The sequence below is a fragment of the Pseudorca crassidens genome, chromosome 12 (genome assembly GCF_039906515.1).
Source record: "Pseudorca crassidens isolate mPseCra1 chromosome 12, mPseCra1.hap1, whole genome shotgun sequence".
NCBI classification, from domain to species: domain Eukaryota; kingdom Metazoa; phylum Chordata; class Mammalia; order Artiodactyla; family Delphinidae; genus Pseudorca; species Pseudorca crassidens.
Window position 1 is genome coordinate 85,191,888 of NC_090307.1, and position 216,343 is coordinate 85,408,230.

At 53.5% G+C, this 216,343-nt stretch overlaps 4 protein-coding genes, 1 long non-coding RNA gene and 1 other non-coding gene across 30 annotated transcripts; 3 read left to right on the forward strand and 3 right to left on the reverse strand.

Moving 5' to 3' along the window:
- Positions 1-26,506: 26,506 nt before the first annotated feature.
- On the reverse strand, positions 26,507-66,593 carry ABCB9 (ATP binding cassette subfamily B member 9). Of its 10 annotated transcripts, none has more exons than XM_067701045.1 (15): positions 66,471-66,593; positions 64,074-64,285; positions 58,700-59,801; positions 56,048-56,129; positions 46,890-47,574; positions 42,646-42,760; positions 41,940-42,070; positions 40,755-40,960; positions 38,375-38,572; positions 36,947-37,075; positions 34,815-35,003; positions 34,178-34,351; positions 31,893-32,052; positions 30,166-30,302; positions 26,507-27,724 (listed from the first exon to the last, which is right to left on the reverse strand). In XM_067701045.1, exons 5-15 carry the CDS (start codon positions 47,488-47,490, stop codon positions 27,464-27,466), a joined length of 2,301 nt encoding a protein of 766 aa, XP_067557146.1. In that variant the 5' UTR covers positions 47,491-47,574; positions 56,048-56,129; positions 58,700-59,801; positions 64,074-64,285; positions 66,471-66,593; the 3' UTR covers positions 26,507-27,463. The 10 variants fall into 10 exon arrangements, with proteins under 10 accessions (XP_067557146.1, XP_067557142.1, XP_067557143.1 ...); XM_067701041.1 differs by having other exon boundaries at positions 58,700-61,022; XM_067701042.1 differs by lacking the exons at positions 64,074-64,285; positions 66,471-66,593 and adding exons at positions 60,610-61,022; positions 61,122-61,252 and having other exon boundaries at positions 58,700-58,855.
- Positions 61,728-65,104, forward strand: OGFOD2 (2-oxoglutarate and iron dependent oxygenase domain containing 2). Of its 2 annotated transcripts, XM_067701051.1 has the most exons (7): positions 61,728-61,863; positions 62,290-62,346; positions 63,089-63,202; positions 63,293-63,392; positions 64,057-64,184; positions 64,433-64,687; positions 64,761-65,104. In XM_067701051.1, exons 1-7 carry the CDS (start codon positions 61,732-61,734, stop codon positions 65,022-65,024), a joined length of 1,050 nt encoding a protein of 349 aa, XP_067557152.1. In that variant the 5' UTR covers positions 61,728-61,731; the 3' UTR covers positions 65,025-65,104. The 2 variants fall into 2 exon arrangements, with proteins under 2 accessions (XP_067557152.1, XP_067557153.1); XM_067701052.1 differs by lacking the exons at positions 61,728-61,863; positions 63,089-63,202; positions 63,293-63,392 and having other exon boundaries at positions 62,296-62,346.
- A 320-nt stretch (positions 66,594-66,913) lies between the features above and the next one.
- On the forward strand, positions 66,914-69,613 carry ARL6IP4 (ADP ribosylation factor like GTPase 6 interacting protein 4). 9 transcript variants are annotated; one of them, XM_067701060.1, is made up of 6 exons: positions 67,342-67,483; positions 67,648-67,821; positions 68,250-68,537; positions 68,639-68,756; positions 69,175-69,244; positions 69,323-69,613. In XM_067701060.1, exons 2-6 carry the CDS (start codon positions 67,659-67,661, stop codon positions 69,377-69,379), a joined length of 696 nt encoding a protein of 231 aa, XP_067557161.1. In that variant the 5' UTR covers positions 67,342-67,483; positions 67,648-67,658; the 3' UTR covers positions 69,380-69,613. The 9 variants fall into 9 exon arrangements, with proteins under 9 accessions (XP_067557160.1, XP_067557163.1, XP_067557156.1 ...); XM_067701061.1 differs by having other exon boundaries at positions 68,274-68,537; XM_067701062.1 differs by lacking the exons at positions 67,342-67,483; positions 69,175-69,244 and adding an exon at positions 67,186-67,321.
- A 598-nt stretch (positions 69,614-70,211) lies between these two features.
- Positions 70,212-214,863, reverse strand: PITPNM2 (phosphatidylinositol transfer protein membrane associated 2). 7 transcript variants are annotated; one of them, XM_067701033.1, is made up of 26 exons: positions 151,099-151,113; positions 150,132-150,380; positions 103,954-104,126; positions 99,435-99,572; positions 96,719-96,933; positions 95,524-95,645; positions 92,720-92,947; positions 90,126-90,434; positions 88,942-89,037; positions 86,765-86,869; positions 86,534-86,604; positions 83,125-83,372; positions 82,500-82,689; positions 82,242-82,361; positions 81,483-81,688; positions 80,797-80,975; positions 79,264-79,434; positions 77,297-77,461; positions 75,466-75,614; positions 75,001-75,117; positions 74,560-74,676; positions 74,291-74,439; positions 74,047-74,196; positions 73,480-73,663; positions 73,273-73,401; positions 70,212-73,181 (listed from the first exon to the last, which is right to left on the reverse strand). In XM_067701033.1, the coding sequence occupies exons 3-26, from the start codon at positions 104,029-104,031 to the stop codon at positions 72,858-72,860; spliced, it is 3,960 nt and encodes a 1,319-aa protein (XP_067557134.1). In that variant the 5' UTR covers positions 104,032-104,126; positions 150,132-150,380; positions 151,099-151,113; the 3' UTR covers positions 70,212-72,857. The 7 variants fall into 7 exon arrangements, with proteins under 7 accessions (XP_067557134.1, XP_067557133.1, XP_067557136.1 ...); XM_067701032.1 differs by lacking the exons at positions 150,132-150,380; positions 151,099-151,113 and adding an exon at positions 214,763-214,863; XM_067701035.1 differs by lacking the exon at positions 151,099-151,113 and having other exon boundaries at positions 150,132-150,433.
- On the forward strand, positions 77,359-80,461 carry LOC137203940 (uncharacterized). The gene is made up of 3 exons (XR_010933376.1): positions 77,359-77,491; positions 78,091-78,201; positions 79,731-80,461. It is a non-coding gene; the product is annotated as an uncharacterized lncRNA (long non-coding RNA).
- On the reverse strand, positions 195,258-195,330 carry TRNAE-UUC (transfer RNA glutamic acid (anticodon UUC)). Its single transcript has one exon. It is a non-coding gene; the product is annotated as a tRNA-Glu (tRNA).
- Positions 214,864-216,343: the final 1,480 nt, after the last annotated feature.

Here is a 216,343-nt window from a genome sequence, read left to right on the forward strand (position 1 = left end):
AAAAAAGAAGAAACGGCACTCAGTTGTTTTCTTCCTTTGAGCTCCTGACACATGGTCCAAAAAGGTGGCTTTGAGGAAGAAAGACCACAATAAAGAGGAAGGGAATGTAGAAACTCAAGTTTGTGGCCAGGGTAGTCACTCAGTTTTGTTTCGTTTTTTCTTTTCGCTTCAGGAAAAGTATAAACCTGCCAAACTATGAATAGTAGCTATATTTCCAGGAAATTCTCATCCATGAGGCTTAAGACCTTGTCCAGAAATTTCTCAAATTCTCCACAGAAGGTAAGAATAAGGTTGGAGGGCAGAGCACTCCAGAACATAGAGGGATGAAGTAACTCATCCAAGGACACACACCAAGAATAAGCCCGGCTCTGGATGGTACACCTGTATACAAGGGCCCCTAGAACACTCAGTCCAGACCAGGTTCACAGCTCAGCCTTGCCCGGTCCTTTTATAAACCTTCTCAAACCTGCTTTCTGCCACCGACCTATTCGAGTCACACACCACTTCCTTTGTCAAATAGAGCAAACCACAGAAAAATCTTGTTTTCTCCCGCTCTAAAAAATTTCTCGTGGCACTTAAAAGTGGTTGAGAGAAGAAACATAAGAAAATCATTGCATTGCTGTCAAACCCGTTGATTTAAATGCACGGTGAGCTTGTACATCACCCTCCCCCCTTTTTCTTTTGTTAACTGATGGTGGGATTTCTCTGCAAACCTATGTCTGCCTGTAGTATTTGTGGGTTAACTAAGATTTTGCACTGGCAAATCAAGGGCAATGTATGTATGTGCCAAGGCTTCTGTCTCAACGGGAGCATTGTTACCACCTAGCAACAAGTCTCCTGTTGTACAACATGGGGAAATTGTTTGGAAAGCATACTCCAAAAAAAATACATAGACTTCACACAGTTGAAACTTAAGATCTTCTAGCCTTGAGATTAGAATTTTCTCTCTCTGATGGAAGTTAGTAGAATTATTCATAAATGTTTTCCAGTTTGAGGAGCTGGGAGAAAACATGCTGACCTGATGACAACGTATCCATAGCATATGCTATGCAGCTCTGTGTGGGCAGGAGAGGAATGATTTCCTGAGGACGCAGGTGGCACAGCCGTGCCCCTCTTAGGACACACAGCCTGATGACACCACCATTGTCACTGTCATCTACTGACACCTAAATGCCCAACATGACCTAAGCACTACTCATCAAGAAGAAAAAAAATCATTTTAGACAGAGTCCCTACTTTGGAGAGTGAGGGAAGATATAAAAATATAGAGCAGTACCTTTTTTAAAATTTATTTTATTTTATTTTTATTTTTGGCTGCATTGGGCCTTCAATGCTGTGCACGGGCTTTCTCTAGTTGCAGCGAGCGAGGGCTTCTCCTTGCAGTGGCTTTTCTTTTTGCGGAGCACGGGCTCTAGGCATGCGGGCTTCAGTAGTTGTGGCACGAGGGCTCAGTAGTTGTGGTGCACGGGCTTAGTTGCTATGTGGCATGTGGGATCCTCCCAGATCAGGGCTCGAACCCCTGTCCCCTGACTTAGCAGGCAGATTCTTAACCACTGTCCTACCAGGGAAGCCCTAGAGCAGTACCTTTTAAATGATATTTAAAGTTGATGTTATTTTGGTGTGTTGTAAAGGTGGAGGATGCAGGAAGTTTGGTTATTTTAATTTGAAGTTTGCCTTCTTTTTGTTTTTGGATTTTTCTCTTATTTTTTGCTCCCATATGGGGTTTATTTAATCAACTATTTCAGTCACAAAAAAAAAAAGGAGAAAAATATAACAAACACTCATGTGACTCACCTGATTAAAGACTAAACATCACAGGCAAAATTGAAACCCCTAGTAGCCTTTCTCCCTTTCCAGAGGGTAGCTACTATCTTATTATTTTACCTTACATCTATATAGCCATAACCTTAATTTTATAATATACACATAATATATGTGTATATATTTACACACATGCACATATATATACACACACATTTGTAGAAAATGAGCAAAATTAGAGGAAGCATTTCATACTATCTGTATATAAAAGTTTTTATCGAGTTCAAAAAAGGGCACACGGGACTTCCCTGGTGATCCAGTGGTTAAGACTCTGTGCTTTTTTGGATCAACAGTGAGTTTGTTTTGGGGTGGTTGTTTTTTTTCAGGCACACCTCACGGCTTGCGGCATCTTAGTTCCCCAATGAGGGATTGAACCCGAGCCCACGGAAGTGAAAGCACTGAGTCCTAACCACTGCGCCAGGGAATTCCCAACAATGAGTTTCTGAAATGTATCCCTGCTGATTCATATAGTATGAAACATTCTTTTTTCACAACTGTATAGTGTGCCACTGTATACATGTGTGACCATTTTTGAACTCCTTTCTTCTGTTGTTGAGGGTCAGAGGGTATTCACATCTTCAGGTTTACCGGATGTTGCCAAATTGCTTGCCAAAATGGTTGTGCCAGTAGTGTTTGTTTTATTGTGACCAAATATACATAAAATTTGCCATTTTAAATATTCTAAGTGTACAGTTCAGTGGCATTAAATATATTCACGTTGCTGTGCAGCCATCACCACCATCCATGTCCAGAACGGAAACTCTGTGCCCATTCAGCAGTAATTCCTGGTTCCGCCTTCCTCCAGCCTCTTGTAACCATCATTCTCTTTTCTGTCTCTATGAGTTTGACGACTCTAGGGACATCACATAAGTGGAGTCACACAATACTTGTCCTTTGGTGACTAACTTATTTCACATAATGTCTTCAAGGTTCATCCATGTTGTAGCATGTGTCAGCATTTCATTCCTTTTAAAGGATGAATAATATTCCCAGGTACGTATAGACCCCATTTGTTCATCTGTTCATCTGTCAATGAACATTTGGGCTGTTTCCACCTTTTCTGTGTGTGAATAATGCCGCTATGAACATTGGTATACAATTATCTGTTCAAGTCCCTGATTTCAGTCCTTTTGTGTATATACCCAGAAGTAGAATTACAGGATTATATGGTATTTAACTTTTTGAGGAACCACCATAATGTTTTACACAATGATTGCACCATCTTACATTCCCACCAGCCACGCACAAGGGTTCCAGTTTCTCCTCATCCACATCAAAATTGTTTTCTGGAGTTTTAAAAAAATATATAACAGGGCTCCCCTGGTGGCGCAGTGGTTGAGAGTCCGCCTGCCGATACAGGGGACACGGGTTCGTGCCCCAGTCCGGGAGGATCCCACATGCCGCGGAGCGACTGGGCCCGTGAGCCATGGCCGCTGAGCCTGCGCCTCCGGAGCCTGTGCTCCGCAACGGGAGAGGCCACAACAGTGAGAGGCCCGCGTACCGCAAAAAAAAAAAAAAAAAAAAAAAAAATTTGTGCCAAAAAAGTGAGCTTATATGAATCACATCATCTTTCACTCAGTGCAGGTCAGATGTAGGTTGTCTGAAAAGTTCCAGAAACCAATTATTATCTATAAAGATCACTTTTCTTTATCCCTATAAGCCAGGAGGTAAGATGTAAAGAGGTTCTGGATGAGTAGAGAAATGAATATTTTCAAATTCTCGGTCGTAAAATTAGCCACATCCTTTACATACAGAGACAATGAAAGAAGTGGGAAACAGATGGCTGTTAGAGACCAGAAAGGCACCTGGGGTAGCCAGCATCCTGATATTCACGCCCTCGAATAGCCCTCTGTGGTCTAGTACCGGCGTTGGGCTGTGTCATCAGTAGAATATGGCAGTGATGCACATCACTTCCAAGATTAGGTTTCTATTTCATACTCTTCCTCTCTCACCTGACAAACTCTAGGGAAAGCCAGCTGTCATATCAGGAGGACATTCAAGAAGTACACATGATAAACTGAGCGCTACCAGCAACCATCCCCAGTCGAGCCTCAGAGGACAGCAGCCTCATGAGAGACCCTGAGCCAGAATCACCCAGCTAAGCTGCTCCCAGGTTCCCGACCCTCAGAAACTATTTGTGAGATAACAAATGTTTGTTGGTGGGGGCTTCCCTGGTGGCACAGTGGTTAAGAATCCACCTGCCAATGCAGGGGACACGGGCTCGAGCCCTGGTCTGGAAAGATCCCACATGCCACGGAGCAACTAAGTCTGTGTGCCACGACTACTGAGCCTGCGAGCCACAACTACTGAGCCCACGTGCCACAACTACTGAACCCGCGCGCCTAGAGCCCGTGCTCCGCAACAAGAGAAGCCGCCACAGTGAGAAGCCTGCGCACCGCAACGAAGAGTAGGCCCGCTCGCCGCAACTAGAGAAAGCCTGCGTGCAGCAAAGACCTGACTCAGCACAAAATTAATTAATTTAAAAAAACAAATGTTTGTTGTTAAGCTGCTACGTTTGGGTGTAATTTGTTCTGCAGCAAGAGATAACTAATGCGGCACATACAGAGTGGTCATAAGAGAGAAGGATGAATAAGGGACCATTATTATGATAACTTAAATGACCAACACTAAGAGAATGGATAAGTCTGGGTGGTAAATCTGACCAATGGTATATTTAACAGCCATTCAAATAAGAAGCAGAAAGACTATGAAGCAACACAGAAAAACCAATAGGAGTTAATATTAAGCTACAAAGACAACATATAATCACATACTGTGATTATAACTATGAACAAGTCATGTTTGTATATAAACAAAGACTAGAAAATCTTTTTTTAAAATTGTTGGTGGACAGGACAGTAGATTAAAATATTTTCTTATATGAGAGTTGGGGTTTTTTTTGCATTTGATAAAGTTTAGTACCTTTTTTACAAGGATAATAAAAAAGATGACGTTCAACACACATTTATAACAATAATCATCAGCATAATAAATTTCATAGGAAACCAGGAATGGAAGAGACTTCCTTGACTCTGGAAAGGCTGCTTATCCCAAACCTACAGCAACACCCTGCTGAAGGGAGAAGTGTGAGCCTCCTCGTTTTATTTTTTAAGAAGCTGGCATGCACACCCAGGTCTGCCTGGCCCCAAATCTCACACCGTTTCCTGCATGTCTGACAAAGGCTGAAACATGGGCAGGCTCTAGGAATTTTCTTTGGAGCAAGGTCCTTTTAGTTGATGAGAGTTATGTTAAACAAAAAACTACTAGCAAGTTGTCACCTTAACTAAAATAAAAGGGAGTGGGCTTCCCTGGTGGCGCAGTGGTTAAGAATCCTCCTGCCAATGCAGGGGACACGGGTTTGAGCCCTGGTGCGGGAGGATCCCACATGCCGCGGAGCAACTAAGCCCGTGCGCCACAACTACTGAGCCTGCACTCTAGAGCCCGTGAGCCACAACTACTGAAGCCCATGCGCCTAGAGCCCGTGCTCTGCAACAAGAGAAGCCACCACAGTGAGAAGCCCGCGCACTGCAACAAAGAGTAGTCCCCACTCACCACAACTAGAGAAAAGCCTGTGTACAGTAACGAAGACCCAACACAGCCAAAAATAAAATAAATTTATTTTAAAAATAAATAAAAGGGAGAAAACTGATGTAGGTTCATGTTAGCAGCTACCGACGACCTCAAAGTTTTATTGAACAACGGTACAAAGACCAAAATAATCACCAAAAACCTAATAAATTCCTCAAACCTCAGACTTATTATGCTGAGCAAACCCACAAGAAGTAAAAGTGTGTTGGCTCATAAACCAGTTTTTAGTCTGATTTCCTTTAAACTCTCTACTTTAGCGTTGCTGAAATATTACTCTTCTCACTAATTATTAAAGAGGTTTTTTTTTAACGTTGTCTTTGCTTTTTGTACCTCTCACCAAAAACTGTTCTGCACCATTATTTCAAATTAAAACAGGAAGTAATAAAGCTATTTACTTTTTTTTTTTAATAAGTTCATCCATTTTATTTATTTTTAGCTGCATTGGGTCTCCGTTGCTACGGGCAGGCTCTCTCTAGTTGCGGCGGGCGGTGACCACTCCTGTTGCGGTGCGTGGGCCTCTCATTGCAGCGGCTTCTCTTGTTGCGGAGCGCGGGCTGTAGAGTGCAGGTTCAGCAGTTGTGGCGCACGCACGGGCCCAGCTGCTCCGTGGCATGTGGGATCCTCCCTGACCAAGGATCGAACCCGAATCCCCTGCACTGGCAGGTGGATTCCTAATCACTGTGCCACCGGGGAAGCCCCGGGGAAGCCCCAAAGCTATTTACTCTTCTGTTCAACCTTCCCTTTCTGATCAATCTATTTCACAGGGAGGATCGCCTAGTAAGATTACTTAACTTTTGCTTCCCTCAAGAACAATTTCACAGATTGTCCTTGGAGAGGACTCTAAATGTTTTCAAATTCCAGAACTTTGTTTTCCTCACCAAAATGGCCTTCAGAGGGACTCCCCTGGTGGCACAGTGCTTAAGAATCCACCAGGGGACATGGGTTCGAGCCCTGGTCCAGGAAGATCCCACATGCCGCACAGCAACTTAGCCCATGCACCACAACTACTGAGCCCGCGAGCCACAACTACTGAAGCCCATGTGCCTAGATCCCGTGCTCCGCAACAAGAGAAGCCACCGCAATGAGAAACCTGCGCACTGCAACGAAGAGTAGCCCCCGCTCACCGCAACTAGAGAAAGCCCGTGTGCAGCAACGAAGACCCAATGCAGCCAAAAATAAGTAAATGAATAAATAAATAAAAACGCAATCTTTAAAAAAAAAAATGGCCTTCAGAAAGTGGTCGATGTTTTGCCCTGTTTTTTCCTTGACACTGAAGCTAAACCACAGAGGCAATGAACAGTCTGTTCTGTGCATGTATATACTGCAATAAGCTTGACAACTTCAAAAACATTAAGTTCATGAAATTAATTCAGCTCTAAATTTCACTTCCAGCCCTGACAAGGTTTGAAAAACCTAACATATGAGCAGTGGTTATGACATTTAAGTTGATTTACATGTAGGTAAACTCAGACATGATTTCCAGGCAATGTGCTTGCAAATTCTCTAGGAAGAAACTGAAACTTTCTCAAGGTGGTATTTTCAAAAGAACCTTTTCAGGTTTGGGTTTGGGTTTTTTTTTTTTTTTTTTTTAAGTTATAAAAGTAATTTGCAGGGCTTCCCTGGTGGCGCAGTGGTTGAGAGTCCGCCTGCCGAGGCAGGGGACGCGGGTTCGTGCCCCGGTCCGCGAAGATCCCACATGCCGCGGAGCGGCTGGGCCCGTGAGCCATGGCCGCTGAGCCTGAGCGTCCGGAGCCTGTGCTCCGCAACGAGAGAGGCCGCAGCAGTGAAAGCCCCGCGGACCGCAAAAAAAAAAAAAAAAAAAAAGTAATTTTGCATCTTTCATTTCTTAACTGGGTGATGGGTTTATTATATTATTCTCTCTTTTGGCAAATTCGAAGTACTTCATAACAATATACACAAATTAACATTCAGATACTTAAAAATACTATTTGTCTACTGTGAAAACTTTCTAAATAGATGTAAACTGTAATGTTAAAAAGAAATCCCATGGGGCTTCCCCGGTGGCACAGTACTTGAGAATCCGCCTGCCGATGCAGGGGACACAGGTTCAAGCCCTGGTCCGGGAAGATCCCACATGCCGTGGAGCAACTAAGCCCGTGCACCACAACTACTGAGCCTACGCTCTAGAGCCCGTGAGCCACAACTACTGAGCCCATGCGCTGCATCTACTGAAGCCCACGCACCTAGAGCCTGGCTCCGCAACAAGAGAAGCCACCACATTGAGAAGCCGGCGCACCGCAATGAAGAGGAGACCCCGCTCGCCGCAACTAGAGAAAGCCCACACACAGCAGTGAAGACCCAATGCAGACAAAAATAATAAATAAGTAAATATAAAATAAATTAAGAAAAAAAGACATCCCGTCAGTCTCACATCCCAGAGGTAACCACAATGAGCAGTTTTGCGTTTTGCTTTCTAGAATTTCTCTAAATCTGGATAAACACACATATATGTAACATTTCATTGAGCACAAACAAGAGCTTACTACATACCCTGCAACTGGAAGTTTAGTACTTTTAGCTACACCACATTCTTTTTAATGGCTATATAGTATTCCAGAGGGCCTGTTGTGGGACTCTAGGTTTCTAGCTGTCCACACAGTATGATGCAATGAACTCTCTCATATACACATCTTAGCATACTTCTGTGAGTGTATATGGAGGAGAATTTCCTCTAAATTGAAATGGAACCACTTTTTAATTTTTTAATAGATTTTTAAAGAACGGTTTTAGAGTTACAGAAAAAATGAGACGATAGTTCAAAAAGTTCCCATATTTTCCCTCATCCAGTTTTCCCTGTTATTAACAACTTATATTAGTATGGTACATTTGCCACAATTAATGAACCAATATTGATACCTTGTTTGTAACTAAAGTCATTATTTAGATGTCCTTTGTTTTTATCTAATGTCCTTTTTCTGTCCCAGGATCCCATCCAGGAAACATGCTAGATTTAATCATCATATCTCCTTAGGCCCCTCTTGACTGTGGCAATTTCTCAGACTTTCTTTGGTTTTGATGACCTTGATGGATTTGAGGAGTACAGATATTTTAGGTTATCTTCTGTTAGAATTTGTCTAGTGTTTTTCTTATGATTAGACTGGGGTTCTAGGTTTTGGGGAAGAAAGCCACTCTCATCACATCACATCAAGAGTATAGATGGCCAGACATGATTGATCACTGTTGATGCTAACCCTGATCACCTGTGTAGCCAGTGGTTGTCAAGTGGCTCCCCTGTGGGGTTACTCTACTTGCCTCCTTTCCACACTGTCCTCTTTGGAAGAAAGTCACCAGCCACAGCCCACACCTAAGATGTTATGCTCCCCCTTTTAATTTTTAAAGTCATAAAATGGTATAAAAATCAAATTTAAACAGTTGACAAGGAGGCAAAACAAAAAACCATTGTTAACAGCCTTGTGTTTCCTTCCTGGAATTTTTTCAAGGCATATTCAAGCAACTATTTTCATGTCCACCCTCCCATCCACTCCCCCTCCCTTTTTTTAAAAAGGGGGCTCATATTCGACTTACACGGAATCTGTCATTTTGAAATCACATCGCTAAAGAAGATAAATCAACATGACTCTTTAATAACATTATCTGATCCGTGGATCCTTCCAGAAGCACTTGAAGCTCCCTCAGCTGACACTGCCTCTGTTTCCATTCCCTCTATCAGCACTGAAAATGATTTGAGTGGCTCTTTTTTTCTTTTAATTCCATACATTCTTTAAAAAGATTCTTCTCCGGCAGAAGGTGTTAACTCAGGCACTAAATCTGGAACATTCTAATGCTGTGAAGTTTTGCACGTCTCATTTTTGGCAGAAAATGTGTGAGGATGAGAGCTTATTCCTTACCCCATACAGCTCCCAAGGCGGCTCTGCGCAAGTTAATCGCCTTACATCCTCCCACACTTCAGATGCCTCCCACTTCCCGCCCTAGCTTTGGTATTTCCAGAAGCCCACCTAGGTTCCCTCTCTTCTTTCAAGAGGGGCTGCCTTAGCTGATGCACCCCAAGTCTGCCCTCTCCTCCCAAGTCTCTCTCCTTTTACATATATAATTTTCGGAATGTTGAACTGCACGAGTCATGTGTGAGTCCTTCTGTATTCGTTTCCTTTAGCCACTTTAACGAACCACCACCAACTTTAACACAAATTCAGTCTCTTACCGTTCTGGACGTCAGGAGTCTGAAGTCAGGAAGTCCTAAGGTGAAGGTGTTGGCAGAACTGCCCCCTTCTGCAGGCTGGGAGGGGAGAATCCGCCTCCTTGCCTTTCTTGCAGCTTCTAGAAGCCGCCCGCTTTCCTTGGCTGGGGGGCGCACCTTCCTTTTCAAAGCGGATCACTCAGAGCTCTGATCCTGCTGTCAGGTCTCCTCCCTGACTCTGACCCTCCTGCCTCCCTCTCATAAGGACCCTGTGATGGCATTGGCCTCACCTGGATGACCCAGGCGGCTCCCCATCTCAAGGGCCTGAACCAAACACACCTGCCAAGCCCCTTTGGCCTCATAAGGCAACATGACAGGTGCTGAGCATTAGGATGTGGGTTTACTTGGGCAATTATTATTCAGCACGCCACACCATCCTCCTTTAAACATAAATAAATCAGAACCTAAAGGCTCCTTTGACCACCTAACTCTCTGGACCACCCAGGAGAGACCACTATTAATTCTACTTGGGGTGTCTTTTTCGAGACCATTTTTATTCTTTAACGTATGTCCATATATTCACATAGCGTATTTATTTAGTATTGTTGGTGGTGGATTTTTTTAATTAAAAAAACCCAAGTGGCATCATATTATTCAACATGCTTGTTTCTCTGTTTTAAGACCCAGCTCTATTAATATATATAGAACTAGTTCAGCTGCCACCATTTCAAACTATTTGCATATCGTAGTAAAATATACATAAAGTTTACCATTTTAAATCTGCATAAAGTTTACCACTTTTAAATCTGCAGTTCGGTCGCATTAAGTACATTCACTTTGTTGTGCAACCATCACCCCCATGCAACTCTAGACGATTTGCATCATCACAAACTGAAACTCTGTCCCCCTTTAAACAACTCCCCGTTTCCCCATCCCTCCACCCTGGCGACCTCCCTTCTACTTTCTATCTCTGTGAATTTGCCTCTTCCAGATACTTCATAGAGGAGGCATGCACACAGTATTGGTGCTCTTGTGTCTGACTTTGTTTCACTTTGCAGGATTTTTTTCAAGCTTCCTTCACGTCCTAGCACATTATCAGCACTTCATCTGGCATTCCACGCCTTCAGTTTGCTCTCAATCAACCTGCACCTGTTTGCATTCTCTTTTGCAAGCCGTCTGCAACCTTTTCCACCTGGGTTTGATCTGTTCCTGCCAATGAACTGTAAACTAGGATCAGAAAAACCAGATGACCGTCCCCCCCAGAGTCTGCTGGCACAATGTCCACAACAGGGACTTGGGCGATGATGTACTGTTTGAATGAGAACCGCCTGGTCTGGGTAACCGAGGCACCTGGGTTCTGGCAATTGCAAGGAGGAACAAATGACTTCGCTTCTTAGACCTCACTTTTCCCATCTGGGAAATGGGGCTAATTCCTGTCTCAGCTCCTTCGCTGCAAAATAGGGCATCATCTCTATAGAAAAGCCTGCATGGGGCAGTTGTTGCCTCCTTGACAAGTCAGCGCCCCCGGCAGTCTGGTCTGGGTGGCCCGCGGTTCCCCTAATGCCCGGCAGGGGCTCGACTGAGGGAATAAAAACTACACAAACCCTTTCTAACCCTCTTTCCTCTTTCCCTCTCAGCGGGAGGGGCACTTGGATGGTTTTCCTGGGCTTGAGATATTTGTCTTTGTTCCAGGAGAGAAAGACGGCTAAGCAGCTTGAGCTATTCCTCTTCCCTGAGGGGACAGTTTTGGAGAATCTCTGGGGTTGCAAGCTGGACCTGTCACAGCTCAGTAGCTGGGCAGCATTCCTCCCCCAGCCTGTCTATTTTAAACCACATAGATAACCAGGGAGGCGAGGCAAGACGACAAAGGCTGAACAGTGGGTGAAGGACATCTGGCACCAGGAGCTGGCAGCAGGCTGACGGGCTTTCAGTGACGTGGCCCGGCTCCCGCTGCGTGTGTGTGAACCTGGGAGAGGAGCGTGGGGGGGGGGGCCTGGGAGGTGCAGAGGGAGCCCCCCCATCCCTCCCTCCCTTCCCCTCCCAGCCACGCAGCTCATATGTGAGGGGAGGGAGGGGGCAGGGCACACTTATCAAGGAACCTTTCATTCACTTGTTCACTCATTCAACAAATATTTGGCCTCTTCAAGTCTGTTGACATCGTTTGATCAGTTCTGGATAATTTCCAGCCATTCTCTCCTAAAATGGTTTCCTACCTGCATGGGGCAGCTGTTGCCTCCTTGACAAGTCAGCGCCCAGACGGAGGTCACTGCCTCTCTGTCTGAAACTCCAAACAAATGTATAACAAGACCCCCGGAATCCTCACATTCTCATTTTTCTCTCTTTGGTATTTTCTATATTTTTGTCTCTCTCTGTTGCAGTTCTGGATCATTTCTTCTGATATCTCACTAATCTTTCTGCTGTGTCCAATCTTCTGTCCAACACAACTGAGTTTACTATTATTATATATTTTTTTGATCAGTTCTGTTTAGCTCTTCATCAAATCTGCTATGTTGCTTTTTAGAGCTTTTCTATTCCTTGTAAACATTGTCAAGCTTGGGCTGATTGCTTTAACCAGGATAAGTAAGTGTTTTAGAGTCTGGATAATTTCACTCTCTGAGGTCTCTGTGGGTCTGTTTCTGCTGCCTCTTGTTTCTGCTGCTTCTTGCTACACTGCTCTGTTCCCTTGTGAGCTAGGTTTTCTTCAACTGTATGTTGGTCATTGCCCTCGGAAAATTATTTGTGGGGATCCTCTGCGGCCTAGAGTGATGAGCTGTCCTCTGAAGAAGATTTGCGCTGCTTCTGCTGGGCTCCCGAGGCACCAGCAGCTGGAGGCACCGCAGATCAAGCTCCCTGGGCCCTGATGTGTATCCATGGGCAGGTGGGCCTGGAGCAGCGACTTTGGAGGAATTATTTTCTCTCTCTGCTCCTTTTTCTTTTTCCGGCTTGCTCATCATCAAGACAGACCATTCCCTGGGGTTGGGGTCGGTCATGTCCCCCAGGGCTGTCCAGGTCCATGGTGAGCAGTCAGCTATCAGGGAGGAAAAAAGCCCTGATTTGTGGCACCTGCTGCTCTCTGTGGTCAAAATACTCTCAGCGTGGTTGGTTCCAAGTTGCCAGCATGAAGTCACGAGAGTGGCATTTGGAAGACACAGTGAGCCCCCCACCCTCACAAGTCTAAACGGTCCGCTCCAGCTCATCACGCTTTGTTCTTAGCTGCTCTCCGCAAGGCCACTGCACTGCAGGCTGTGTGCGCGGGACACCACATGCCCTTGGGATGAAAAAGGCTTTGGTGAACTTCTGTGGGTTCAGGGTTTCCCCCAGAGGAAGTGAATTTGAGCTGAGACAGTCCTGAATGAGAAGGGGGCGGCCAGGAGGGGACGGGTGAGGGGAAGGGGTGCAGGCAGAGGTAAGAGCCTTGCATGGGCCCAGAGGTGGAGACAAAATTGGCATGCTTGAGGGAAAGCCAGAGGCTAGTGTGGATGGCGTGGTGAGCTGGGGGAGGGGGGAGGGCCAGGCCACCCAGACCAGGGTGACCAGTTTTATTCCAAGGGCAGGAGAGGTCACTGCAGGGTTTGAACCAGAGGAGTGAGAGGATCTGATTTAGAGGGTTATTTTTTTTTCTTGTTTTTTCTTTGGTCGCACCACGCGGCTTGTGGGATCTTAGCTCCCCGACCAGGGATCAAACCCGTGTCCCCTGCAGTGGAAGTGCGGAGTCTTAACCACTGACCTCCATGACTCCTTAGGAGTGGGCTGTGTATAGAGGCTTCCTTCCAGAGAGAACAGTGTGGAAGGGGGGTAAAGAGTAACTTCACAGTGGAGACGCCTGAATGAACATGACCCCCTCAGCAGGTGACCAAGGTCAACATCGCGGTGATGTCACATTGATAGTACGTACCTTTGACATGAGGTGACGACAGTGGCACTTGGTCTCTGTGGTTCCCCCCAACCACAGTCTGATCGTGAGAAAAACAGCAGACAAATCCCAAGGAACATTCTACAAAATACCTGCCCAGTCCTCAAAACTGTCAAGATCACGAAAAACAAGGAAAGTCAGAAACTGTCCCAGCCAAGAGGAGCCTAAAGAGATATGACGGCTACATGTAACGTGGTCTCCTGGAGGGAGTCCTGGAGCAGAAACAGGATATTAGGGGAAAACGGAGGAAATCGAAATAAAGCATAAACTTTAGTTAATGCTGTATCAACATTAGTTCATTCACTGTAACATGCCACACTAATGTCAGATGTTAGTAATAGGGGAAACTGGCTATCTGTACTACAGTCCCAATTTCTGTACTATGGTTCCAATTTTTCTGTAAATCTAAAACTGTTCTGGGAATTCCCTGGCGGTCCAGTGGCTAGGACTCTGCTTTCACTGCTGTGGGCCCGGGGTTCAATCCCTGGTCAGGAAACTAAGATCCTGCAAGACGTGTGATGCGGCCAAAAAAAAAAAAAAAAAAAACCTGTGAAAAATAAAGTCTAGTTAAAAAAAAAAAAAGGAAGATCTTACTGGCTATTGCATGGAGAATGGATCATAAGGGCAGGGCAAGATGGGAGCTGAAAGATTACTTTTTATGTTTTTTTAAATTAATTTATTTTATTTTATTTTTGGCTGCGTTGGGTCTTCATTGCTGTGCACAGGCTTTCTCTAGTTGTGGCAAGCGGGGGCTACTCTTCGTTGCGGTGCGCGGGCTTCTCATTGCAATGGCTTCTCTTGTTGCAGAGCACAGGCTCTAGGCACGTGGGCTTCAGTAGTTGTGGTTTGGCTCTAGAGCGCAGGCTCAGTAGTTGTGGTGCACGGGCCTAGTTGCTCCGCGGCATGTGGGATCTTCCCGGACCAGGGCTCGAACCCGTGTCCCCTGCATTGGCAGGCGGATTCTTAACCACTGCACCACCAGGGAAGCCTGGGAGCTGAGAGATTATTATCACAGCCCTGTAGGTAAGATGTGGCTTGGGTCTCCGTGGGGCAAAGCAGATGGAGAAATAGAATCCGACTGGGCAGGTCGAACTGAGAGCCTGACAGGTAGGGATAAAGAAAGGGAGGAGTTGGGCTTCCCTGGTGGTGCAGTGGTTGGGAGTCTGCCTGCTGGTGCAGGGGACACGGGTTCGTGCCCCGGTCCGGGAAGATCCCACATGCCGCGGAGTGGCTAGGCCCGTGAGCCATGGCCGCTGGGCCTGCGCGTCCGGAGCCTGTGCTCCGCAACGGGAGAGGCCACAGCAGTGAGAGGCCCGCGTACCGCAAAAAAAAAAAAAAAAAAAAAAAAGAAAGGGAGGAGTCAGTTATGACGCACAGATATTTGGACTCGAGTGACTGGCAGACGGTGTTGTTAACTAAGGTGGAGTATATGTGAAAAAAAAAACAAAAACAGGTTTGGGAGGAAAATCTCCAGAGGCTGCATTTCCACCATGATGAGTCTGAGGTGGCTCTGGGACATCAGAAAGGAAGTATCAAGTAGGCCGGGAGATGTACAAATTCCTCTGATGGTTAGGGTTAGAGCACCTACTGTGAGCAAGGAGCACACCTACTATGTGGGGACCCAGGTATGAGAAGGCACAGGTCCTGCCTTTAAGAAGTTTCTAGTATGTTCGAAGAACAAGCAATCTGCCAGGGAAGCTTGACAAGTCAAATAAATGAGGATGAGTAGTATTAAGAAATCCTGGAAGACTGCCTGGAGGCAGCAGGGGGCACAAAGGATGCCCCCGAAGCAGCCGTATTCTGGTTCTGGAAAAGCCTGATCTTGACCAGAGCCAGTCCACATCAGTCCAGACTTCCAGCCAGGCTCCCATTTGGAAATAGTCTACTCTTTCCCTAGGCTAATATCCAGAGAAGCCGGATAATTGAGGGTCAGAGGTGAGGGAGCTCACACCTGGCAGGTGACCAGGCCTCAGGGCTCATGTAACTGCCCTGAGTCAGTCCTTGAAGTCATGGAGTCTCTAATTGCCTCTGGGCTTGTGCTGGATTGATGGATCCGGGCCAGGAAAGGTGAAGGGCCTCTACTGCTGTCTCCCCCAGGGCCCTTGCTGACCCGGCAGAGCAGAAAACTCCTTGAAGTGTTTCTTGAAGGCCCACAACCCCTTCAGTTATGAATACCAGCAGGACATGCTGAACAAGGCCTACAGGAAGGCCCAATGATGAAACAATTGCTGCACCCCCTGTCCAAGGCTACAGAGTTGGGTGAGCCCAGGCCTGGCTGCCTCGGGAAGTTGGGGGGCACCTGCCGCCTCCCTTGGCCCTGTCCACACGGAGCCAGAGGGTCAGTCATGTCATGCCCCCATCAAAACCCTCCCGTGCTCTCCACCCTTTGCAGAGTCAGTCACACACCTCCCGAGAAGCCACACAATCCGTCCCTGTCCTCCTTCTCCTTCACCTTCTCCGCGTTCTATCCCACTGCCCATTTCCTGCTTGGCCAACGTCCAGGCTTCTGCCTGCTTCGTGGTCTTGATACCTGCTACTCCTTTGCCTGGGTCAGTCTTTTCCACCCGCTATTTTTTTTGTCTTTTAAAGAGGTGAAATTCACATAACATGCAATTAACCTTTTGTGGGGGGCGGGGCGCGGGTCCACACTAAGGCATGCAGGATCTTAGTTCCCCAGCCAGGGATTGAACTCGTGCCCTCTGCAGTGGAAGCGAGGAGTCCTAACCACTGGACCACCACGGAATTCCCCACAATTAACCATTATAAAGCATGCACATTCATTGGTATTACTGTATTCACAATGTAATCATCACCCGGTCTCGGTCTCGGGAGTTTCAAAACTTTCTCATCATCCCATAAAATCCCCTCTCACCCAGTGACGCAGTCACTGCCCATTCTTCCCGCTCCTGTGCTCTGGTGACCTCTAACCTGCTTTCTCTCTAACGATTTGCTTATTCTGAGTATATCTTATAAAAGTAATCATACTTTTATACTTCTGTGACTGTCTCCTTTCATTAGGGTAATGTTTTCAACACTCATCCACATTGTGGCCTGTGTCAGTGTTTCATTCCTTTTTATGGCTGAATAATAGTCCACCGTCTGCATACGCCACAGGTGGTTCATGCTTCTGTTAGTAGATGGACACTTGGGTTGTTTCCACATATTGGCGATTGTAAATAGAGCTGTTATAAACATTCATGGACAAGTTTCTGTGTGGACACCCATTTTCATTTCTTTGGGGTCTGTACCTAGGAGTGGGATTGCTGGGTCACATGGTAACCCCATGGTCAACTTTTTGAGGAACCACCAGATTCATTCTTTGCCCCAGACATCCGGGGCTGGCCCTTCCTCCTCACTCAGCCCTCAGCTCAGACGTGACCGCCTCAGATCACCCCAGCTCAAATAGCGCCCCTCTCCCAAATCACTCTTGTCTTTTCACCATTTGGGGTTCATGATCCATTAGAATGTAGGCGATCCCGTACCTCTTATTTTCCGTGGTGACCCGCAGCCCCCACACAGTGCCCGGCACTCAATAAATAATAATCAGTTGTTGCTCAACAAGGCATTTGACCAACAGTCTTGTAAGGTGGACAAGACAGAGAATGTAGGTCAGGTAAATGTAAAGTTAGGGAAATCCTCTGCTACATAATTAATACTGATCCATGGAGGTTTGGCACTCTATTGAGGAGATAGACCTCATGGCTCTATTCTTTGATCTGTGTATAATCAGTCACTGTGTAAAGATTTAAAAGGCATGTTTTCTAAAACAAAAATAATAACCAGTCATTGCTGAATGACTGATCTCAGGTTGTCCAAGGTGAGGAGCTGAAACGAGGTGAGGCATGTCATTGTCATTTTAAGTCTGTTGGAACCACCCAGGGTGACTCAGCTCTTTTAGTGGACTACTTCCTCCTGCCCCGAGGGAACACCTAAAAGCAGTGGAAGGAAGCCACTGCTGATGTTCTGTTTCTCCATCCCTCCTTGTTGGTGACTCGACTCAACACAGACGTGTCTTCAGCAAGCCGCAGCTCCTTGGGCTGGAATAAGTAACCCTCAGTGACTAATTGCAAAGGGAAAAAAAAGACAAAGGTGGAAAAGAATACGGGTGGGAAATTGGTCATATCTATAAGCTTGTAGTCAGCCTGGTGAAATGGTTAAGGGCTCCAGCTGGGGGCTCAGGCTGCCAGGGTTCAAATCCCAGCTTTGTAAATTTCTGCAGGTTATTTAATCTCACTTTTCTTTTTTTGAAAAATAGGGTTAATAGTAGTAGCTGCCTCATAGGCTTGTTGTAAGGATTAAAAGAGTTAATGTTATATAAAGTGCTTAGAAAGCGCTTGTTGTGTTGAAAATGCTTTATACCAGAATAGTCATCATCACTGTCATCCATCTCAGTACTGATATCTGCAGCTGGGCATTCAGATGAAAGGAGATAATAAATGGGCTTTTAAAAAGTTAAAGGGGGGGACTTCCCTGCTGGCACAGTGGCTAAGACTCCACGCTCCCAATGCAGGGGGCCCGGGTTCGATCCCTGGTCAGGGAACTAGATCCCACATGCCGCAACTAAGAGTTTGCATGCCGCAACTAAGGAGGCTGCCTGCCACAACTAAGACCCGGTGCAACCAAATAAATAAATAAATATTAAGAAAATAAAATAAACCTATTCTTATCCTCTTAAAAAAAAGTTAAAGGGGGACTTCCCTGGGAGTCCAGTGGTTAGGACTCAGCGCTTCCAGGGCAGGGGGCATGGGTTCAAGCCCTGGTTGGGGAACTAAGATCCTGCATAACGCACAGCGTGGCCAAAAAAAAAAAGTGTTAAAGGAAAATTATGAGTATACTTAATGCCTCTGGGCAGTAAAATTTTAAATAGTTAAAATGACCAATTTTATGTTATGTGTATTGTACCACAATTTAATTTAAAAAAGTAAATGTAAACGACCTCTTTCTGAGCCACCTGCCAAAAAAAAAAAAAAAGGTAAGGAATTTCTCCGTATTATTATTTGAAATTATAATAGTTCTCCTACCTGGGGCCAGAAATAACAACCTCAGCAGAAATGGCTGTTTGGGTGCTGCATTCCAGAGTCCCTGCTCTGTGGAATTTTCTAGAATTTCAGGCCCTGGAGGAGGGCAGGATTACAGAGTGGATGGAGCTGCCGTCAGTAGACGCTCAGGTCTGGGAGAACTTCTCGGCTGGACGCACCGGCTGGCTGTCGGGCTTTTCAACTTCTGTTTTCAGTAAATAGAAGTCAGAACAGCTGCTTTCCATCTTGTCCCAGGAAGTCTTCCGGGGCCCCTTTGGCGCTTGTCACTGGAGGGTCGGGTTAGTTTGTTCTGAGTGTTCTATACCCCCACCCCCGGGGAAAACGTACACACAATCATAAAACAAACACACGTGTGCCCACCGCTCAGAACAGACCATCATTAACCTTTTCTTCTATGTGCTTTGAATCTGCTTTTATATTTAACAAGAGTAAAGCATTGCATGTTTGTGTCCCTCTGTCTCCAATCACCAGAGACAAACTCCAGCATGAATGGAGCCTGTAGCCTCCCAGTCTACTAATAAACTTTGCACACATATTTATAGATCCAAGAAATAGATTTCATACTGTTTTGTGTGTATTAATTAGCAAAAACAACTCAATCATAATATCTATTGATACCTTTCTGCAGCGTGCTTTTTTTTTTGCTTGTTTTTATGTTTTTGAGATCTTTCCAAGTTAACATGTATGGATTCAATTTATGCCTTTTCCTCCCACATAATATTCCACCATATGTCCTATACCATAATTTTTACAACCAAATTAAAGACGTATCAGTTGTTTCCAGTGTTTGCAAATGCGAACCAGGTGGCTACAAACGTCCTTGGGCTAATTGCTCCAGAACAGTGTTTTTCAAATTGCCTGAGGCATGACTAGGTCATGAAATCAAATTTTTCTTAAATAATAGAGGATAGAATAATTTGTAATGAATACTATTCCTTGGTGAAGCTTGTGTTTTGTGTGCACGTGCACTTGGTAGGGAGGTAAAAGTGCTTTTCTTACTAAGGATTGCAGTGAAAGCAAAGTTTAAAAAACATTCCTCTCCCAGCGATCCTACCCAAGAGAAATGCAATGTATAGCCACACAAAAACCTGCACACAGATGTTCACAGAAGCTCTATTCACAACGGCCGAAAGGTGGAAACAACCCAAATGTCCATCAACAGATGAATGGAAAAACAAAATGGGATCTAGCCATAAACTAGAATATTATTCCACCATAATCAAGAATAAAGTACTGACACATGTTCCAACATAGATGAAGCTTGAAAACATGATGCTAAATGAAAGAGGCCAGACACAAAAGGCCACATACTGTCTGATTCCATTAATATGAAATGTCCAGAAGAGACAAATCCACAGAGATGGAGGCAGATTAGTGGTTGCCAAGGACTGGGGGTTGGAATGCAGAGTGACGGCTCAATAGGTACGGATTTCCTTTCGGGGTGATGAAAATGGTCTGGGATCAGATAGTGATGATAGTTTCACAACATTGCAAATTTACTAAAAGCCACTGAATCCTATGCTTTAACATGGTTTAAATGATGAAGTTTTTGTTATGTGAATTTTACTTCAATGTTTTTAAAAAAGGAAAGCCACTCCTGCAAGGCATGCTAAGAGCAGAACTGTGGGACGTAGAGTTTGCTCTTTCCAACTTTTTTACTAGACGTGGCAAACTGCTCTCCAAAGCCGTTGCCGCAATTTGCACTCTTACCACCGTGAATGAGCGCTTCTGTCTCTTCACATCCACACCAACACCTCATGCCCAAGAGAAGAGTAAGAGAGAGAATAACTCAGAGTTGAATTGTGGGTATAAACCACAGGTCACAGTCTAGAGGCCCAAGGACTTGTTTTGTTTGGCTTGTTTGTATTTTTTCAAGTTTGCATTAGATACCTACAGTTCAAGTGGGCAGACCACAAAATGTGGTTTGCCCGCTTCCTTTGCAACATTGGAAGGCCTGGCCCCATTTCATACACATTTCCTTGTGGTGACAGCGGCAGAGGTGAGCCCCATGTGCCCTCTTTAAAAGAGGAATGAGGTCTTCATTTCACCACAGTCCCCGCCGCTCCCCAAAGTCTTACAGCTGGTCCCATTTACTGCTTATGTTTCCCCTCTGGCCCATGTACTCCTTTGAATGCACGCAGCCTGGTGTAAAGCTTCGAGCACCATCTGGGGGCTCACCCTCACAGCTTGTGCAGGCCACAACCTGCAAAACTGTACCAGGACAGCCCTGATGAAGAGGAGGAGAGATGATTTCCAAGCCCATCACCTGTGGATGTTTTCTGAGCTAGGCGAGGTCTCAGCCAGACATGGGGAGAAAAGCAAACTTGGGAGCTTGAAGGGAAGGTGGGGTCAGAGCCCTGGGATAGCCACCATGCAGGGGATAGGGGAACAGGCCGTGGAGGGGCCATCATTCCAGCGTCCACTTGAGGATTCTTGGCCTCAGAGAGCCCGCCTTCAGCATCCTCTCCAGCTCTGCCTCCAATGAGCAACCCCTCGAGTTCCTGCGTTTCTGTCCTTGGAGCTGTCAGCTCTGACCGTGACCCCAAATCAGATTAACAGCCTCCTCCCAACACACACAGGCTCTGGGTCAGAGTCTGCGGAGACCAGCCGCTTGGAAGAACCCATCTGCTGCCTAACGCACTGGATTCTGCTTCAGGGGCCAGCTTGGAAGAGGGAGGGAGCAGTGGGAGGGGAGGGGGTGACCTGCAGCAGGTGGCTCTGGTGGTGAGAAATGCCCAGGGTGAAGATCTGCGGTGGCGGGTGCTGGTTATAGAATTCTCCGTGTTTTTTAAAAATATTAAAAAAAAAAAAAAAAAGCCCCTTCCCCCAGATGCCGAAGATGCAGCTGTGGAGAGAAGTTTCCCTAGACCCCGCCTCCAGCACGACAACTACCTAGGACCAGCTCCATAATTTGCAGGGCCCGGAGCAAAGTGAAAATGCAGGACCCCTTGTTCAAAAATTAAGAATTTCCAGACGGCGGCCACAGAGCTTTAAACCAAGTGCGGGACCCTACTGTGCCCTACTGTGCCCGGAGCCCCCGTGGGACTGTCTGGGTCGCACCACCGTGAAGCCAGCACCGCCTCTAACCCTCTCACCGCCCCCAGATCCTCATGCCAGGATTAAGCCTGCTCGGGATCCCCGTGGCCCCCATGCTGTCTCCGCTGTGTCTCATTCTTGCTTGTTTCCTTGACTGTTTTCCACCCCCCAGAATATGCTTTTCCCAAGGGCCCAACTGCCATGCTTTCCCCCCGATTGCCTAGCACAGCGCCTGGGACAGAGGAAGGCAGCTATATTTGCTAAATTAATTGTAACAGAGAAAAAGTCCACTTCAACAATGATGGCTCTCCATTTTATACCCACTAGGATGGCTATAATCAAAAATAAATAAAACCAGAAAATAACAAGTGTGGGTGAGGATGTGGAGAATAAGAACCCTCATACTTTGCTGGTGGGAACGTAAGATGGTGCAGTTGCCGTGGAAGATAGTTTGATAGTTCCTCCAAGTGTTAAATACAGAGTGATCACATGACCCAGCAATTCTGCTCCTAGGTATAAACCCCAGAGAATCGAAAACATGTCCACACAAAAGCATGAATATTCATAGCAGCATTATCCGCAATAGCCAAAATGTGTCAACAACCCAAGTGTCCATCAATGGGTGAATGAATGAACAGAATGGGGTCCATCCGTACAATGGAATAGTACCCAGACATAAAAGGGAATGAAGCACTGACACAGGCTACAACGTGGATGAACCTTGAAAACATGATGCTAAGTGAAAGAAGCCAGACTCAAAAGGCCACATAGTCTATGATTCCATTTATATGAAATGTCCAGAACAGGCAAATTTATAGAGACGGAAAGTAGACTGGTGGTTGCCAGGGGCTGGCGGAGGGGGGAGTGGAGGGTGACTGTTAATGGGGACAGGGTTTTGGGAGGGGGTGACAAAATGTCCTGGAACGAGATAATGGTGACAGTTGTACCACACTGTGAATGTACTAAATGTCGTTAGTGGTAAATGTTATGTATATTTTATCACAGTAAAAACAATTTTAAAAAACCTGTCTTTAAATGCAATGTGGTACCCTGAATTGGATCTTGGAACAGAAAAAGGACATAGTGGGAAAACTGGTGAAATTCAAAAAAAGCTTGGCATTTCATTGCCAGTGCTGTGCCAGTGTAGGTTTCTTAGTCGTGACAAATGTATCACGAACACGTGAGATGTTAACATAAGAGAAGCTGGGTGAGGGTATATAGCAACGCCCTCTACCATCATCGCAACTTTTCTGTAAATCTAAAATGATTCCAAAATGAAACGTGTATTTTCAAAAATCATATATGCCTTCTAAAAAGGGTCTTGCTTGGTCTCCAGAAGGTTCTTTTGTCTGCCTAGGGCCCACTGTGTCTGCCTAGGGCCCACTTTGCAATTTAGGGAGCTGGAGCTGACTCTTTGGCATGGGAGAGGGAGAAGAATCTGGAGCTTCCAGCTGGGAGGGGAGGGATGAGGCGAAGAGCGGGGCAGGTGGGAGGGGTGAGGGAGGCACCTGGGCTGGAATGGGGTTGGGCTGGGGGGTCCCCCATGGCAAGTGGAACCACTTTGCTGGGGAAACTCCAAGGACTTTGGAGAACAGGAATGTCCAACACAGAGGCTGCAGATGGACGTTCCACAGGCTGAAGACTAGAGATGTGTTACATTTACCCTTACTTTTGTAAAAATAATTGAGCCAATCTATAAAAAGCAGTCAATCTCACATTAAAATCGGAAATTCCCAACCTCTCTGGAAACATCTGAAGATCTGCTAACTCAAGGCCACCTTCCTGCATGACCCCAGAGGGCTGGAGCCAAGTCCCAGGCAACCCCTTGAAGCGGGCGTGAGCTCTCCCATTTGCCACGGTCCCCACCAGCCCCCGTTGTCACCAGCTACTGCACCGAGCCTCGGTTACCATTTATCCTCAAGTTTGCACCATATTCTACTTCTAACGGAACAGGTTTTCTCTGCACCATGTCAAAAGTGGAAAAGAGAAACCAAGATATTGTCTGACTTTTCTTACACCTGGTTGGCTTCACTTGCCTATGATATCTACCTGGTTCCTAGAGGCGCTTTGTTTTGTTTTACATCTTTATTGGAGTATAATTGCTTTACAATGGTGTGTTAGTTTCTGCTTTATAACAAAGTGAATCAGTTATACATATACATATGTTCCCATATCTCTTCCCTCTGCGTCTCCCTCCCTCCCACCCTCCCTATCCCACCCCTCTAGGTGATCACCCTAGAGGCACTTATGTTCGAGAACTCAAGTCTAATGTTTGACCTGCAGCCTTTGCTGCCATGTCAACATACCTTCCCCAACCCATGCCCTTAAATCTTCACTCTCACGGGTGTTCTGTGGTTGGGGTCAAACACACACACTAATTCTTGGGTGTGAATCCTGGTTCTACCCCTTACTAGCTGGGTGGTCTTGGCCAAGTCACTTAACTGCTCTGTGCCTCAGTTTCTCCAGCTGTAAAGTGGGCATGACATTGTACCTACCTTTCAAGGGTTTTATGAGGATTAGGTGACGTAGCCCATGCAAAGCATGTAGACCTGTGCCTGGAACAGAACAAAAGAGGCAGAGAAAATTTCAGGGGGTGACAAGTGCTGTGATTAACAGATCAAGGTGACTAGGGGAAACCCCACATTCAGTACTTGTTGCAGAGGAGGGGACATGTGAGCTGAAAGAGGAATGAGAAGGAACCAGCTGGGAACCGAGGGGAAGGAACAGTGTGTCAGGCAGAAGGAACAGTCAGTGTAAAGTTTCAGAGGCAAGAATGAGCTTGGCCTGCTCAAGGACCAGAAGGAAGAAGGGCAGTGTGGCTGGAGCAGAGCAACTGAGGATCAAATTTAAGGCTGAAAGGCAGGCAGAGGCCTTGCAGCCACGGGACGCCGGGGGAGGGTTCTCAGCAGCCAGAGGCCAGAATCTGACGACGAAGGGCCGAGCGAACCTGGCAGCCGCAGGCCGGTCCAGCCCGGAGCCTCTACTTCCAGTTCCACGATCCCCATCGCAACCAGCCTGACCCAAGCCTGGCTGTCCTTGCCCTCCGAGCATCGAATCCCCCCACCCCAAAACAAACAGGAAGTATTGAGGTGGCCCTGGGCCAGGTCAGTGGCCCCCGGGTAGTGGCAGAGCAAGGGATGCAAAGCCACTCGGATGAAAGGCTGCAGGGTCCCCCCGCAAGAGAGATCCACGTCAGATCCCTGGAACCTGTGAGTGTGACCTTACTTGGAAAAAGGGTCTTTGCAGATATGATTCAGAATCTCAAGATGAGATCATTCTGGATTAGCCACATGGGCTCAAAATCCAACGACAAATGTCCTTATAAGAGAAAGGCAGAGGGAGATTTAAGACGCACAGGGAAGAAGCCCATGTGAAGACGGAGGCAGAGACGGGAGGGATGCGGCCACAAGCAAGAAATACCTGGAGCCACCAGAAGCTGGAAGAGGCCAGGAAGGAACCTCCCCTAGAGCCTTCGGAGGGAGCGCGGCCCTGCCGACACCTCGATGTCAGACTTCCTGCCTCCGGAACTGGGAGAGGATACGTTTCTGTTGTTTTAAGGCACCCAATTTGTGGTCATTTGTTCTAGCGGCCCCAGGAAACCAATACTCCTCCTCCAAGCCCCCGCCCCAGGCAGGAGGTTCAAACTCTCCTTCCATCCTTGTAGCACATCCCCCTTTCCAGGTGAAAACACTGAGGCCCAGAGAGGGGGACGATAAACGGGGAAGCCCCTTACAGCTGTCTCAACTTTCCTCCTGCCTGAACTGAACTCACCTATGTATCTTGTTGGGTTTTTCACAGCATTTTAAAATTTGTATTTATTTTTATTACGGAATGGTAAGCACAGAGAGTCCAGATAACGCCCCGCAACTTTTTCGTTCCCTACTCTTGGGGGCTTAGCTGTGGGGTCTTGGCGGTGTGGCATAGGGATAATTAACCTCTCTGAGCTTCGGATTCCTCAACTTTAAAATGGGGGAGAGGGACTTCCCTGGTGGTCCAGTGGTTAGGACTCCGTGCTTCCACTGCAGGGGGTACAGGTTCAATGCCCGGTCGGGGAACAAAGGTCCTGCATGCCACACGACACAGCCTAAATAAATAAATAAATAAAAATTTTCAAAGGGGGAGAGAACTGGTTGTTGTGAGGATTAAATGAGAATGGATGATAAGCACCTGGTGTCTCTCCGATTCCACCTGAAACCCCAGCCTGGGCCCAAGCAGGTTCTTGCTGTGGGACCCAGTTCTCAGTTTCATGATGGCTTCTTCAGGTGGGGAGCCAGAGGGTCCTGGATAAATGAGATGCTCCAGGCAGGCCCAAGCCCCTGAGGGCAAGCAGGGGACCCAGCTGGCAACAGTCTGGGTCTCAGGCCTTGGTTTAATTGGCAGGAAAACGGGTACACGGCAGACATGGAGCTGGTATATGCAGTGTGACTGTACCAGTAGTTAAAATATTGAAATACTTCTCTACCAGTTGGTAAAAGCCACTGCCCAGCCCCCCTCCCGGGACCCCAGACTCCCACACAATCCAGCAAGTAAGAAGCACCACCAGGAGGTCTTCCTGTGTCCCGTCCTAAGCCTCTCTTCTGATTGAGCTGTTCTGCTGCGTAATATTTCTTGGCGCCATGGGCTGGTGGGCGTGGGGCGCCCTGTCCCTGATGGAAAAAAACAGGTGGCGTTTGCTGGGTCTCGGCTTTCCCGGGAGGTACAGAAGCCCCAGGGATTTAGAGGAGACAGGTCTCTGTTATCCCGCACAAGCCCCATGGAGGCAGACAGACAGACATGGATGTCTGCGCTGGGGTCCTGGGGACGTGAAGGGGCTCCTGGACACTGGGTGGAGGCCCTAGACCACTCAAAGTCTCCCCACAACTACACCAGGCAGGGCCGGGGGAGAGTTAGTGCATGGAGAAACCTAACCAGGTGATGAGGCAGACGGCCCAGGAAGAGGTCAGAAGTCAGGGGTCAGAGGTAGTATACTTTATTAACCGGGTTCTCCCAACATCTTGCAACCCCGCTACAAAGCCAGACCTGGGCTTTGCCAGTGTCCCGTCCACTGGACAGGGAAGAGAACGCGACTCGCAAACGTCCAAAGGGCCTCAGAAGAGCAGAGCGGCAGGGTGGATGGGGGAAGGGGCCGCCAGCCATGGGACGGGCAGGGGGAGGGGCTAGCGCTGGGCGCTGGGCCAGGGACACCCTGAGGCTCCGCCAGGCCTGGCCAGCCCCTCACTCTCCCACTTAAGGTCCGTAGTGGTTCACAGTGAGACTGGCTTAGATTTGGGAGGGCGGAAGGGGTGAGGGCAGGCAGGTGCCTTCCACTCCCCACCCACCCTTGGCCTGACTCACAGAGCTGGGAAGAGGGAGAGACAGGAAGTCCCCTCCCCATGTTCCCTCCCCCGCACCCCGGGACAGGGAAGCCCCTTCTCTCCAGGGGCAGAGGGTAGAGGCCTAGTTCTCCCTGACATCCCCCAGGCTCCTAGGAAGGGTCATTCACTCCCGGCTCAGAAGTCTCTAGAACTTGCCCATCATTGCTCCCAATTAGAAAAATGTTTTTGAAATCTAGGAGATTGGGGCCCATCAGAACCAAGCAGTAAAAAACCTGGTTAAGATCTTGGTTTAAAAAGGTAGCTCTACCTTCACTTAGAAACCTTGGGAGACCAGCTGGAGAGACCAGTGGTGTCTCCACTGCCCAGACTGGAGGGGGTCGTTCATGGCAGCAGGGGGCTGGTGGTGGCCCGGGGAACAGGGTGGGAACCGGGGGCGAGACGCAGGAAGCAGGGACACGTGGGACAGGGCAGCTGGCCCTCCAGTGCCGTGGACCTGGGCTCGGAGGGCAGCGGGGGCAGCTGGGGGGCCCCCGTGGGCACATCTGCCAGGTGGGCACTGGAGCCTCTGCCCCACCAGGAGAGGCAGGGCCCACGGTCAGGCCTTGTGACCGCCGTTGCCCGGCGGCTCCCTGTGGCCGGCTGTGCAGTCCGAGGCGGGCTCGAGCCCCAGCATCTGCCGCTGCACCAGCCTGGCGTAGAGGCCGCCCTGGGCCAGCAGCTGCTGGTGTGTGCCCTGCTGCACCACGCGGCCCTTGTCCAGCACCACGATGAGGTGCGCCCGCTCCACCGTGCTCAGCCGGTGTGCGATGATGAGCACCGTGTGCTTCTGCAGGTTGCCGTGGATGGCCTGCTGGATCTGTGGAAACAGGAGGGCGCCGGCTCACACGGGCATCTCCGCCGCCACCCACTGCCCCGCCCGGTCCCGGCTGGGATCCCAGATCCACCGCGTCCTCTAGATGCTCAGCCTCTCTGAGGCTTCCTTACTTGTAAAGCAAGGGCTGGCACAGGACCTGCTTCCTGGCTTTTGTCCACGGGGGACGGAGCTCAGAGCCTGACACAGGGCAGCGCCCGGCGGATGACAGGGGGGCCCCGAGCATGGTCGTCTTCTCGTCTTCCTGCTCCTTCCCCTAGCCTTGGCCTTGGTTAACGGTCTCACCGTCAGCCCCGAAGCTCACGCCGACACAACCAGGCATCACCTGGTTCCTCATCCTTCCCTTAGCACCGGAATCCGACCCATCAGCAGGTCCTGTAGCTCCATCTCCCCGGTGTGTCTCTGTGCCATCTTTCCACCTCTGCCACCATTCCTTCTGACCTGCCCTGCTCCCATCCATTCCCCGCGTGGATTTAACGTTTTTAATCAGTTCTTGTTGAACTCATGCCCCAAGCCCTCCAAGAGCTTCTCGTCCCATTTAGGATAAAATCCAAACTCCTGGGGGAGTTTTAGGGCCGTGAAACTATTCTGCATAACATGACATTCTGCATTTGTCAAAACCCGTAGAATGCGCAACACAAACAGTGACCCCTCATATGAACTGTGGTCTTGAGTTAGAAATAATGCATTAATGCCAGCTTGTCAACTGGAACCAAGGTACCGCTAATGCAAGATGTTAATAACAGGCGACATTGTTCGTGGTGCGGGGAGGGGGATATATGGGAACTCTCTGTACTTTCTGCTTAATTTTCTTTAAACCTAAACCTGCTCTAAAAAAATAAAATAAAAATCTATTAATGGAAAACAATCCAAACTCCTTTCCAGGGCCTGAGGAGCTTGTGTCCCCCTATGACTCTGTCCTTGCCTCACCCTACCGCCAGCCACGCTGACCGTGGGGCTTGGCTGTGGACCTACTCTGGGACTTTGCCCCCACTGCCCCCTCTCCCTGGGACTCTCTTACCCAGCCCCCCTCTGGCTGTCTCCTTTCCTTTCTGGTCTCAGCTCAAGTGGGACCTGATGACCCTGGTTCTGTTGGCATGAACTGCAGGATTCTTGACACGTGTGACCCCATCCAAACTCTGCACTAAGACGGCCACACTCCAGGGGGCTTCTGCAGCTCAAGGCCTTGTTGCTAGGATGACCCCAGCCCCTAAATGCCCAGTGCTGCCAGGAGAATTGACTTCTAGACATCACCTGATGGTGGGCCCCAGAGCTCCCTTTCTTAGAGCATTTTCCAAAAAGGGCTTATAATTGTAAAACCTTCCCCTGTCCCCTGGAGATATATATGCAGATCTCCTAAAACTCAGGAATGTTTTTCTCCGGGACCTGAATGCCATCTCATTGTAATCATGGGAAGGAAAGGGCCCCTGTCTCCCAGTCTCGGTAGAGGACAACCACTGCTGGCCAGCAGCCATGCGGACAGATCACACTTGCACTGCCCAGCCCTTTGTGCGTTTCTCCTGGTCCCCCACTCTTGCACCCTCCCTACACCCTCAATCTCTCTGTGAAAGGCTCTGTCACCACTGTCACCCCTGCACAGGAATGGGGCTCAGTTCTTTTCCCTACTGACAGTAGCTACTTATAAAATCTGTTTTCCCAGCTTTAACTAATGTCCAGCAGTGTTTCTCTTTGACAGTAGTGACCCTTCCCTCAATCTCTCTATCACATGACTGTTTCTTCTTCTTTTGTTTTTTTTTTTGGCCGCACTGTGCGGCATCTGGGATCTTAGTTCCCCAACCAGGGATCGAACCCGCGTCCCCAGCCCTGGAAGCGCAGAGTCTTAACTGCTGGGCCGCCAGGGAAGTCCCCACATGACTGCCATTTTCTACATAGCACAGGCCCCAGGGTGAACTCATGCTTATCTCCTTGTTATCTGTCTCCCCCTCTGGACTGGAAACACCTTGGGGGCAGGGGCCCATGTAACCCCTGGTGCCTAGAACAGCGCCTGGTGCCCGGGAGGCGCACATTAAATACCTGTGTAGTAAATGATTCATGGAGGGACTGAGGTAGCTGGTCCTCTTCAAATACACTATGGGGCCCTTCTTTCTTTACCAATGAAATGAGACTCAGGGGGTAAGAGACACACGCAAGCCATGAGCTGCAGAGCGGAGCTCCTGTCCACGTCCCACACCTCCTGACCCCTAACCTAATTCCATATAATTTCAACGCCTCGAGCCAGAGGCTGGGCCAGGGTGGCCAGGCCCTGGGCCTCCTCTGCCCCCGCTCCCTGCCCTCAGCTCCGGGACAGCCCAGTCCAGGAAGCTGCTGGCCTGGGAGGGCCCCTGCAGCCATCTGCTGTGGGAGGGAGGGCTCTGGCCGCCTGGAGCTGCTACTGCCCCAGCATCGCCCGTTACCCAGCGACTCACCAGGAACTCGCTCTCTGCATCCAGGGCGCTGGTGGCTTCATCCAGGATGAGCACGGGTGGGTTCCGCACCAGAGCCCGGGCCATGGCCACCCGCTGCTTCTGGCCGCCCGACAGCTGGGCACCCTTCTCCCCCGTCTCTGCGTGGCAGAGACACAGGGGCAAGTGAGCGGGAGGTGAGGCCGGTGGCCCTGGGAAGCAGCAAGCAACCCCCGCCTCCGCCTTTCCCTGCTGCCACAGGAGCTCTGCTCCCCAGGAAAAGGTGGGGCTACAAGGGCCACAGGCAGGAAACCTCATGAAAGGATGCTCTTCCTCCCTGTTCGTAAGAGGCATGCAAGTTATAACTATGTGCAATTGGTACCAAGATACCAACTTTTACCTCTTAATCTGGCAAAAATCCACACGTTTGATAGCACACTGTGCTGGTGTGGCCGAGGGGAAAGGGCACTCCCTCCTCTCCCTGAGGTACTGCTGGCGCGGGCCCTGTGCTGCCGTGCACACACCGCTGTGTCTATCCGGTTGTGCTGTACAAGTCTACAGAGCACAATTACAGAGGCACAACCCTTGGACCAGCAAACCCATCTCTGTGAATATTTCCTACAGATTCACCTTCTCATGCGCAGTGACTCACAGCACTGTTATTGCCAAAAAAAAAAAAAAAAAAACAAAGAAACAAACCACCAAATGTCCATCAACAGGAAACAGGAAATCAGTTATTTTTGAGTAAATAATTATAAAGTCACACAACAGAGTACTATGCAGTAGTTAAAAAAAGAGCAGCTTTCTAGGTATCTATATGGACAGGTCACTTAAAAAAACTGGGGGGCAGAATAGAATGTGCTGGGTTTTTCTCTGTAAAAGGGCGGGAGGGAATAAAAATACATATTCATACTTGCATAAAGAAACTCCAAAACGACATGTAAGAAAATAATGAAAGATGTTTGGGTGGGGGCAGGGGGGCCCTGGCAGTGAAGACCAGGATGAAATAAAACTTCGCATTGGCTATCGTTATGTCTATTTTTTTAGTTTTGAATTGTATGAATAGTCCCATTGCGAGAGTTAAAATTTTTAAATATGTTAAATAAAATCTATAAGGTAATATATTGTTCAACTTATTAAATTAAAATATTTACTAATATAAAATTAAGTCACTATAATTAATGAATATAATACTTATATTATTTTTAAATAATAACATTTCAGGGACTTCCCTGGTGGCGCAGTGGTTAAGAATCCACCTGCCAATGCAGGGGACATGGGTTCGAGCCCTGGTCTGGGAAGATGCCACGTGCCGCGGAGCAACTAAGCCTGTGCGCCACAACTACTGAGCCCGTGTTCCACAACTACTGAGCCTGCGCTCTAGAGCCCATGCTCTGCAACAAGAGAAGCCACTGCAATGAGAAGCCCCCGCTCGCCACACTAGAGAAAGCCTGTGCGCAGCAACGAAAACCCAATGTGGCCAAAAAATTTTAAACTAAATAAATTAATTAATTTTAAAAAAGAAAAGAAAAAAGTGTCTTTTAAAAAAAATGATGTTTTGGAACTAAACAGAGGTGGTAGTTGTAAAGCACTGTGAATGTACTAAATGCTGCTGAATTGTTCACTTAAAATACAGTGGTTAAGTTTATGTTATGTGAGTTTCAGCTGGCAGAGGGCAGTGCATAACTCAGGGTTGCATCCCTGAGGGTGGACCTCCAGGCACGGTGGAGGTGATGCTCTGGGCTCTGTACCTGTATTGTAGCCATCCTGGAGTTCCATGATGAAGCCATGGGCATTTGCCTTCTGTGCGGCCTCCACCACCACCTCGAAGGGCACGGCGGGCAGGCCGTAGGAGATGTTGTCTGTGATGGAGCGCGCGAACAGCACTGGCTCCTGGCTCACCAGGGAGATCTGCGGAGGAGGAAGGATGGGCTGTGAGAGGCCTGGAACACGTCTATCCAGCTGTCACCAGGAACCTCGCGAGCCCTGGGCCTGAGTGACGCCGGGAGCCTTGGGTCTGAAATCTGATCAGGGCCCGCGGCCAGCAGCTGCATTCAGCTGCCTCTCTTCTTTCCGAACAGCAGAGTCCACTTTCTGCACAAGCTCTCAGCCTCCCTGACCAACAAACTGGGGCCCTGCTAAGCTTGCCGCTCTGGGCCCAGTCAAGCTCCCTGACCTCCAAGACGGAGCTTACTGGCTGCCCCTGACCTGGAAAGAAAGAGAGAAAGAGCGTGGAGTGTAACTCTGTGAGTCAGCCTGTCCCTGGCAGGAGGCAAGGGGGCACAGCAGACCCAGGCCACAAGGACCTCCCTGGATGGTGCCCCCTCCCTGTAAGAGAACAACTGAAAGGAGCTATTGTCTCATGGTCTCACTTTTAGGAATTTGTATGTAGTTGGAGGATATCATTGCAACACTGTAAATAGCAAAAAAGGAAAAAGAAAAAAACAAAACAATCTAGTTCTCCATAAACAGAGGACTGGTTAAATGATTACAGTGCACTCATAAAATCAAACTGTAATATATATATAATATTTCTATTTTTGTTTAAAAAAAGCATATGTGCCTTTATATATAGGTATGTTTATATAAAGGTAGGAAACACGTTGGAAAGGATATTGACTAAACTGCCAATGCCGGTTCCCGACACGGAGTGGAGTTCAAAAGGTGAGGTGGAGTCACCTCAGGTCTTTGTTATGAAATTCTCTGAATATATGGGAATATGGTTAGGTTGTTGAGTTTTACTGCTCTGGGTTTATGAAAATTAAAAATTTAAATTTATAGAGAAGGTATTCACAAAAGAGGAAATCCAAATAACCAATAAACATATGAAAAGGGACTTAATATCTTTAGTCACCAGGAAAATGCAGAAGACCTCTACACTGAACTACCTCTAAATACCAACTGGTACAGATTCAGGACTGGCAACATTAACAGTCTGAGAAAATTAAGTGTCTGAGTGTGTTAACTATTGCAAAGCCTGAACAGCTCTTTCTAGGAGCCACTTCCAGAACTCTGGTGGGCAGCAGCCTGGTGGGGGCAAACCTGGGACCACTTCTCCACCATCTGTCCCTGGTTATATACACATAGGTGGGAAGATTTCACAATCTGTGGCCTCCACCAGCATCTACAACTGGCCAGAAGTTCTGGAATCTCTGTGCCAACTCTCAGGCTCTCATATATCTTAATGTATGTAGACAACGTAAATAGTGTCTGCTTAATAGTTGGTGTTTCTTGTATAGTGTGCAGCCTGAACAACAGTCCAGGGCATCCCTGCTCTTATACCAGCAGAGGATCAGGTGTCGAGTCTACTTTTCTGAGAGTATTACTCAAAACTGTAAGGTCATGAATAGCCTCCTTTAAATACTGGAGATAACTTAAATGCGGAAAAACCTGAACTCTCATCCACTGCTAGTGGGAATGTAATGTGTAAAAAAATAATAATAATAAAAAAAGTAAACCACCTTAATGGCAGTAACTACTAAAGGTGAGGCTCTGGGAGAACCTACCCACCCATGGGCACCGTGATATGGACTAAACTGTCCATATCGGTATTGCTGGTAATAGTAAAAAAACAGGAAACAACCGGAATATCCATCAAGAACAGAATGTATAAACGGACTGTGCCATGTTTACACAGTGGATTATCTTGCAGAAATGAAAATGAGTGAACTACAAACACAGCCTCAACCTGGAAACCTCACAAATAACACTGAGTGGAAGGAACAAGACACAAAGAATACACATGTTACGGTTCCAGCCAGACGGAGTTTAAAATTAGCAAAACACAGCTGCGCTGTTCGGGGAGGCGTAGAGATGGGAACAAAAGAAAAGCATGGAAATGACGATCGTGAGCGTCAGGCAAGACGTTGCTTCTTGTGGGGAGAGTGCTGGAATGTTCCAATTCTTGAAATGGTGATAATTCTTTGAAATGTACGTGTGTCTTGAGCCCTCTTTCCTGCACCTGTGTGCGTGCCCGTGGGAGAGAAGATCAGACAAGGAAAGGGCGGAGGAGGGCAGCAAAGGCCCATGCACGTACCACTCGGTGCAAGTACTTGTGGTCATAGGCGCTGATGGGCTTCCCATCCAGCAGCACGCGACCCCCTTCCAGGGGGTAGAAGTTCTCCAGGATGTTGACGCAGGAGCTCTTGCCACTGCCCGACGGCCCCACGAGCGCTGTCACCTTTCCTGGGGACAGGCTGAAGGAGACATTCTGCAAGGAACACGCAGACACGGTGTGGGGCCCCTGGCTCATATGCTCTGGCCTCAGACGCAGGTGGGCACCCTTCCTAGCCTGCCCCACCACCGGCCCCCAGAATGCTCTCCTTTCTAGGATTGGGCAGCATTTTTATACTTGTCTCCTTTGCCTGGAATGTTCTTTCTGCAGAGAGCCATCGGCTGGCTCCTGCTCCTTGTTTAGGTCTCATATCAAATGTCACCTCCTCCGAGAAGCCCTCCTTGACTGCTAATACCATCTCTGCAGACTACCCCTGACTTATTGCCTTCCTAGCACTTCTCCAGGAATCCTTTTGTTAATATGATCTGTCTTCAGTGTTCCTGGCCTTTCAGGTCCCTGGCTGCACTGCCATGGCCTGGCCTGTAGGAGGTGCGCGAGAGATGGGATGAGGGAAAGGATGACTTCCGGGGGGTGGGGGGGGGCTTGGGTCTTCTCTCACCTGCAAGACTTGGGTGTGGGGCCGAGTGCGGTAGGTGAAGGTCACGTTCTCGAAGTCCACCCGGCCCTCCAGGTGGTCAGGGGCCAAGTTCCCATCATGCACCATGGTTGGCTGCCGGTCAATGAACTCAAACACCTTCTCCGCGGCGCCCACTCCTTGCATCAGGCCGCTGTAGACGGAGCCCACGGACTGCGGGGGGAGTAGACACACGTTCCTGACCCATCGGGCACCGATCCTGGGACACCCCCGCCCCCGCCACGGTGCCAGAGAGCTGAAGGGAGTGAGGAGAGAGCAAGCACACAGCAGCAGTTCTGGGGGCGGGGTGCCCACGGGAGGCTGCTGGAGCCCCACCTGCTAGTACAGGAGATCATGACGACAATGAAAAAATGAGGACAGCAATAAAAAGTACTGGTGCCTTGTGTGTTATAGCTAAACTTCACCACCGTCCAGCAGAGTAGGTGTTATCACCCTCCAGAGGAGGAAACGGAAGCACAGAGAAGTTAAATGAACTAGGCAGAATGTGGCAGAACAGGAATCAGACCTTCCTCTTTCAGCTGTCACAGAATTTTTAAATTTCAATTTTAAAAATGGCCCTTAATTTATACTATACATCTCCTTGGGTAAAAATATACACAAGTATAAGTGTGAATAATGACTCATTTTACTGAGTACTTATATATGTTATGAGGTAGGTTCTATCATTATCTCCTTCCTGGTGATATGGAAACTGAGGCACAGAGAGCTCAAGTAACTTCCCCCAGGTCACACAGCCAGGAAGTGGCAGAGCCAGGATTCGAACCCAGGCACATCTGGCTCCCAAGTTCAGGCCCTTATGAGCTGTGACTGCGGGTCCTGGTTGATGAAATAGGGGTGATATTAGTACCATTGTCATGGTTCCGCGAAGACAGTGCTTAGCACATAGTAAACCCCCAACACACCACAGCTATGGCTATTATCATAATATCTGGATATAATTATTCCTATTGAGATACAAGTGCTTATACAAGTGTATAAGTTGTCCTTCTTGCTTCATCCCAGAGGTGGCCCCGGTTATCCGAGTACTGTGTCTTTCGAGTCCTTTCTCTGTGCTTTCACAAACACGTGCACATATGTAATTAAATCATTTTGAGATGCAAAAAAAACCCACAAATGGGATCAGACCATCCTTATGACTCGGGGATTAGCTTTTTCACTAAGAGCATGTCTTAGGGTTCTTTCCATGCCAGTGCACACAGCTCTACCTGATTTTTGTGGCTGCTGCCTAGTTTTCATAGCACAGATGGACTGTTTCTAGAATACAGATGTACTGTATTCACCCAATCGCTGGTTGACAGGCATCTAACTTTTCACCATTATAAACAGTGCCGCACTGAACATCCTCGGACACACGTCTTTGCCCGCTAGTGTGGATGTTTCTGAAGCACGGATTCCGAGACGCTGATCCAAATGACACTGCATGGATGACTGTAGCTAACGCAAAGTACCGTCTGCAGCAGATGCTAACCCACCCCTCCCCTGCCGCATCTTTGAGCTTTATCGTTGCAGGACACAGAGGCTCAATCTTAATGCCGAGGGCTTTGTGGGGGGAGGGAGGCAGACCAGAGGAGCACTCCGGGCATCCTCCAGCAGTGACTGATGGCAGCTCCGGCACAAGCACGCCAACTCCCTAGTCTCGGGACCTGCTGGTGGGGGCAGCCAAATTAAGACATAGTCTATTTAAAAAAAAAAAACCCACTCTGTTCTTTTTCCATGGAGTTACTCTTCAAAGTGGGTTAAAATAAAGTCAGACCATCTGCCTCTGAACTCGGTTCCCTTACAAACGTGGTGGGCAAGTCGTTTAACCACTCTGAGCCTCAGCTTCTTTTTCTGGGAAATGGGGACTGGAGTAGCACTGACCGTGCACAGTGTGCTCAGGAGAACCTTCTGAAATAATTGCTGTCGTTGCCACTTTGCTCCATAAATGGAGTTGCTGTCACTTGTATGTGTTACTCTCTTTATTTGTATTATTGGTATTGTCACATTCTTTAGAAAGAAATACCACCTCCCGTGAACCCTGGAGCACCCCCATTTAGATCCCTCTCCCTTCCCTCTCCCTTCTCCCCGGGGCCCCCCTCCCCCCGCCGGCCCCTCACCTCCATACAATCTCCCAGGACAAACTCGTAGATAATGAAGGAGATGAGATTGCCGCTGGTCATCTGCCCTGAGATGACGAGATGGCCCCCGTAGTAGAGGATACTGACCTGGACCACCAGCAGAGTGAGCTGGAGGGAAGAGGGAAAGGGGGATCTGAGTCATGGGGGCCTTGGCTCAGACCTTCCCCACAGCCTCTCTGTCCCCTGCCCTGCAGGGGAGGTGAGAGCAGCTGTGGGCGCCTCACTCACAGCCACAGACTGAAACTCCAGCCTGCAGCAGGGATGGCCTCCCACAAGCTGGGGCCCTTCTGTCACTCATGCCCTCCCCGCCCTCGCCATGGAGTTTTTCCCTGCAAAGGCCCCCAGCTGGAACAGGCCATGAGCCTGGCTGGGAACAAGGCTTTCTTTGTAAGGCCCTGGCACACATACACAGCGCCCAAGCGCCTCAGCGAGGCCAAACTGGAGCTATTAGTCTTCTCCTTATTGGGAAGAGCATGGTTCAGAGAGGCTGAGTCCACTGGCTAAGGTCACACAGCAAGCCAGGCAAAGCAGACGAGGTCTGTGTTTCCATGAAGGAGGGGCTGTGTCCAGGGTGTGCTTGCCTCCAGCCCCCTCTGGTGTCTGGGGGAGTGGTCTGCGAGAGGAGTGGGACCTGCGTACCCATGACAACCCACTGGGTCCCTATTTGCCCCTCCCCATCCCAAGCCAGCAATGCTGGGTCAGAACTAGATCAATGGCTGGGCCACAGTGCCTTTGCACAATCGGCAAGAGGCGCCCCTGCTGGTGGGCAGACTGCCAAGAGGCTTGGCTAGGTGAGCTGGATTTCAGGCCCTTCTTCTCCCTGGCTGGGCACTTTTGAGGGGTGGCCCACCCTGGGGGGACCCAGAAGGTCTTTATTCCCTGCTTTCCCTGTAGACCACCCTCTCTTTCCTCCCCCTAAATTCCAAACCCTCCTCATTCCTACCCCAGCTGTTCCCCAACAGCCCACCCCCAGATGTGGCCAGCACACAGTGACAGGACCCAAGTGCTTCTTCTCCAGGAGGGTCTATAACTCACCCCCAGGGAGTGAGCTGGACACTCTAATGGGGGCATGTGTGTAGTTGTGACAAAGGACCTGCAGGGAAGCCGGCCGAGGATGGGTCCCAGCTCGCCTCGGGGTGACTCCCCACCTTGGCAGGGACGCTTCCCTAGCTGGGAAAAGAAAGCTCCTACCCTGCCACCCCACGCCCAGGTGAGAGGGAGAGAGGAGGTGCCCTGCTTGAGGACATGCACTGAGAGGCTGAATTCCTTTCCAGAAAGATTCTCTGAGGACAAGCAGAAAGTTGGGACAAAGTCAAGTGTCACATCAGCATGCCTGGACCTGGGCTAATGTCCTGATCTAGGGGTCCCCCATCTTTGTGTGAGACCTGCCCGGGCCAGGGCACGTACCCCGCTGCCCCAGACGTAGTACATGTAGGCCGCAGCCTCCTTCCTGTTCAGCTTGTAGACCTGCTGCAGCTTCCGTGAGTACACCTCCGCCTCTTCCTCCTCGTTGGCAAAGCTCCGGACTGTCTTCATGGCGCTGATGGTCTCCTCAGCCGTGCTGCTGGCTCTGGCCAGGGCATTCTGGACCTCTTTGGAGAGCCTCTATGGGTGGGAAGCGCGACAAGAAGGAAGAGACCCCAAAACACACAGTCTCACCCTCTGCCTGAGGCCCCAGGCCTCTCTGGTGTTTTCTATCTTTAGCTGGTGCCAGCTCTGTGCAGGGAGTTCCAGGGGCAAGGGGATAAGACCCAGCTCCCCTCCTCCCCCATTCCCTTCTAGCTTGATTTGCTGAACTCAGACTCCAGCTGGGCTCTTAGGGTGAGCTCCTGAGGCTCTAGCTCCTGAGGCATGGGGGTGCTGATCACGAAGTCATCTCTAGTATTCAGAGGAGGTTATGCGTGACCATACAGTTTTGGGTAATCCTCTGAGAAAAAGAAGTCTCAATACCTGATTCTGTGCTGGCATAAGAGCAGGGATGCCCTGGATGGTTGTTCAGGTTGTACACTACACAAGAAACACTAACTATTAAGGAGGCACCATTTACGTCCAGCAACATATATTAAATTACGTGAGAGCCTGAGGGTTGGCACAGAGATTCCAGAACTCCTAGCCAAGTTCTAGATGCTGGTGGAGGCCACGGGCTATGAAATCTGCCCTCATCGTGTGCTTATAACTGGAGACGGATGGCTGAGAAGTGGTTCCAAGTACGTGACCGCCAGGCTGCTGTCCACAGAGTTCCAGAAGGCGCCCTGGGCCACGCTATTCAGGCTTTCAGTAACCACACTCAGAATCTCACACCAGCCAGGAAGGCTGCCCAGGAGGCTGAGACAGTCTCCTCCATAGGCATGTCCCATGACCTGCGAGTCATGCCCAGGCCATCGGAAGCAGGCAGTACACTCAGGCATCCTGGGAGAAGCCAACCTGTGCCTTGCGTCATGTCTGGCTGCGGGCGATGTGTGTGGCTTGTGGCGATGACTGTATCCTACACATTCGGGTACAGGTACGAGACCTAAACAGGGCTTCTTTGAGGTCCTGCCCGGTTGAACTTAAAGGTGGGGCCTGAGGTGTGTGCAGAGGTGGGGCTGGTGCAGGGAGCTCCAGGGTTTCCTGCCCCCTCTCAGGGGTGGGCAGGAAGGCAGGAAGGGCGGTGTGGAAGGGAAACAGCTCCAACTCCAACTCATATATTTACTTTTTCTACTCAGGGAGGAAAACAGTGAGGCCGGTGACCCAGAACTGCTGGGGAGAGGGCCCTCCTGGGTGGTGGGCTCTGTCGGAGGTGACACATTGGATTGTGGGGAATGGATCCATCTGGGGGCTGGCCTCAGGTCATGGGCACCAAGGGTTCCGACCACACTGGGGACCCTGAGCTGATCACGTGTCCCAGCCCCTGCTCAGGAGTGTCCCTGCCCCCGCAGGCCTGGAGCACTGAGGAGGGGTTGCCTACACTGTCTGAACCCAGCCTGGCTCCGTTAGGGCTCAGGGGCACCCACCATCGCAGGAAGCAGGAGGAAGGTGAGGCAGGGGCCTAGCTTACAGGCTGACCTTCTGACAGAGGCAGTGCCAAGGGGCGGCCTGAGGGGACTGCTGCCTGCCCATCACTGCATCGTGGGCGAGGGCCTTGCTCCCGGGGGCCTGAGCCCTCCCCCCTGACATAAACGTATAGAAAGAGAGCAAACTTTGCACTCAGAGTGAAAACCAAACTTCCCGCAAAGGCCGACACCATCTGGCCCCCGTCACCTCCCTGCTCTCCCCTCACTCCTGGCTCTGGCCTCACCGGCCTCTCTGAGGCTCCACAAACATGTCAGGCACATTCCCACCTCAGGGCCTTTGCACTGGCTGTGCCCTCTGCTTGGAATGTGCTTCCCCGAGCCGTCCACCTCTTTACTCAAATGCCACCTTCTCAGAAAGATCTATTTAAAACTGGCAACCAGCCCCAATGCTCCCAATCTCTCTCTTCATTTTTCTCCTTAGCAGTTATGATCTTTTACTGTATTATATATTTTCATTATTAGCATCGTTGTTATTTATTGTCTGTTTCTCTTATTAGAATATAAGCCTCCTGAAGGCAGGGGCCCTGTCTGTTTCATTGATATAAACCAGTGCCTGGGACACGGTAGGTGCTCAATAAATATTTATTGAATGAGTGAAATGAACCAGTGAATGAACGCAAATGCAGCCTTACGATGGGTCCTTCACTAGCCCCTGGTGGCCCCCTGAACCTGCCTAAGGGGTCACTCAGGAGCTGCCAGGGCTCAGACCCCAGCGGGGACCAGGCGGGGCCTACCTTGTAGTACTTGCCGTAGATGTCAGACACCATCATGATGATGGGGAAGCCCATGAAGGTGACCAAGGAGAGCTGCCAGGAGAGGCTGAACATGAAGACCACCACGCCCGTGACCTTGACCGTGTTCCGCAGGAAGATGTTGATGTTCTGGGAGACCAGGTCGCTGACCATGGTGGTGTCCGAGGTGAGGCGGGAGATGAGGTCCCCTGGAACACAGGCAGCTCAGCTCCCGCTGTGGCAATGGGGTCACTGTGGGCAGCGGCAGGGGACCCTCGGGGAGCTCAGACCTTCCCTACCTTCTGGGCGGGGTGGGGAGGGAAGGAGAGCGGATGCCCCTTGAGGGCTGCTCTGAGCCCAGACCTTGTCACCAGCATCTTGCTTCAGCGTCACACCTCCCAGAGCACAGAGGAGGCAGCTGAGGCTCGGGAAAGGGAAGAGGCTTGCTCAGCACCACACAGCGTGGCCATGACCGAGCCAGAGCTGAGCCCACATCTCCTCCCTGTCACTGGCAGAGGGGCCACTCCCCTCTTCCCTCACAGAAATAACAATCTGGGCTGTGGAGGAGAGAGGAACAGAAAGCCCTTTACTGACTGCTGAACACTGGGCTAAGAGTTCCACAGCAATCCCACAGGGCAGCTACTGTTATTGTTCCCATCTTACAGAGGAGCAAACAGAGGCTCAGAGAGGTGACGTTAGTGACAGAGTTTGCTCCCAGGCTGGTCTGCCTCAGAGCCTGGATCTGGGCCGGATGCTGTAATGTCTTCCTTGCTCTGCCCTGGGCCGGATGCTGTAATGTCTTCCCTGCTCTGCCCTGCATGTCCGCCCTGCTCACTCCCATAGGAGCTGGGCCTCTCAGGCCACAGGCCTGGGTAGTCCCGGCCCTCGTGCTTCCCACAAGCCAGTGGGAGGCGAGGCCTGGTTGCTGCAGGGACAGCGGGTGGCCTAGCGAGGGTCCTATAGTGGCCGCGGTTCACACCAAAACCTCAGCCGTCAGGCCAGCTCCCCAGGGCTCAGGCAGGGCCGGAGGCCCAAGCCAGCCTCCCGGGGTGTCCCCATCCTGAACTGGATGGCAGGAAAAGCCATCAGGACTGAGACCATGGACGTGCCCACTTAAATCCTCAATGCAAGGCAAGCCCACCTGGCCGGGCCCAGCCCCAGGTCACCCGAGGCCCCAGGAGGACCAACCTGTGCGATTCTCGTCAAAGAAGCTCGTCTCCTGAGACACCAGCGAGCGGAAGAGACGGTTCCGAAGGCGAATGTTCAGTCTGGCAAATATGAGGGTAAAAATGCCGCCCCGAACACCTGCGGCAAATGAGCTAATTGCAGATAAGAGATGTTACATATAGCACGACGTCCTTCCGACAACCAACCGCCACCCCCGCCACCCCCCGCTGGCAGGCGTGGGCCCCTCGCAGGGCAGAGACCGGGCGGCACCCCGACCTCGAGCCCACTCTCCGGAGCCAGCACCTCCACGGGGCTTCCCTGTTCCCAACAGGAGCTCCCAAGGTGAGGGCACAGAGGGGACTGCGTTTACTGTGGGTGAAGGGCCCAGCTCCACCAGCCAGACCCCTCTCCCTCCCAGAGGAGCACAGACAAGGCTGGTCCTTGTTTCCCATTTGGAAAACCGTGGGGGGTGGGAGGGTGCCGGTGAAAGGGGAACCCCGAGGACTGAAGCCATCTGTAGGGACAAAAGGGCGCTGCTCTAGGGTGGCTCAACCAAAGGGACAGAACTAAGCCAGTTGGGTTGTTAGTTACCACGGGGACCAGCTGAGGCACAGGCTCCCCGGGGGCATTTCCTGGGCCTCCCTGGCCCCTTTTCCTCTGGGGAGCTGGCCCTGCCCTCCTTCCCCGCGGCAGGCCTGGGCGGGTGGGGGAGGGCAGGGGCTGCTACCTGCCGATGGCCAGCGCACACATGACGGTGACGGCCGTGCTGAACTGCTCCATGCTCTTCTGAATGACGATGCCATCAATGGCCCGGCCCGTGTAGTAAGGGAGGAAGGTCTCTCCTGCGGAGACAGGGCGGGCTCAGGGGGCATCGGCACCCAGGGGAGCCTCTGTCCTTCCTCCTGAGCCTCTGGAAGCCCCCATACCACCCACAGCGCTGACTCCACCGTGGGGTTTTCTCTCTCGGCAAACTCCTGCTTCTCAACGGGGCAGGGGGCAGGGAAGGGGTCCCACACTGCTTAATGTCCTCTCTTTTCAGAGAACAGGAACACGGGAAATGTGAGTGACTTAATCTATACAGACTGGGTCATGCTATCGTGAATAATGGCGACCAGTCATCGAGCACACAGAGACAAGGGGCTCCCGTGTGACGGTTCACCCCCTCTGCACGTGGACCCTGAAGTCGGCTCTGTTATCACCCATTTACAGATGAGCAAAGTGGAGCTGAAAAGGTGAGCTGACGATTGCTCCGCCACACAGCTGGTGGCTGACAGACGCCAAAGTTCACTTCTTCTCTTTGGCTGAGGGTTCAGAGTCCAAATTCTAGACCCTCAGAGTATGTTGGTATTCTGGTTCTGAGCAATGCTGTAAATTGCCACCCCGCCCCTCTTGAGGGGTCACTTTACAGTTTGTCAGATAATTTCTTACCCATATGTCCTGCTATATCTTCACAACAATCCTGGGTGGACGTGGGGAGAGGGGCATTGGGCAGGGATGTCACCCCATTTCACATGGGAGTGGGAGACTCAGAGAGGCGGAGTAATTCGCCCAAGGTCCCACAGCAATTAAGAGGAAGGGCCAGGACTCAAACCCAAATAAGCTTCCTATCTGGGGGGCTCGTTCCTTGTGCCTTCCCTCCCAATAACCCAGAGTAAGTTCCCGCTCCCATCTTATGGAAATGATGGACACGGAAAAGAAGGTGGTCAGACCAGGCTGTGTCCTGTTTTCACTGCAGCTCTTTCAGCAGCCATAGCCTGGCTCAGGGCTGGGCACACAGGAGTCACTCAATAAAGGTCAATGAATGAACCCTGGGCAGGTGGGGCAGGCCCTTCCCTGGTCAGCTCTGCAGGACTGGCTCAACCAGGACAGTGAGGCCTTCTATAGTGCTCTGGCGCCCTCTGCTGGTCTCAGCACAGGGACCACAAGGCGGCAGCCGAGAGGGCCTCTGTCTCCCCTGTGTACTTGGCCAGATGGGGTCTCCAGGCACCCCTGTGAAGTTCTACCTCAGTTGAATCTCTGCCTCAGTTTACCTACAGGGAAGTAAAGGGCATCAGCGAGCTCTAGCAGCATTATGATTCCAGCAAGCACCAGTGATGGTATTAACCACCATGGACGTTTATGGAGCCCTTGCTGGGTAGGTGCTGTGCTAAGCAGGTATGCAAACTCTTTTGTCCAATCTGCCCAAGAACCAGGTGAAACTCTCTAGTCCATCAACAAATCCTGTGGCTCCACCTTCAAAATATTTCCAGAATTTTCTGCCTCTACTGCCCCACCCAGGTTTGTCAACCTCCTTTGGACTATCTCAGCAAACCCCTGGCTCCCCCTGCTGCCACCTTTATCCCCATCAGCCTGTTCTCCACTCAACCGACAGCAGGAGCCTGTGAAACCCAAGGCAGATCATCTCATCCAGCATCAAAGTCAAAGGCCTTACAGTGGCTGACGGCGCCCTGCACGACTGGGCCCTGCTACTGAGCTGCCTCACCTTCTTCTCTCCCCCCACTCCCTCTGCTCCAGCTGTGCTGGCCTCTCTGCTTTTCCTTTAACAATCAGGCACCTTCTTGCCTCAGGACCTTTGCACGGGCTGTTCCCTTTGCCTGGAGCACTGTTACCCCAGATAGCTGCTCCCTCATCTCTTTCAAGTCTCAAATGCTTCCCAATAACCCCATAGGTGGTCTATTATCATTCTTCCCATTTTACAGATGAGGAAACTGAGGCTCAGTCATTTGCCCAAGGTTATTGTAGTTAGGTTGCCAGGAAATCCATATCTCAACGGGAGATACTCAGCACAAAACTAACCATTTTTTTTTTCACAATGGGTGGTTTTTCTTTTAGATTATAAGGTTTCAGAAAAAGCTGAACCCTACTGGATGCTGGCTGACTGAAAAATAATTGTTAATAATCACAGTACCTAACTTTTATGAAGAAGTACCTAGTTTTGCCAGGCACCGTGCTTCACCTCATTTAATTTTCACCATAACCTGAAGAAGCCCTCATTGCAGTATGAGAAGCTGAAGCTTGGCCACGTTAAGTAAACTTGATTAAAATTACTGATGAAGTCGGGGGGCCTGATTTCAAGTTGAAGCCCATAACCTTGACATAATCCTGCAGGCTGGTGCAATCTGCTCGGCTGTATTTTAGGACATCTGTATTCCCTAAGCGCACACCAGCTGACAACAGCACCCTGGGAGGCAGGGGAAACGAGGCCGTGGGGGCAACATCTGCCCACACAGGCAGGACGGTCATTCATTCATGCATTCATTCACTCAGTAAGTCTGATTCTGTGCCAGGTATCAAGGGCCTTGGATGAGTCAGACCTGGCCCCTGTCCGCGAGGGGCTCAAAGCCTGGAAGGGGAGAAAGGAGAGTGGACATGTGATTTTCATGTCACCGATGCTGTAATTAAGGGCCACGGTCGGCAGAATCTGAGTAGGCGTCTCAGGAGCAGACATTTGGGCCTTGAAGCACGAGTAGGAGAAACTATCTGGTTAAATGAAAAGGGGTCATCCCAACACTCACGGCCACTAAAGTTTACTGCGAGGTTTCTGTGTGCCATGAGCTGTCCGAGGCGTCTTGCTCGGATTAACTCACTGAACCTCACAACCCCGCAACTGCTGACGCCCATTTTACAGATGAGGAGATGAGACTTAGAGAGGTTAAGTAACTTGCCTAAAATCACACAGCGGTTAAGGGGCCGGGACTGAGAGGATGGAGGACGGATGGTACAAGGAAATGGGCTCTGGGGTTCGCCTGTCCTCTTTGAGATCACTCTGGCTTTGTGGCTACTCCCAGACTCTGTCCCTGGGAGTTAAACATGTAACGACTCATAGCAGCTAACATTCCTGTACTCATCATGCCGTACCAAGCTCTGCACCTGTCCTTCTCCTCTCTTTTTTTTTTTTTTTTTTTTGCGGTACGCGGGCCTCACTGCTGTGGCCTCTCGCGTCGCGGAGCACGGGCTCCAGACGTGCAGGCTCAGCGGCCATGGCTCACGGGCCCAGCCGCTCCGTGGCATGTGGGATCTTCCCGGACCGGGGCACGAACCCGTGTCCCCTGCATAGGCAGGCGGACTCTCAACCACTGCACCACCAGGGAAGCTCCTCCTCTCTGTCTTTTTATTCAAACTTTACAACACCTTGGGATAAGGATGCTCCCAATCCCCATTTCACAGAAGGAGGAAATGAGTCTCTGAAAGGTTTGAGCACTTGCCCACGAACCCCCAGAACCCGTGGAGTTTCCACCCCGTGATGTCCCTTCCCACCCACGTTGCTGGAGTGTTGCTTTAAAACTGTTTGGACCAGATCCACAGTAACAGATACAATTTACATCACCAACCAGGACACACACACAGGCGCACACAGCTAAAATAAAAGTTTCACAAAACAATACTTAACCTTACCACAGACTACATACCCTGATGGCTCTATTCTATTCTGCCTCATTACAAAAAATGCTTTGAACCTATAAATGCCATTTCTAGGAACTTATCCTACAGATATATGCACATTTATATGAAACATGTATGAACAAGAGAAAAAGACTCAAAACAACCCAAGAGTCCAACAACGGGAGACCGACTAAATAATCTATGGTGCAGCCACACAGTGCAGTATTACACAGCCAAATAAAAGAATGAGATACCGATTGGAAACATTCCGGGATATATTGTTAAGTGAGAAAAGCAAGACACAGAATGGAGTGTAAGAGGTGGGGAGAGTGACATGTACTTATTTGCTTGTAGCCGCATAAGGAAACGCTGGAAGCATATACAAGAAAGGAATAAAAGTGGTTTCCTGCCCACTTGGAAGCTTCCGGAACCTTCTTCTGGAGTTAGCCCTGGGCACCGGGATCAGGGCAGTCAGGAGTAGAATTAGGAGTGAAACTCTCAGTGTTTACCTTTGCATATCAATTTGATATCTGAACCACGTAAGTAAGATGTTAAAATGTGAGAGGAAAGAAGAGAGCCCTCACTTACCCAGTGCTGCCATGATGAGGAAGAAGGAGGCGGCCACGAGGAAGGCGATGTCGGGCTTGGTGTAGGACAGCAGCTTCTGCAGCGTGGCCCTGGAGGCCTGCTCGGGCGCGGGCCGGTCCTCCCCAGGGGGTCCCTCGGCCTCGGCCCCTGCCCCCCGCTCGAGGGCCTTGGCGTCCGGCTGCACCGTGGACAGCAGCCACCAGAGCAGGAAGGACGCAGCAAGTGAGATGTAGGTCCACACAAAGAGGGCCCAGAACCACGGGTCCCGGACCGGCTTGCGTACCTCGGAGAAGAGCAGCAGCTTCACCATGGTGTAGATGCCCGCGAAGAGGCACACAAGGGCGATGACCGTCCAGGAGGCCCGCAGCCGCCGGGGCCCCAGGGTGCTGTTCTTGGCCACGCCGATGGTGGCCCCCAGCAGCAGGCAGCTGCGGTACAGGCAGGCCGCCCAGAGGTCCAGCACCGAGTCAAAGATGTTGAAGTGCCGGATGTCCTCCAGGAGGCTGCGGTCCAGGTGGCTGAGGACGTAGATGGCCGTGGTCATGCCGACGTCCAAGCTCATGAAGGCCAGGGTCACTACCACTGCCTTCCACAGCTGCATCCTGCTGGCGGGTGGTGGGCAGGCACCGAGGGGCAGGCTCTAGCTCATGGGGGCAAGGCCATTGTCTGTGGGGCGAGGCCAGACCTGTAGGGGCAACAGGGCAAGGGGTTCAGGTGTGCTACTTGCTGGCTGTGTGACCTTGGGCAAGTCACCTGACGTCTCTGAGCCTCAGATTCCTCATCTGTAAAATGGCAGTGACAAGAATACTGATTTCACAGAGGTATTGTGACGGCTCCACTCATTCAAGGAATATGTATTGAGCACCCTCTGTGGGCCAGACTCTGTTCTTTGCACTGGGGATTTAACAGTGAACAAAAATAACAAAGATCCCTGCTCTTGTGGAGATGAGACACTCATGTCAGAGACAGATAATAAACATAATAACTAAATGATACAGTATGTTAAGAGATAGGGCTGGGGTGTGAGGAACGAGGGGCCATGAGGGGCGGTGAGGGCAATTTTAAATAGTGGGCCAGGGCTTCCCTGGTGGTGCAGTGGTTAAGAATCCGCCTGCCAATGCAGGGGACATGAGTTCGAGCCCTGGTCCGGGAAGATCCCACATGCCGCGGAGCAACTAAGCCCATGTGCCACAACTACTGAGCCTGTGCTCTAGAGCCTGCGAGCCACAACTACTGAGCCCGCGTGCCTAGAGCCCATGCTCCGCAACAAGAGAAGCCACCGCAATGAGAAGCCCGCGCACTGCAACAAAGAGTATCCCCCGCTCACTGCAACTGGAGACAGCCTGCGCGCAGCAACGAAGACCCAACACAGACAAAAACAAATAAACAAATAAATAAACAAATAGGGGGCCAGGGAAGACCTCGCTGTGAAGGTAAACCTTGAGTAAGACTGAAAGAGGTGAGGGAGTCTGCCACGTGGAGATCTGGGGGAAAAGCATTTTGGACAGGTGGAACAGACAACGCCAGAGCCTGAGGTAGGAACGTGTGGCTTGAGGGAGGCAAAGAGGCCCCATGAGGTCAGAGAGGTGAGGGTGCAGGGATGTGCAGGGCTCTGCAGATGAAACTGAAATCAGCAAAGGATATAATGAAGAGTCATTGCCTTATGACTACTACCGCTATTACTACTACAATCATTAATTTCTCTGAACCTGTTTCTTCTTTTGTAAAATGTTAGCAGGAGGTTTAATATGTGAACATCAGGTCTGGGCACAGTGCCGAGCCCGTAATAATTGCTACTGATTGTTACCACATATAGTGCATGTTTAATAAACGTTTGTCCACTTCCCTCCTCCCCACATCAGGCCTTCAGTCTCCCGAAATAAACCTGAACCCTCTTAGACCAAGAAGGGGTGTCTGCAGGCCTGTGAGCAACCCAGAGACTTTTGTATCTGCCTGGAAGTTTCCAGAATCTTTTCCTCCAGCCCAGGTTGCCCCTCGCCCTCAGCCCTAGCCCCTTGTGGTTTTCTGGAGCGCGATGTCTGCTTTGCCTAAGGTATGTCCCACGTTGGGTCCTTCAGGCCTGGACCAGGGCCTGGGAGACGCCAGGAGCTGCGGAGACACGGAGGGAGGTGGGCCTGGGGGCCTGAGTTTGGGAGTGGGGCTTGTCCAGGGCAGGACTGGGACCAGATTGGGTGTGCCCCTGAGTGCCACCTCATGACTTGGGTTCATCCCTCTCTCCCCTGGGGTCTTTGTTGTCCCATCTGCAAAATGGGCAAAGCTCTGGAGTCCCCAGCGGAGGGGAGAGGTGCAGAGCAACAGGAAGGGTGACTGTGAGTAGTGACTGGGAATGGGGGCCAGACTGAGAGACCCTCTCCCCCCACAGCTCCAGTGCTCAGACCAATGTCAGAAACCCCACACAACCCCATGAGGCTGCTGCTTCCACATTCCCATTTACAGCTGGAGAAACTGAGGCACACAGAGGCAAAAGCACATGGTCCATATCACTCAGCCAACCAAGGCCCCAGCCAGGACTCGAGCCAGTGTGTGAAGGGTCCCAGCACCTGGCTCACAATCTCGGTACCACATGCCTGACACACGGCAGGGGCCCAATTACTACAAGCAAACAGTTAGGCGGCACGGCCCTTCCTAGCAGCCCCGCCCTTTATGTGGGTCACGTGCTTTGTACGTGTCTGCTTATGTCATCCTCACAGCAACTTCACGAGATTTACACTATTATCATCCCCATTTAGCTGACGGAGAAACTGAGGCCCAGAGAAGCTAATAACTTGCCAAAGATCACACAGCTGGTGAGCAGCAGGGCCGGGATTTGAACGCAGAGCTGTCTGGTTCCAAAAGCTGGGCTCTAAACTGCTAAGCTAAAGTGCTTGTCAATATAGCAAGTCCTTACTCACAGCAGCCAAGACATGGAAGCAACCTAAATGTCCATCAACAGAGGAATGGGTAAAGAAGACGTGGTACATATACACAATGGAATACTACTCAGCCATAAAAAAGAATGAAATAATGCCCTTTGCAGCAACGTGGATGGACTTAGAGATTATCATACTAAGTGAAGTGAGTCAGAAAGAGAAAGACAAATACCATATGGTATCACTTATATGTGGAATCTAAAATACGACACAAATATTTACGAAACAGAAACAGACTCACAGACATAGAAAACAGACTTGTGGTTACCAAAGGGTGGGGAAGGGATAAATTAGGAGTTTGGGACTAGCAGATACAAACTACTGTATATAAAACAGATAAACAACAAGGTCCTACTGTATAGCACAGGGCACTATATCCAATATCCTGTAATAAACCATAATGGAAAAGAATATGAAAAAGAATATGTATATATATGGATAACTGAATCACTTTGCTGTACACCAGAAACTAACACATTGTAAATCAACTATACTTCAATTAAATATATATATATATATATACACACACACATACATACATATAGCAAGTGCTAACAGAGAGTATTCACTGAAGGAGAATAGTCTATACCAGAGGGGGCTCAGCTAAGAAGCAGAACTGATGACACACAGTGACAACAATGACAAGGACAGCAGCAACAGTAACAAGAGCAGACACTTATTGATGTTATCGTGCACCTGGCACTGTTCTGAGTGATTTACATGCATTCATCCTCACAAGAATCCTATGAGGTATGTTCTATTATCATCCTCATTTTCTGGTGAGAAAATTGAGGCACAGAGAGGTTAAGTAACCTGCCTCAGGTCACACAGCTAGGAAGTGGCACACCTGGGATGTGAACCAAGGCCTTCGAGTTCCAAAATCTGTGCTCTCAACTCCAAAGGCATAATTCTTCAAAACAGCATCTCAGGGGTAGGCAAGACCTTTAATGATGCTCAGGAGGGTCTGAGATGCAGAGGGGACCCAGGGGCGTGACGGTCCCCAAGCCTGGGCCCTGCTGTCACCACAGCACTTCTAGGAAGACTCAAGTATGTTCTAGAGAAGACAGTTGCTTTGTCAGCAGCTGCCTCTCCAAGGGAAGCCAGGGCTGACTGGGATCAAGGGCAGGGGAGGGAGTGAAGGTGGGGACAGGGGAACAGACACCCCCTGCCCAGGCCCTTGTTCCACCCCCAGCCCTGGCTGGGCTGCCAGTGCAGGCTTCTATCTGCTGCAATGCAGAGGCCTCGAGGAGCCAGCAAGTGGGTGAGTGTGAGTTGGAGCCCAGGGAGGGATGCTCTTGGCCGGGTGCCTCACCAGGCCTCCTGGCCAAGCTACTGCCGGCTGCCTGGGCCCCGTCAGCCACCTTGGCTGCAACTCACCTCTTGGTGGGTACAAGGAGTCCCTTAGCTGCCGGGAAGGAGCTGGGATTCAGAAGTGGGACAGGAGGCAGAAGCCCAGGGGCTTGGCCAGCCCTCCCCATCCCGACTCCCAGTCACTGGGTCAGTCCCTTCCCGACACCCTCTGCTTCGGGTAATGTCATTTGACAACCACCCACATGGGAGCCCCAGCTGTTTATCTTCTTCACTGGAATAAAAGAAAATTTTGCACTCCAGCATCACAGACTATTTGAACCACGTTTTACAGATGGGGAAACTAAGGCCCAGAGAGGGAGGGAGGGAGGCTTGTCTAAGGTCACCCCGTGAACTGGGGACAGAACAGCAAGAGCACCGGGGTCCCCAGCTCCTAAGTGCTGAGTCCTTCTACTCCAGGCTCTGATGGAGCAGAATCCAACTTGGGTCAGGTTACAGCCCTCAGTGGGGACAGACTACTCTGTTATTTTTAAAGTTACTGAGCAGGAGAGTGAAGGGGACGAGACCACCAGCCAAGACTGGGAGGAGGGGAGGATGGGGGCCAGTGGGCTGGTTGGAGCCATGTCCCAGCACACCATCTGCCTGACCTGGAGGACGCAACTGAGCTTGGCCAGGTGGAGCAGGAGGGCAAATCGTGGGCACAAGGGTGACGTGTGTGCCCCAAGGGACAAGGACAAGGTGGTGGCCAGAGGTCAGAGCAGGCACTGCCCAGGGTCTGCTGTGCCCAGGAAGACAGGGTCAACTCGCCTTGACCCCAAGAGCTAAGGAATGGCACAGGATTAGCAAGTGACCACATCCCCACTGCAGGTCCTGTCAAAGGCTTTTCTTCCCAGTAGAAGAAATGGTGGTTGGGGCATCTCCAGCTGTCAGGTGCACAAAAGGAAAGTCTGGAACGGCCAGGAGATAACAAATAGCAATTATTATCATAACCACAGCAGCTACAGTTTATGGGGTGTTACTAAGTGCCTGACAATGTGCTAAGTGCCTGTCACCTCCCATCCCAGTTAATCCTCACCACTACTCTGGGATGTTCTCTCAGTTATCATTCCCATTGTACAGATAGGGAAACAGAGGCTTGGGGAAGTCAAATGACCTGAAGAGAATAGGCAAAGGCAGAGCTGAAACCCCACACTTCATTCTCTGGGCCCAGGCTATTCAGGGCTCCCAAGAAAGGGTCCTGAAGGGCCTGGGGGGCCCACGCAGCTCAGCTCTCCCCCAACTTTGGGGGTGAACTTTTCACCCCAAAGCAGTCATCACCCAGCTGACTGGGGCTGGTTCTGTGGGACAGTGTCATTGTGGGGTCTCTGGATGCAGGGCCAGGACTCAGCTGAGTCCACGTTATTCCATCCTGACTCCCACCCTTGCTGAGCCTGCACATCCCACACTGGCATCTGGGGAAGTTGTTTCAGATAACTCACCGCTCTAGGTGAGGCAAACTGGGGAGTCACTGTGGCCTTCCTGCCGTCCTCCTCTTGTCACCTGTCACCTGCCCACCTGAAGCAGGGGAATTGAGGGCAGCCTAACTCCAGGGTGGGGGGAGTCCTGTCAGACCAGCTTAAAGCTGTCTGAATTAACGTCATGTCTGGGGAGGGGGCACCCTGTTTTAACAAAGAACTAGAAATAAGGGAGAGGCCCTTGGGAAGCCTCAGGCCTAACTGCCGGGGTGGATGCAGAGAAGGGTCAGCCCATTGGCCAGCTGCGGGGACTGAGGGGAAGGGGTTTGCCAAGGTCGGCAGGTCCAGGCCTGCTCCCAGGTTTCTGACATAGCCAGCCTCTCAGGATCTGTGGGCAGGCAACGCTGTAGGGTGTGGGGAGCCCTCAGAAGAGGCGCCAGTCCGATCCTGGGGGGAGAACAGCCATCCCAGGATCCACGCCAAAAGGCACCCTCACCATTTTCCAAGAGGTGGCGGCACCTGAATGGTTAAAAAAAAAAAAAGCAACATTCTCCCTGCGGCGTGGAAAGGATGCTGCAGGGATGGGGGGCTGGGACCTGCGGCTGCGGGTGCTAGGGTACCAGGAGGGGGGGCCAGGAAGTCTCCCACCTTCAACTGAGATGCCTACTCCATCCCCGAGGCAGGGAGAGCCAAATGTCCCTCCAGCCTGTGCCCGGTCTGGCACTTCGACTTGAGAAAGACCCGGGTCGGGGGTCCCGGGCCCCGCACTCTTACCTGTCAGCTTACCTGGCACCAGGTGAGCCGTGGGGAGGGGGCGCAGCGGGCTGGGGTCCTCAGGGGCGCGGGCTCCGCGCGGTTCATTGGAGACAGCGCCCGGCGCCCCGCTCGCTCCACCCCTCCCGCCTCTCCCTCCTCCCGCTGCTCCTCCGGGCCTCCCGCCCCCGGCTGCTGCGCAGCAGCAAGGTCGGAGCAGAGGGGGGCGCGTACACAGGCCAGCTGACGGGCAGGGCGGGGCCTCCTGGTGGACGGGGCCTTCGTGGGGGCGTGACCACAGCTAGCCACCGCCCACCTGCGACGAGCCCCGCCCTCATCCGCAGGCCCAGGCCCTTCCGCTCGGTGCTCCACCCCTGGAGACCTCAGGCCCATTCTGAGCAGAAGAAAGTGACCACAGCTGCTGGGGCGCCTGCTCTTTAACCGTCCTTTTCCTCCGGAGGGCCTACCAGCCAGCCTCGGAGGATTGAGGTTAGGATCCTCATTCCTTCCTTCATTCAACCAATATTTGTTGAAAGGCACCTGCTATGTGCCGTGCACCATTCTAAGCGTTTGCGATGCTACAGGGAACAAAACGAGATCCTTGCCCTTCTGGAGCTGACATTCTAGTGAGGGAGTCAGGCGATACACGTAATGAATAAGTAAATTATACCTGTTGGAAGGGAATACATTTCACGGAGACAAACAGAGCCAGGGCGGTGGGGATTGGGAGAGGGAGATAGCCGTATGCACTCAGCGATCGCTGGGGGCTGGGTGCTGGGTGCTGGGGGCTGGGTGTGAAAAAAGACGGAAAACTCCCATCCTTCGCGGGGTGGGGGAGATAGAAAACCAACAAGTAAATAACATAATTTCATGTGGTGCCAAGTATGATTTATTTCCTGTAAAGGAAGTAAAACTGGGTGAGGCAATGGAGAGCGCCATGGGGTCTCTTTAGCTGGGAAGGGCTCCCTGAGAGGCGAGAGGTGAGAAGGAGGGAGCCATGGAGAGGTTTGGGGGGAGAGCATTCTCCGTGAAAGGAACTGCCAGTGGGAAGGCTCTGAGGTGGGAACTCACCTGGCATTTGAGGAGCAGAAAAGGGATCAGTGTGGACTGAACCAAAAGCTGAGGAGAGTGGGTGAAGCCCAGAGGGGCGGCAGGTGAGGCAAGATATACCCTCATCTCTCCAGCCTCCGGTCAGAGGCTAAAAATGCTCTCTGAATGTAAAACAGTCTCTGCTTCTCACATGGGACAGCCTCCTTCAAGGGGAATTTGGCAAAGTGCAGGATTGTAAATGTACTTTTTTTTTCCTGACCCAGTAGGAATTTTTTCTATAGATAGACTTGTGGAGGGAGTGAAGATACTAGTTTGCAGATAGTCACTGGAGTAGCAAAAGTCTGGAAATAACCTAAATACCCTTCCATAGGGAACTGGCCAAATAATTACAGAGCATCGCTCAAAAAATACGCTGTAGCATGGGGGAAAAAAAATCTATGTATCTGTCCATACACAAATGTTACCTAAAGGTATGAAATGACCTCCAAAATCTACTGAGTAAAAACAAGGGGGAGAACCAAGCTGAAGTGTGATACTGTTTGTGCAAAAACGAAAGCAAATATTAATTGTACGTGAAGAAAAGCTCTTGGATGGATTATCCAAAAGCTAGAATGACTCAGGTCTGGGGCCAAATCCAGGCTCTGTCTTTTTTTTTTTTTTTTTTTTTTTGCGGTACGCGGGCCTCTCACTGTTGTGGCCTCTCCCGTTGCGGAGCACAGGCTCCAGACGTGTAGGCTCAGCGGCCGTGGCTCACGGGCCCAGCCGCTCCGCGGCATGTGGGATCTTCCCGGACTGGGGCACGAACCCGTATCCCCTGCATCGGCAGGCGGACTCTTAACCACTGCGCCACCAGGGAAGCCCCAGGCTCTGTCATTTTTGCTGTGTGAAAATAGCCAACACAATATTGAAGGAGCAAAACAAATTTGGTGTACTGACACTACCCGACTTCAAGACATACTATATAAAGCTGCAGTAATCAGGACAGTGTGGTGTTGACAAAAGAACAAATAGATCAATGGGACAGAATAGAGAGCCCAGAAATAGAACCATATAAATATAGTCAACTGATCTCCGACAAAGGAGTAAAGGCAATACAGTGGAGAAAAGGCAAATGGTGCTTTGCAACAAATGGTGCTGAAACAACTGGACATACACGTGCAAAAAATACATATATATATTGACACAGACCTTACACCTTTCACAGAAGTTAACTCAAGATGGATCATAGACCTAAAAGTAAAACACAAAACTATAAAACTCCTACAAGATAACCTAGGAGAAAATCTAGATTTTCTTGGGCATGGAGATGAGTTTTTAGATGTAATACTAAAGGCATGATCCATGAAAGAAAGAATTGATAAGCTAGACTTCATTAAAGTTAAAAACTTCCACTCTGTGAAAGATATTGTCAAGGGAATGAGAAGATAAGCCACAGACTGGGAGAAAATATATCTGATAAATGACTGTTATCCAAAATATACAAAGAACTCTTAAAGCCCAACAATAAGAAAGCAAATAACCTGATTTAAAAAGAGGGAAAAGACCTGAACAGACACCTCACCAAACGAAATATACAGATGCAAAATAAACGTGAAAAGATGCTCAACGTAATTTGTCATTAGAAAATTGCAAATTAAAACAACAGTGAGGTACTATTACATACCTAATAGAATGGCCAAAATCCAAAACACTGACAACACCAAATGCTGACGAAGATGTGGAGAAGCAGGAACTCTCTTTGATTGCTGGTGGGAATGCAAAACAGCACAGTTACTTTGGAAGACAGTTTGGCGGCTTCTTATGAAACTAAACATACTTCTACCATACGATCCAGCAATCATGCTCCTTCGTATTTACCCAAACGAGTTGAAAACTTATGGCCACACAAAAACCTGCATATAGATGTCTATAGCAGTTTTATTCATAATTGCCAAAACTTGGAAGCAACCAAGATGTCCTTCAGTAGGTGAATGGATAAAATGGTAATTCAGACAATGGAATATTACTCAGTGCTAAGACTAAATGAATTACCAAGCCATAAAAAAGACATGGAAGAAACATAAATGCATATTACTAAGGGAGAGAAGCCAATCGGAAAAGGCTACACACTGTATGATTCCAACTATATCATATTCTGGAAAAGATAAAACTATGCAGACGGTAAAAGGATCAGTGGTTGCCAGGCGTTAAGGGAGGATGGGGGGATGAACAGGCAGAGAGTAGAGGATTTTCAGGGCAGTGAAACTATTCTGTATGATACCGTAATGGTAGATATATGGCCCTAAACATTGTCAAAAACCATAGAATATACAACTCCAAGAGTGAACCCTAATGTGAACTATGCACTTTGGGTGATAATGATGCATCAATGCAACACTCGATTGTAACAAATGTACCATCTGGTGTGGGATGTTTGTAGTGGGGGAGGCTCTGTGTGGAAGGGGGGCAGGGAGCACGTGATACATCTCTGTACTTTCCACTCCATTTTGCTATGAACCTAAAACTGTTCTAAAGAATAAAGTCTATTAATAAATTGGTTAAATGGCCAATTTTATGTTATCTATGTTTTAACCACAATAAAAATTGTTCATAGCAGCTTCATTCATGACATCACCAAACCGGAAACAATGCAAATGTCCATCAACTGTAGAATGACTCAGTGAATGGTGGAGAGGTCACCAGGTGGAATACTATGCAGCCACGAAAAGGGATGAGCCACTGCTATACATAATGACACAGATGAATCTTAAAAACATAACCCTGGGCTTCCCCGATGGCGCAGTGGTTAAGAATCCGCCTGCCAGTGCAGGGGACATGGGTTCGAGTCCTGGTCCGGGAAGATCCCACATGCTGCAGAGCCCGTGTGCCACAACTATTGAAGCCTGCGCGCATAGAGCCCGTGCTCCACAACAAGAGAAGCCACCGCAATGAGAAGCCTGCGCACATCAATGAAGAGTAGCCCCCATTCGCCGCAAATAGAGAAAGCCCACGTGCAGCAATGAAGACCCAACACAGCCAATAAATAAACTAATTAATTTAAAAAAAGAAAAAAAATAAAAAAAAATAAAAAAAGAGAACATAATGCTGGGGGTTGGGGAGGATAAAGTAGGAGTTTGGGATTAGCAGATACAAACTACTATATATAAAAGAGATAAACAAGGGAACTAGATTCAATATCCTGTAATAAACCATAAAGGAAAAAAGTATGAAAAAGCATACATACAAATGAAAAAGAATGTATATTATATATGTACGTATAGCTGAACACCAAAAGCTGATACATTGTAAATCAACTATACTTCAATTAAAAAAAAAAAAAAGAACGTAATGCTGAGTGAAAGAAGTGGTATACAAAATAATACATGATTTTATTTTTTATTATTATTTTTTTCATATGATTTTATTTGTATCAAATTCAAGAACAGGCAAGACTGATCTTTGCTCTTAGAAGTCAGAATAGTGTCTACCCTCGGGAGGTGGCTAGTGACTGATGGGGAGGGACATGGATGGGGGCTTCTGCAGGGCTGGGTTGTTCTGTTTTGGGATCCGGGTGCTGTCTAGTTTGTGAAAATTCACCAAACTGTACACTTATGATTTGTGCCCATTTGTGCATGTGCGCTGTCAATTCAAAAGAATATGTATAGACACATGTATACATATATATACACGTACATACCATACATAGATACATATACATACATGTACACACACACACACACACACACACACACACACACACACATCACTCTGGAGTCCAAAGGATGGGTGTTCTAATTCTGGTCCTGCACTCACAAGGTTTATGACCCTAGACAGGCCCCTGTACTTCACTGAGCCTCGGTTTCCTCATCTGTAAAATAGGGATAATAATACCTCACAAGGTCAACAAAAGGACGTCAGTGCTGGCAACGAGCATACTGATTCGGCGCTTACTACTACTATTCTGGCTGCTGTTCCCTTTGGTGACCACGCCCAGGCTGGGGCAGGGTGGGGCTGGGACTGTTTCCAAGGAAGAGATGGGGCATGGGGAGGGCCAGTCTGAACTGAGGAGCAGGAAAGGGTTATCTTGCAAAAACTACTGTGAAAGGAGAACACTAGCCAGGGAGCCGGGGTGTGCACGTGTGTGTGTTGCGGGGGAAGCTGCTGGGGCCCAGCCTGCGTAGTGGCTGCCTGGGGAGCTGGTCTCCCCTGGGCCTCCTGGGGAAGGAAGGCCCTTCGGAGTGGGATGAACGCAGAGCTGGGGAAATGGATCCTTTCCTGGAGAGCAGGGCCCTTCACTATCACCGGGCAATCAAGATGGCTGTAAAACTTTAATCACCTTCTCAGGCCACACAGCTCTGGGCTGGGGAGCTGGGTCCTTGAGGGGGGAAGCAGGTCCTCAACCGTCGTTCTCCTCCCTGGGGAAGCCTGGTAGCTTCAGGAGGCTTGGGCTAGGCCCCTGGATCTCCGCGGCCCAGTGACCTGGGTTTCACACCTGAGGAGGGGAGGGGGCACTGAGAGACCTGGCTGCGCCTTTAGGAACAACCCAGCAGAGTCAGACTTGGGTTCCACTCCAGACTCCACCGTGTATGAGCTGTGTGACCTTGGTGGGTCATTCAAGCCATCTGAACCTTGTTTTCCACATCTGTAAAATGGGGATAGTTCCTACCGCATAGGGTTTGTTGTGAGGACTAAACAGCTTCCCTTTGCAAACAGAGTAAAATCCAAAATGTTCCCAGTGGCCTACTAAGCCCAATGATTTGGTCTCAATACCACCTGGCCTCCTTCCCTATGACTTGCCCTCTTGTATGCTTTTTGCTGTTCTCCAAGCATGCCAAGCTCAGCCCACTGCAGGGCCTTTGCCCCTTCAGTCTCCCTGTCTAGAACCCTTTCCTGCAGATCTTGCTGCAACAGTTAGAGCTCAGCTGAAATGTCACTCTTCAGGAGGCCTTCCCTGGCCACCGTGTCCGAAGCAGCCGCCTCCGGGCACTCACCATCTCACCAGCCTAGTGCCTTCCCAGCCCTTACAACTGAACAAGGATAACCTGATCTCATACTGGTCTCCTTGCTTGTTCCTGTCTCCCCCACTCGACTGAAAGCTTCAGAAGGCAGGGATCTTGTCTGTCACTCAAAACACACTTCCACACACTCACACGCACTCCTTCCACACTCCCAGACAGGAGGGTCTCGCTGCCCCTGCCCAGCCAGTGTGAAAACCAATCAGGCTGTTGTGCAGGCTCTGTCCAGAGAGCAGAGGCCCTCTTCCGGCCCCTCAAGGTGCTGGAGGGGAGACTTTGCTGGCTCGAGCCTTGGTCCCCCGAATGTGCTGATTGAGACAGCTGGGAGGACAGCCTGGCACTGCATCACAGGGCCTGGAGGTTTCCCATCTTCCTTCTGGGGTCCTGGGGCTTCAGCAGGAGCAAGGGGTGGGCCGTGGAGCCCTGAAGAAGACAGGAACAGGGGCTGTTGCCTGTGTGTGTGTGTGTGTGTGTATGTGTGACTGTGTGTGGGATGTGAGTGTGGGTGAGTACTTTTGTGAGGGTGTGCATGTGTGTGAGATATTGGGTGTATGAATAGGAGTGTGCGACTGTGACTGTATGTGGAATGTTGTGTGTGTTCAAGCGAGGGTGTGTGTTGATGGTATGTGTGAGGGTGTGAGCGCATGTGTGATTGTGTGTGAATGTGTGTTAGCATGTGTGAGCATGTAAGGCTGTGTTTGAGTGTGTGTGTGACTGTGGATGTGAGTGTGTGAGCGTGAACCTGTGTCTACACATGGGGAAAGGAAAGCAGAGTTATCAAGAAAATGCCAACAAGGGAATTCCCTGGCGGTCCAGTGGTTAGGTCTCGGTGCTTCCACTGCAGGGGGCATGGGCTTGATCCCTGGTTGGGGAACTAAGATCCCGCAAGCCACACGGTGCGACCAAAATATTTATATATATATATATATATATATATATATATATATATATATATATATATATATGGAGAAGAAAGAAAGAGACAGAGAGAGAAAGGGAGGGAGGGAGGAAGGAAGGGAAGGAAATGCCAACAAGCCCAAAGAGAAAAGTCAACACCCCTCAAAATCCCACCACTCAGAGTATTCCTATTGTGCTGAACAGGGAACTCAGAGAGCAGACTGTTGGGTTCAAACCCCATACGTGTCCCTTACTGGAGAGTGACAGGGGGCAAGTCACTGCACCTCTCTGGGCCTCAGGTTCCCCCGCCTGTAACACGGTGATATAACAGTACCTAGCTCAAAGGTTTGCTGTAAGGATGAAAGGAGATAAGGTGGGTGGTAGATGTGTTAGCTCAGGTCCAGTAGAGAGGAGCCTCGGTCAACAGCTGTCATCTGCAGTCACCTGTTGATCTAGGGTAAGGGCCAGAGTCTTAAAGCCCCAGAGTCTTCCTCCCCACCCCCCATCCCTGCATCACGCTGAGCCATGGAGGTAACTAAGGCAGGGGACAGGGGTCATTTCCAGGGGTCAAGATTTCCTCCCCAGCTGCACGCCTTAGTTCTGCCAGCTCAATAGGATTGACACCCAAGCTTCTTCTCGGGGCTTTGCAGACCGGGGTCTTGGGGATGCATGGCGGACCATGACGGGGTTCCCAAGGTATGGCTTGCGTGTGCTGTGATGGGTCTCCCCGAGGATGGAGGGTACGCTCTGTAAGACAGAAACATATTCAGCTTACACTGCGGCTGTACAGAACTTGAACCTGGTTGCGCTGGGTGCGGCCACCGACCGACCACGCCCTATTCACACCTGAAGGCGTCGGAAGCACCACCGGAAGTCTCACCGGACTGAGCGTTTTCGTGGGGACACTCACTGGGGCGATCCGCGGCGAACCCCGAGACTGTGGCGTTGGCAACGGGAGCGCCGGGCAAGGACCCCGGATAAATGCTAAACCCAAGCTCAGACGCACAAAACTGGAGAGCAGTTGGAGGGAATGAGGTCAGACCCTAGAGCTCTGTCCTCGTGGCGTTCGCTGGTTCTTCAAAACCTCCGAGCAGAAAAGGGAGCCAGCATTTAAGCAGAAGGTCTTGAGATTCCGAGTCCCTACTTCTCCACGTCCTGTGAAGGTGTGACTCAGTTCACCTATCTGTAAAGTCGACGATTAATTCCCGCCTCGTGGATGCAGAAACTCTGAAGCGGAACGAGAAGGTCGCGTGCTCCCAGCGGAGGCTGCCAGCCCCAACCCGGCCGGGAGCATCTTCCAGCACCGCAGGCCGTTTTCTGGGGCGGAGTCTTCGTTCTTTTCCGCACTTGGGAATTTAGAACGGACCCTTGGCCCCTGGTTCCAGACTGCCTCGGCTGGGGGCGTATCCGGAAGTGCCCCAACGGAAGCCGGCGGGTCCGCGCGCGGCACCTCACCATGGGGACCGCGGCGGCTCCGCGGCGCTTCTGCCGCTGCGCCTGCTTCTGCTCCGAGAACTTGTACGTGGCGCGCTACGGCCTGCACGTGCGCTTCCGGAGCGAGCAGCAGCTGCGCCAGGACTACGGCCCCGTGAGTGGCCTCTATTGGCTCTGCGGGGAAATGGGCGGGGAGGGGTGGCGGAGGGGTCGTTTGCTTTGCCTTTAGTGCGCTCAGATCTGACAACAAGAATGACGTAACCTTTAGGTACCTCATTGTTTTCAACCTTAAATGGGGATAGTGGTATCTTTAGTGAGATTGTCGTGAGGAATGAATGAATGAACGTACATGCAAAATGCTCAGGGCAGGGCCTGGCTCAGAGTACTCTGTCAGTGTTATTACCAAGAGCAGCTGGGAACCCTGCTCTGTGCTCAACGTGCTTATCGCATTCCATCCTTACAATGATCCTGTGAGGTCGGATCATCTCCATTTCAAGGAGAAACTGAGGCTCAGAGACGTTTAAGTCACTTAAACGTCCCAAGGTCACACCGTCGCGCTCACTGGCCTTTCTGCTCCCAGATCCTGCGCAGCCGAGGCTGTGTCAGCCCCAAGGACTTCCAGCAGCTGTTGGGAGAGGTAACAACTCCCCGCCCGCCCTCGATTGCTCCCTCCGCACCCAGCCTGGCCTTTCCTCTTTAGATGTGCATCAGCAGTTTGAGGAGTCTCCCAGCCTCAGGCCTGCCAGTGTCAGATCCTTAGACCTCCCCTTTCCCCCCTCCTGTCCTCACTCACCACAGCATCTGGGTCCTGGCAGCAAAAAAAGAGAAAGCAGGAGCAACGCCAAGTTGTCTGCCTCCTGCCCTCTTGAGATACTCGGGCTCCGGGGAGGAGTCACTTGCCCAAGGTTTCACAGCAGGTGGAGTGGAGGTCCCGCCCAGGGCCGCCTGGCTCCTGGCTCTTCAACCCTCCCCCACGCCACTTCTGTGGCTGCTGCTTGTCTCCCACCCGGGGGTCAAGGGTCGGGAAGCTTCCCAGGACAGCCCGCTGCAGCCTCTGGAACACAAACTTTGACCGGGACTCTGTTTCCCCTCCTTGAGTGGGCCCAGCTGGTTGAGGAGCAGCGAGGGGTCTCATCCCAGCCAGGCTCAGGCTGGTGCAGCCCTGAGTGGGATGGGCCCCCTTCTGGAAGGATGCCCCTTCAGCTAACAGCTTAGCACCTGCCATTTACCCTGGTAGAGTCAGGAGCACAGGGAGACCTTGCTCCCAGCCCTGGCCATGCCCTGGGCTTCCTGAGCCTCAGTTTCCTCATCTGCACAGTGGCCTCGGGGGGGGGGGATGGGAGGCCCCAACCTCATACCCAGGCCCTGTGTAACCCCAGCTTGAGAAGGAGGTGGAGCGGCGGCAGCGGCTGGGGCAGGAGTCGGCCACCAGGAAAGCCCTCATTGCGAGCTCCTACCACCCAGCACGGCCCGATGTCTACAGCTCACTGCAGGTACCTGGCAGGGGGCAGGTTACTGGAAGGAGGCGGAGGCATCCGGGCCTGAGGGCTGTCTGCCCCACGGCTTGTGTGCTCTGCCCCCAGCATGTGGCTCTGGCCCCCGAGTTTCTGGCCGCAGCTGAGTACAGCACATCGCCAGGTGCAGACCTCCAGGGCCTTCTCCAGCGGCTGGAGACAGTTTCTGGTGAGGTCTTGGCCCATCACCTTGCAGCACTGGGGGTGGGAGACTGAGGTCCCTCCACCCACCATATCTGCCTCCAAAAATCAAACCAGCAGGACTGAGAAGGGCTGGCGGGACAGACCCATCAGGAACAGGGCATCTGTATCCATTCACTCACTTATCCAACAGTTATTCAGTGCCTTGCATCAGACACGCTCAAATAGGGGTGACTGAAGAGGTTAACAAAGGGACAGTTGAGACAAGTGTGGGCTAAGGAATCAGCAAGGGATGGGGAGGGCCCCGCCCCAGGGCTAGCAACGGGGGTGGGGTTGGGGGTAGGGAGCCGTTCCTATCCCAAGACCTGAAGGAGTGGGCAAGAATGAGGTTTCTTGAACCTGCCAGGACCTGGAACTGTGGGAGAGGGCTCGCCAGATGGGGTGCACATCTGAATTTGGAGGCTAGACCTCAGGGCAGGGTGAGGCTTCAGGGATGAGTGGGGGGCCCAAGAATAGGGCTCCCCTGCTGCACATTATGTCATTTAATCATCACAAGAGCCCTGAGAGGTGAGTACTCACGTCATCCCCATTGTACAGATGAGGAAACTGAGGCTGGGGGAAGTGAAAAGTTTATGGGTAGGTTGAAACCCACACCGGAGCTCCCGGCCAACCGACTGTCCCTCCCTCCACAGAGGAGAAGCGTATCTACCGGCTGCCGGTGTTCACAGCGTCGTTCTGCCAGGCCCTGCTGGAGGAGCTGGACCACTTCGAGCAGTCAGACATGCCCAAGGGAAGACCCAACACCATGAACAACTATGGGGTGGGTGAGGCTCCACCCGGTGGGCCCGAGGAGGTGGGGACATTGTCTGGTGAGATGTATCCCCAGCACTGCAGACATTCTCCAAGCCTCCGTTTCCCCATCTGTAAAATGAGATCACAGCAGGATTATTAAGTTAAGCACGTTGATGTCTGCAAAGCACTTAACAGTGTCCTTAGTAAGGGACTCCCCCAGGGACGCAGGGTGAGGCCCTACCAGTTTCCCCGCTGACCCTGGGATCCCCCTCCCAGGTGCTGCTACACGAGCTGGGCCTGGATGAGCCACTGGTGACGCCACTGAGGGAGCGCTTCCTGCAGCCGCTGATGGCCCTGCTGTACCCAGAGTACAGGGGCTGGCTGGACAGCCACCGCGCCTTTGTGGTCAAATACGCGCCAGGCCAGGATCGCGAGCTGGGCTGCCACTACGATAACGCCGAGCTCACCCTCAACGTGGCCCTGGGCAAGGCCTTCACGGGGGGTGCTCTCTACTTTGGGGACCTCTTCCAGGTTAGTGTGTGTGACCCGTGGGGCAGGGCTGGGGCCACTGAGAGTGCCCAGGCCTAAGCCCCGCTGTCCACAGGCGCCTTCGGCCCTGGCCAACCCCCTGGAGGTAGAGCACGTGGTGGGCCAGGGCATCCTGCACCGTGGGGGCCAGCTGCACGGGGCCCGCCCCCTGGGCACTGGTGAGCGTTGGAACCTGGTCGTCTGGCTCCGTGCCTCTGCTGTGCGCAACCGCCTCTGCCCCATGTGCTGCCGCAAGCCCGACCTGGTGGATGATGAGGGCTTCGGCGACGGCTTCACCCGCGAGGAGCCCGCCACGGTGGACGTGTGTGCTCTGACTTGAGCCTGGCTGGGGCCAGTGTGGCGGGGTGAGGGGCAGAAATAAACACCCTGCAGCCCTCAGCACATCTTGGTTCAAAAGGACACACGAGCTTCTGGGTCATTCTTTGAGCAGACACGTTGGCTTAGGCCGGGTTTGTTAGAACCAGAGCCTGAGACAGGGATTCCTGTGCAGGTGGTTTAAGGAGGGGATACTCTTGGGAGAAGAGGGAGCAGGACAGAGCAGGAAGGAACTGGGCCAAGATGGTTTGAAATGGCATCCAGCCTCAGCCCCATCCCACGGGGCTCTCTCTGGAGCATAAATCATACCACAGTTTGCCTTCCACATCAGATATCAGCTATAGGGTGTTTTGGGGTAGGGAGGGGGTGAGTAACTTCCCAGACATCCATCTATCTCCAGGGCAAGGTGATTCCCAGCGGCCCAGGGAATCTTCAGGAGAAGAGTACAGGTGTGAGGGACTTCCCTGGTGGTCCAGTGGTTAAGAATCTGCCTTCCAATGCAGGGGACGTGGGTTCAATCCCTGGTCAGGGAACTAAGATCCCACATGTCGCGGGGCAACTAAGCCCGTGCACAGCAACTACTGAGCCCGCGCACCTCAACTAGAGAGTCCGTGCGCCACAGCAAAGGGCCCACGTGCCGCAACTAAGACCCGATGCAGCCAAAAATAAATACATAAAATAAAAAATAAATAAATGTTAAAAAAAGAGTACAGGGCTTCCCTGGTGGCGCAGTGGTTGGGAGTCCGCCTGCCGATGCAGGGGACATGGGTTCGTGCCCCGGTCTGGGAAGATCCCACATGCCACAGAGCGGCTGGGCCTGTGAGCCATGGCTGCGGAGCCTGTGCGTCCGGAGCCTGTGCTCCGCCAACAGGAGAGGCCACAACAGTGAGAGGCCCACCGCAAAAAAAAAAAAAAAAAGAGTACAGGTGTGAGGTGTCAGCAGCAGACACCACCCTGGGAGTGAGCGCCCCGTCACTAAGGGGGATTTAGATGGGCTGCCAACAGCATCTTCTGGACCGTGTGGAGGGGTTACTGCAGAGGGATTAAAAGCAAGGACTTGGAGCCAGACCTCTTGGGTTTGAATTCTGATTCGGCCGCTTCCGGCTGTGACTGGGTAAGCCACATGATTCTCCATGCCTTTGTTTCCTCCTCTGGAAAGTACTCGTGTCCTAGAGGTGTTGTGGAGATCAAGTGACTTACGGTTTATACAGTGATTTTGTGACTTTTTTTTTTTTTGCGGTACACGGGCCTCTCACTGCTGTGGCCTCTCCCGTTGCGGAGCACAGGCTCCGGACGCGCAGGCTCAGCGGCCATGGCTCACAGGCCCAGCCGCTCCGCGGCATGTGGGATCTTCCCGGACCAGGGCACGAACCCGTGTCCCCTGCATCGTCAGGCGGACTCTCAACCACTGCGCCACCAGGGAAGCCCTGTACAGTGATTTTTAACAGACCTGTGAGTTTGCTGCTGTCGTTACTATTGAAGAGTTTGCAACTTGGCGGCCCCAGGATTGGATGAGGCCTGCAGCTATGCTGTGTTTGGGAGGGTTTTCCATGTTGAAAGCTTGAGTTCTGGCTTCCGTGGGAAGGTGGGAAGATCTGGAAACACCGGGCCCCAATCGACACTGCAGTAATCAGCAGAAGCGGACTCAGCTGCCCCCAGTCTAGACGGGCCTGCGGTGCACTTTCTCACAGGGGTCTTTCCGTCATTCATTGTCATGCCCTCTCTGGTCCTTATGGACATTTGAGTTTGCGACCTCTGTATTACTGGGTGGAGACGGCGTAAAGACCAAGGCTCTGGAGCTTACGGCCCGTCGCAGTGGACACGTTCGCAGACAATCCAGAGAGGAAAGCGGCGCGCAGTCGCCTCTTCCCTGGGGCATCACGGAGACTAGGGATGCTGCGGGCGCGGCGAAAGGACAGTGACGGGAGAGGGCATAGCTGCGGCAAAGGACCCGTGGGCTCCGGGACTGGCGCCAGGCTAGAGAGCAGGCCTCTCGTCTGGGAGCTCCGCCTGGAGCCGCAGCTCGCCTCTCCGGGAGGTCAGTGCGTCAGACTCAGTTTCTTGGGCTGTCCCAAAGACGGAACCTGGGGCTTCAGAACTAAAGGCAGCAGCGCCTTGCTTCGCGGTCGGACGGCCTTCCAGAGCACCGTCCCGGGCCGGAAGTCGCCCAGCCGCCGCTTCCTCACGCGAAGGCGTGGTGCGGGGTTGGCGGTCCGGCCGGATGGGCAGTTGAGGAGGAAGCGGAGCAGCCGCGGGGACTTTCTTTCAGGCGGCGAGGCCGCGGAGGGCGCGGGGTGGAGGGTACGAGCGCGCGGAAAGGAATGAAGAACGCACCTGGCAGCTGAGGATCGTGGCCGTTTCTAGAGGCGCCTGAGCCGCGTGCGCAGGCGTGGAGCGTCCGGGCGGGGGCGGGCCCTTAAAGGGGCCGCAGCGGAGGATCCGGGAGTCCGCGGAGAACCCGGGGTACCCAGGGGTGGGGGTGGCCGAGGATCGTGCGGTTGCACGGATCCCCTCAATATCCCTGCCCCGGGTGGTGACCAGGCCCCGAGTAGAGCCGCCCTCGGAACCCAGTCTGTGGGCCGGCCCTGTGATCAATCCCCAGTTTAAGCGCGTCTCCCCGTCTCCAGCCCGCGGCGCTATGGCTCACGTCGGCTCTCGCAAGCGCTCGAGGAGTCGCAGCCGGTCCCGGGGGCGAGGGTCGGAAAAGAAAAGGAAGAAGAGCAGTAAGGACGCCCCGCGAAGCTGCTCGGCTTCTAGATCCCGAAGCCGCAAGGCCAGCACCACCTCCTCTGGGGCGGAGGGTGAGAACCAGAGGGAATGGGAAAGGGGTGAGGGAACTTCATGGAGGAAGTTGCAGGCAGCTGGGCGGGCTTCTCCGGACTGGCTGTGGGGAAATCGCGGTGAGCGCTATTCAGAGGCACACGAGTGTAGATCCTGGATATCTGGATTGAAAGACGCTCAGAATCCAGGGGCTGGGCCAGCCCATTGAGTACGGAGTGAAGGGAGCACTTAATCATATTTTTGGTGCAGCTGGGTTTGAGATACGGAGGCTGGCCGCCCTGCTCCTAGGCAGTGACTGCGCAGCCCAGAAAGTGCCTCTCCACAGGGTGCAGAGCCCTCCTCTAGAAAGCCCTGCCAGGAGGGTCTCAGCCCTCTGTAGTCAGCCTAAGCCTGCTACAGGCCAGAGCAAGGGGACGAAGGTTTACTTCTTCGCCTCCTGGCCTTCCAGCCTCACCTTCTCCCTGCGTCACAGAGAGAAGCAAACACAAGGCCCGGAGGAGACCACGATCCAGCCCCTCCTCCTCTCCTTCCAGTTCTTCCAGCTGCTCTTCCTCCAGCGATGGCCGGAAGAAGCGGAGGAAGCACAAGGACAAGAAGAGGAAGAAAAAGAAGAAAAGGAAGAAGAAGCTGAAGAAGAGGGACAAGGATAAGGCCAAGGTGCAGCAGACCGAGGCTCTGCCCGGACCCTCGCTGGACCAGTGGCACAGAGCAGCCGAGGAGGACGAGGACGGCCCAGGTACAGTGCTGCCTGGTGTGCAAGGCAGGGAGGGTCCCCTCCCTGAGGCCCCCATTCCTGAGCCCCGCCCCCCGCCACCTCCCTGCCATCTTACCTTCCAGTCCTGACGGACGAGCAGAAGTCCCGCATCCAGGCCATGAAGCCCATGACCAAGGAAGAGTGGGATGCCCGGCAGAGCGTCATCCGCAAGGTGGTGGACCCGGAGACAGGACGCACCAGGTGGGAAGCCGGGCCCCACGGCGGCACCTGGGCGCCCTGGTCCCAGACCGGCACTCAGGAGGAGAGGTGGTGGCAGCTTCTGCTGCTCTAAAAGGACCGAGGATGAGGGAGAAAAAGGAGTCACTCGTTGATGGGACTTCTCAGGCCATTGCTGCCCATTCCTCAGAGCAGGCGACTGCAGGGGCTGGAAGGGCCTTGGGCGGGGGTCTTCAAAGAGCCGCTGTTGGCTGGTCCGATGGCAGAGCCCACCGGGCCGCCCTCATCCTTGTCCCAAGGGTGGGAGGGAGGGGTGGGAGCGGCCAGGCTCCGCCTACTCGAGATGGTGGGGGCCTGAGGCCTGGCACCCCTCTGCTGGATGCTTCTGGTTCTGTTGCTCTGGCCTCTAAGTTAGAGGCTCAGCCTCCCTCCCCTCCTCTAGGCTCATTAAGGGAGACGGTGAGGTCTTAGAGGAAATCGTAACCAAGGAACGACACAGAGAGATCAACAAGGTGGGTGTCGCCCCCTTGCCCAGGCCCACCCCCAGCTCTGCTTCTGATGTGTCCCCTCCTGTGTGCTTTCTTCCCCAGCAAGCCACCCGAGGGGATGGTCTGGCCTTCCAGATGCGAGCAGGGCTGCTGCCCTGAGGGCCCCACTGGCCAAGGCCTGCCCACAGTGTTGGTGGCACAGCCTGAAGGCTGGCCTCAGGGTGGGGAGCAGGGAGCCCGATGGACGCTGCTTGTCTCTCTCCTGCAGACCGGCCTCTGGCCCAGCCTCCTGTCACATGCAGGGGGTGGAGGGCAGGGTCACTGGCCTAACTGGCTCCCCTAACTCCTGAAAGAGTGCAGCTTCCCAGATATTAAACGTACCCTGGTTGGAGACTTCTGTGCTGTTGCTTTTTGTGCTGAGGAGGGGAGGGGAGAAGAGTGCAGCCCTACTTCCAGGGCAAAAATAAGGACTCCAGGAGCTTTTGGGGAAAGGACAGGCCACGTCAGCCACCTTTGCCCTCCTCACCCTCAGATGAGGTCCTGTCTGGACCAGACCCAGGGCTCCACCTCCAGCTGCATCCCAGACCCTTGGCTCTTACACTGGATTTCCTCAGGCTTGGAGGGAGGCTGCTGCCCTCGCTGCTTGTGCCACAGACGACGCAGTTGAGAATTCTGGTGGCCCGGGAGGAATCCTGGCCCAGCTTACTGGCTGTGTCCTCTGTGAAGCAGAGGCTGACAGGCTCCCTGGCTGGGTTGCTATGAGGACCAACTGAGTTCATGCCTGGGAAAGGGCTGGAAGGGGCTGCAAGGGGGCCCAGCATAGGTAAGACCCACGTGAGTGTACTGGTATTACTGTGAGCGTAGCTGACACTGTGTACTGGGAAGGACAGCCTCTCCCCTCACAGGACAGGCTGGGCCCCCATCCCAGCCCCCGCACCCCACCCCCCACCCCGGGGCTCTGGTTGCCGGCGCAGTACTGAGACCCAGAAGAAAGCCTTCCTGCTTCTTTAATTGGTGTAACAGACGACGACACAGTACACAGAGCACACTCAGGCCTGATGGAGCAGGGACAGCAAGGGCGGGCGAGGGCAAGTCAGGACACCACTCACATTCGGTCCAGACAGACAGGGGGCTGAGACGTGAAGACTGCGACGTGGAGGGTGGGCGGGCAGGTAGCTCAGACTGAGCTAGGAAGGGGGCGTGGGGTCTCTGCTGAATCCCTCTTTAGAAATCAAAGAGAAGGCAGGTGGGGGGATCTGGGGGGGTGCGGGCTGAGGCTCAGTCCTGGGGGCTTGGGGGTGGGAGTGGGACTAAGGCTTCTACTCTAACAGGCCTGGGGTGGGGTGGCAGTCAGCAAGGCCTGCTTCACCCTTTGGTTACGACTGGTCGGGCCTGAGCCCTGCAGCTCAGCACCCAATGCTGTAAACATTTTTGGTATTTTTAAAGGACTCTGTCCTCCCTCTCTTAGTTTCTGAAAAAACTGGTGCTTCCTTAAGAGGATAATGTGCCGAAAGGAATCTTCAGGTAGGCCAGGAAGCAGACCTGGATAGAGAAGACAGACGTCACCAGGGAGGCTGGGCTGCCCACCTCACCATCTATGGCTGAGGGCCGCTGGGAGAGGCCCGGGGACTATTGCTGTTGTCCTTGGCATGGCTGGCGGCTGGGCAGGCAGGCGGGGAGCTCGGAGCCGTGGGGGAGCTGCCCGCTGGGAGAGGCCGAGCCCACTGCCCACCCGGCCTCCTGGGGCCAGGCGGCCTCCCGGCCTTTATTGCAGGCGGGCTGAGACTCTTCCAGGTGCTCCTGTGGATGGCTGCTCACCGGGCGACAGGCGAGATGGGGTGAGGTGGGACCGACAGGAGGCGGCACTGGCCACGGGGGGCCCTCGTCAGGGCTGTGATTGTCGGGCCAAGCGATTCCCGCTGGGAGCAAGGGGTTAGATATTGCACTTTCACTGCAACAGTTACATTAAAACTTGGTCCATAAAATAATCGTCGCTTTATACATAATGCCTGAAACAACAACAAAAAGCTACATCTTAAATATGAATAAACCCTGAAGGTCCCATCCCTCCAGACATTTTTCGCTGCACAAAATAAATAGCTTTCACTCTGTACAGACCCACTTTTGCAGAACATTTACACGACCCTTTGGCTGTACATATCTACACACGGGAAAATGTTAACATCCGTCTGCGCGCCTCCCCGTCCCAGCCCACGAGGCCCTGAGGCCGCATCCAGGTTGGCAGCAGCTTCTCATAGAAGGAGCCTGGTCGCTGGACGGCTGGCTGAGGCCTGGCAGGCTCCCCCGTCTCAGAGCAGGTAGAGCAGCAGCGGAGGGGCTGAGGCCACGGCTGAGATTGCCGTCGCTTCCGGGGAGGGAGGGCTGACGCTCAGCCCCAGCGCGCAGGACAGCGCGGTCCTTACCAGGTGGGAAGTGAAGCCCTGGCTGCCTGCCCTGAAGCTAACTAAGCGAGCTGTGGCTTCTTGGATTCGGCATCGAAACGGAATTGGCGTTAAAAAAACCTACGTGTGTGCCCCACTCCCCCCAGAGTAGAAATTCAGTGGAATTAACGGGGGTCAAGCGAGGCAGGGAGCCCACGCCCCGCTGCCTGGGCAGGGGACAGGGCCCTGGGACCCAGAACCAGGCTGGACTCCGTCACAGTGCTGGGCGTTTTCATGTGGAGGGGCTGCGTTTGGTACTGAAAGAGTTAAGAAAAGGAAGCAGCCAAGGATTGCTCGTTTAAAAAAACCTCATAGAAATCAGACTGGAGAAGTAGAAAGGTAGAAACGTGGAGGGGCCGAGGCGCGGGGCCTTGGCTGGCGGCTGGAGAGGCGCGGAGAAGTAAGCCCGGCTGGCCCCGGCCCCACGGCCCGAGGCGAGGCTTCTCAGGAGCCGGCCTGGCGGCCTGGGCTGTGCCTGAGGCTGAGATGACGCCAGGCCCTTGGCTGGACGGGGCTCCCGGTGGGGCAGCTGGAAGGGGTTGGGAGTCCGGGGCTGCCATGGGCCAGGCGGAGCTGCAGAAAATACCATATGGCCTTTCTCTCCTACTTGTACAAGGATTCTCTGCCCTGGAGCCTTCTGTGTGGCGACGGGTCCTGGATCAGCAAACGCTGAATTTTCACGCACATCAACGGATCTGTAGCCATAGGAGATGGTGATGGGTCTCCACCCTCAAACTTCAGTGCAAAACCAGTGAGGTCGAGCAGTTGAGTAACTCGAGTTAACAAGAAGCAGGCTGTCCCCCGTTGGAGCTGCTACCAAGTGGGAGGGGACTTGGGGGTCGGGGCGAGCTAGTGGACGGGAGGTGCCCAGACCTGGCATCAGGATGCTGGGCGGTCAACGCAGGGCAAGCGTCCGGGAGTGCCTTCCCGGCCAGTCCACGCTGGGGGGGGTCCTGGTCCCTCCGTCATCCTCGGGCTGGTCGTCCTGCCAGCTTCCACGATACGCTGCAACCCCGCAGACCCTAACACGTGAGGCAGGGCTGGAAGGGCTGTGTGTGGCACGGCCCCGTGTCCTCCGCCGGGCCCTGGGACAAGCTGGGCCCCAGCCGACTGTCCGTGCCCAGGCCAGGCCTCCTGGCAGGGCGGGCCGCCCCGGCCTAGCACCATGGAGACCACAGCGCCTTGCTCCCGGAGCCCTACTTGGGGCCCGCAGCTGTCCCCGGCTCGGGCCGGCCCGCCATGGCGCGGCCCCAGCAGCCGGCCGCCATGCTCATGCTACGTTGTCCCCGCTGCTCGCTGTCCGCTTGGCTCTGCGTCCGCTCGTGCCGGTGGCCGGGCCCGCTAGGCTGGGCCGAGATGGTGCGGAGCAGGTGGTTCCGGGAGCGCAGGAAGTCGCCCTGGCCAGGCAGGCCGAAGCTGCCCTTGCGCAGCGCCATGCGGGTGGCCGCGTTGCGGGCCGGGCGAGCCCGGTGGTTATACTTGAGCTGGGCCAGGTGGGCCGCGTAGCCATCGGTGATGAACTGCGGGGGAGGGAAGGCAACGCGGAGCTTGGCTGTCAGGGGGCGGGGCTCCCGGGGCTGCCCGCCCGCCAGCCATGACGCGTCTGCTCACCTGGCACTGCTGCTGCAGCTTCTTGGTGGGCCGGCCCACGATGTAGATCTGCATGGGGGACAGGCTGATGGAGCTGTAGACCGCCACGTCCTTGGTGGAGCCATAGGCCGCGTGCACGCGCAGGTGCAGCTGTGGGTAAGACGGGCGTGGGCGCGGGCTCGGCCCTTCCGCCCGTCCCCACCCCACTCCCTTCTAGCCGGGACCCACCTCAGAGATGAGCAGCTTCAGGAAGTTGGCCTTGTGCCTCAGCGGGTCGTGCACCAGGCCGTCACAGAAGGACACCACGCCGTGAGGGAAGTTGTGCTGGGCCAGCCATGCCACCACCCGCTGCTTCTGCATGTCAGGCCGGCCCGTCACATAGATGATGAGGTAGCCCAGGTCCTGCCAGTGCCTGGGGGCGAGGGGCAGGCCTGGGTGTCCCACGGATGCACTGTCCTCCCTCCTGGGCCGCCCAGCCAGTCCCCACGGGGGCCACTAAAGAGCGCCTCTCGGGTCAGGGGCCGACAATGGCGGCAGCAGCCGGACTGACAGCAGCGCGGTGCTCGCGGCCCCCACCCCCGCCCCCTGCAGCAGGTGTAACTGGTCTTGTTAGAAGCAGCCCCGCTCCCCAGGTAAGGGAACTGAGGCATCAACAGCAAGAGGTTACAGCTGGGAGGTGTGACCCAGCTGCGGGGTCCCTGCCCCATGTCCCAGCTCTGGCACCCAGGGCCCTCCGCCGCCTGGCCGTGGAGCTGCCTGCCTCCGAGCCCACCCGCTGCTGCTCGGAGCGCTCACCGCACCACGTCCACGGCCCCGGCCCGCACTTTGGGGTCGCTGCCCATGATGGACACGCTGGCGGCGAAGGAGCCGTCGATGCTGAAGACCACGAACTCCGTGCCCTTGGGCAGCACGGTGATGTAGCTGTCGGCAAACGTGTGGTCTCCCCTGGGAGGGGGCAGCTCATCAGAACCCACCAGGGCTCCTTCCTCCCGCCCCCGAACGAGGCTGACCCGGCCTGCTCACTCCTTGGAGCTCATACCTGACCACCATCTTGACGGGGTAGACACCCACGCCCAGGCGGTGGGTCTCGGGGATGGTGTAGGAGACGCGCCCGCTGCTGTTGGTCACCAGCGTGTCCAGGTACAGCCACTCACCCGACGGCGGCTGCATCATGATGTGCACGTCCACCTGGAGCCGGGAGGGCTGGTCGTGGCTGGGCCGCGCCCTTGGCCTCCCCACCCCCACTTCCCACCCCCCAGCCAGAGGGAGGCGAGGTGGGGGGCTCCCGCGGGCTCCCTGTGTCTTTACCTTCTCCCCGGTCAGGGTGACCATGTCCAGGGGCCCATACATGAACCGGCCTGTCAGGACCTGAGGGCCATCCTCGTTGGCGACCGCGTCATTGATCCGGTGATTGGCCGTCACGTTCTGGGGGGAGGAGAAGCAAAGCTGGGTCAGGGCTGGGGATGGAGGGGCGGCTGTGGCCTCCTGGGCTCAGCTCAAGCTTCCCACGGGCCTGGGCCGTGAGTACGGGTGCAAAGCCCGATGACCCAGCTCAGCCACTGAGCTACGTGGCCTTGGCGCTGGTCCCCGTCTGTAAATGGGGTAACAGCTCCAACCCCAGACTGTGACGATTAAGTAAGACAGCACACTTCTCTGTGACTCAATTTCCTCATCTGTAAAATGGGGTCTTCTCGCGCGGATTCACTAGGACGACAGCTGTGGGGCCTGGGCACTCAGAGGACCCCTCACCCGCAGCTTCACGTGGGTCCTCTTGCGCTGCCACTTCTCTCTCGGCTTTGACGGGGTGAACACCGAGACCTCCTTGCCGTCCAGTTCCAAGATGCTGGAGTTGTCATGCCTCATGACCTGGGAGGGGACACAGAGGGAGGCCATGGGGCAGGCTCAAGCCTGGGGCTTCCTGTTCTAGAGGGGAGAGGCCAGCGGCCCTAGGGGCCACACTACCCATGGGAGGGTTTGGCGGGGGGCAGTATTTGACCCCACTGCAGTCTGCTCTCTGGCCTGTTAGGGTGCACATCCATTCACCCCATCTCAACATCCCCACGGCTTCCTCCATCCTGCTGGTTGTGGCATCTGCTGGGGCCAGAAAGTGGGGCTCCCCACCGTCCTCATCTATGAAATGGGGCCACCTCAGCAGCGGTGTCAGTCGGGCCTCCTGAGAGGTGCAGGTGTGCCCGGCAGCGGGACCCTGGGTACCTGTCTCAGCAGGAAGGAGACCACATCCGTGGACTCCCAGTAGCTGGCGTGGAAGAGGTGGGGCAGGGCCACGGTGGGGAAGGCCGTCAGGGCGTCGGGGCAGTACAGGGCGTAGTCGATCCGCTTCTGACCCCACCACTTCGCCGCAACTGCCAAGAGGAGGGGCTGTGACTGGGCTGGGCCCCAGGGGCTCACCTGGCCCCTCAGGCCGGGCGCAGCCCAAAGGCAAGACCCTCCTCTGACCAGAGAGAAGGGCTGCAGCCAAAGCAAGTCTCCTTCTCCCAGGCTCGGCGACGGGAGCAGCAAGCAGCCAGGGCGCCTGAGGAGGGGGAGGTGGGGGACTGCGGCTCAGCCGGGAGGATGTGGAGATACAGGGCGAGGGGACACGCCCAGTCCGGAGGCAGGACGCCCTGGCCCTGGTCCTGTCCACCCCCCGCCTTGGGCCTTATCACTGCCCTCTCCAGGCTTCTCCTGGACCCCCTGTCTGCCCCCGCAGGCCTCAAGGATGTGCGAGGCTTTGCAGAGATGGAGTCACGATTCCTGGGCCCCAAGGCAAGGCCCGCTGTCCTCAGCACCTGGCAGGCAGGGTGTGAAGTGAGGGCCTTCAGTCTACAGAGCCTGCGCATGAAGCCGGCTCCCCCTCCAGGCTCGGGGACCGCCCAGGTTTGCAAAAGCCTCCTGGGTGACTGCAGGAGGTGCACCTGGTTAGGCTCGGGGTGGCCCTGCTCTCCGCCTGCAGCCTGCCTGACGAGCAACCCCCAGCCCTCACCCGGCCTCCATCCAGCCGCCCCCCCCACCCCCCGCTGCTCCTGCTTCCTCCCTGGAAGTCTGGGTGCTCCCAGACCAAGCCACCAGCTCCCCACTAGGCCTCAGCGGGGCCCGGGGGTGAGGCGTGCCTGGAAACGGAGCGTGACCCCAGTTAGAGAAGGCTACGTGTGTGCATGGAGGGCTGTGACGCCCGGGACCTTCTCTGATGTCCAAGTTGGGGAGGCGGGGGCCCTCCCCAGGCTGGGGCTCGCCTGCTGGCCCAGGGCGGTGGGCTGTAGTGGGGGAGGGCAAGCAGGGACGGGCACCTGACGCTGGGGCTGTGGCTAAGCGGTGCACAGGCTCAGCCCTGCTGGGGCCGCCACTGCCCCCGCGGGCCAGGAGGACACCCACGCCGGCCTTAGCCCCGGAGCCCTGCTCTGACAGGCAGCCTGGGAGCCAGTCACGTGGCAGGGGGCCGCTGGCCCCGGGGGAGTGTGTGTGTGGGGTGACCCGGACTCCGCTTCCAGCTGCTGAGAAGCTTCTGAGATGGGCAGGAGCGAAGGAGGCTGTGGGTGACTCTGCCCCCTGGGGCGGCAGGAGGGGCTGGCACAGGAGACCTCGCCTCCCTGGCTCCCCTCGGCCACCGCTGCAGCTTCTCCAGAAATGGGCCCCTCAGCTTTCTCCTTCAAGGAGCACCTGCCCCCCTGGGGCTAGGACCCCTCCTCCCAGACCCACCCACCCCCAGCTGAGACAGCACCACCCATCTCCCACCACCTGCACCTGCCCCCGCCACCATGCCCTGCCCCAGGGCCACCCCTTTCAACGTTCCTTCCTTGCAGAGTCCTCTATGGACACAGGGGCTGGATCACTCTTTGCCGCGGGGCCGTCCTGGGCACCGTACAGTGTTGAGCAGCATACCTGGTCTCCACCCACCAGATGCCAGTGGCGCCCACCCCAGTTGCCTCCAGACGCTGCAAACTGTCCTCTGGGGGACGGGCACAGTGGCCGCCATTGAGACTGGCTGCGACAGGGCACAGCCCCCTTGCTGTGACGGGGAGGGCAGGCCCGGCACTGCTGCACTCACTCTGGGCAATGCTGGACGCCGTGTAGCTCTCAGCCATGCCCGACACCTGGCTGGCGATGCTGATCTCGCTGGCCCGGCGGAAACCTCGGGCAGTGGGGGCTGTGCCGGGCGAGGAGGGGGCCGCGTGCTCTTGGAAGACCGCGTTGTGGGCCTGGAGTGCATCTGCTGCAGGTGGACAGGGACCAGAGACCGCGGGTAAGGAGGCCTCGCCCAGCCCGGCCCTCCAGCCCCCGAGCAGTGAGAGGGGGCGTCCAGCATGTGCCGGGGCTGGGGCAGCCGGAGTGGCCGCTGTGCCAGACAAGGCCGACACGTCCAGCTGCAGAGGAGCAGGGGTATCTGAGCACAGCTGGCAGAGAGGATGGGCCCGAGCATGCCAGGGCCAGCCTGCTCAGGGCCCAGAGCTGAGGCAGAGAGAAGGGAGCGCTGGGGCAGGGGTGGACAGACGGACCAATACAGACACAGTGGGCAGGGAGGCAAGGCGGCCGGGCTCATGCCCCACACTGGCCACGGCCACCCTTCCAGTCCAGCCATCTTGGCCTCTGGGGCTCGGCCTGGCCTGGCCTGACCCACAGCCCGCGGCAGCTGGCTTTGGGGGCGCTAACAACAGGGGCCTGGGGCAGCTTCCCAGGGATGCCCAGCGCTGAGGACTGAGAATGAGGCAACACCCCCTGCACGTGCCTCACACACGGGTCACATCGAGCCAGCCCTGAATGGGCATCTGGGGACAAAGGCAGGGGCTGAGGGCTCGAGCCAGGCTCACCTGGGTCCAGCCTGAGAACGGGGCTCGGTTACAGGACCCACATCTAGACGGGGTGCAGGAGATGCCTGGACCTCCTCAGGAAGAGGGAGTGGGGCCTTGAGAATCCAAGCCCTCACCAGGACCGAAGTCTTCTCCTGGGGGTCAGGTGGGTCCCAGCGGGCTCGAGGCCTCACCCCAACTCCTGCTGCTAGCCTCACAAACAGGGGAGAGAACCCTCGGACTGACACCTGTGCTGGGTGACCCTGAGGCAGCTGCTCCCCTCTCTGGGCTCATGCACCTCCTCTGCTTTGGGTCCCCTCCCTGCTCTGCCTAGTGTCCAGAGAGGGGGCACCAAGCCTGCTCCCAGGGCCTGTCCTGCCTGGTCTCTGCTTCTCGCCACCACAGTTCCACAAATTCCGGGTAGTCAAGGAGGGCACGGGGGTCCCTGAGGACCAGCGGTCAGCCGGTGAAGCAGACGCCACCACGAGCAGGGGGGTTACACACACTCAGCAGAGCTCGGGCTGGGGTGGGGCCCGTCTCGCCAGGTGACTGTGAGAACGGGGTACTGGTCTCCAGGAAGCCATCCCTGTGAGGGAGGGGGACCAGGGGGCCGCCCTCCAGGACCAGCTGGGGGCTTCTCTGCACGGTCTGGACTGGAGGCATATGGGGAGAGAAGAGGGGACACAAGAATAGACACTTGTGTGCACGTGACACAGACACGTGCCGCTCCTCAAGAGCCAGGACGTGACAGGACTAGGACACGGGGGCAGGTGGGACAGGCCGTTCCCGGGGGGCGAGAGTGGGTCACGGGCAACCCCCTCTCGTGCTCCTGCACCCCAGCTTCAGGCTAGGTGACCTGGAGGCTCCGGGGCTGTCTGCCACGGGGTCCCTTCCAGGGCAGGACAATGCCCGGGACTCAGCCAGGGGCCCTCAGGTCCTCAGGTCTGCCTTGGCAGGGGGGTGGGGCGGGGAGCGAGGTCCCTAGCTCTGTGTGTGTGTGTGTGGGGGGAGTGGGGGGGGAGGCCCTGGCCTGTGAGGCTGTCTCCCTCCTACCTCCCTGGGGTGGGTGGGGCTAATGCACCCGCACCTATACCAGGTGACCCGCTTCCAAGGTGTTCAGTGCAGGACGCCCCTCCCCGCACGGCAGGGCCAGCCCCGGCCTGGGGCACCCAAGGAGAGGGGACACGTCCCACCCTCCCCGAAGGCCGGGGGCCCATGGGGCTCTCACCCAGCAGCGTCGAGCAGCCGTCCCCCAGCGGGTAGCGCTGGTAGCGGGGGATGCTGAGAGGCGGCAGGGCGTGGAATCGCCGCTCCAGCAGCGGCTCCAGGCGCGAGGCCGACGGGTCGGCGGGGTGGAAGAGGTTGTAGACTTGCTGGCAGGCAGGCCGCAGCTGGAAAACTGGGGGGCGGAGTGGGGGCGGAGTCGCAGAGCCTGGAGCTAGCTCCGCCCTCAGGAGGCGGGGCCTAGAGCAGGCTGGGATTGGGTGCAGTGCGACGGGACGGGGTTGGGGATACAGAGAAACCCGAAAGTGTGTCTCTATCAAATTTGGGATTCTGTTTGGGCCACTGTCCCTTTATTAACCAAATTTGTTTTAATTGAAAAAGTTACAATGACGGTGGTTAAAAAAATTTCTTTTTAAGCACAGAAATATATATGATAAAAGACATATAACGGAGGGTCTCCTTTCTCCCCAGAGCCCCGGGGCTGGCGCCCCACCTGCAACTTTTGGGAGCCTCACGCGCATGCGCGGCCTGAGCCGGGTAGAGCTATTAGAAATGTCTCTAGGCTGTGCGATGGGGCTGGGCTTTCGAACATCTCATAGTTGATGGGAAGATCACGTGAATGTCATTATAAACTATCAGTAACCTATATCTCACTTTAAAAAATACATACAAATAGGAACATAATCTATGCTTTTTGAACATAATCTATGCTTTTTTTTCATTTAACACAATAAATGGGAGTCTCTCGTATCAGCACTCTAGTTCTGCCCCATTCTTTTTAACTGCGGCGGGGTATTCCACTGTATGGCTGTGCCGCGATTGATTTAACCGGCTCGCATCCCATTTAGGTTGGTTCTGGGTTTTCACCCTTACAGATGACGTTGCCCTAACATCAGTGTCTCTGAGCTGTGTGCTCATACCGAAGCCACTGTTTACTTGCTCTTGGGCAAGTGTCTACGCCTGCCTCTCTGAGCCTGTTTCCCGCTGGGGCCCCTGCACAGCTCCTGTAGGATGGCAGTTCTCCCTGGACCACACTCGTTGATCCCAGGGTCACTGGGCAGGGACTGTTGCTCTGACGGCTGCTTAGCCCACAGGTTCTGTCTCCCTGTGTGTGTAGCCATGAGGAGGAACCTGGAGCAGCGTGGCTGTGGTCCCTCTGGGGCTGGGAGGCCACCCGATCGAGGAGACTTTGGGTGCCTGGTTTCACATCTCTTCCTTATGGGAAGACCTTGGGCCTGGGAGACTGGGTCTGGCCCCATCTGATCCTGGGGCAGCCACTTCCATCTCTGGACCTCAGCTCCCAGAGGTGCCTTGGAGATTAAACGAAACAGCGTGCTGGGAAATGGGGCCAGGGACTGAGCTGCTGAAGCTGGAGCAAAGGAGAGCAATGGGTCCTTGGTGGGGGGTGCAGAAAAGAGGAGGAAGGGGCCTGGGAGGTGGCCATGGCCTCATGACAGGGGTCCACTGAGACCCTCTGCCCAGCTCATGCCCACTCCCCCCGCCCCCCGCCTCACTCCTCCCCTGCAGGGACTCTCACCATCCAGGGAGGGGATGACGGTCTTCCTCAAGGCCAGGACCAGCCCCAGCGGGCACCCGAAGAGGAAGAGGTCAGCGATCTCGAAGTCGAACTTGCCCACGGCCCCTGCGCCGTCCAGCATGGTGGAGCTGCTTGAGTGGCGGGAGCTGGGCTCATTCCTCAGCACGCTGGCGTGGAGGCTGCAGATGCCGGGGGACGAATGAGGTCACACCACAGCCCTTCTCGGGGCTGGCCTGTCCTTATCCTCCTGAAAGAGGCTCCTCAGGGGTCATCAGGCCCAAACGAGGCTTGGCCCCTGTGTGGTCCTGTGAGTGCAGCTGTCCAGCACCTGCTGGGACACCTCCGGTGACAGCAGGTCCCAACCTCTCTAGGGAGCCCACCGCCTTTGGGACAGCCCTGACCAGGATCACGCCGCCCCTGGTCAGTTCTGCTTCCTGATTCTGCCATCCCCACTTCCAGCCCTGGTCAATCTGTTCCCTCTGACTCAAGATGGCCCAAGGCATGTACAAGACCACAGCCGTACCCAACAAGCACCTTCTCCCGGCTGAAGAGCCGTGGCCCAGTCTGGGGATTGCAGGACAAGGGCCGGGGGGCCTCCAGCACCCTCTTATCCGTGTTCTCACTTCTGAGCCGTCCCTCTGTCTTAGAGTCCCCGACCTCACCTGGCGGCGGGCCTCACTACCCACCTGGACAGGAAGGCCTGGTGCTGCTGGATGGTGTCCAGCTCGTAGGTGGACGAGTCACTCCTCTTGCGGGGCAGCTGCTGTTTGGGGTCCTCAGCGCCGTTGCTTCGGGGGATGTCGATGTTGCTGCGGCTCAGGTGCCGGCTGCTCTCCAGGGTGCCGCCATGTGCCGCACTGACCGTCGTGCCCGGGGACAGCAGGTCAGTGTCCTGGAACGGCCCCATGCAGGCTCACTGCCCGGTGGCCACTGGCCTGGCCCCCTCTTCAGTGTCCTGGAAGCCGTGTCTGCCCTCCTGACTCCAGGCCCACTGGCCACTGCTCAGCGGCCTCTCACCCAAGCCAGGGAGGGAAAAGGCCTGTCCCTCTGTGCCCCACGGTCCCCCCCAGCCTTCACTCCTGGCCTGGCCTGCCCACGTGGGCCTTGCTGATCTCCCACTGATCCCGCTGCCTCGCCCGGCCTGCCAGACCATTTGCTAGTCTGCAGCAGAGGGACCTTGGGTGCTCTCTCCTACTGGGAAGCTCAGAGGATCCACCCCCCAGGACCAGAGCCTGCTCCCCACGTGCAGATCCTGCTTCACCGCCTGCTGAAGCTGCCGTGCTCCTAGGTTGATGTCCCACGCATCCACCCCCTGCCTTTGGGCACCTGCGTTAGCAACCTCTGCCCTTCTCTTTTTCCGCAGGCCTCTGGGATGTTTGGAGCCAGAGGGTGACACTCCTCAACCTGGAGGATCCCTGCTCCGGGGGGCTGGGGGAAGCTAGTACCTGCACACTGGCCACACTGCCCCGCCGGCTGCTGCTCTGACTCTCAGACACCGTCTGGTTGCTGCAGCATAAGGCATCGAACGCCAGGATGCCCCCAACGCAGTCCCCGATCAGGCAGACCTGGAGGGGGAGAGGCTCAGGGGCCTGAGAGCCTGCCCTGCTTGTTGGAGGGCTGGCTGGGGAGAGCCCTGGCCTGGAGGACCAGGCCAGCCCACCCTGCAGGGTTTCTGCCTTCCCTTCCCCCACCCCACAACTCACCTGCCCGTTGAAGGTCACGCCCTCCTGGGACTTGATGAAGTCCCCGTAGGCGAGGTTGGCCCGCTGGATCACTGTGGCAACGGCCTCCTGGTAGTGGGGCGAAGAGGTTGCCAGCAGGGGCAGGGCGGCCAAGGGGATGTGGTCCTGGCTGCTGGACAGACAGCCTTCGTCGTGGCTGTAGGGGCTGAGGCTGGGGGCGGGAGACCGGTCAGGAGAGAGCAGGTGGCCTCAGCTCAGCCCAGTGGGCCCCTCTTCCCTGACCCGAGCATCAGAGCAGGAGCTGCCTGACACCCTGAGAGCCTCAGCCCTGACTTGGCAAACCTCGTGGGGATGCTTCCAGGCCAGGCATGGGGAACAGGGCCGGGGAGTAAGGCCAGTACGTCAGAGGCAGGTCAGCATCCCCACATTACAGATGCAGAAACAGGCTCAGCTCTGGGCCCCGGCCCCTCCAGGGCTCTAGGCTCAGCCATCTGCGTAGGTTGTGCCGCCTCCCGGCAGAACAGGCTAGACGGCGGGTTTGGACGTCGGCACTGTGGTCCCAGTACTGCGGCTGGGGTGGGGGTGGGGTGTCTCCTGACCCTCAGGGCCAGGGGAGGGGCAGGTGGCAGCGAGCCTGGGCACTCACTCGGAGACGAGGGCGAAGGCAGCGGAGCAGATGGGCGGGCAGGGCACCAGGCGGATGGCCAGGTGGCCCAGGGCGCTGGGGTAGTGCACGCGCATGACGGTGTCGAACACGGTGGCGATGGTGTTGGTGTCGCCCTGCTTGGAGCCGGGGTCCCCGGCGCCCGTGTCCAGGATGGTGCCTCCGTGCAGCAGCAGCAGCAACACGTGGATCTTGGAGGGCGGCACGGCCAGCGGCGGGCTGACCTCGTCCTGTGCGGGTGGGGGGGTGAGCTCCCTGGGGACTCGGCTCCTGGCCGAAGCTTCTGTCCTGCTGGGGGGATGCTTGTGGCGGCCCAGTCACTCCCTCTGAGACCCCGTCTCAGTTCCTCTGCTCCAGGGCCTGGTGCCCCTCCCCCGGGGAGGCCCAGCTGCTTCTTCCCCTCCCCTCTGTGTTCAGCCCTGCTCCCTGCCGGCCTGACAGGGGCACAGAGGACAGGGAGGGAGAGGGTCTCTTCCTTCCGAAGCACAACTCCACCTCCCATCTGCGGGCCCAGGCAGGGGCTTCTGGGCTTCCAGCCTTGGGGGACAGGCAGAGGCTCAGCCCCGTGCGGGCCTTTGGGGCCTGCCTGCCCTCCGTGTGTCTGTGTCCAGACGTCGGTCTGTCACAGGCTCTCTCTCTTTTATTTAAAATTTATTTTATTTTATTTATTTACTTTTGGCTGTGCTGGGTCTTCATTGCTGTGCGCAGGTTTTTCTCTGGTTGCCGCAAGCAGGGGCTATGCACGCAGGCTTCGTTGCCCCACGGCATGTGGGATCTTCCCCGCCCAGGGCTCAAACCCGTGTCCCCTGCATTGGCAGGCGGATTCTTAACCACTGCGCCACCAGGGAAGCCCTCACAGGCTCTCTTAAGAGGGGCTGGGGGGGACTTCCCTGGCGGCGCAGTGGTTGAGAATCCACCTTCCAATGCAGGGGATGCAGGTTCGATCCCTGGTTGGGGAACTAAGATCCCACATGCTGCGGGGCAACTAAACCCGCACCACAACTAGAGAGAAGCCTGTGCACCGCACCGAAGACCCAATGCAGCCAAAAACCAAACCAAACCAAACCAATCCAAACCAAAAAAATTCTGAGGCAAGCAATTAAAGAAAAAAAAAGAAAGAAAAAGAGGGGCAGCGGGGGTCAGGGATTCAGATTCAGCTTGGCCGCTCAGCCAGCAGCTCTGAGCTCTCCCTCCATCTACATGGGCCCTCCCCCGCTGCCCCAGGCCCATGGCCCCCAGGCCCTGCCATTCCCAGCCTCTAAGACCAAGGTCCTCAAGAGCAGAGATGTCCCAGAGGTGGCATAACCCCAGCATCTTAGAGTGTGGAGGGCAACGCAGGTGTGTCTATCTGAACCCCCCTCATTTGTGAGGAGTCAGCCCTGCTTATGAAGTCCAAGTGAGACTTACACACATCCACCATGGGAATGGAACTGTTCTATCTAGAGATGAGGTGGCCCAGAAACGACAAGGGACTTGTCTAATATCACACAGAGCATCAGTACCAAGCTGGACCGGAACCCAGAGCTCCTGCCACCAGCTCAGTGCTCTTCTGCTACCCTAGGCTGTAGCCCCATCCCCAGGGGCCTCTCCCCATCCCTGGCTTCTGGTGTGTGACTTCTGGTGTGGGAGGCCAGGGCCAGGGCCCAAGAGAGCCACAGGTGAGTACCTGCCTTGCCCATATTATGTCAGGGGCTGAGGGGAGCGGGGAAGGGAGCTGAAGAGAGGGGCCTGTCCCTACGGAACTCAGGAGCAGAACAAGGGGCTGAAGCCATCTGGAGGGGCCATGGGGGGTCAGCTGGCCCTGAACTGGGCACTGAACCCAGGAACTGGCGAGCCCACTGGGAACGGGTCGGGCTGGGCTGGGAGCCTCTGAGCAGCAGAGGGCTTTGGGCGGGAGGAAGGCTGGTAGGTGGTACTGGGCCTGGGGTGGAGGCAAGGCTGGGCTGCCTCAGTCCCCAGGAGGGGGCTGGTCATCGGCCGGTTGTGGGCCACAGGGCCTGGGCAGGAATGAACTCACGGCCCAAGGCAGGGTGTGGTCACTGGCTGCCCAGAGCACAGGCCAGGATAGAAGCACCAGATGGTCCCAAAGACTGATCAACACAGCCAGGCGAGAGGCTCATGGAAGGCGCGTCTTACAGCACCCTCCCTGTCACCCCCACGTGGGCCCTAGTCACCTGGGACGGGCAGGGCTGGGCAGTGCGGGGCTGAGAGAATCCTGCCTGTGCCGGGCTGCTGGGACCCAGCGCTGGAGGCTGGGGACTCTTCAGGGACCCAGGAGGCCGGTCCGAGACACAGCTTTCCTCCCATTCAAACTGCTTTCTACAGGGGCACACCCTGCCTGAGACTCGAAGCCCAGTGGGAACAGAGCCATTGGGAGGCGGGGCCTGGGAGCCCACTCTGGAGAGCCAGGGGTCTCCAGCAGTGACTAGGTAAAGCCGTCCTCCTTCCTCGAGCCTGGGAGAAGAGGCTCCGGTTTGGGGACCGTTGCCAGCAAAGGGATCTGACTCTGGATGGCGGTGTCCCAGAACCAGTGCTGGGTCCAAATGCACATCCCCAGGAAGATCCAGAGCCCGAGGCCCCTTCTGCCCCTCCTGGGGTGCCGTCAGAGCTGTGTGCGCCGAAGGCAAGGAGGGGGCTCCGTTTGCTTTATCGCCATTAACCGGCAACTGGGAATCAATTCCCCTCGTTCCAGTTACCCTTCTAGAAAAGCCTGCTTCGACCTCAGACCTCAAAGAGAACCCCAAGAGGAGGAGGGCGGTGCGGATGCACCCCCTCCGCGGTCCAAACTCCCCACGGGTCCTGAGTCCCCAGAGGTGGCGTCTCCACCTCGGGCAGCTAGAGGCCAGAGCAGTGAGGTGACCGCAGTGTGTGACAGCCCCACTCTGCCCCAGCTCCTGCCCCACTGCAAACAGCTCTGACCGCCCACAGGTGGAGGAGGAGAAGGGGCGTGAGCTCCATGCAAAGAACCCCCGAAGCGGACACAAGCGCTCTACCAGGACAGTTTGATTGGACAATTAGACTCTTCCCACCCCCGGCGGGGCGGCCACATCACTTCTGCCTAGATGACTTTCGCTTCCTCCCCTTCTATCTTTTTTCCTTCAGGGACTTCAGACAAGCTTATTTTTGATCTGGAATTTACAAGTTTCTCATTTTGCTTTCCAAGGGTGGAGCGGGGTCAAGGCCTTCCTCGGGGGAGCTGTCTGCCGTCCCTACTGGCTCTCAGGGGCATCAGAGGGGCTGGGCCCCAGGCCTCTCTCCAGTGGTGCCCAGGACAGTGTGGACATGATGCTGTGGGAGCCAAGCTCCGCCTCCATGGTCTCCCCCGCGGGACTGGTCCTTTACGCCCTGCCCCCCCTGCTGCAGCCCTGGCCCTCTCCACCTTGGCACCCACCTCGATGATGTTCAGCTGCTCCACACTGGAGGCCACCCTGAACTCGGGGGCGCTCTGGCGGTACAGACCGTCTGCAACACAGAAGCGGTGGGTGGGTGTGAGCAAAGGGGCAGGCCCAGCGGACAGAGGCTGTGACCGTGACAAGCAGGGCCCGAGGTGTCCCCCCAACCCCCCTGGGTGCTTCGGTGCTCCTCCTTAGGAGGCTGTAGCCTGCAGCCCCCAGCTGGTTACCCTGCGTGTCCTCTGGCTCAGGGCTTTCGATTTTGTCCATGAGGTCATTGGAGTTCCACTTGGTGATGTCCTTGGGGAACATTTCCTCTGAGTCGGACAGGTCCTCTGGGGAGGAGAGAGAGGGGCTTCAGCACCCTGATCAAGGGCAGGGAGTCAGGGGAGGGGGCCGCTGGGAGGCCTAAGAGTGGTCGCTCTGGGGGCTCCCATGCTTCTCTGGCCCGTGTGGCCCTCCCCACTTGGTTCTATGCTCTCCCTTCCTTAACAGGACGGACACACGGCCACATACTCACGGGGCTTCTGCCTGATGTTTTTCAAAAAATTGTGGTAACTTTCACTTAACATAAAATTCACCATTTTAACCATTTTCAAGTAGCATTTAGTCCATTCGCAATGCTGTGCAACCATGAGCTCTATCTGGTTCCAGAACTTCTCCATCTCCCCCGATGGAAACCTGTCCCCATTAGCAGTCATGCCTCATCCCCCGCCTCTCCCAGACCCTGGCAACCACCGGTTGACTTTCTGTCCTTATGGATTTGCCTGTTCGGGACATTTCCCATACATGGGATCATACAGTATGTGGTCTTTTTTTTTTTTTTTTTGTGGTATGTGGGCCTCTCCCCGTTGTGGCCTCTCCCGTTGCGGAGCACAGGCTCCGGATGCTCAGGCTCAGCGGCCATGGCTCACGGGCCCAGCCGCTCCGCGGCACGTGGGATCTTCCTGGACCAGGGCACGAACCCGTGTCCCCTGCATCGGCATGCGGACTCTCAACCACTGCGCCACCAGGGAAGCCCCAGAATGTGGTCTTTTGTCTGGCTTCTTCTACTTCCCATGGTGTTTCTAAGTTCCAACCACATGTCAGTGCCTCATCCGTTTTCGTGCTCGAGTCATATTCCATCGTATGGACGGACCACGTCTTGTTTCTCCATGATGTTCCTGACTGTTTTCAATGTCCACAGAACGACTGCTTAGTGAGAAGTGCTGCTATGAACAGTTCCATCCATGACTTTTTTTTTTTCTGCTTTTCTGAGAACTTTCACCCATGACTGCTGGGTAGGAAGCAGCTGTCTGGGCTTTGCCGTGGCTGGTCCCTCCTCTGTGGGTCACTGGGACAGTTTCCCCAGGACACTGCGGCTCTGGCATCTCCTGCTCTGCTGTCTCTTCTCTTTTCCAGCTTTTTCTAAAGTTTCTACATTAGATGTGTCTTTGCCTCATATCAGGGACACAGAGCCAGGGGGGGCTCAGCCTCTTGGCCTGGCTGGAGGGCAGTGGGAGTATGGGATGCCCCAAACACCCTCTCTAACCTCAGGGAGGCCCCAGGTGCAGAGGCTGCCTCAGGAACCACCTGCCTCCCTTTCCGGGTCCCCACCCCAGGGCCACATCTGCCTCTGCCCTGCTGTCTGCCTGTGGGCAAGTCCCTGTCCCTTTCTGAGTGCATCCCGCCTTATAAACTGCAAACCTGTCTCCCTGTACCTGCCTGCTGGCCCCCTTACTTCCTCAAGAGGAAAGGCAAGGTAGGAAGCGAGGACGTTTGGTAGGTGCATCTCCCCAGCACAGGTGGGTGATTTATCCGGCTGTTTGCTGTGCTTATTCTGGGATTCGCGGGAAAAAGGGTACTTCATGTATTTTCTACTTGTTTGTATTTTCTAAGGTTTCTACATTAGGTGTGTGTTAATTTAATCATGAAAAGATAGTAATTACAAACATTAGAAGATTAGAAGAAGTTATGCTTTTGTAAAGCTTCTTAGGGAATTATTATTATTATTATTTTGGCCACACCGCACGGCTTGCGGGACCTTAGTTCCCTGCCCAGGGATTGAACCCGGGGCCATGGCAGTGAGAGCACCGAGTCCTAATCCCTGGACCGCCAGGGAATTCCCTTTGGGAATAAATTCACATATGGAAAAAATGTCACCGTCTGATTTTAAATCCATTTTGGGGGGGTTCGAGAGAACAGTCCCCACCTGCCAGACCCCGTGCACATTGATACCAGGTTAAGGTGAGTGTGAGACCCCAGACTCCTGGTGGCTTCATCTCATCCTGCCCCTGCCCCCACGTGCTGCTGTTCAGCCAGAACTCTTCACAGGTAATCCCCACCTTGACTTGCATCCCCTGCCGCTCTCTCAGACCCCTCCCCTCCCCCTCTTGGGAAGGCCCGTGTGCTCCAGGGTGCTGCCTACCGTGAGCATCAAAGAACTCATCATCCGAGCTCTCATCTGAGTCCCGGGCGATACTCTGCATCCTCCACTCCGAGATGCTGTGGCGGGAAGGACTCGCTGGAAGGCAAAACCCCAGACTGACCGACCACCCAGCAGCACTGGGATAAACGGGCGGAGGCGGGCAGGTGCGATGATGCTGGAGTAGGGCCAGGAGGGCTCAGCAGGGGATGCAATGGAGAAATGAGGGCTCTGACGCATCTCCCAGCCCACCTGGCACAATGCAGTCCTGTCCCGGGAGGACGTGGATGGGGGAGGGTATCAGCTATGAGGCCAGGATGTGCAGTCACCCAGGCTTGGGTCCACTCCTATGCCCTAGACCTGATCTGCTCAGGAGCGAGGCCCCCTCCCTTTTTTTTGCCGCACCACTGCGTGGCATGCGGGATCTTAGTTCCCCGACCAGGGGCCGAACCCGGGCCCTGGCAGTGGACCGCCAGGGAATTTCCAGGAGCGAGCCCCTTCAACTCTGCCACGGCGGGGCCGACAGACAGGGATGCCCGGCAGGGGCGGGAAGTGAGATTAAAGGTATTGATCCGTGTGTCTCCATGGGTCCCTTCAGCACAGCACAAGCCTGGTGTGGGAAAAGCTGGATTTGCGGAGTGGGTGGGACTCCTGGTGTTTTAGACAAAATACACCGAGTTTCCCCAATAACCACCGCACTTTCAAGTGAGTTCCAGAGAAAGGCCTTTCTGAGTATCTGAAGCCTTTCAGGGTCCTTTGGCCTGGCTGCTCCCTCAGGCGCAGAAGCCTCTCCTGGGTGTGCTGGGTGCAGCGCACCCAGACCCCCCCACCCCGCCTTGGAACCCTGGCTCAGAGCTGCAGCCGGCTGGGTCCCAGGAGGGGCTGGGAGTGGGGATCCCACGTGGCCAGCCTGCCTGTCTCAGCTGGGCTGTGTGGGTGAGTCTGGGTGGGTGAGTCTGGGGGAACCTGCCAGGGTTGGGGCAACGCCCTGGGCTTCACTCCGAGGCGGAGGCTACAAGGAGGTGACTAGTTCTGAGTCCCACAGGTGTGGCCCGCAGGTCCGAAAGCAAGAGTCCACCTTCAGAGTTCGAAGTCCCCGGCAGAGGCACGGGGCTGCCCTGGTAGGGGCAGTTGCCGGGGTGGACGAGCAGAGGGCAGGGACACCCGCGGGGACAGAGTGCGCTCACCTCCCCGCTTGGACGACCGGGACGACTTGGAGGACGTGGACCACTGCTTCTTCAGACCCCTGCCCGCCAGGGGCTCCCCACCGCTGCTGCTGGGCTGCGGGGGCTCCCTGGGGGCCTGGGCCTGGGGGGCCTCGTCCTTGGCCAGCTCCGCGGCCCCCTCGTCGTCCTCACTGAACTGGGCCATCTTGCGGGACAGCATGAGCTGCGCCTCCTTCTCCAGCTCCCGGATGTTTTCCATGTTCAGCCCGTACCACTCGTCCTGCCAGCACCAGGCCTGCCGGTGGGCCCTCACCATCACCTTCCGCAGGCCTGCAGGGGAGGGGGAGAGAGACAGAGCCGTGTTAGAGCCCCCGGGGACTCCTAGGCTGGGAGGTGCCCGGCGGTGCAGGACAGGCTCTGCCCCTCACCCACTGCGTGGCTTCCAGCAAACCACTGCCCTTGTGCCCGTTTCCCCATGTGTAAATGAGGGGTCCAGCTCACAGATGGCTTCACAAGCTCACAGTGGCTCTGTAACTGGGGTACTGGGGCTTCCCAAGGTACTGTGTCTGCTCAGAAGCCATGCTGAGTTTTGCGGGGGGGGGGGGCGGGGGGGAATTCCTGCCTTGTGGGGAGCTGGAGAAGGACTTCCTGAGTGTTTTCTATCTCAGAGTCAAGGACACTTCTCTTGTCGAATTTCCCACGGGAAAGTCAACCTCAAGTTCGAAGCACGTTGGTCCTTTCTTTTTTAAACAGAATATATACACATACGATATAAAATAAGATATAAAATACAATAAAGTACGATATATAGGAATATATCATATATAGAAAATAAGATGGAAAATAAGATACTTTTAAGGTATAAAGAACAGAAGAACCACAGGGACAGGAAGCAGATGGGGGCCCGCCTTGGGTGGGGATGAGAGTGGGGGTGATTGCGAAAGACTCTGGGAGCATGGAATGTTCTAGAACTGTGTGCACTACTCTGCAAACACGCTCAAGCTTACGGAACTCAAACTTCGCTTACAACAGATGCAAAATCAGGCCTCAATAGGCTGCTTAAAAACCATTAAGAAGAAATAAAGCATTTCCCCCCCGCCCTGCCTCCCCCCCACCCCGCCACCACCCATCGAGGGAGTAGACGTGACCAGTAACACGGAGCCCACGGTCGCCCTCCCAGACGCATCTTCCTCCCGCCCTGAAAGGGTCCATCCTGAATTTTGTGACTTGCTTTTCTTTCCGTGTTTTTCTATACAGTATGTTGGGCTGGCCTACATGTTGCTGACATGTACACGTATGTGTCATGCTGCATGGATTTTTCTGCCCCTTCCCCTTCTTGGGTGAGTTGCCGGTATGCTGCCGTATGGAATTTGTTTGTGTGAAATACCACATTTTATTTATTCTTTCTCCTGCCAGCGGGCCTTTGGCTCACTTTCATTGTTTGTCCGTTTTGCTTTTATAATCCTGCTGCTCTGAACATTCCGGAACGTGCATTTGAGTTTCTCCAGGGGGGCAAACTCGGAAGGGTCATCACTGAGTCTTCCTCCCGCTTTCCTAGAGAAAGCTGAGCGGCTTCCCAGGTGGTCCGGCCCTTCCTCGTTCCCAGGCTGGTCTCTGGCGACCCTTCCTCCGGGCTCACCTCCTGATTCCCACTTGCAGCTTTGCTCAGGCCACTCGGCCTCCCCAGCCGTCCTTTCTATATCCCTTCATTCCCAAAAGCCTGCCTGGGAGAAACTCCCTCTCACCCCTGCTCCTAGGAGGGTGCCCCCAAGCCCCAGGCCGTGGCCTCAGGCACGCCACCCTCAGGGTCAGCCAGCACCCACACTGGACAGACCGTCTGATGAGATGTGATGCACAGACGAGGACGGCTGGGACGGGAGATCTGGGTTCAGACCCAGGGCTGGCCCTGGGCTTCCTCCACTGCAAATGGGGGTTGGAGGGGGTGACAGTGGCCACCCTGCAGGGCCATGGAGAGCTGATGTGACCCCTGTGAAGCATACCGTCAGTACTGTGACTCTGCTCATGGCTACACAGTCACCCCTGCTCTTGGAGTGAGCAGGTGTCTGCCTGGGTGCCACTCCTGGATCATGAGTCTTGGGGCTAAAACCAGGCCTTGGACACTGACCTCTGCCCTGACTGGGGGGCAGGGAGGAGCCCGGGTCGGCACTAGCTCCTTCTAGAACCCCTGGGCATCTGCTGTCCCGTTCCCTGGGCACCTGCTCTGGGCCGGGCGGGCGTGGGTGTAGGACAGGAGGATGTCCGAGACGCTCTCCCCTGGGACTTCCAGCCCAAAGCGGGCGGTAGTGCCGGGGCAGGGCCTGGGGTCTGGCCTTGGGGTGCCGAGAGGTGCTGTGAGCAGCAGGGGGGCAGTCCCCTGGGGCTGCTCCCCCATGGTGGGTGGACATCACGTGTTACAAATACCATCCGCAGTGTCTGGGGCAGGCGTACGCTGCCTGTCGTCTGTAGGCGCTCGGCAAGTGTTTATATGGTCAAGGTAAACCAGGTGGGTAGCTGCATGTGGGCCCTGGGGGTCGCCTGTCCAGAGTAAGACAGGCAGATGCAGAGAGAGAGGGCGGGCAGACGGGCACACAGACGGAGAGGCCGGGCGTGCTCACCCGTGTCGTGGATGAACCGCTCGATCTTGGACTGCATGCCCCAGTAGCGGAACTCCACCTTGCAGAGCTTATAGGCGCACATTATGGGGAAGACCTGCTGCTTGTACTCCTCGATCCAGTTCTCAGACAGGGGCCCCCGCTGGGTCTTGGTCGAGTAGAACAGCTTGGGGTCCTCTTCCGTCTTATACTCGTTGGGGGGCACGGGGTCCTTGACGATGTCGATGAAATCTACGGGGAGACCCCGTGAGTGACAACGTCTGCCCCAACCTCCACCCCACTCCTCCCCATCCAGTCTCCTCGCCATGTCCCTGCCACCCCCAAATCCTCGTGGGGCCCCAGGCCTCGATGGGCCACGGGGCCCGACGTGGGGGTGAGGACATTGTTCTGGTCCACCCTGACCCCGAGCTCCCCCGCCCTCAGGACCTGTGGCTTTCCTTGTTGCCTTTTCAAATCATTTCAGCAACCCCCCTGTTTTGGGCACACTTGCCAAAGCGGATAAATAAGGTGATGAGCTGGAGAAGCGTGGGTGAGATGAGGATGGAGGATGTGGGATGTGGCGGGGGCGAGGAAAAGAGTAAAGCTTCCCAGAAAAGCTGGTGTTTCAGCTACAGGAGCAGAACTGTGAGGCCAAGAACGTCCCAGAATGTGACACTGAACCAGGAGGTGGGGGAGTTTGGGGAACCACCAGGGTGTCCACGTGGGTGGAGGTGATGGGGATGCAGCTGGACACATCCGCCATCTCTCACCAGGCTTTGTGCCCGGCCGGCACCCTGAGGGGAAGTGGCCCTACAGATGAGCTTTAAGGCGGCTGGCCTGCTGGGAAGCCCCTCCCAGACAGATCAGCAGGGAAGAGTCCGGAAACCACGTCTGATGGGCCCAGTGGGAGGCGTCGGGCCTGAGAGGGTCCAGGATGTGCCTGAGAGTGGGCAGCAGATGCCATGGGGCTGGGCGCTTGGGAAACAGCACTGGGGGCTGGCGGGACCTGGGTGAGGGGCGGGACAGTGACTCTGGGAAGGACCACCTCTTGTCACACGGCTCCTCCCCCAAGTCAAAGCCATCCTGCTAGGCTGGCTCCCCGAGGTGTGCATGTGGTAGACGGGCTTGCGTGCCAGTGGCAGACCTCAGGACAGGGTCTGTGGCTCAGAGACTCCTTCTTTCAGATGTGTGGGGACGACGGCACTTGGGGGGGCTCTGCCCCGACCGGGCCCCGGCTGTCTCGTCTCCCTGGCTTGCTGGCACTGAGTCTGGGTTGTGGTTTACAGACGCAGGCGTTGGCCCGGCCGAAACTGGTGACTGGTCAGAAGCGGCCCGAGGGCAGCAGGATGTGGGGAGGGATGCACATCCTTCCTGGAGCAGACCACGTGCCCAGCCCTCTCAGGCAGGCAAAGGCCGCTAAGGCGGGGGCTGGGACTTAGGAACCATGGCAGGAGGCCTTCGGGGGGAGCCTGCAGCTGGCCGGACAAGAGCTGCCAGAGGGCCTGCGTCATGCTGGGCCCTTCCTTCCTGTTATGGGTAGAATGTGTCCCCTCCTAAACTCATTCATTGGAGTTCTGGTCCCCAGGGCCTCAGAATGTGACCTTATTTGGAGACAGGGTCTTTAAAGAAGTCATCTAATTAAAGTGAGGTCATTAGGGTGCACCTAATCCAATATAACTAGAGTGCTTATAAAAAGGAGAAATTTGGCTCAATTAAAAAATAAATACACCTGAAACTAACACAGCATTGTAAATCAACTATACTTCAATTAAAAAAAAAAAGGAGAAATTCGAATACGGACATGCACGCAGAGAGAACACCATGTAAAGATGAAGGGAGAGATTGAGGTGATGAGTCTACAAGCCGAGGAAACGCCAAAGATTGCCAGCAGCCCCCAGACGCGAGGGGAGAGGCCCAAACCGATTCTCCCTCAGGGACCCCAGAAGGAGCCAACCCTGCTGACACCCTGACCTTGACGTCTGACCTCAAAACTGTGAGACAAAAAGTATCTGTTGTCTTAAGTCCCTTAGTCTGTGGTACTTCGTTCTGGTAGCCCTAGGAAGCTAAGGTATCTCCCCAAACCCACTGGGGCCTAAAAACTCCGGCAGGAGGGAGGAGTCTCAGGGGACTGCCCTCCAGGCCTCTGAGGCCGCCTGGGAGTTCATCAACACCCCTCCAACGCCAGCCGTGCACCCATCTGGGAACCACAATGGCTTGTTCCTACGGCCTTGGGGCCTGTTGAGGTGCGGCTGGTCCACAGATGTGTCTTGTCTGGGTGGCATATTTACAAAGATTTTTAATTAGTTGTCAACATTTAGGAATTGGAAGATTTCACACGAAAACCCTGATTTCTGGCCTCGCTTGAAAGAGAAGATTTAACAAATGGGGCCTGTTTCCCACATGGCATAGTCGGCTAGAGGGGAGTAGAGCAGAGGCCGCCCACCGTCAAGGGGACACAGGCCCCATCCGGCCTGCTGCACTCACGCATGGCTGTCAGCCTGATGTGGCCCCCAAGCACACGCATGCATTTCCGGGGATGGGGACACTTCGAAGGGATGAAGGGAAGGGGCTTGAGTGGGAAACGCACGTAGCCTTAGTGGGCACATCAGGGAAATGGGGCCGAGGAGACCCATCCTTCCTGCCCCCTCACCTCTGACCAGGCTTGCTTGGACTCTAACCTCCCCGCCCAGGACAGGAGCTGGTCTGCAGCCTGCCAGGCCTGAAGATCAGGGGCAGAATCAAGGGGCCCACGGGCGGGGAAACCGGGAACTCAGCCCTGCAGGGCTCCTGCCCTTCCCGGAGTTGGGAGCGTCAGGGTAGACGGTTACCGATCGTCAGCTGGTTCTTTTCCACAGGAGACAGGCTGAACACATTGGGGTTTTCTCCAGCATCAGTTTTATAAAAGGTTTCGATGTCAATGGAGAATTTCTCCACAAAAGGGCAAGTGAACCTGCGGGGGAAGGAGAGTATCCATCAGGACTCGAGCTTAGCGGTGTAGGCGTGGGTGGCTGGGTGGAGGACGAGGGCTGGAGTGGTGGCTGAGACGCGTCTGTCCTGTCCAGCTCCTGGACCTTCACCTCGTCCCAAGAAGAGCCAAGTCCAGGTTGGGGGGAGGGATGGGTTTAGGGGGAAGAGGGAGTTGTTCCGGGAAGCTGCCGGCAGCCCTGTGTCCACGTGTGTGAAGCGTGGTGTGGACTCAGGCACAGAGAAGGTGGCACGCTGCTGAGTCGGCTGAATCTGTGTGACATGCCACCCTGTCCCCTGTCCCCTAAGAAACCAGGTGTGGCAACAGGGAAACAGCCCCTCTCTCTTGCCTGGAGATGGGCTCAGAGGAGGAAAGTGCTGCTGGGAAGACGCATGACTTGGATGGATCCTCCAGCAAGCTCCAGGCCCTCGACAACCTGGGGAAGGAAGCCCCAGGAGATGCATGGGGACTCCACCTGCCCAGCAAGTGGGCGGCCAGCTGGGAGCGGCCCCCGATCTCTTCTAACGAAGCAGTGCTCAGCTCTATTGGGTGGGGGCGCAGAGTGAAGAGCCCCCCTACCAGAGGGATCCAAAGAAAGCCCTGCTCAGCATGGTTTGTTATAAAACATCATCATAGTCACTGAGGGTCTCAGGGCTGGAGGGAATCTCTGGGCCATCTGGTCTACCCTCAGTTTGTGTTTCTTCCCAGCTGGTGGACGGTCCTGCATTCCCAGGCGAACGTTAACGTGAGTCTGTATTCCCTGAGCCTTCCCAGATGGCAAAGGAGTCTCAGATGGCCCTCGCTGGACTCAGGCCTTCCTGGTCTCCCCCACTGGCAGGCTAGAAGGCACCTAGGGGTATACCCTTCCCTCTCCTGCCTGTTCTCTGAGGGGGAACCTGAGGGACCTTCAGGGTACCGCTCAGAACGGAGGCTCAGCTCCCCAGAAGCCAGGGCTCCCTGGGGTGTGGGGATTGAGCCTGTCTGGGGGGCCAGCACCAGCATCTATGCTGCAGGGTTGCTTCCCCAGCAGACAGCACAGGGGCTGAGGGCAAGCTCACCTGGTTCGGGTATAGGGGTAGGCGTTCCAGGACTCCTCCACCACCCGCAGGGCCGCCTTGGGCAGGATGGAGCGGAACCAGCTGGGGATGTGCATGCCCACATGGTACACCTTGTGTGTGTACTGCCCGGAGCCACCAGGGCCGTCCGTGTATGGCCGGTTCTCCAGGATCTCCACGCCACTGCCTTCACCGAACGTCTCGTTACGGCTCTTCTTCTGTGGGGACAAAAGCATTAGCGATGTGTGGGTCCAGAGCACTCTGCAGAGGGGGAGGGGCTTAGGAGACTGGCCGAGGGTGCTGAATGGGGGGTGGGGTTTTGGCCAACCAGGCTGGCTCCTCCTGTGTCACTGCAGGACACCGCCCCCCCCCCCCCCCCCCCCCGCGCCGGCCCCAGCACTCATGCAGGAGACTGAAGGGGCCACGGTTCCCTGTCCGAGCCCAGCACTGCACGTGCAAACTCCTCCGTTCTGACTCCTGAGTGTGCCGGGACTGAAAGTGTTCCCAAGGTCAGGAACAAGATGAGGATGCCTGCTTTCTCACCTCTAGCCAACATTGTACTGGAGGTTCTAGCCAGAGAAATTAGGCAAGAAAAAGAAATAGTAAGAGACATTCGAATAGGAAAGGAAGAAGGAAAACTATCTCAATTTGTTGATGACACACCCATATACAGAAAAACCTAAAGAATGCCCCCCACATCTGTCAGACCTAATACATATATTCAACAGAGCTTCAGAATACAAAATCAACCCACAAAAGCAAATACGGCAGAAAGGAAATAAAGAAATCATTTCCATTTACAAGAGCATCCAAAAGAATAAAATACCTGGGAAGAAATTTAACCGAGGAGGTACAAGACTTGTACACAGGAAACTATAAAACATTGCTGAAAGAAATTAAAGAAGATCTAAATAAACGGAAAGACATCTGTGTTCACGCACTGGAAGGTTTAATATTTGTTAAGATGTCAATACTCCCCAAAGCAAGCTGCAGGTCCAATGTGATCCCTGTCGAAATCCAATGGCAGTTTTGGTAGAAAGGGAAAAACTGATCCTAAAATTCATATGGAACTCCTAGGGCTCTCAAACAGCCGAAACAATTTTGAAAACAAAAAGGAAGCTGGAATGCTCACATTTTCCGATATCAGAACTTGCTAAAAAACTATAGTAGGGGGACTTCCCTGGTTGCACAGTGGTTAAGAATCCGCCTGCCAATGCAGGGGACACGGGTTTGATCCCTGGTCCGGGAAGATCCCACATGCCACGGAGCAACTAAGCCCGTGCGCCGCAACTACTGAGCCCACCTGCCACAACTACTGAAGCCCACAAGCTCTAGGGCCCGTGCACCACAGCAAAGAGTAGCCCCCGCTCACCGCAACTAGAGAAAAGCCCGCATGCAGCAACAAAGACCCAACGCAGCCAAAAATAAATTTTAAAAAACCCCACAACTACAGTAGGGACTTCCCTAGTGGCGCAGTGGTTAAGAATCGGCCTGCCAATGCAGGGGATACGGGTTCAAGCCCTGGTCTGGGAAGATCCCACATGCGGCGGAACAACTAAGCCCATGCGCCACAACCACTGAGCCTGTGTGCCACAACTAATGAAGCCTGCACGCCTAGAGCCTATGCTCCACAACAAGAGAAGCCACCGCAATGAGAAGCCCTTGCACCGCAATGAACAGTAGCCCCCACTCGCCACAGCTAGAGAAAGTCCGCGCGCAGCAGCAAGGACAAACGCAGCCGAAAAAGATTCATCCACCTGTTGCGGGTGGTAGCTCTTTAAAAAAAAACCCAAAAAACTATAGTAATCAAAACAGTATAGTATGGGCATAGGACAGATCTATGGAATGGAGATGAGAGTTTAGAAATAAACCCACAGATCTATACGCTATACATATTGATTTTCAACAAGGGGGCCAAAACCATTCAATGCAGGAGGGAAGAGTCTTTTCAACAAATGCTGCTGGGACAATTGGATACCCAAGTGCAAAAGAATGAATCTGCACTACTATCTCATGCCACATATCAAGATTAACTCAAAATGGATCAAAGCCCTAATTGTAAGAACTAAAAGTATAGAACTCTTAGAAGAAAACATAGGGGCAAATCTTCATGACCTTGGATTTGACAATGGTTTCTCAAATATGATACCCAAAGCACAAGCAACCAAAGAAAAAATAGCTAAGTTGGACTTCATCAAAATGAAAAAAAAAAACTGTTGTGCATCAAGGGACACTATCAAGAGAGTGAAAGGACAATCCACAGAAAGGGAGAAAATTTTTTGTAAATAATATACCTGATAAACGAATTATATCCATACAATAAAACATGATTTGGCTGTAAAAAGGAATGAAGTACTGACACATGCTACTACATAGATGAACCTTGAAAACATGCCGAGTGAAAGAAACCAGACACAAAAGGCCATATACTATACGATCCCATTTATATAAAATGTACAGAATAGGCAAATCCAGAGAGTCAGAAAGTAGATTATTGGTGGCCTGGGGGTTGGGGGAAAATGGAGAGCGACTTCTTTATGGGATGATGAAAATGCTCTAGAATTGTGATGGTTTCACAACTCTGTGAATGTGCTAAAAGCCACTAAACTATACACTTTAAATGTGTGAACTGTGTGGTGTGGGACTTACAGCTCCATAAATCTGGTATAAAACAAAACAAACAAACAAATAAAAACCAACCTTGCCTCTTGTACTCAACTAAGATTTCAGAGAGATCAAACACGAGTGAGAAGGGGCCTCGGAGACACTGCCAGGGAGACGTGATGCCTGGGTCACCTCCAAGTGTCTTTCTGCCACGAATGTCCTTCCCAGGGTCCAGAAGCTCAGGTTTCTGCTTCTGCACAAAACCTCGTGGTCAAGGTGCTGGTGACTTTAAGCCCAGCATCTGTTTCCATGGTGACATGACAGCATCACCAAGGCCATCTTCGGTCAGCTTCCTGAACAGCAGGTGCACATATACTCACACATGCACACACCTGAGTCCTCGCACACGTACACAGGCACTCCCCACAGCACTGCCTCGCCCTCGGGGCACGAACCCTCTCTAAGGCACAAAGACGTGATCTATCTCCATGGCCAGAGACACTGAGTCCCCTTCAGAAAAACAGCAGACCCTGGTTGAAGCCACAGATGGAGTCAGAGCAGGGACATGCCATTCCTTACTCTTTAAAGGAGCTCCTGGAATGTGGCCCAGATTCTGTAATGAAAACAGCGACCATTTCTCAGATGCTTTCCAAGATCCCGCCTCTTACAGTAGCTTCGTTTATTAGCAGTTGTGCTAAGCGCTTGGCCTGCGCTTTCTCATATAGTTACTGCAATGAGCCCTTGAGAAGACTGCAGGACTACTATCACCCCCAAGGTACAGATGGGAAGGTGGAGGCTCAGAGAGGCCGAGTGACCCGTCCAAGGTTACACAGTTACCAAACAGCAGAGCCAGGACGAACTCAGACCTGTTGGATTCCAGGGCCCGCTCGCCCGAAGCAGTGAGCGCCTCAAGGAAAACACCTCGGGACAAGGTAGGTGCTGATAAGCAGTTATTGAGCAAGTACAGAGACTGTGGTCCTAACCCTGTGGCCAACTTTCTCTCATCCTGGACAAGTTGCTTCTTGTGTCTGGTCTCAGTTTCTAAAACTATAAGTGGGGATGGGGCTACCTGTCTGCCCAAGCCCCAGTGTAGTGGGTTAAAGGCCTCCCCCCCCCCCGCCCCCCGCTAATCCATATCTACTGAGAATCTCAAACTGTGACCTTATCTGGAAATAGGGTCTTTGCAGATGTATTGATAATTAGTTAAGATGAGGTCATCTTAACTTAGATGGATTAGACAACTTAGGCTGGGCCCTAAATCCAATGAGAAGAGATCATTATAAGAAGAGAAAACAGAGACACAGACACACACAGAGGGCAGGCAGCCATGTGACAACACAGGCAGAGACTGGAGTGAAACCGTTTTAAACCAAGGAACGCCAAGGATTGCCGGCCGCCACCGGAAGCTGGGAGAGTCAAGGGAGGATTCCCCCCAGCGCCCCAGAGCCTTCAGAGGGAGTGCGGCCCGCTAACACCTTGATTTTGGACTTCTGTCCTCCAGAACTTTGAGAGAATAAATTTCTGTTGTTTTAAGCCATCCAGTTGGTGGTGCTCTGTTACGGCAGCCCCAGGGAATGAAACACCTGGGGTGCTGGGTGGCTCAGTGAGAAGAGGACGTGCAGGTCAGAGGGGTCAGGGCACACGGAGTCTCTGAGGGCTGAGGTACGGCCTGCCAGGGATCAGAGGGCAGAGAAGGCACGGGGAAGGCCAGAGAGGGAGCAGGGGCGGGGGAGGGTGCCTCCCACCTGGCCTCGTTGGGGCTGCACAGACCCCAGGCCCCAGGGATGGGGGAGGGGAGAAGAGGAGAAGGGGAGTGTCCTGCTCACATCAGAAGCCACAGCCCATCCCTGCCAACCACTCCCCGGAGACTGTGGGCTTGACCTACCCTACCCTGCCCGCACAGGCTGGGTGAAGGCCCCTCCCCCCTCCTCTCCTCCCCTCCCCCATCCCTGGGGCCTGGGGTCTGCAAGGGAGGAGCCTGAGCCGCCAGGGGCCTGGTGCAGAAAAAGCACCGGATGAAGGGGGTGGGGGGTGAAGGATTCAAAGTCCAAGAAACCCCGGCCAATCAGGCAGCTCTCAGAGCTGTCCAGGGTCCTGGCTAAGGCGCTTCTGATCGCTCCCCCCGTTTGCTGGGCACCTCCTAGGATGGAAGGCTCTCTCCCAGCCAGACCAATTTTTCTTTCTTTCCTTCCTTTCTTTTTTTTAACCTTGAACAACATGTATATTGAGTGCTGGTCAGGCAGGTATGAGGCAGTTTGATACGTGAGCCCATCTTGTTCACAACCTCAGGGAGGAGGTGGCTTGTTCGGAAGGCCGGCCTCTTCCTAGCTGCCACCCCAGTTGGTAGGCGGGATCAGTGGGTAATGAACTAAGGTCTTGCTCTTCTTTCCAGAAAAACGGAGCTGCCTTCCTTGACGGACCATCCATCTCGTAAGGCCCAGCTCGGAATGAGGGCCCTCCTGGAGCACTGGCCCCAAGCCCAAGTGAACACTGGGCTCCCAGCCTCCTAGCCCCACTGCTCTGGCCTCTACTCAGTGGGCTGCACCCACATCCGTCTCCCCGCAGGCAATCCTGGAGCGCAGAAGCACTTTGTATTCGTCTCTGTAGCCCAGCCCTTTCCCAGGCGGGCACAGAAAAGTCTGGGGAATTTAACTTAGTTTTCAAAGAGCATTACTGAGGTAGGATTGACATACAATAAACCATCTATTTGTAAAGGTACAGCCGGTGAGCTGTGATGTACTTTCACCCCCACGAAACTGTTACACAGTGGAGATAATGGGCTTGTCCATCACCCCCACGGTGGATGGAGCCCCCCCGGAACCGTGGAGCCAGAGGCGGGTGAGACAAATGCCAGAGCGGGAGCAGAGGAGGCTGGCCTCGAGAGGCACACCGTGTCAGCGGGGCTGTAGGAGGCATCACCTAGGAGGCTGGGAAGGTTTCACATTAATTGGAGGCATAGATGTTGAAAAAAGCACCTTAATACAGGGGGTGCAGATGGCAGGTGTCTGAGGAGCCCTGAGTCAGAGGTGTTTACATACTTGAAAAAGCCTGGGATAAACTGGAAGCTGAAAGTCAGCCTCCTGGGATCTTGACGCTCCCAGCCCCCAAGCAGAGCTGAGGGCCATCTGCTGTGGTCCAGGGTTAGGGTCCAGGGCTCCCCTGGCTCGGGGAGGAATGAGGAAGCCACAGGACAAACAGTGCCTTTGGCAGATCAGCTGGTCCTTGAACAGGCTGAGAGATTCCCAGAGTGCCCGGCGCTGGGGGGCTGATGCCAGTCTCACCTCTCCCCACTCTCGAGGAATAATTACTGGGTAAGTGGTTCAAGAGGGAATTGAGTGGCGCTTCTGAAGCAGCGTGGAGCAAACAGCCCCCCGGAGAGGCTGAGCTGGCCTTCTGTTCTCTTCCCAGCCAAGCTTCCCACGCTGAGGGCCAGGTCAGACTCAGGATGAGGGTGCAGGCCCTGCCGAGCTCTCCCTGCCCTGATGGCCCAGTGTAACGCTTGCGCGGCCAGGGGCTGCACCGAGGCATCCGTGTACCCAGGAAAGCCAGAGCCAGGCCGGGAGCAGGTTCATAATCAGACCCCCAACTGGGAGGAAAGCTGCCAGGCCAGGCAAAGGGCTGGGGCAGCGAGGATGAGCAAGAGGCTAGCAGAGAAGCTGGGACGGAGACCCCCGTGGGGCAGGACCGCAGCCAGCACCCCAACGAGCAGGAGCTGTGGCCACGTCTGGGCCATGAGGACCCGATCCTGGGTTCCAGGTTAGTCAGGCACTGAGTAGGGAGGCCAGCAACATCTGGGGTGGGGTGATCATCTCTGGTTGGTCACAGGCCCCGGTCATCCTCAAAGTCATTTGTGACTCTGTAAATCAGCCACTTAGCCCAAGGCATGAGGAAAGTGCGTACCTGGAGCCGGGAGGCAGGCTGTGTGCTCTTGGACAAGTCACTTAACTTCTCTGGGCCTTGCACCTTCCTGTCTGTCAAATGGATTGTCATGGACTGAACGTTTGTGTCCCTCATTCCCCCAAATTCATATGTCGACGCCCCAACCTCCAATGGGATGATGCTAGGAGGTCAGGCCTTTGGGAGGTGATTAGGTCATGAAGGTGGAGCCCTAATAATAGAGTTAGTGCCCTTATAAAGGAGGCTCCAGAGAGCTCCCTGGCTCCTTATGCCACATGAAGACACAGCAAGCAGGTGGCCGTCTGTAAGCCAGGAAGAGGGCCCTTACCGGACACCAAATCTGTCAGCACCTTGATCTTGGACTCCCCAGCCTCTAGAACTGTGAGCAATAAACGTCTGTTGTTTAAGCCACCCAGTCTGTAGCATTTCGTTATACAGCCCAAGATGACTAAACACAAGGATAATATCTGGATCAGTAAGAGGACGGGTGTTACATACAAAGAGCGTCAGTCTTGTCAGTGCTGTGAATACAGTGCTGGCGAGACAATCCAATGCCACAAACATCCACGGCGCGTTGCGTGTGCCTGGCTTCATGTGCAGAAAAGGAGCCAGAGCTCCAGTGCAATTCAGACACTGGCCAGAAGCCTACTGGGCAGATACTGCTGTGAAGGCCACGGTGCCACCCCACCCTCCACGCCGGTGCTGAGAGCGGCTGTGTGCACGGCCTCACCACCCACCTGTATCATGTACAGCTGGGCAATGCGGTACTCCTCCACGGTCATTGGCAGAGGAATCCGATATTCCTTTATAATCATCTTGGAGTCCAAGCCTTCCCGTCAATGGGGAACTGTGCGTTGGGACTTCTAGGCGAGGTTCCTTAAATAACCATGACAAAATTCACCAAGGACCCCTGAGAGAGAAAGAGAGGACAGGAGAGTCACTTTCTGCAAAAGCTGATGGGTAAAGTACCACAGGAAGGGCCTGGTCTAGACCCCAGGCTAGAGTTCTGGTCTCAAGTCAGCCATGAGCCCACTGTGTGACCCTGAGCCCACCGCGTGACCTTGAGCAAGTTCCCTCACCTCCCCAGCCTCCATTTTCCCTGTTTGCTAAGCCACTGTGTAGAGGACATGTATAAACTCTGATCAGCCACGAGGAAATAAAGGAGTGTTATCCTGCTAGCGAGGGCCAGGCGATGGGAGGGCATCGCATCCCCTAACAGTCAAGAGCATCGCGTTCTTGTTTTACGCAAAGTTCTAACAGCCTGCAGCCTCCGCCTCCCCGTGTTCTGGAGTAGCTGGAGGCCGGCACGGTGACGGCAGCAAGTGATGACGGCCGGCAAGAAGGCAGGACAGACAAAACTACGAAAAACAGACGTGAGAATTTTAAAAATCAGCAGTCTGGGACCATTCGGCGTCAGGGCAATCGGTTCTGCTCCTGTCACCGGGTGCAGGTGGCAACACTGCTTCCTGGCAGGAGATCCCGAGTTATCAAAAAAGGTGACCTTAGGTGTAGTTTCAGTTCAATCCACCACCAACTGCCTATTGATACCTACTCTATTGCCGACATTGGGCTAGGTCTTGGAGGTAGAAGAGGAAAATCAGATAAATGGGTGGATTGTGGGGCATGGGAATTACATCTCAATAAAGCTATTTAAAAAATAAAAGCAAGCAGGGCTTGCTGCTAGGTGGCGCAGGGGTTGAGAGTCCGCCTGCCGATGCAGGGGATGCGGGTTCGTGCCCCGGTCCGGGAAGATCCCACATGCCGTGGAGCGGCTGGGCCCGTGAGGCCATGGCCGCTGAGCCTGCGCATCCGGGGCCTGTGCTCCGCAACGGGAGAGGCCACAACGGTGAGAGGCCCGTGTACAGTAAAAAAAAAAAAAAAAAAAAAAATATATATATATATACATATATATATAAGCAAACAATGTATTCACAGTAACTTGTATTTAAGATGACAATATATTTGATGAAGACTTGCACCTAAAGCAATCATATTTAAAAAAACAAAACGAAACTTAATGCTTGAAGGAGGCATACCTGCAGTGATCTGGAAAAAGAAATCACCCATCATAATCGGTCCCCTAGGTGGTGGGGGCTTTGCTGTGGATATATTTGGTTACCCCCAGAGAGAAGGGATGCTGTCAACTGGAAGCTGAGTGAAGGTTTCCAAGACAGGCAGTGGCAGAATCAGGATGGTAGTTTAGAAGGACCACGCCGGGGACAGCAGTCAGTGAGGATTCACAGGGACTGGAGGCAGGATGCTGGCTAAGTGATAAAAGCAAGGGCCGACCGGGCAGGCAGCTTCCCCAGGGCACCATGTGTACGAGGCCTGAGCATCACCTGGGCACTAACGCATTACTGGATAACTAACGCGACTGGGAAAAGCATGTGTACCAGAACTCTTGGGACCTTCGGTACGTAAGGTGGAAAGAAATTCTTTAATAAACCACCTAAGGAGGGAGATGGAGGCTGGGGATGGCACCCACGTTATGAGCCTAAAGTGACCCCCATGTTGTTTCCTTCTTTACAGCAGGTAGGACTATTAGCCCCCAAAACACCCAGCACCAAACTCAACTTCTCACTTATCCAACTGCTTGAAATACAGTCCAGATAAACATCTTTTTAGCCAATTAGAGTTCATCTACTTTACATACCCCAGAAACTGCACCCAACATCTACTAGGCATAGATGAGACAAACCCGAGTTCATAAAAGACCCCGAAGGGGGAGTTTTGTGACCCAGAGGCTCTCCATCGTGATTCTGAGCGATGCCACCTCGACACATGAGCCCCCTGTCGAACTCCGCCTCTCCCTTTCTGGGTGGTGGCCCCACATCACTGTATCTGGAAGGCCTCTTGCTGGGAGAAATTTTCCACCCTAGCAAACCTGTCCCAGCGCCATCCAGGAAAGCTTGTTACTGCCCCTCCTGGTCCTGTCTCTTCCCTGATCAACCCTGGACCGCTGAGCTTACCACAAAGGGGAGGACTCAACCCTCCAGAGGCTGTGCTCATGTGCAAACATCACCTCTAACCTTCCTTGAAGGTGTGGGTCCAGCCAACAGCTAAGAGGGCACGTGGGTTCAGGGCCCGAGTTGAAATTGTCCAGGAGGGCGAGAAAGCAGAGGCTGCAGGCTGCCTGGACTCGGCTCTGAGACCCACAGGTCCAAGCTCAAGTCTGGCTGGAAGCTGAGGCCGCAGGAGAGACGAGTGATGGTCCAGAGCCCCCAAGGCACCACCTCCTTCCACAAGAGGGTGTGACACAAGACGTTGAGGGAATTCCCTGGCAGTCCAGTGGTTAGGACTCTGCGTTTTCGCTGCCGAGGGCACGGGTTCGATCCCTGGCGGGTACCTAGCAAGATCCCGCAAGCCTCAAGGCACAGCCCGAACAAGGAAACAAGACCCTGGGCTCAGCCGGGGCAGCGAGGCACCCAGGCTGACCCCCCAAGAGGGTAGGACGGGCACCCGATTTGGGAACCTCCCGACACAAACAAAGGAGAGAGAACCGTATGCTTGCGAGAGGCTGGATGAAATGCGGACGGGAGACAGGAAAGGGAAAACCTAGGTTCGATAAGGGCCATTTTCCCAAAGCTTTTCCACATGGCTTTGTGGGCTCCTTCTGTGGCAAGGGATAATGCAATGACCCAGAGTGAGCCCGGGCAAGTCCACGTCGTCACCTAAACTGCTAACAAAGAGGTCAGATGCAATCTCTATATGTTCTCGAGAAACTCTAAGCAACCTGCCCTTCTGGGCTCTTCACGGCTCCACAGTAAATGACCTGCCCGCGCTCGCCCACACACGTCAGACCAAATGTCCACCGGTTTGCCTCTTCCAGCCCACCAGGCACCAGGGCAGGATGTGGGGCCGGACTATGCTTTTTCCTTAGAAGCCTCCATTTCCCCCCAGCAGCCTCCACGTCCCCCCATCCTAACACCCGGATGGACTCTCAGACCATGAGCCAGCACCCAGACACAGGCTCGGTTCTCGATTTCGGGGGCCCTGTGAACACGTGTCTGGAACACACACAGGATAACGTTCCTCTCCTCCCCAAGTCTCTGCTTTCTTCTCCCAAAGACAAGCTACCCAGTGAGCTGTAATCCCACAGGGGGCGTCCACATCTCCACATGCAGCCTGAGGGCACAGAGACAGGGAGGGGACACATACCCAGAGGTCCCTCAGCGGCTCCCATGTCCTGGGGGAGCTGGGCTCGCAGGCGAAACTCAGGGCCGACCAAGGGCAATAACCCCATGACGGCCCCCAGAAGACAACACGCCGCTTAGGCTGCATTTCCATCTCCTGCTGGGCTAGAGGAAGACAGCTGTGCCTCCACCCAACAGGGGCCAAAGAGTGACAGAGGTAGGTATGGAGAGGGAAAGAACAAAATAAACGGTCCTGTCTAGTTATAGTTAAGTGCGTGGTGACTAATGATAGGAGAGGACTCAGAACTCTGAGTGACACAACATGTGCAGCAGTCACAGCGGAGCTCCCCCCCCCACCCCGGGATCTGAGGTCGCAACCTGACAACGCGCTTCCCAGCCGTGTGATCCGTGCCCGCCGAGCCTCGGTCTCTCCACACGTCAAATGGGGATAATGCCACCCGCCGTCCAGAGTCATCGCCAGTGTCACCGAGATGAGTGCGGGTGAAGTGCTCCCCTGCCAGGGGGTGTACGTCTCTCAGTCCAGAAGGACTTGGAAAAGGCTTCACAGAATGTGGAGCTTTCAAACGACATGAGCTGGGTTTCCCAGGATCAGTGAGATTCTGTTCAGCAGAGCACGTGGGAGGAGGACACTCTGGGAGAAGGAACAGCACGAACAAAGGCCCCGAGGTGGGAACGCGCCGCCCCATCGGAGACACCTCCCACTGGCGCACCCCCAGCGTCGCCTCGCCGCGTCCCTGGAGGATGGGGCCAGGGCAGTGGGGGCACGGAGGCCACCGGCGGCCACTCTCCACAGGGCAGGCTGTGCTCAAGGCTGAGATGAAGCTGCTCCCTGCAGCAGGCATGACAGCCACACCCACGCGCCCATGGAGTTCAGGGTCTGCTGGGGCGGGAGCAGGGTGACAAGAGACCATCACTTGCTTCAAGAATTCTCTCTCCCAGGGAAGGAAAGACATACTCGCCAGACAGGGTGTAACCACAAAGCATGAGTTTCCCGACAAGCACTTCCACACAGAAGCCAAGCCGTCCTTCCGAGCTGCCCTGGGGAAGGTCTGCGGTCACCCACACCCACCAGGGCTGCTCTCTGGGTCACTGTGAGCCCCTTGGGTCACTCCCAGAAAGAGGAACAGTGCTCGGGAGAGGGAACTGGCCCCTCTCGGGGCTGTCTTTCAGGGAGATCACTCTGAAGGGGCCAACAGTCTCTTGTCTCATCAGATACTAGCGTTTTATTTACTTAAGAAAGCCAGATCTGTTTCTTTCTACATCTATGCTAGTTGGGTCCGACAACTATCCTGACTTCCTGTTGAAGACAGAGCAGTGGGAGCTCTTCCGTTCTCAGAACGACAGACAGCGGCTAAAGATAGAGAAAAGTCACCACGGCCGAGAAACGAGGAGATGGCTGCAGCCCCGAACCACAGTCCATGAAGGATACCAGCCAGACACCACAAGGTCTGAGCTGGGAGGCAGGAACATGCTGACAGCTAACACGTGCCACCTCGGACCTCTGAACAAATACCAGCTCCTGAAAGACATGGAACGATGGAGTCTAGGGCTGTGGATGCCCCCGGGGGAGGAGAGCCATCACCCTGTCTTCCGTTTTCTACTTTTTATTGAAGTACGACATACCTCCGGGAATGTGCACATATCATAAGGACAGATATTTTCACAAACTGAACATACCCATACAGCCAGCAAACAGATCAAGAAACAGAAAATTAATAACCCAGAAGCACCGTCCCCCAGGCACACCTCCCCCACCACGGATAACCGTCTGCCTTTTGCCTGTTTTGTATTTTGCACTAGGTTAAAGCCTACGAGCTGCCAACCTCCAACCGTCTTTGACCCACCGAGTGCGCAGTTTCATATGGGATCAGGCTGTAAGCGCACTTCTGATTCCGGCTGCTTTCGATCAACATCATGTTCCTGGGGCTCATCCAATTTGTTGCATGTAGTTGTAGAGGGCTCACTCTCACTGCTGTCTAATATTTCACTGGGTGAATATTCTATAATTGATTTAACCATTCCATCGTTGATGGGCATTTGGGTAATTTCCAATTTGGGGCTGACGGGAACAGGGCTGCTGTGAACAACTGAGTACACGCAGAGATGCAATTTTACATTATGGAATGGAAGGGGAGTGAGAGCCATTGCTATGACAGAACCTAGTTCTCCCGGTAAATGAATGAAGTGGGGCTTGGGAGGAAGAAGGGGCAGTGAGGGGCTGGTCATGATACAGAGAGTCAGAGACCTAAAGAACTTTTCTGTGAACCCCCAAACCTGAGAGAGCTGGAATCCCTGGGCACAGGACAAAAAACAGCTCTGGGAAGAGAGTCTTCCAGACAATAAATAAGCCCAAAATGCAGCTGCAGGCTGCTCCAGATCACTCCTTGCATTTCCCACACGCTGCTATGTAGAAGGTAGCTAGAGAACAATAATCAGAAAGGAACTCACATGGGTCCTACACATTAAGGGTGGGGGGCAAGTGAAGAACACGCATCACAAGAGGAATCAGCCACAGAAATGCAGGAAGACTTCAGAAAAAACAGTTCTCCACTGACTCAGAGAAATTACAGATATAATCTCTTAGAAACTGGTGGGGGCAGAGGAGTGGAAGGAAGGAAACATAGAAATTTAAAAAAGAAATTATTGGATAACAGAAGAGATGAAAGTTGGAAGGCTGGTTAGCAGAGTTCAGGGAAAAATGGGAAAGAAAAATAAATACATCACAGATATTTTTTAAAAAGCCATACTATAAGCAATGAATAAAGGGGCAAAGCACAGTGTGAACAGTTAGAGATGGTGGGCGGGCTTGAGGAACTCACACAAGATTAAATGAAGACTAATAAGACAAAATGACAGATATGGGAGGCAAGAGGAAATCCAACATATACATAATTAGTATGCTTCTCTGAGGAAATAGAATAATAGAACGGGGGCGGGCGAAGTACTCAAATATATAATGAAAAAATTCCCTGAAATAAAAAAGACTTGACTCTGCAGATTAACTGCCATTCTGTAGTCCAGGAAAACCTGATGGTATAAGGAACACCGAGACATCCTAAAATAAGTTATTGAGCTTAAAGGATAAAGAAAGAATCATATAACTAGGGGTCACAGGGAGATGGGTTGAAGACAATCAGAATCCTCCTCAGCAACACAATTTCAGAAACCAGTGAAGCAATATCTATAGAGTTCTAAGAGAAAGAAATTGTAAACCAGGATTTTATACCCAGCTAAGTTGTCCCTTAAGCAGAAAGTTAACAGACATTCTGAAACACGCATTTAGGAGCCTAGACATCTATAACGTCTTTTAAAAATTACCTGATGCTAAAATCCAACCAACCAAAAGATAAATAAAAGTAAGTTCATCAATGGAGGAATACTGAGTTAATATTTTTGAAACCAAGGCAATTATGGTTATTGAATAGAATACAAAAACCTTAACAAGGTCCACAAATAATATAACTAACAAAAATTGAGAGTGGAAGAACAGAAGCATGGAATTTGATTCATTATGTGGGTTAAAAAACTAAGGAGGGATAAATAGTTGAAGCACAGGAAGTTTTAGGGCAGTGGAACTATTCTGTATGACGCTTCTATGGTGGATGTGTATCATTATATATTTGTCAAAACTCATAGAATGTACAACACAAAGAGTGACCCCTAATATAAACTATGGGCTTTAGGTGATAATGATGTACCAATGTAGGGTCATCAGTTGTGCTGTACCATCTGGAGGGGGATGTTGATAATAGGGGAGGCTGTGCTTGTGTGGGGGCAGGGAGTATATGGAGAATCTCTGTACCTTCCTCTCAATTTTGCTGTAAATTTAAAACTGCCCTAAAAGATAAATTTTATTACTTAAAAAAATTAATGACTCTAACCTTTTAAAAGTTTTTCTCTCAGAAAGTAGATTAGAGGTTACCAGGGAGAGAGGGGAATAGGGGGTCACTGTTCAATACTTACAGAGTTTCAATTTCGGTGATAAAAAAATTTTGGAAATAGTAGTGGGGATAGTTGTACAATATTGTAAATGTACTAATGCCACACAATTGTACACTTAAAAATGGTTAAAATGGAAAATTATGTGTTACAGATAAATGTATATCACAATTTTAAAGATTAATGTAATAGGCCCGAAACCACTGAATTGTACACTTTAAATGTAAATTGTACGGTATGTGAATTATATCTAATAAAGCTGTTAAGCTTGTTTCCCTCTTTTCTCACCTTAACTTTAACCTGTTAGGAACTATTATCACTTATGATGAAGAAATGTTTTTCTGAAGTTTAAAAATTCCCTTCTGTTTCATTTTAGATACATGCAAGTAGGTGATTTATCTTTGGTTAAATTCAAGTAAAATTAAATTTGATTTTTTATTTTTAAAATGAACGTAGAGTACCACCCATTTTTTAAAAAAAAGTTATTACTACTCTGTACATATCTGTACAGAATCTGAAAAAAATGTTCACTGGACGCTGGAGAGGGTTATCTCAGATTGATGGAATTCTGGGCAACTTTTACTTGCACTTTTCTCTATTACTCGATTTTTCACAAGGCAGCAGCAACAGAGTGTGAGCCGTATGTGTGTAACCGGTCTGAGAAGGGCAGTCTGCGTAGTTGTGAAAATGATGGACTTTGAGTCAGCCAGACCTTCTGCCACCTCCCAGCAGTGACCATGGGCAAGTTGCTTAATCTCTTTGATCTTTCATTTGATCTTCTACAAAACAGAGGTGAGAATGGCACCTACCCCGCTGGGCTGTCTTGTGGATTAAATGAGATAGTGCACATAAAACGCTTAGTCCGGTTCCAGCCAACACTCAGCTAGCAATTAGGAGGTGCTGCTGTGCTGAGCAAGGTCTGGGAGACAGGTGCCTGGGGAACAGGGCCTCTAGGCTCCCAGGCTGGGCTGCCAGGGGCAGGTACGGGTGCAGACACTACATGCACTGGCATCAGGGGAAGACAGCCCAGCACCCAGGGCACCAACGTCCGAAGGACGAAAGGCCCCTTGGGAGGTCCTGGTGAGCTTTGCAGCCAGAATGCGGACCTGGTTAGGGCACGAGAGTCCCCTTGTTTTCTTCCCGGCTGAGTCTGAAGCCAGGGGGGCACAGGCAGCCACCAGCCCCCTAATGAGGGAAGGCAGCGTGACTTGGCGTCTGCCCGTCCCCTGAGCATCCTCACCCAGCAGCTGAACCCTCAGACAATCTTATTACACCCACCCCGGCTGCCTGGGCCCACAAGACAGACACACGTCTCATCTCCATCCCCGCTGGAGTCGTGATGGGTTAGACAGAATTATATTTTAATTCCTTCCACAGGGAAGCTTTTGGGGCTGGAATAATGAGAGGGAAGAAAGAAATAAAGTCTGCAGAAGCCCTCGTGCGCGGGAAGCCAGGCAAGGAGTCTGTGTGACCACCGCACACAAACCACCCTCCCATCTCTCCCCGGGGAGACCAGGGACAGACCCCCTAGAGGGCCTCAGGTATGGTATCTGCCTCTAAAAACGCCTTGGGCTTCCAGAACCCATGTATTCACGACACTAGAAAGGACCCCCAGCCCCCATGTTCATCGGTGTCTTTGAGGGAACAGAAGGGCGAGAAGAAGTCAGAGTGGGGGCCACCTGGCATGGCGATCCGGGAGGCCACGGTCGGGGAGGGACCAGCCCTGGACAAGGTGCGCAGCCCAGGCTGCACCCTGCTGGGCCCGGAGCCCTGGCTTGGACGCTGGGCAGAGTAGGGGTGGGGAGGGGTGACCCGACTCCTCCTCAAGCAGCCTGTCCCACCGGAACCCACGTGGGAAGACAGAGAAAAGGGGCCTGCAGTTGACCGAGAGCATCTGATTCTGCCCAAGGACTCAAGGGCAGGACACCTCTCGGGGCCTCCCCAGCTGGGTCCCAAAGGTCTTCAGGGACCCACCCCGGGGGGTCATCAGTGAAGACGGCGGTGATTATTAGGGTTTGGCTCAGAAGGGTGGGCAGGTAGGAAGGCAAGATGGCCGCTCTGAGTGGAGGCCACGGCGAGACACCCTGACTGGGAGGGAAAGCATGAGAATTGAGTTTACAGAACCTAATCTGTTTTTCCGTGATGAGCCGGGGTTTGACGTCACAGATGGAATTTAGGAGTGAGGCTGTGCAGAGACAACAGAGGATGGAATCCATCCAAACGTAATTCAGTTGCATTCTGGCCATTAGGTCTGGAAGCTCGTTCAAGCCAGGCCAGGGGAGCCTGCCTAGATGTTTGCAATCGTGGGGAAGGCAGCTGCTGGGGACGGGAGGGGCCCAGGCAGACTCTGGGGTCTCTGGCACATTCGGAACATCCCATCTGGCTCCCATGGGTCTCTCTTCTGCTGTCTCTAGGAAAGCCCCCTTCTTCTGCTCTCTGCTTCCCAAACCTACTGCCCCCTATCAGGGACCAAAGTGGGTGATGTTAAAAGAACTTCATCTACCCGCCATGTGGGCAGCTCCCCACGCCCAATACCTCCCCTCCTACCATCTGTCTCTAGGGAAGGCGGGCTCCAGATGAGTGGGAGGGGGTAGAGGGGAAAGGGGCAGTTCCTTGTGCCCCGGCGATCTGGGGCAGGCTGGGGCGTAGGGAGCGTGTGTATGAAGTTAGCAGTGATTAGCTGCCTGTCCCCTGGGGGTAAAAGCAGGAGCAGACACACCCCCATGAAAGTCTGAGCTGGAAGGGACAGGGGTGGGGAGCTGGGGGGTCTCCAATCCCTGCCCCCCACAGTAGTCTCACCTTTATCTGTTAGACACTGGACTTCCACCAAGGTTTCTTGGGAGGAAACAGTACAGGACCCCCGCCCCCTCCCAGTTCAACCCTCACTTTATAAATGGGGAGACTGACGCCTGGATTTCACAGGTGTGAAGAGCTGGGGGGACACAGACCCAGTCCGTGTCCTGTAACCTTATAAGAGGAGGACACGGCACCTCCCCTGCCAGCCTGAGCACTGAAAGGGTCCCCACGGAGCCCCTGGGCACCCCTGCAGTCACTGACATCCCAGGAAAGGTTGTAAATCTTATGGTTGTTCACCCGCAGTGCCAACCTGGGGACGACTGCCAAGACACTGCGGGACTCAGTCATCAGCCCCCACGGGGCAGGGCCCAGCTGGGGGCAGCGCAGAGCGTGCAGTTCTCTGCAGGGCTGGGAACGCTGGGTGGCAGGGGTGGGACCCTTGGGAAATGCTTGAGGGTTATGTGGTGTGTCATGTGTAACACCCCACTGAAACGGCAGCCAGGGGGCTTAGCAGGGAGAACCTCTTATCTCTATGGCGCAGAGAGCAAAGCGGATCCCGAGAGGGCTGGTGCCCTCCTGAAAGACAGCCGCAAGCCAAGGGTGATCAGCGGTGCCCCAGTTTCACGACTGCTACTCCCTCGCCGGGCCTGCCAGCTCCAGCCCCTCTTGTCGGGAGAAAAAGGAGAGGAGACTTGCAGGTGAGGAAATGAAAACGGACCCATATCCTCCAAGACGAGCACGAGAGGGCAGCAGGCGGAACTCACCACCGCCCGCACTCCTCGTTGCCCTTTGGGGACCCTGCTGGTCACTGCCGGTGAGGCCATCACCACACTGGCCTCCAGGGCACTGCTCCCACACTTAGCACCGAGTACAGCTCAAACGAGGCAGGGCCATCCAAACAGAATGCCCCTGGATGCTTCAGGGTCAGAATGGAAACACAGACCCAGAGGGACCTGGGCCTGACCGTCTGGCTCTGAGCTGTGGCTTGCACAGCGGTCACCTGGGGTTGGCTCAGGGGTTCTGGCTCCTGGTTGCCTTCCGTGGGTGCTACCACCGCAGCAACACCCAGGCCACTGCCCTATGTCAGCAGTACACGCATCTGCCCACCTAAGGTCTGTGTCTGGGCCTGCAGGAGCACGTTGAAATGAGCGCCGCTTAGGGGAGAATGTCCCCCAGCTACTGGGGCAGAAGGAGGGAGAACCCACTCCTCCAGATGCCTGGAAGCAGGGAGCACCTCCAAGTTGGGAGGGCTCTGGTTAAGCTAGTGTTCAGCACACCATCCATCACGGGCAGGGGCTCTGCCACAGGCCGGGCCCCAAAGCATCTCCGCTCATTAATCCCCCGGGAAATAGAGGCTTTGGGGCACCAGAGTTAATAAGAAAAGGCAGTAATAAGAGCCAGAGTGGAGATTTTCACCAAAAGCGGGGATGATGCCTTGTATGATGATGACGATGTTGATACTGACAACATAAAATACACATCGGGGACAATCACAGCTACTGGGGCCACGTGCTCACTTCTCGGGCCAGCCTGGCCTCCAGGTTTTGGTGGACACCTCGGTGGGCCCAGCACCCGGCAACCCCACCCCACTGATTCTGCGCCTGCACTCCCCCACCCCGGCTATTTTAGACCTTCTCCCCGATTGTTCTTCTTTATTCCCTCAAATTCCCATCGTGGAATCCACCAACCCACCTGCACCTACTGCTCCTGCTACAACAGAAAAATGTCTTGGCTCCCATGGGAGGTCAACCTCTCGAGCACTGAGTCCCATTCGTATCATTTAAGAAACTTCTGATGGGCAGAAGAACTGAATAAGAAGCCATACAGATGGCCAACAGGCACATGAACAGGTGCTCAACATTGCTAATCATCAGACAAATGCAAATCAAAACCACAAAGAGACATCACCTCACGCCTGTCAGAATGGCTGTCATCAAAAAGGCCACAAATAACAAGTGTTGGAGAGAATGTGGAGAAAAGGGAACCCTCCTACACTGTTGGTGGGAATGTAAATTGGTGCAGCCACTGTGGAAAACAGTATGGAGGTTCCTCAAAAAACTAAAAATAGAACTACCATATGATCCAGCAATTCCAGTCCTGGGTATATATCCGAAGAAAATGAAAACATTAATTCAAAAAGATACACACACCCCAATGTTCACAGTAGCATTATTTACAATAGCCAAGATATGGACGCAACCTAAGTGTCCATCAACAGACGAATGGATAAAGATGTGATGTACACACACACACACACACACACACACACACACAATGGAATACTACTCAGCTATAAAAAAAGAATGAAATTTTGCCATTTGCAACCTCATGGATAGACTTGGACGGTATTATGCTTAGTGAAATAAGTCAGACAGAGAAAGACAAATACTGTATGTTGTCACTTATATGTGGAATCTAAAAAATGAAATCAATACAACAAAACAGAAACACACTCACAGATACAAAGAACAAACTAGCAGTTACCAGTGGGGAGGGGCAAGATGGAGGTAGGAGATTAGAGGTATAAACTACTATACTTATTTATTTATAAGAGGTACAAACTACTATCATTATTTATTTATAAAATAAATAAGCTACAAGGATATATTGTACAGCACAGGGAATATAGCCAAAATTTTATAATAACTTTAAATGGAGTATAATCAATAAAATATTGAATCACTATGTTGTACACCTGAAACCAATATAATGTTGTAAATCAACTACACTTTTTAATTTATTTTTAATAAATTTATTTATTTATTTATTTATTGGCTGCGTTGGGTTTTCATTGCTGCGCGTGGGCTTTCTCTAATTGTGGCGAGAGGGGGCTACTCTTTGTTGTGGTGCGTGGGCTTCTCATTGCAGTGGCTTCTCTTGTTGCGAAGCACGGGCTCTAGGTATGCGGGCTTCAGTAGTTGTGGCACGTGGGCTCAGTAGTTATGGTGCACGGGCTTAGTTGCTCCGCGGCATGTGGGATCTTCTCGGACCAGAGCTCGAACCCGTGTCCCTTGCATTCGCAGGCGGATTCTTAACCACTGAGCCACCAGGGAAGCCCTTAATTTTAAATATAAATAAAAATCCGGACTTCCCTGGTGGTCCAGTGGTTAAGACTCTGAGCTTCCAATGTAGGAGCACGGGTTCGATCCCTGGTCGGGGAACTAAGATTCTGCATGCCACGTGGTGCGGCCAGAAGAAAAAATAAATAAATAAATAAATATTAAAAGCAGAAAAAAAGAACCTTCTTCTAAGTTAACTCTCCTCTATCAGTTTCTGCCTCTTCACTGCAGGCCCCACCCCCATCGGCATGCAGACATGCTGGTAATAGGTCCCATATTTACGAAAACCAAACAAAAACCCCATAGCTCCATCTCTCTTTTTTAAGCTCATTTTTTTTTGAGTTATAATTGACATATAACATTCTGTAAGTTTCAGGTGTACAACACAGAGATTCGATCCCACAGCTCTCTACACCCCACTTCCTCCTCTTGGAACCCTCCCATTTCTCTGCTCCCCTTCACAGCAAAAATCCTCTCAAGAGTTAGCTCTTCTTGCGGCTTCCACCCTCTCACCTCCCAGCATCCTTTCAAGCTCACCACATCCCTGAAACTGCATCGCTCATGTCCATCAATGACCTCTGCAGGGCTAAGCCAGTGGCCAGCTCTCAGTCCTCGTTATTTCCATCTTTTGTTAATTCCTGTGTTGAACACATACTGATGGAGCATCTGAGGCTCTCAGGCAGGTAGCATGGCCCTTGAATAGATTTCTGCCTGGAAAAGGTTCTTTCGACTTAGCCAGCCCACCCAACCAGCAAACCTCCTCTCGGAGCTGACTGGGTGCGAGATTTCAGCACCGAGGCTCCGAGCCAGCTTATTCAGGGCCTGTCAGCCATCAGCTGAAAATTATAATTTTTGTTTGCTTGTTTCAAAAAAAAAAAAAAAGCTGGTGTTGTGCAGCCTGCTCATAGCCCCACAGGGCTGGCCTGACGTCTGGAGGGGCACCCACCCCATGTTAGGAGTTTTAAGAGCCAGTGTCCCTGGTTCTACCCCCTTAAGCCAACCCTACTCATGACACCCCAAGGCTCTGCACTCCCACAGCACCTTCTGCAAAAGCTACAGCCTAATGGCGCACAGGCCCAGTGCTTTCTAGGTGTCCCAGTGGAGCATTAAAGCCCTTTAGCTCTGAGAAACTGCCTACAGTTCCCCATGGGCCTAAAACCATGTTTCCCAAACTTGCCGATCCCAGGAACCAACTGGAATGCTCTTTGAAGACACAGATTCCGGAGCAACTGAATGGTCAGAGACCAAGCCCCACCCTGCCCTAGTTCTTCATGGGCACCGCAAGGAGGATGCGCAAGAAAATACGGTCCATCCCATCCTGACTCTCCTGAAGACCCTACCAGGGTCTCATCATACCTTGCACCCCGACACATGGAAACCAGATTTTCTGCTTGGTCCCTCGGTGTATAAATCCCTCTATCATTTTACACATTCGGGCCACATGAATAAACTATGAGTTACTTAATCCTCACGACTGCCTTGAGTTAGATATATTACCCCCCATTTATCTATTCACTTTATTGAGATGTAATTTGCATGGCATACAATTCACCCTTTTCAAATGTACGATTTAGTGGGTTTTGATATATTTACAGAGTTTTGCAACCATCACCACTAATTCCAGAACATTTCTCGTCCCAGAAGGAAACCCCATACTCATCATCACTCACTCATAATGGAGTCATACAATAATGTGGCCTTTGGTGTCTAGCTTCTTTCACTCAGCATCATATTCTCAAGTTTCATCCACATTGTAGCATGCATCAGTACCTCACTCCGTTTTGTGCAGAATAACATTCTACTGCGTGGCTATCACGCCCCCTCTTTTTTTTCTTTTAAAGCACCGCACGGCATGCGGGATCTTAGTTCCCCGACCAGGGACTGAACTCGAGCCCCCTGCGGTGGAAGCGCGGAGTCTTAACCGCTGGACTGCCAGGGAAGTCTCTATTACGCCCACTTTTATAGCTGAGGAAACCATGGCTCAGTGTCATTAAGGTATCTCGTCCCCCATCACTCAGTTGGAGTCAGGTTTATCTATCTTTCAGTGTGGCCAGAAGAGAAACAGCTTAAGAACTGAACAAATGTCATCTAAATTTATGTCAATTTATATAAATGTATCCCTCTAGCACTGATAATGGCATTTTATGGTTTACAAATGCTTTTAGCTTCTTGCTTTTGCAGCCCAATCCTCCAAGGTGGAAAAGGCAAGTGTGCCCCATTTTGGGAAGGAATCAAAAATTTAAGTGGTGTATTCAAGGCTAGGTTAGCGGGGCTGCATCTGAATCCAGAGATAATGTGAGCCAACAGGTTTAACGTTTGCTTAAAGCAAAAAAATGTTTGTTTAAAGCTAAAAACTTTAATGCTTTTTACAAAGATGCATGATTTAGTGAAATCATTTTGGCCTTTTCTTTCAGATTATTTTGTCATGAGTGCAAACCTTGGAGCTGAGGGCCAACCCCATGTAGACTACATCCAAGAGCGATTACTTGGCTTTATTTTAATGTTCCTGACTGATCTTGGAAATAAAAGTTGATATTTCTTTCCAAACACAGACTCCTTGGTTCTAGCCCAAATGTGCATTGCAGAGCAAGGGACCTGGGAATATGTATTTTTTAATAAGTTCCCTAGGTGGCTAGTAAGAACAGGAGAGTGCCTAGAGGCTAAAACCTTAATTCCATAACCTGGCAAGAATGGTTCTTAAATTCTAGTCTCAACAAGTCCCTCCAACCTTTCCTCCCAGCAAGAAATCTGACACTGGGGCCCCTCTGAACAGCACGCAACCAGCAGTGTTTACTAAGCCAGATGTCAGGCTCTGTGCTGGGTGCCAAGGGGTGCAGGGGACCAAGACAGAGCCCTCAGGGAGCTCCTAGGCTACTAGGGAAGACAGATACCGCATAAGTCATCAAAAACCTGGTGGGGAATATTATTCAGCCTTAAAAAGGAAGGAGATCTGCCACCTGGACCCTGCCCGCCCACCTTCCTATGCTGCGGCCACCTGGGCTGCTTCCTTTCATGGAATACGCCAGGCTACTTCCCGATCCCGGGCCTCTGCCATCCCCAGTACACGCGCGTCCTCCAGGCTGGGGGCTGTGGCACAAGTGGTTCCTTGCCGTGATTCAGGCCGCGGTCCGGATGCCATGTGCCCTCAGTGGAGGATCCGCCCCCCGGCTCAGCATCCTCTGTAATGGTCTGAGGCACTTGCACATGGCCATGCCTTCCCCACAGCATAGCTGGTCCCACGTCCAGGACCTCGCCCATCTTGCTCGTGGCTACAACAGTGCCCGGGCCGATGCCACGGGAACAAATCTGTCCTGTTTGTCTTGTCGTTCTCAGCAGGTGCCATGGGGCAGGGGCCTTAGGTACTCAGAAAGCCTTGCCTGGTAAACGTTCACACAGCCCCTCAACAGGCAGATAACGCCACTAAGCAGCCAAAGTGCTAATTACAAACTGCTCCCTTAGCTGCTCCTCGGAGCGACGAAAGGATTCTCTAAGAATAGCGTACCCTCCCTGTCGTGTCCCTGGAAGAACAAACCGGGTTTCTTGACAGCGTCTGTGACTCCGACTGTTCATGGAGCCAGACTTGCCTCCCCGCAAACAGCGTGCACAGGGGTATAAAGCTCAGACAGGCGGAGAGAGCTGTGTGTTGTCATCCACGGCGAATGTGCGTGGGCATCTGCGGCTGTATCGGCCCCCTTCCAGTGGGTGGGTTTGGGAGAGACGAGTGTGGCCCTGAATGAGCTACAGCAAAGCCAGGAGGCCCAAATGGCCTTAGAGAGGCTGCCGCCCCCTCTCACATGCTCACGGTACATTACAGTTTGTCACCCTTGGAAAGTCAATGCTCGGAAGCAGCCAGGGCAATGCAGGGAGATGAGAGCCCAGAGGGGCTGAGTCATCTGGCGAGGCCACACAGCGAGTCAAGGGCAGAACCACACTAAAATCCGCATTTCCTGGCCTGCGATCCAGAACTTGTTCTACTGTGCCCTCGGGTAAGCAAGGGTCCAGGTGCCTCAGGCTCCAACAATTGGGTCCAAATATTCAACTCAGAAGGGAGCAATGAGGCCGAGTTGGGTGTCCCCAGGGGTAGGTGTGCACGTGTGTGCACATGCAAATCCACATGTCTGTACAACTCTGTCCAGGCCTTGCTCTATCTCACTGTATGTGTGGTGTGGCCTTTACAGCCAGGCTTCCCAGGGCTGCTGGGGAACACAACATGCCTGGCAAGTTTCCCAGGTAACTGGCTCTTCTTTACTGCTATTAGCTTCCCTTCATCACCCCATAAAATCCTTCCACTGATGATGGATGCCACCCCTCTCCAGGGAGGGAGAGAGGAAAGAAAGAAAGCACAAAGAAAAAAAAACAACTGGTGAAATTTGGAAAGCCCCATGGGTTCATAACTTGGGAAGAGAAACCATCAGCTGTAGCTGGGTTGCTTAGTTCAGTTGCACAGGCTGTGTACTGCCCAAGTCCAGGCAGTGATATTCTCATGGACTACCATCAGATTGGCACTCCTTTGAGTTGGGCAGTGCAGGGAAAGGGCCCTGCCTGATTTGGAGGAATGTCTTCAACAGTCTCAAAGCCCACTCCTCACTGAAACCTTGTCCTAGCATAAGGATTGCTCCGTTCTCAGGAATTGAAGCCCAGGACCTGAGAGAAGAAATTAGTCATCTTCTATGAGCTGAGTTTCACATACTTCTCCAGCATTTTCTCTCCCTCCCTCCAAACTACTCTCCATTCCTACCTCTGTCTTTCATCAATTCTGGAAAGTTCTCAGCGATTCTCTCGTCAAACGTGGCCTCTGGCTTATTTCGCTCTTCTCTTTCTGGTACTGTGATTAGATGAATGTTAGGTGTTCTCCTTCTCCGTGTGTCTCATCTCCTCCACAGCTTCCTCTCTTCCCAGTGTTCTATCCTGGGTGACCTCTTCACATCTGGCTTCCAGTCACTAATCCCTTCTTCAGCTATGACTGCTCTCCTAGTGAAGTTCTGTTTGGTTCTTTTCCAAATCTGCTTCTTCATTTCTTTTTTGGCCGCGCCGTGCGTCTTGCAGGATCTTAGTTCCCCAACCAGGGATTGAACGTGCGCCCTCAGCAGTGAAAGTACAGAGTCCTAACCACTGGACCGCCAGGGAATTCCTTCCTTCTTCATTTTTTACAGCTTTTTATCCCCTGCACATATTTTCAATGCCTTTTATTTAAATGCATCAAATGTAGTCATTTTATCGTCTAGGCCTAAATATTGCTGTATCTGAAGTCCCGAGGGCTGTTTCTGAGGCAAATTGTCCGGGCTGCTTCTGGCTCACGTGCTCGGTCACCTCATGACTCCATTACTTTTGACTGTGAACTGATCATTTTCTGTGGAGGGTATTTGTAGAAATCTTCTGAGACTTAGGACAAGGGACCGTTTTTCTTGAGAGAGTTTACATTTGCTTCACCAAATGCCTGGGTTACTACCCATCTGAGCTCACCCTAAATCCCCAGCTAGCAGTCGTTCTGAACCACTAGGTTCGTTTGAGTTCATCTTTCTCCTTCTTTTATTCTTCCTCCCAAATAGCTTGTGAGTGTATTTGTTTCCTGGGACTGCGGTCACAAACTGGGTGGCTTTGAACAACCTAAATGTATTCTCTTACAGTTCTGGAGGCCAGAGGTCTGACGTTAAGGTGCCGCTGAGGTTGGCTCCTTATCCTGTGCCTGTCTCCCAGCTTCTGGAAGTTGATGGCAATCCTCGGCATTCCCTGGCTTGTACCTGCAACACTCGGATCTCTTCCTCTGTCGTCACATGGCCTTCTCTCTGTGTCTGGGTTCTGAACCACTAGGTAGTATGGTAGTTTTTATTCATTTAGTTTTTATTTACTTAGGTAGTTTTAGTTACTTACTTTTATTTACTTTATTTCACTTAGTGTTTCTAATTAATTGGCCAAAGAATTGCATATATTTTCTTTTAAAAATCGCTTCTGAAGTTATATTCTCTTTATGTCTGCCTTTGACTTTTTTTTTTTTTTAATTAGACTTGTCAAAGCTTTACCTCTTGTCTTTTTAAGAACAATTTTTTTGGAATTACTGATGCATTCAACTACATTTTCTGACTTCATTTTTAATTATCTTTTTACCTTCTTCGAGTTTACTTTTCTAGTTTCTTGAATTGAAAGTTAAACTGCATAACCTTTTTTTTTTTTTTTTGCGGTACGCGGGCCTCTCACTGTTGTGGCCTCTTCCGTTGCGGAGCACAGGCTCCGGACGTGCAGGCTCAGCGGCCATGGCTCACGGGCCCAGCCATTCCGCGGCACGTGGGATCCTCCCGGACCGGGGCACGAACCCGTGTCCCCTGCATTGGCAGGCAGACTCTCAACTGCTGCGCCACGGGGTAAGTCCTAAACGGAGTAACTTTTAGTCTCGCTCGTCTCTTAGTAAGTGAATTTAGGGCTAAGGATTTTCCTTTGAGCACTGATTTGGTCTCATCCATAGGCTTTCACATTCAGCTCTAACTGACATTCATTAAAATACTGTAGTTTAAAATTTTCACTCTGACTTCCTCATTTAACCTAAGAGTTATCTGGTTTTTGTACCTAATATGTTGTCTTTGAAGAATTTTCTATTGAAACTTTAATGGAGATCACTGCAGATTCACATGCAGTTGTAAGAAATAACACAGAACAATCCCTTGTACACTATCAGTCTCCCCCAGTGATAACTTTTTATAAAACTGTAACAACCAGAATATTGACATTGCTACGATCTACAGATTTTAATCCCATCTCCCCAGTTCTATTGTACTTACTGGTATGTACGGTGTGTGTACGTATTAAGTTCTATACAATTTCATCACCTGTGTACGTCTACATATACACCACAAGGGATATCTTGGAGATTTTTAAAGCCCACCATTGTTACTCTATAGTTGTCATTTTTCACTCATAATATCATCAATTTTTATTTAATGTATTTGAAGCCACCTTGTTAAGTACAGAAAGTCAATGGGCTTTTAACTTTTTGGTGGAATATTCCTTTTACAGGTTTAAACAATTCCTTTATACCTAAAATGTTTTTCACTTTTAGTTCTCCTTTATCTGATGTTAATATTGCTATATTTGCCTTCTTTGCTATGGTTCATTACGGGTTTCTTTCCTTATCCTTTTATTTTCACACTTAAGCTGTCTCTTTTAAAAATTTTTTAGGGCTTCCCTGGTGGCGCAGTGGTTAAGAATCTGCCTGCCAGTGCAGGGGACACGTGTTTGATCCCTGGTCTGGGAAGATCCCACATGCCATGGAGCAACTAAGCCTGTGCACCACAACTACTGAGCCTGCGCTCTAGAGCCCGCGAGCCACAACTACTGAGCCCACGTGCCACAGCTACCAAAGCCCGCGCACCTAGAGCCCGAGCTCCACAACAAGAGAAGCCACCGCAATGAGAAGCCCATTCGCCGCAACTAGAGAAAGCCCGTGTGCAGCAACAAAGACCCAGTGCAGCCATAAATAAATAAATAAATAAATAAAATTTATTAAAAAAAATTTTAAACAAGTTTTGAGACTATCTTTTAATTAGTGAATTTAACTTGTTCACATTTATTGTGCTTACTGATGTTTAGACTAATTCCATATTTATTTACCATATTTCTTTTCTTTTGATTGGATTCATTTTGTTTGGTTAGATACATCTATTTTTCTACAATAGATTGGATGTGTTTTATTTTCATTTTTCTAGAGCAGAGATCAGCAAACTTTTTCCACAAAGGGCCATATAGTAAATATTTTAGGTTTTGTGGGCCATAGAGTCTCTGTTGCAACTACTCAGCTCTGCCACTATAGCATGAAAGCAGCCAGAGAGAATACATTAACATATAGGCATGGCTGTGCTCCAATAAAACTTTATTTACACAAACAAATGGTGGCCCAGATCTGAACTGCAGGTCATAGTTTTTGTTGACCCTTTTTCCAGCGGCAATCTTTAAGTATATAAACACATGTACTTAAACATGTAATTCTCGGGCTTCCCTGGTGGCGCAATGGTTGAGAGTCTGCCTGCCAATGCAGGGGACACGGGTTCGAGCCCTGGTCTGGGAGGATCCTACATGCCGCGGAGCAACTAAGCCCCGTGAGCCATAATTACTGAGCCTGCGCGTCTGGAGCCTGTGCTCCGCAACAAGAGAGCCCGCGATAGTGAGAGGCCCGCGCACCGCGATGAAGAGTGGCCCCCGCTTGCCACAACTAGAGAAAGCCCTCGCACAGAAACGAAGACCCAACACAGCCATAAATAAATAAATAATTTTTTTTAAAAAGGCAAAATTCCTTAAAAAAAAAAGAAACAAAAGAAAAAGAAAACATGTAATTCTCTACAGTGCTTAGATTAAAAAGGGTCTACCTTTCCTTCCTCAACAAGAGAGGAAACTTAACAGTTGTATTCATTCTTCTTCCTCATTTATCCCCCAAACTGTGGTGGTCACCCCAGAATCCCTTCCTGCCTCTCATCTCTCACATCTAGCCTCAGAGCACACCTAGAACCTCTCTACCTCCTGGGAACAATTTTGGCCATTGTTTCCTTTTTCAGTCTAATCCCATTTTCACTCCACCCTTTGGGAATTCCTCATGGTTCATTACTCACTAAAGGCATCTCTTTGCCTACACGGATATTTACTAATATTTGTTCTATCACATGGAGGGACTTGAAGTAGGAAGAGAAGGCTGTGGTGTGCTCTCAGTCTGCAAACACTGATCTCACCCCTGCTTAAACTTCCAAGGATTTGTTTTTTCGGCCACCGTGCGCAGCATGTGGGATCTTAGTTCTCCGATCAGGGATGGAACCCGTGCCCCCTGCAGTGGAAACGCGGAGTCATAACCACTGGACCACTAGGGAAGTCCCTAAACTTCCAAGGATTTTTTAAAAATGTGGGGTCAAAGAGAATGTGCATCGGTCTTTCACTGGTAGCAAAGGCACGGAGGCTATCAGCAGCTGTGAACCCTCCAGGTAGCCAGTCTGGGCCAACAGAACTGGCACTTGGGCCTCAACAGAGTTGATCATGAGCCCGACTCCCGGCGCCATTTGGATCTGCAACTCCAGCCGCAGCGGAGGCTGGCTGTCCCTGTCCTCCCTCCCCCGGTGATCTGAGCATCCCAGCAGGTTCCTTTTCACCGGAGCTGGAGCTTGACTTCTGTTACTCACAACCAGACAAGTCCTGACTAATAGTAGGATGATGCCTCTTCTTTTGATCGTCTACATGTTATTCACTTGCTGAGCAAATCTTTTTCTCCTAAAGGGCATAGAGATAAATTTCATTCTACCCCAAGGTCAAAAAAATGATTGAAAAATTCCAAATCAGCTAACATGTACAATCATTCTGAGATCTCTCACACTACTGTCTTTATCCATGTAAGCTGTGGGGAGTTGATCCGGTGGGGGCGGGAGGGCGAAGCTGGTTGGGGGGCGGGGGGAGGGCAGACGCGAGTGAAATGACGTCCGGGATTCTGGACATGCGCCACCACCCTCCCATCACGCGGAGATACTATCTGTGAACCCTGGGCACTTTCTGTGAATCTGGGGAGTTGCTCTGGGCTTCTAACAAATCTGGTTCCACCTGCCTGGAACTACCTCGAAGCCTTCTTCCCTCCCGGAGGTGGTAACACCACCAGCTGGGCCTGCCCAGTATGCCCAGTGCCACGCGGGCTTGGTGCTAAACAGATACAACACTGGGGACCAAAATAAAACCCAGCTCGGTGACATCTTGCTGCAGCTTCGCAGGAACGGCAGGCTCCTGTGCACGCGCTCTCCCACTCTGCACCCCTATTTGTAAATTAATCACACATCAGTAGACTCTGCTCAGATTCACAGGTTTCTGGACCACTCTGAGGGTAGCTTGGGCTACATGATCTTCCGATCAACTTCAGAATCAGACTGATCCTTTCAACAGATCTGAGATGGGAATTCTCTTTCTTCCCAGACCCCTAAGCTCTCCTCATGTTGCTCCCCTCCCCAGAAGAAGCACAGTGGGCAGGGGGAAGCGCTGCCAGGAGCTCCCCATGAGCGCCGTCTACAAAAGTGTCCCCAGTATACTGATCGGATAGTTTTAAGACAGACATGCACACTTGTAAGATGTCAGTGGAAGCCACATGAAAGCAAGGTTAGGAGAAGCGGAGAGAAGGTAGTTAGGAAAGCAGTACCTTTTTATTACGTGCTCACACCCTCACTGTCCACTGTCTAGGGCCCCCTGCCTCTCTCTGGGCTTCTTCCCTGTGGTGGTAACCTCGCCCCACCTCTGCTCCCAGGTCCACCTGGCTCCTGGAACATTGACCGGTCCCAAGCCCCACTGAGCTTCCTTGAGTCAGCTCTGAGGGTCCCTGGGTAGTAGTGGAGGGTCAGCGGAAGGAACATCAGGCTGAGCTTGATGACCTGTACGTGTCGCATAACCCTGGCCTCAGTTTACTCGTCTGGGAAGGAGAGTGAACACCTGAACTTTGACGGCGCTCTTAGGCAGTGCTGGGTACCCCAGTGGAGGAGTGTAGGCTGACAGCTCACGCTCGTGTTGCCTGGGAGACAAGCTCCTCTTCTATTTGGAGCTGCCCCAGAGTGTTCTGTGCCAGCTTCTCACCACGAGGGCTTCACCTGAACAGACAGACGTGGGGACGGTGCCACCACGGCTGCTCGCCCAGGAAGACGCCTTCACGGGCTCGGGTCGGGTTCTCTGTGTCAGCAGCTCCTGCCAACACCAGGAAGCCCAGGACCAGGCTGCTGCCTCCTTCTGCTAGACCCAAAGCATGAAAGAATTGAACTGCCCTGCCGTCCTCTTCCAGAAAGTCCTCCTGGGTTGAACGAGAAAAGCTCACAGCCTTTCTGCCCTCTCCTGGCCCTGTGTGACACTGGATCCTGTCCCTGCCCTTGGGCACTGGGGTAACTGTCCATACCTGGGCCTCGGGATCTGGCTCTCTCCACATTCAGCCCAATTAAGGGAGTCACAGGATTCCATTAAGAATGAAGCCAACAACCAGAGTGGAACATGCCTTAAAGTTTCCCCTATAGGGTTTTGTAGTCCCGGGAGTTCACTGTTCACTGAGGTCTAGCCCTTGGCCTTGAACGGGGACCAGGCAAGTGCAGACTGAAGTCATTGCTTGCTTTGGGCAAGTCGGGGCACTCCGAGACCTCAGATCCCAAACGTGAGAAGTGTGTATGTGTGTGTGAATCCCTTCCGAATAGGGACATTGGGAAGAGCAAAGGAAGGAGTGTTCCTGAGTGTGCAAATGGTACCATTGGTCTCTTCATCCTATAAATATTTACGAAATACCCTAGATAGACCCTGAGTGAAACCAGAGATGGGCAGAAGGCAGGACCAGTGGTTTCTAAGACCTCTCTCCACTTCCACAGGCAATGGGCCTACAGACTCTGAAGGTGGGGCACCCTGGGGCCTCTTGAGGCTACGGGTACTGGTGGTGAGAACTCAGACACCTGGACGCCTGGAGCCTCCGGGCCCCACCCCCCCACTGCCATGCCCACCGCGAGTGAGCAACCAGCTCCGGGAGGCGATGGGAGAGCAGGAGGAAAAGAAGCAGAGCCATCTGGCTCGTCCTGAATTATTCACCGTGCAGGAGCAGGTGCACGAGGAGGTGCCAAGGTAGGGGAACCAGATGCAGTTGCCCCTGGGGGCGGGGGGTCAGGGAGGGAGACCCGGACCTTTGGCTGCACAAACCCAAGGGATCTAGGGGTTCGGCTGTGACCTTTGGCGGCATCTGGGCTAGGAGCCCTGGGCTCCTCCTGTCAGGGCAGCAAAAACCAAGCCACACCTCATTCCCTGAGCTTTCACTCTTCAAGGTCGTTATGAACCAGTGTTCCTCATTCCTTCCTTTTGGGCATTTTGCAGAAGATTAAACCTGCCTGCCGGACAAGGTCAGGCAGTTCAGTCAAAGTCTCTCGACTGCCAAGGACCAGAAAAGGACGCAGATCAGGCCCCCAGCGCCACCTGAAGACCTTCCCGGCGGATCTCGCATCACCAGACAGAACCGGAAGTCTAATTTGCCTCACCTGTGGTCCCCATTCCTCCCGGCCTCGGTTCAGGCCCTGTCAGCCCTCCCTGGGGGGCAAAGCAGCTTCCTCATTGGTCTCCAACCTTGCAGTTTGGATCCCCGCAAATCTTCCTTCTAGAAGCCGGCAGAGCGCATCTGAGTGTGTGACAGCCCCCGCCAGGGTCAGAGCCCCGCCCTCGAACATCACTCAAGGTCCTCGGGCTCCGCCCCCCGACCTCTGGGGCCCGCCTACCGCCTGGCCGCCTGGAGCCCCGCTGCTGGCAGCCTCGCACCTCTCGTCACGCTCAAAGGCAGCGCTCACGGGCTCACCGGGTCCCCAGTGCCTGGCGCGCGGCGGGAGCTCGCTCCCTTTGCCAGAAGCATTTGCTGAGATTCACACTTGCTGTTCCTTCTGTCGAAAAGCCCGTCCCCACCTGGTCTCCCTGGCAAACTCCTAAAGTGTCCTCTAAGACTTAGCCAGCACGCGCTTCGCCAGGCCCCCTAGACCGAAGCTGGGTGCCCCGGGTGCACATCGCCTCAAGCCCTCACACAGCCCATTCCCGCTGCCTGTCCCCAGACCGCGAGGCTCCAGGGCAGGGCCCACGTCTGGTGCGTCCTGTGTCTTGGGTGTAGCGATCCAAGAGGCGCTCTGCAGACCTGCATAAATGCTCAGGAGCCACAGCTGCGAGGGTGGTGGTCCCGGGCAGGGAGAAAACCAACCTCGGCACGCGGCAGGGCACACAGAGCCCATGTTTCCGGACAGTCAGAGAGAGAAAGCAATGAAGCCTTGGGGCCATTTCTGGGGGATCTTCCAGGGGGCAGTCTGGACAGGGGCCAGTAGACAGCCCACCTCCCCTGGACCGGCCCCTGCCCCCTTCCTCCGTGGGCAGCTTACACGGTGAGCCCTTAGCCTCAGTCCTGGTAAGGGATCTAGACAGAGGGTGGGCCCAGAGAAGGCCAGGAAGGAGCCTGCCTGGGCCACAGATGCCACTGTCACTGTGTCACTGTGGCTTCTGGAGCTGGGTCTGTCCTCTTTGCTGTCCGGGCACTGCCCCAGCCTCACGCCCTGTCCTTCAACACATGGCCAAACACACAATTAATGCCCCAGCAGGGCGCAAGGGCTGCTTCTCCCACAGGTCCAGCTTGCGGCTCACTGATTTGTTCTTCATAGAATCTATCTGAACATCCTTCTTGGACCAGTGCAAGGCTGGGAGCTACAGCCAGGCTGGACCTAGGCCTGGCCTCAGGGCCACAGAGCAGAAAGTACAGGGTGAGCTTAGGGCATGGTGGGGCAAAACAGAACAGAAAAGTCAGGTTGGAAGGCCCCCAGCATCTGATGCATGATTCCACTGATGCGAAACATCCAAACTAGCAAATCCCTTGAGAAGGAAAGCGGATTGGTGGGTGCCAGGGGCTGGTGCTAATGGGTACAAGGTTTCCTTCTGGGGCGATGGAAATGCTCTGAAACTAGACAGAGGTGGCTGTTGCCCAACACTGTTAATGTATTAACGCCACTAAATTGTTCACCTTAATGCGGTTAGGTTTCTTTTTTATGTTATGTGAATTTCATCTCCAAAACCAATTTTTTTTAGGAAAAAAACTCATGCAAAACTTCATTTATCAGTTTCCCTTCTTTATCCAGGAAGTCTTAGCAGCCTCCCCTTTTTTCTGAGCCAACATCCCAGCTCCTAGGTCCCAAGGGCTCAGAGCAGCAACCATAGGTGAGTTTTCCAAGTTACCCTTTTTTTTTTTCAGCAAAGATCCCCCAGCATACTGTAAGAGAGGGGCATTGATTGTGTGACCCTCCTGCTTAAAATCTTCAAGAATTCACCTTTATTCAACAAAGAACACCTGAGCTCCGTATCCTGGCACTCGAGGTCTTGCCTAAACTAGTGATGGGACAGCCTCATGCGTGGAGGTCCCCAGCGGGTCTGGGTGCCTGCACTTAGTGCCATCATCTGGACCCCACCTCCCCCAGGATGCCCAGCCTAGCAGGCTGAGCCCCGCCGAGCCCCACCTTGCTGATGAGTCGTCCCTGGCTCACAGCCTCCTCAGCCACAGCTGCCCCTCCCTCCGCCAAGCTCTCCGCACGAAGGACATGTGTTACTGTGCATGATGCTACTTCACATCTGGGCTGCTTCGAGATCTTATTTTCCCCCACAAAACTGTGAGTTCTCCGAGGACCCGAGGCCACGCGTTATTTCCTGTGGACCCCCAGGGCCTGATGCCACCGCAGCGTTGCCCAACTCCAGGGGGCGCTGTTCCTTTCTACTGTACGTAACAACACTTCCACCCACTGTTTGCTCAGTGGTTCATCCTGAATGGACATACAGTCCCCCACCACAGATAAAAAAATGGTTTTGTCAAAAAAAAAAAGTCAGAAGAAAACACAACTGCACCTCCAACTAGAGCAGACGAATAGACATGCAGAGTTCAAACAACACACACACAGGCAGAGGATGAACGCTGGGGTTGAGGCCAGCACAGGGCACATCCAGTGGCTGGTGGGAAGTGCAACCGAGAGAGGGTTCCAGAGCCCCTGGGCACAGGTGTGGCGCTCTTTATCGGTGCCTGGGGTGGGGCAGGGATCTTTAAGGGTGCTAGGTTGACACAGATGGGATCACAAAACTCAGAAACTGAAGGGGAACTTGTTACCTGACTCCACCATTGTATAGATGGGAAATTAAGGCCCAGAGAGGGGCAGGGACTTGATCTGTTTATCTATCAATGCATCCATCCACCCATCAATGCATCTATGCATCTATCCACCTACCCCTCCATCCAGCCATTCCTCCAGCCACACGTGCACCCATGTATCCATCCATGCACCCACGCATGAGCCATCAAGCCATGCATGCATGCACCCATCCATCTAGCCATACACGCACCCATCCTTCCCTCCTCTCCCCCTAGGGAGCCAGGGCAGAGCTGCAACTGGAGCCCAGAGCACTAGCCTCTCAACCCCAAGCTCTCCACAGTGGGCCACCGTTGCCTTCTTTAAGGCCATGGAAGCTCAGGGGAACTTCCTGACCCGTAAGGCAGGCAAGAAGAAAGTCCCTGCTAGTGGCTTGTGCCAAGGTACATACCATATCGGGCACCTGCCCTGAGGCCAGTTCAGCCACAGCTCAGTGAGTGCAGCCATTCCGAGCCCACCCTGCAGGCAAGGAACCTGCAGCCCTCCCAGGATCCGCTCTCTCCCTGCACTACGGCACTGCGGGGCAGGTATGGCTGAGGTAGGGGTGGGAGGCACTCCTGGTGGGTAAGAGGCCCAGCAAAGGCTCTGAGGCAGGACTGCCATGGCCGGCAGCGAGGGGTTCCTGGGTCGTCACAGGATGATGGGAGATGCATGGGAAAGAGCCTGCACGCTCGGGGACTTCAGAGCAAGGGAGCTCCCGAAGGTTATGAGGGGAGCTGGTCCCCAAGAACAGCAGGCAGATGGGGTTGGAGCAAAGTTATGCCAACTCCCTGTGTTTCTGTGGTTTCAGAGAGAACTGCAGAAAAGATTCGGGGGCCGAGCAGCTCGGAGTGGCAGCAGCCACCAGCTGCTGGGAACAGACAAGGCAGGGGAATGGCAAAGGTGCTTGTACAAAAGGACCATCTGAGAAGCGGGACTGCAGCGGGAGTGGGCAGTAGGTCCCAAGGGAGGCCCTGCAGCGCAGAGTGCCTCCTGCTTCCCCCCTCCTCCCTGCCAGGGGCTGGGCCTGGCTCGCATCTGTCTGCTCCCCTCCATAGGCACCTGGGACACATATGCTTGCTCCCTCCCCATTTCAACGTGTGTCGGCTGCAAATCCAGGAAGTCGAACTGCTGTGTCCCCAGACTCCCTCCCAGAGAGGCAGCAAGATGGGAGGGCAAGTTTGAGCCCTAGCACTTTCCCTTCTCCCCTCTCTGTCCTTAGATAACATACATAAAAGCCCGAGCCTCAGTTTACTCATCTGTAAAGGCGAGTGGTACTACATCCAAAGAGGGGTGTCAGACATACGTGTGGAGAGCACCCCACGCTGTGCCTGGCAATAAAGATGTGCTCTGTCACCCACGGTGACCATAAAAATATCTGTTGAGCACTGCCAGTGGTGCTGGGTGGGGTCCTGGGGCCCCTGTGGGTGGCATCACCACTTTAGCTCCAGGAAACGGACACTGGGAGGGACCCTGGCGGGGTGGGGGGGGGGCTGGGGGCAGAGGCTAATTGTCACCAGTACAAAAGTAGGCTTACTCTTGGGGCCAGATGCTTTCAAGCATTCAGAACTCCCCACACTTAAGATGCGTAATACTCCATGTTTCAGCAGCATCCAATAATCAAATCCGTGGACATTTCTGCAGTGAGATACATGAACATAGGACGCATACGGGCTATAAATAGCCTCACTTGGACTATAAATAGCTTCACCTCGGTTCAGGCCCGAGCTCGCTGCCAAGTGAATTATGGAAAAGCGTTTGGTTTTCAGAGCTTGCTGGAGTTTGGAACTGAGGATAAGGGATTGCAGCTCTACATGTCAGTGCTTTTCACCACAAACTGGGGAAACAACTGTGCGTCAGCCCTGGTTCATCTCACAGCCGATGAGGTCCAGATGAGAGTCACATGTGCCCTGCCCCTAAAACCCGCCAGGCCCCGAGCCGTGGGACACAGCACATGACCAGTCACAAAGCAAAAACAAACGCGTGCACAAATAAACACACGTGGCAATGCACACAAGTATAATCACACCAGCCTTGGGCGCGGAGGCAAACGGTGACGCAACCCGATCTGGGGATGGAACCCACAGACACCTGCTCAGGCTAACCCCTGCCCGTGCTGATGCACCTGAACCCGACAGGAGGGAGAGGCCGGAATGAGGTACAGGGCTGGGGCGTGGAGGCCAAGAGCTTCCCATTCTCTGGACCCTGGAAGGGTAGCAAAAGCACCAGGCAGCCTGGGAGCTGGTCCTGGCACTGCCACGTGGGAGCCGATGGCTTCGGATTGGGTGGCCTGACCTTACTGAGCTGCAAAGTCGGAACAATCGGGCCTCCCGGGGTTCTTCAAGGAGTGGGAAGGCGCCCTCGGGGCGTGGTACTTGGGAAATACTCGATGACTGTTCTGTGAAGTTGCTTCAATGTACAATATAAAAAGGGGGAGGTTGGGGGTGAGGGAGGTATACATTACAAGCTTGGGATTAGCAGATACAAACTACTATATATAAAATAGATAAACAGGGACTTCCCTGGTGGCGCAGTGGTTAAGAACCCACCTGCCAATGCAGGGAACACGGGTTCGAGCTCTGGTCCGGTAAGATCCCACATGCCGCGGAGCAACTAAGCCCGTGCGCCACAACTACTGAGCCTGAGCTCTAGAGCCCATGAGCCACAACTACCGAGCCCTCGTGCCACAACTACTGAAGCCCACATACCTAGAGCCCGTGCTCTGCAACAAGAGAAGCCACCACAATGAGAAGCCCACACACCGCAATGAAGAGTAGCCCCCGCTCGCCGCAACTAGAGAGAGCCCGCATGCAGTAATGAAGACCCAACGCAGCCAAAAATAAATAAATAAAATAAATAAATTTATTTAAAAAAAGATAAACAACAAGGTCCTACTGTATAGCACAGGGAAGTAAATTCAATATCTTGTAATAAGCCATAACAGAAAAGAAAATGAAAAAGAATACATAGGGACTTCCCTGGTGGCACAGTGGTTGAGACTCCGCGCCCCAATGCAGGGGGCCTGGGTTCAATCCCTGGTCAGGGAACTAGATCCCACATGCATTCTGCAAGTAAGAGTTCCCATGCCACAACTGAGGAGCCAGCGAGCTGTAACTAAGGAGCCCTCAAGCTGCCACTAAGGAGCCCGCCTGCCATAACTAGGACCCGGTGCAACCAAATAAATAAATAAAATTTAAAAATATATATACAACTGTCATTTAAAAAAAATAAAAAGAATATATATATATATATACATATACGTATAACTGAATCACTTTGCTGTACACCAGAAACTAACACAGCACTGTAAATCAGCTCTACTTCAACAAATAAATAAATAAGGAGGGTGTTAAAGATGCGGCCCCTTCCGTTCCAGAGATGCCCTTATGGCCTCATGGCTCTCTTTGAGGCCAAGCCTTAGTGTGTCTCTGTCCTATACCAGGTTCCCTGGGTGAACACAGACAGAATCTTTGAGCTGCTGTGGATGCCAAGGGCAGCCCCCATGAGACTAGGTTCATGGTCTGGAGAGGGAAGCCTAGAGCAGGGACAGGCTTACCCTGGAGGAGGGGGCAAGACATCCCAGGCAGAATCCAGTTTTGAAGCCAGAGCGGGTTCCCATGGCGGCTCCACCCTCCACTGGGTCTTGGCAAGTTAAACTCTCTGAGCCTGAGTTCTCACATTTATAGAAGTCAGTCCAATGCCATGGACACCCCCACGGGGTAGTCAGGGGGGATAAATGAAGAGACGATGAATGTAAAGTGCCCAGCACACAACACCCAAGGAACAGCAGCGGCTGCCGTCAGTACCACGATGATGGAGATCGTGATGCTGGGACAGCCCTGCTAATGGAGGGCTTCCCTTTGAACTGTACCCTCACACTCAAAACAGTCAGGATAGGAAGAAATAACTCATCGCTATTGTTATCACCAACCTTCCCCCCACCGTTTGGGACCCCTGTCCCCACGACGACACGAGGCAGTAGACAGATGTGCTCCTCCATCTCCAACTGGAAGACTGAAGCCAAGACGCTGGCGGGGACTTGGTCAAGGTCAAGCCAGGCAAGTCAGTCCCAGGGAGGGAATGAGAAGCCCTGATTCCAGGCCAGGGCTACCCACCCAAGCCAGCAGCCCAAAGCTGGCAGCCCTCCGCAGCCTCTGGGCACTCCTGGGAGTAAGGCCACCTTAGAGGCACAGGGGTGTGAAGCAGCATCCGGTGGCCCAGGCTGGGGGAGGTGCGGGTCAGGTGGGCTCGAGGGGAGGTCAGAAGAAGAGAGAGGCTGGCTGGGGTATCCAGAACTGAGTCATCTTAACTGGTCCAAGCCCACTGCACACAGTCTGGCTCTTCTATCTTTGGCGGGGAGCCTGGGGCTATTTTGGGAAGCTCTGCACACAGCCCGCCACTTCCCTGCCAGGCTGACTGGGTCAAAAACAAAACCAGCGCAGCAAACGCCCCATGTCAACAGGGTGGGGAGTGAGGAGGCACTGAACAGCCGGCGCGGGGGTGGCGGGGGTGGCGGGGGCAGGCACCATCCCCCCACCCTGCAAAAAAGAAAATAAAACCAGGTGGTGAAACAAACAAACAAAGCTAGTGGGAGGCAGCAAGATGCGGTGGGGCAGACTAGCTTTGGAACAGACGGACCTAAGTTCGAATTTAAGCCTTGCCTTCGAGCAAGTAAGTCATTTAACCGCTCTGGGCCTCAGTTTACCCGTTTGTAGAAACATCGCCCACCTCACTGGGTTAGGTGGGATTAAATAAGATGACACTCGGCACCTGGGATTAAATAACATGACACTGGGCACCTCCTTCCAGAAGTGAACTCCGCCTCGGCCTGATATGTCTGGTCATCCCTCCAAGGCTGCTCAAAGCCCCGTCTGCTGGACAGTCCCCCACCTGCAGCCCCAGCTCACCCAGGGCAGGTGCTCAGAAAATACCTGTGGACAGAATGAACGGGGGAACAGGGCTGGGAGTAAAGACTGGAGGCCCAAGGATGCGAACAGCCACTTAGGGGGTTTTCGAAGAGTACCACGGGAGTGGTGGACACAGGTTATTACGTCCTTCTGACAGATGACAGGCAAGGGCTCAGAGAAGGGAAGCGACATGCCCAAGGTCAGCCAGTTCCACTGAGGGCTGAGGTTCTCAGCAAGCTGTATCCTTATCTTTCTGGAGGAGAAAATGGGGGCCCAAGAGCAGGGAAGGCAGCGTGGCTCGGAGAGGAAGGTACAGGCGGTGTAGGGCATTCTGGAATGATCTTCTTTCCACTGGGGCCTGGGCTCAGGTCTGGAGCTAATTATGGATTAAGGGAGGTGGGAGCATATCCTGGGAGTCCGACAGCCCAGACAGACCGCTGGCCCTGTGCTTTTCTCATTAGACTCTCAAAAAGCCCCAGGGGTGGACTCACAGTAGCCAACAGATGGATGCGATCCACGTGTCCACTGATGGATGAACTGATAAACACATGTGGTCGATCCACACAATGGAATGTTATTCAGCCTTAAAAAGGAAGGAAATTCTGACTCACGTTACAACATGGATGAACCTGGAAGACATGAGGCTACATGTCTTCCATAAACCAGACACAAAAGAACAAGGACTGTATGATTCCACTTCTACGAGGCGCCCAGACAGATTCATTGAGACAGAAAGGAGAATGGTGGGTGCCAGGGGCTGGGGGAGAAGGGATGGGGTTTAGTGTTTAATGGGGACATTTTCTGTTTGGGGAAAGAAAAGAGTCCTGGAGATGGATGGTGGAGATGGATGGTTGCACAATGTGAATGTACGTAACCACTGAACCGGACACTTAAAATGGTTAAAATGTAAATTTTGTTATGTGTATTTTATCACAATTTTAAAATAAAACAGAAAAGGGAGAAAAGCCCCAGAGCTGGGCCCAGGGTTTTCTTTTGGGGTGATGAAAATGTTTAGGAACTAGACAGTAGCAGTGGCTGCACAACATTCTGAGTGTACTACATGCCACAGCTTTATGTTATGTGAATCTCATCTCAATAAAAAAAATTTAAAGTTGCTGAGTATGAGGCAGGTGGCTCCAGTGGACAGGCAGCCTGGGCGGGGCTGGGAATCAGCGGGGACTTCATTGGCGAGGCTATTCTCTCTGAACAGGAGGATCTGAGGGACATCACAGGTGTGGGAAGGGAGGCAGCCAGGTGGCTGAGATGCCAGCCGCCAGGCAGCCGTGGGGCATCTGGTCCCGGCCATGGGGGATGCTTGCATCTCGGGCACCGTGTCAAGGTCCCCTCCATCACCCCTGGTTTCCAGAAGTCAGACACAGGACGGGTTTCACACAACAGCAGGATCCGTCTTTCCTTAGCTGATGGGGACACAGGGCCCTTTGAGGGACAAGGACTTGCCCAAGGTCTGCAGGAGGTCAAGGCGGGGCTGGACCTCATGCCCTCCAGAAACGTCCAGCCTGGTGTACACAGAGTTGTCTGGAGACCAACATCACCCTCATGGCTGAGATGTGTTCAGTGCATCTTGTCTGGGACAGACCCTGGACACAGAGATGAAGGCTCTTGCAGGTGCCAAGCACCTAGATGACAACTCCACACTGTGCCCCGGGTGAAGTGCCCAGTGAGGGCTCGGTGCTCAGAGAGAGGCAGAGCTGGGGGCCAGGCGGAGTGCCCAGCCGGCCATGGAAGGGGTTCCTGGGCTAAGCTGGCAGGATGTGGAGCATCAGGACAGAGCAAGGGAGGGAGACCTGGCTGCAGACGCCAACAGGGTGGAAGGGGCACAGGGAGGGGTGTCGGGCCTTGCAGAGGAGTTGACGCCAATGCGTGAGGGCACGCCTCCCCCCCCACAAACCCACAAACCAGCCAGAGGGAGGGTCCAGCGGGCCGGGGCTGGCTCTGCCGCATCTCTTTGGCTGCCCTTGGGTGAGTCTCCGACCTGGACCCGTGGCTGTCGGATGGAGCCGTCAGTCCCTGACAAGCACCGGTTCGGAGCTCTCGGGATGGGGCTTGAATGCTCTTTGCGACATCAGCCCTGCAAGGGCCGCGAAAGCACCTCCCAGGACGGGACGCTCCCCACTGCAAGGTCCTGTTGGAAAGTTCTTACGCTTGAGCAGTCTGTCTCCCTGGGATGCAACCCGGTCCTGAGGCTGGCTCTTCAGGACCTCGTTCAGCTTTTCTTGCCCAGGACACCGTAAAGCAGGCGTCCAAACGGCACACCCTCTCCAGGGTGGCTGAGCCCTTGGCAACCACCTCCTGGGCTCTGGGCTCTGATTCTGTTCACAGTGGCAAAGCTGCCCTAGCTGACAACAGAGCCTGAGGCTGCTAAAAAGCCCCAGATCTGTTTCCTGGAACCAGCTGCCAGCCCACTGCTCCACCCCCGCCAGCCGAACAGGCCCGCCCTTTACCTGGTGACACTCTGCCTGCTGGGTAGAGCGGGTGGGAGAGTGTCCCCCCCAAATTCATGCCCAGCTGGAACCTCAGAATGTGACCTTATTTGGAAATAGGGGCTTTGAGGGTGTAATCAGTTAAGGATCTCGAGAGGAGATCATCCTGGATTTAGGATGGACCCAAAATCCAGTGACAGGTGTCCTTATAAGGAGAGGACACAGAGATACACACAGAGGAGACAACCATGTGGACACAGAGACAGAGATCAGAGAGATGCGGCCACAAGCCAAGGAACACCTGGGGCCACCAGAAGCTGGAAGAAGCCAGGAACGCTCCTCCCCTAGAGCCTTCAGAGGGAGTGTGGCTCTGCAGACACCTTGATTTCAGACTCCTGACCTCCAGAACGGCGAGACAACATACCTATGTGGTTCTAAACTACCCAGCCTGAGGTCCTTTGTCACAGCAGCCCCTACACTAGTTCACTGGTTTGCAGCATCAGGAAACAGGACACAGCCTGAGCTGACCACATGGACATTAGCCAGCGTCCCCCTGCTCTGGGAGCGTTCAGGAGAAAAGGTAATGGCGTCCTGGCTGGGAGGGTGACACCAGTGCGCGGCAGGACAGAGCAAGCCTGTCACCAGGCTCTCAAAAGGGCTGCAGCCCGATTAGCTAAGGTCACTTGAGGGGCCGGCGAGAAGCCCTTCTCCGTCTGCTATGAAGACACTTGAGGGGAAGTGGCTGCTGGACGTGGAGCCGCCCTGCCTCCCTGCTTTCCCCATGCCGGCGCCTGGACAGCCTGTTCTAATCTCCCACACGTGGTCAGGCCAGACAAGCCTGCCTGAGTCCTCAGGTGCACCAGCCCCAAGCAAGCGGCCCCGGAAGCACTCCTTGGGTGAAGGCCTAACCCAGGCACCGCAGCTTCTCTGATGAGAAATGGTAGCCCCCCACCCTGACCTTTGCCTCAGCACCCCTTCCTGTCTCATTTTTGGAGAACCTCTCATTGGGGGTGGGGAGCTGGCCAAGGCTTCTGGAAGCTTCGGAACCGAGACCAGGGTTCCCCTGGGATCCTGCCAGGTATGGGAGCTGAGACAGCTGAGCATCAGCAAACCCCTGGCTCTCCACCCTGCCAGCTCTGCGGACGCTGCCGTGCCAAGGGGCAAGGTCAGGGTCATCGTAGGGCCGATGATGTCGGCGCTCAAAGGGCTTCGCCATGGCCAAGTGCAGCATCTCTCCAACTGAGGCACAGGGGTGAGCTGCTTTAGAAACGTCTAGTGAGCTTGTTCAAAATGCAGATTCCTGACCCTCCCTCCAGGCCTACTGAATTAGAACCTCTATGTGAGAGACCCGGGACCCTGCATTTTGTACAGGTTCCCCAAGGATACTGGGGAGCTCACCAGAGGATGCAAACACGTGGCCTGGTTCGACCTCTTCATGCAGGTGGAGAGAGCAGTCATAGGACAGGGCTTGCTTGAGGTCACACGGCAGAGCCTGGCTGGTGAGGGGACGCATGCTGGTGTCCCCCTGGGCTTGGAATCAGGTGACTGACCCTCCTGTGCTCAAAGAGCCCTTCGCCCAGGTGAGGATTCTCCACGGGCCCGGTCAGCTCCACAGGCACCTGGTGTTGACTCTCTCCAGCCATCATGTCACCCCCCGCAGCCCCCGCACCCCGGCTTGCTTTTGAGCTCAGGCCCTGCGTCTTGCTCACAGCCATCTCCCCAGGGCCTGGCCAGAGCAGCTGCTCAATAAAGCCAGTCGCCTGGCAAATGTTTGTTAGGCAAATGATCTGAAGTCCAAACTCTGTCCCAGAGCTGCTGGCTGACCTCAGGCAGCTCACTCAACCCCTCTGCCCCCGCATGAAAAGACTCTGGTCATCTGCCTTGGCCACTGCACAGGGCCGCAGCCAGACTCACCCGGTAAACCGGATGCAATATGCTTTGGAGACTGCAAAGCCACATCCGGGCATGCGTCCTGCACACTGGTAATTCACAACCATCAAGTCTGCACTGGCTGCCTGGCAGTGAGCTGAGAGTCCAGGGTAGCAAGACCCAGCCAGGAGCCTCTGCTGGCGGCCTGGGGCAACGGGACAGAGCCCAGGGGCAGGTGAGCCACCCCCCGCAGTGAGGCAGGCAGATCCCAGAGGCTCTGCTGTCTCCTCCCAGCACGGCTCACTGCTCAAGGGTGTAAATCCTGCCCTAGTGCCACACCCACCGTGGGGACAGCGCCCAGGCCCTGAACGTTATCAGGCGGCAGATAGAAGGTAGTGCTACTGAGGTCCAGGGAGCTGGACGAGGTAGGTCCCTGGCCCTCCGTGGGCCTCAGTTTCCCAGCTAAAGCAGAGGGGTTTGAGTGAGACCATCTCCAAGGGCCCTAGGACCATGCAGGCAGTGGCTCTGTGCCCTGGGGTGCCCCCCCCACAGAAGGTGCTTGCTGATGTCCACTCCCCAAACCCCCTTCCCCCCAACAGAGAGAGACAGGCCTTGTGGGGCACCCGGGTCAGGCAGCTCAGAGGAATGCGGCGCTTGCCGAGGCAGGAGCCCTCCCGCCGGCTGCCATACTCGGGTCCAAATGGACTGCCAAGCGGTCGGAGAGAAGCCCAGCTGCCCGTGGGATGGAAGCTCTTCTCCAAGGCCCACTGTGTAGAGCCTCTTCCTCAGGCTGCACACGAGGCTGCCTGCCTTCTCAATGACCTCACAGGACCAACCGGTTCTTCAGCCCGGACTGGTGGCGGGGACACCACTGAGGGCTCTGCATCGACATGACCCTTCATGCATCGGCCCAACCTGGATCGACTCTGGGGCAAGAGGCATCCCAAGAATGTCGTGCACCGTGTGGGCGCTGCACAGAAGGAACGTCACCGTGTCCCCTGCTCTTTTCTGGGTCCAGAGGAGGCCCCTCCTTGGCACTGTGGCCACGCCCAGCTCCAGCAGTGAGATACACCTCTGGGCCTTGGTTTCCCCAACAGCGACACTGCTGTGCCACGTGCCCTCAGGTGGCTGGCGGGGCCCAGGTCTTCGTCTTCTAGGCCACAGGCAGCTTAGCGACCACACCTCTGACGGGAGGTCCCGCTGGCCATGACACAGCACTGGCTCTCCAAACATCTGGGGACATGTAAAGCAGCAGCCGGCCTGGCCCTGATCCTAGGACGACCTTTGGTACAGAGTGGCCATTTGAAACGAATCCTTTTCTTAAGTCCTACCCTGGAGGACTGCCCTAGAAAGCAATCACCCGCGACATCTCGCTCCTTCTACGGGTCCATTCTCAGCCAGCGCCCGCAGTGGGAGGACCACCCCCGTCCTGCACGGGGCGACACTCAGGCTCACGGGATTGAGTGGCTTCTGCAGGTCACACAGCCAGGACTCAACCCCGGGTCCACATGGCTAACAAGTTCTGCTCTCCCTGCCACCCCAAGGACAGCCTCCACCTCCCAGTCTCCCCATCCCAGGAACCCGGAATCTGGACGAAGGACTTTAGCCACGCAGTTAGCAGGGGCCCAGCGGGCAAATACATCCAGGTAGCCAGAGTGTTTTAAATGCCCCGTTCCCGGCTCCCTGTCTGTGCGGCCTGCTGCAGCCCTGACAAAGCCCGGTCGCAGCTACAGGAGGGGATAATGGTTGTCCACACCTCGAAAGCTGTGAAGTGCTTGGCAAGGCACAGGGCGACAGGCAGGGTGGGAGCCGGCTGGGATCGCGGTGCTCTGCCCACACCCTCTGTGACCCTGCTGTGCAGAGCAGGAAACTGAGGCTCGGAGAGGTCAAGGGAGTGCTCTGAGGTCTCACACCCGGGCTGATGGCAGAGTGGGGACAGGACGAGCGGCTCTGACTTGTTCCCGCCTCCGTGCTCCCCCAGCGCGGTGGGCCGCCGAGGGTGTGAGATGGCCCCGAACTCCCCCTTGGTGCTGCCTCCTGTCCTCCCTGCGACCTTCTGCGCTGCCTTCAGAGAGGAGGGGGGACCCGGTGAGGAATGCTCTTCTCGCTACGGCAGCAAGGTGAAACTGCAGCGGAGCCCGCTCAGGCGCCGGGCTCGGGTGCCACCACGCTCGCTTTGTCGGGGAGACGATCGAGGCTGGGGTGGCCCACGGGGAGCAGAGCCGGAACTCCCAGCAACCACGCAAGGATTTACCGAAAGGGGCTCTCCGGAGCCCGGGGGGCAGCAGAAGGTCACAAGGCTGACAGCATGGGAGGGTATGCTGCAGCTCGGACCAAAACTAAACCAGCGCCCCGTCAAGAAACCATCAACTTTCTCCAGGCTTGGGGAAGGCAGCAGGCTCTGTCCTCTGGAGGAAGAGACTCAGGCCCCGGGGAAGGCCTCAGCAAGCCCAGGGAGGGAGCTGGGGAGGAGCTTAACCTTGGAGGCCCTTGTGTCCAGGGAGAGCCCTGCCTCAAGAGAGTGTGGCCTGGCCATGACCTGAAAGGGCCCCTACAATGGCTCCTTCTCCCCTGCAGGGCGGGCCGGTCATCGGTTTTGTTCACGTGGCTTCTTGTGGGCTCCCTAAGGTATAAACCCTCCTCTGTTATATCACTACTGTGTGAATCTCTGGGGAAAAGCCCTCAAACACCTGTCTTTTTTCTTTCTTTCACATAATCTCTAATTTACAGAAAAGTTGCAAAGATAACATAAGAACTCTCAGATTCTCTCTACCCAGAATCGCTGTTTAAATCATTTGCTTTACCAATGGTGCACTCTCTCTTTGCATACCTATATTCACGTATCTATATACTCCAAACCTTGCAGTCTCTTCTGAGCCATCGGAGAGTAAGGTACCGGGATATCTAAATGCATGATAACAAATCCTGATGCCAATTCGGGGGTTCATTGCCAAGCACCCTCACACCTGCCTCCTCCAGGCTGAGGTGCATGAAGTAGCTGGTGCTATCTCCAGGTTACAGATGAGGAAACTGAGGCACAGCGTCCAGGGGTACGTGGCCCTCCTTCTACACCGAGCCATCCACACCTAAGTTCTCAGCATAAAACACACAGGCCCACTCCGCAGACTGTCTTCCTGATGACAAGACGATGTCTTAATTTTTTGTTTTCTTTTTGGCCGCGCCACGCGGCATGTGGGACCTTAGTTCCCCGACCAGGGATCGAACCCGTGCCCCCTGCAGTGGAAGCGTGAAGTACTAACTACTGGACCGCCAGGGAAGGCCTTAGATGATGTCTCAATTTTTAAAAGAAAGTGAGCCAGGTTGCCCCCACAGGAGAACACAGACGGATCAGGACCCAATCAAGATTGTCTACAGTGCAGCAGCAGGCGGGAGTGGTGGGCTGGGGTGGGCACCAGCGAGGGACTCCCCACTCCACCCGGGGCCGCCGCCTCCTTCAGCGCCTGCCCTCTGCTTCTTTCCTTTTCTCTCCTCAGACAACTGGGATGGAGGGACTCCTCCCTGGAGGGCAAGGACTGGGTCTCCCCTTCATCCCAAAGCCTGGTGGCATGGGGCCCATTGCAGAGCAGGCTGCATGTGTAACTGATGAATGAATGAATGAATGAATGAGTCAGAGATCTGAGTTCTGGTTCTGCCACAGGGTGGGCTACTCAACTGCTCTGAGACTCAGTTTCCTCATATGTAAAAATGGGACAACACCAAGCACTTCTAAAGTGGTTGCAAATTGTTAAATTAGATGAGATTTGTGAAGGCGCCGGCGAGGTGGGTGTTAAGATCCCAGTTCAGAGTTTGATCAGGGAAATGAACAAGACAATGGGGAGAAATGGAAAGCACAGCTGAAGATGCCCAAATATGAACAATGTGGGGAAGGCACACACACGCACGCATGCACACACGGCCTCGCAGCTCAGCACCTCTGAAGCTTAGCAGTCTCTCTCTGACGACCCCCCCTTTCTTTCAGCTTGAGACCCTCAGCAGCCCAGGATGAAAAGTTGGCACCCAGGGCTTCCTCTGCAGACACAAATGTGCTAATGTCTGTAACACCTGACAACGTAGCAGAGCCTGGGCGGTTGTGGAAAAGAGGAACAGTAAGAGAGGGAGGCAGCTCTTTCCAGAAGTGGACACGAACGGTCTGTCTCACTCAGGTAAGACACAGAGCTAAAAAGCAATGCATAGAAAGGACAGCTCTGCGATCTTATCAGTACCGGGAACTGTTTATAGGAGATCATGTTATCAAGGGCAGAATGCCAGCTGGTACATGCACCCCTGATGGCAAAAGGGAAAACCGTATCTGTGTGTGTGTGAGTGTGCATGTGTGTGACTGCATATATGTGTGTATTCAGGGACGTCGCACAGCAGACCAGGAGAATTTAACGTTCACGAGCTTCTGTTCTCCTGCACGATTTCTTAAGCCATTTGCGTAAAAAGATGAACTGCCACCCCTAAGAGATTTTCTCAGTCTGGGCAACAGGGCTGGGTTGGGGCACAGGCTCAGCCTCCCGAGGCAGTCGTGGTCCCGAGTCCTAGAGTCCCTGACGCTGAACCAGCACTGCCTGTCCTGCCCGACACAGCCTGGGTGGGGGACGCCAGCGCGCAGGGGAAGACAAACCAAACTTTCCCCATGGAGCATTACGGGCTTCGCGAGGTTTGTCCGAACCACCACGCTTCCCACCGAGCCCGCCCCTGAATCCCAGTGCTCCCGTGGAATTAAAGAAGAGAGAGCCACTCACCGCCCGAAAGCCAGCCAACACGGCGACTATTCCACTTTTCCTGGAATGAGCTTTCCACGCTTTCGGCGGCTGGAGCCATCGGCAGCCGGCAGCCAGGGCTCTCACCTCTGCGACCTGCTCTCACACCCTCTGCAGCTCTTTACGCTGCTTTCAAGTAAGGCACCGCTACGTGAAATCGCACTAAGAAAGAGGGCTGGCTCCCGGTGCCAGAGGACACGGGAGGGAGGTGGGGAGGCTGGCACAGAGCACTCAGGATTCACTTTGGATGAAAGCGGGCGGGTTGGCGGAGCCTTGCCTCCCTCCCCCTCCATCGCCAGCCCTGCTCTGCCATCCTCCCGACTTGCTGATTAAACACACACGTGGACTGCCAAAGCAACCCGCACCCTGGACGCCCATGAAAGAGCCCGGGGGGCAGAGTAACTCCAGCTGCAGCCACCTCCCGTGGAGGCTGCGAGCAAAGCTGAGAATGAACGCCGCCACTCACGGGGCTGACCTTTTACGTGTCACATCAGATTTTCCGTTCGCCAGCAAACCAAAACCCAACCAAGCCCAACCAGCACACCGCCTCCCCACCCATCGCACGACTCGTAAAACCCATCAGAATTTACAGCAAACCAACCAGAATCCAGACGCGGCTAATGTCATTAAGAAGCCTGCACAGCGCCCAGATGCCAGGAGGGTCTCGGTGACAGATGCCAGCCTCAAAGCAAAGGAAAAGCAACACACAGCACAGACGCTGCAGACACAAAAGCATTTTCATCCTGCCCAACAGGAACCGATCTGATTATCAAAGGGAAGCACCAAGGACTCAGAGTCTAAGGCGGCTTTAGTGAAACAGGCTTTGGGGGATGAACAAATGTAGTTTAAAGAGACCTGACCACAGACCCAGACCGGCGGGGGCTGGGGGTGGGGGGCCCTGCCTCGGGCCGTCTGTTTTTAAAGCAATCCGCCAGAGATAATGCTGAAAACACATGTATAATCCAATCAGAAGCCTGACTCTGAGACACATGCCTGAATGTCTAGACTCCCTGCCATTTCAGCCCCCAAGGTGGGGACCACGTTCAGAGCTGACTTGTTTCCCCCCCCCCAATACCTGAACCAAACTTTCAAGTCTCCTTGTGAGTCACTGGTGTTCACTTTCTATTTAAAGATCACACAGGGCTTCCTCTCAAGCACCATTCAAAGCCATGGCTTCTAAGAACTGGGTGCTAAATCCGTTTTCTTCGGGCCTCACTTTCCATCAACACAGACGTTCTAGTTGACAGCGAGGGGTTCTTTTTCCATCACCTGCTGCCAGAAGTGCAGAGGTAATGGGAGCGGCGCGGATCCTGAGAATGCCCCTGGGACGGGCGGCTGACGGATTAACCTCACTGATTCCTTCCAGGAGAGCCATGCAGAAACCGTCCTGAACGCCATGGCTGGAGATGGGGTAGAGACAAGGGAAAAATCTCGACCCACTGGGCAGCAGTCTCAGGATCCTGTCTGAACCGAACTCTGCTGAGGGGCTGTCCCAGACAGATGGTGGTGCCAGGACAGCCAGGCTGCCAGGACCCCCTCTGCCGGGAACCAGGCAGAGGCTGATCTTCACTACACCATCTTCTCGGAGATGCTTGGTTACGGGGACAAAACATTTCCCTACTGAACTCCATTTTCAGGCAAGAAAGGATTAGACAGAGAAACCTGTACCCGGCCATCAACACTCGGTAGACCTGCCCCAGCTGGGGTGCACGTGCATGCCCCTAAATTCCCTTCCCTTCCCCCTGGTCAGACCACGGTCCAGGAAAGCAGACTGCTCATGGTGTGTAGCAATTAGGCTGAAAACTGGAAGAGCAACGGACAGCCACAGACCCAAGCACCAGGAGTCGGGAGTGGGCTTCTCACAGCCACCCTGGAGGAGAGACCCCCCCACACGCCCAAACTCTGAGCTCTGAGTCAGGCCATGCCTCTCCCTCCCTCTCTCCCTCCACCCCAGCTACTCCAGGGAAAACAGCAGCCCACGTGACCAGGACAGAGCCTGCCTTGCTAATAAACCCATCCTAAGGCTCTGACAGTTTTAGCAGAAAATTACCTTTGAGGAAGAAAATGTAAGGAAGGGGAAGAGGGGAGACAAAATGTTAGAGCTGGGAGCCACACGCCACAGGAGCCGGCCTGGGGCTGGTCCAGCAGCCCCCCATGTCTGCGGAGGTCCCCCAAGCTCCCCATGCTGACGGCCTCAGGGAGCCGCCCCTGGCACGCAGCTCTGCCGGCAACTCATGCCTGGAGACGGGAGGGCGCCTCGGAGACAGAGGGACGGACGGATGGACGGATGGATGGAGGAGCCGCGAGCCGGGCAGGGACGAAGGAGGGAGGAAGGGAAGCCAAGAGGAAGGGGTGGGGAGAGAGGAGAGGGAGGGAGGGAAGAGGGAGAATTGATTCTCTCTCCTCCACTGGGACCACTGAGCTAAGTTGCCATGGAGAAAGGGGAGCCGCTGGCAGAGCCTGAGGCGGGTGGAGGAACCTTATGCCAGAGGGAAGGCATCAGCTCAGAGCCAATCCCCACACTTCTGGTGCAGCCCCCACCAAACCAGGCCTTCTGGGCCCGAGGCGGCCAGACTGGGAGAGGAACTGGCCTGACCCAGTGGGGCAATAGCAGCAGTTCTCTGCCCCCTGGAGGAGAGGGGGGTGAGGGGGCAGGAGGTTCAAGTCTTCCTCTCCAGGCTCACTGGCGCTCCCCGCCCCTCATCTAACACCACGCCAGTCCAGCCAGACTCCCCGGGGACTGAGGGGACCAGAGACTCTCCCAGCGGCCTGGGTACCACCTGGGGCCCTGGTGTTTGGGGAGGCATTCAGACCTCCACCTGCCTCTCGGTTTCTAAAAATTAGTCTCCAGACCCCGAGTCACATTTCCCCATGAGTTTCGGCCACATTTCCCACCCTCAGGGATGAGGGGACGTCCAACTAGGGGAGGACCTCGATGCACAGAACCTCCTATGCAGGAAGTGGAGAAGGACGAAGGGGGTGAGCCCTCCTGGGTGGACGGCCCTGCCGGGTGGACGGCCCTCCCGGGTGGACGGCCCTGCGGGTGGACAGCCCTGCCGGGTGGACGGCCCTCCCAGGTGGACGGCCCTGCCGGGTGGACGGCCCTCCCGGGTGGACAGCCCCTGAAGGCTCCGTGGCCCTGGCTCCCTGCGGTTCTCCCACGCTGGGCTGGCTCTCCCACCTGCCGGCGCTAGCCCTGCCACAGCTCCTGTCCACGACCCCAGCTCCAGGACTGGCCGTGGCTACTGGCCCTGCACCCATTCCAAGCTGCAGGAATGGGGCCAGGGAGGCCGGGGCTGGGGTCTCCGCTCCTCCCCTTGGAGACGACATGACAGGGGCGCATCCAGGCCCACCTCTGGGCCCCCACTCCTGATCTCAAATGGGCACAACCCCGCCATCTCCTAACCTGGACACCAAAACAGCAGGGGCCAGTGGAGGGGCGTGGACACCATCTCAGGGACGCTGTCTCCTCAGGTGGACGGGAGCATGGCAGGCACAGCACCCATCGTCCCACCTCCCCTCGCTCCCCACGGTCGGGACAGAGGCCCCGGAAAGGCTGAAGCCAACGCAGAGGCCAAGGCCTTGCAGCTCTGACACAGAAAGACTTGAGGGCAGACCCACTGGAGTCCTATCTCTGAATGCCATGACCTGGGAAGCATTCTTCTCTTCACAATCCTCTTCTCACTTGCCCCCTCGACGCTTTATTATGAAAAGGTTCACACAAACAGCAAAGCTGAACACATTTCCTAAAGAACACCCATACACACACTACCTATATCCTACCGTTTCCTCTCACTTTTTTTTTTTTAATTGGGGGTAGGAGCTTATTAATTAATTTATTTATTTTTGCTGTGTTGGGTCTTCGTTTCTGTGCGAGGGCTTTCTCTAGTTGTGGCAAGCAGGGGCCCCTCTTCGTCGCGGTGCGCGGTCCTCTCACTGTCGCGGCCTCTCCCGTTGCGGAGCACAGGCTCCAGACGCGCAGGCTCAGCGGCCATGGCTCACGGGCCTAGTTGCTCCGCAGCATGTGGGTTCCTCCCAGACCAGGACTCGAACCCGTGTCCCCTGCATCGGCAGGCAGACTCTCAACCACTGCGCCACCAGGGAAGCCCTCCTCTCACTTTTAATGTGGCAAAACACCTATAAAACTGACCATTTTTGCCATTTTAAAGTACACAGTTCAGAGGCACGGAGTGCATTCATGGTGCTGCGCCACCGTCACCTCTAATTCCAGAACATTTTCATCACCCCCAAACCTAACAGGCACTCACTCCCCATGCCGCCCCCCCCAGCTCCGGGCAACCACCAGTCTGCTTTCTGTCTCTGGATTTACCTGTTCTGGACAGTTCACATCAATGGGATCATCCACTCTGTGGCCTTCTGTGTGCGGCCTCTTTCACTTTGCATCATGTTCTCGAGGTTCGTCCACTTTGTAGCCTGGGTCAGTGCTTCCTTCCTCTTTACGGCTGAATCATAGCATCGGATTCATCGGACACGTGGGCTGTTTCCAAGCTTTGGGCTATCGTTCTCTTACTTTCAGAATGAGTTTTTCAGAGTCCAGTGATGTTTCCTGAAGCCTCTCCTATGGGATTTGGGATTCGGTCTCAAAGGTGCAGTCCCGGAGGCCCCAAACAGAATGTTAATCCTTGTCTGGCCTTTTCATTAAAGCATTGCTCCCCACTGGGTAATCGAGCCTGTGGGGGGGGGGTCCGCCTGGCCCTGGGGACTGAGGCAGAGGTCCCAAAGCGTGTGTGTGGCCAGCGAGTGGGCTTTGGTCTCCTCTGTCCCAAGAAGCAGCCCTCTGGGCAGCAGGACACGTGTGCACACGGACCCCGTTATTCACGCTCTGAGGCTCGATGCACCCAGGTTTGAGTACTCTCTTACACTCCCTGGAGGCCTGACTAGCAAGCCATTTCCCCTCTCTGAGCCTCAGCTTCTCCATCTGTAAAAAGGTGGGCAACAGTCTCTACCACTTGGGGTTGCTCTAGAGATGAGACTGGCGCTGCCCTATGGAACCTTCTGGGTTGACGGATGCGTTCTACGCCTGGCTGTCCAGTACGGCCGCCACTAGCCCAAGAGCTACTAAGCACCTGAAATGTGACTCGTGTGACTGGACAATGGAATTTTTAATCTTATTTCACTTATTTAAAATTAAAATTAAGAAGTCACACGGGGCTGGTGGTGATCACCCTGGACAGAGCAGCTCTAAGGACTTACTGGGATGGGAAGGTAGGACACGGCCCAAGCCCAGCACCTATAGTTCCTCCGTCTCTCCTTCATCCCTTCCTCTCCCTACTTACCCCATGGTGTCTGGGCAGTGGAGTGAGCTTCTGTCTGCAGCCTGGCCCCAAGGCTCCCTCTAAAAGGACAGAGGGTGGGCAGTTGGGTGCCAGCTGGGGAGTGGACGTGGTGGACTCCGTAATGATGTAGGTCCCTGAACCGCTAACCTCTCCTCCTGTCCCTATTGGCCCTAGACCCCTATTCTAGAACCCCATCTCCTGCCGTTTCCCCTGGCAACTCCTGAGGTCATCCCTAGAACGTCCGGGCAGGAGATGAAGGATTGGAATAGACCCTCCCCCCATTCCTAAAGTGGCAGCAGTGGACCCCCGTGGGGTTGTGCAGGGGTTTCGTGGTCTCGGGCTGCGCTGTCTCGGGTCCTCAGGGACACCTTCCCACGTGCACAAAGCTGTTCTCACAGGCTTGTGCCCTGGCGCAGTGGCTGGACTAGAATCCAAACCTAACTTTGCAGATGCAGAAACCCAGACTCAGCTGGTGGAGCACACGGCAAGGCGGGAGGAATTGGGGCTGAAGCCCAGGCCCCCAGCTCCCCCCAGCCTGGCTGGCATGGGCTTCCTGAGAGGCAGGAGACTCTGGAACAGGCCCGGGTAGGAGGGGGCACCCAGCACTTGACCCCATGCCAGGGCAGGTCAAGGGCCCGGGCGACGGCTGTGTGGCTTCAAAGCCAGAACTGAAGCTGGCCAAGCCATCCCACTGCTGTCCCTCGCCCACCCGAACCCCTCCCAAGTCGGGGAGAAGTGACATCTCGGGGGTGGCCGTGGAAAAACTTAAACGCAACCACGAACAACCATAACTGCGGTTGTGCTCTGAGCCCACCCACAGGTATGGGTCACCCAGCGCTGGGAATGGCCGCTGAGGGCCGCGGGCCCGGCTGGCTCCCCCTCCCCCTGCAAAGCCTTCTCTTAGCTTCCCGCATGCCCCTTCCACCCGACAGGATGGCCACAGGGATCCCCCTGTGCCCTGAAGTCACCTGGTCTCACCCCACTCACAGGGGAAGGCCTGGAGGCCCTGCCCTGCCTGCCTCGGGGCATCTGTACCCAGGCGCCCTCTGCCCAGAGCTGCCTCCCCCGTAGCCTCGGCTCTGGGACCCTCCTCACTGAGGCCTTCCTCGACCCCCTTACTTATTTCAAACTCAGCCCCAGCCCCAGCACTCCCCTGACTTTCCCATTTACTTCATAGCTTTGATCCTCATCTAATATACCGTGGGCTTTTCTTTCTTCATTTTTATTTTTTGAATTGTGGTAAGATACACGTAACGTCAAACTTACCATCTGAATCATATATATATATATATATATATTTTTTTTTTTTTTTTTTTTTGCTGTACGTGGGCCTCTCACTGTTGTGGCCTCTCCCGTTGCAGAGCACAGGCTCCGGACACGCAAGCTCAGCGGCCATGGCTCACAGGCCCAGCCACTCCACGGCATGTGGGATCTTCCCGGACCGGGGCACGAACCCGCGTCCCCTGCATCGGCAGGCAGACTCCCAACCACTGCACCACCAGGGAAGCCCTGAATCATTTTTAAGTGTACTGTTCAGTGGCATTAAGGACATTCACCCTGTTGTGCAGCCATCACCACCGTCCATCTCCAGAACTTCATCTTGTAAAACTGGAACTCTGTCCCCATTAAACACTGACTCCCCATTCCACGCTCCCTCCGGTCCCTGGCACCCACCACGCTACTTTGAACCTAACTGCTTAAGGCACCTCATGTAAGTGGAATCATGCAGTATCTCTCCTTTTGCGTCTGGCTTATTTTACACAGTGTAACATCTTTCGGGTTCATCCGTGGTGTAGCACGTTCTTTTTTTAAAGTTGTCTTTCCCACTGGACTGGAGGCTTCATGGGGGCAGGGATTTTGGTTGGGTTATTTTCACTGCTGTATCCCCAGGGTCTAGAAGACAGCCTGGGACCCAGCAGGCACTGAACGAGTCTTTGGAATGAATGAATGAGCGCGTGAGTGAATGAATGAAGACTCTGTAGAGGACAGTACCCCACCCCACAGGTCTGGGTCTGCCCCTCCCCCACACTGTGGACCAACTCCCAGCGACGGTGGCCCCGCCCCATGGCTTTAGACCCCTGCCCTGGAGTCCCAGGCCCACCGTCCCAAGGGGTGACCACACTCAGCGCCCGCAGGACCCCCCCCACTTGATGGTGGGCTTTCCCCCTAGACATGGCACATGCATGGGAAGATTATTACAGGGACAGACAGGGTTCCCGGCCGTGAATGTGACAATGTGCCTTGGAGCCTCACAGTGGCGCTGTGGGCAGTGAGGAAGGATAGAGGTGGGCGAGGGCCCAGATGCCCCCAACGTGGGGAGGCCAGCACAGGCAGGGGGTCGGGAGACCTGGCCTAGACCTAGCCACTGCTCAGAGTGGGGCTCGCACCCAGCTGATCCCTCGCCTTCCACCTTCTCCACATCCTACTTGTTTTACTCTCTGAGAACTTGCTTTACTCCTGTTTCTGGGCTAGAAGAGCTCAGAAAATCAAAGTAAGGCATAAGGTGGACCTCTTGCGCACACGCAGCAAGCCTGAAGGGGCACCAGTGCTCCAACCAGGCCGGCCAGCGCGTGGGGGAGGCAGGGGGCTCACCCCTCGCCAGACTTGGGCAGGAGGTGTCCACGGAGAGGGCAGTGGCTGAGGGCCCACAGGGAGGCCTCAGTGCCCAGCCGGGCCTCAACCGGGGTGCTAGAGGACAGTGACCCCAGAAGAGCCCAGATCACCCCCGAGAGAGCCTCCCCACTCCGGGAAGACAAACAGACTGGGACAGTGGAAAAACAACTGTACCTTTAAATTATTTGGCCCACAGATACGAAAAACATTTGCCTGTTGAAGCTGTTTGCATGTTTGGTTATTTTTAGGGTGAACCCAGTTGCCTCCCCCTGGAACCAGATGAAGCCCAGGAGGCACGTAGTCTTCTTTCCCAGATGGGGGGTCCCAGTCCTGCATCCCTGGGAACCTGGCCCTGAGTGTGAGAGCCCCGGGGCTCGCGGGCAGCCGGGGCCCCACCGGAACACACACCGGGGAACCTGGGCAGGTCTGCTGGGACCTTTAAGAAGATGCGACTCTGCTGACAGCACGGCTGCCCACCTGGGTCCAGAAAGAGCCCCCTGCCCCTGCCCAGAGCACGGTGTGAAGGGAAGGAAGCTGGAGGCCCTGTCTCCATCCATGCCAGGCCCAGCTAATGGGAATATTTTGCTGACATAGTTTTAGAACAAATGGCAATTAGAGCAGATTTTCTCTTCCACTCCCCCTCCCCAAAACAGGAATAAATCAGCTCTACCAATTTCCCAGCTAATGATTTCCTTCATTAAATTAAAAAGAAGAAGAAGAAAATGTTTTTTTAAATAGATTACCAGCCCTGTGCTTTCCGAGACCATGTGACCTGTCAACTCCTCTTAAGTCCTGATACATCAAAGTCCCTTAATTAATTTTTAATAAATAAAAAAGTCATGGTCTAAGAAGGACTCCTCCCCCACCTGCTCCCAGTTGGCCTGGCACACAAGGGGCAGCTCCGGGCTGGCCACGGGAAGCCAGCTCAACAGGGCCAAAGATAATCTGAGAATCAGTGCACGAGGTCCATTTCACAGATGAGAAGAATGAGGCTGAGATGAGAAGCACCTAAACACACAGCCCGCGGAGGACTAAATGTGGGACGGGGGTCTTGCTTTCAAGATGCGCCCACCTACAGAAATGCAAACAGGGGAAGCCAGGAGCCGAGGAGCCCCAGCCTTCAGGCGTAGGGATGATGTGAGTTACTTTATCCAGGACCTGGGCTTCTCTTCCTCTTGTTCCTTGGCAGCTCCTGGGGCAGGGGCCGGCATACACTGCGAACACCTCATCTATTTCTAAAAAGTCCGCTCCCCGACGGCACGGATGAAATTGGGAAGCACTGTGCTGAGTGAAAGGAGGCAGACACCACAGGGCAAATACTGTGTGATTCCACTTGTATGAGGTGCCTGGAGAAGGCAGATTCACAGAGACCGAGGGTAGAAGGGGAGGTACCAGTGGAATGGGGGAGGGGGAGCTAGTGTTTAATGGGGACAGAGTGTCTGTTTGGGGAAAGAAGAGAGCTCTGGAGGTGGATGCTGGGGATGGTGGCCCAACAACCTGAATGTACTTAATGCCACTGGAACTACGTACTTAAAAATGGTTCAAGTGGGGCTTCCCTGGTGGCGCAGTGGTTGAGAGTCCACCTGCCGATGCAGGGGACACGGGTTCGTGCCCCGGTCCGGGAAGATCCCACATGCCGCGGAGCAGCTGGGCCCGTGAGCCATGGCCGCTGAGCCTGCGCGTCTGGAGCCTGTGCTCCGCGACGGGAGAGGCCACAGCAGTGAGAGGCCGGCGTAACGCAAAAAAAAAAAAAAAAAAAAAAAAAATCGTTCAAGTGGTCGATTTTATGTATATTTTACCACAATGAACAGATATAAAAAGAAAAAAAAAAAAAGAGTCCACTCTCCAAAATGCTATTTGAAGATACAGGAGGGGCTGACAACTCCACAGTGACTCGGGGAGCACCCTCTGTGGCCTGCCACTAGCTGGACCTGAATTCCTGAAGTGCAGCCGGGGAGCTCACAGGCCCCTCCAGTCACGCAGGAATGCCAGGGACCTTCAAAGAAAGGCTCCTCGTGTTAGCCAGCGTCAGCAAGTCAGGATTCCCTGTGTCCCTGATGGCCTACCATAGGCCCACAGGGAGAAGGCCCAAGGAACACCCTCTCTGAAAGATGCCTCAGGGCCTTCGGACATGCTGTGCCCTCTTGCCTGGAATGCATTTCCCCAGATATTACACGACTCGCTTCCTAAGTCTATGTAGGTTTTTGCAGAGAGGTCCTCTCTGGCCCATCCTATAGCCAGATGCAGGGAGAGTCACTGGGACCAGGCAGGGTGGCCTTGAGCAAGAATTGGAAACCAGTAGCCCTAAGGAACCATGGCAAGCCGGCACCATCACGCTGCTCCTGGCTGGAGAGAAGCAGCTCGTGGGCGGGCAGTCAGATCCTGCTCTGCGATAACCAGTCAGAGGACCTTGGCAAGTTCCTTCATCCCTCTAAGGCTCAGTTTTCTTTTCTATAACACGGGGAAGAAAACAGGATTTTTTTGAGGGTGAGGTGAGATGATGTGTTTGGCATATAGCTGGGACGTGGGCAAAGGTCGATAAATGGTAATGATTCTAATTATAATCTCCCAAATGCATTCCTTCAAAGAGGGTCCAGGGGCAGTGATCTCAGACAACTCAAAGAAGACATGCACCACTAATCTCTGTACAGGCTAGCGGGGGGTGGGGGGTGGGGGTGGGGATGGTCAGTGACCCAGAAGGCAGAGGATGGGGCCTGTAGGCTTACTGTGTGCTATGTGGTTTAACTAATTTAATCCCTTTTGTCCCCATTTTGCATATGAGGAAACAGAAGCACAGAGAGGTTCGTGACTTACTTACTCCAGGTCACATAGCCTGGAGGCAATGAAACCGAATTCCAACCCTGGTCATGAGGTTCCAGGGCCTGAGCTGGTTCTCACTGTTCCATAGTGCATCGCTGGGGTTTTTTTTAAAATTTTTTTATAGGTTTAAAAAATATATATTTATTTATTTTATTTTTATTATTTATTTTCTTTATTTTTTTGGCCGCGTTGGGTCTTAGTTGCGGCATGCAGGCTCTTCGTTGCGGTGCACAGCCTTCTCTCTAGTTGTGGCGTGAGGGTTTTCTTTCTCTAGTCGTGGCACGTGGGCTCAGTGGCTGTGGTGCGTGGGCTTAGCTGCCCCGCGGCACGTGGGATCTTGGTTCCCCAACCAGGGATTGAACCCGCATCCCCTGCATTGGAAGGCGGATTCTTTACCACTGGACCACCAGGGAAGTCCCTTTTAAAAAAAAATTTTAATCTTTTTATAGTAGATCCTTGTTGGTTACCTATTTTAAATATAGCAGTGTGTACAATGTCAATCCCCAACTCCCAATCTATCCCTCCCTGCAACCCTTCTGCCCCGGTAAGCATAAATGTGTTCTCTAAGTCTGTGAGTCTGTTTCTGTTTCGTAAATAAGTTCCGTTGTATCTTTTTTTTAAGATTCTGCATATAAGCGATATCATATGATACTTGTCTTTCTCTGTCTGACTTACTTAGTAGGATCATCTCTAGGTCCACCATAGGGTATCTTGAGAGAAGTGTGGAAGGGAGGAAGGAAGGAAAGAAGGAAGGAAGGGAGGGAGGGAGGAAGGGAGAGGGGCCCAAGAAAGCAGAGGCAGATCCCCTGGCAGCTTCTGCAACTCTGACATCCGGGCTACGTGAGTTTCCATAAGCCGGAGGGAAAGGTCTCAGAGCAGGCCCCTCAGGGAAGCCCACAGCACAGCGGGACTGGCCTGGTTCCTCTCGGAGGTCTCCAAGGTCAGGCCCAAGATCTTCATACTTCGCTCCACTCAGCCCAGCTGCACTGGTCAGCACCCAAGTGTGCAGTTAACTCCCTCGGAACCCAGGCTGGGCAGGGGGAGGGGAGGAAAAGCTCCGCGCCTGGCTCCGCCTTACGATGCCTCCCCAGCAGCTCTGAGACCCAGGGGACACCTGAAAGCCCCCACCCTTTCAGCGGCCAGACACGGAGGAGAGGGGAGGCCTGCACGCTGGTGGCCGGTGGGTGATTCTGTGTGCATGGCTAAGGGGCAAGTGGCTTCCAACTCATCCTTGAAGGTGATTCACTTCCCTCTATGCCACCCTCTGAAGAATAGCTTCACTAACAACTCTTTTAGCTACACGGCAGCCAAAGTGAGCATTTTAAAATGTAAATGCGGGACTTCCCTGGTGGCGCAGTGGTTGAGAATTCGCCTGCCAATGCAGGGGACACGGGTTCAAGCCCTGGTCTGGGAAGATTCCACATGCCGCGGAGCAACTAAGCCCGTGTGCCACAACTACTGAGCCCTCATGCCGCAATGACTGAAGCCCGGGAGCCTAGAGCCTGTGCCCTGCAACAAGAGAAGCCACCAGAATGAGAAGCCCCCGCACAGCAATGAAGAGTAGCCCCCGCTCGCCGCAACTAGAGAAAGCCCGTGCGCAGCAACGAAGACCCAATGCAGCCAAAAATAAATAAATAAAATAAATTTATTTTAAAAAATGTAAATGCAAATAGGAATATGTCATGCCTATACCTCAACACCCTCCAACAGCTCCCTTCACACTTAGGAGGTTTTTTTGAGTTTTGTTTGTTTGTTTTTCCGTGCTGCGTGGCATGCAGAATCTTAGTTCCCCGACCAGGGATTGAACCCAGGCCCCCTGCAGTGAAAGCGCGGAGGCTTAACCACTGGACCACCAGGGAAGTCCCAAGTCCAAAGTCTTTACCACGACCTACAAGTCCTCCAAGATCACACCCCTGACTCTACCATCTCCTTCCACTTTTCCTCTCTCACTCCTCAGACTTGCCAAGCACACTTCTGCCCTTTGCACCTGCTAGTCCCTCTTTCTCAGATATTATTAGGACTTGCTCCTAAGTTCATTTAGGTTTTTACAGAGAGGCTCTATCATGGTATCTCAAACCCCTACCACCCTCACCCTCTCTCTCTATCCTAGTCCCTTGCTTATTTCCCTTCCTGGCATTTAGTATCACCAGTGTGTTTTAGGAAGGGATTTCATTTGGTTCACTGCTAAATCTCCAGTGTTTAGAACAACGCCTGGCATATGAGTGGTGTCCAAAAACTCTGTTGATAGCTTTATTCTTTAATTTTTTTGGCCACGCGCATGGCTCTTGGGATCTTAGTTCCCCAACCAGGGATCAAACCCAGGCCTCGGCAGTGAAAGCACAGTGTCCTAACCACTGGACCACCAGAGAAGTCCCTGTGGATGGCTTTAGAAGTGAGGGTGGTTGTTGGAAGTCGGGGGAGCTTTTGGGGACAGCTGACGCCCTGTCAATCGATCTGGATGGTCAGTCTGTACAAAGCTATCAGCAGGACACTTAATGTCTGTACACTCTGTAGGTTTGTTACACTTCTATAGAATGTTTTCAAAAATTTTTTTAAAAAGCTCTATGGAATGACTGAATTATGGATAACTAACAATAAAGGATGTACAACACAGCTCTTTAAAAGCATGGACAAGCCATTATCTTGTAATAACTTATAATGGAGTATAGTCTGCAAAAATACTGACTCACTATGAATCTAATAAGTCAGCTATACTTCAATAAGCAATAAGTAAATACATAAATAAAAGCACGTACAGATTCAACAAGACCACTCGTACCCGCCGAGCAGATCAAGCTAAGTGGAACACAGCCCTCCCTCTCCATGAACCATATAAAGTCATCTTGCTTTTTATGGAGAATGAGAAGGTAAGGGACAGGTCCTTCAGGACAGGGTAGCCACAAGGACTTTGGTGAGGCATCTTACAGGGGACACCTTCGGCCCTTCTGTGCAAATCTGAAGAAGCTTGAGGCTGTAAAACTCCATCCCCGCTGGGCACTAGAGATCAAGCCGTTGGTCCGAAATCTACTTTCTTGCAACTGGCCAGTGAGATCAGTCTGTTTGGGGCCAACAACAGGGACATCGCTGGCAGAGGCTGTTAAGTGCCTCTTCCCACCAGCCAGATTGGCTCTCTCAAAGGCAACAGACTGTGCCCGGCCTATACCCTCCCTGCCTTTTTCCTATGGCCTCCCACCTGCCTGGTCTGCTTCAAAAGGGGACCCTCCTACCCTCGCTGCTGGCCCAGAACCCTCTCTTGGGAAGACCATCCGGCTGCCCCCGGCTCCCTTCTGGGCCCTAGGACCGGCTCTCTGCAGACTGACCCCCACAAAAGGGAAAAAGTCTTTGTCTCAGGTGGTCTGTAATGCTGAGCCAGGGAAAGAGGAAGATGAAAAAAGAGGAGGAGAAAGAAAGAACATGAATTTTCCTCCCATACTCAAAGGCTGGAACATCCCTGCCTCACTCTCAACTAAAACAACTCCTGCAAACAAAGCAAGAGAAACCCATGGATTAGAGACCACTCTTCACCTGCCTCTCCCTCACCCATCACCTCCCTACCAGCCCTCAAGCTCAGGCCGAAGACGGAAGGTTCCAGGGACCAGCAAAGCAGATGTGCCCTTGCGGGCTTTGGATGGGACCAACCCCGGTGCTCTGTGCAAAGGCCTTGATGTGAGCCATCAAGACCTGCAGTTATGAGGGAGAGCAGCAAACAGGCATCTCTGCAGCCAGTGGAACAAAGATGAGTCAGTGAAACAGCAGAAAGGAAATGAGCATTTACGGCACTTTGTATTAGTGATCTATGGCTGTGTTACCGATTACCCCAAATCTTAGTGGTTTAAAACAATGAACGTTCATAATTTCATGCTGTTTCTGGGCATCCAGAATCCGAAAGGGGCTTTTAGCAAAAGGTGGTTCTGGCTCCAGGTCCTTCAGGGGGTCACAGTCAAGAGGCTGACCAGGACTGTGGTCCTCAGAAGGCTCAGCTAGGGCCGGAAGAGCCACTTCTGAGCTCACGGGTGTCGGCTGGCTTCCCAGAAGGAGCGACCCAAGAGAGAGGACAGCAAGAAACACACTGTGCCTTGGCCCTTACACTCTGTCATTCCCACCACATCCATGGGTCACACGGGTCAGCCCTGTCCAGCGTGGGAGGGGACTGCCCGGGGCCGAGTACCAGGAGGCAGGAGCGTAGAGGACCATCTTGGAAGCTCCTGACCCTTGATCCAGACCATCTCCTTCCATCCTCACAACCGTCCTCAGAGGCAGGCATTTCTGTCTTCACTTGACAGCTGTAGAAACAGAAGCTCGAGAAGGTAACTGCCTCAAGTCCCGCCAGGGGTTACAGACCCAGCCAGCACTCTGTCCTGCCCATCTAGCTCCCAGTGACCACCAACTGGGCGGCTGGGCCTCCAAAAGGAGTCAAAAGCCAGGCCAGCAACGCCCAGTCCAGTTACCTAGTCTCTCGGCATCTCCTCATCTGTAAAAGGAGGTTAGCGTCAGCACCGACACCGGGAGTGTCGCAAAGATGAAATGAGATAACATGAGGGAAGTATCCCGCACAGTGCCTGGCACAGGGCGAGCACCCAGTAAGTATCAGCAGCTGTTCTAACATTTCATGACTGTTAGACAGTGAGGTCTCCGCAGGCCCACCTGCCCTGCTTCCTCGAGCAAGGAGGACAAGCGGGAAGCTCTGTAATGAGCATGGGGCTGTAGCATCCAGGAGAAGCAGCAGGGGTTGGGCCACTCACACGGTCACACTCTTGCTGACGGGGCCAGGCCACCTGCCCCCTGGCTTCACGGCAGGATCGCCGTCCTGCAGCCCCTTCCTTAGGAGACAGACTTCTGGGAACCCCCCAAGTGCTGTGCGGCCCCAGGAGCAGCCTCGTGGGGCACATGATTTCCAGCTGCTCACACGGGTGAAAAACAGCGGTCCCTCCGGCTGTGAGAGCCGCCCTCTGTCTCGCGGGACAATCCGACAGAGGCTGATCGATCTTCCCCCCCCTTGGCTCTCACCACCATAGACGGTGGGGGGCTATTGAGTCCATCAATCTAACTTCTCCACTGCGGGTCAGTGGTTCTTGATGCTGGTGACTCCTCCCCGGCACAGGCTGGGGGCAGGCGGCTGGGAGCTGGGGGTGGGGGAGTGAGAAGCCAGTATCACCATGTGCCTGAGGCCCAAATGCAAAACAAGCACGAGGGTCAGCTTGGCTGATGTTTTTTTTGTGTGTTTTTGTTCTTTTTTTTTGCGGTACGCGGGCCTCTCACTGTTGTGGCCTCTCCCGTTGTGGAGCACAGGCTCCGGACAAGCAGGCCCAGCGGCCATGGCTCACGGGCCCAGCCGCTCCGCGACATGTGGGATCTTCCCGGACCGGGGCACAAACCCGCGTCCCCTGCATCGGCAGGCGGACTCTCAACCACTGCGCCATCAGGGAAGCCCTGGCTGATGTTTTTTAAAACCCTGGAATCCCCAGGTGGGCCACCCCGACTCAGACACCTTCCTGCCATCACCCAGAGCCTACGGGAGCCTGGCTGTCAAACCCAGAAAGCGCCGTCCGCACACTACCCTGGAGACCCCACCCGCACCAGCCGGCGGTTCCTATGAAGAAGATCAGCCCTTCTCTCTGGGCCACCCACAGCGTCGGATAGCAGGAGCCATTCCAATCCACGCGTAAGCTGGGAGGCCCCCCTGCACCGATGCGTCCTCATCCGTCACCCCCGCCTGGCAGGGCTGATGCAGGGCTCGTATTAAATAAAGTGGGCAAAGCCTCCTACGGACGCCTGACTTCGGAGACAGTCAACGCAGGAGCTGTTTCTCTGCACCTCCTGGCCCTCTTGTTTGGTTCTGGAACCTGAGGGGTCCTTGCAAGTAAGACAGCTCAGTGGAGAAACCCCCCACCCAGTGTTCTGCACTTACACTCTGGGGTGGGTGAGGCCGGCCCCACCTGGAGGCTGCAGAATCTTCCCTGTGACCCCTGGCTGCGGCCTCTGCACCTAAGAACCAGCGGTGGCTCAGGCATGGCCTGTAGAGAGCTGAGAGGTGTGATGCCTTTCAATAAAAGCTCTGTCCTCGGGCTTCCCTGGTGGCGCAGCGCTTAAGAATCCACCTGCTAATGCAGGGGACACCGGTTCGAGTCCTGGTCCGGGAAGATCCCACATGCCGTGGAGCAACTAAGCCGGTGTGCCGCAGCTACTGAGCCTGTGCTCTAGAGCCCGCGAGCCACAACTACTGAGTCCACATGCCACAACTACTGAAGCCCGCGCGCCTATAGCCCATGCTCCGCAATAAGAGAAACCACTGCAAGGAGAAGCCCGTGCACCACAACAAAGAGTAGCCCCCGCTCACCGCAGCTAGAGAAAGCCTTGCGCAGCAACAAAGACCCAACGCAGCCAAAAGTAAATTAAATAAATAAATTAAAAAACAAAAAACTCTGTCCTCCAGAAAGGAGTGCTGCACTCAGCCTCAAACAGGATTACTAGTCACTCTGTTAGGAAAGACGAGACAATTAGAGCAAGATTAAACAAACGCTTAACTGCCCTCCCCTAATCCCTGGGTTGTAATCAATCAGGCCGACTCTAATCTGGGCTCCTTCTGGATCTGCCTGCAAGGCTCCTGGAGGCCTTACATGTTGGCCTCAACGCAGAGCCTCGGGACATACGCGGCCCGGGGTTCCAGCATTGGCCAAGGCCTCCATCAAGAGTCCACTACCTCTGCTGAGGCCTGGCACTCTCCTTGTCTGCCCATCTCCCGGAATAAGAAAAGAAAACCCAAAACAGACCCTCTCCTTCCGGGTCCCCCCAACTCTCCCTTTTCCCTCTCGAGGGGCTGCTCAGAGAAAGAATGTCCCCGTCCCACCCCTGCGAGCCCCTCTTGGAAGCGGCCGTTTCTGCTATTTGCATTCTCTACACTTGCCCCTGACCCACTCAGTAGCTCAGAACTGTGTTTGAGATGGAGAAAAAAATCACTTTAAAAGTGCACTCATCGGGACTTCCCTGGTGGTCCAGTGGTAAAGAATCTGCCTTACAATGCAGGGGACGAGGGTTCGATCCCTGGTCAGGGAACTAAGATCCCACATACCGTGGGGCAACAAAGTCTGCGTGCCACAACTACTGAGATTGCGTGCCTCGACTAGAGAGCCTGCGTGCTGCAAACTACATAGCCCACACGCCACAACTAGAGAGAGAAAACCCGCACGCCACGATTAGAGAAAAGCCTGTGCGCCACAATGAAAGATCCCGCGAGCCGCAGCTAAGACCCGACACAGCCAAAAATAAAATTTTTTTTAATAAATAAATCTTTTTAAAAAATGCACTTATCAACCGATGAAAGGAAAACAAAACATGGCCAATGACACATGATTCAGCCACGAAAAGGAATGAAGTACTGACACAGGCTACAACATGAATCAACCTGAAGACGCCATGCTGGGTGAAAGAAGCCTCGTACAAAAGGCCACAGACTGTAGGATTCCACTGACACAAACGTCCAGAAGAGGCAAATCCACAGAGACAGGAAGCAGATTAGTGGTTGCCAGGGGCTGGGGGTTTAGGAAGCAATGGGGAGGGCGGGCGGGGGCGGGATGTCCAGGGGTTCATTTTTGGAGAGATGAAAATGTTCTAAAACTGATACTGGTGATGGCTGCACAGGTCTGAGGATATACTAAAAACCACTGAATTGTACACTTTAAATGAGTGAATTGTATAGGATGTGAATTATAATCCCAAAAGGCTTTTGTAAAAAAAAAAAAAGTTCAAAAAACACCCCACAGAGGGACTTCCCTGGTGGTCCAGTGGTTAGGACTCCACGCTTCCACTGCAGGGGGCACAGGTTTGATCCCTGGTCGGGGAACTAAGATCTCATATGCCTGGCAGTGCGGCCAAAAAAAAAAAAAAAAAACGACCACAGAAAGCAACCATTTGTAAACAACCAAGTAAGGCTGCTGAAGAAGGCCCTGAGGTAGAGTTTCCCTCTGCTACTGAGTCCCGTCCCCCCTGCTACCCGGCAGCCCCCTGGCTGGACGCTGTTGCAGCTCACTCTCTCATCCCCAAAGCCCCAATGCCAGGGCCAGAGCCGGGAGGGAGAAAAAGGGCACGCAGCTCCCCCTGGGCCACACCTGTGGAGCCAGAGGACCCCGGAGACAGGTGACGGCCGGGCGGAGACATCTTCACATCTCCAAACCCTCCAACCCCGAGACAGAAACCGACAAGACGCCACCCTCCAGCTGGTCTGTGGGTCTACCATCTTCTCTCTGCTAAAACAACAGCCACGAACGAACAAGAGCAATGACACTGGGGGCAGAGAGGAGCCCAGAGTATCTGCGATTCCCGGGCAGGTCCCAGTGGCACCCTCTACGAGCCCCCTCACTCCCAGCACTGGGCATCCGAGAATCCCATGAGCTGGGTGACGGTTTTCAGAGGAGACCAGGTCAGCGGTGAGGAACCTGAGGTTTGCAGGGCCAGAGCCGGACCCGTCAGACCCTCTGGCAGAGGCATCCCCTGTCACCTGAGGGACGAAGCCCATCCCCTGAGCCAGGGACCGCCACATGCAGGCTGGCGTCCAAGGCCGCAGCTGGCCTAGAGCAGACAGACTTCGCCGGGCCACGTGGGCAGCTGCTCCTGCCACGCTTCGGGGTCACAAACTTCCTACCCAGCCAGGTAACTTATTTCCGAAGCGTCTATCTTGTTTGAGCCTCACCAACCTAGGGCTGACCATACACTTCGGGGCAGGGGGTCAGGTCATCTCAGCTGAGGTGACCAGTCAGGGGCACGGAGTTGAGGGGCACGGGGGTGGGTTTGGCGGGGGTGGGGGGCTGGAGTACAGAGGAGCTCAGAGAGCTTCTGGACCCTCCAAGAGCTCAGAGGGGGCTTCCCAGGAGTGGTGCGACAGTCCTGCGGTCTCTGTTATCTGCTCTGCGCCCTTAAAGCAGGCCAAGCCCTCTGGGGATGTTATCCAAACAGCAGCCCTCCAGCTCCAGCCATAAAGTAAGGAATCTGGGAAGCTGGTAATCAGAGGCCTCCCCCTTCCCCCACAGGACCATAACTCATGGGCAGTCCTCTGCACACACACATCAAAGGCCCAGTGGCTCTCCAAAACCATGCCCAGGCGACAGCATGGGATCACAGGGTCAGCCTTCCAAAGGCCCTTCCAGACAGGGCGGAGGAAGGGGACGGGTGGGGGGAGGGGCCTACAGATCAAAGGAAAGAAGGGAAGAAGAAATGGAAGGTTCCTAAAAATCTCCCCAGATCGCCGGGTGCCAGCCCAGCGCCAGCCATTAGACCCTGGTAAACACTGGCCTGGATCATGTGCACAAGTGTTTGGGCAAACAAGGACACTGGAACCCTGCCTGAGTGGCTTGTTCAAGGTCGTTGGCTAGACTCTGACCTCTGACCAGAGACCCTGCCATTGGCCCAGGCCTCCTGCAGCACACCCGCCATGGCACGGGAGAGAAGTCACCGCGCTTAAGGAACAACAGAGGCCCCAAGCGGGCACTGGCTCTGTGACCCTCCCAAGTCACAGCCTTCCTATGCCTCAGTCTCCCTGTCGGTGCAGAGGGATCTGAAACACTTCCTTCAAAAGACAGCAGAAACAGGCCAGAAAGGACCCCCACCTGCTGGAGCTCATTTCATTTCATCCTCACAGCACCCCTAGGAGGTGACATTTTATGATTTCCACTTTGCAGAGAGTGACGGATGTGGCACCTGTCCAAAGCCACAGGGCTCGTACCCGTCTGACCCCCAGGCTCAGGAACTTCACCCGGCATTGACCTGCTTTCCGACCCACACCCGTCGGGCGCAGACCACCTGTCCTGCTGGGTTCAAGAGGTACGAGGGGGACACTTCCCTGGTGGTCCAGTGGTTAGGACTCCGAGCTTCCACTTCAGGGGGCATGGGTTCTATCCCTGGGTGGGGAACTAAGATCCCGCGTGCCATGCGAGAGCTCAAAGGGAAACGTTAGCCAAGAAGAAAAGTGTGCTCCTTACCCAAATGCTGCAGTCAAACAATAGAATAAAGTTGTGTAAGACAGAAAATTTAAAAAAAAAAAAAAAAAGAGGTACGAGGGGAAGCAGGTGGGTGAGGAACCAATGTGGGAGCCAGGTCGACCTGCGACGCTGGTCCACCAGGGGGCAGGGGGCAGGGGACAAGGCAGCACAGAGAGGGGAAGGGAACGCCTCTGGGGTCCCTGCAGACCAAGCTGTCAGCTTTCCATCTTCCTGGGCAGGGAAGGGAGTGACTTCCATGGGCCCCAGGACAGACCTGAGAGGGGGCCCAAGGACCAGGCTCTGCCACCAAGTCCTCTGTGTGCCTCGGGACACATGTCCCTTCACCCAGCTCCACGGGGATCAGTTTCCCTGAGATACTGTGATATAATAAGAAATATAGGGACTTCCCTGGTGGCGCAGTGGTTAAGAATCCGCCTGCCAATGCAGCGGACACGGGTTCGAGCCCTGGTCCGGGAAGATCCCACATGCTGCGGAGCAACTAAGCCCGTGTGCCACAGCTACTGAGCCTGTGCTCTAGAGCTAGTGAGCCACAGCTACTGCAGCCCGGGTGCCTAGAGCACGTGCTCCGCAACAAGAGAAGCCACCATACTGCAATGAGAAGCCCACGCACCGCAACGAGGAGTAGCCCCCGCTCGCCGCAACTAGAGAAGGCCCGCGCACAGCAATGCAGACCCAAGGCAGCCAAAAATAAATACGTAAATAAATAAATTTAAAAAAAAAAGAACTATGTTTGGTCTTGTCTCCTGGCTCCTGGCACAGAGGAACTAAAGAATTCTAAAGAGTCCTAAAACCCTTGTACTTTCCTGGGTGATGAGTGTTATGCTAATGAGATGACAGGTGGCTGGGAGCCCCTAGGGAGTGTCAGGGGCTGGAAGCCAGGAAGACCAAAACGTGATTAGGGGGTTGGAACTTTCGCCCAACCCCCCAGCCTCCAGGAGGGGAGAGGGGCTGGAGGTTGAGCTAATGCCTGTATGATGACATCTCAACCACGGGTTCTGAGAGCTTCCGGTCGATGAACACATCAGGGAGGGTGGTGCACCCAGCTCCACGGGGACAGAGGCTCCTGTGCCTGGGACCCTTCCAGACCTCACCCCTTATACCTCTTCCTCTGGCCGTTCATCTGTATCCTTTATCACATCCTTTATAATAAGCCAGTTAACATAAGTAAATGTCCCCGGAGTTCTGTGAACTTCCAGCAAATTACTGAACCTGAGGTGGGGGAGGGTGGGCACCCCCAACCTGTAGCCCAGTCAGGGGTGGGTAACCGGGGACCCACGACGTGTGACTGGAGTCTGAGGGGGCAGTCTAGTGGGACTGAGCCTTGAACCCAAGGGGTCTTCACTAACCTCGGGAAGTTAACGTCAGAACTGAATTGACTGGAAGGACACCCAGCTGGTGCCCACAGAGAACTGGAAAATTGCTTGGTGTGGAAAACCCACACGTTTGGTGTCAGAAGCGTTGAGCAGAGAAACAGTTTTGCTTTATTCCCCATCTGAGAAATGAAGGGCTTGGACCTGAATGCCCTTTAGGAGGCTCCTGGCTCTGACCTTCTCAATCCCTGAAGGCTGGGGCTTTGGGGCTTAACAAATACCACACCTTTCTCCGAAGGCAAGGTCAAGGCCACACAACCTCTCCTTTCTTCTATTTACCAATGTATACCCGCAGAATCATAAATACGTGAAAACATTTACATGACCAGATTAACTTCTGGGCTCTGTGGTTCACTAAAGCAAACATGTTTATCTTTCCATCACACGGCACTTTTTTTTTTTTTTGCGGTACGCGGGCCTCTTGCTGTTGTGGCCTCTCCCCTTGCGGAGCACAGGCTCCGGACACGCAGGCTCAGCGGCCATGGCTCACGGGCCCAGCCGCTCCACGGCATGTGGGATCTTCCCGGACCGGGGCACGAACCCGTGTCCCCTGCATCGGCAGGCGGACTCTCAACCACTGCGCCACCAGGGAAGCCCCACACGGCACTTTTTAAGTCACTTCTTTTTCAGGGTGCTGGAACTCACCGCATAGCATCAGTATTAGGCTGAGGAGGGGAACGTGGCTGGCGGGGTGGGGATGCTGGGAGCCACACACCAACATCCTCTTACAACCGGCTGATTCGGGGTTGGAGCCTGGAGAGGGAAACCGGGGTCATGGGCTAAGGCCCTAGGGAAGCAGTTATCTCGGCTCCAGATCCGGGCTACTGGCAGCGGCCAAGCTTGCTGGACAAAGTCACCCCTCTGGTGACAAGGGGACCTGAGCAAGTCAACCAATGGGTGGCTCCTTGCCCGGCCCTGCCATCGTTTGAAACCCGAGTTTCTCAGGCGTGCACCCATATACGTACATCCGGATTTTACAGGCTTGGTTAGAAACAAAAGAATTGGACTTCCCTGGTGGTGCAGTGGTTAAGAATCTGCCTGCCAATTCAGGGGACACGGGTTCGAGCCCTGGTCTGGGAAGATCCCACACGCCGCGGAGCAACTAAGCCCGTGCGCCACAACTAGTGAGCCTGCGCTCTAGAGCCCGCAAACCACAACTACTGAGTCCACACGCCTAGAGCCCGTGCTCCGCAGCAAGAGAAGCCCGCATGCAGCAACTAAGACCCAACGTGGCCAAAAATAAATAAATAAATTTTTAAAAAGGAAGAAAAGAAAATACAAGACTTAAAAAAAAAAAATCTTGGGCTTCCCTGGTGGCGCAGTGGTTGGGAGTCCGCCTGCCGATGCAGGGGACACGGGTTTGTGCCCTGGTCCGGAGGATCCCACATGCCGCGGAGCGGCTGGGCCTGTGAGCCATGGCCGCTGGGCCTGCGCGTCTGGAGCCTGTGCTCCGCAACGGGAGAGGCCACAGCAGTGAGAGGCCCGCGCACCGCAAAAAAAAAAAAAAAAAAAATCTTTCAGGGACTCAACAAACCAAGACACCGTGATGCTGCCACCAGCCTGTCCCCTCCTCCCCTCTGCCTCCAACCTGTCATCTCCCTGAAGTCAGATGAAGCCTTTTCTAATACACACATCAGAGGGTGACAGCCCTCTGAATTGAGCCCCTCAGTGCTCCCCCTTGGCTTCTAAGACAACATCCACGCTCCTTAACCCCAATCTGGCTCCTTCCCTGGGCTCAGCTTGTGCTCCCAGCAGAGACCCATCCCCACTGGGCATCCTCTGGCCTCTGTGCCTTTGCACAGTCTGTTCCCTCTGCTGGGAAGGCCCTCCCCCACCTCCCGGGTTGGGTGAACCTGGCATTCTACAAAGTCCAGCCTATGTGTCAGAGTCCCTGAGAGCTTCCTCCATGGGCTCCGAGCCCCAGGAGGAGCCCCCCTTCCCATCAGGCTCGTATCACCAGCACCACAACTGCCTGTTGAATCAGTCTCGTCTGCTGGCCAATGAGCTCCTCAGAGCGGGGACCAGACCCAATTCATCTCTGCAACCCCTGCTCCGAGCCCACACTCTGGGCTGAATGACGGGTCCACACACATGCTGCCCACTCGAGAAGCCAAAGTGGCCCTGTGGTTCCCTTTGTCCTCGAAGCCCTAAAGCACCAGGAATGACCGTGGGGCAGGGGTGCAGACCCCTCGTCCGTGGGACAGGCAGGGCTGCCCACACCCCATCCGCAGAGGTGATGTTCACAGGATTAATAACCGTCCCGTCCTTGCACCGGGACTGTGCACATGCTCCGGGGTGGGGATAGGGGGTCTTTGTTCACTGAGGCCACGGAGGGGAATGGGCTCGAGGAAATCACTTCCCACTACCGGTGACTGCACAGCAACGATATTTTATTCACGGGGACGTCACAGGATTCTCGCCAGCATACTGACTCCTATCCTTTTGCATGAAAAGTGTCACTTGGGCACGCATCCTGGTCCTTGCTCAGCGCCAGCCCAGGTATCTGCTGCAGCTTCGGAGGGGGCGGTCAGAGACGGGAAGGAGGCAGATGGGGGAAGGCGGGCATGAGGAGGGGGCGGTGGGGAGGGGCCGGGGACCACCGACTCCCACCCCCTGCCACTGAGCCTAAACGGGGTCACTAGGCGGCCTGCCTTGGCTGAGCACTGGGGAGCCAGGAGCTCTCGTCAGGAGGGGGAAGCAGAAAAAGGAGGCAGATGGCAGCTTGAGAAAGCAGTGGAGCTGCCCCGTGGGCAGGGGCCCCCGGACCACCCAGGCCCAGCCCCTGTCTGCTGGCCCGGCTGCAGCGGGAACCAGGCCTGAGGATGCTGGGGAAGCAGGGGCTGAGGATGCTGTTCCGGGTACAACACACTGCCCCCCAACGTGCGACTGTCCTAGGACTCTTGCTAGGGCCACCAGCCGGTGCCCTTTATAAGCTACTAGAGAGTGCTAAGGGAGGACTACCCCCAGCAGCCCGCCCCGCTGTGCAAGGTCCCCACAGCCCGGCATCCTCCTTCCCTCTCCTCCCACAGACCCTCCCTCCCGCGCCCAGGCACAAGTGTGCTTTGGGAGGGAGCCGGCAAGGAAATCTGTCTTTCCGCACAGCACAGCGTGGCTCGGGAGGTGTTCTAGCAGACTTATTTATAGCCAAGCACCCCGTCCGCATGCTCTCCAGCGCTGCCTGCCTGCCACTGGGGCTTCTCAATCCGTGTCTATATTTATCCCCCAAAGCCGTGGGGATAATGGCGAGGCCAGAAATAGCCTTGAAGACATTCACGTGAAGATGACAGACAGGTCTCCAGCTCCCGGCTGACCTTGCTCCCCACATCTGCCACTTGGCCGTGGGTAACAGGGAACAGCTGGATGGGGCCGGGAAGGCAGCCGAAGCCAGACGGGAACAACATAATCCCTCTTTCCCTGCTGGCCGCGGTCCTCTGTAGTGATGCGGTGGACAAGTCCAAAATGATACCTCATGGCTGCCGGGCTACGGAGAGAACGAAGGTGACACGGTTTCCTGATGGATATCAGCACATTGATCAGCTCAGAGGAGAACGGAGAGTCAAAGGGAGCGGGCACGAGGGCTCTGCTCGTGCCCGGGCACACACACAAAAAGCAGGCCACCCGCCAGACCAAGGTTGCAGGGCGTCTCCCTGCTGCCTCACCCCCTTGCACTTGGACACAGGTACAGGGCTCACCATGGAAGTGTATGCACTGTCTCCTGCTGACCCGGCCACTTCTCACCTCCTGGCAGGGAGGGTGACTCGAAGACAACCTGGCTGGTCAGGGAAGCAGCTGGGACTGTGGGGGAACCAGTGGGTGGCTCCTCCTCCCCAGCCAGCTTCAGAGTCCTGGAAGAACTCACCATCTGGGACGGGGGACAGACACATTAACAGCGCACAGTGCATCAATAGAGGGAGGCACGGAGTGCAGCCAGAGCAGAGAGAAGGCAGTGGATAACTGCCTGATGGGGAAGATTTAATTGAAGAGGGGGCATTTCAGTTGGGCTTTGAAGGATGCATAGGAGTTTATCAGGAGAGAAGGGGGAAAGGCACAGGGAACAGCAGGAGCCAATGCCTTTAGGTACTCAAAGTGCGTGGTATGTTTGGGGAATGGGAGAAGTCCCAGGTGGCAGAACTGCGGGGTCAAGGGTGGTGAGCTGGACCTCAGACTGGGAAAGGGGCTGGACCCAATCACACATCTGAAGGGCAGAGCTTTTGAGCACATGGGATTCAGAAGACTCCCTCACCATCCCTGTGGCTATGGCTGTGGCCTGCCTGGGGTGTTCTCTGACCTGTCACTGCTCCCAACAGGGAGGAGCTTTCTGATCTCATGCTGCCCCTGCTTCTATGACGGGGCCTCTGGGCTGGTCCCTGACACCCCCTCCCTGCCTGGATCTCTAGCCCCCAGTCCTGACTTACATCTGACTCCCTGTCCGTCCCTCCCTCCTGTGAGCCCCGGCCCATCCCAGGTCTCTCCAGGGCAGGGCCAGGGCCCTAGAAGCACCTCCCCACAAGGAGGGAAAGAACCCCCGGTTGTGGAGTGATCACAGAGTGCCCCACATAGGTGCCATTTAATCCTGGCTGCTGAGCAAGGTAGATTCGACCTGACCATTCCACAGATGATGACATGAAGCCTCTGGGAAGCTGAACCCCCAATCTTCTCAAGACCACTTTGCAGTTAGTGATGGAGCTGGGTTTAAAACAAGGTTTGTCTCAACTCTGTAGGTAGAGCTTCCCTGCTGGGAGCTCCTTGGTGTGTGTGTTGGCTGGAATTTTACAGGGTCCAGCCCCTTTCCTGGCCTGATCTCCAACTCACCACCTTTGACCCACACTTCTGACACTTAGGACTTCTCCCATTCCCCAAACATACCACACACTAAGAGTACTAAAGGCACTGGCTCCTGCTGTTCTCTGTGCCCTTCCCCCTTCCCTTCTGGTAAACTCCTGTGCATCCTTCAAAACCCAACAGAAATGTCCCATTTTCTATGAAATCTTCTCCATCAGGCAGTCGGCCACTGCCTGCTCTCTGCTTCGGCTGCACTCTGTGTCTCCCTTTACTGATGTATTACATGCTCTGATACGTGTCTGATCCCAGATGGAGAGTTCTCCTCCCTCACTGTGACCCACTGCCTGGCACAGTAAACATCTGCCAGATGAGAGAGTAAACTGATTCCCTCCTTCACGCTCACCCAGAGCTGGTATCTTTGCGCCACCCACCCCAGCTTTTTTCTAAAGTATGGAACCCTATAGCAGGACCCCCTTCAGCTATCCAGGCAAATGATAAGCCTGGGTGCTCTCGCGCTCTGCCTCCCCACCTGGACAGCACGCAGGCTGCCAGGCACTACTAGCCCTCGGAGAATACCCAGTGCTGCCAGACTAAGGAGCTGCTGCTCTGCCAGGGCTCTGACAGAAGGACCACAGCCAGGTGAGGGGGCAGGCCCGTCTTTGCACCTGGGAGCTGGCGAGGCACTGGGGACTCCAGGCCACATCTGCAGCACAGGAGCTCTGACGACGCTTTCCAGTCACTGAGCTGATTCTCTGTGGGGCTCCCGCCAGGGATGCACCCTCCTTCCCAGTGGCTGATCGCAGAGCAGGAGCTGGGGTGCCGAGGAACAGGGGCTGCCGTCATGGGGTTGGGTCTTGCCTCCCCAGCTTCTGAGTTAACCAAACTGCTCCTGGTCCCGGAGACCTGGCTCCGAATGCTCCCTGCGTCCCTGGCTTTAAGGTTTAAGTGCCTCTTGGAGTTGAAGCAAGTCCAGGGGCCACCCCCAACCTCACAAGGCCCTGTGCCAGACCCTCCAGGTGAAGAGAGATTCCCAGGGTACAAGACACTGACAGCCTAGACGGCTTTCCCAGGGGTGATCAGAAGAATCAAAAGCACTGAAAAAGGGGGCACCCCCCAAAAAGCAAATTCTGCAGCCTTTCAAACGTCACAGAGTACCTACGACGTGCCCAGCACCTGCAATCTAGAGAGAAATACTTATAACAGTGAACACAGACACAGCCCTCACCAAGCACTTTGTAGATATTCTCATTTAATCCCCATGACAACATGCAGTGAGCACTATAACCTTGTCCCCGTTTTACAGATAAGGAAACTGAGGCTGGGAAAGGTGAAGGGGACTGTCCCAAGTCTCCCAGCCAGGTTCTAAAGCCAGGCAGCTTGGTTCTGGAGGCTGCATTAACCACCACACTATACAGTTCTGCACAACAATCATTATAAAACAGTGTGCACTGAAAAATTGACAGCCGCCTTGGAAAAGTGTGGCAGTTCCTCAAAATGTTAAGCATAGAGTTAGCATATGACCCAGCAATTCTCCTCCTAGGGATATACTCAAGGGAAATGAAACGTAGGTCCACACAAAAACGTATACGTGAATGTTCACAGTAGCATTATTCACAATAATCAAAAAGTGGGGGGAATTCCCTGGCAGTCCAGGGATTAGGACTACGCGCTTACACTGCAGGGGTACATGGGTTCGATCCCTGGTCGGGGAACTAAGATCCCACATGCCGCAAGGTGCGGCTGAAAACAAAAAAGTGGGAGAAATGTAAATGCCTATCAACTGATGAACGGATAGATGAATGAGGGTCCGTCCACACAATGGAATGTTATTCTGCGGTAAAAGGGAGTGAAGTACCGATTCAGGCTACCACGCGGTCGAGCCTTGAAAACATTATCATGAGCGAAAGAAGCCAGTCACTGAAGGCCACGTGTTGTAGGATTCCATTTATACGAAATGTCCGGAATAGGCAAATCCATAGTGACAGAAAGGGGATGAGTGGTTGCCCGAGGCTGGGGGAGGGAAGTGACAGCTAAGAGGGCGTGGGGTTTCTTTGGGGGGATGATGGACATGCTCTAAACCTGACCGTGATGCTGGCTGAACAAGTCTGTGAATATGCAAAATACCATTGAATTGTACACTTTTAATGGATGAATTATACGCTATATGAATTATATCTCCATTGAGTTGTTTAAAAAGAAAACTGTGCAAACCCAGTTTGCACAGAGGTGTGTAAGCCCAGGTGCTCGGAGAGCCAGAGCAAGGGAGTCCCTTCTGCCTGCTGGAAGGGCAGTCTGGGCACCAGGGTCGCCACACCTGGCATTCTGCTGGCTTTCAGGTTCTGCAAGCCAGGTCTGTCCCTTACCTCCTGTGTCACACACGAGACTTAGGAGCTGGCCTAGCACTGGCCAGTCTTCTATGTGGGAGAAGACTGAGGCCCAGGCTGCCTCACCTCGGGCAGCTATGTCCTCAAACACCATCCTTCGCGCTGTGCTGCCATAACTCTAAAGGGCTTGGTTCCAGAAGCCTTTCCCGATCCCACAGATGGAAGGAGCCACTCTCCCGCATACCCCGTGCCCCACGCAGACACTGATCAGACAGCTCTGCTGGCCAGGGCACAGCCCTCATCCCAAGGCAGCGCAGGCCCTGGGAGCCTCGGCCGACTCTGACGGATTTGTTTCCTTACATTAGGAAAGGAACACTGATTTACTGAGCAACTACTACGTGCCAGGAGCTGGGCGGGGTGCCCTACACCGCTTTTCTCATTGTCTCTCTTTCTTCTGGTCACAGTCTTTTCAAATCTAGGCCATCTCTGCAAGATGCTTTAACGGTTCAAGAAAACATGCCCATGACCTCAGATGTCCCCTTGCGATGGGCGTGAAGCACGGGACAGGGCTGGCCCCGGGGCAATCTGCGATGTTGGAGGAGTCCTCCTGCTGGAATGCCGGCTCCCTACTGCCACCTCCTCTCATCCTCGCCGCCCTGGCCTGCTTCTTGGGTCCACTGAATAAGCTTATGCACAGGGAGGTACCAGGGAGTGAGTGCGACATACTTCCCCAGAGTATTTATAACTTGTAGGCGAACTAGAGGCAAGAAGTGACTGAGGGAAGGAGAAGGAGGCGTGGCTCTCCTTCCAAGCCCCTCAAAGCACAACTCTGCTTTATTTTCACCTCCAGCACATGGCACAGCTCGCGCACACAGAAGGTGCTTAACACGTGTTAGTCAAATGATCACCCGACTTAAGGCAGCTCCTCCCGTCTGGGAGCCCACATCCTGGAAAGCATGCTGCGGGGGACAAGCCAACGGACTCCCTTTTCTCAGGGAAACTGGCGCCAGGAGAGGAGATGTGGATCCCGAAATCCACCACCGATGTGAGCACACCCTGAGCACAGTGCCCAACCTCGGCCGTCCTGGAGAGAGTCACCCCAGGGGTGCTAGGAAGGGCTCCCAGTCATCTCCAGGTGCTGCAGCCCAGGACAGGCGGGGACTAAACGGCTTGTGCGCTGGAGGGAACCTGTCTGGGTGTTTCTTTCTTCCTTGCCATCTCCCCACTCCTCTAGCCTCCGAGGAAGATGCCAACAAAAGGACAGGGGCTGGCATGATACCAGCCCACTGAGACTCAAGCCTCACTTCAGTGGTCTGGCCGGATCTCCCACGTCTGGGCACCACATTCTCATCAGCCCTGTCCTGGGATCACCTGTGGCCGCCAGGGTGCTAATCAGACCCAAGGGCACAAGAACCACTTCTGGAGACAGCCCGTACATCACCCCGTGGAAGCAATTCCAAGTTGGCCTCAAGAATACCGCTGTTGTGATGGGACAGATCAAGTTAAAAGGCTAAAAGAAAAATCAAACTGGAGTCTTCCCCGCTTTGGCCTATAGATCCAGCTTTTCCGTAGAGAGTGAAAGAAAAATCTCTCTTTATCTTCCCAGGCAGCCGTCACACGGAAGAGCCTGCGGATGATACCCAGCTCTTTCCAAGCTGAGCTGGGAGTTTCACGGGCCTCGTGCTGTATCTCGAGGGTCACCAGTGACCTTAAAGCCGGCCATTAGAGCTGGCTTGCGGACTAAAGAAAAGTTACCAGCCCAGCGCCCTGCACAAGAAAGCACATGGGAAGTGCTGGCAATGAAAGGTTGCCTCTCAGGGGTGCACCCGGGTCCTCACAGTTTAAGTGAAGCCTGTGCTCGGTGACACGGCTGTAGGGCAGCGAGATGCCAGCCCCCGCCGACTCTCCTTGCCCCCTTTATTCTAAGAGGTGAATCATGGGTTTAAGCAGACCACCCTGGTGTACGGAAGGCCTCTGGCTTGTGTCCCCTGGGGTATCTGGTGGCTGCAGCGGCTGTTTAGTGCCTGTCCTCGGACAGAGATCCCAAGCGTGGACAGCTCCTGCACGGGCCTGATTGCCCACGATCGCGGGGGCATCGTTGGTTCACCTGTCCGTCTCCCAAACTGTTAGGTCCTCCAGAGCAAGGGCGTCTTGTCTCTGGGCTGGCACTTAACAGAAGCTCAATAAAATCTTCAAAAACATGCACAGGAGTATTGTCTCTGATCTGCCCAAGAGCTCAGACATGACCCTCAAGACCTCTGCCCAACTGAGGTCAAAATGTCAGCCCGGGAAGAGCCGTTACAGGCACACAGCACCCATAAATGTCAGTTTACAATGTCCCGGGTTCCTGCCGGCCGATGGAATCTGCCAGAATCCCATGCTCAGCTGCTGTGCTGGGGGCCAGCCCTGCTTCCCTCGGGACCCCAAACCTCTGCAGGTCTCCTCCCACAGCTGCCAATCAGTTCAGCTACAAAAACATGGGGTCAAAAACTCAAGTCTTGACTCTGCCACTAACCAGCTTGCTGTGTGACTCTGGACAAGTAACTTCCTTTACTGGGCCTCAGTTACCCCGTAGGTTAAGTGAAAAGGTTGGACTAGATGATCTCTTAGGTCCTTCCAAGCTCATTAGAACCTGTTTTTAAAAGTCCACACAACGAGGATTGCCTAATTCCTCAGTGATTCCTTCCAGCTCTACCTTTAAAACGTACCTGGAGCCCAACTCCCTCACCTCCACCGCTGGCACCCTGGTCCAGGGCCTACCACCTCACGTGCTGCATCCGTGCCCCTGCTGGTCTCCCTGCTTCCTCCCTTCACCCCATCCAGTGTGTTCTCAACACAGTAGCCAGAAACCATCCTTTTAAAGCACAGGTCGGATCCTGGCCCTTCTCTGGTCTAGCTCAAGAGTAGCACCACATCTCACTCAGAGTCAAAGGTGAAAGTCCAGACAGGAGTGCAAGGTCCTGATAGATGTGGGCTCTCCTATTTCTCCAACCCCCTCCCCTGCCATTCTTCCACTCACTCAGATTTCCTGAACATCCCGGCTGAGCTCCTGCCTCAGGGCCTTTGCACAGGCTGTCTCCTCTGCCTGGGATAACCTCCCCATTCTCTCCGTCGCCTCCTTCAGGCCTTTGCTTAAATGTTCCTGACTTGAGAGGCCTTCTCTTCCCTTGTTTATTTAGCTCCGATCACCACCTGACGTGCTTATATATTTTACTGCCTACTTGCATATTGTATGTCTCCCCCCGCTAGACTCTAAGCCCAGGAGGGCCAGAATTTTAAATGTTTTATCACTCCTTTATACCCAGCTCCCGGAATAGCAGCTACTCACTAAATGCATGTTGAATGAATACATTTTGATTGTTTGTGGGTTCGATCACGCTGCTAAGATGAACAGTCTCAGGCCATACAACCCTCCAGCTTGAAAGACGTCATCCCAGGAGTCCCTCTGAGAATCCCAAGCTCTGGACAGTGTCTCTGGGAGTCAAAGTGATTGTTCTAGGCAGGTTCGCGGCTTAGGAAGTATGTGGAGGAACAAAGCAAGGAAATGACACAGACCTGGTCTGGTCCCTGGGAGGTGGTGGGGTCAGCTCATAAGCAGATGCTTCCAGGCGCCTCCTTGCCGGGCAAGAGGAGGTTATAAACACAGGTCAGTTAGTGCACTGGACACCGGTCGTGAGGGAAGCACAAGAAGGGAAACGCAAGCGGTGGGCTCTTCCTTAGAACCAGGGAAAGGCAGCCATGGTGGAAGAGTGAGCAGAAGGCAGCCAGGAGGGGGCTGCAGTGCCGGAGGCCTGCGGACCGAGCTCCAGAGGAGCCCTGGGCCGGACCACCGAGGCCAGGCCAACTGATCGCCCTGCCCTGCCGACCCCAGAGCGCTCGAACCGAGGGCCCTCAAGCCTGGCTCTCTGATAGGTGCCTGGGCGAACGTCCACACGTGACTGGGAGCAGAGACCAGAAACAAAGCCAGAGAAATGCGGCTCCTGCCACGTGGATGAAGATGAAGTACGCTCTCGGGAAGATGTGCATCACTGAGGCCGAGAGGGCAAACCCAGGGAGTGGGGATCTGGGGCTCTTGAGAAGAGGACGAACTGGGAGGTGGAAGGACCAGACTTCGGCGGGCGTCGCTCCCGGGCCGCGAGAGAGGGCCTAAGAGCCTAGAAAGAAGCGGAGGGTCGAGCAACCCGGTGGAAGCCCCCTCCGTGTTCTACCTGAGTCCTGGGCAGGGCTGGCCGGGTGCCAAGGTCCCACGTTAGGAAACGGACTATGGATGCAAGAGGTCAGGAGGGGCCACGGGGGACGTCAGGTCCCGCCCAGCTGCCTCCCAAGCGCCATGGGGGGACCTTGAAGGAATACAGGACAAGCCCCAGTCTTTGCTCCTGCCCTCTGTACGGGTGCACACGGCCTCCCTCGCTGGCCGAGGCCCCTAACAGGCCACCCATCAGACCTACGGCCCAGGGAGCGGCCGGCCAACCCTCCCACGTGGGGCTGGGGTGCTGAGAGGAGTGAAGCTCCCACAGGTGAAGGAAAGAAGCCTCACCCCTCCCTCAGTCTCCATCCAGGGGCCCAAGGGGAGGCGGGGAGGCCAGCGCGGTGGTGGGGACGAAAAGTGTGTCAGTTGCCACTGTGGTCTGAGGTCCTGCCCTGTCTTCAGCTCTCTTCCCCCTCAGGAGACAGTGACCTTGCCAAGGCCTCAGCGGAGACAATGGCAGGAAGTGCCCCTCCCCAGGAGCCGAGGAGTCAGGAAGGAAGTGACCGACTCTGAGCCTGGGCCCCGGACCCTTCCCGCCAAGCCCCTACCCCAAGGACACGCTAGAAGCTCTGCTCACCAGCTCAGGATGGCAAACGTCCTCAGCTTTGGGGAGGAGGCGCTGAGGACAGACGCTCTCCAGCCTGGGACCCCCTGTCAGAGGCAAACCCTCTGAGGATGGAGAGCTCCTGCATCAGATTGAGCGGATACAGAAGACAGCCAGGCCGAGCTGAGACAACAACTCCAGCTGCCCCCTGCCTGCCCTCCACAGCCCCCCACCTCCTGGAAGGAAGGGCTCCATGCTCCTCTGGAGCAAGGAGCTTCTCTACAAATAAACCTTGCTCCTCCAGCCTTTTCCTCCCCAGCCCCCTGCGGAGGAGATGAGGAGGTGATTTCACATCTCAGAAGGGCCGCCTCTCTCCACGCCGCCCTCAATTCTTTGCCATCCAGGGCCCAGTGCTCTCGATGTCCCACACAGCCACAAACTCCCAGGAAGAGCTCAGAGGCGGGTAGGGGGCGACTGAGATCGTCCCCACCGTGGGATGTAGAGCAGAGGCGAGAACAGGGAACCTTAGGACGCCGCAACAGCATATGCAAAGCACAGAGGTGAGAGTGCAGAGCGGGTGCTGGGCCAACACCAGGGCATAAACTCCACACAGGCGGAGTCACACCTGCAACTCGGGCACCTGGGACGGTACCCGGTCCACACTAGGTACTGAGTAAATGTTCGCTGGGTAAACGAGTGAAGCTGAGGAGTTCTAAGTGAGGACGCGCAGATAAGGTGGGCTGAAAGGCCACCATCTCTAACACCGCGGAACTTGGGCATGAGGTCGTCAGGAAGGACAAGAACCCCCTTCCTGTAGAAGAAGAAACAGGAAACGAAGGCTCTGTTGGGGCAGGGCCCCTCCAACCAACGGGAGCTGATGTCAGAGCTCAGGGGAGGGCCCACCAGGCCCCCCGGCCGGCAGGACAGCGAGTGACCACGGAGAGGCTGAGGGTCAGGGCCCGTGTCCCCATGGCAACCCCACCCCCAATACCCAGCTGAGACACCTGGGAAAGAACTGACGCAAAACAACAGAACAAAAAATACAACATAGCACTCTCCCTTCTTAGCACTTGGAGGCCTTTTCACGGCAACTAAAAAGAACGGGCAATTAGAGGAGACAGCCCATGGTGCCACTGTGGAAACACAGCAGTGAGGGCGCCCATGACTGAGGCCTTGTCTGCTGCGCCCCGTTTTCCCAGGGAGGAGTGGAGGCCGGGGACTCACCTGGGGACAGGCCCCCCAGCCCATGGGGAAGTCCAGCTGTATTTGGAAAATCATGCCATGTGCTTCGGGACCTAGACTTGGGGTCCAGTCCCAAGCCCAGCACTGACCAGCCGTGTGACCTTGAGCCAGATGCCTGCCGTCTCTGAGCCACGGCTTCCTCGTGTGAAACAGCGATTGTAAGGGCTTCTGCACAGGTTACTGTGTGCTCAGCAGAGCCAGTGCTTTTACAGCTCATAGCCTGGCCGAGACGGCCGCAACTAGGGACCCCAGCGCTCCCTCCCCGCCCACGTTAGCGTCCTGGGATGGAATGCCCACCCTCCATGCCTCGAAAACTCAAACTAGCTGACTGGTACACAGGGAGAAGGGTTCATTGAAATTTAGGAAAGGAAAAGGCAACATCACTTCAACTGCTCTGCCCACCGAAGGCCTTGGTGGGACAAAAAGGGGAGAGAGCGAGACCTGTGCCTAAGACTCAGGATATGCGATGGAACGGGATGGACGGGAAGCCCGGCACCCGGGCTCCTGCTCTAACTCGGGGCAGAAGGAGAGAAAGAGCCAGGCTCTGGGAGATTCGGCCACTCGTCCTGACTCCACAGAGGACCCCAGCACACCACAGCCCCAGGCCTCAGTTTCATCCAGGGAGGTGGTTACCTGAAAACACACGCATGGTTGTTTCCGTGTCACTGACCATGACTTGTGGGAAACGGCAAGGCAGCACCCAGGCTGGGGAGCCTCCAAACTCTTGTTCTGTCCCGTTGGCTGGGGTAGGGAGGGCCAGGCTGACCCAGGGGAGCCAAGAGAAGAGAGGCACCCCAGGGCGCCCTATACCGAGGAGAGAAACGCAGGCCGCCCGGGGAATCCAAAGCTACCAGGGAGAGCACATCAGTCCTTCCTGCTTGGTGGAGAGGAGTCAATATCTGCAAGAAGCAGGATCGATTAATACGATTTACCCCACGTACTTCAGATAAAGTCAGATGTTTGAGGAAGAGGAAACGGCAACTGAGCCCCTCCCCCCCCAACTCCAACGCTGGTGGGCGGTCCTAACCTGCAGGTCTGCGTGGGAAGGCGCCTCCGACGTCCTGCTCTCAAGGCCCACAGAAGGGAGCAGCCTGCAGGGAGAAGCTCAGCGGGCGAGGGGTGAGACACCTGGTCGCTCTGATCGCGCAGCGCCCGCTGGGAAATCGAGGAAGCCAGGCCTCCTCCTGAGCAACGCCAAAGCGATCCAGATGTGCCCAGAGGGCAGGACCGGGGGTGCCTGGCTAAAGGAGCCTTCATTTGACAAAAGGGACCCAGTCCAGGATGCACTCCTGGGGGCTGATACACCCGACACCGACACCGCCCAGGACTCCCTCTGCTTAGGAAGACTGCGCAGGGAACCGGAACCCATAGCTCCAGCACACGCGGGAAGCTTTCTTCTCTCAGAAGTCCAACTCGGAGCTCTCAGCCTCAAACCTGAGGTTTTCACCCATCAACCTTTGGGACTGCGGGACCTCAGGACCTCAGGCTGCAGAGGGGAGGCAGGTGGGAGATGGGGGTTGGGCGGGGGGGCCTGACACATCAGCCCGGAGTTCTCGGTAAGCAGCCACCAGCATCTTGATGCCGGGGGCAGGGTCACGGTCAGCGGGGCGATGCAGGTGACTCTCACCTTCCAATCAAGCCCCTGAACTCGGGCAATACGGGACTGGAGGCCCACCTCCACCAGATACCCAGAAGCCAGAGACAAGCGCTCACAACAAAATGAAAAAGGTGGAGAAATAGATTTCCAGGGAGTCCCAGGAGCAATCAGACTACAAGAGGACAGAACTTGCACAGGCACCACGAAAGCTGCCACCCAATCCAGGGCCCCCATCAGGACCCAAGATGCTCCCGTGATCCCTGTGTACAGCTCAACGCCCATTCTTGTTTGTCTGACACATGTGCACCCCCAGTACGGTGCCCAGGAGGCAGACAGCAGCCCAGGAGGCCTTCCAGTGACCATGACTGGAAGGCAGCCCCCTGCTGCTCTAGAAGCTCTAATTGTTCCAGGAACCGATTCCCAACTCCGGAGCAACCCTGCCCCAGGGGCTGAGGCCAGGCACCGGGGCAACTAGGGACACTAGAAGTAGAAGTAAAGAAGAGGCGCATTTCATGGTGGCTCGGAAAAACAAAAGTGATGAACTGCAGAGTGAGGGCACAGACGGCGAGAATTCAGAGGAGGAAGGGAAGCGAACTAGGGAGGTGAAAAGATAACCAGTGACGGCACAGCAGTGGGAGGTGTGGCTGCAAGCGACAGAGACGGGCTTTTCACACACCGCCCACCCCAGAGCAGTCCCACGCTCCCTCCCGGGAAGCCACAGCCAGTTCTGCAGATTCCTCTTTGGGATGGGGCTGCAGGGGTTGAAGCTCCATCTCTGCCCTGCGCGGACATGCTCGACCCCCAAAGAACACAACACCCCAGGTGTCCCAGGTTCCAGGTCCCCGCCGGGCACGTGAGCCCCGCCTGCTTCCCCGCTCCATCCCACCAGAACCCCCAGCTCGCCCTCACACGCCCTGCCTCTGCACAGCTTCTCCTCTGTTTTGTTTCTTAGCCTTCATCACACCACCTCCAAACCCTCTGTGAGGTCAGTGGCAGTCTCCCCATTCGAGGGGTCAGGAAACCCACCGAGAGGGTTAGGGGTCTGCCATGGCAACACGCCAGTCAAAGGCGAGCTGGCTTCTGCACACCGGCCCCACTCCCCTCCACTGTGCCGCCTCCCCCCCCCCCCCCCCCGCCCCCCAGGGGTGAGAAGGTCAACTGACTCACACCCGGCAGAATGAGATCAGCAGCGGCTGCAAGAAAGGATGCGCACGCTTCACACAGGGGTGCGCGGCGGGGAAATGATTTTTCTGACACAAAAGCATTTAAAATCCAAAAAGTGAATGCAGAGTCAACTTAAGGAGCGACACAGCTCCTCGGGGGACAGAGCTCTAGGGGCAGGGGAGCAAAACGACACTGGAATAAAGTAGGAAGATGCTGCCAGAGGACGCAGGCCTCCCGTGACCTCTCACACAAAAGGCGAAAAGCAAATCAACCCACTCCCTTTAGGGGAATGAAAAATCAAAACAGAACACAATTCTGTGCTGAGATTTGCTGTAGGCATGTTCCATGCGCACCTGTAGCTGTGATCATGGGGGGCTGCGGCGTGGGATGAGGTTCTGGAACTAAATAATGCACGGTATGTTGCTGTTTGCCAGGAACAAAACCATTTTATTCCTTTGAGTTCTTCCCCCATTTTTACCGAAGTATAATCAACAAATAAAATCTTGATACACTTAAAGTGCATAGCCATGAAAAGAATGAAATAATGCCACTTGCAGCAATACAGATGGACCTAGAGATTATCCTACTAAGTGAAGTTAAGTCAGACAGAGAAAGACAAATATCATGACACTGCTTCTATGTGGAATCCAAAACAAATTATATGAATGAACTTATTTATAAAACAGAAATAGACCCACAGATATAGAAAACAAACCTATGATTATCAAAGGGGAAGGGGGGAGGGATAAATTTGGAGTTTGGGATTAACATATACACATGACTATATATAAAAGAGATAAACAACAAGGACCTACTGTACAGCACAGGGAACTAAACTCAATATCTTATAATAACCTATGATGGAAAAGAATCTGAAAAATAATATATATGTGTATGTAGAACTGAATCACTTTGCTGTACACCTGAAACTAAGACAACATTGTAAATCAATCATACTTCAATAAAAAAAATAAAGTGTATAGCGTGATGATTTGAAAGACGTATGCATTGTGAAAGGATTCCCACCATTGAGTTTATGACCCTATCACTGCATATTTGTTTTTTGTGGTGAGAACACTTCAGTTCTACTCTTTTAGTAAATCTCCCTTATACAATACAGTGTTGTCAACTGTAGTCATCATTTTATGCATTAGATCCTCTCCTTTCAATTTTAAATCTAAATCTTCAATATGCAACCCGAATGATTTGCAAGATTGCAGGAGGGTAAAAAAAAAAAGAAGAAAAGAAAAAAAAACACCCAACCTTTGAAGATAAGAACCAATAGAAGTCAGAATTGCTTTCCTGAAAAATGTTCCGATCCTTAATTGTTCTAGTCAATGGACATGAATTAGTAAGTGAATCTGTTTCTCTACATAATTTCTATTAATAGAATATCAGTCTCTCCTCATCCCCACTAAATAAACGTCAAACAAACACTTAAAGAATACTGGTTTGATGGGGGTGCCAAATTACTAGCTTGCCCAGACATCCACATGTTTCAGGCTGGCCCCGGTTGAAAGTATAAGTTCCAAATGAGTGGGGAGCACGGCTGGAGTTGAACACTCTTGTTTCCAACCCCCGTTGACATGGAGACCATGAGGCAGGTGGCTAAAGAATGGGCAGAGAAGGACGGATGCAAATGGCAGTGGTACCCAAGCAGGTTGTCCAGGTTGCTGGCAACAGGAGGGGGCAGCCCAGCTTTCGATTCCATCTGAAGGCTTGGCTCCTAATTTTTTGATTTATTAAGATGTCATTCTCATGCCACAGAATTCACCCTTTGAAAGTGTACAATTCAGTGGCCTTCAGTACATTCGCAAAGTCGTACAACCATCACATCTCTCTAGTTCCAGGATGTCTTCATCACCCCCCCAAAAGAAATCCCATAGCTATTAGCAGTCACTCCCCACAGCCCCTCCCTCCAGCCTCTGGCCAACACCATCTGCTTTCTGTCTCTATGGATTTGTCGATTCCGGACATTTCGCGTAAATGGGACCATTTAGTACGTGGCCTCTTGTGTCGGGCTTCTTGCACTTCTCATCATGTTTTCAAGGTTCATCCACATTGTAGCCTGCGTCAGCACTTCATTCTTTTTTGCGGCCGAACAACACTGCATTGTGTGGGTCAACTGTGTTTTGTTCATCCGTTCATTTGTGAACAGACACTTGGGTTGTTTCCACTTTGGAGCTATGAAGAATTGTGCTGCTAGGAACATTCGTGTACAAGTTTTTGTGTGGATGTATGTGTTTGATTTAGGTACATACCTGGGAGTTCCTAGTTTTTTTTTTTTTTTGGCCACACTGCCCAGCAGGCGGGATCTTAGTTCCCTGACCAGGGATTGAAACTGTGCCCCCTGCAGTGGAAGTGCAGAGTCTTAATCACTGGACCACCAGGGAAGTCTCCAGAAGTTCCTAATTTTTAACAAAATAATTTAAAACAAGTAATACATCTGTATTTCTGAAAAGATTTAAAAAAGCATGAGAGTGAGTTTCTCTCTCGTCCCTGTTCCCCAGCACCTGGTTCCTCTCTCCAGTGTCAGGTTAATTCTCCCAGAGACGCCTAGACATCATGTACACCCTGCTGCTTTTTACAGACAGCTGGCAGGAGGAAACCTGACAACTAGATGAGGCCGGAATCAGCTTAGTGATGCTTTGGAAAGAGCACAGGGCCCAGTCCAAGTCCCATCTCTGCCGTCTGTCGGCAGCCCGCCCCTGGAAAGCGGCTTAGCGGAGGGAGGCGCCCTGGGTGGACGGGTTTTGATGTCTGGCTCTGCCATCTCTTGGCTCTGTGGCCTCAAGCCCGCTGCTTAACCCCTCTGGACTCCGTTTCCTTATCTGTAAGAGAGCGCTGACACTACTACGTAGTTCACGGGACCACCACAAAGGACCCATGAGCTCAGGAAAGCAAGTGCTTAGCGCTGTGCCCGGCACACAGTAAGCACCCAGTGTTTGCTGTCGCTGTAATTCCTGCTGCTACTGTTTGCTACCCTGTGACCCGATCCTCGGTTTCCCCACCTGGAAAATGGCGGTAGGCACCTCCCATGAACGGTCACGGTGTGGAGCACACGAGACCCCGGTGCGCCACCGTTGCCGAGCAGTGGGAGCTCCGGGAAAGTTAGGATGGCCACGCTGCATCCCCACATCCCCGTGTCCTGCTTCAGAACCTCCCCAAAGGAGAGGCCAGGCTCCCTGCTCAGCCTCCGCGGCCCTGAGTTCTCCGCCCCCCGCCCCCAAGCCCAGAGGAAAAGCCTGCAGCCTGGACCCCACCCCTGGGTGGGGTGGCTGGCTTTCTTCTTTCTTGTCCCTTTCCAGCCACCCCCCACTCCGGATCCTTCTCTCTGCTTTCTCAACACACTCGGTTCTGAACCTGAGCTTCTCTCTCTGAAGGCAGCAGGGAAACCCTCAAGAGACCTTCAAAGTGGAGAGACCTCAAGTGAGGAAGGAAGCCTTAGCGGGGGCCATTAGAAAGCTGTTAGGAGCGGTCTCCCCCCCAGCTGGCAAAAGGCAAAACAGAGCCTGCAGAACACACCCAGGCCTGGGAGGGCGGGAGAGGAGCTGAACAGTGCTGCCTCGAGCGTGTATAAGTTCATGGGGGGAAAACACCCGACACACACATACGCGCGCGCACACACACACACACGCATAACGAAAAGGAGAAATTCTTAGCCTGCGGCAGTTGGTAGCATTATGTAAAATCCCAAGCCCACAGAAATATCATTTGGATGATAAAAAGTTAAATTTAGCTAAGTACAGAGTGACTAATACTACGAGGGAGGGGCAGCACCCCCAGTTGCCTGGAGCTGATACAGCTGGTTTTTAGAAACTTTTGACAAGTAACCAGGGCCTGGCGCGGCCCAGAATAACATATTATGTAATAAGAGGCGCAGCCATCCGCGATACAAAGCAGACGGCAAGCGCTGCAGCCTCTTGGAGGGAGGGAACCGCTGGGGTCTGGCTGGAGCTTCTCCCACAGAACGGCTCCTGGAAGCCTGGGCGTTCCGGAGGCATCCAAGAGTGGAGCCGGGCCTTGGCTGGCTAGCGTAAGTGGATCACCTGGCCTCTTTCGCAAAGAGCTCTTCCCAGAGTGTCTGTGCCGGATGGTTACCTGGGTGGCCCCCAGTGGGGTCCCTGTCCTTTGGATCCAGTCCAGCCCGATGACCTGTTTTAACCAACAGAACGGCGAGGGGTAGAGAGGGAGGGAGTGACACTGTGCTGGGTTAGGACCCGAGCCTCAGGAAGGCCCGGCTAAGCACTGAAGACACAGACTCGGAGGGGAACCAGTGCCTCAGCTGATGCAGCCAAGCTCCCGTACCCAGCCACCAGCCATGGGAGCCGGGCCATGGTGGAAATGCATCTTCCACCCCCCAGTCAAGCCGTCCCAGCTGACACCAGCGGAGCAGAGATGAGCCGTCCCCAACCAAGCCCTGTCCGAACTGCCACATCGTGAACAAATAATTGGTGCTTTCAGCCACTAAGTTGGGGAGTACTTTGTTGCAGCAACAGAACACTGACACAGTGTCAAGCTCTCTACTGGGTTTTGGGGAAATTTCTATTCCTAATGCGAGACTTGTGAGGATTTTTCACACTCTCACACATGAGTCACTAAGAGAAGTCAGTGCTTGCATGAGGCTGAGGAAGAGACTAATTTTCCCCAAATCCCAATGGAATAAATGCTGAAGTCGAGCCTTGCGCTGAGTTTCAAAGAGCCGCTGGGAAGGCTGTGGGATTTCTCCAATGACCCAATAGACTAACCAGGCCGCCAGTTGATCAATCCAAGCTGTCACTTAATTACGTGACTTTCACTCGTCCTCTGCAGAGCGGCGGCTGGTACAGTGTGGACAGAGGTATCGATGGAACTCCCTGTGTGTGATGCCACAATTCCAGGTGTGAGGGCTGACAGCCAAGCTCTAGCTGGCTGACTCTTGGTAAGTCAGTTCCCCTCTCTGGGCCTCACTTTCCCATCTGTACAGTGAGAGGCTGATGTTTAAAAGGCCTCTCCAGGTGTGGAGAAAAGGGAACCCTCCTGAACTGTTGGCGGGAATGTAAATTGGTGCAGCCACTATGCAGAACAGTATGGAGGTTCCTTAAAAAAACTAAAAACAGAACTACCATAGGACCAGCAATCCCCCTCCTGAGCATAGATCCAGAGAAAACCATAATTGGAAAGGACGTGTGCACTCCAATGTTCATTGCAGCACTATTTACAATAGCCAAGACATGGAAGCAACCTAAATGTCCACTGACAGACAAGTGGATAAGGAAGATGTGGTACATATACATACAATGGAATATTGCTCAGCCATAAAAAAGGACGAAATCATGCCATTTGCAGCAACATGGATGGACCTCGCAGTTATCATACTAAGTGAAGTAAGTCAAACAGAGAAAGACAAATCTCATATGATATCACTCATATGCAGAATCTAATTTTTTTTTAATGATATAAATGAACTTATTTAGAAAACAGAAACAGACTCACAGATTTTGAAAACAAACTTGTGGTTATCAAAGGGGAAACATGATGGGGAGGGATAAATTAGCAGCTTGGGATTAACATACACACACAACTAGATATAAAATAGATAACCAGGGGCTTCCCTGGCGGCGCAGTGGTTGGGGGTCTGCCTGCCGATGCAGGGGACACGGGTTCGTGCCCCCCGGTCCAGGAAGATCCCACATGCTGCGGAGCGGCTGGGCCCGTGAGCCATGGCCGCTGAGCCTGCGCATCCGGAGCCTGTGCTCCGCAACGGGAGAGGCCACAGCAGTGAGAGGCCCGCGTACCGCAAAAAAAAAAAAAAAAAAAAGATAACCAACAAGGATGTACTATATATAGCACAGGGAACTCTACTCGATATTCTGTAATGACCTATATGGAAGAAGAATCTGAAAAAGAATGAATATATGTATATGTATAACTGAATCACTTTGCTGTACACCTGAAACTAACATAACATTGTAAATCAACTATACTCCAATAAAATTTCTTAAAAATTAAAAAAACAATAATAAGACCTCTCCATTCGGCTCCAACATTCTGCAATGCTATAGTTTTGGCAGAAGGGAAGGCAACACTGAAACAGAATCCAAAACACTGAACAAAGTCCAAATGACTTGCATCTAGTTTACAAGGCAGAGACACACACACTGGAATCCTTACCTCTGTCCCCTTGTAACCTCACTCTTATCTCTGTGTCCTTCATTTGAATTTGTTCCTTCCACAACATTCCCTGTGGAAATCCAGTGTGGTCCAATTTCCTCTTCCTAAATTACACTTTTGGCCCCTGTATTCTTTTTTTTTTTTTTTTTGTTTGCGGTACGCGGGCCTCTCACTGTTGTGGCCTCTCCCGTTGCGGAGCACAGGCTCCGGACGCGCAGGCTCAGAGGCCGTGGCTCATGGGCCCAGCCGCTCCCGGACCGGGGCACGAACCCGTGTCCCCTGCATCGGCAGGTGGACTCTCAACCACCGCGTCACCAGGGAGGCCCGGCCCCTGGATTCTTAATGGAACTGTGTGATTAGTTCTGTGCATAGAGGGATGTACACCCCACTTTCCAGCCCAGCCCCTAAGACACCTCACATGATCCTCTATGCAGAAACTCCTGAGGACAATCTACGTGCAAATGAGTAAAACGATAACAACAACAAATCTTAGTTCTGGGCTTCCTAGTAGGCAAAGCAAAGAGGGATATACGCTGGCCACAGAGCTCTGCTGACAGTGAAAAACATACTGTTCATGATGAGAATCATTCTTTGTCCTGGCCGAAAGCTCTGGGAGGAAGTCTCCCCAGGGTCTCTGGGTGAGGGAATCGGTATCTGGCAGAAGGCAGCAAGAGGAGACCAAGCTTGCCCCGAAATCTGTCCCCTCCACGGCAGAGGGCCAGCTTTTCAGGCCCTCCTGTGGCCTGAGTGGCACTTGATTGTGGCGAGCAAAATTCTTCATCCTCGTTAATGTCAACACGGCAGCACCACGATAATGACGGAAAATATTTACATACCCGTACCAGGACGGGTTGTTTAGACCATCTGGCTACTGGATGCGGTAAAAGTACTGTCAAACACACGGCCTGTCCACGAATGCTGTGCCTCAGCACTGACGGAGGCCGGGCTCCGGGGTTCAGGCGGCATCCCAGGTCCCATCCGCATCATACACTGGACCACGGGGGACCCGAGAGGCCATCTCACGTCTTGGCCGGCCTGGACCCGCCATCAGCCTCAGACCCCTGCAGGTCGGGAGGAGGGCCCTCAAAGTGCCACCCCTGCTCCGTCTGGGTGAGCATCGATGATAACCTCCTGACACTATCAAGGATCTCTTTAGGACTCAAGTGCTCCAAACAAGACTCACTCGGCAAGGCAGCCCCGATTCTGCAGCCACCGCGGAATTTCTCCAGTGATCTCATGGGGCTGCTGGGAATTCTCAGAGGCAAACAGCACAGTTCGCTTGTGTCTGAAGCCACTTCTGCCTGAGCTTTCTCTTGCTAGGGAGGCAGAGGCAAGGATGAGGTACCACCGCTCCAGAAGGATGGAGGATGGTGAGCTTAACCTCGCCTCATTGAGAGCTGCTTCTTCCTTCTGTCCGTGTGGCTCTGCTGAGTTCTGAGACCAGGCTGAATAACAGAGGTTTTTTTCCGGGTTGATGTTAAATTTTTTTCCTTTTTCTTTCTTTCTTTCTTCTTTTAAACTTGGGGTGTTTGGGCGGGTGGTTTTATTATTATTTTCTTAATTTTAGTAAAAGCAAGAAATATTCCATTCGGAGCTCGTTTCAAAATTAGCAATTTTCTTAATGGGAAGCATACGCTCGCCGCCCACACGAGGAGCTGTGTCAGCTCGGCAGTCACAGCGCCCAGTGAACATGGTGAGCCGTGTCACCTTCCTGACAACCGTGAGTCAAATGGAAACTCATCACAGGTGGCTGGGAGGCCAGGGGCCTGGCTTGAAGCTCTGATGAGGGCTTTCAGAGAGGCACGTCTGTGGGGAAGGTCGGCGGTGTTTCCGTCTACTATGAACTCACAGCTTTAGAGTCTTTTTATAACAAACACCCTCGAAGATTTAAAGTGCGCCAACCACAGCGTTTAGGGCCTGGGGGGGCACACGGACCAGGTTCAAGTGCCAGCCGGCCACCTTGCCTCCTGGAATCGGGATTTTTTTTTTTTTTTTTTTTTTGCAGTACGCGGGCCTCTCACTGCTGTGGCCTCTCCCGTTGCGGAGCACAGGCTCCGGACGCACAGGCTCAGTGGCCATGGCTCATGGGCCCAGCCGCTCCGCGGCATGTGGGATCTTCCCATATCGGGGCATGAACCCGCGTCCCCTGCATCGGCAGGCGGACTCCCAACCACTGCGCCACCGGGGAAGCCCTGGAATCGGGGTTTTGACTGTGAAATGAGGGTGACACAGCTCGAGGCAGCTTCCTGCCCTGACAGTCACGAGCTGGTTCTCTAGTCATCAGGTGGCTGGGAGGCACTGGCCCGGGTCAGGGGTGTCTGTGGCCATGGACTCAATCGAGGGTCACGGTCTTTCCCAGGACTGGCTCTTCTCTCTCTGCAAGTAGGGTGAGGACCATAAACCCCATACATGGAGAGAGGCCCGTGAAAAAAGTCAGAGCCTGAGGCCGGACATCACGCAAGGCTCAGGATTTTGCAACCCTGGCCCAGGAGAGCAAGCACGTGTGCACATCCACGTGCTCTAAAAGCACTGAGGCCAATAGCACGGGGCGCCTGATAATATATAGTTTGGGATGACAGTTTGCACTGGTAACACACCTAGCACCCCAGTGAGGCCGGGTGGCCATGCAGAGGCCCAAACGACATCTCTGGGAGGCATTTCAGATCCCTCAAGCCCCAGGAGAGACCTCTGCGAGGAGCCACCAAGTAGTGTCAAACAGATACCTGCCCTGCTCACCGGCTTCTAGACAGGGCTGGGCAAATGCTCTTCTTGCAAAGTGAACCGCTGGGGACACAGGGATATGGCGAGGAAGGCCACACCCAGGTCACTGCCTGCTTCACTCCTACCAGGCACCAAAAACATCCAGCAGCAAGCCAGCGACAGGCTTCTTGTTTAAACGCATCAAAACAGAGAGAAAAGACAGCTAAGGGCGGGCCCAGCGCCTCGGGATGTGGAGTAGCTTAGCCCCGGGCCTCCTAAGTTGGAGCCAGGATCTCTTCCAGACCGTGGAGCCCCTGCGGGCCCAGCCCGAGCTCCTACTGTCTCCAGCCTTCAACGCCTCCTGCCCTGGCTCCCGCATCCCAGCGGCCTGCTCAGCACCAGGAACCGCCAGGCCCCCACCAGTTCAAGGCGAAATGAGAACCACACGGTTAAGAGAGCAAGTCGTCGTTCTACAAGCTCTGTTTATTCTCTTTTCATTCTTAGGTTAGACCTTTCCTATTTCTTAGTGTCCTTTCGTTCATGGGAGGATGGCTACGGGGGACTGTAGCTTTTCTGTGTGTGTGGTTAGTTACTTATAACATAAGTTTTACCATTTTAATTACTTTTAAGTGTACTTCGACGGCCTTCAGTGTATGCACAGGGCTGTGCAACCGGCACCACCACCCGTTTCCAGAGCTTCCTCACCACCCCAAACACTCAACACTAACTCCCCACCCCTCTTTTCCCCCCAACCTCCGGTAATGTCTGTGAATGGTACCTCTTTATGTTTTAATTCTATTTTTATTTTTGGCTGCGTGGCGTGTGGGATCTCAGTTCCCTGACCAGGGATCGAACCCGCGCCCCCTGCATTGGAAGTGCGGAGTCTTAACCACTGGCCCTCCAGGGAAGTCCCAGAATGGTACCTCTTTAAAAATAATGTCCTTACTTGGCAAAATTATTTTGTAATCTTATAAGTCCTGGTGTCATTTTCAAGCTACTTCTCAGACACTCGGTGATAAACAAGCTGACAGAGGAGGGGGCAGGCAGCTGCTGTCCCCCATCCCCACCAGGAAGGAAACTTTCAGGCCACAGCCAGTATGTAGGAATCGGGGGCGGCCCCCTCGAGGTCGTGTTCAAGTGGGCACCTAATGGGAGACGTCTGGCCAGGAACTCTGCTAGAGCTGCCCTTTGCGGTAGAAAGGCTCTCACCCGGTTTTCTCCAGATTTTCATCTTACTTAAAAGCTCTTCCTTGCCTGGGGTTTTAAGGTTAAAAACCACTGCCTCATGCTCCCACGCTGTAAGTGGGAATGTCGATTGGTCCTACCTTTATGGAGAGCAATTGAGCAGTAGCTACCGACAATAAAAGGAAAACACTCCTTGACCTGGCAATTCTGCTTCGGGGAAATTTATTCCGCAGATTTGAAAGCCTATTTGCATGAAAACCTACATACCGGGAGACTCACTGAGGTAGTATCTGCTCCCAGTCTTTCACGGTTAGAATGCAAAACTCCATGGAAAGGGAGCTGGCTTAAGAAATGATGGTGCATAAGAAGGACCTACTGTATATAGCACAGGCAACTCTGCTCAATACTCTGTAATGGCCTATATGGGAAAAGAATCTAAAAAAAGAGTGGATAGATGTATACGTATAACTGATTCACTTCGTTATACACCTGAAACTAACACAACATTGTAAATCAACTCTACTCCAATGAAAATTTTAAAAAGAAAAAAAAATAAATAAGGGTGCATCCATTGGCCAAACACTAAGCCCATTGTTAAAAAGCCCGGGCAGCCCAGATGCACGAACAGAGGACCACCTCCAGATTTATGAACTGATAAGTCAAAACAGCAGGTGAATAGGGAAGCAGCCATTTGTGGAGTTTTTTCTTATGTAACATATAGTCACATATGCAGAGAATCTCTCTGAAGAGTATACACGCTGGGAGACCGCAGACAGGGAGCAAAGAAGTCTTACGTTTAACTCTCAACCACTTGCCGTTTGGTACCAAGTACAATGTATTACTTATCCAAACAATGTTTTTCGTACCGAATATGGTCTTTACTCTTTTGGGTTTTGACTACTTTATTGTAACCCATGAACTTGTAAGTTCCATAAAGCGAGAAATGTATCTTATTTATCTTTTTCCTTCTCCCAGTTTTACTGAGCAACAGTTGACAGACAGCACCGTGTATGCGGTTTCAGGTGTACAGCATAATGATTTGATCTAATTCATCTTGAAAACCTTGTCAGTGTCCCGTATAACGCCACATACCACTTTCTGGGTGTTTTAGTAATTTTTGGAAGCCATGGAAGAATTGAGAGAGTGAATGATGAAGTGAATGATGAGTGAAGAAAGGCATTGGAAAAACAAGTCATGTTCTTTAAATACTAGAAAACTGTGAGTCTTCAGTTGCCAGGGAAAGAAAAGGTTGAGGGGATGCAGGAACTGATTGATCGTGGAGATCTAGGTAGAAAAATCAGACTCAGTAATATTGAAGGAAGGTATACACCACTCACAGGCCAGTGATGTTGATGTTAAAAGTTTAACTGAACAAGTGTTTTTTGGGTTTTTTTGGCCACGCCTCACAGCTTGTGGGATCTTAGTTCCCTGACCAGGAATTGAACCTGGGTCCTCGGCAGTGAAAGCGCAGAGTCCTAACCACTGGACCACCAGGGAATTCCCCTGAAAAAGAGCTTTTAATAACTATTTTAGATTTTTTTTAAAAAGCCAACATTTAATGTTTCTTTTGAAACTGCAGAATGCAAAAATAATAAAAATAATAATGGGTGGCCCAAACGATTTTAAAATACATTTTTTGAAACCACATTACATCTACCTTTTAATTCCATGAACCACATATTCCTAAAGAATCAGAAAGTAGATCAAAAAACCACCACTCTCCAGTGAGTTGGTGACAAGGTTTGAGCGTACATACCCAGCTTGGGAGCGCGTGCCTGTGATCCTCCACGAGCCAGCCTGCAAGCTGGCAGCAACCTTGACCACTGAGAAGTGTGGGCTGACTAGCAGAGCAAGGCCGCCAGGCTTCAAGGAAAAAGCTTCCACAAAGCCCGAGGACTTCAGTCCTCGGAAAGTTATACCGGCCCCCTCGGCCACCCATACAAACAACTGTGGCTAAAATAAGGCGAAAAATGAACAGAAGCAAAAGCACACTGAGGAGAGGACAGGAAAAGAAACAGGCAGGAGGGAAGGCTACCTTAAAAGGAACTAAGGGAGCCCGGGGTCCAGCCAGAGGGATGTCTGGCAGACGCACCCCCATCCAGCCCTTCCAAGGCCTCCCAGGATGGCCCGGTTCGTTCGTGACACCAGAACTTCATCTGCATCTGGGTAGCCCCAGCCAGCCAGATGACTCAGCCATCCCTAAGAGACTGAATTACACCAAGGGCTCGCTGTTTATTCAGAGAGAGGCAAGAAATGCCTTTGAGAAAGAGCAGGATCATTACCAGGGAAATGTGAAGGATGCCTCAGTCCCCACCAAGCTGGCTCGGGAGGTGTCCTCATGCTGGTTTCTAACAGGAGTTCATGGTGTCCTTCCAACAAGCAGACTCTTCTTACCAGCATCTCCTTCCCACTCAACATGGTGGCCTCGGGGAGACCAGAGCTGGGACCTGTGACAAACCCCGGGGAGGACTCTGACAGCCCCGTTCCCGAGAATGAGGAAGGTCCGACCCTCCTCAAGTGGCTTCCATCGCCCAGGATTAGTGCTGAGCTGAAATAACGGGGTCCCAGCCTTTGTAACAACAGCTCAGTGGTGTGCGAATGTGTTCAAAACTTCTCGGAGATTCCGCAGAAGGACCCTGCGAGGATGAGGTTAGGATCCCTCCCTCACAGATGAGGACATTCTGGTCCCGAGAGGCTAAGCAACTCATCCTAAAACCCCGCAGCCGGCAAGCGGCACAGCCAGGCTCGGGACCAGGTCTCCTGACTCCCGGTCACACCTCCGTGACCGAAATGCTAAATGGGCGGCTAAGCTCTAAGGTGATCCTGGATACTGAGCCATGCACCATTATTCCTGCATTTCCCAGGAATCTGGGCTCCAGGAGGCAAAGGAGATCCTGGCAGTTGCCTGAGGCTGCCAGGGTGTTACTGTCATTTCTAACCAGAAAATAAAGTCACTGGCTTGTGGACACCCGAGCAAACAGGTGCCAGAGGTGTCCCTTCCGGTAACGTTGACGAACCAGCTCCCACCTGGGAAAGTGATGGCGGTTTCCTTTTTATTTTTTGACTTGGCCATCATACCATCTTATTACTTCTAATTATTTTTCAGTGTATCTACTTTGAACACCTCAGCTGTATCCATCTCAAAACATCAATTGTGCAACTTTGTTTCTAAGAGTTCTGTTCTGCTTCTTTCCTAGCCCCTGGCACTGGCTTCACTCTGGAGTGACGATTATTAGTGGGAGAGGGTTTGCTTGGCCACTGACATTAAGGGAAGGCCTCTTAGAGCAGCATCTTCTAAATGCTGTTTGGCCCCAAAATCTCTTTTTGACACAACCTCCAGTAGCATTCTGTGCTCCTCAAACACACTTTGGGTAATGCTGTAGAGTGTTGTAGATGTTATCATGCATCTATGTCTACCCCTCATCGCTATGTTTTTAAGAGTAATGGATATTGAACTTTATCAAATGCTTTTCTGACATCTATTGAAAGCATCTAAGTTCTTTTCTTCTTTTTTTTTTTCCTTTTGGTAGGTCTCCTAGTGTTTAATCATCTGCTTATGACTTTGAGGCTGGTCCACAACCCAATGTAACAAGCCCTTTGCTGGGTGCCAGAATGGGGGAGCACAGAGAGAGACACCCAGAAAATAGCTCTTGCCTACAGAGGAAAGAGAGGGGAAAAGAACATGAAGAACACACACACACACACACACACACACACACCATCTGAATGGTAGGCTAGTATTTGTGAATTCATGTATCACACACAAGGCACAGTGAGGACCCCAGGAACCACACATGAGTCAGGTTAATCACGGAGAGCTTCCTGCAGGAGGTGGTAGGGGGGATTTAGAGACAGGCTGGAAATGAGGGCATCTGGATTTGAGTCTTGCCCCACATGGAGTCCAAGGGCATGATTTCCTCGCCTATAATTTTCTCAGCAATAAAACAGTAATAATCACAGACCAAGAGACCTTCAGAGGCACCCAGTTTAGCCTCCTTCATTTGCAAACTCTAGAGGCCGGGGTTCAAAGAGGAGAGCTGATTTGTCCAAGATCACCGAGCCATCCCTACCGTCTTTCTTGGTTCCAAGGGGAGGGGGAGAGAAACAAAAAAAGCTTTGAGATCTTGGGTAGAAAGGAAGCAGAGAAAACCCAGTGTGTCGTGACTCTTTCCCTTAATAAACGTTATTGTTGCCACCCTGAAAGTTGGCTGAGTCAGGAGGCGGCCAGAGGGCTAGACTCAGGGTGCAGAGGCCAGCGGTCAGAGGAGCCTGGCTGGGAAGAGGGGAAGATTCTGGAGGCCCCCCCTCGCAGCAGCCCCAGGTCTTCTGCATCAACACACCTGCACAGACATACAAGGATGGCTTTCACAGGTATTCATTCACTCACCTATTCATTCAACAAGTATAGAGACTATACTGAAGAGTGTACCCCCCAATTCATGTCCTTCTTAGAACCTGAAAATGTGACCTTACGTGGAAATAATATCTTTGCAGATATAATTAATGCGAGGTCAAACTGGATTGGCGGTGTGGGGTGGGGGGGCTGGATCCAGTATGACTGGTGTTCTTATAAAAAGGGAGGAGACACAGAGACACTCGCACAGAGGGAAGGCAACCATGTGAAGACAGGCAGAGATGGGAGGGATGCAGCTATAAGCCAAGTAACACTGAGGATGCCCGGCCGCCACCAGAAGCTGGGAGCGAGGGATGGGACAGATTCTCCCCCCACGCCCACAGAGGAGCCAATCCTAAATCTGGACTTGGGGTCTCCTGGACTGAGAAAGAATAATTCCTATCGTTTTAAGCCACCCAGTTTGTGGTGCTTGGTTACACAGCCCTGGGTTAGGAGCCCCAGGGTTTTCCCCACGGAACAGGGGGCCCTGGGAGGCAGAGGCAGTGTTTGGCCTGGAACCCCTCAAATCACATCATCCTCCCCCGCCCCAATCAACAGGCCTCGTCCTCGCAGCCACCACGCCGCCCACAGCCTGTGACCGAGCATCGCAGTACCTCCCCGGGCCAGACACAGGAACCCCAGCTTCATTAAGCTGTGAGGCACCAGGTACCACACTAGGCACTTGCACACACATTGTCCTTTAAACATCAGGGTCAGCCAGAAGACAGGTGAGGACACAGCAGCTCCGAGAGAGAGCAGGTCTGTGGCAGAATCACACTCCAAGTCTGCACGGCTGTCTGCATGGGGGGGCGTGGGTGATCCTTTGCCACACTTCCCAGCTCCCCCGGGGCTGCAGCACCTGCCCCCGGCAGGCCCATCTCCCACTCGCTCTGCAGCTGTGGGGACCCCAGGCAGTTGCCATCCAGCCTTTGAAAAGGTATTTATCTTTCCACTCCCTGAGAGCGAGTGAGAGCCATAAAAGGCCATGCCCGACATCAGGTGCACAAGCGTTCCATAGAGACAGATGTCGTTCACACACAGCGATCGGGCCTGGCCAGTGGCTGCCAGGGTGCGTCCCCCAGAGGGCACGAGAGCCTGGGGTGCAGACTCACTGCTGAGCTGGGCGGCCTTGGCCAGGCCACAGGTGCGGGCGTCTCATATGCAAAAGCAAGGTGTGGTCCAGCCCAAGGCCCACCTGAGGTTCTAGCACAAGACTGAGAGTTTTGTTTGGGTACCGTTTTAATCTTTTTTTTTTTTTTTCTTTTGGCCGCACAGCTCTGGCACGTGGGATCTTAGTTCCCCAACCAGGGATCGAACCCGTGCCCCCTGCAGTGCAAACACAGAGTCTTAACCACTGGACTGCCAGGGAGGTCTCCCATTTTAATCATCTTTAAGTGTACAGTTCAGTGGCATCGATGATATTCCCAGTGTTGTGCAACCACTATTGCCATTTCCAGAACATTTTCATCACCCCAAACAGAAGCTCTGTCCCCACTAACACCCTTCCCACCCAGTCCCTGGTGAGCACCATTCTCCTTTCTGTCTCTGAATTTGCCTATTCTAGGCACCTCACACAAGTGGAATCATACAACATGGTCCTTTCATGTCTGGCTTGTTTCACTCAGCATTCTGTTTCTGAGGTTCATCCGTGCGGTAGCCCGTGTCAGGGCTTCATTCCTTTTCGTGGCCATGTAATGTTCCATCGTGTGGATATACCCCATTTTGTTTATCCATTCATCAGCTGATAGGTTGGGTTGTTTTCACCTTCTGGCGATTGTGAATAATACTGCTGTGAACACAGGTGTATAAATACCTGTTTGAGTCCCTGCTTTCAATGTTTTGGAGTGTAATAACCCAGGAGTAGCACTGCTACTAATATTATATTGTAGGGATAGACCACATTCTGGTTATCCATTCATCAGTTGGTAACCCTGTGGGTTTTTTTTTTCTTTTTGGCCGCACCTCGCACGCTTGCAGGATCTTAGTTCCCCGACCAGGGATGGAACCCGCACCCTCAGCAGTGGAAGCGCGGAGTCCTAACCACTGGACCGCCAGGGAATTTCCAGTAACTGCGCTTAACCGTTTGCGGACCCACCAAACTGTTCCACAGCAGCTGCACCATTTCACGTTCCCGCCAGCAGGGCTCAAGGACTCCCATTTCTCCACATCCTCGTCAACACTTGTTATTTTCTGCTTTGGGATAATAGCCAAGCCGGAGATTTCAGAAGAAGGGAGGAGGCTAGTGCCTCAGGAGTCCCAGACACAGCCCGCTGGTGTCCGTGTGCTTCCGGCCCACCGCTCTGCGCAGAGCTGCAGAAGCACGGGCTGGGGAGTCAAGAGAATTCCATGCCAGTTCCAGCACCGGTGCTTATGGCTGTGCAACGCTGGTCAAATACTTTAACCACTCTGAGCCTCAGGTCTGTCCTCTGTGGGAACAGAGCTAACGAGCCCAGTGCACTTCCCGCAGGAGGCGGGGCTGTGAATCTGTGACAGCAACAGAAGAAAGAGTATTTTCAGAAACTCTACAGGGGGGACACATAGGTGGTAGAAAGCGGGGTGGTTTCAACCTCCTTTGATAGATCTTTTATGATAATGTATGGGCAGGACTAGAATACTTTCCCCTTCAACCTCTTCTTTCTCTGCCTTTGAATGGAGAAGCCAAAATACAGGAAAAAGTAGAAAGACAAAGAAGGAGTAGAAAAAATTCTAGATGACCTATTAAGGGCAGCCTTGGCCTCAGAATAATTACTGGACACACACACACACACACACACACACACACACACGTACCAGTGTACACACAAATACACACACACACCCAGCACTTGAACCTCACTGTGGATTCAAAGTTTGCCCAAATCAATTATGTCGCCAGATCCAGAGAAGCAGGTATATGGCAGGAATTAGCATCCCAAATTTTCAGGGGAGGAAATGAAGACCCGGGGAAATGAGGCAACCCTGCCCAAGGTCACCCAGCACAGCCGAAGTGGAGCCTTCAGACTCTTGTGCAGTTTAGCCAAAGCACAAGATGGCTGTGGACACTGGGCTCCACGCAGGGTGTGGGCCTAGGGCTAGTTCTTCTACAGCAGCAGCAACATCTGTCTGTCTGTCTGTCTGTCTCTGTCTCTGTCTCTCTCTCTCTCTCACACACACACACACACACACACACAGTGACTGAGGTCTCCACCGAGCAGCCCAGGCCACGTTCCAGAAAAGAAAGAGGACCCTCTTTCCTCACCGGCAGGAAAAGCACGGAGCCTCATGGGCCCCCAGCTGGCATCTCCATAGTGACAGAATCACAGAAGATGTGGGGCTAAAAATAAAGCCTCCACCTTCTGAAACCCCCATCTGCTCAGCTCCAGCTGCAGGAGGGCTCGGTGATGCTGAGTGGCCAACACCTAAACAGCAAGGAAGGCCCCTCCGCCCTGAGAACAGGGGACAGCACACCTGGGACACCAGGAACGAGAGACCATCTGTGCTCCCACGAAAGAGTTTTCCACAGTCGTCACCCACGGGTTCCCAGACAAACCGGCTCCGTGTGAGTCACGCCAGCAAGCAAAAGGCACCCTGACCTCCGGGCACAAACGTTCCCGCACACGCACAAGCACCCCGTCCATGGCAGGCCTCCGGAGGCACCTCTTAAGCCTTGAAAGTACAAAGTGTTCCTTTTCCAAAGGCACCAAGGCTTTTTAAGTTTCCTCACTTAAAAAGAGAAGATTTACAAAACGCCTAGCTCCCCAGGTAGGCTCTGAAAAACCTACTTAACTCCAAAATGGGTGCAGTGTGTGGTAAATGGTCTAAGGTAGCCGTTTAGCCGAGAGCTTCAGAGCCAGACTGCCTGGATTTGAATCTACCAGCCATGTGACCTTGGGGAAGTCAGCTTTCCCCTCTGGGCCTCAGTTTTCTCATCTGTACAATGGGGTTAACTACAGAGGACCATTGAGGACCTAGCGGAGAGTAAGTGCCCCAAGAGCTCAATCATTCAGCGGCCCGGTGGGTCATGTTCTTGTTGGCGGGCCAGCCTGAGAACCCAATAGTGAACGGACATCCCAACTGAGAGCAGCCTTTCAAGGTGCCAGCTGTGCATCAGCTGGGAACTCTCCGTATTAGCCAGCACTTTGCACACACTGAATGCCCCCCGTCCCACTCTCCATCTACATGACCTTCCACAAATCAACCCCCAGCCTCAGCTTATCTTCCGAATAATCTATAACACGGATCACAACGTATGATTCCTAGTATGATTATTAACTATATTACGGCTAATTTTAAACGGCCTTAAAATTCTCAAATAGCACACAACAAGTGCAACTCCTCATTAGTCAGGCAGCCCTAAGTTAATAATTAAGCAGCCTTAATTGGTGGATATGGAACTGCAGGGCACAGCCTCCTAGGCACCACTGCACATGGAACTGGCCCGGCCCAGTAATGGATTTCCTAAATCAGCTCACAGAGCTAATTCGCATGGAAAGTTAATTAGCCTAATGAAGGCAAGTGTGACTTAGTGAATTCCAGTCTGACTTTCTGCTCTGACTCAGCCACCCCAGGAGGCTGCCAATGTCATCCTCCTGGCTTCGATTTCTTGGAGCTCCAAGGAGGGGCCCCAGGAGGCAGTGCTGCAGGGAACCATGCGTCCCCGGCTCCCCTACTACTATCAGCTGGGAGTCAGCAAGTGCTCAGAAGGCCACTAAGAGGCAGGACACACCTTCTTGTGGGGCTGACTCTGGAACCTCTGCAAGGGAGGGAACTTTCCAGCAAGTGGAAGTCACAAGTGAGTCCCAGGAGGGTGGAGGGCCAGGCACCACCCACCCTCATAGCCTATGACTGATGAAGACCAGGGCTGTCCCTGTCCAGGAAGACAGCAGCTCCCGTGTGCAGGGCAACTGACAGTCCACAAAACCACCCTCTCATCCAGACTCTCACTGCATCCTCCCCTGGGAGGGAGCATCGCTGCCCCTGTTGGATGGATACAGAAACCGAGGCACAGGAAGGTGCGATCATCAAAGGCCATTCACCTTGGAAATGGTGCAGCTCTTGCCTCCCAGACCCCTAGGCCCTCCTAGTTCAGCTGTCTTTCACTGTTCCCCATCCAGGGGCAAGCCAAAGTCAACACCTCGCTGGCCCAGAAATGGCCCGAGTGTCCATCAACAGACGAACAGATAAACAAAAGGTGGTCTATCTATATGGTGGAATATTACTCAGCCATGAAAAGAAAGGAAATTCTAACACATGCTACAGCATGGATGAACCTGAAGGACATTCTGCTCAGTGAAATAAACCAGACGTGAAAGGACACACACTGTATGATTCTACTTATGCGAGGTACCCAGAGGAGTCAAATTCACAGAGACAGAAAGTAGAATGGTGGGTGCCAGGGGCTGGAGGGAAGAGGAAATGGGAAGTTGTTGTTTAATGGGGACAAAACTTCAGTTTGGGAAGACGAAGAAGTTCTGGACACGGATGGCAGTGATGGTTGCACAACGATGTGAATGTACTTAATGTCACTGAACTGTATGCTGAAAAGTGGTTACGATGGTAAATGTGATGTTATGTGTATTTTACCACTCAAAAAAAAAGAATGAAGCACTGATACGTGCTACAACATGGATAAACCTCGAAAACATTTTGTTACATGAAAGAAGCCGGACACCAAAGGTCACACGTTGTACGATTCCATTTATGTGAAATGTCCAGAATAGGTAAATCTATAGAGACAGAGAGTAGATCAGTGCTGGCCAAGGGCCAGGGGAGGAGAGAGAATGGAGGATGATTGCTAATGGGCCTGGGGTTTCCTTTCGGGGTGGTGAGGATGCTCTAGAATTAGACAGAGGTGGTGGCCGCACAGCATTGTGAATGCGCTATATGACACTGAATTGCACACTTAGAAAAGGTCAGTTCTATGTTACATGAATTTCACTTCAATTTTTAAAAAAAGAAGGAAAGGAAAGAAACTCTCCCGTTCTCTGGCCTTCTCTCCTCCTGCATCCAAAGCCTCACCCGGTGCCCTCTTTTTCTGCTGGGCATCTGTCCAGCGGCCCTTCCTGCCCCTTCCGTGCACTGCACACACTGGAACTTCCATTTTCCCTCTGCGTCCAGGTGTGAGCACAGCCAGGGGATTGGAATCCTTCTGGGTGTGTGTCCTTCCGAGCAGGTTAGGATTCTAGTGAGAGCAGGAGAAATCTGGAAGGCAGCCTCCTGGGAGAACAGGTGGGCCAGACCACCTTCCCCGAGTTTTTCTTCGTCAGAGGCTTCATTAAGCCCTCTTCCAAGCTCGGAACAAGGCAAGGTGCTCCGAGGAAGCCAAAAAGGTATAACTCGGCCCTGCCCCTGGGAGCCCCCGCCCGGCCCAGCTGGGACGCCTGGGCCCCGGGAGCTACACCAAGATAACAACAGTCCGGGGAGTGGCTCATACAGTGTGGGGAGCCCCAGGGAAAAGCAGACCCTCTAACTCTTGCTGAAGGGACCCCAGAGGCTCCCACAGGGACCCACCTGTGTCTCTTCTCCGCCTGGCGGCCACAGGCCCTTCAGCTCTCCCAGCTCAGAGGACATCGCAAGGCAGCCACCTACGGTGCAGGTGGGAGAGACAAAGCGTTGGCCTCTACCTCCTGCCCCACCTGCCGCTGCGTCCTGACCAGGCCACTTTGGGTCCCTGCTCTTTCTCTAACGAGCAAGGAGAAGGTCAGAAGTGGGGCAGGAAGAGGGGGACAAGCCAGAGCAAACTGACCCAGCCCCAGCTGAGAACCCAGAGTGGGTGGTGAGCAGGGCCCACCCTCATGGACAAGCCCCAGCCCACTCTGAACTGTGCCCTTTTAAAAACATGCCTGTCCCACCCCCATAAACGGGGTTCCTAACTCAGCAGTCTGAAAGCGGCTCTGACCTGAGGGAAGGAAAAGGCACCACTTCCCAAGACCTCAAAGGCACACAGTTGGTGGAGCCTCTGACCACAGCCTCCTAGGCGTGTGGCTACAAGACTTGACAACAGGATCCCAGTGGGGGCTCCAACTCAGGTACGTGGCCGTGACCCCAGAGCGTGCAACCCTATCTTGGGGAATCTAATCCTGCTCTAAATCCATGGTGCCTTTTGGCCTCTTTGGAGAGCAAAAGCTACAGAACAAAAGGAGAGAAACTCTGTTTTCCTCTCTGGAAAAAAAGAAAAGCAACAAAAAACTCACACAAACCCAAACTGAAAGCTTCTGGGCACTGCTCAGACCGAACCAGATCAGGAAATACTGATGGATTTTTTTTTTTTTCTTTTTTGCCACACCGCGTGGCTTGCGGGATCTTAGTTCCCAGACCAGGGATCGAACCCGGGCCCTCAGCACTGAACGTGCAGAGTCCTAACCACTGGGCCACCGGGGACATCCCCTGATGGATTTTAAAAACAACAACGTAACAACATGGCAGGGGCCATGTAATGGACGTGACAACGTGAACTTGAAGAATCGAGGACCCCGATTAGGACAAGAATCCTGGCCAGCAGGTAACCTCCTCTGTGGTTGGCCCAACTCATGACCTCCCTGAGCTGTAGTGTGCCCGTGTATGAAACACGACAGCTGAAAGCACTGAGCGCCAAATCATGACCTCTTCGAGCCTCAGTTTCCTCACCTGTAAAGTGGGCACAGCAGCACTTCTGGGTGTCAAATGAAGCACAACGGGCAGAAGCACTCCGTGCCATGGAGGGTGTTACACAAAAGGTGGATGAATGAGAAAGGCCGCTTTGCCTCTGGACCTCTAGCCACCGCCTCCCCACAAATGGTCATCAGGCCCTGAGTCACCACCAGGCCACTATGCTGGGCACCAGGGACTCAAAGACAAATAAGCCAAGGTCCCTCCGCCTGCAGAGCAGCTGGGCTAGACCAGATATCCCTATGGTTTGGAGAGGGAAGGCCTGCCGCCTTCTCCTTGGGCAGGAATCTCAGTATTCAGAAAAGTCTATCATGAAGCATCAATCTGGTTGGGTACAGGATGGGTACCATTATCAGCCTAAACCCTCCAAACACCAGTCCTGCAGCTCCCAGGCCACCAGGACAAACCTGAGTGAACCGAACATCCCAGATTTCACAAGCCGGCCTCCAGTTTACAACCATGTGGTGAGTCTCAATCCTGCTCCACGCCCAGCCTGGGGTGGTAAGGTTTCAGGGAAACGGAAAGTCATTCCTCCTGAAAGGTCAAACCCTTGGACTTGTTTTTTCCCACGCTCCTTCCGGCTCCCCTATTCTCCTAAGATGCTGAATTCCTGTTTTCCTCCCTGCTGGAAAGTCAGACAGAACATTCCTCAGGAAAGGGGACAGTTTGCCGGGAGAAATAACAGAGGTAAAAAGAGAGAGAAATGGGTGTAACTGGTGCTCTAAACCTTGGTACCCAAGGAGTGCAGAGCAGACGCGCTGGTCAGCATGCATCACCATGACCTCACGATGCTCGGTGAGTCACCCGAGTGAGGCTGGGACCCGAAATGAAACGAGCAGCTTGGGAGCTCAGCTGAATACTGATGTGGGGATCTGTTCACCACCTCCCTTGCTACTCCTAGCAGCAAATGCCCAGGCTGCGTGGCCCCCTTTCCACACCAGGTTAGTGCAAATCGTGCTCTGGACCAATGAAACAAGCCACCTCAGAACTCTGCTTCACTGGGTTGGAAAATGTCACAGGAGTAGGGGAAGAAATGAGACCTTAAGTTATGCATGTCCATTTGATGGCTCAACAAGGGGGAATGCTTTCAGAACTCTTGAAGCTTTTGCTATTAATGGTGTTTTAGTGTTGGGTTCTTAAACACATCAAACAAATTTCCTTCAAATTGGTAGTTACCGACTGCCATGGGGAAGGCTGCAGACCTCCCACCTCCCAGATGGCTCAACCACAATGAACGTGTGGCCTGTCAGATGCACAGCACTGATGAACTAACTGAAATATGCTTTAAGAAGCAAACCCCAAATAAATGTGAAATAGCTGTTTCCTTATGCAAGAGCCCCGAACTGCCTCCATGGCTGGCCGTCCCTGCCAACTGAACGGTCCCCGGGGCTCCTGCTTCCGTGTGGTTTTCAAAAGACTTAAATGCTTTTTGTCCATTGTGATTACCCAAGAGGGAAAAATTCTAATTGCAGAAAATGTCTGGTATCTCTCCCTCTTATGGGAAAAAAAAAAAAAAAAAAAAACCCGCAAGTGAAAAGTCAACTCACAAAGTGCCCAGCAGGACAGAAGAGAGCAATGGACCAGCCAGCGATAAACCGGCCTCGAGCGCGCCTCCCCATCTGCGGGAAGCCCCGCCTCCCCGGCAGCCCCGCGCCCGGATGGAAGCTGTTCCCTGTTGGAAATGGGAATGGCCGCCTATTTCTACCCCGATGCCTAGCCCCTGACCCCAACACTTCAAGGTGGGTTTTCAAGGGTCTGTAAAGAGATAGCAGAGGGACAGCTGGCAGCCCCCACGGAGTAGCCCTCCCTCCACCCGCCTCACGCAGGGCCCTGGCGCCTGGTGGGCGCTCCCTGGGGCCTGACTCCTTCGTGGACCATGGCCAGGTGAGGCCAGGAGGCTGCAGGGCCTGACTCAGTCCAGCAGGGCAGCAGCGGGAGAGAGCTCTCGCCCTGCTCCACAGCACAGCCGATGAGTCAGCCAGACCCTACAGAGACCTGGGGGAAAGCCCCCCAGCTGCAGAGAGAGAAAATTCCATCCTTCGCGGGGAACCATTTCCAAAAAGGGAAATAAAGAACCTGGGAGAGAAGAAAGAGCAATAATCCCTATTACTTATGTACCAACTCTTCACAGGGCACACGAGGCAGAACATTTTTGGAAAGGTTTCCAGGACTAAGAAGGAGTAAGAAAGCCAGGATTTGAGGGTTGGGAACCCGGGAAGCCCCGTGCTGGCCTGAAATGCCTCAAGAGAATCATTTCTGGGACTTCCCTGGTAGTCCAGGAGTTAAGACTCCAGTTCCCAATGCAGGGGGCTGGGGTTTGATCCCAGGTCAGGGAACTAGATCCCGCAGGCTGCAACTAAAGACCCTGCATGCCACAAGGAAGATCTTGCACGCGGCAACAAAGATCTGCGTGTTGCAACTAAGACCCGGTGCAGCCAAATAAATAAATATATATGTATTTTTTAAATGGTAAAAGCTTAAAAAAAAAAAGAAAAGGATCATTCCTTTGGGCAAAGGGCTGCCCTTGGCGCCTCCCAGCAAAGACCAGTTAGTTCTGTTAGACGTGGGGCTGCCCACACCCCCTTGTGTACGAGAACACGGGACCTCCTGTGGAAAGGGGAGATGGGTGCCCTTCTGGAAGGGATATAGGAGGGCGAGGTGGGGAGCCTATGCCCGGATATTTCTCCTTCCTCTGGCACCCGAGACAGAGCAAACACAAGAAACTGCGGCCCTGGCCTTCATTCACCAAGTAATTACTGAGCGTCCACGAGGGGCCCTGTTCTGTACACTGGAGTTACCATGGGGGTAAACACAGTGACAAAGACGGCAGATGGGTCATTGCGGTGGGGGTGGGGGGGTAGCACGAGGAGGAAAGAATCTCATCGCGAACGCTGCAGGAGCTGAGAGGAAAGAACCACACTTGGGATCAGCCAGGAGTGGGTGCAAGTCTTGGCTCGGCCCCAGCCACCTGTGCAAACTCCAACAAGTCACTAACCTCTCTGAGCCTTTTTCCTTTCTGTAAAATGTGGCAACAGTCCCTCCTTATCTCTCCGGAATGCTGTGTTGTGGAACCACTTTGTATAAACTGTCCTTACTCATTATTCACGGATTCCCGTATTTACGAATCCGCCCACTTGCTACAGTTTACTTGTAACCCAGAAACTGACGATCGCCGCGCTTACGAGGTCATTTGCAGACATGCACGGGGTGGAGGTGGGGGGGGGAAACTGAGTCACCCAACGCCCAACGTGCAGCACAGGTCAAACAAGGTGGCCCTCTGCCTCCTGTTTCAGTTCAAACTGTCAACAAGTGTCCTTTCCGTGGTCCATGTACTGCCACAGTTTTCACACTTTGGTGCTTTTTTTGTTAGTGATTTAACATGGCCCTGAGCATGAAGCTAAAGCACTGCCTAGTGCTCAGAGCTGCTCAGAGCCGAGGAGGCTGTGATGTACCTTATGGAGGAAACTCGTGTGTTAGACGAGCTTTGCTCAGGCGGGAGTGATAGTGCTGTTGGCTGAGTTCAGTTAATGAATCAGTAATATATAATAAATTAGGCATCTTTAAAGAGAAACACACATAAGAGGGTTATGTATTGATCGGAGGACAAATACGTTGTGACCAGAGGCTGGCGGGAACCTAACTCCGCATTTCCCCTAAGAGCAGTGGTTCAGGGCCCTTGACAGAACTGCCAGGAATGGGCCTCGACTGTGTGCACACGTGACCTAAGATGTGTCATACTCGAGGGCTTCCGCTCTGTGAGGCCATCGCTCCTGCAGCTGACTATGAGCATCACTCGGGATGGAAATCAGCCTCGGGGTCCCCGAGTCCTGCGGCTTCTTTCCATAACTCTCTGCCTTTCCCCTGCACGCCCAACTCCCAACACCTTCCCACAAGAGGGAAGCGGGACCTCGGGGCTTCGGGGCTTCGGCGAGGAGTGGGTGTGAAACCGCTTTCCTGATGCTCTTCCCCAAAGCTCTTGCTTGGGTTTGATTTGTCTGTTGCTGGAATCCTGCCTGTTGGTTCATTTTGTTTCTGTCCTCTGGCAAGGGCAGTTTATTGTGTTTTTTTGTTTTTTTCAAATTTAATTATTATTCTGACGAACTTCATTTCAACGGTAACTATATTTTTTGTTTGTTTTTAAACGATTAAAGCAATTTTTACTTTTTTTGAATTTCTTTTTATACAGCAGGTTCTTATCAGTTATCTATTTTATACATATTCGTGTATATATGTCAATCCCAATCTCTCAATTCATGCCAGCACCACCACCACCTCCCCTGCCACTTTCCCCCCTTGGTGTCCATACGTTTATTCTCTACATCTGCGTCTCTACTTCTGCCCTGCAAACCGGTTCACCTGTACCATTTTTCTAGGTTCCACATATATGCGTTAATATACGATATTTGTTTTTCTCTTTCTGACTTACTTCACTCCGTATGACAGTCTCTAGATCCATCCACGTCTCTACGTTTGTTTTTTTAATACTTATTTATTTGGCTGTGCCAGGTCTTAGTTGCAGCATGTGGGATCTTTAGTTGCTGCATGAGGGATCTAGTTCCCTGACCAGGGATGGAATCCGGGCCCGCTGAACTGGGAGCGCAGAGTCTGGACCACAATGCCAGCTCTCCTCCCCAACAGTGCTCTTTCTGCCTTTGGTCATAAAGGCTTAGCAGGGGTTTTTCTTGGTGTTTGCTGGGCTGGGAGTGAGGAAGACGGTACCCCTGTACCCGTTTGACAGGAAGAAAGGGCTGATGTACAGGGCTGCTGTCCAACTTCAACTTCGCCAGTATAAAGAGCCAGCACCAAGCTGGTAGTTAGGGACCTGGGTTCCAGGCTGCAGGACAGGTCTTGGGCAAGTCACTGCTCTTCTGTCAGCCTCGCCCTCTCATCCTTAATGGGGTACAGCCCTCCCAGCTCCAGTGTTCCCAGACCCTCCAGCAAGGCTGGAGAAGACTTGAAAAGGCACCACCAGGCTCCCCACTTTCCCTCCAGACCGATTCTCTCCTTTCACGCAGGAACCTTTTCCGGTAGGGCCGTGGTGAAAACCACAAATTTGACTCTAAATCCTACACACCTTTCCAGGTGCCCTGACTATCAAAACTCCACCCATTCTTCAAGGCCTCCTTCAAATCCCACCTCTTCCAGGAAGTCAACCCTGACCGCCTTACCCAGAAAGGGTGTCTCCTCCTCTGAAGCCTGTCTGCTGTTTAAGCAACACTTATCTCACATGCCCGGTGTTACCCGTGGGAGCATCTCCCTAACCACACCGTGAGTCAGCCTAAGCTTTAGGTGCAATGTTACGTACTATATTCAACTCTTATCTGTCCAGTTTTCCAGAAACCTTTTGTGATGAGTTATAAAGAATACAGCTAGATTTACACTTACATATATACGTGCACATAGACAGACGGTAAAGTAGAAATAAGTATGCTGACCACAAGGGTAAGTGAATACAGTCACTACATGAAAATATAGCATTGTGCTCCCAGCATCCTGGAAGCCAGGGAAGAGGAGGTGACCATAATCAGTTGGAAAGACAGTGTAGGTGGAACGGGAAGAGTCTGGCAGAACTGGGTACAAACCCGGAGTGCCTTAGGGCCAATCAGTTGACTTCTTTCTCTGGGAAAATGGAGGAAGAACACCATCTAATGCGCAGGGTTCGCGGGGAAGCCTCGCACACGCTGTGTGCATGCAGCACACAAACCATGCCTGTTTTCCTGCTCCACCTTCCTTCTCGTTATCAAAGGAAGAAGCAACCTACATTCCCCGCCCACAGGGGAGGCAAATCTTGCCTGGCCGTACATTCTAAAAGAAATTTTTCATACGAGACTCTGTAAGACTTGAGCAGAGAGGGGGCAACGCCCCACGTTACGGTTAGCCCTGGTTTTAGAGCAAAGCCAGACGACGATTTGCCATGGCCGCCATGGCTCTATGTGATCACATCCCGGGTACCCAGTGAAAGCCTAATAAACATTGACGGAAGGACCTACAGGGAAGCTACTTGAAGACCACTTAGTGGCAGGGGGTCCTGGTGAGCAGGTTTCAGGAGGGCTGTCTGCAAGGCTGACCACGTCTCCTGCCCATGGCTGAGGACGCAGGCGTGAGATCACTGTCCTTCCATGACAGAGCACATGCCCGCCCCCACCCCCCGCTGTCTTCTCCAAAAGCAGCAAGGCAGCGATCATGAAGCACCAGAAGTTTCCTCTTCTTTTTTTTTTAAAAAAAATAAATTTATTTATTTATTTTTGGCTGCATTGGGTCTTTGTTACTGTGCGCAGCCTTTCTCTAGTTGTGGCGAGCGGGGGCTACTCTTCACTGCGATGCGTGGGCTTCTCATTGCAGTGGCTTCTCTTGTTGCGGAGCACGGGCTCTAGGCACGCGGGCTTCAGTAGTTTTGGCTCGCGGGCTCTAGAGCGCAGGCTCAGTAGTTGTGGCGCATGGGCTTAGTTGCTCCACAGCATGTGAGATCTTTCCAGAGCAGGGATCGAACCCGTGCCCCTGCATTGGCAGGCACATTCTTAACCACTGCGCCACCAGGGAAATCCATCACCAGAAGTTTCCTCTTCTAATCTCTACAAATGAACTGTACATTCTCCACGACTGGCTCTTCTCAGGGACCAAGCTGGAAAGCTTTAACGGGATGGGATGGTTAAGAGAACATCTGCCTGGTTTTAAAAGAGGCCTCTAGATATGGAGGAAGGCAAAGCTGGGCCCCAGTGAGAGAGGATGTACAGTCCACTTGGGACAAGGGCTCTTAGCTCCTCACCATTTATCCCACAGACATTTCACCTAGAGCCTCCCATGTGCCAGGCATGGGGGATGCAGAGAAATGAGATTCGGCGCTGACCCCACAGGAGCTCAGTCTGGCAGGGAGGCAGAGAGTAACATTTAACTGCCGTTCTGCCTAAGTTACATTAGGGTGGCACAAAGGTGGAGGTGATGGACTCCACCTGGGAAGGTCAATTAAGACAACAAGCCTGGGTCTCGGTAACGAACAGTCATTAAGGCAGAGGACGCAAGGCCCAAATCCTACAGGGCCTCATACAAGCAGAGGAATTTTCTTTCAGATTCCATAAGGAAGGAGCAACCAAGATCAAGAGAAACCAAGTGACTCAGTGAAGCTCGTACGACCTTATGGGACGGCCAGGCCTGGAGCCTTGACTCCCACAGTTCAGTTACCCTGCTGCATCCCCTGCACGGCGAGTGCAGAAGGCCAAAGAGAGAAGCCCATTCCACACCCAATGCCCAGAGAGCCCAGAGTCTGTGCCGGGCCATCGTCATAGCAGAGCATGTACTGTCCTAGTCATCTGGCAAGTCCCTCCCTATAAGAAAAACAGCCCTTCCTAACTCACTGTGTTTCTCTCTGCAAAGGGAGAGGACTGGGAATCTCCTCCATCACAGAAGAAGAAGAAGAATTTAACAGGGACCGTCCAGGAGTCAGATAAACTAGGTCCCCAGAGGCAAGCTGGGGAGGGGGCTTCTACTGCATCCAGACACTGACGCTGACGGTGCACAGGGTGCTGACCCAGGGCGGGGGACCAGGGATGAATCAAACTCCACCCCTGTCCTCCATCCTCCAGGAGCTCACAATCCAGCCAGGGAGATAAGCCAGGCCCAAAAGTAACTATAAAATAAGGCAGGCGGTGATAAGAGTCACACAAGAGACACAGATAAGGTGCAGTGGGAGTTCAGAGCAGAGATGAGTCACGCTGGGGGCTTGGCCGCAAGGGAGATTCAGATGACGGGGAGCATCTACCACATTCCCCTCAGAAAGGAGGCGGGGGGCTCTAGCCTATAGCCCCAGTGGCTCCCAGGTAGCGGCTGGGGAGAGAGCTAGGAGGGGACCGAGAAAGATGCCCAGAGGAGGTCCCCTTTGAAGAACGCTGATTCTGAAGGGAGGGACGCAAGGAGGCCTGAGACTTTGGAGAACTGCCCCAGTCCCTATTTCAGAGGCAGGGAGAGGAGTGTAGGATGAGGAATTTGGAATTTACGCAGGGGCAGCAAATGCGTTGAAAAGGGACAGAGCTAAAGATTTGCCTTGAAATGACATTTGCCTAGCAAACACACTCTATTTATTCAGAATGTCCACTTGAGGTTTCCCGGCGGAATTAGCTACACGTTATGGCGGAGGCGGGCACTAGCGTTTCCCTCTCCCCAAGTTCCCCATCAGCCCTGCCTGCCCCTGACAAGCAAGGCTGAGGCGGGTAGGGAGGAAGCTCGCCGCTCTGAGACAGCGCCGGCCCCTCAGGTTGCAACAGCAAAGGGAGACTCACGGGATGGAGAGGGGCCAGATTTTCCTCCAGCGAGGGGGACACCGGCAGCACTTCTTCCCAGTCCTGGCCCCCTCTCTGAGGGCCGCACCCCGGGCTCAGGCCCCGGACACCCACCCAGCCAGGCCAGCGCTGGAGGGCTGTCCAGGTGGAGGCGGGAAGCCCAGAAGGCTAGACCGAGGGCTTTGGCCACCACTTCCTCTCGGCCCCTTCCCAGCACTGCACACACACCTGCCCCTTGGCCGCCGTTGACACTTGTCACTGGGGGAGGGGAGTCCTCCGCGCCTCAGCCGGAACCGACGGAAATTAGGCATTAGCGTCGGGGGACCCCCTGAATCCCGAGGGCCAGCGCCTCCCGGGGGCCGGGCTGGGGGCGATTTCCTGAGCCCGGGATCCCCGCGCGCCAGACCCTCCCCCACGAGCGGGGCGGCGGGGCACGGGTCTCCTACTTTCCCCTCCCGCCGAGCGCGCGGGCCGGCGAACAGGCGGGCGGGCGGGCCTGGGCCTCCGGGAGCCGCCGCCCGGCCGGGGTCCCCACCCCGCGCCCGCCCCCACCCCGTCCGCTCCCCGGGGGCTCCGCGCGGGCCAGAGGAGGGGGCCCGGCCGCGCCGCCTTCCGGCCGGGCCGCCGAAACACTCACCCCGCTCCGCGCGGCGCGGCTTCGTCCTCTTCGGCAGCGCTGGGCCGCCGCCGCCTCACGCCGCCCGGGAGGCCCCGGCCCCGCGGCCCCGGCCCGGCCGGCTGCGCCCCGCGGCTCCGCGCGCCGCCGCCGCCGCCAGCTGGCCCCGGGCGAGCGGCCGGGCCCCCGCGGGCATGCTCCCCGGCCGTCGGCGGGCGTGCGGCGGGCGGGCGCACGTGCGGGCCGCCGCGGGTCTGGGCGCTCGGAGCGCGGGCCGCGGGCCGACGAGGAGGCGGCGGCCGGCGGGGCGCGGGGCCGGGCGCGCCGGCGGACCGCCCTGACAGCTCTACGCCGCGGCGCCGCCGTGCCCCGCGCGCCCCAGCGGCCGCTGCTGCCCGTGCGCGCCGGGCCCGCCTCGCATTCCCTCACTCGGCGGCAGGCCTGCGCCTCCGTCAGGCCACGCGGGGAGCCGCCCGCCGCCTCCGCCCGTCCCGAGGGCCGGCCTCCGCCCGGAGCAACCCGGCAAACTTGGTGGCCCCGCTCCGGCGCCGGACGTGCTGTCGCCCCGGCGACCCCCGAAAGCCCGGGGCTCGCTTCCGCGCGGGAGGCCCCGGGCGCTGGACCCGGCCCACGACCTCTCGGCCCTTTTAACACCATCGGCCTCGCCTATCGGGAGACTCGCGAACAGTAAGAGGGGAAGGGAACGAGGAGATCTGCAGAAATTGGAAAAAAATACAAACAAAAAAATCAAGTCCTTCGGGAGTAAAATGACAAATCAAGGGGAACGAACTGCGGAAGACTTCGGAAGGCATTTGGAATGTGTGGACAAACCAAAGGTAGTTAATTGAAGTCCAAACCTTGATGCCGGGTACATGCATCAGTTACCGACCCGATTTGCAGAAATAGGCATCAAGGAGTTCTCTCCTCAGGATCCCAAATATGGTCTGGACCAAAAAATGAAAATGCTCTTTGGTCATCAGAAGTCGTGGGAGTAATAGTAGCCAGAGGGTAAGTTCTAGTCCCTGACCTCAAGGAACTGGCCGAGGATCAGAAAGAGCTTCATCTTGATGTTCCCTCCCGACTGGACGCTCCAGTTGGACCAAGAGGGTACTGAGTGAAATTTAAAGGAAATCATAAAGCGTATATTTAGACTGAGCAAGGATGGCCTTGTTTGTCAAGATCTGAAGTAACTGAATTAAACAGGGCACACCCAAAACCTACGGGTAGTTTACCTATCACTAAGTATTATAAGGTCGAGAGGAGCGGGGGAGCGCCTTCCCCTGGAAGGGCAAGGGCAAGCTCAAGTTAAAGCGCTCCAAGATGACTTCAGATCAAGTCAGAGAGAACAACCCTGACCAAAGGCTGTCCCATCTCCTTGGACACTGAACGGGCCAGGAGAGCCGCCGTAACACAGCTTGCCTCAAAACGCCTCATGATCACACGGAGACAAGTGAAGGGGTCCCCATAAACACTAAACCCTCAACTCCTTCCCTCCACCAAGGGGTGCCCTAAGACCCATTAAAGGTTTTCAGCCCCAGTGCTGTTCTGAGTCGGCCAGGGATTGAGTCATCATCTGTCTCCTGTACAACCATCCTCCTTGCC

Coding starts and splice junctions, on each gene's coding strand:
- ABCB9 (XM_067701045.1), bottom strand. CDS start 47,490: ATGCAGCTGTGGAAGGCAGTGGTAGTGACCCTGGCCTTCATGAGCTTG. Junction 42,761..46,889: donor CCTCATCATGGCAGCACTGG/GTAAGTGAGGGC, acceptor CTGTCTCCGCAG/GAGAGACCTTCCTCCCTTAC. Junction 38,573..40,754: donor TCTACGGCAAGTACTACAAG/GTAGGCCCCGCC, acceptor TCCCACCCATAG/AGGCTCTCCAAAGAGGTCCA.
- OGFOD2 (XM_067701051.1), top strand. CDS start 61,732: ATGGGGACCGCGGCGGCTCCGCGGCGCTTCTGCCGCTGCGCCTGCTTC. Junction 63,393..64,056: donor GCGGCTGGAGACAGTTTCTG/GTGAGGTCTTGG, acceptor CTCCCTCCACAG/AGGAGAAGCGTATCTACCGG. Junction 64,688..64,760: donor ACTTTGGGGACCTCTTCCAG/GTTAGTGTGTGT, acceptor CGCTGTCCACAG/GCGCCTTCGGCCCTGGCCAA.
- ARL6IP4 (XM_067701062.1), top strand. CDS start 67,659: ATGGCTCACGTCGGCTCTCGCAAGCGCTCGAGGAGTCGCAGCCGGTCC. Junction 67,822..68,249: donor CACCTCCTCTGGGGCGGAGG/GTGAGAACCAGA, acceptor CTGGCCTTCCAG/CCTCACCTTCTCCCTGCGTC. Junction 68,538..68,638: donor GGAGGACGAGGACGGCCCAG/GTACAGTGCTGC, acceptor CTTACCTTCCAG/TCCTGACGGACGAGCAGAAG.
- PITPNM2 (XM_067701032.1), bottom strand. CDS start 104,031: ATGATTATAAAGGAATATCGGATTCCTCTGCCAATGACCGTGGAGGAG. Junction 96,934..99,434: donor TTGATCTCTCTGAAATCTTA/GTTGAGTACAAG, acceptor TTGTCCCCACAG/AAGAAGAGCCGTAACGAGAC. Junction 90,435..92,719: donor GCGGTTCATCCACGACACGG/GTGAGCACGCCC, acceptor CCTCCCCTGCAG/GCCTGCGGAAGGTGATGGTG.